General features: G+C 39.3%; 6 protein-coding genes and 1 long non-coding RNA gene across 8 annotated transcripts; 1 reads left to right on the forward strand and 6 right to left on the reverse strand.

The window, feature by feature from the left end:
* Positions 1–15,816: 15,816 nt before the first annotated feature.
* On the reverse strand, positions 15,817–17,963 carry LOC309387963. Its single transcript, XR_014174699.1, has 3 exons — positions 17,844–17,963; positions 17,366–17,537; positions 15,817–16,643 (listed from the first exon to the last, which is right to left on the reverse strand). It is a non-coding gene; the product is annotated as an uncharacterized lncRNA (long non-coding RNA).
* A 22,332-nt stretch (positions 17,964–40,295) lies between these two features.
* On the forward strand, positions 40,296–67,661 carry WDR41 (WD repeat domain 41). Of its 2 annotated transcripts, none has more exons than XM_081945167.1 (13): positions 40,296–40,476; positions 42,808–42,920; positions 44,698–44,746; positions 46,901–47,032; positions 47,891–47,953; positions 49,783–49,894; positions 52,213–52,275; positions 54,796–54,903; positions 55,705–55,886; positions 57,079–57,200; positions 57,783–57,871; positions 62,431–62,564; positions 64,537–67,661. In XM_081945167.1, exons 1-13 carry the CDS (start codon positions 40,426–40,428, stop codon positions 64,696–64,698), a joined length of 1,380 nt encoding a protein of 459 aa, XP_081801293.1. In that variant the 5' UTR covers positions 40,296–40,425; the 3' UTR covers positions 64,699–67,661. The 2 variants fall into 2 exon arrangements, with proteins under 2 accessions (XP_081801293.1, XP_081801292.1); XM_081945166.1 differs by lacking the exon at positions 40,296–40,476 and adding an exon at positions 40,522–40,865.
* A 115-nt stretch (positions 67,662–67,776) lies between these two features.
* Positions 67,777–130,960, reverse strand: PDE8B (phosphodiesterase 8B). Its single transcript, XM_081945165.1, has 22 exons — positions 130,386–130,960; positions 101,674–101,733; positions 100,354–100,544; positions 97,942–98,001; positions 95,927–95,984; positions 90,163–90,251; positions 88,585–88,663; positions 88,115–88,255; positions 86,960–87,048; positions 85,625–85,685; positions 84,941–84,992; positions 83,692–83,769; positions 82,898–82,974; positions 82,339–82,503; positions 81,030–81,075; positions 80,374–80,500; positions 77,905–78,103; positions 76,908–77,125; positions 75,076–75,211; positions 72,595–72,762; positions 71,232–71,361; positions 67,777–70,283 (listed from the first exon to the last, which is right to left on the reverse strand). The coding sequence occupies exons 1-22, from the start codon at positions 130,680–130,682 to the stop codon at positions 70,162–70,164; spliced, it is 2,643 nt and encodes an 880-aa protein (XP_081801291.1). The 5' UTR covers positions 130,683–130,960; the 3' UTR covers positions 67,777–70,161.
* A 20,432-nt stretch (positions 130,961–151,392) lies between these two features.
* On the reverse strand, positions 151,393–174,186 carry AGGF1 (angiogenic factor with G-patch and FHA domains 1). Its single transcript, XM_081943022.1, is given in 15 exon segments — positions 151,393–152,436; positions 152,438–152,590; positions 154,686–154,785; positions 155,568–155,695; positions 157,218–157,300; positions 159,348–159,513; positions 159,741–159,842; positions 159,968–160,019; positions 161,270–161,381; positions 163,760–164,093; positions 165,895–166,083; positions 168,208–168,354; positions 170,016–170,203; positions 171,664–171,763; positions 173,781–174,186. Coding segments are annotated over 15 exon segments (2,064 nt in total). The 5' UTR covers positions 173,934–174,186; the 3' UTR covers positions 151,393–152,379.
* A 30,953-nt stretch (positions 174,187–205,139) lies between these two features.
* CRHBP (corticotropin releasing hormone binding protein) lies at positions 205,140–219,601 on the reverse strand. Its single transcript, XM_081940048.1, has 7 exons — positions 219,484–219,601; positions 219,131–219,227; positions 214,016–214,173; positions 211,309–211,519; positions 209,419–209,567; positions 207,761–207,878; positions 205,140–205,871 (listed from the first exon to the last, which is right to left on the reverse strand). Exons 1-7 carry the CDS (start codon positions 219,559–219,561, stop codon positions 205,723–205,725), a joined length of 960 nt encoding a protein of 319 aa, XP_081796174.1. The 5' UTR covers positions 219,562–219,601; the 3' UTR covers positions 205,140–205,722.
* Positions 219,602–239,276: 19,675 nt separating this feature from the next.
* S100Z (S100 calcium binding protein Z) lies at positions 239,277–250,938 on the reverse strand. The gene is made up of 4 exons (XM_081940138.1): positions 250,836–250,938; positions 250,168–250,309; positions 244,558–244,721; positions 239,277–239,410 (listed from the first exon to the last, which is right to left on the reverse strand). Exons 2-3 carry the CDS (start codon positions 250,306–250,308, stop codon positions 244,563–244,565), a joined length of 300 nt encoding a protein of 99 aa, XP_081796264.1. The 5' UTR covers position 250,309; positions 250,836–250,938; the 3' UTR covers positions 239,277–239,410; positions 244,558–244,562.
* Positions 250,939–265,168: 14,230 nt separating this feature from the next.
* On the reverse strand, positions 265,169–272,386 carry F2RL1 (F2R like trypsin receptor 1). The gene is made up of 2 exons (XM_081940135.1): positions 271,183–272,386; positions 265,169–266,885 (listed from the first exon to the last, which is right to left on the reverse strand). Exons 1-2 carry the CDS (start codon positions 271,253–271,255, stop codon positions 265,789–265,791), a joined length of 1,170 nt encoding a protein of 389 aa, XP_081796261.1. The 5' UTR covers positions 271,256–272,386; the 3' UTR covers positions 265,169–265,788.
* Positions 272,387–288,358: the final 15,972 nt, after the last annotated feature.

Below are 288,358 nucleotides of genomic sequence, written 5' to 3' on the forward strand. Positions count from 1 at the left end.
GTAGTGCACAAGATCATCTGCCATAACATCCTACCTGTTAATGACTACTTTTACTTCAATCGTAATAACACAATGGCTATCAATAGATACAAACTAAATATAATCCGTTCTAATCTTGATTGCAGGAAAAACGATTATAGAGTAGTAAACATGGGGAACACTCTACCTGAGCCTGTTGTTAGTTCCTCTAACCCCCATACCTTTTACCTTAAACTGTCTAACATGGACTTTACGCATTTCTTAAGAGGTCCCTAAGGGGGTGTGCATAAGCGCACCAGAGTGCCTACTGTCCCTGTCCTACTGTCTCCATTTATTCTTCTGCAGCAGATTAAGATATATTCAGGGAGGAGATGAATTTGTTCCCACCGACCAGGGGTGGGTTCCTGCCAGTTCTAACCTCGTCTGTAGAAGAGGTTCCACAAATCTACTGGGCCGTTTAGAACCGGTTCCAGCGCCCTTCCCCCTCCCGTCCACACCACACTTTCCCCGCCTGCCGCTCACTGATTGGCTGTCTCATCAATCGCTCTGCCTGCCTCTAAACCTTAAAGTCTTAAAGCTGTCAAGTTTGAACATCCCTGGGTTTTTTTTTCTAAAGGGTTAGGGGTGCAAAGGTCTTGTAACTTGACAGCTTTAAGACTTGCGTGCTTCAATGCCAGAGTTCCTGAGCCAACATGACTGGAGGAGGAATTCTGGGAGTTGAAGTCCACAAGTCTTAAAGCTGTCAAGTTTGAACACCCCTGGGTTTTTTTTCTAAAGGATTAGGGGTGCAAGGGTCTTGTAACTTGACAGTTTTAAGACTTGCACACTTCAATGCCAGAGTTTCTGAGCCAACATTTTGGTTGCTAAGCAAAAGCGTTGTTAAGTGAGTTTCACCACATTTTACAAGTTGGCCACGTCCACCCAGTCACATGGCTTGCAAGCCACCCCCACCCGGTCACATGGCTTGCAAGCCACCCCCACCCGGTCACATGGCCGGCAAGCCACTCCCACAAAACAGGCCACATCTACAGAAGACGTTCTAAAAAAAATTGAAACCCACCACTGCCACCAACAGACAAAGTTGGATACAACCCTTCATGCTAATCATAGGCAAACTATTTTTAAAGCCATACAGTGATCAATTTTGAGATTTAGGTCAAAATCATTTCACCCAAGAAGCTTAAAGGTGAATATTGCTTAAGGCATGTTTGTAATTTGAATGTCAGAACCTGTTCTTGGCCTGAATATTCATTCACATTACAGAAATCACACTTCTAACCTTTACAGTCAAATACTCATAAAACAGCATAAGATAGGATTAAGAACAATCTAGCTTCACATATAATGAACCCAATCTAAACTAAAAATATACCAATTTTTTAAATTCATTGATGGAAAGTTCTTACAACATGTTGTGCAAACACAGGCTCATTACATTTGACTATGAGTCCTAGATAGCTTTGGCAAATTAATGTCCCCATGCACTCCTATTAAAACATTGTATAAGATATTGTAGAAACTGGGTGCTATACAGAACTGTGAATAAGGCTAGGCATATTTGGAAAATGATTGGGATGCATTGCAGGTAGCACCTTTCTTCAGATTTATATGGAAGTTGTAAAAAGGGGCTACTTCAACTGATAATAGAGAGAAGTGCTGCTTTTGCCCAAGGTCTGGAGCACTTCTTCCAAATTATTTTCCTAGCATGCATAACATGCAGAACCAATTGGTTGTCCTGCACCCAAGTATACAGTATTGAACATCTATTCTTAAAATTACCTAGCAGATTCTAATGGGACCAGCATGAATGGAAACAGCTTGAGAAAAGGAGAAGTCAAAGTAACAGCTGATTTGTCATCCAAGCTAATAGAGTTCATCCAGATCTCCCACACAGAGATCTTGGTAGATGAGAAATGATGGAAAGGGAGGACCAAATGACAGCTTGTTCCATCTCCCCCTCCTCTTTTCTCTCCAAAGTAAATATTGCAGCATTCTGATATTCTGGTGATATATAGTGAACAGTTTCCAACTAAATGATGTTCTGTGAAACTTCATTTGTAATTCAGGAAATCATCTTAAATGAACTAAATCAAAATTTTTGTCTAGATGCCACTTGGAAAAGTGTTTGGGGAAGCCTCAACTCATTTTTTTTAAGTTGAGGATTTAATTGTCTCCTCCCTTCCTTCCTCCCTCCCTCCCTCCCTCCCTCCCTCCCTCCCTCTCTTTCTTTCTTTCTTTCTTTCTTTCTTTCTTCTTCCTTCCTTTCTTTCTCCCGACTAATAATGCAACTTTTCTATAAGGAATCAAACATAAGAAGCTTAGAATGGTTAAGTGGAAATTGCACACCATTAATTTATATTTCAATTAGAAAAGGCAAAATGATACGTGATGAGATATTGGCAAGAATGGTACAGAGTGTTGTGCTTTAAGATTAACTGTGGATCTATGGTAGTGCCTATGTGAATGAGCATAATTAGCACCTATATTTTCAGTCATATCAGACTAAAGGTAATGGGGTGTAAGAAATGGTTCATTAGGCTTTCTGAAGTACTTTTACTTTGTCCATTCTATTTATATCAGCAAGAATGGAAAATCAGTGTTTTTAAATATCTCATCAAAGTGTTTGCCTTTAGCTTTTTTTCAGTTCAGGGCCTGAATAAAATTTTCTTAACATTAAATGAGAGAACCTGCATATTGTTAAAAGCGTAAGGCTTTCTTATTAGTAACTACTACACATCGTTTGATGTGTAGCAAATATTCATGGATACAAAATGCTTCTTCCTTCCCGATATTTCAGGGGTCACCAACCTTTCGGACTTTAGGGACCCCAAATTCGTAATTTTAAAGCGGACCGCTAACATGATCTGCCTAATGATCTGCTGGTTGAGCGTGGCTAGGTGATCATGTGACTGGGTGGGCGTGGCCAACTTGATGTCACTCACATTGAGGGACACCTCGCTGGCCTCTACTCGCCACTCCCCTCCCAGCTACTCCTCGCCTCCCTGCCTGGGCTCCTTAGGGCTTCAATAGAAAGCAGTGGTTGGAGCTAAGCAGCCACCATGAGAAAGAGTTGGCAAAACAGCTCAGTTCAAATTGGATCTGACTGAGAAGGAAGCTCAGCAGAAGCACCTCACTGAAGACTATGAGCATAAGCTTTCCAAGCAGAGGGAAGACCTGCGGGAGTGCAAGGCCAGGTACCAGGGCCTGGGGGCTCAGTGGGCTGAGATGGTCAACCAGTTCCAGGCCATGATGCAGTCCCACTGGAAAAAGATCCTCCTGCACTACCAGTGGCACTTCCCTCCATCCTTCACCCAAAGCCCCGCACTAGGAGGCTGAAGCAGACCCCCAGTCAGAATTTCTGCCCCCCTCCAACCTGCACAAAAAGACCCCAAAGGGGGAGACTCTCTGCAGCAACACAAATGTTCATTGCATGTATCTGGCCCAGGGGGCATAGTTTGAGGGTCCCTGATTTAGGGCAATATAAAAAATGCAAATAATTTTTCTGCAGACCACCAGCATTTTCTCATGGACCACCAGTTCTGACCACTGCTATATTTGACATGCAGAGTTAAACTACTGTAGTGCATGTTGTAATAAAATATTAGAGAGATGTACTTCTATTATAGTTATTTTTAAGAAACAGTATTTTCTCCCTATTTGATTGGTATTGGAAATAGCAGATGAGGGAGATAAACAACATGCATATTTGGGAGTAACCTCTACTGAACACAATGGAGGTTATATCCATGATGAAAAGCATCAAATTCTGCTTTAAATAAAAATACACAAAGCTTGATAAAGGAATTATTGGTTCTCCGGTGGAAAAAAAATGAAGACATATATTTCATTGGCTTCAGTAGATCTTATTTCTATACAAAGATAACTCTATCTATAGATTAAATACATTTAAAGATGTTCAAGTGTCACCAATTCATTGTTATTTTTATGCACAGAATATTTAATATTTCCATTAATGTAGCTTGTTGTTTTTCCACCTAGAGTAATTTTTGCTGGCTTCATAGATATAGCTATAGAGATTTCCTATTCCCAAATTGCACTGCATGAAATACAGACGACCGTCTGCTAGTTTCTCACATTTTGGTGCATAGGCGTCCCCAAGGGTGGGGCAAAAAAGGCAGCCACTATATGAGAAATCAAATGTGCAAAGGGGATAAAAGTGAAGGAAATGAATGACTGTTTGGCCAAAATGTTTGGATTTAAGGAAAATTATACAGATATTATTTAAGTCAAGTGGGGCTGTTGCTTTATTTCTGAAAATAATATTCAGATAGATATCTGCTATGTTTCCATGCAGTTTTGATATTTTTTTTTTAAAAAAGGGCTTAGGGTCACAGTCTATAGTAAGATAGTAAGTTGCAGAGAATACTCAGAGCTTGGTTGTGGATCAGAGAATGCCTGGGGGAAATGGTCTAAGTACAAATAATGGCATAAAATGAAGAAAAAGAAATTTTAACTTAAACATCACAAACTGTTTCCTCGCAATTGAATCTCTATTGCTATGGAGCTAGCCCTTAAAGGAAGGGGTGAAGGAAATCTAAACGAGAATGGACATACCACTTGAAAAAAAGAAGAATATTCAGAAGAGTGAGGAGAAAAGAATCAATGGCTTTTTGTTACTGTATATCTATACCATATTTTTTGCATTATAGGACACTCCGGACCATAAGATGCACCTAGCTTTTGGGGAGAAAAACAAGAAAAAAAATCTGCCTCTGTCTCCCAGCAATTTGCCTCCTTGCAGCAAACAGCAAACAGCCTGGTCAGCTTCAATACAGCCTAATTTAGCATGAGCAGCTGATTAGCAGTTGGATCTGCCTCCCTGAATACTGCCGATCAGCTGTTCCAGGCTGGGGGCATTGCCGCCAGCCATTGCCGCCATCGTTGCCCATTGCTGCCACCACCTATCACCACCTCCACGTGCCCCATTTTTGTCCTCCACATGTCCCATTTATGGTGTCTGCATGCCCCATTTTCAACATCCACGGGTCCCATTTTTAGCCCATTCCAGGTGGCAGTGATCACCACTGCTGCTGTTTATCACCACCTGGAATGGGCCAAAAATGGGACACGTGGAGGCCAAAAATGTGGCACGCAGAGCCTGTTTTCAGTGGCAGAGCGCTCGGGTCACCACAGGTGCCCTCAACAGGAGCGATGTTGAACTGGCCACACCCACCCAAGGTCAAACACAACCCTGATGTGGATTTCAATGAAATCGAGTTTGACACCCCTGTCCTACATTAATAGAACAAATTACCATTCAGGGGACTTGACCATGGTTAGATTATGGACTCATGATTGGGAAGCTATACCTCTCTAATCTCCTGCAGGATGATCTATAGTCCACGCATGAAGAACTAGCATGCACATTCATTGCTTAACCATTTTATGATTACGTGAATATTTAAATGCATTTTAATGCATGCACTTAGAGAGCATATTTTTTCTTACTGATGAGCATTTATATTTAGCCAACAAGTAATTACAGTATTACTCATTATACTCAAAATATTCTGTATTTCAGCAGCATAATTTAGAACTGAAGTTCAGTAACTACTGCTATCACTAAGAAGTTGAAAGTCAGAGATCATCAGCTGGAAAGATTGTCTTTACTCTCCTTAAAAAATAGTTGTGAGGAAACAGACATGGTGGCCAATATGCGGTTCTGAAATCTTTATAAAAATTACTTATTTACTTGCCTTCATTTGCAAGTATTTATTTAAACTATTATTATACATGGTCTTCTCTTGGGACATATTCTATATGGCTGCAATCCATGATAGCTTGTAGCTACTGTCCACATGAGTTGATGAGTTCTGGAAATTGTAGTTGTATCATATCTAATGGCCACCAAGTCAGAGGAGGAGGACTTATGCCATAATGAATATTAATCATCAAGTTCCTTGAAGCCTCAAAGCTTTATGATGTTTCTAAGTATGTAGTGGTTTTTCATCACACCGTTTATAATATAGGATGGTTAATTTAACAGTGACAGCAATGGGCACTCTTTGAGATGTATTCCTGTAAAGCAGTCACTTCAAGTTTATCCAATAATGCTGTAGGCAAGACATCTCCAGAAATAGAGAGATGCTTGAATCATTCCAACCCTACATAGCTTTGATCAGCCTTGTGAATTTTAAGAAAAGAAAGCAAAGTGAAGCAAAACACAAAGAAAATGTTCTCTGCCCCTTCTTTATCATATTCTAGCTGATAGCCCAGCATTGCCCGGGTATTTATTTATCTTAATCCTGTATTAGACAGGAAAAGCCCTGATTTTGGCGACAATTACATTAGTTACAAATGTTTTCCCTGTGCCCCCCAAAAGCTTCAAGGAAAGTGATATCACCTTGTTGTTTTGCTAGCTGATCCATGATCATTTGGTATGCTTTTTTCTGTTCTTGATTTAGAAGTGGGTTTTTTGTCTGCGATATTTGCAGTAAGCTGTTCGACGTTGTAGTTCTTTTCTTGTATGTAATCTGCGTGAAGTATGTAGTGTCGGTCTCGTAGTGGTGTAGGCGGGCCAAGTTGCAGTAATGTTTTATTGATCATGCACTTACATTTGTCCTCAAAATAATCAAAGCCTTGTTGAAAATGTCCAGACCAAACATAATTTCTAATGTTGGATTTTTCCCTCTTCCAAGAGGGAGCCCCCTTGTGGAGTACTGTGAAGTTGTTACCATGGTAGCTCCACTGTGCTGTACAGTAGAAGCCATTTTATGCAGTGGTGAAATTCAAAAAAAATTACTACCAGTTCTGTGGCCGTGGCTTGGTGGGTCTGGCAGGAGAAGGATACTTCAAAATCTCCATTCCCACTCCATTCCAGGGGAAGGATACTGCAAAATCTCCATTCCCACCCCACTCTGGGACCAGCCAGAGGTGGTATTTGCCTGTTCTCCAAACTACTCAAAATTTCTGCTACCAGTTCTCCAGAACCTGTCAGAACCTGCTGAATTTCACCCCTGATTTTACGGCAGTATGGTAGAAGCTATTTAAAGGCACAACAGGCTGTATCTTAACAGAACACACACTCCGACTTGTGTTAGGGGTTAGGTTGTCTTACCCCCACAGTATTTATTTCCAGAGAGTAAGTCATCTGTGTACCAAGTTTGGTTGAAATTGCTTGAGGTGTTCCAGAGTTATGCTGGAACACACACACACACACACACACACACACACACCACACACGGAGCCATATATATATATGTGTGTGTGTGTGTGTATGTATGTATGTATGTATGTATGTATGTATGTATGTATGTACGTACGTACCGTGTTTCCCCAAAAATGTATTATTCTACAGTTAAAGTAGTTTTCAGCTATCCCAAAGGTGCTTTTTCAAGAGGCAACTAGACTTGCTGATTTTTCGTTGAAGACGTTTCGCTTCTCATCCAAGAAACGTCTTCAGCTCTGAGGACAACCATGACCTGGGTGACTGAGAATCTCCATAGACATTTAGTTTTCAGCGACTTTGGGGAAAAGAAGTCAGGATTTTAAGGAAAACGCATGGGTCCTTATGAACACCCCCTGACTCACAAGTTCTCCCTAATTCATGCAATGCAAAGTGGCAGAGCCAGTCCAGTTTGTATGAACACATTGTTTGCTTGTGCTTGTTTGTTCTGAGGAAGGAGACACTTAGAAAGGCAAAGGGGCAATGGCACAGCCCCACTGCAGGCTCCTGTGGGCTGCCCCAGAACTGCCAGGACTAAGGAGGGTGTTCTATCCTCGACATACGACCTGACAGCCAGCAACAGCCAAGACACGCCTGATTGGCTAAGACGCGGCTTGGCTGAGCGCGGGCTGTTCAGGCCGCTCCTATTGGCTGCCCTGCTTGACAGCTATTTATACGGAGCTGTCAAGCAGGGAAAGGTGCTGAACTCTGTCTGTACATAGTTTTGACTGCTTGCTTTTGAATAAATCTGTTGAGTTGCGTCAGAACGAGTCCTGCCTCATCCTTCGGCCACTCTTTAATAGAGGGTGCTGCCCTCAACTGTCCAAAGAGTCAAATGGGAGCAGGAGAAGAAGCTCCTCCACTGAATGAAGCCATACGCAAATACATTGGTTCCTTTCGTCTTGCCCTCATTGTTCAGCTTGCCATACTCGTGACTTGCTTAGTCATTACCTAATTTAGTTATATTCTTGCCCATCATTACCCTCTTCATTTGGAGAATTTCCCGCAGTGCCACATGGGCCCTGGGACATTTTTAGAAATTAAAACGATGGTTGTATGCAAGCCAGAAGACGGTTAGACATGCCAGCAGTTCAGGAAGAAAAAGACATAAATAACTTAGGTTGGTAAAGAACATCTCAGCATGTGTGATAGATTGGGGGAGAAGGGAAGAAGGAAACAGATGTCAAGGATCAGCCCCACTATTTTTATAACTGGTTTATTATATTTACTTTGTCTAATTTACAGAATCACCCATCTCACAACAGTGGCTCTGCTCATGGCTTCCATTATTTGAAAGAGAAGACTGTTCTTATGGTGGCCATTTTGTGAGCATGCCCACAACATGCTCTTAAACTTCCAGATGAACATTTTGTCCATCAGCCAAACTCCTGCCCTAATTTTATCTGAATTAAGTCTTTTGGCTTGCTTTCCCCCCATGTGCAGCCAACATTAGAGTGTAGTAGATTTTTTCTGTTATAAACCCCCTGATCACTTTGGCAAAGATTCCTGTGAATAAAAATCATACTTATGAACTATTTCACATATTTTCTTAGCTGCAGTCTCCTCTCCTTTCCACCTGAAAATTCAGGGGAATTCCAACACATTTTGCAATTAGTTAAGGATTATATTTCCTTATTTTTTATTAATTTTATGTAAAGTGGGATTTATCAGTGGAGCATTCATTGACACTGACTTCAATTTATTCTGATGAAACTGACTGACATCTGTGTGTGCTGTTCATCAGTCATAATTTAAACCATTCTTAATTGCATTAAATGTAAATTAAGACATTCAATTTCAGCCATTATTTTTCATAAAACACTGTGAACTGAATTTTAGTGGGTCATGAGATATTACGTTCAAGATAAATAGGGTAAATTCAAAACTTACCATTGATGTTCATATTTCACCCTTTGTCGACTGTATTTCTTTCATAGCTTACTAGATTGGAACAATTAATTTTAGCTGTGATAGGTGCATTATTGGATAAGAATAATGTGGCTAAATTTTCTCCCCCAAATAAATGACTTTCTTAGCCTTAGTGCTATCACTGAAGAGCATTGCACAGTTTGAGTCAATTAAATTGCATTTTAGTTTAGAAGAAAAACTAAATTAAGCAGAAAAGATTAATATTCAGGAATCTAGCTTGAATTGTCTTAAACATAAGCTTCTTAGGATAAAAATCTGGCTCGGCTGGGACATTTTAACCATGCAAGTTATTTCATCAAGTGTGTGGACAACATTTTACTTTTTAGCCCTCTATTTTAAATACATTAATTTTCTTCTTGGAGGAAAGCAGAGTGAAGAGCAGTGTTGTAGGGAGAACATCAGTGGGACAAGTGCTTCTTCTTCTTCTTTTAGCTACCTCTAAAGAGGTTCTCCTCTCCCTCGCTTTTTACATGGGAGTAAACTAAATGGCAAGTTACACTATGGCTGACTTAAGCAGGAAGCACAAGGTATTGTCAACCTCCTGCAAAGACCAGGGATACTTGGGTGCATAGAAGTATGAAAATACAATTTTCAAAGACTGTATAATATTGTTCACTGAAACAGAGACTACTGGACATCAATGAAGAGTACTAGTTCAGCAAGATATTTACCCAGGCAATCGGCCAAATATTCAAATACATTACCAGGACTTTAATGTCAGCCCTGGAAGCCATCTTTTTCATTGGAGCTTCAGGGCTGCCACATTTAGTGCTTGGGAAAATGGAAGGGGGGATTGCAAGGAGTGGTGAAGGATTAGCCATAACAACATTCCTTTCTATGGGAGTCGAGGGCATTCGGCCTGCACCTGCATGGGAGTGACTGGGGGTTGTCCCCAGTTGGGAGGATGAATTGATTGGACCATGTGATAGATTTGTGGATGCAGGGAATGGATCTTTGACTTTCTTTTGGGTGGGAAAAACCTGGAAACTTTCAGATTCGGGTTTTCCCAGATGTGCCAATATGACATCTCTAATAAAATGGAACTTCGAGAAACTTCAAGCCTTGGAGTCTTCTTTCATTGGGGGTGTTACTTGGAACCCTGATGTATAATTTAACCTGATACCAGTTGAGTACTACCATACTAACTGGAATTTTAGTGAATACTGGATGTTCCTATGCATGTTAAACATGGGCCACTTTTTGTAAAATAATTGTAACTGAGCCTTTTTTTTTTTTAATGATGGAAATTAACACAGAACAAAATAAGAAAATTATTCAGGCATAATAATTAGGCATACTCCCGAACAAGAGGGTTCAAATGGAACACAAAGAAGTATTTCATACTAATTGATGATAAAATTGTCAGTTGTAAACTCTTATGATATAGCATGATAAGAGCATTTGAGGGCCCTTACAAACCTATACAATCAAATCCACCTTTTGTTTTAATTTGAACCATAGAGCTGTCCAAGGTCCAGTTCCCTAGCAGTTCTGTCTCAATTTCACTACTGCCTTTCTTTTATCCAGCCATGCAGCCAGTGACGCCCACCCATTCACCCACCCATTATCTGTCATTCAGAATGATAAAACATTTTTCAAACTTCTCAGAATCTAAGTCTGCTAAGAGTCAGAGGTCCAACACATTCTTGACCTCTCTTGTTGACAATTTCATTCGTCAGAAGTGGAAGAAAGGACGCCAGGGTCTCTTATCTTGGACCTAATCTTTACCAAGATTGAAAAACTGAAAGTGACTGGCAGCTTGGTGGAAACTGACCATGTTAGCATTGAATTGGTGATATGAAAGGAGGAAGAACTAAGAGTCCACCATGCAGCTTCAGAAGCTCAGGTTTTGATGAACTCTGGTGACATTAAGGTAACATCCAATGATTGAAATCCTAAAGGAGAAGAATGTCCAGTCAGGTTGGGAAATTCTATGAAATGAGATACTGAAGATATAACTGCAAACAATTCTCATAAGGTGGACAAATGGAAGAAATGTAGAATACATGATGCGGGGCTCTAAAATGTTTCAGAGTAAAGCTGGACATACATATGGGAAATGGAAAGGAGACTTACCAAAGAAAAATACAAAATAGCTTCCATAAATTGTAGTAACTATGTCAGAAAGAATAAGTTCAGAATGAGTTGAGGCTGATGAGAGATACCGAAAAGACCAAACTAGCCAAATACCAAAGTTGGGTATATCAAAAAAGACAAAAAGAAAGAGAATTTAGGCCATTCCCAAAGTGGAGATTGGAGATTGGAATATATTAGGACTAGTAACTTGCATGGTTCCTACTTTTCTGATGTTTTGGGAGGCATTTAGATTCATTCTTTTTCAATGGCCCCTTGCTCCAAGAGGAAGATTCTGAGTACAGTGTTTCCACTCTTTGGAATTTGCATTCATTTTTGTGCATTGCATTTATCCAGTCTCCCATATAGTGTACCTATCCAGTCTCCCATATAGTGTGTCTATGCATTTATCCAGTCTCCCATATAGTGCATCTATCCAGTCTCCCATATAGTGTGTCTATGCATTTATCCAGTCTCCCATATAGTGTATCTATCCAGTCTCCCATATAGTGTATCTATGCATTTATCCAGTCTCCCATATAGTGTATCTATGCATTTATCCAGTCTCCCACATAGTGTATCTATCAAGCTGTCTCCATCTGAAGTTCAAGGCTAAATCCAGATTGTAAAGGATTGAAATAATTTTTTTAATTCCATAAATTTTGCTTCTACAACAACTGCCGTGTCCATCATGTATCATGTTGCAGGATACATAAGGCTTTAACCCATGCACTTTTGATGGGAGTGGTTTCTATTGAATGTTGCATGATTCTGGTGAATCCTTTCTAAGGCTTAATTTCTTGCTGTAATTCATTTATATTTTCACAGTAAAAAATAAGGCAGTCTTCTAAATGTATTGAAAACAATTGCTACTTGGGCACACATTCTCCTATCTCATATTTACCGCCCCAACTCTATTCTAGAAGAGAGAGGCAGCATGCAAAGCTATGACTATTTACTCAGAAGTGAGGCCCATGAAACTCTTGTTTTCTTGTAAGCAATTATGTATAGGATCACACGATACCTAGCACTTTACATAATGCAAAATTCTTGTGCATAAAGCACGTTGACATTAAAAAAAATATCCTGAAAAAGCTATATGCTCAGGGGTGAAATGCTACTAGTTTGGACTGGTTTGCCTGAACCAGTAGTAAAAAATGCTACTGGTTGGGGTGAACCGGTAGTTCCGACGATCAGCTGTGCGACAATAAGATGTGCCGTGAGATTTATATTCGTTAGAAAGCTGGAAATCCTGCTTTTTAGGGAATCTAAATCGCACGGCACAGCTGTTACCCCCCCTTGCTGTTCTACTTACCTTTCTAGACTCAAAAAAGGCTTCTTAATCTTCCTTTTTCAGTGCTGCGTTGTATTGCTTGTGGTATGCGTTTGGGGTGCATGTGTGCAAAGCCCGCATGTGAGCGCGAAGCGAACTGGTAGCAGACTTCAGAGCATTTCACCCCTGCATACGCTATATCTTTACGTACAATGAACAATTCTATGCAATGGTATCACACTATCCCATCTTTATACATCATGATCAAATCCTACATTAGTTTGGCCATTAGTTCTATGTTTATGCCACATACTAAATGGCAACACTGCAATTCATACATGTGTTGAGGATCTGCAGTCAGACAGGCACACAGAAATAAAACCCATGCCCACCAACTACAACGTCATGCCAGGGATTCTATGCAAAACTCTTTTCAAGAAAGCATTTCGAAAGTGCTTCTCTCCTTGGAGAATATACAACGCGGGGAGGAATCCTTTTTGCCGAGAAAAAGTTGGATCTCAAAGGGATAACTGCCTGCAAGCTGAGCTTTTCGTAGTAAAATTTTAACGGACTACTATATACGACATTTACACTGCCATGTCAGTTGAGCTGATGGAGAATGAAGTGTTGCAATAAGTCTGGGAGATGGGCAGTGATGCAATCACCCTCTCAGTTTCTTGCTATTAATATATGTCTCTTACTCATTTTTAAAGATAGCCCAAATGAGAGTACTGAATATAAATGGCTTTTGTAAGTCATTCAGGTCAGTGAAGCATGTCATTGTTTGCATCTCGTGTTCCACAAAACCCTCGGTTGGATGACAGCTTCACTATATATTTTTCTCATAGATTAAAAAAAAATCATAAACAATATTCAGTATTTTTAATTAAAATGAAAAGAGAATTTCGTCTACAGTGAATTTCCAGAGGCATAAATGGTTGCCAGTGTTTTCTAACAGTATGACCTTACCCGCTCATCTTTTGAGGAGGACGTGATGCCTATATGCCAGTAGCATATAAATTATTTCCCTGCCTATGCATTAGCAAATGTTTGATTATGATTTATTTTGGGGTTCCCTGAAAGATGAAGGGAGTTCTTTCTAATATTAGCATTACTAATGATTTTAATGAGGCATTAAAATGTTGCAAGATTCTGGGAACATTTTTCTTTTTAAATATAATTTCATTAATAGTTTACATGAACATTCTTGCAGAATTAAGAAACCCACAAGCTGTCAGTGCCCTTCATAGACTACCAGATGGGATTTCCCAAGTTATCCGAAAACACTAGAAAAACACTCTCAGTTAGGACAGAGAGTTTGGAGAACGCCCATCTTGGGTAAAAGGAACTAATCCAGTCTACATCAGAACAGAGTTATTCTGGAGACTTCCTGCTTCTCTGGATTTTGCAAATGGACCAGAACTTGGTGAAAGTTGTAATGGTTCTCTGAATTCTGTGCAACAAAGCACAGATCAACGAAATATCAGAAACAATTTACCACCCCGAGATGCTATTTTTGCAAATATGCATTTTGTACGAAAACATATTTAAAAATTCTGACTTAAATACATAATTACACTTTTTTTCTTCAAAGAAAAACCACAAGTTAATGCAGATGTATGTAAGAATGGATTTTTGAACAGATATAATTAGAAAACAGAATTTGCTAAAACATCAGTCCTTAAATTTTCATGCTTCCTAAATTATTCACTGATGTTTAATCCCAAGAACAGGCTACAGAGATACAGAATCTAGGCTGAAGAAGGTTTACTCTGCAAAAAGGCCGCTGAATAATTCAGTATGATTTAAATAAAGCAGTCTGTGCAGAGGGGTGTGTGAGTCAAAGCAGGTGAGGTCACTATTGTGTCATTGTCCTCAAAGCTTCACCCCTTTATATGTGCATGCAACATACAAAGAACCTGGGCTTAGATCACAATGCCTTGACCATTAGCTTGCCTGTTTGGACATTGCCAAGGCCTAATTGCAGGATGGGGGGCGATAAGTTGAATTGCAAAGTTGTCTCTAGGTTACAGATCATAATATAGCTTTCATAGTATAATATGTTTGTGGTGCAAGTTTGTGGTGAATCTGAGCACTGGTTGTGTTGTGGCACATTGGCCAAAATGTATCAGAAGGTGATTGGATTTGTCTTCATTGTTAGCAGGAAATATTGTAGGTGGGATGGGTATCACCAGTGACGTGCGGTGAGGGTTATGGCTGGGGAGGCTGGTGATGTCATCAGGAAGGCGGGGAATGGGACCACGTGTGCAGGAGGCTGAGGCAGCCTCAGCCTCCAGCACACGTGGTCCCATTCTCCGCCTTCCTGAGTGAACATTAAGGGGACTGCGGAGAGCACTGATCCGTGTAGCATTGCTTCCTCCACCGGCGCCAGTCCCTTCCCCCCCACTCCTTCAAGGTCTCCCACCAACCCAAAGCCCGATCCCCAGCTCCCTCGGGCAAGGTTGAGCGGGGTGAATGGGAAAGCAACGAAAGGGGCTGCGCTTTCACCCCGCTCAAGCCTTGCCGCCTGCAGCCACCGCCCGCCCTCGCTGCCCCTTTTGTTGCTTTCCCGCCCGCCCTCGCTGCCCCTTTCGTTGCTTTCCCATTCAGGCGGCTGCGCTTTCGTGCCTTTGTCCTCCGGCAGTGCCGACATTTCTGCCTCCGCCCTCTGCAGCTCCCGGGCGCGCCCGGACGGAGGTAGCCAGAATGGCGCCGAGGCAGTCCGGCGGGTGAGCGACCGAGGATCAGGCTGCCTCGCTCACTCTTTCGTCCGCCCGGACCGCCTCGGCGTCGCTGTGGCTACATCCGGCCGGCCAGACTCACAAAAGAGTGAGCGAGGCAGCCTGATCCTCGGTTGTTCGCCCGCCGGACTGCCTCGGCGCCATTCTGGCTACCTCCATTTGGGCGCGCCCGGGAGCTGCAGAGGCAGAAATGTTGTCGGCGCTCCCGATGATGAAGGCACGAAAGCGACTGGAACCCAGTCGCTTTCATGCCTTCGTCATCCGGAAGCGCCGACAACATTTCTGCCTCTGCAGCTCCCGGTGCGCCCGGACGGATGTATATAATATTATAATATTATATATATATATATATATAGTATATAATATTATATACTATTATTTCATGAAGACAGGTGAGGCCCTGCCTCCCCTTCCTCCCCTGACCGCACGTCCCTGGGTATCACTAAGGTTGATGTTCTGATTTATTCCTTCTCTAACTTATAAAAAAAATATGTAAAAGCCTCAGTTTTGACCAAAGTTATCATGGTAGAGTGAGATTGTATAGGAAATCACCATTTGAAATGTGAATAGAATAAATTATAAACATGAGAGTTAATTTTTTCTTTTTTCTTTTTCATGCATTTATTTTTTTTGTTTCCTACTTCTTATTTCTTTATTTCTTCTTATTGCTTTGCATAATGTTATTTACCTTGAAATGAATAACATATGCATGCATGTATATCCAGTCAGAGGAAACCTCTAAGGAACGTGCATAGGATCTGTCTACTTGAGGTCTAAAAAGTTAGCTTTGAGGAGCTAAAGATTTATGTCCCAAAGAATTTAGTTCACAATTAACCTGTTACCTTTACAATACAAACAGAAACCATTAGCTCCATAGCTAAAAATAGAGCAAATATCAGTATTAACTTATAGTGTTTCTAAGGGCAAAAACAAAACAGTGCATTATTTCTGTTAAATTTAATACTTTCTCCAAACTTATTCCCTCAGATGGGTTGAATTGGCTCAGTGGCAATTTTAAGGGAATTGTCTGCACAAATTGAGGCAAAGAACCTATCACTTTTTGCTGCTATCTGTGACAAATCTGCATTCATACTAAATAACCCATTTGTTGAGTTAATACAGTAGAATGGAGCCATGAACTAATCAAACAGAGCCACCTGCTAAGTCACAAAAAGCGCATGCAAAATGCATAGAACCAAGCTCAGTTTATGCTTCCATTTTCTCTGCTTGAGCTATACCTACTTCACTGGGTCCATCGTATTCTGTATCCATGGTCAAAGAACAGTGCAGTCAATATATGATGGTGTTGACTTGCATTAGGGAGATGAAATTTGAGTTTCAAATAGACCATGGAAATCACTAGTTGTTGGAAGGAAAAGCATGGTCTCTCAGCCCAACTTATCACATATGATTGTTGTGAGGAAAAATTACAGAAGACCTCATCTTCAGCCATATAGGTTGCCTTGAATGCAAAAGAAAGGCAGGATATAAATGTAATGTACATACATGATTCACATATACATTCTATATATAAAAGATGTCCAGGCAGGTCATTCAATCTTACCTAAATACATGGTGTTGATGATTGGGCAGCTTCCTTCATCTCATCTGGGAAATAGGGCAGCCTAGTTTAGGAAATTTCTATTTATCTTCCAACATTTACCAGAATTTATCTTTTTCTGCTTAATGGTAATGTTAATCTTTTAATATAGGCTGTTCAACAATTCCAAACTGAACAACAGCCAAAACTGATGTCTGTGTTCTTGAAATTACAGAGTTGAAAGACATTTACAGCCAAAGAAGCAAGCATCAGATTAAAGTACTACTGCTAAATTTGGAACAAGGATCCATTATCTTCTGACAGCATCTGTAAGGTACTACTTATAGTTCTTTAGTAGGACTTCTTGTTTGGATATATTTTAATTTGAGTAAGGAGAAGACAAATGCATGGGTGGTTTCACTTTGGATAAAGGAACATCATCAATAACAAAAAACATACTGGAATCTGACAAATCAATAAAATCATGTTTATTGCTACCATGATGGGATTGTTCATTGTTCCTTTTCCAGAGAGATTAATTGACTCATGATAAATACTGACTAGGGGGACATTTTCAAGTTGGAATCTCTCCCAATATATCATTTTGCAAGAAGTTTGAAACATTTCTTCATTAAACCACCTACCTGTTGCATTTCTGTGTGTAGAATTCTAGAAGAAACAGAAGGAAGTTTGCAGGACTTGGAAACATCTGGAAGAGTCCTATGATATATAGGCAGAAGCTGCTAAACATTTTAAAAGATATTACATCCGACTCGGCCATTTTTTGGTGGCTGGATCTGCCCATCATATAGGGTCCTGAAAACCATGGTGGGTCAGAGTAAATCCTAGTTAGCTTTTAGATGAGATACATACATACATACAAACAGGAAATCCCATAGCTGTATGTTAGACTGAAAAATATTCTGGAAAATGGCCACATCTCTTCCTTACTCAAGAAAACAGCAAGGATGAGTTCATGAAGTCATCGGGAGACTTAATACTGACTTAATAACAACAGCACTTAGGCTTATATACCACTTCATAGTGCTTTTACAGCCCTCTCTAAGTGGTTTACAGAATCAGCATATTGCCCCCAACAATCTGGGTCTTTACTTTACCCACCTTGGAAGGATGAAAGGCTGAGTCAACCTTGAGCCTGGTGAGATTCGATCTGCCAAATTGCAGTCAGCTGGCAGTCAGCAGAAGTAGCCTGCATTAATGCACTCTAACCGCTGCACCACCTTGGGTTTAAGGGAAACTTTATTATTTGCCCATACTCCAGTCTTACAACTAGAAAAGAATAGATTTGAAAGGCACTACACAGGTGATGATTGAGTGAATGGATATTATGTGCCTTTCCTATTTCAAGAGAAAGTAGGCATCCCATTGCAAATTTTAAAGACTAGCCTCCTTGGCTTGAAGCAAGCCTCCAAAGAGGCTTTGCTTCTTAATTTGGAACAGTGTGAGCGTTCTGTGTGGAAAAAGTGCAGGATTGTCAGAATTGAAGAGCCCAATTAGCTGTTACACTATTACCTGTTATGGTAATAGTTATGTGTTGCTTTTTTTGTTTTCTCTTTTTCCAGGAACAACCACAGTGGCCTGATATGGCCTATATAACTAAAATGCTTTGAGAGGAAATGGACAGGTTTTTTACCTGACATCTTCTAGCAGTAGCTACTTATAGTAACACCTGCTTCAGTGGCAAGATAGATACAGCAGCTGTGTAGGAAAATGGCTAATTCTCATGCTATCAACTTGATCTAGACCTGACCAGATATGGTTCAAATCCATCCACCTCATCCCAGGAAATTTTTTTTTTAAAAATCACGTCCAGCAACATTATCCAAATATCATCTGCCTCCCATTGATTAAAGAGACTTGACATTTTGGCATTTAGCAGAAAATAAAGTATTAGCACCAGTTTGTTGATGGTGGAATTTCTTGCTTCACCCTACACTAAAAAAATCAACCCCACAGCACATCATCTGCTAATTCTGGAGCCAAGATCAGAGCAAACTTTTCTGAGCTCAAGGCTAAGGGTTTGAAATAGACTTCTGTCTTAGTTGATCTCTCAAAAGCCTGTTTAGTTCTCTGTAGAGTTCAACTTAGGAAAAATATGATTCATGCCTTTCAAATTATCATTAAGGCCTACTTAATAATTTTCTTCCCAGCCGGCATCAATCATTTGAATTGCATTCTAAAATACACATAGATCATGTTCAGATATTTGAAATGATACTGACGATTTGCTTAAACAAATCGTATCTTTAAAAAAAACAATTTTGCCGTTGTTTGTGTGTATTATTGTCACTGTCTCCATTTATATACTATATTTACTTCAAAGATATCTCCAACTAGCTATTACGGCAATTTAATCCTATTAAATATCAGAGAGTTGGCTGCATTTTATATAGAAATGTCACAACGAAAGTAGGATAATAAATATATTAGCCTTCCTAATTTTGGCTTGGGGCAGTATGAAAAATAATTTGACGATTTCTTACCAAGCAAAATTTCTGGTTCGATTCCTCCTCCTCTCTTTGCCCCCCCCCCCCAATGTATCATTACGGAATAAAATTTATTAGCAACTTTAGATGCATGGCTGGACACATAAGCACAAAACCTATCCCTTTGAGATTCCCTTCACTTGAATGGGGTTTAATATGGCATCTTGAATGCACAACTGTTATCCCCCTCCTATTAAATGAAGATATATTATCCGTATTTGTCTTAAGCATTCTGTTTTAACACTCTGCATATATATTCATTAGCACCTGGAATAAGAGTAGGTTTGCACTTTTACAATTGCTGCTTTTCCTTATTTCCCAGGGCTGGCCTAGATACTGGAGCTCCATGTTTCCTTCTCCTTTGCAATTTCAGTGTCTGTCATTCACATGTAGAAAACTCAGCTCTCTATTTAACACATTGCTGGTGTGAGATAGACATTTACAGGGGCCCTCTGCCCTTGAGCTGTTCCATTAGTGCATGGAAAGCACCTTGCAGTCTGTGACAAGCGCAGCAGATCGGCACTAAATCAAAAATCAGTGCCAGCCAGGGATCTAAGCCACCATGAAGGTCACAGACATCAGCCGCATGCCATCTCAATCCAAACAAAACACACTGGATACAGAGGGATTTTCGCAACTCACAATAGGAGGCAAACATGTCATGTTAGAATAATCCCCGCTAGTAGCGAAAAGGGTAAACTGACCTTTTTTATATAAGCACTTTGGCATCTTTAATCAAACTTTGAAAGAGAAGGGTAGTAATTTGGGGGTAATTTTTTTTTTAATGCTGCAATTGAACTTCTGGCTACTGAGCTGACTTTAGGATGAAGAAGTTATCTTTTTTATAAAATGGGGGATCTAATATTATTATTTAATCTTTAAAAAGAAAAAAGGCCCAATATAAAAAGTGGTACTCATAGGGGATGCTCATTGACTAACGTTGCTAATCATCCTGTCAGTTTACAACATTTAATTGCTAATGTTTTGGGCGGTTATAGAAAACGATAATGGTGATGTGTGAGAGAGGTAAGCTAATGCATAGGCCGCTCAAGAAATGTGGATGAAAATTATCCTGTCTCTGGGCCCATAAAGAAGGGAAGAAGGTGTGCATTTTGTCAGCTCAGGATGTTTTGCTGGAATGCAGGAGACTGAACAGCAGGACTTCCTGGTTTTCTTACCTTTGCATGATTCCATGCACGCACCTTGCCAAAACCTACAGAGCCCATAGGAATGTCTTCTTTGCGGGCTCTTTTGAAAAGGTATGTGCTTCTTTCTTTCGCAATGAATCCAACAGCAGAAGCTCCTTCCATGTAACAGAGGGAAGCAATCAGCTTCAGAGAGCCGAGGGTGTATGGGGCAGAATCGGGGAACCTGTTTGCTTAGTGCACTAAGGGCTATTTTTAATTTTGAACTGTTAGCTCCGGAGATGGAAGCATTAATCTGGTCTTCATACCAGAAGCAAAAGAATAAAGGCTAGCAGAGAGTTGCAAGATTGCAGACAATGCAGAGATAGAAAATTGCTCTTCTCATTGAGTAGATTATAAACAGGTAACCAAATAAACTTCTCCCGCCTATAAGCTGCATTTTACCTCTGCTCAGAAATGTTTCTAGAGCAAAAAAGCAGCTTAATATACTTGCTTTTTCTTTGGATTGCTCTTGGGGAGGTGAGCATTTCTCCTGGGAATATATCCACCTCTTGCAGAGACTTCTAGGATCCTCCGCTTCTTTTGAAATTGCATGCTGTTTTTAACAGCCAGTTTATTATTGGACAAGGGATCTGTTTCGAAATTGTGCCTAGAATTCAAAGCAGCCTCCCTAAACATGACTCTCCTCTGATGAGCTGCTACTGAAACAGAATTCCAAGCCACCATGACACAGGCAGGGCCAGGGGTGGGCTTCAAAAATTTCAGCAATGGGTTCTCTACCCAGTTGTTGGGTGGGCGTGGCCATGGTGGGTGCGGTCTAGTGAGCCTCCTGCTCAGGGCCGGATTTAGATGAAAAGAGGCCCTAGGCTATTCCACTTATGGGGCCCTTTCACCTCCCATTTTTAAGTTTGTAAATTACATGAGAGATAATAAAATACATCATTACTGCGATATATATCAATATATTAAATGAAACATGTTGTAATTGGTACTAACCTTTATAAAAAATGTGGCACGGATAATAAATAAAAATAAAAGGCCCCTCTTGATCTTGAGGCCCTAGGCCAGGGGTGTCCAAACTTGGCAACTTTAAGACTTGTGGACTTCAACTCCCAGAATTCCCCAGCCAGCAGAGCTGGCTGGGGAATTCTGGGAGTTGAAGTCCACAAGTCTTAAAGTTGCCAAGTTTGGACACCCCTGCCCTAGGCTGAAGCCTAGTTAGCCTATAGGAAAATCCGGCCCTGCTCCTGCTCCATGGCGGGGGGACAATGACATTTTCACCTTCCCCGGACTTTGGCTTTCCTCGAGCCTCTGGGAGGGCAAAAACTGCTTCCCCGTAGCTCTGGAGGCCCACTAGAGGCTGAAAACAGGCTTGTTTTCAGCCTTCTGGAAGGCCCATCTCTCGCCCTCCTCGAGCCCTACACTTACCTCGCATCCAAAATGGACCACGTGGAGACTCCTGGGAGGGGCGGGGTGGGTGGAGCAAGAGAGGGGTGGGATTTGGAGGTTCCCTGAACTGGCCATAACGTTAGCTATGGGTTCTCCCGAACCCAGGCAAACCTGTGGCAGCCCATCCCTGACGCAGGCTCAACATAGAATTTGTCTTTTGGTGGTTCTGACTATTGCTTTTACATTTGGATTGGGCCACGCCCTGGAAGGAGTGGAACCAGAATAAATAGCATAAAGCAGCGGTTTCCCAACCTATTTGGACAAGGAATAGGTTTCATTGGAGATTAATTTTCCCATGAACCAGGGAGGCGGGGAGAGGGGATTGGTTTTATTTTTCCTCACTCACCTGCTCATCTCCAGCTGTGCGGCCTAGTTCCTAATTGGTTCCTGGTTCCAGAGATTGGGGACCCCTGGTATAAAAGCATGATAAGTGTCTTCTTTCTTTTTTATTTACAATACAATAGCAGAGTTGGAAGGGACCTTGGAGGTCTTCTAGTCCAACCCCCTGCCTAGGCAGGAAACCCTATACCATTTCAGACAAACGGCTATCCAACGTCTTCTTAAAGACTTCCAGTGTTGGGACATTCACAACTTCTGGAGGCAACTTGTTCCACTAATTGTTCTAACTGTCAGGAAGTTTCTCCTCAGTTCTAAGTTGCTTCTCTCCTTGATTAGTTTCCACCCATTGCTTCTTGTTCTACCCTCAGGTGCCTTGGAGAATAGTTTGACTCCCTCTTCTTTGTGGCAACCCCTGAGATATCAGAACACTGCTATCATGTCTCCCCTAGTCCTTCTTTTCATTAAACTAGACATACCCAGTTCCTGCAACTGTTCTTCATATGTTTTAGCCTCCAGTCCCCTAATCATCTTTGTTGCTCTTCTCTGCACTCTTTCAAGAGTCTCCACATCTTTTCTACACCGTGGCGACCAGTTTGGCGACCGAAACTGAATGCAGTATCTTCATAATGCTCATAAATAAAGAAGAGGCTTTCAATTATGTGATTGCAGATCCCACCTTGATTGTTCTGATGCTTTCCTCATGCTGATGCTCCACAGCTCAGAATCCTACATCATTCATAACTTTCATAGCAAAGCATTGAATTGGATAGATTCACTTGCATAGTGAAGGAAGCTGGAATATTTCATCCTCTGTGAATTTCATTGCATGTTTGAGCTATGTAGGTAATCCTTGTTAAGCAACTGCCTCATTTAGCAATTGTTTGCAGTTACAGTGAAGGTGAAAAAGTAACTTTGTGACATCTCCTCGCATTTGTGACCTTTGCAGGTCTGTAAAACAAAGAAAAATTGAGGTTATAGGCAGGGTTGCAGTTTCATTTTGCAATTGCTTCACCTAACGACCAATGTTGGTCATTAAATGAGGACAATGCTCTGCATGCTCTGGTCATATATATAGATTAAACAAGACTGTATAGTACTTAGTGGATTTTGCACGTCTGTAAATTTTGCATTGCAGTTTTCAACTCTAAAACATGTATTAAAAAGCATTTAAAATCTAACTTTTAGGGAAAAATATAAAGCAAAATCTGTATTTTAATGGAACAGCTAGAGGGAGGGGGGTGTCCATTATTCCTGATTGTCCATTAAATCGGAAAGTATGTCATCAACAGCAATGTTATTATGCAAATTATATTTGTGTCATTTCATGTCAATTGCATAATGACACAAATTGATGCAAATGATGTAATTATGCAAATGACCTAAATGATGTAAATACCACAAGAATTCATCTGTTGCATCCAAAATTCATTGCCTTAAGATCTGCTAAATTGAGATTTCACTGCATTGGAATAAAATACGTTCAGTCATGTATTGTAAGAAAATACGTACTTATATGTGTACGTATTTATTTATAGAGGTTACAATCTTCACATGCCTGTGAACAATCCATTGTTTTGTAAAACATTCCAAGGAGCAAAGCAGAATAAGCAGGATATCACATGAAAAGAAGAAAAATCCTGTATGCCAGTACTTTGTCTTTCAGAAACATCAAGAGAATTAAAGCAATTTTCCACAATTTAATGCTATGAGGAATGTAGTCAAAGAAGCAAGAAGACATTGGAGCTGCCTTAAAAACCAAAAGTGACCCAGCTTAAATTGTTCAGCACCCAGTAATTCTGATTTAGACTGTGTTGACTTTAAAGGAGAATATTTGTAGCTCAGGGTTAAAATGAGGGGCCCTTGGTGCTCTCTGAGCTTACTTGTTTTCTTGCAGATGTTTCATTACCCTAACTAGGAAACATTATTTTATTTATTTATTTATTTATTTATTCAATTTATAGGCCGCTCCCTCTCCACAAAGGGACTCGGGGCGGCGTACAATCAAATATACAAACAAATAACAAGGAGGGTTATATACACAAACATTTTACAATACGTAAATAAATAATCATAAGTTAAAACAACACAGTAAGATTAAAACAATTAAAATACCCAAAAAATCAGAATTAATTTAAAATTGTCCAGGGGGATTGGAGAATGTAGTTATAATTCAAGCCAGGCCGGCTAGTTGGAACAGGTGGGTCTTGAGTTTCTTGCGGAAGGAGCGGAGGTCGGTAGTTGTCCTAATGTCGGGGGGGGAGGTCATTCCAGAGGGCTGGGCCCATCACAGAGAAGGCCCTACCCCTCGGCGCCACCCTCTGGCATAGCTTAGTGGACGGCACCTGGAGGAGTCCCTCTCTGTGAGAGCGAACTGGTCGTAGGGATGTATGGGGCAGGATGCGATCCCGCAAATAACTGGGTCCTGTGCCATGGAGCGCTTTGAAGATGGTGATCAACACCTTGAAACGCACCTGGAAGACTACAGGGAGCCAGTGCAGCTCGCGCAGGAGAGGTGTTACATGGGAGTACCTCGTACTCCCCATAACTGGCCGCACGGCCGCGTTCTGGACCAACTGCAGTCTCCGGGTGCATCTCAAGGGGAGCCCCATGTAGAGAGCATTACAGTAGTCCAGACGGGACGTCACCAGTGCATGAGTGACTGTGCGAAGGGCACAACACATAATCAGTGTTGACTTTGTAGTGCAGCTCAAAAATAAGGGAATAACACTTTTAAGCCACCATGCCATTGGACTGATGACAGCCAGCTCTTAGTGGCTAAATTTAAGCTGATTAAGTTTAGTCCAAATGAAGAAATAGTCATTCTAAAGGCAAACTCATAGCAACTGGCATATTGCCCCCTAAGTATTTATTGGGACTGAGAGCTTCATTCTTCCCAATGACTCCATGAGTTTACATCCATTCACATATTATATGGGACAAAACATTTGCTAGACCAATTCTTGAATACAGCTCATCTGTCTGGAACCCGCACTGCATATCGGACATTAATACAATTGAGAGAGTCCAGAGATATTTCACGAGAAGAGTCCTCCACTCCTCTGCTCACAACAGAATACCTTATACAACCAGGCTTGAAATTTTGGGCTTAGACAACTTAGAACTATGCTGCCTTCGGTCGAAGCGTAGTACATAAAAGTATCTGCTACAATGTCCTACTTGCCAATGACTACTTCAGCTTCAACCACAACAATACACAAGCACACTATAGATACAAACCTAAGGTAAACTGCTCCAAACTCGATTGCAGAAAATATGACTTCAGCAACAGAGTGGTCAATGCCTGGAATGCACTACCTGATTTTGTGGTTTCTTCCCCAAACCCCCACAATTTTAACCTTTGATGCCTACTGTCAACCTCACCCCATTCCTAAGAGGTCTGTAATGAGCATGCATAAGTGCTCCAACGTGCCTACCATTCCTGTCCTAATGTTCCCTTTGATTTGTATCCATTTCATGTATTCAAAATCATGTTTATACTTATATATGTTATCTAGTACATGCTTGATTAAATGAATGAATGAATGAATGAATGAATAAAACAAAATGAAAAATGGAGCTGCTCACTCGAGAATGGAATGAGCTTCCTGTTCAGCTCCCACTCCTTCCACTTCGGGAAGATTAGTCGAAACTTTCTTTCTTTCTTTTCAGTTTGATCTTGTAAATATGCTTGTAAGACGTTAAGTATCTGTCTTTTACTTTCTGTGGTTAGAGGCCTCAAGTGTCCTCTAGGCAGAAAGGCAAGATATATACAATGAAAATATACAGTGAAATAGGAATAATTGAGGTTAACTGCCTTTCTGTCAATTCTGAAGAGCCCACATATATGTCAGGATGTCATAAGAACGCCAACTGCAATGCATTATAATGTGTTCTGCAAACACTCCCTTTATCTAATTTCCTTAAAAGATTAAATGTAATTGACTATGTTTTGTAGTTTTTATTTTATTTTATTATTTAATTTCTTGGCTCAGTTTTGCCTCTTATTTTCCTACACATTATAATCTTAGATGCTCATATTATAAGGGGCAAAACCTTGTCTTGTAACATTGAACTACAGGTTTTAAGAAGAAATACCTATCAGTGTGCATCTCAAGAGGATTCAGCTCTGAGGTCTAATTGCTGATATGCATCAGGCATCCTTCTACTGAATTTAAAATATGGTATAGTCCTTCTCCTTGACTGGCCAAGCAGGTTGTAGAACCCGTGTAGAGGATCTTAATGGCAACTCCCTTGGAGGATGCAGAGCTGAAATGGGCACATTTGTCCAACCACTCAAGCTGAATACATATGCCATAAATACATGTGTGTATTTACATAATCACATTCAGCAGCTCCATTATGATGAAAGGAGACATGCAAATAGGTGTGGATGCCACTTACTTGGATTTACAATTACAGTTACAGCATGTTGTATGAATGTACCCAAAGGCGTGAAGAAAAAAATATATAACATACTGGGCTACTCTGTAAACTGGCATGTTTGGTTTACCAACAGTGTATCTGTTATCTAAAAAGTTCAGAATCTGAGCTTTAACACAAGAAAATAAGACATTTTTCAACAATCTAGTTTTTAGATATGTTGTTAATTCCTTGGAAGAAAAATCACGGAAAGCAGTAATCACTGCAATTTGTAGACATTTCTTATAGTTATAGATCAGGGGTGTCCAAACTTGGGAACTTTAAGACTTGTGGACTTCAACTCCCAGAATTCCCCAGCCAGTGCTGGCTGGGGAATTCTGGGAGTTGAAGTCCACAAGTCTTAAAGTTCCCAAGTTTGGACACCCCTGTTATAGATAGTCTAGAAATGTTTTATGTCTGTGGTAAAAAGCAAAGGCAATATAGCTTAAGAGACAACAGCTATGTTGGCCTATCCTTGTTTACTTCATTAACTCAATGTTCTGGGTTTATACGAGTAAATTTTGTTACCACAGCAAAAATAATTATATAAGAGAATGCTTATAGAATTATTTTTGCTGTAGTAACAAAATTTAGTGATAAATAAATTAATAAATAGTTTATTTATTAAATAAACTATTAAATAGCAAATACAGTATCGCTATTTACAATATGCCACTCTAGGTCACCTAATTTGTCTTTCAGTTTGTTGTGCAAAACAGCAATGGAAAAATCTGTTTTGTGGGGGGCGTTGAAGGAAGGCCTCAAATCTTGGGGTTTACATTGCTCTGTGAGTGCAGCTCACATTTTTATTTCCCCTCCTGAAGTAAATAATTGGGCTACCTTCATGGTCTCAGATAAAAATCCTAATTAAGGGGAGAGATTAAGCTCCCCTTATATAATATAAGCAACTCATGTCAAAGTTCAGACATGTTACTTTAATTTTTTAACTGAAAATACTGCTGATTGATATGGTATCCAATAAATAGAAAAGACTGTATACGATCAGGATATACATTACAGCACCTAGTATAAATGTTTGCTTAAAATGCCACTACCTATGCCTACAATATTTCTGTGCTTTGATTCTCTGATGTACTTATGACCATTCATTCCACATTGTCACAGTTCAAATGGTAGGCCATTTTCTTTCAGAGAGCAGACCAGCTCTGTCTGAGAAAAATAGAGGGTGGGGGATTGGTTCTCTCATTCCATAGCATGTTTATTGAATAAATTTATATGGCTGCCCATCTTTGGGTAGCTAAAAGGTAAAGGTTCCCCTCGCACATACGTGCTAGTCGTTCCTGACTCTAGGGGGTGGTACTCATCTCAGTTTCAAAGCTAAAGAGCCAGTGCTGTCTGAAGACATCTCCATGGTCATGTGGCCGGCATGACTAAATGCCGAGGGCGCATAGAACACTGTGATCTTTCCCCCAAAGTGGTCCCTATTTTTATCCTTGCATTTTTTATGTGCTTTCGAACTGCTAAGTTGGCAGAAGCTGTAACAAGTAATGGGAGCTCACTCAGTTAGGCTGCACTAAGGATTCGAACCACTGAACTGCTGACCTTTCTGATCAATAAGCTCAGCATCTTAGCCACTGAGCCACCGCGTCCCTAATCATAAATTAAAACAACAAAAGTTAGCTTTCGTTTCCCAATCTCTCACTTCTAATACTGACAAACAGCAAATATTCATTGTCCTATGAACCTGATGTGGAGAAATTTAAAAAAAACACCTCACTTCAGACAAAAGTGGAATAAAATAAACTGCCTGTATATCCTTATTTCTATCCTTTAGTTGGTGTACATTTGCTTAACTACGTGCCAAAAGGATTCATCAAATTCCTCCACCTTTCTCCTTGAAAGGTCTACTTGGTTGCTGCTGAAACTTAGTAGCCAGGGGTCAGATTGCATATGGATGGGTATGCAAACATTTATACTAATAGGGAAATGTACCTCACCTGATTGGGGGAACGTAGTGGCTCAGTGGCTAAGATGCTGAGCTTGTTGATCAGAAAGGTTGGCAGTTCAGCGGTTCAAATCCCTAGCACCGTGTAATGGAGTGAGCTCCCATTACTTGTCCCAGCTTATGCGAACCTAGCAGTTTTAAAACACGTAAACATGCAAGTAGAAAATAGGAACCACATTTGGTGGGAAGGTAACAGTGTTCTGTGCGCCTTTGGCATTGCCACATAACCACAGAGACATCTTTTGACAGCGTTGGCTCTTTGGCTTTGAAATGGAGATGAGCACTGCCCCCTAGAGTTGTGAACAACTAGCACATATGTTCGAGGGGAACCTTTATTTTTACCTCATCTGAGTCCAACAGAGCTCCAGCTTTTTTGTGCTACTTCTTTTTCAAACTTACCACACCTAAGTTAGAAACAGTTCCCAAACATAGCAGTGTGAAATCCAGAGCTACTTTCAAATTGGTGCAGGATTATCATGTGCCCTGACTCAGTTTTCAATAGACCAAGTGAGAACTTAGTCTTCAATGGGGCTAAAAGATCTAAGGGTATATTTTACTGAAAGAAGGCAAGGTGCATTATGGAGCAAGCAGAATGGCAACTTCTGGAGAGCTTAGCAACTATTTTAACCTTCACCAGAGAGGATGGCCTCTCAGTGAAGCTGGTCCCAAGTTGTTTACAGATTTGCAACGAATCCTGCTTGATATTTCCTTGACATCCTACAGCAGTAGAAGATGGAAAGGATTCCTAATTAAAAACTGTCTTCCAATTGCACCAGTCAATGCTTTTTCTCCTCCTAAATTGCGTTGGGAGGGGGGGGAGAAAGCTTGGAGAAAACCAGAGTGGAATTTTCTGTGGAAAATTTTATGAGCTTGATTCTTGTTCTAGTAACAAACTCCTAAGGGAACAGATGCTCACAAGCAGTTGGGACTGTGTTCACACAACGTATTCAGCCAAAAGATTCCAATAACCTCCAGTATCCACAGTCTTATTTCAAACTTCACCCAAAGGCAGTCACCATCTTAGATTTATCAATCTGATTTCCAGGAATTCAAAACGCAGATGTTTCTGGGCTCAGACAACACAGTCAGTTTACGATTTTGGATAAAGAAGTGTATATTGATGGAGTAAGATGTGCATTTATTAGCACATTTCTATTAGTTTCAGCATGCTGTATAAATCTAGACTTTATGCAGATCTTTTGCACCTCAGGATTATCATTGAAAAATAAATATGTAGCAGGAAGAAATGTGCTCATGCATATTTGGAACATCAGTTCATGGTACTTTGTTCAACTGTTATAGTAATCCCAAATGATATCACATAGATAACGTTTTGGGAAGGTTTTTTATCTAGATTTCTATGGATTTGAGACAAAAGGAGAAAGAGAAGAGAATCAAGTAGCTTGTAACACACTGCCATCTAGTGGCGAATCTCCATACAGGAGAAAATTTACAGAAAAAAAACAAATAAACTGTAGACCAGAAAGTTTGTCAGACTTTTTTCTTCTATTCTCGCCCGCCCCCCTCTCTTCCATTTTCCTGATTCTTCTACTACGTTCTGCTTCTGCTCTCAGAGTTTTATCACTTATCCATACTACAGCTTTTATTAAAGTACAACACACCTCTGAGTTACATTATTCATTTAAAATTAACTGTATTACCAGCTTCACCGAACCATTAGCGGTGAAAGCTTTTGCAAAAGAAAGGCGCGCGCCCGATGCCTCTCCCTGCCTCCCCCCGTCAATTAACAAACTTTTTCTGTTCATCACTCATCAATCGTCAGCCAGCGAGTCTGTTCTATTTAAATACGCAGGCTTTTTTTCCCTTCTTCACTTAATGCATCCCATCTGTTTCTGAAATAAATTGCAATAATCCGTGTTTAATGTTAATCAATGTATTACTAAATATGCAAATTATATTAGAAGACGTGGTTTGAAAAAGCTTTCATTTGTAAATATGGGAGCTCAAAAGAAGAAGCATATCTAAAAGGCATTTAGCTACAGTAGCCTAACTCTAACACTGGCAGATTTATAAAGCGGTTTTCGAGTTGATCTTTTCCCCACAAGGGGATATGTAAAACTATTGCATATCAGATGTTGTTAACATCTTATGGGCTAACAGAGTAGGAGCATGGTTTTGGAGGCATCTCTTTTTGTATTTGAATTAATCCTAGCCCATCTTTTAAATTTTATTTATTGTGGAAGTTTATCTCAACATCAGGATGTACTTCAAGAGTTGATGAACCAGAGTGAAAGTTGCAATCTGAGGCAAAAGAATATAAGGTGCTCAAGGGCTGGATCGAGGCAGTGGCACCATAGATATAAGAATAGACAGTGGTGGGATTCAATTTTTTTTACTACCGGTTCTGTGGGTGTGGCTTTGTGGGTGTGGTGTGGCTTCGTGGGCGTGGCTTTGTGACGGAAGGATATTACAAAATCTCCATTCCCTCCCCACTCCTGGGGGAAGATTATTGCAAAATCCCCATTCCCTCCCAACCCCACTAACCTGCTTTCCAGCTCCGTCTGTTCAGGGCAACAAAAGAAGATCAGCTGGGAGGCTGCAGGGGCGGGGCCAGCCTATTTGCGGTTCTCCAAACTACTCAAAATTTCCGCTACCGGTTCTCCAGAATCTGTAGGCTCCACTCCACAGAATAAGCAGGATGGGACTGAAACAAGATAACTGGGTTTTCCCCCCACAGGGGAATTGAATTGCTATCCACCAATCCTTGAATCAGCAGAAACAATACTGGTATAAAGTTTCTGTCCCCATTGCTGATCCCATTCCTCTCTTGGTTTCCAGACACTGCTGGAAACGGTTTCTCTTGAGGAGATTCCCTAGTAGATTTGGCACATCTTGAAACTATAGCCCTTGTGTGATGTTGGAATTAGAGGGAAAGCATTACTTTAAGACTGGTATAGGTAAGGCCAACTGTCCCAAAGGTGCTTTTTCAAGAGGCAATTGGATTTCCTAGTTTTTCTTTGAAGACATTTCGCTTCTCATCCAAGAAGCTTTTTCAGAGCTGAAGAAGCTTCTTGGATGAGAAGCCAAATGTCATTAAAGAAAAAACAGAAAGTCCAGTTGCCTCTTGAAAAAGCATCTTTGGGACAACCATGGTCTGGATGACTGAGAATCTCCACAGACACTAAGGACAGCTGAAATTCAAGATTAAAGCAAAGTGATGGGGATGTGGCAAACAGAATATTGCCAATGTTTATGCAAGGCCCTTAGTAAAGTAATGTAGACACATAGAGATAAACCATGTTTATGCACAATTCAAAAGAGACTATAAAGGCCTAAGAAGGAAACAAAAAGACTATCACATCTCCTCCAACAGCCCCCATTCAAATAAGCAGGGATCAGCACCAGATAAACAAGTAGAAAACAATGCAGTAATCAAGAAACTACCAAGGAGAAAACCATATCCCCATCAACACTGGCAAGGTAACCAACTGTAAACCATCAGGCAACAAACCCCATATTGATTTCTACTGATGATGTTACCTAGTCAGGTAATGAAATGTTAACAACCATGCTCAGATAGCACACCAAAGATTCCACAGTTCTAACTGGGTCTGCAGATATTTTCTACTGGAAGTAATGTAATTTGCTATCCCCCCAAGAAGAAACACTAAGAATGCTTCTCTGTTGTCAAGTTAATGCGCTATCCACCTCTCCTTGTAACAGCAGAAAACTATACTAACATAAAACATATTGTCCTCACTACTGATTGCTATCCTACTACAGGTTAAGTGCTACTTTAGTTACAATGTACAGAGCATATTAAGGACAGAGATTTGTGGAGTCTCCTGAGTTTTCTTTTGTCCAGCTTACCAAAGATCACCAGCTGGCAGGAAAACATCCATTAACGAAACTACTATATGTACCTCCAACTGTTGCCTTGTGTTATGTGGAGGGAGGGAGTGGCTTATTTTAATGTGTACCAAGTTCCCAAACTGATCCACCCATTCATCTGCATGACCAATTCTTGAGTCTGTGGGCAAGTTTATCAGGAGAACAAAATAGAGATAGCTGTTAACTGGGTGGGTGGGGGGAGGATTTGAGCGGACCTTTCTATACATATTTCTTAAACACTGCCTACTATTACATTGTTTTGGTTAAATGATAAATTAAATCTGACTTTTAACAGATAGGGAATATATTTTCAATAACAATTTGAATATTTTTCCTGATTTTATTCATCACATTTATCTTCCTCGTTCACATTTCAAATGTCTAAGATAGACAACCTAGAGTTTTCCAAAACAAAATACTACAATTCACTTATTCTCATCTTTTTCCTTAGAAATAATCACTCTATTTCTCCAAAGACATAATTTTTTCTCACTCTCCCACCAGAACAAGAACCATGTAATCCTATAAGATTTAGTTAATTGACTCTGCACAATATAACACACAAATTCAAGGAATATATTTTGATTTTCAGTCTTCAGTAGATATTCATGGGAGAACCCCAGAATGAAAGGAACCACTTATTTTTAAGCATATAGAAGATATATTTATTGTTACCTAGCAACTACCCTCTTTGTTTGTTTTGTTTTCTCTAATTACAGTGAATTTATTTGGTGTGATACTTTGATAATTAATCTTGCCATTATCCATCTTTCACATGGATACCTTTACCTGGTATCTGTTTTCCTAATAGAACTATGTGAGACAAATAGGGAAACCTCTGCCTATATAAGAAAAATGATAAAAATGAAATACATTTTATAGCATGACTTTCTGATGCTGTTGAAGCATGTCTAGGAAAGTAGATCATCTCATACGGTATAAACAAAATTAAACATTTTTCTTTAAAAAAAGGAAAAGAAAAAAATTGCAAAGCTTTAAGGGTTGGGAAAGATAAAAATAGAAAGGTGTGAACAACATAGGCAGATGGAAAATGCAAAAACTATAAACTCTGAACAGAACATAAGTTTATATTAGTCGGTAACTTAAGATAACCTGAATAGAGAAAATGCACATTGGGGATCATAAAGCTTATATACCCGGTGGGATATTGACCTGATATATAGAATTAATTCAGCATATGCTACTTTAGTTACAATGTACAGAGCTTTTTTTAAAAAAAGGAAAAGAAAAAAATTGCAAAGCTTTAAGGGTTGGGAAAGATAAAAATAGAAAGGTGTGAACAACATAGGCAGATGGAAAATGCAAAAACTATAAACTCTGAACAGAACATAAGTTTATATTAGTCGGTAACTTAAGATAACCTGAATAGAGAAAATGCACATTGGGGATCATAAAGCTTATATACCCGGTGGGATATTGACCTGATATATAGAATTAATTCAGCATATGCTAGAACACACAATGTTCCAAGGGAAGTTCATGTTAAATTTTTTAGAAAGACTACAAGAGATGAGAGTCTAAGGGTTCAAAGGGGGGAATCTTTAAGATATAAGGATAAAGAAATAACCATTTTAAAACAGATACCAAAGAAAGTAAGAGATAAGAGGAAGAAATTTTCCTCTTTAGCTAAAAAAGTGTATGAAAAAAATATCTGGTTTAGATGGCTAATACCAGAAGGGTTGTTGATTTTCTGGGAGGGTGCTAGAGTGAGAATTAATACAGTGGTGGAGGCAGAGGCCTTCATGGAAAAACACAAGACTCTCCTAGACTGAACAAGAGACAATACACAATATATGGAAGGGGGAGGGGTCATGGCTCTGCCAGCAGACAGGGGAGAGGAGGCAGCAATAAGGCTCAGGTCACAGAATTGAATTAAAATTACATTGCAATTGTTGATACAATGAAATGGTTAGAAGTGATATAAAGTAAATGATTGAAGATGTTAAAGAATTTGAGGTAAACTTTAACTGCTAATATGTATGTAATAATGATATTTTGATATATACAAAAATAAGAGAGAGATGTAAGATCCCGAGGGAGCACCACCTTCCGTATGATGTAGCTGTCAAAATTTTTCTCCATATTTATGTACCCTTTTCCCCAAAATATTTGTAAAAACCAATAAAAACTTTTTTCAAAAAAATTTATAAAGCTTATATACCCATTCCCAAAATAAAAATAACATTAAGCCATGTTTCTAGTTCAAAATTATTATCTATTTCTTAGAGACAAACAGATCATTGTAAAAAAATATCCTGATTACTTTCCTGGATCTTTCCAGGGTCTAACAGCCTTTAATTAGAGGCTCCAGAGCAACATAGCTTAACTTCATTCTCTTGCTTTCCTCTTGGATTGTTTTATATGACAAAAACTCCTTATCTGCTAAATAAGAAAGATTGGGAAAATGTACTTTTACAGGTAATTCTCTTTTAGCAACTGCCTTGTATAGCAACTTTTCAAAGTTGTGATAGTGATGATAAAAATTACGGGAACTGTAGTTCTATGCTGTTATGTTTTGGCAGTGAATTCTCTAATGAAGAAATTAGGTTTTTTTTTCTCAGCCATTCTGTAACTCTAACTCTTTTCCTTGAAGGACCATATATGCACAATAGTTCTCTAACATGACTGACTAGATTGACTTGGTCTAACTTTATATTCTTTCCTTTTACTTCTTGATTTTTAATCCTCCTCAAATAATGTCCTAGAATTTGATTTCTTTTCAGTTTATCGCAAATTTTTTTAAAGCTTTAACAACTCTCTTTTTATAAATCCAACATAGGAAAATTATCCAGATCACTTTCGCGGTTTGTTATTTGCTTATCCCTTTTAATTATTAAGGTATTAGTTGGAATCTTTTATATGTCCAGTATAACATCTTTCTCCATGTCATTCTTATAGCCTGTCATTTTTGAATCCACTTTTAAATCTGTTTCAATCTTATCAGAAAGAAATTGTTCCATAGCATCTTTTTAAAAAGAGTCTATCTATAGAGGCAGACATTGTTAAAATTAATTTCAGGGGCTTTTGTTCAAAAATATCCTTCAATATGCCTTAAAATCTTATTTTATTTTTTAAGAATTCAAACCGGAATCATTTTCTTCTGGGAAGGATTCTTTATAGTTAATTCCAAAATATTTCAAATTTATCTAGATCTTTAGTATGTTTAAACTTTCTAAAATTGAAGTTTTAATCATTATTAAAAGACATATTTAAAGTCCTTAAACTTCTTATTAAAGCTTCTATCACTAAAGATTGAAGGAAACTCACCTCGTGCTATAAAATTCGTTGATCCAAAAATTCCAAATAGCTGACCAGCAGTTTCCAAACGTGATTGAAAAGAACATATGCAAATCTAGTATCCTTTTAAAGGCACCAACTTGTATTTTGAGGAAGATGACTATTTCCTCATTTCCCAGAACTCTAAATCCTTCACAGACCATTATCTTGTGGTCTTTTTGCAAGGACCAACTGCCTGGAGCAGTTCTAGACAATCTCAAATTATCTCCTTGTCCAGAAAGGAGTTATCAAAATGTGGTCAATTCACCAGCACCTCATTCCGCTGCCGTCACTGACTCTGTTTTCTATTGAGTACCTTCTTCCCCATAAGTCCCCCAGCAGCATTAGGTTTCTATTTGGTATAGAGGTTTCCCTAATACATTTTAGCAAAAATCCTTTTCTTTGACTTACATGAAAATGAGTGACCCTCCCATCAGCCTGAATGAAGTTAATAGAGGGTAATGAAAAAAAAACACCAGTTTTCCCTTCAAAAGAACCAACATTTTCTATGACAATAGGAATTGCCATAAAAAAACTGCTATTTAAATGATGGCTTCAACAATATGACAATCATCTTATCCAGCACCACTTTAATATCTGTGTGCAATAAAACTTAGTGAAGTCACATGTTTCTCATAAAGCTATTAAAATGTAAATAATCTGTCCATAGCTATAATCTTTAAAATCTGAGTGGAGCTTTTTACTGAAGAGTGGTTGCAAGATCTCATTATGCTGTAAGCATTAATTTGTTGCACGAATTAAGAGTATGATTTCTGCTGCCGTAGATGCATCCTTGAATACCTGGAATCTTTAAAAGTAAACAGAAGAAAGTAAGACTTTATTTCTTTTGATCAAATCTATCATGAGGAATTGGAAAAGAAAAGAAAATGCCTAAATCACAGTAAAAAGTCCTTCATAACAAAAACAAAAACATAATAAACCAAGGCTATCATGCCATCTGGGGGTTCACAGTAATATTGCAGCAGCTTTCTTTTGGCATGTGACACATGAGGTCCTGATCCAACAGCAGCCCTGACAACTGAAGTGATCTGCTGTGAACTCCATTTATCAAACGGTGTATGAATATGCAAACAGTCTCCTATTATTAATCATTGTTTTACAAGGAGCATTGATGAGAAAATAAATGCCATGTTTATACAGGATAGATGGCAATCTGTTTACTTTCTCATGGCTGACGATGTGCAGTTACACCAATAAACCATGTACTAAAAAGCCTGCTTTGGAATGAGGCACTGTGGATAATAGGCAAAATATTTGTGTCATCACCAAAATACTCATTAGAAATTCTGTAGCAACAAATGAAAAGCTGCAGCATGTCTCTTGGTTCCCATTAAGCAATCTACAACTGCTCCTTAGAATATAAACATGGTGACAAAAAAGAGAAAGGATCAATGAACTCACAAAGACTTGTACTAGTAAAAGCTCCTTGTAGCTAATTTGCATTAAGAACTCTTCTAGCAGTAGTAATTTTCTTTAAACACAGGGGATGTTTTAGTTCCTTCTGTTGCTTTGCACAATGATTGTACTTGATTGTGCCTTAGCCAATTGACGCCTTGCTAAGGGATGTCTATTACAGATATCACTATTAAAAATGTAAAAGATCACAACATTGTACCTCTGATCATATAGCAACTTCCAAAATAAATCTCCAATGGAGTGTGTGGCCAAGTGCAGCATGACTTCAGAACGCACGTAGAGAAATCTAGCAGATCATTACAAAGTGTCAACTGCACACTACCAATTTCACCCTCTAGCCCAGATAATAAACTCTTGCTAAATTTGTTCTGAAGATAACAAAGCAGATGTGGGATATGAATAAATTCTGTAAGTTTTTTTTTTCCTAAAAGCAAATCATCAACTTGACTAGCATCTGAGCCTTCCTTCCAAAATTAATGCCATTGTAGAATATATTCATAGAACTTGGAGAAGGGGAAAAGCACTGGATTGGGCAAAATTGCTATGTAAATGCACTCCAGGTAAATCCAAACCGCAAACCTAAGTAGGAACATTATTCTTTCTGGCCTTTTGATGCTGGAGAATTCTGGGAGTTGAAGTCCACAAGTCTTAAAGTGGCCACGTTTGGTGACCCGTGGATTAAAACAATAATTGTGGGTGTGGCCTGCTTTGTGGGAGTGGCTTGCTGGTCATGTGACCGGGTAGGAGTGGCTTGCCAGCCATGTGACTGGGCGGGAGTGGCTTGGCAGTCATGTGACTGGGTGGGAGTGGCCAAGACGATGTCACTGAATTCTTTGTCCCAATGGATGAACTACAATAAGATTAAAATAAATACAAAAATAAATAATACTAACTGCAAAAGAAATAAAACAATATTGGACTCAATTGTGGGGGTAAGCTGAGGACTACAGGCCTTTCCTACCGAAAGCTGTGAAAGCTAACCTGCTGCCGCCGCCACCCACCCGCTTTTGGCCGTGTGGCATACACCAGGTCACAGCTTTCGCGTGGGAAGCCTAGCGAAAGCCGCAAAAGCTAGCCTGCCGCCACCCACCTGCTTTCGGCTGCGTGGCGTACACCAGCTCACAGCTTTAGCGAAGCAAGGCCTGAAGGCCTTCCCTCGCAAAAGCTAGCCTGCTGCTGGTGCCACCCACCCGCTTTTGGCCAGGTGTGAAAGCCATCGCCGACCAGCGCCTTTTGGCCACGCGGCATACGCCAGCTCGCGGCTTTCGCGTGGAAAGGCCTGAAGGCCTTTCCTCACGAAAACTAGCCTGCCGCCACCCCCGCCGCCGCCCACCTGCTTTCAGCCAAGCGGCGTACGCTAGCTCGTTGTTTTTGTGAGGCAAGGCCTGGAGGTCCTACCCTCGCAAAAGCCGCGAGCTGGCGTAAGCTAGCCTCCCGCTGCCGCCCCTCACGCTTAGTTGCTTACCTGAGGGAAGCAGCAAGCTTCTGGAAGGCGAATCGAAGCAAAGGGAGGACCGATCAGCAAGCGCAATGCGACAGCTGCTTGGGAACAAGATAGACTCTGGCGCTACGCTTTTAAACGGGTCGACTCTAGACAATCAGTGAGCAACGGGCTGGGCTAGTTTAGTGCAGACGGGCGGGGGAGCGAGCGAGCTGCGACAGGATGGCCAGGGCGAGCAACAGGGCTGGGGCAGGCGCTCTGGAAGTTACTTCCGGGTCCACCAGTCAAACCTCCTCTCACCGGATTGGTAAATTTCACCAACCGGTTCTCCCGAGCTGGTGCGAACCGGCAGAAACCCACCACTGGTTATATCCCAACCTTTATTTTTACAACTTGAGGCAGCAGCATACACAATGGTCACTCCTATTTTCCCCACAACAATAATCTAGTGAGTGATTTGACCTAAGAAAGAATGACTGCCTCAAAATCATATAGCTGGCTTTCAGAATTCCAGAATTCATGGTCTTCCAGTTTTTAGTTCATAATCTGAGCCACTACATGAAAGGAGCTCTCAGTTGTTTGGATATCTTAATAAATGTTTAATAAATACATAAAGATGTTTTATTTGGAATACTTACTTATTCCTACAAAACAGTGAGCAAGAGTTAAAATAATACTTATGGAATTCTCTTGTATCAATAACATGGACAGAATCATTATCCTGTAGGCTTTCTGCTGGGTAGGCCTTCTATAGCCCTTGGTGCAATACCACAAACTTTTCCTGGTTTAGATCTGAAAACTGTTAAGTAGCACTAAATAATTTAATACTGGTCAATAAACCTCACAAGGTTTATTTGTTACGCAAGTAACATAAAATGTTTAGTGAAATGTCAGAGAGGAAATTATGTTTCAATAGTCATTGCAGGGTGATCTTTCTCCATGATAATTACCTAAGATAATTAGGTATTTAACTGTCTATGATAGAGAGCCAGAACAGTTTCCATAGATTTATTAATTTCTTTACTTACTGTATTTGCTAACTGCTCAATCTTATACTCTGTACAATATACAATTATAAAAACAGTTTTAAAACCGTTGTAAAAACAGAATATTAACATATTTAATCAATTAAAGATTAAACAAAAATATACATGCTTGATGGAAGCCTCGTTGACTAATTATCTGGAGCAGAAAGTTAATTGTAAAACAACGATTTTCACAACCTGCTTAAATGCAAGAAGGAAACTTCTGACACTTTCTGATATTTGAACTGTGCCTGGAAATAATTAGTTATTAGTGCATCAATGTATTAGCCATGCAAAACAGAACCCTTCAAAGAACCACACTCCACCCAATGAATCAGGTTACCCTATCTAAGGGCAACCCTAAAGTATTGGGGTTTTAATGATTAATGGCACAGGGTGAGGATATATTAATACTTAAACTGGACCCATGATTTTACCAGACTTTTCAGAATAATCTAATAGGAACTAGTTTAGGAACCAGTCGGATCTAGTTTAACATCTAGTTGGATCTAGTTTAGCGGAATCTAGTTTAGCATCTAGTCGGATCTAGTTTAGCATCCAGCAAACCTGCAGGAGTTTAGGTTTCTATCTCATTGACCGATTAGCCGCGGAGGCATCTCTGAATTTCCTCCCGCAACCAAGAGCCTCATTCTAGTACCGGCCTCTCCGTCGCCGACTCCCCCCTCCCACCTCGCAAGTACGGCGAGAGGCGAGGGACAAGCCTTCCGCGTTTTGCCCAGGGACGCCAGCTGCGCCTGACAACTACCGGCATTTCAACCGGAGACGCGAAGGCCGTCATTCCAGGCGGGCGGACTCCGCCTCTCGCAATGCTGCGGTGGCTGATAGGAGGGGGCCGCGAGCCGCAAGGGTTGGCCGAGGTAAAAGCTCGCCATGGGCCGCGAGGGGCGTTGATCAATAGAGGTTCGGCGCGGCAGCGGACTCCTTCGTTTTCCTGTCATGGCAAAGGGAGGCGGCGCATTTTGTTTATTTCATTTTATGTCTGGCGCTGAATCTGCCTTGAGGAAGTCAGAGCAGAGTCGAGGGCTTTTTCCCTTATGCGTAGGCCAGTTGCACAGCCTGGAGCCTTGGCGGGTGGTAGTTTTCTCCAAGCCCCCCGAAGAGGTGGCCCTTTCCAATCCCCAGAGTTCCCACATTGCTGGGAATTGGGGAAGGTGGTGGTTGTTTTTAAGAGACCTCCATGTTGCGAAAGACCGACCCCCTTGGTAACTACAGAAGAGCCATTGTCCCTGCAGCTGCTTTGCTCAAAGTAGGAGAATCGGCTCTTTTCATTTTTCAGACCGAGTTCCTGCCCCCTTGTGTGTGTTTGCCTTAGTGAATATGAAACTGAACTGCGCAGCTATTCTTTCTTCCTCTTTTAAGAGAAAGGAATAAATAAAGGAAACTGAGGCGAACGACTGAGGAAACATGGAGAGAAATGGTCGAAAGTGAAGGAGAATTGAGAGAAAAAACATGGTTTTAAAATGGGAAATGGATGATATTCAGCTTCATAGAAGAAATGCACTTCTTTTTCAGTGGAAACGATATGAGTTTTAACAGCCACCTAGAAAACTTCAGGACTTGGTTTACTAGTTTTCCTGTCACTTAGATTACAATAGAGGAAGAAATTGTCAAATGTTTTCTCAATTTCACCCTGGCTCCCAAATTATTTCGTATCTAAACCAGGGGCGTCCAAACTTGGAAACTTTAAGACTTTTGGAGTTCAAGTCTTAAAGTTCCCAAGTTTGGACACCCCTGATCTAAACAATATAGTGCTGCCAGGGCTTGGCTACAGTCTGCAGGATCTGGAAATACATAAAATGGCCTTAGAAAATTTGGAATGGTATTTCCTCCCTTTCACTCAAGACGGAGAGTCATGCAAAACCCACTGTTGACAGAAATAGCAGAAATCTTTAAATAATTCATTTAAGAATGAACCAGCAATCTCTCTCCCCCAGGTTAAATGTAATCCCTCCTTTTGTTACAGACAGCAATGTATGTAGGCTGTCAAACAGATGAGTAGATAGAGGGCAAGTGAGGAAGAAATGAGTGAGAAATCATATACAGTCTTCCTACTTCATTATGTCTACTTCCCTTGCCAACTGACCATTAGCTGTGCTATTTTTGGACATACAAGGTAGTCCTTGACATACGACTGGTTGTTTAAAATTACCATTCAAAATTACAATGGGCTCAGAAAGGGTGCTTTCTAGTCTATTCATCATTTTCAGCTACTTTCACAATTCAAACACCAAGTTATAACTTAAAGGAAAATTGGTCGAAAATATATTTATTTAAATTTATTAGATGCCTACCTCCAGTTGACTCTAGGTGTCATACAAAGCTAGCAAAAAAGAAAGAAAAACCAAAACCATAAAAACATAGAGACAGCCCAGACTGAAATAATCTAATAAACAAATTAAGACGAGCAGTGTCTCAGATATGAGTCCCTATGCCCTAGATCAGGGGTGTCCAAACTTGAGAACTTTAAGACTTGTGGACTTCAACTCCCAGAATTCCCCAGCCAGCATGGCTGGCTGGGGAATTCTGGGAGTTGAAGTCCACAAGTCTTAAAAGTTCTCAAGTTTGGACACCCCTGTCCTAGATTGTTTTATGTTGCATAGATGGTATACAACTCCCAACAATAATAACTGAAACAAATCAGACTGCAATAAATGTTGGAAATGTCAGGAAACGGAAGGTACATTTTACTATGTGGTGACATGTAAAAGAACTCAAAAGTACTGGAACGACGTACATAGTATAATGCAGAAAGTTGTGATTTGAAATGAAATCACAATTTTTCTTAGTAATAGATCTCAAAAAAAATATTCAAGAAAGATAATTTAAAGAGATATGATTAGAGCAGCAAAAATAAACTAGACTCAATATTTGAAGGAAAAATGCAATTCCAACAATATCTGACTGAGAACAAACTTGGAAAATATGCAGCTATGCTTAAACTAATAGAATACTTATGCAACAGAATTTTAACTAAAATTTAAGAAGAATCGTTCCCATATATACAATATATTACTCAGCATGGTAAATATATCTGCTTATAGTCTAGCTTTTAAGTGGGGCTGAATATACAAATATTGTATATTAAATCAGTAGTTAGGATGGGAACAAGAGGAGTAGAAAATGCGTATAATCTATTGATTAAAAAATATTAAGCGTATAAATTGTGTGATGCTGTTTTATTTTTCTAGAAATCTATACAGACTATTGGTGAAGAACAAGCTCAGAATCCATATACTGAGCTTCTTGTGCTGAAAGGTCACCATGATATAGTGCGTTTTCTAGTGGCAATTGATGACTACAGGTGAGACATTGCTCTATATTCCTCATTTGCACTGTAAAGATGACTTCAATTATTGTTTTTAAATGAATCTTAAAGTTTTGCTTTTCCAAATTGCAAATTATATGATGGACAGCTTCGTTCTTATAGATAAATTGATACAAGAAATCCTTATAAGCCTTTAGCTAAACCCAATTAAAAAACATATGTAAAAGATTTTGACAGAACAAGTTGTGTGATTTTAATTGCTATTAGCTTTCCCCACTTCACTGGAAACAGATGTCTCAGAAAGCGTTAATTCACAACAACTACATTGTATAAGTTGTTTTCTTATCAGCAAACTTTGAAAATAAAGCATTTTACACAAAACAAAAGATACCTTCTATGATTTTGGTGAATCACAGAACAGATAGAATAAACTGTACAAATTATCTACATGTTATCAATTATATCTCTCAGACATGACACTTTATTCCATATTTTTGAAGAGCAGGTGCTGTTAATTTATACGAATGTTATATTCAAATTTCATTAGTTTAATAGTTAAGTTTACACAGTGAAATGTAGTACAGAGTTTTAAAGCAAAATTGACATGTTAAACTAAAATAACTTTTTGGATAATATTTATTTAAAGAAGAATAATTTATACATGAATATTACGTTTTCCTTTAATTATAATATAATTTTATTTTCATTGTTCCTTATTCAGTCATTAGAGGATTTTTAACTAAAATATGATTATCTTATTTGATTCCTTCCAACAACATTAGCATTGTTACTTGGTTTCTGAAATAATTTCATTTAGTTTTCTTGGTTCTTTGACTGCATTTTTGTCAACTGTTGTAAGCCAGGTTTCATGCTTCAGCTCTCTAGATAATTTCATCTTATTGAGAATTTTGCAGAGGGATTTTCCTGTTTTCTCTGTGGCTCAGCTAAAACCAGGGAGTGGAAAATTTTCTCAGATTGGTTTTTGAAGATACTAAATAAATCCTGTATCAACCTAACAGGCAGCTGCTTTTCACTTCTTTTCTTTTATGTTTTTGAACATGAAGAGAAGGTCATATTGATTGCAAGATCACTAAAGAAGGCTAAGCCTTAGCAAGCATCTTTCAAAAAATGGAATGAAATAAAATTGCAAGTAATACTCTAGCATTTGACACATTAAACTGGACTGAATTCGTAACACACTTTAAAAATTGCTTGTTTGACCATTTGGTGCTCCTCCAGGAAATAGACAAGATTATAGAGGATGGTGATCATGACTGGAAAAGAATCAGATGACCCATGAAACACCAACTTGGTGAAAAGAAATCCATTTGCAATATGAGATTGATCTGGCAGGAAAATGTCACATGAAAGCCTGAGTTTCATAGTTTAATTTTAAAAAAAATCTAAAGCATTGTTCTTATTGAGACATTAATTCTTTCTAGAAGATTTTAAAATGTATATCTATGCTACATAATGTGATAGTAGTAATTCAGTATATAATTTCAGAATTAAATTTAGCTTGTAGAGGACTAGTATTTCTTATCTGGATTCATCCATTACTTTTTAAAATAACAAATATCAAAAGTGTTTTAGGTGATTATTTTGACTTTGTTATAACAAATGAATGCAGAGGTGCTAGAAATGGAAGCCAGATCATATAAAAATATACTACACATTTTATTTATTCAATAATAAAACATGATCTCATTTTGAAGATTTAAGTATGCTTTCTAAGGTTAATAAAAAAAGCATTTATTGCTTTTTTGTAATGTAATTATAGATGTCTTCAATATCTTTTTTTTTTCATTACTAGGTTTGCATCTGCTGGTGATGATGGAATTGTATGTCTCTGGAATGTCCAGGTTTGTTTAGGAAATTAAAACATTGTTTATAAAAAAATATCCATAGATGTAAATTGGGTTATGTTTAAATTCATGACTTGCTGGAACATAAAATCAGCTATTATTCATATTCTAAAGATTTATAACAAGCATTATTGCAGAAGTAGAAATATAAATTTAAAAATGCATTCTGTAGGTCATAATAAAGAACCATGGGTTTGTGACAGTAATTTACAATTGAAAAGGTGAAGATGAAACAGGCATTTAGATTATCAATATATTTGCATATCTGCAATATTAGAATATATGAGCAGAAATGGTTTAATTACATGTTTTGTAATACTGTCAACAATTGATGGACTATTTTTTAAATTTTATATGACCAAGAACTACCTGCAATATAGGTAGTCCTTGAATTATGACAACAATAGGGACTAGGGTTGAATTAGCTCAACTATGCAATCCTAAAATGACATCATGTGATTGCATTTCTTAGCAATGACAATCCATGCAGTTCCATTTGTTATTGTAACCCCAAGATCCTTGGTTGTTTATCAGGAACCAGGGCAAGTCCCAGGTACAGACTGCTGGGGTACTGTGTGTGTGTGTGTGGGGGGGGAGGCTACTAGAGGAGATTGGGGGAGGTCCTGAAAGGCCTGACACAGATGCATACAGGAGCTCACTAATTGCTCAACACAGACAACAACTGTGTTTATTACTTTGCTTCAGCTTTCCTTTTTCTCCCATTCTCTCATTTTGAATGTTCATCCAGGTGCTAGGATAATTAGCAAGAAGGGAATTACTGTTTGTATTTACATTCATTAGAGAGGAAGGTATTGCAAGAGAGTAAGTAGGTACACAATAGAAAATACACATAAAAAGAAATGTGCTAGCTGTTTGTCTAGCTTGTATGTGACTCCCTGCTCTGAATGCATCAGGCAAACAGCTGCTGCTAGCAGATGCATGTTCCTCATTGTATGCCTGCTTATTCTTTGTCATTTCTTCCTCTCCCATCTCTGATCTGCGACAAAGTTGGGATAAAAACAGTCACAGCAGAAATTGACTAAAAATTTTGCTTAAGCCATCTCTCCACTCTGCAAGAGGGGAAAAAAAACCTCACCAAGCACAAGACAGTGCATACTAACTTGTGGCTGAGAGAGACATATGTACAAAGGTCCTAATGGGTCACAATCTTACATTTAAAGCACCATCATATTATTCAGCGCCTTGGAAGGGTTGCTGTATCAAATCTACTGTATTTGTAGATGGCAGAGTTGGTTGAAGCAGATCCTTCAGCTGTTCCTTGTGCGGCTGATGTCAGTTTTTACCTTCTTCTTTTTAAAAAGCATTTAAAGTCTAAAGTAATAAAAACAAACGTATTCTGTTCAAAGTGCCAACTAAATGTAAGAAGTCAGAGTAAAAATGTTAGTTGGCTTTGGTATTCTGCATATCTTTTCCTTATTTTCCATACCTAGCGTTAATACAATAAAACATTTTAGTTAATATAAACACAAATCAAATACAATAATCTTTTTTAAAAAAAACTTACCTATATTATATTACTAACAGAATTCCACTTTCTAGTATAAGAATTCTGGTACATTTTTAGAAAAGGCTCTAAAATTGTATTTTAGAAAAAGCAAAAGGCACTTCATACTGGGAATTGAAACATGCATGGTGAAATATACAAATATTGTTCAGATTTTGCTGTAAGAATAGTTACAAAGGAATTGAAAGTCATCATTCTGGGGTAGATTTTCATTCATTCACTCACTCACTTAGTATAGCCACTCATCTCACATTTATGGCACCATAGGGTATCTATAGTATTGCTGGAAAAGATCCTGCCTGGAATTTTGAGAGCTTCTACCACACAATGCTGACTAACCTTCCTCAGTCTACCATTATCCAGATGTGTTTTCTGTCACTTAATGTAATTGTTAGCACAGTGAACAGATTTATAGGAATTGGCTGGGTTTTCTGGCAAATAACAGCAGCAGGTGAGGGAAGCTTAAGCTAGATGGATCAGATATTTGCATTGTATAATATCAGTTCTCATTTTTAAATAAATAATATTTTGAGGATTCTGATTACTTGTATTGTTTTTTCATAACACATGTTTCTGTATTAATTTAGCACTGTTGTTATGATACCAAGTTTGTTTTTGTTTTTCAGACTGGAGAAAAGTTATTTGAGCTACATGCACATACACAAAAAATCACAGCTCTTGCAGCTTTTCCTTTGTCAGATACCTGTGAAGAAAAATGCCATATGATTTTGACAGCAAGTGCTGACAGAACTGTAGTTGTATCCTTTACTTTTTGACTAGAGAAATGCAGAATTGGTTTGTGTTGCATAATAAATAGTGCATATGGCTCATAGTGTTATCGCATCAAAGTTTAGGGTTTTAATGAGCAAACCGCTATAAAAGCAATACACTTTCATCGTTTCCATGACATTGATGTGTGGCTGAAGAGGACAGTGATAAGATGCAGTTGTGAAACTGCACAATTCTTCATTGCATGGACAAAAAAGGTGGTGATAATAATCTTCAGGTTGATCAATAAACTCTCAGGAAAAGACTTTACTGTCACTGCGTAAATTGTTTGCTAGCCGTGCTGAAGATGTATTGCGCAGGTCATAGGCCTTATCAGCAAGTGATTTACTGCGCATGCTTCTTAACACTTTTCTTAATGCATCACACATTCCAGAGACTTTTTTTTGATCTTCTGTTCGTCTGCCAAGAAGGTGGGCGACAATTTCTCTTGCCAAAATGTAACAATTAGATAGATTTGTTTTATTTTTATTTTCATATTAAAGTTTGTTTTAATTAGAACATGTTATCGGTTTTTATTTCTTATCTGAGATATGCTTCAAGGAGGGCTGGCGATCCGCACCTCGATCGAGGGGGAAGGGAAACTTTCCATTCCTTCTCATTTACATATTTGCACACCTGGTGCTTTTTTTTCTCTTACAGTAAGGAAATAAGTTCTATAAATGTCTTCTTCTATCATTTGTGTGGCAGTAAGAGGCTCAAAGAAACACTTTTGCATAAGAAATAACTCTGGGAAATAGATTCGTATCTAATGGATGCCTCCATTTTTTAAATTATAGTCATATAAGATAATTCAGCTGCTATTCTTAGTCCTTAATGATTGAAACCAGGTTTGGGATTGTGATAATGGCAGGCAAATTCACAGAGTATCCTGTTTTCATTCCACCGTAAAGGTAAGTAAAACTGGATGTGATTTTGTCTATTTCATTTATTTAGATTTTAATCCTACGCTGTCAGTCTTAAGGATGCAGTTCTGTCAACTGCATATTTGTTACACACTGTAGAACCCAATTGCAACTAACAAATTTGCAGGTTTAGTGTTTGCCTGTGTCTAATCTTAGATACTTTGGGTTCCTTTTTTGATGCCTTGAGAGTTCAGTGAACCATATATTTTCAATCTTCTTAGTTAGAGCACATTACAATAGGATGGATTCAATCACTATTTGCAAGAATATTAATCATTACTATAAATAGCTTTGTATAATCTTGGAAGCCTATGGAGCTCAACCAATGTATTCTTGATTACTTCTTAAATTACATCTTTGAGATTATGGTGGGAAATTCCTTTAAATGCAAAAATACATGTTTCTATCATTTATTAGACAATTGCACAAAATTCCCATTTAACCACCACACTAGAAACCGGAATCTTGATTGCTGAATGAAGCAATCATTAAACAAGATGCTCGCATGATTGCTTTGCTCAACAACTACAGTCCCAGCACTACTAGTTGCAGTCGTTAAGTGATCTCCTAGGTCTTTTGGATGGATCAAAAAAGCTCCCTGTCTTTCATTCTTAAGGTTTCCTTTATCCACCAAAGGATTTCAGCTCCCCTTTTTCTCCTTTGCTTGCAACCTTCCTTCTGTCTTCTCTATTGACTTTCTGGGAAAGCTGACAGAGAAGATAGGAAATGACAACCACATGATCGTCAGGCACTTGGCAATCAACTGATGTGAGTCAGTTTCCCAATGCCTGAAATGTGGTCATGTGACCAAGGGTGTGCAATGTTTTATGATAGCCAGAAATGCTTTACAGGCCACAAAGCAGTCTTTACAAGTTGACGTATCTTTGGTCGTTAAACAACTGGTCATAAGTCAAGACTGTCTGTAGTTCTAAGTTTCTATCTGACATACAATGTGGAAAGCAAGGTCAGTATTGGTCTTTAATATTGATACTTTTCAGGTGGCAGTACTGAGCTACTATATGGTAACTTCTCTGTAATGTAAAATCTAAATTTCAGTTTTGTATATTTAATGTTGACGTATTTGAAAAACCTGGAACATCTCAAGGACTAATAATTTTTGTGCTATTTAAAGTCTCATTTTGAGTTGCTTCCTTTTAAACAAAATTAGATGTAGGATGTGAAAATATTCTTAATGTGATATTGTCTTGACAAAAAACTATTATTTCAAAGATTTGAAAAATATAGATTGCAATCCTACTTAATTTGAAAATAAGTGTTATTCAATATAGGGGGCACAATGGCTCAGAGGGTAAAGATGCTGAGCTTGTCAACTGGAAAGCCTGAGATCAAGTCCGGAGTCCTGTGTGATGTATCAGTTTGAAAGCATGCAAATGCAAGTAGATAAAAAGGTATCACTTTGATGGGAAGAAAATGGCATTCTGTGTGCCTTGGCATATAGTCATGCTATGGCCACATAACCATGGATATTTCCTTGGACAATGCTGGCTTCTTCAGCTAAGAAATGGACATGAGCATCGCCCCCTAGAGTCAGGAATATCCAGATGGGAAACCTTTACCTTTTTGCCTTTGAGAATACACATATTCAACTGCATTTATAATTCAACATGATCTTGAAATATTAGAGTTTCCTTTTTTCCTTTTTTCCTTTCTGCTTCATAAACTGCATAAAGCTCTATAAATGATTATAAATGTTACTGGGAGGAAATTAAATGTTTTAGTATCTAAAACTGATAATTTTATTTGAAAGCATACTTCAAAAATGTTACACATTATATATCTGATTTTGTAATTTGTAGTGTTTGACTGTTCTTCAAAGAATGGATGTATGGCTTTCTGGAGGAAGTGATTTGTGTGTTTGGAACCGAAAATTAGATCTCTTATGTAAGACAAGTCATCTAACTGATGCAGGTAAACAAATTTAAATAACTTATTAAGCAGTAGAATGAATCTATAAAATGTTATAGCATTAATTTGGCAAAGTCTTTTTGATTCTAAAGATAACCTATATTAAAGCTTAATAAAAGTTAAAATGGTTACTATTAACATTTCATACAGGACATTACATGTTGATATGTAATATTTTATATAAATTACATTAAGTATACAACTATAAAAACTGCATTTTAGAAGAAAAACTAATATTAAATAATACACTATGCTATACAAAAATCCTACATATTACTAAAATAAATGCTAAATTTTAATATTTTATTTAAAATAAGATTAATAAAGGAAGGAAAGAAATGAAAAACACTGAATAAAAATATAAGTACAAAACTGAACAACCAAGCAAAGGAAATTTATATTGAATACATATTGAATACAACAGAGAGACAGGAAAAAGGGGAAAAAATAATTACAATTTTAGGTTATTCAAGTTTTGAAGCTTATAGTTTGAATTTATTTTAAAAGAATGAATTAAACATGGATGATATGTGTCTTGCCACTCCTTCAGTATAAGTTAATTTGAAAAGGGGAATTGACAAATTATATATCCAAAGTTTTGCATAAATAAAGAAATTTATGTTTGTTTATATTTCTTGTTTCGAGAATTCCCATCCTCTCAAATTTCACAAATGGGAGATATAATTTAACAAGTAATTTGACATATTTTATCCCTACGTTTTGACAAGCATTTGGTTTACTAGTGTATATTGAAATAGAAATAAACATACCCATATCAAATTTATTGATTTCAAATATATTAATTTCTTTTTCTAAAATATGAGTAAAAAAGGAATACCCGTTAGAATTTATTTACTTATTGGACAAATATAGGGCTTTCAAATATAACAGCAACAAAATCTTACTTGCATTTTCCATCATTTTTGTTGTTTCTTTTCATAAGCCAATATATTTTGCTTATCATCCTTGATTGAGACATTCCTTTCATCTTTGATTATTCTTTGAATGGCTTATTGTTTGTTTCTTTATTCTTGTTTATCTGACATTGGTTCCAACTTATCTGGTTGTTTATTAGATCTGTGATGGGATCTGATGTATCAGATAGAGCTGTTGGCCTCTTTCCTTGACTTTCCTTGAATTATCTCAATTCATCTGTTAATGACTGACTTGTTCGTGTGCCAAGTCTCTAGGAATTATTTTTCATTCTTGGATGTGGCTCGGTCTAAAATTGCTACTATGTAAAAGAAACAAGTAGTAGATTGGCTGAACGTATCTATAAATGTGAATTGACAGAGGACATGTTGAAAACTCCTTTTAATTTCACAATATATTGAAACTTCAAACACAGTTTGATTTGAAAACTGGACATTTTGACCATGGGCAGATAGAAAAATGCAAAAGTTTCCTAGAGAAGCCTGACATATATGTCTGGATTGAAACATGTATGTTTTGGCCTCGACATGAATACAAATGTTCCAAGAATAAGTGTTTTTATATGGCAGAAGAAGAAAAATCCAAGATCATTGATAGTATGCAGTAGCAAAGGTGAAGCAGGAAAAATAAAATGCTGGGAATATTGGGAGATGGATAGACCCAATGGGATATCCAACAGCTTGACTTCCAAGTCCAGAAATGTCCATTTCCACAGTTTTCCAAGAGCTTGCCTTTCCTTACCTCCCTTTATTATGGTGTCCTTGGTTTCAAGTGCAACATAAGAAAAGATAGAGAATGAAAGGCACTTGGCTAATTAGTAGATGGGCCAGTCCACAGAGTTTCTATCTTTCAGGGAAAGATAAGAAGAAATGGAAAAAACACACCAGTCTTGCCCTACTATGCTTGTGTGATTACCCTGGATTTTCATTCAACTGAAGTCCAAACCCACCGGTTTTGAGGGGAGGAGGGTTTGGTTTTTGCTGAACCACACTACATCCAGCACAATTTGGCAGAACTGCAGAACATAATATTTGTTTCAGATTTGAATGCATTTTCTGCTTCATGCACACCTTTAGCTATATCCAGTAAGCCCTCCCAACACTAGCCATTATCTCAAAATCTGTTGATAGAGAAATTGGAACATCTTTCATGGGGTGTCTTTGTGTTTAATTCCTACATAGGTAAAAAATGTTTTGTATAACTTTTTTTTTCATGGCTTTCATGGGATGTGTTCCTAAGAAGAGCAAAACACCTGGAAATCATATATCAGCTGATTTAAGTAGTTCTCTGAAAGTAGTCAGAGAGTAGCACATATATTTTTTTTGGAATAACATATAAGCTAGATATTAATTTCCTATTTGTTCAACTTTCCCTTTTTCTTAATAAAGATATCAGTGCTATGATTGAATTGCCGAAAAATTGTGTGGCAGCAGCTGTTGGCAAAGAATTGAGTAAGTATCACTATAAATTGCAGAAAGAGAGCACCACATCTGATCTTTGAATAGCTAGAGCTGGAATCCACATTCCATGTTTCAAACAATTGATGGAGCCAGGATAAGAAATGGAGTTTAACTTGTATATAATATAATTAATTAAAATGTAGCTTAATTAAACATAGTTAAATATAGGTAAATTGATAGTTCACTGTGAATGGAATATTTTTTCTCTTCTGTCATTCAGATTTACACGTAGTTGTACACGCCTGCTATAAATAGTTATAGAGAGAAAGGAAGATGACCTTGATGGAGATAGGCAAACTCCAGCAAGCCGTAAAACATTGTGTATGTCCAGAGCAGAGGTGGGTTGCTCCTGATTTGGCCCAGATTGGCTGAGCCGGTAGTAGCAGCGGCAGGAGGCTCTGCCCACCTGCCCGGACGCTTCTGCACATGGGCAGAAGTGTTGCACACGTGAGCGCGCGCACAAGCAAACGGGTAGCCTTAGGATTTGAAACCCACCTCTAGTCCAGAGTGTCCAGATAACATTCAGAAGTAGCTTGAGTAGACTCCTCCTTATAAGAGGAATAGAAAGTACAATATATTCAGACTTGAAGATTTTGCTACTATAGCCAGTCTTAATAAAAGTAATTTTAGTCATCCTGTGGAATTGATTTCTTGGCCTGATCTAACTAATGGGACTGACTTTAGTCTTGAAAGCCACTCGCAAACATCTTTATGTTCTCGACAGTGTTTAGATTGTCCATTAGCTTATATAGCTCCATGAAGTTATCTTCTTTCATCTCTACAGTAGCGAAATACAGTAGGGAAATTCAGCTTTTTATGTTAAAATGTGTTTATCAATATTAGAATGATGATAATCTTCTCTTCTACATATAATCCTTGAATTACAACAGTTCATTTAGTGATGTTTGAAGTTACAGTGGCACTGAAAAAAGTGACTTATGATCGTTTTTCACATTTATGATTGTTGCAGCATTCCCATGGTCACATAATCAAAATTCTTCACAATTGGTTTATATTTATGACGGTTGCAGTGTCTCATGTGATCACCCTTGGCAACCTTCTGATAAGCAAAGTCAATGGGGAAGCCTGATTCACTTAACAAACATGTTGCTAACTTAACAACTACAGTGATTCACTTAACAAGTGTGGCAAGAAAGGTTAGAAAATGGAGCAAAACTCATTTAACAAATGTCTCATCTCAACAGAAATGTCATTAATTAAATTGTCTAAATTGTCATAAATTGAGGACTACTATAGTTATGAATCATAACTTGATTTCAGTGAAAGAATTAGGTAATATAATTCATATTGCCTAATTCTTTCACTGAAATCAAGGAAATCAAGCATAGATGATTTTTGGTTTTTTAATAAATAGTGAGTGCTATTCTGCACAAGAAGTATGGCACGTTAGGGTAATTATAAAGATAAATATTGTTATTGCAAAGCTATTGAATTGGAAGTTTTAATGTTGTTTGTTGTTTTAATGGTTTTTACTGTTTTTAAATATTTTTAAGATTTTATTTGTAATAATGTGTTTTTGAATTGTGAGTTTCCCAGAGTTGTTTGCTGAGATGGGTGGCTACAGTAATAAACCTAAGTATAAGTATAATCTTTATTGTCATTGTACTTAAATACAACGAAATTGGTTTTAACCTCACTGGTGCAAAATTATAGCAGAAACGAAAAAAGGAAGAAAAAAACAACTAGCATGTGCATGGAGTGATTGTGGTTGTATTTAAAAGTCTGACAGCCCAAGGATAGAAATTATATTTAAACCTATTTGTTCGGCTGGCTATACTTTGATGTCTTCTGCCCAATGATAGAAGTGCAAAGAGATACTGACCAGGTGACATCATCTCTGAGTATCTTCCTTACTCTACTAAAGCAGTGAGATCTGGCGATGTCATCCAGTGGTGTCAGAGGGCAACCAATGGTTTCTTATTCCGAATTGATCACTCTCTGTAGTGCCTTCCTGTCCGCAGCTGTTAAATCAGCATACCATACTGTAATGCAATATGTGAGGACACTTTCTATGGTGGACCGATAGAAAGAGGTCATCAGCCATTGTTCCACCTGATTTTTTCGCAGAACTCTAACGAAATGAAGTCTCTGTTGGGCCTTTCCAATCACCAGAGACTTTTATTTAAATGAATAAATAAATCTGTATTTTTATTATTCCCAAACACCTTTGAATCAGATCTGCAGCATGGTGTACTGATCGATAATTTTCTAGCATCTCTATCATAAATAACAGAAAACATTGTAATTCCAAATGTTAAAAGGGATTTTTCACCCCTTTCATCTTCCCCAAATACTTCCTAACAATCATCTTGAGTAAATACAGAAAAGAAGGCATGGTAATGGAATGGTATATCCTGGAAAAAAGCATTATAGGTGAAAACTACTACAAACATGTTGCTGATAGGAAGTAAAGAACAATATTTCAAATAATACAGTTTCCTATACCCATACTTTATTAAAGTTTTTTAAACATGAATCTTGTCTTCCAAGTAATTCTAAAATTGAAAGCTTCCAGAGATGGAACCGAATGGGATGTGTCTGAAATAAAACGACTTATTGATCACCAGGATAACATTGTATCATTAATCAGTGTCAGTGGTAAGCCTGTTTCAGTTTTATTATTTGTAATTATTGGTACAACGCTCATTACACATTACATATTTTCATAACTATCTTCTACCTTTGCCAACTAGAGTCTATGAACTTTTATTTAATGAAGTTAGAAGTTTTTGTTTTTAAATATTCCAATTGTCTATACTAGAAATATGGGGAGAGGGCTGGGAGGAATAAAGATGGCACATTCTTGTAGGCTGCCTTGGTAAAGATACAGAATCTTTATATCTTATAAAGATGAATCTTTTAGTCTATAGTAGAAAGTTATGGTTTCTATTTTAGAGAGCTCAGACTAAGGTAACAGCAAAGTAAAATTAAGTTTCTGGGAAATTTTTTAATGGTTGGTTTCAGCAAACTATGGTTAGTTTCAGTTGCCAGTCAGTAGCCTGCAGTAATGTTCTCTATGTTTTACTAAATCCTCTTGTTTGAAAAGGATTATACCAGTGGTTGCCAACGTGGGGCATAAGCCCCCAAAGGGAGGCAATTTCATTTTTAATGAACCTTGTTTAAACCAAGTTAAGGGCCTTTTAGGCTTCCTCCACGTGAGTAGAATACACTTTTTGAGTAAAGAAGAATTATATGTCTCGGGTGTGTGTGTGTGTCAGGATTTTAGAGATGCTTAGGTGGAGCATAGTCAAAAAAAGGTTGGGAAACCTTTGGATTATACCCTTTACAAACATTTCTCTTTATAAAACATAATATATTGTCCATTTTTAAAATCCAAACATTTGAATAAAGAAGAGATTGCTATTTATCAATATCAGTATTTACTATTTTGATATCTAGATTTGATTTTTGCGACTGGCTCCCATGCTGGTGAAATGATTGTGTGGAATTCATTGGACTGGACAATGCGAGGGTATGAATGCAATTGGGATGCATCTCTTCATGTGAACCCCCAACAAGAAATAAAATTATCACAAAGTCAAAATGAAATGTCAATTCAGGGTTTAACTTCTGATGATGAGGTAAAAATAATAGTATAAAAAATATGTAAATTACTTGTTTCATTGTTACTAAATGATACCTTATTACCTTATTATAATTGGATTATTTTTCAGTTGTATGTTACGTTCAACCCAACTAGAAATACTGTTAATCAGTCCTAAGCAAAACGTCTATGGATAGTCTTAGGTTTGAAAATTGCCTTTAGCATTGTAGATGAAAATCATTCATATATAAGACCATTAAATGCAAATGGATGACTTCATTTCAAAACTGAAGTAGAATATACTTTAATGTACTCGGTACAATATTAGTAGTAATGAGTTACATGTGAATATGGAAAATATAATTTGTGAATGAAATCCTCATTATTGAAATGAATTCTCATTCAGAAAAAAATAAATTCTGTATTATTCCTCTTGTTTTCCTATTTTCCTTATATTTAATAGTAATCTTAACATTTTGGTTTACTTTATTGACTAACCATAATTTACTGAGAGTATTTGGCAGAATGTGTACGTCAAGTTGATCTTGCTATATGAGTCAGGATATGTGATGCAGCTGGGAATACTATGCTTGTTGTTTTAAATTCCACGAAGGAAGGGAAAATGTACATGTACCGTGTTTGCCCGAAAATAAGACAGGTCTTATTTTCTTTTCACCCACAAAATATGGCTTGGGCCTTATTATCAGGGGAGGGCTTATTATTTTGGGGTTGCCGGGCGGCTGCTCCCTTGTGAGCGGGCTCCCGAAGAGCCGGGCACAGCCACAGGGGTGAAGTAGCCATGAGGTGACCACGCTCATGAGCAGCCACCTGGCAAACCCCCTCTCCAGCCGGGCAGAGCGCCATTCACTGACGTAGGGGGTATTCCTAAGGTGCCAAGCCACGTGGTGCTTTGCCCGCCCCCCCCTAGCTCCCGCGGCTTGGCACATTCGGGATACTCCTGAATAAATTTTGACACCAGTAGTGATAACAATAATAACAATACCTGAAAAAAAGTGTTTTTATGTTTCATATTAGATGTAATTAATAGTTGGATTATACTATTAATACAAACTAAAGTCCAATATATGTTAATAAATATAGTAGTCATAAATCAGGATGTGCATAGCTCTTTCCTTCTTACATATTTGACTTAATTAGAAATAATTGGAAACCCCTTACATAAAATATGTATCTTTTGTTAAGATGTTTTATTGACTTATTTTTTCCAGTTTGTTTTTGCTGCTGTTGGCAAAGGCATCTATGTATATAACCTTCAGATGAAGCGTGTGATTGCCTTCCAGAAGACTGCTCATGATTCCAATATCCTGCATATTACCAATGTTCCCAACAGGTGCAATTTATATTGCATATTTCATACATTCTTTACTTTCAGAAAGATGATCAGGGACATGCTTAATATTTATGCATTTTCTCTCTTAAACTTTATTTACATTAAATCCTATCATAGTCTGTGTGCAGGCAACCTAATCTTTAGCCCAAACAACCTCTTTTTAAATGTAAGATAATTTTTTTTAAAAAAAAAGTATTAACAAAGAAACAAAAATATCGGATCTGTTAGAATCCCTATATTTTATCCTTTGAGATAGCATAGCTCCACAGTATAGCTCCACAGAGGACAAGCAAAACCTATCACAGAATCTTCCACAGACATGTTTTTCCCTCCTCTATTCTGGTTTAAATTGGATGGTCACATTTGTGATGAAACCACTTGTTTTAGCCTTAATTGTATGTGTTTTTTCTAAACTTGATTGGCTGTAAGCTGCCCATACTTGTTGATAAAACAGAAAATGGTGTAGGTAAATTGATAAAAGCAATTATAGAGATAAATGCTATTTTTAAAAAATTAGTGTCAACTGATTTTGTAGAGTTGTGCAAATACTCTTCTTCACAACTATTTGATTTATTCTTATAGAAAATTAATATCTTGTTCAGAAGATGGTAGTGTTCGTATGTGGGAATTACATGAAAAGCAACATCTTACAGCTGAACCTGTTCCATCAGGTCTGTATACAAAAAAAATAAGATTAATTGCATAAAAATGAGTGTGATCAGCCATAGCTTATCTACTTCAGAGTCCCATTTATAATAGTAAAGATGTACTTCTGTCCTTTTATTATTAGTAGTATTTGTGAAAATTTTGAAAGCAAAGCAGATCCTTTTTAATTGGAATCTAGCCAATATTTTTTTTCCATTTTAGGAAAAAAGTAAAATGTATATATTGCCTTTAGTAGAAAAGTACACATGTTCTCTAAATGGAACAATGTTTCTCAACTTAAGAATTGCATTTAATTCTAGAGCCATTTATGGGTAAAGTAGAATTATTCCTTCTGAATAAGAAACTTTGCCATATTATAGCCTTGAATAAAAATAGGTTACAGTAGGATGTGATGGTGCAGCTTTTATAATACAATAATAATAATACAATAATAATAATACAATAGTAGAGTTGGAAGGGACCTTGGAGGTCTTCTAGTCCAATCCCCTGCCTAGGCAGGAAACCCTATACCATTTCAGACAGATGGCTATCCAACATCCTCTTAAAGACTTCCAGTGTTGGGGCATTTACAACTTCTGGAGGCAAGCTGTTCCACTGATTAATTGTTCTCACTGTCAGGAAATTTCTCCTCAGTTCTAAGTTGCTTCTCTCCTTGGTTAGTTTCCACCCATTGCTTCTTGTTCTACCCTCAGGTGCTTTGGAGAATAGTTTGACTCCCTCTTCTTTGTGGCAACCTCTGAGATATTGGAACAATGCTATCATGTCTCCCCTAGTCCTTCTTTCTCTTAAGCTAAACATACCCAGTTCCTGCAACCGTTCTTCATATGTTTTAGTCTCCAGTCCCCTAATCATCTTTGTTGCTCTTCTCTGCACTCTTTCTAGAGTCTCCACATCTTTTCTCATAGATTGTCTCGGAATGGAAAGAATACGTTTTATCCCATTAAATTTAATGAATAGCTAAATGGATTAGAGATATGGTTGTTTCAGCCAAAAAGACATATACCAATTTTGAAGAAAAGGTACGTTTGTGTATTGGTATATGGAGAATAAGTGGTCCTGTTTATAATCATCATAGCACTGTTCCAATATCTAAGGGGCTGGCGCAAAGAAGAGGGGGGCCAACCTATCCTAAAGCGCCTGAAGGTAGGACAAGAATAAATGGATGGAAACTAATCAAGGAGAGAACTAACCTAGAACCAAATAGACAATTAGAACAATTAATCAGTGGAATGACTTGCCTCCAGAAGTTGTAAATGCTCCAACACTGGAAGTTTTTAAAAAAGAGATTGGACAACCATTTGTATGAAATGGTATAGGATCTTCTAATTGTGCTAGATTTGGACAAGAAGACCTCCAAGGTCCTTTACAATTCTGTTTTTTCTATTTTTCTGTTAAAAGTAGTCAAAATCAATCTATTTAAAAGTGCCAATGCAAGTTGTTACTGGAACTTTGAAGCAAGTTCTTTAGTTTCAAAAATGTCCCACATTAGTGAGGCACTGGTATCCAGATATACCATAAATCTGCCTAACTTTCAGCTACACATTTAACTATGCCTTTCAGATAGCTCCTTATTTAGAAATAATCATCATATTAGCAAATATCAGGTTGTTTTAACAAGCTAGGTTAAATGCTTTTTCCTCACTGGCTGAAACATGGATTTGAGTGGAATACCATTTGCAAGAAGACTTTGCCATTGCAACAGCAAAGTGGTGAAGTTAGTGAAAATTAATCTGGCCTTTACAAAAAAACCAAGTCAAGGTTTATGTAGTAAGTAAAGGTTTATATAAAAACTAAGGTTGATATAACTATAATTATATAGGTACAATTATATAGGCTGGGGTAACTATAATTACCTCAGGCTCTTGCCCTGAAGTTATGACATGACTCTTCAGAAGGCTCTGCCTATTGAACTAAGGCAGTGCTTCTCAATTATTTTCTGTCATGCCCCCCCCTAGGAAGAAGAAAACATTTCGCGCCCCCCGCGTGACTGTAAATAGTATCATTTGTCTATAAAATTGTTATAAGTACACCTCTGCATAACACTGTATCCTTATTAACGTATAAGAGAATAAAAAAAGAAAAATGTGGATCAATTTACAACAAAGAATAGCTTTATTAACTGTAGCAGAAAAGATTTAAAGGAGCACAGCTAGAACATATATATACATATATTTATATATAGAGTATACTTAAATATTTACAAAATGTTAAGGGGTGTACTCACTTCTGTGATAACACTGAATAAATGACACTTGTATGTGCATGTATACATGTTACGGTGAAAGTCCGAAATCTGGTGAATGTCGACATTCACCCGGTGAATGTCGACATTCACCAATCTCGCTTGGTGAATGTCCGAAATATTTGCTAAATGCCCTTATTTCTGACTTACACCGGTGAATGTCGACATTCACCAAGTACGTTTTCCCCTCTCTTTGGGGAGGAGGAGAGCCAGAGGATCGCCTCTCTTTGGGGAGGAGGAGAGCCAGAGGATCGCCTCTCTTTGGGGAGGAAAGTACGTTTCCCCCCCTCTTTGGGGAGGAGGAGAGCCAGAGGATCGCCTCTCTTTGGGGAGGAAAGTACGTTTCCCCCTCTCTTTGGGGAGGAGGAGAGCCAGAGGATCGCCTCTCTTTGGGGAGGAAAGTACGTTTCCCCCTCTCTTTGGGGAGGAGGAGAGCCAGAGGATCGCCTCTCTTTGGGGAGGAGGAGAGCCAGAGGATCGCCTCTCTTTGGGGAGGAAAGTACGTTTTGCCTCTCTTTGGGGCATCCTTTGAGGCGATCCTCTGGCTCTCCTCCTCCCCAAAGAGAGGGGGAAACGTACTTTCCTCCCCAAAGAGAGGCGATCCTCTGGCTCTCCTCCTCCCCAAAGAGAGGGGGAAACGTACTTTCCTCCCCAAAGAGAGGCGATCCTCTGGCTCTCCTCCTCCCCAAAGAGAGGCGATCCTCTGGCTTTCCTCCTCCCCAAAGAGAGGGGGAAACGTACTTTCCTCCCCAAAGAGAGGCGACCCTCTGGCTCTCCTCCTCCCCAAAGAGAGGGGGAAACGTACTTGGTGAATGTCGACATTCACCGGTGTAACTCAGAAATAAGGGCATTTAGCAAATATTTCGGACATTCACCAAGCGAGATTGGTGAATGTCGACATTCACCAATTTCGGTCTTTCACCGTAACATACACACACAAACACACATATATTTCCTGCATGCAGTGATTTCTAGAAACAACACCTGCTCGTCTCAATGGGAAAGACCCATGCATCCCAGATGCGAAGACAGTCCAAGTGGTCTCTCCCTCTGTCTCTCTATCTCCCTCGTCTCTCTCCCTCTCTCTCTCTCTCTGCCTTTCTCTTTCTGTCTCTCCTTCTATTTCTGTCTGTCTTTCTGTCTCCCTCTCTCTTTCTCTCTCTCTGTCTTTCTCTGTCTCTCTCTCACTCTCTCTGTCTCTTTCTGTCTCTCTCTCTTTGTCTCCTCTCTCTCTGTCTCTTTCTGTCTCTCTGTGTCTCACTCTCTCTTTCTGTCTCTCTCGTCTCTCTGTCTTTCTCTGTCTCTCTCTGTCTTTCTCGGTCTCTCTCTCCTCTCTCTCTCTTTCTGTCCCTCTTTCTCCTTCTGTCTCTCTCTGTCTCTCTCTGTGTGTGTGTCTCTCTCTCTGTCTATCTCTTTCTGTCTCACTTCTCCCTCCCTCCCTCTCACTAGCTCTCTCTTTCTCTATCATCTTCTGAAGGTGGGGGGGGTTGAAAAGGGGCCCATTTTTTGTGCCTCCTGGGGCATCTGTGCACCCATTTTTCACTTCCCCCACCCCCAGAAGCATTCTACTGGCAACAAATGGGCAAAAATGGCCCGTTTTTTTGGCCAAAACCTTCCCCTCACGGCCAGTTGCAGGGCGTGGATCCCGCTTGGAGAAGGCGGAGCGGCAGCTCCTCCCTCAGCCAGGAGCCAGCGGGGGCTGGTCGGACAGGCAACCTTGGCGGGAAACTCCAGTCCGCTGCCGCCGCTGCGCTGTTGCCACCGCCGTTGCACCCAGATGGAAAGGAAGCCTTCGCGGCCCCCTTTACGGAGCCTCGCGCCCCCCCTGGGGGGCGCGCCCCACTATTTGAGAACCACTGAACTAAGGACACAGATAGTAAATTAAAGTACAATGGCTGGATTATCTTAACTACATTTTTATCCCTTTGTTGTGGCTGCATATTTAATGGCTCAAAAATGTATATTGTTTAATATAAATAGTTGGTATTATATATAACTGATTTCATTCAACATTGGGTCTATTGTTCACAATAAATGTTAGCATTTAATTATTCAGCTTATTCTAAACTATGTGATCTGAATTAGACATTTTTGTTCTTACATATAACATGATTATGATTACATAATATTTTGAAGTGAAATGTAGTCTTCAGTGACTGACAACTCACTCTATACATAGCCAATAGCAAGAATGGATGCAAATAAAAGAAGTAATGCAACAAAGTTTATAATTATCAGATTTTGAGTGTGAACAGAACAGAACAATGTTTGGTGGCTAGACAAACAACTCATTTTTTAAAAAACCTTTTCTTTATATTCCAGGTTTTTTCAATATCTGGGGATTTGGCAGGACAAGCAAACAAGCAAATCACACAGCTAAAAAGGCACCAGAGTGTGCTACTATTTTTTCCCTTGACCTTACTGGGGATCTGATTGGACACTCGGCAGCTGTACAGGTTTGTTGGATCTAGAACAGCAGATAACAGAAGTTGCTTTTGTATGGTGGCTACTTTTTAAGATAACTGTTACCTTGGTTTTGGTTGTCTCATACTTGGGGATTTTTTGGGGTCCTAAGAACATTTTATCTTATACCTGCATTGGTGTAGGGAAAATGTTTGATAGCTATGTATGAAATTACACGATCATGTTTAAAATGCAGTATTGCAGGCCAACTCAGCCACAGCCTGGAGTCCAATCCTGACTCAGGTTGACTCAGCCTTCCATCTTTCCATGGTCAGTAAAATGAGGAGCCAGATTGTAAACATTGTAAACTGCTTAGAGAGGGCTGTAAAGCACTATGAAGCGGCATATAAGTCTAAGTGCTACGGCTTTGCTATCATGGCAAAACGAACATGTTTAAAAGGTTCTCCTAAAACTCTGATGGCGAAATATGCAATATACTTGCACAGTCATTTCTGTCGAAAGAGTCTATGAAGTGAACCTTTAAAAATGGTTTCTCAAGAATTTCTTTTATTTAGTGGGAATACAGGTAGTCCTCAAATTATGACCACAATTGAGTCATTTCTCTTCTTACGTGAGACATTTGTTAATTGAGTTTTGCCCCATTTTACGACCTTTCTTGCCACAGTTGTTAAGTGAATCACTACAGTTGATAAGTTAGTAACCCTGTTGTTAAGTGACTCCGGCTTCCCCTTTGACTTTGCTTGTCAGAAGGTCGTAAAAAGTGATCACATGATCCCAGGACACTGCAAGGGCCTTAAATATGAACCAGTTGCAGAGTTGGTATTCAGCATGTTCTGATCAGTTCTGGAGAACTGGTAGCAGAAAGTTTGAGTAATTCGGAGAACCGGTAAATACCATCTCTGACTGGCCCTGCCCCTATCTATTCTTTGCCTCCAGAGTCCCAGCTGATCAGGAGGAAATGGAGTGGGGCGGGGATGGAGATTTTACAGTAGCCTTCCCTTGCCACACCCAGCAAGCCACACCACACCCACCAAGCCACGCCCACAGAACCGATAGTAAAATTTTTGGAATCCCATTACTGACCAGTTGTCAAGTTTCTGAATTTTGATCACATGATCATGGAATGCTGCAAAGGTCATAACTGTAACAAAATGGACATAAATCATTTCAGTGCTATTGTAACTTTGAATGGTCATTAAATGAGGAGTACCTGTATATTATTTTAACAAAACTCACCTATTTATACCCACAGTGTCACTTTGTGGATTGATATCAAGCTATTTGTCTATATTTAGAGTTACACTGAAATTTGCTATATGTTTATTTATTTGATATTCTGCTTGCCCAGAATTCTCAAGATATTAAATTATTACCATTCTTTGCACTTTATTGTTAAATGATATTTTATCATGCAGATTTACTATATTTGAACTAAAAATTACATATAGCTTTAATCAAAATAGATGCAATAATTTCACACAATGCTATTTACATAACATTCATATACCAAATATAGAATGAATATATACCATTGTCTTTTTCACATAAAGACGTGGGCATACTGTTGTAATTTGATTGCGTTTAGGTAATTTGGCAGCTACTTCATATGACATTTTGGATTTATTTCTTAAAAAATGGGAAGGCCTATTGTGATAGGAGAATGTTTGTACAATATCTTGTACAATGAGGCTAAAAACCTCATGCAGTGTAATCAAGCCTTTTAATATATCTCAAATCACTTTTTAGACCTCGACCTTTATGTTCACTTTTTGAATTATCATTTTATGATTTATAGATTTATAATTCTTTTTTTTTACCATTGTTAGTTTGCTTGGATGTTCTGAAGATAAATTTTGAACATGTTCATTACTATTCATTACTTTACTACTATTATAAAGAACACGTACAATTTTGTAAAAATACTTCTTTGACTAGTTTTATTTAATAGGAATGTTTCTGACATCTGATAGTTGACTACATTATTTTGATGATTTTTAATTGCAGATGTTCCTTTATTTTGGTGAGCATGGCCTAGCAACATGCTCCGCTGATCACCTTATTATTCTATGGAAAGATGGAGAACAAGAGTCAAGACTGCGCAGCTTAATATTATTTCATAAGTTGGAACAAATGGAAGATTTGCACTTAAGGTCTGAGATGAAATAATGTATAAAGTACAAATAGGCTGTTAATATTTAAATACAAATATTTAAAATAAATGGGTATAATTTTATGTTTGTTTTAAAAAATATATTTAAGGGGTGTTTTTTTTTACTGAATTTGCCATAAATTTAGATAATTGGGCGTTGGTGCTTACCTAACACGTCCTTTCTCAGGACGGTGGAGACAGCAGACACACATGGGTTAACTCCGTCAGTATCCAGTAGGACTGAGTCTACAAAATGTGACATCATAGCTCCCGAGGTAGCTCCTCCTGCTTTTGACGAAGTTGAGTAATAGACTGCTGTGCTGTATGTGATCTAGATAGAGTGTCCTCTCTCCTATTGACTACACATTGAGGCTAGGTCCGCACGAAGCATCATGGTGGGGATGGCTGCTGTCTCCACCGTCCTGAGAAAGGGCGTATCAGGTAAGTACCAACGCCCATTCTCCAAAGTTGATGGAGACAGCAGCCATGCATGGGACATACCAAGGCTTGGCTTGTCCACGGGTGGGATCGTGCGTGGACCCAGGAGTCTTGTGTGGGAAGAACTTGTTGTAGGACCTGTCTTCCAAAGGCTGCATCCGTGGATGCGTACTTGTCTAGCTTATAGTGGCGGATGAATGGAGATTGTGTAGTCCATGTAGCTGCCCTGCAGATTTCCTCTACCGAGGCCTGCGTTGCCCAAGCTGCTAAGGTTGCCGCACTGCATGTTGAATAAGCTGTGATGTTTGATAGTGGAGCCAAGTGATGAGCTCGGTATGCCTTGGCGATGGAGGATCTGATCCACCAGCCTATGATGGAGGCTGAGGCCTTCAGTCCTTTCTTGCTTGTGTGAAAGGAAACAAAAAGGACCTCTGGTCGTCTGAATTCAGGGGTCCTCTTGATATAAACCCTAAATGCACGCTGCACATCAAGGGTATGCCGCTTGTCTATGAGTTGGATTGGGACAAAAATTTAGTAAAATCAATTCTTGTGATCTATGAAAGGCCGAGTTTACCTTTGGGATGAATGTGAGGTCCAGCTGGAGAACGAACATATCTGATTGAAACACACAGATTGTCTCTTGATAGAAAGGGCTGCCAATTCCGAGATTTGCCTCGCTAAGGTGACCGTGACTAGAAAGGTCACCTTCAGCGGGAGATGTAGTGAAATTTACCTCAAAGGTTTGAATGGAGGTTTGGTGAGAAAGTTGAGGACCCTAGCAAAATCCCACGTAGGGAATCTATGGGTAACAGGAAGGCTGAGGTTGGTCGCGCCCTTAAGAAAGCGGCGTACGTGTGGGTGCAAGGATAGCGGTTAGGAAGGACGGAGGGTGAGGACTGAAGAGAGGCCGCTACATGGCGTCTGAGCGTGTTTGGTGAAAGTCCCTTATCTACTCCAAATTATAGAATTTGAGGATGTTGGCGATGGAAGCCCTGAGAGGAACAATGTCCCTTTGATTGCACCAGGTGTTAAAGGTCAACCAAGTGGCGTCGTAAATCCTATTAGTGGAGGGGCATCGAGATGCCTGGATTGTCCGAATAACCTTATCAGATAGGCTTGCAGCTGTTAAGGCCACCTGCTCAATCTCCAGGCGGTTAACCGCAACCATTGAAGGTCGGGATGGTGGATTGACCCGATGGAGAAATTATTTCGACAATGGGAGTCGCCATGATGGGCCCACTGATAAGTTCACCAAGTCCACGAACCAAGTCCGGCGCGGCCAATGGAGGGTAAGGAGTAGAAGTTCTGCCTCCTCCCCTAGCATCTTGCATATGACCCTCTGGATCAGTGTGAAGGGAGGGAAGCCAGTCCAAGATTGACTGAGTCTCAAAAGCGGGAGGAGCTACCTCAGGAGCTATGATGTCACATTTTGTAGACTCAGTCCTATTGGATACTGATGGAGTTAACCCATGCATGGCTGCTGTCTCCACCAACTTTGGAGATGAGGACCCAGCATTGTTAGTTTCTACACAGAAACTGAATTCTGGTACACAGACCATTCTGTTTAGCCATGACTTAATCAGGGACATTGCCAAATTTTGGATTTTTCACTCAATAAATGCACCAAGGTTCTTATGGTGCCTCCAAACAGTTCCTCATATTTCCGTAAGGGCAGGTGAAACAAACACGAATCTATAGCCCTTTGCCAGATCATAGGAAAAGCGAAATTTCATTTAAGGAACAACAGGCAGCTGGTGTATGAGTATCCTACATATCCCAAAGCACCCTTTTGACTGAATCCAGATTGCTGTACATCCCTATTAAATATTAGATATTAGAATGGCATGTTTTCTTGCCAAGAAATAGCATTTGATGATAGATAATAGAAGCAATCAATTAGTATTTCATTTTGAAGATCTTGCTTTGCTCCAATTTAACATACAACCTAATGAATATACTTACTATGATTTTATGCCAAATGTTGAGATTTCTGTGATAACATATTTATGAGTTTGAAGAATCCTCTCTGTCAGGAAGTAACAGTTTAGAATCTATGGATTGTCAAGCTCTTCTTTCCCCATATACTATCAGGGGTTAAACTGAATGTTGAGGCAGATTTCTAAAGAGAATTGAGCTTTAGAAATAAGTTGCCGATTTGTACAAAATAAATCTTTTAGGCAAAGAATTTCACTGAATGATTTGCCAGCTCAAATATTTTGACAAAACAATGTAATCTATATCTGTTCCTCAAAATGTACATTATATAGGGCAGTTTGTGAACAAAAAAGTTATTGTGCAAATCAGTAGAAGTCTGCTGAAACATACAGGTTCAAAGCCAATTCTAATGAGGAATTCTGCACGTCAAAATTCTTTGCTAACAAACACCTGCAAGTAAACACAGAAGTGGAGGATTTTGGAAAGTCGAGGCTTTTGTTATATGAGGCATATTTTACAGTATTGTTGTCTTCATTGCTTATTATGTTGTGATTGATAAACTGAATAGTGTACATGAAGAAGAATAAAATTTGGGAATGTATATAAAGACTTGAATTCAATTTTTTATTTCACAAGCAAGAGCAGCTCTTGAGCAGGGTTAATACAGAACACTCCCAGTGAAAGCAAAATGTGATCTTCTATTTTCTCTCCTCCCCCCCCACCTTAGAGAAAAAGGGCCTTTATTACTTCCAACATATTTCACTGTTTTGCACAATATCCTCTACCCATTTTTTTCTGAAGCAATTGGAAAAGGGAATGTTCTCCTCTTGGATCAAATCCACTCCAAATAAAAATGGCAACTAAGGCAATATGAATAAAATTTAATTAAAATTTAGTTATATATAGGCTTCGATAGAAATAAATAGCAATGATGAATTAAACAGGAAATACAAAGTTTTTAAACACAATATAGCATTTTAATACATAGCAACCAGAGTTAGATCCTATTACATTTTTAACAAAAATATAGCTTTTCTTCATTTCTCAGCATGGGAATTATGAGAGTATAATACAATTTTACATAACTTGATACAAAACATTGAAAAATGTTGGCACATTCTTTAAGCTACAATCATTGTCATTTTTCAGTTCACCTGTTTTATTTTCTCTGACTATACAGAAGAGAATCAGATTTCTTTTTGATGGGCAGTATACTACTCTACATTAAATGTCAATTTTCCACAGCTTCTTATAAAGCACAATATAAATAATTAGTTAAGTAGAATATTTGAGTAATGGCCTAGTAAGTGAAGATTGTCTAAGCTCATGAGCTTATTTAAATAATGCTTCCATTTAAATGAAAACTAGAAGTCAGGGTAATTTTAAAACACTCAATTTGTTAGGAATAACTCCTGTGTGATCTCAATTTAAATCAATGGCAGTTGTGTAAAAGCACAGGTTTCATTCATTGTCCAGTGCAAGCCCCATCACACTTTTCCACTATGTTTAAAGTAAATGTAAAAAATATTTGTGCTTTGGCATCTAATGTAAAAACTTCATACTTGAATGAGAAAGTTACATTCAGTGCATGAACCACATCATTAGGGTTATATTATTTTAGTTTTTTAAGTACAGGGTTTTAATATTAGGGGTTTCAGCATTCAGCATATAAGTGGCTTATGTTCTTAACACTAAGGTCTTTAGAGTAATTGCTATGGCTGCAATCCAGGACATCAAGGCACTGGGGTTTCCTATCCCTCATAGAGGGATGAGCATCCATTTCCCTTCTCTAAGAAAGAGGATTGGAGGCCTTTGTATAGGTGTCAATTCTGGAGATTTTCTATTAAGAAGGCTCATATATTACATAATATATAAGCAGGATTTGTTTTATTTACGGCTCATGTATATAAAGCACCTGTCACTTTCTGCTCATAGGATCTGTACCAGCAATTCCTCTTCTAAGCATGTAGATGAAATCTGGAACTGTACAACATCATAGAGCATGACATATTGTGGCAGATGCAAAGAAATGTTTTAAGATGGAGTGCTAGTTGTTCATTTCACTACTTGTCTAGACTTTCATATATGGCTGATGTTACCTATTAAAAGGCAGAGAAAACTATGGGTTTGTTTAATTTGTGAATTTATATCAACTACAATTTTCTAAAAGATTAGTTAACAAGCAAAACACATACAAGGATTTCTTGTTGTAAAAATCACAGTGTGCAGCAAGTCCCCACTGTAACGAAGGGCCAGTGAGGGAGCTATCTCTGTGCATACAAACTTGCCCCTGATAATGAAACCTGCTGGGAAGCCTGCATAGGGAGGAGGGCTCCACGCACTGACAGGCTTGAATCACAGTAATCATAAATGTATAAATGAGAACGAAGTCTGACAGATCAGCAATTACATTAAGAAATGATTTCTCATTCAGTGGGGTCAACACATATGCTTTTTTGCTCTACTAATTGGAAGAAAGCAAGCAAATGGGTCCTTATAAGACTGACTAGCTATCTGAAGGTAGAGCTCTGGCTCCCATGGCTGTGGCAGGAGGAAACCCAGAGATCTGCAGTAGATCCTGGAAGTCGATAGAATGGGAAATGCGATACCGCCATGTTTGAAACATTAGGGTCTCTATGGATGAATTGTTTTCAGTGTCAAAAACCTGACAAGTGTATAATTAATCCATACTTGCTATGAACAAGGCTTTTGTAAAATAAACTTTAAATTAAATACTGTTCATAAATTTTTCAAAGAAGCTATTTTTCTTGCTTTACGTTTTATGTATATAATTGATTTTGGCTAATATCATTTGACAAATTACAACCATTTTATAAAACTACCCTTAAAAGGATCTATTCCACAAAAAAAAAAAAAAACAGGATAGCATTTATAAACCCTTTCTTGTCTCTAAATTATGTCCTTTATTTTTTAAAAAAGCCCACAGTGTTATAGAATTTTGAACTATTTAAAATTGAGAAACAATATTTTTCTCCACATTTCCCAGTTGGTTACTTCATTGTGAAGGAAATTCAACCCTTCTTGGGTCCATACCAGTATATGGTTCACAGTGTATGTGGTAGGCTATGATCTTTCTTTTGTCCTCTTCAGCTTCCAAGGTTATTCTCTGAAGGGAGACGAAGGCTCCTACACTTTGATTCATCTAATGTTTTCCAGTGTTTGTAGTTATTTGCTAGGTGTTGCATCAGACCAGGCAGATATGCAAATGCTGAGAGAGACAGAGGGGTGGGTTGGGGAAAGCAATGCCATACTTGTTTTAAAAGCATGAACAATTTTTGCATTCTTTCAGCCTTTGTATATTTAGGATCAATTGTTAGTATCAATTGTTAATATGCAAACAAATCATTTTATATGCCTAGTAGCACAACCAGGTAACTTAGCCCTTCGAAGTTTTTCCTCCCTCAAGCACTTTACAACAGAATGTGGGATATCATTTCCAGTTTAGAACTTAATAACTTTTTTGTGCATGTTCATTAACAAATCTATTCTATCAAAACATCTGACTTAAATTTATTTTTAAAAGTACATGAACATTTATATTTAAACAATTGTGAAATTTTGAGAATTCTGAATCATGTATTCCAATTAATTTATTGGAGATGCAAATCCACCGAGTTAATTTACCGAGTTAATTTCAGACACCTCCATCAATGAACTCTTGCTGTAAATCACAGCTTTTGATTTTGTCCTTGCCAATTATCAGCGTTCTGTGGCCACAGAGCATGACCAATCCTCAATGAACTGGTTTTCATCTCGCACCTATATTATTTGGGAAGCCATGCAATTTTTCCTACTGATACTTTATAGTTTCATTTTCCCTTTACAATAACTCAGTGCTTCTGCCAGATTTAAAAACAAACAGCTGTAGATATGTAGAATTGTTAAATCCTATACAGCTGTCACGTAAATATAATCTTTCTCCAGGCAGGCCTTTTAAAAATAGTGTTAAAATAACTTTAACCAGCATGAAACTTTATCAATGGGAAGAGCCCCCCCCCCCCCTTCTCTTGCTAGAACAACTGTGTCTGGATAGGAAACAACCTTCAGGCTCTAAATAACAGAAAGGACAAGGCTATCCTTTAACACATAAAACCCGTTGGCAAAACAATAAAAAATGCATTGCTTCAAACGGAAGAGGAAAAATGAAAATTCTTACCATCCCAAGCATCAAACATGTCCATTATAAAGTAATCAATGAAGGATATCTGAGACTTGGGGATGCTGCAGGTATTTCGATCAAATACAGGCATCACAACTGGTAGGCCCTGCTTCTTTTCTTCATCAGTCTGTGGGGGGAATTTTTCAACTTTACAACCAGGATGAAAATTACAAAAGCAGACCAATGGTCTACTTTATAATTAATTATTGAGATTAAATTTATCTAGCAAAGAAAACTTTTATAACGCAATGAACAAAACTGAATTTGTTGGCAACTGAAAACGTAATCCTAAATGAACCAAATCTACAGTCTATTTTTTATAAGGGGAAGTGTTAAATCATTGTCTCTTTTTACCAAACTGTACCCTAAAATACCTTTTTAACTTTTGTTAAAAAGGTATTGTCCAGGGGAAGGATACTGCAAAATCCCCATTCCCTCCAGATCAGCTGGGGCTTGGGAGGCAGAAAATAGATGGGGGCGGGGCCAGTCAGAGGTGGTAATTACTGGTCTCCGAACTACTCAAAATTTCCTCTACCAGTTCTCCAAAACTTGTCAGAACCTGTTGACTTTTTAACTTTTCGCCCTGAGTCCTTTGGGAGAAGGGCGGCATATAAATCCAATAAAAACAAAACAAACAAAACAAAATAAACAAGACATATAACAGATCATGTGCATGAAAAGTAGCATTTCACTTCTTATTTAGAATTATTTTACTGTTGCTTTTCTCATACAATTCATATCTCAAGATCAGAATTTGTTTTGTCAGCATTTAACATGGTAGGAGCTGATGGTATTGCTCTGGCACAGTGGTGGGATTCAATTTTTTTTACTACCGTTTCTGTGGGTATGGCTTGGTGGGCTTGGCTTGGTAGGTGTGTGGCTTGGCTTGGTGGGCGTGGCAGGAAAAGGATACTGTAAAATCTCCATTCCCATTCCACTCCAGGGGAAGGATACTGCAAAATCCCCATTCCCTCCAGATCAGCTGGGGCTCGGGAGGCAGAGAATAGATGGGGGCAAGGCCAGTCAGAGGTGGTAATTACTGGTCTCCGAACTACTCAAAATTTCCTCTACCGGTTCTCCAGAACTGGTCAGAACCTGTTGAATACCACCTCTGCTCTGGCATTAGAGTCTCTCTCTTACAATACAATTGAGAAATAGATTGTCCAATTTAACATGATGTTAATCACCCAAAGTCAAATATGTAAGCAGAGCACCATACAAATGGAATTAAATTAAAAACTTAGGGAATGGGAGATAGTTGTTCAGTAAAGAGAATAAAATTATTGCATTAAGATTTTCATACACAAGCATTAGATTTTAGAAGGACTAAAACATTTCTTTGATTTTCGTAAATTCATACCTGGGCAAAATATTCTTCAGAAATTCTCCCAGCCCATTCAATACACAATTCTAGAGGACGACATGGGTTTGCAACATCTGCACATTTTATCATCATGCGCTTGATCAGTGTTTGGTTATCTGGAAAGTTCTTGAGACTGTTTGGGTATTCACAATCACCACTATCATTCTGGAAAATGGTTATTCATAATGTCAGTTAGCATTACCACTCATAGTCACTATATAATGTTATAATACTCTATGCACTATAAGGAAAACTACATAGTCACTTGGTTTTGGCTGGAATTCAAGAGATTTGAGCAAGGTGAAGAAGTTGCTTTCTTACTTAGACTTATCAGAAAGTACAATAATTTGTTAACTGAAATATTTTTCATTGCTTTTTGGGGCAGGGTGGTGGGTTGTATGTTATTGTACAATCCTCAGAAAACTGATTATTTGGTAGTCTGAGAATTCAGTCAAGGTTGTTAGAGAAATATTGTAAGCCTCAATTTATAGTAATATGATGACAACGAATCAACCAAAATAGAGATAAGGGATTCCTGTTTAGGTGTGTCTGTCTTTGGCCACTGATTTATTCTATATCTTTATCTCACTATACAATAAACACATTTGTGTCAAGTGTCACAACATCTTGAAGCATTTTTAATAATAGAATGTTAGCTGCCTATACTACACTTATTTCATTGAACCAATTTATTTTTATATATACATTGGCTCATAGCTGTTAGCTATAGAAAAATAAAAAATCCTATTTGAAATTATGCTGTGTAAAACTCCACAATATAACACAATTTGATTTGGTGATCCCTGAGCACAGCATCCCTTAAGAGCTTCATTTTGAGACAAATTTGTCTCCATACTAGCAATTGTGAAGTGAAGAATGCAAGTTCCTTCTCTTCACCCTACTTAACTAGTTCCTATGTGCCAACCACCCCACCCCCTGCAAAGGAAAACCAGTGTTGGATCTGGTGATCAAAACTTCAATTATACAAAATGCAAAGTATTATAAAAACAATGTAATAATATATTTTATAATATAATCAAAACAAAAGTATAAGCCATAGATTTTCATTATACTGTATAGCAATAGCATTTAGACTTGCATACTGCCCCAGAGCGCTGTAAAGCACTCTCTGGACACTTTACAATGTAAGCATTATTTGTATGTAGCCCCCAACAATCTGGGTCCTCATTTTACTGACCTCGGAAGGATGGAAAGTTGAGTCATCCTTGAGCCCCATCAGGATCAAACTCCAGGCTGTGGGCAGAATTTGCCTGCAATACTGCACCTTAATCACCGGCTCACCAGGGCTCTTGTATTTAGCACCTAATGCATAAGAACTAAGTATGCTGGCTTGGGAATTCTGGACTTGAAGTCCACAGATCTTAAAATTGCCAAGGTTGAGCATTACTGGTGTAGATATAGGTGACTCCAATATAAAAAATATTGTAAAAAATATTTATTGCTAATTTTTTTCTAGCCCTTTGTATATTTTTAGAAATCTTTCCACATGTATATTTTTATTAATACAGTTATGAAAGTAGCTTTCCCAAAACCATAGGAATATAAAATTATCATTTTGCCTGTAAATCTGAAGTCTTTATGCCTTCTTTACTACATGTGAACAGGTACATATTTTAAAAAATGTAGTGTTGGAGTTACTCTAAATAAAATCTTAGATCTGTACACATTGCTAAATTCCCACAAATACCAATGTTCAATTAGGGGTGCTTATATTTACATATTCAGTGATGGCACCATTCATAGAACAGGAAGGATTAGCAGAATCAGAGAAACACTATGACTTACAAAAGAACGAAACAAAACGTTAGGCTGAGCATTTTCAGCATTCAATGAATGCTACCTGGCTGCAGAGAACTTTCAAAACCAAAGGCTCCGGTTTGGCTTTGAATTTTCAATGAGGATTGGCAGGGATGGAATGGGGTAAAGTAGCTGTAGACCAACTTCAAATCATTGCACAATGCAACATTTTATTGCGTCAGCTTATTTCCTGGACCAAAATGTAAACGCCTTATGTAGCAACACCTCACTGAAAGCTCTTTTAAGAACCACAGCCAGCCAGAGAGAGATGAAAAACTGCTTGCGGGAACCAATCTTCCAATTTACCCTGAGTTAAACTGATTACGGCTATTTTGTAGGATCTCGTGTATTGTTCACAAAGCCTTAAACCATGATTATTAATAATTTCCATATTACTCATAGTCTTTCCATTTTAATGAAACCCTCAAATTGTGAAGAAGCATGCATTACATTAATAATTCAAAATACAAACATTAAAATAACATAAAAAGAAAGAAGAATATACTCAGGCAAAATTATGGGCACTTATGGTTGAAAATGAAATGCAAATCACCCTTGTTCCCATTAGAATACCGCTGCCATATGGATGAAAGATGACCAAAGTTGAAAAAAGACATCTGACTGAAATGCTTTGGTTTATTCGAAAGGTCTGCTGCTTACGTTGGCGTTGCTTTCATCTGAGGGCATGGGCTTGATGATGCTGTTCACAAACTTATTCACATGCTCAAAGTGCTTTGTCATTTCTGTTGCCAAGACCATGTCAATAATTGCTTGACGAAGGGTTCGATAATGATTTCTGAAAAGAGAAAGAGCAATCTGAATTCGGTATTGGTAGAACTGATTCCTGATTTCCCACGTAGCAGGATAACATCGGCGAATCCATTTTTGACTGTACAGGTATCTCCTTGCAGTGTAACAGTTATGTGTTACTAAAACACGCAATTCGACTGCACTACAAGTGAGCTTTAGCTTTTGAGGCCCGTGAAAGTAGGTATGGCCAAAGCCAGTAGGTCACAAATTCAACAGTAGGCTTCCTACTGGGGTAGGGCAGGGGTCAGCAACCTTAAGCACTCAAAGAGCCATTTGGACCCATTTCCCGCAGAAAAGAAAACACCGGAAGCCACAAAATCTGGGTGGGTGTGGCCAACTTGACATCACTCACTCCCACCCAGTCACATTCTTGTGACATTTCACAAGAAGAGTCATAAAACGGGTCAAAACTCATTTAACAAATTTCTCACTTGGCAACATAAATTCTGGGATCAATTGTGATAATAAGTCGGGGACTACCTGTATACAGATAGTTCTTAATTTACAGCCATTCGTTTAAAGATAGTTTAAAGTTACAACAGCCTTGGAAAAAGTGATTTATGACCTATCCTTCAAGTTATGATTATCATACCACTCCTGCACAATTTGGGCAATCAGCTCACACTTATGAGATTAAATTGCATCCTACAGTCATCCTGTGGATCATCATTTGTGATCTTCTCTGCCAGTTTCCACTGAGCAACGTCACTTAAAGATCAGGTGATTCACTTAATCAGAGTGATTTTCTTAATGACCGTGGTAAAATGATAGCAAAATCAGGTCCAGTCATGTAATGACTTGCCTAATGACGACACTGCTTGGTGACCAAAATCCCAATTCCAATCGTGATTGTAAATTGAGAACTAGTACCTTTCCATAGTTGTTAGGAATATATTTTCATATTAACACATTACATTGCAAGGTATTTAATACATACTTTATGCAAACATACAGTAAATCTCCACAACGAAAAGAGTTCTGAGAGAGATATAAATGTGAATTTCATTTGGAATCACATTTTTCAGATTTGGGATATTCTGGTGAACTGATATTCATGAATCAGTTTGCTATATTACATATACTGACTAATGAAGAAGACTAAATTTACACACTACACCAGTGGTAGTCAACCTGGTCCCTACCGCCCACTAGTGGGCGTTCCAGCTTTCATAGTGGGTGGGGGGGGGGTTTGCTGTAACTCTGCTTTATAAATTTTATAAAGTAAAGTTACTTCCCTACTTTATAAATCGCCATTACTTTGGAACCGGTGGGCGGTTAGAAAATTTTACTACTAAGAGAGATATAAAAGTGGGTGGTAGGCAGGGACGTGGAGGCAGGGGAGGCAGAGCCTCACCGCTCTCATCATGAAAATAAAAAAAGGGGAGCGCGAGCCACGGTCCCCTTCATGTTGACTCAGGAGTCAGGAAAGAGGGGAATGGGACCACGTGTGCAGGAGGCTGAGGCAGCTTCAGCCTCCTGCACACGTGGTCCCATTCCCTGCCTTCCTGAGTCAACATGAAGGGGACCGCGGCTCGTGCTGATGACGTCACCAGCCTCACCAGCCATAAACCTCACCGCACATCACTGGTGGTAGGTATGAAAAGGCTGACTACCCCTGCACTATACAGAGATCCAAACTCTATTCCCAGGCTCAAATCCAAGAAGATTTCGAAGAACCTAACCTGCTGAGATTTTTAAAAATGTTGCACTTGTTGTCTTTTGTTGTCAGCTGGAAGGCCAGAGCTGTGTGATGGCTTTCTAAGACAGCAGTGTCATTGTAGAGAACAGCCAGTTCACTGCCTGCATTGCACAGAAAAGAGTTGGTCCGTCCTGGGTGATCCACATCATGAATGGTTGCCGCTATTAATGCAGCCACTTGGTCTAAATGATCAAGGCTTCCCTAGAAGGAAACATCAAGTTTTTATCAGTTAAAATGTGTCAATCAATAATACATTTGCATTCATATATGCATTCACGTAGGCAATATACATGGTTTTTCAGTAACATTTCCCTGCGATTCTTCATTGGTTTATCTATTCTTATAAATGCAATGATTAGGAAAATGCAGACTCAATTATGTGAAATGCAGAGTCACGTTCCAGAAATATCGGGGGGTGGTGGAGGGGTGGCTCCCAAAAAATCAAGATGGCAGACATAAAGCTACAGATGAAGCTCCATCTCTTTTCTACGCGCATCACAGACCCCTCTGGCTACGCAGCTGCCTTACAGCAGATGGAAACACCAAGTTAATCCTACTGTGTTAAAAAAAATTAAGCAGGATTGGATTTCTTGGTATGCTGTTTTATAGTGATTTTTTTTCTTATTCAGTGAAAGAATCTGGATTTATAATTTGAGAAAGGCTTCCAGTTAGGGTGCTTACAGGCAAGCCTTTTTTGTGTTGTTGCCCAATCCAATTCTCAAAACAGTTTGATCATGGTAGGGAGAAATCCATTATTTTTGTCCGTTTGTAACTTCCTCTTATTCTTCTCTAACTTTCATCTTTTATTTTACCAAAGACAATCAGTTAGGAAAGGAAAGATGGATGCCTTTTCCTCAGCATTTAAACGTACCTTTCCGTGATTTTCAAACCACTGCTTCTTGACTAATCTTTCTTTCTTATAAAATGAACTTGTTAATAATACTTGACCAGGAACAGACAACCATCAGCACAAGCTGTACCTTAACTCTTTCTTTCCCCAGAAAAAATGCTGTAGCATGGAGAACATCTGCTGCGTGAGTAGAGTTATGGTAAGAATTGGAGGAGTGGTAGTTTGCTTCAATCACTTGGAACCATGCGCGCAGTGTGGTTTCTGAACAGTTTAAGAATTCACAGATGCCAAAACGGGAAAAAGTTTTCAAACCCAGGTAAACTAATGGCCTGGAACATAACAAGAGAAGAATGAAGAAACAAGGTCACTCATCATTGAACTTCTTATGTTTATAGACTTTGGTTACTAATAGTTTAATTTTATTAGATAAACTACAGGTAGGACTCAACTTACAACAGTTTGCTTAGTGTCCGTTTGAAGTTATAATGGCATTGAAAAAAGTGACTTATGACTGCTTTTCACAGTTAGACCGTTGCGCCATTTCCATGGTCACATGCTCACAATTTGGATATTTTGGCAATTGACTCACATTTATGATGGTTGCAGTGTCCCGGGGTCATGTGATCACCTTTTGTGATTTTCTGACATGCAAAGTCAATGGGGAAGCCTGATTCATTTAACAACTAACTGTTACTAACTTAACAACTGAAGTGATTCACTTAACAACTGTGGCAAGAAAGATGATAAAAGGGGCCAAATCTCACTTAACAACTGTCTCACTTAGCAAAATAAATTTTGGGCTCAATTGTGGTTGTAAGTTGTGGTTGTAACCTGTATACCACCACTCTTGCTTCATTATAAATAGAGGCACAGGGTCCTATTTCCCCAAAGATAACCAACTAAATGACAGCTGAAAGAAATTCAGGAGGGAGACTAAAGTAAAGTAAAATAAAGGCCCAAATTGCAAAACAGTCTGTAATAGGTGACTGTCATGGCTCTGTCAGTTCCCATTTTGGAGGAGGAAGAGGAGTTGGAGCTGGGACATCTCCTCTGGAACATCCAGCTCTTCCAGGCTCCTTTGGCATTGGAGGAAGTGGTCAACTGGATGGGGAGCTGCCTGCTTTCACAAATGTAGGGGAGGATCGGCTCCAGACGATCAGTGGTGATGAGGGACAACAGGTCCTTACTGACAAGGAAAAGCTGCCTCCCCACCAGATTCACGGTCATGGAGAGTGAAGTGGAGAGAAGCTCAGAGAAGGTATGCTCAGCTGCTCGTGAGGAGGCTGCCTTGCCCCCCCTCACAAGGAACACCTGGCACAAGGTGATTAACCAGAGGTCAGGGGAGGGAGTATTCGCTGGGAACAATCATTTGTCTCAGCATGCATTCCCATGACTTTTGGAAACCTCTACTCATAGACTTTGACTCGTGTTTCAACCTTAGGATTTACATACCTTGCTTTGCGGACATTGACTGGATTGTGGTTTAAGGACCTTGTTTTGCAAACTGTGCACCTGGTTTGTGGACCTTCAACTATCTTCCTGTTTGGGGGGGCTTGGTTCTGATGACTAGTGGACCCAGCTGGTGGAACTGGGTTACATTGGTTGTTTTGTGGGGGAAAGTGGAGTAGAGTTTTACCAACATCCCTGCAGGGCCTTCTGTAGGGGTGGGATTCAAAAATTTTATCAACCAATTCTCTGCCCAGTTGCTGGGTGGGCGTGGCCATGGTGGCCATGGTCTACCCAGCCTCCTGCACCACAGGGGGGGTGTTTTTGCCCTCCCCAAGCTCTCTTTCTCGAACCTCCAGGAAGGCGAAAATGGCCTCTCCCAGGCTCCGGAGGCCCTCCAGAGGCTGGAAACGGACCCATTTCTGGACTTTCGGAACCTCCAGGAGGCCTGTTTTTCACCCTCTCAGAGCCTCCACGTGGGCCCTGCACTTACCTGGCATCCAAAATGGGCCACATGGAGACTCCTGGGAGGAGTGGGATGGGGTGGGGTGGGCAGGGCCAGCCGGTCCTTGCAACTACTGGTTTGGCTAACCAAATGTAAAATTAGCATCTGGTTTGCCCAACAGGTCCAAACTGGCTGAATCCCATCCCTGGCCTTCTGTCATGGTTTATGTTAGATCGGCGAGAAACAGCAGGCGAGTGGCGCGAGTGAGTTTCAGCACTTTTTATTGCAAGTTTAAGTGACTGTGCTCTGCCGGCTGGACTGCTGGAGCTCGCCTTTTAAGGAGCTCCGGCAGACCAGGCGGCCAATGACAATAGTTTAAACTTTCCGGAGTTTGGGCAACCAATCCCCAGTGAGCATGTAAAATCATGTAAATTAAGGAGCTCTGGCAGCCCAGCCGGCCAATGACAGTTGCTTAAACTTCCCGGAGTTTGGGCAACCAATCCCCGGTGAGCATGTGAAAACATCTGTCCGGCCGTAACAGTTTAGTAGTGCAATAAAAGACTGCATTGATGCATTTGCCTATGCGAAGTGGGTCAGCACAGTGACACAGCCAAAACAATTATAAATAATCCCCACCGATTTCATTTATGACAAACTGCCTGCAACTTCTATTTTTATTCATCTAATGAGCATAGATACAAAGCTTGCCTTTTATTTGTAACAGCTTCCAGTTCAAAAATGTTAAAGTCCCAGCTCTCTTCATTATCCAATAAGTGTGCAATGCAGGGCGGAGCATCACTGATGGTGACTGGCACTGTTTGGCTCTGGTTCATATCTGTACAAATGGGGAACAGGCAGGTTATGAATCTGTAAGCAGGCGCCCAATTGAAAAACCCTTAATAAAAAGAAAGTCTCAAGGCTAAGCTGGAGATATTAGCAAGCCTAAACAGGGTGAAACCCCATGCCTGTGGAAAGACATGGAAAACATATATTGTTATATTCAACGTTGTATCTTAGCCAGGGGTATCCTACTCCTTGAGCAGGGTTTTGGACTAGAAAACCTCCTAAGTCCCTTCCAACTCTGTTATTCTGTTATTTCTTGTATTACAGCAAAACAAACTTAATGAATATTTTCTGTCTGCACTACAAGTAGTCTGAAGTGATAAAAAGGGATAAACTGATCTTTCCAAATGTTGTGTTAAAACCTATTACATCTAAACTCTTTATGCACCAAATTCAATATATAATTAATGAAATAAATTAAGATAGAGTTTTGTATTCCTGATTTTTTCAGCAAAAGCATTTTTCCCCGCAATATTAACATAAATAAACAAATAAAAAGAGAGTTTAACATAGAAACTTACTTTTAGAAAAGACATACTCATTTCCTGACAGTTTTTTCAAGCCATCCTGAAATAATGAAAAGAAGAAAAGCATTCTATATACTAAGAGAAAAAAAGATGCAATTACATTTCAATAAATGTAATTTATTATAAATATTAAACAGCAAGCTAGTGACATTCCTGATAGATGCTACATGCATATAAATGTTAAAAATAATCATAAAAATGTCTAGTCTATATAAATGTTCTACATAATCTGCAAAAAAATAACTGAAAATGCAATGCAACCTGATTCCTATCCATTATCTAATAAGTACTGTTTTATTTGTTCAAGGTCTACTAAAGGAGGTAGGGAGTTTTCAATTAAAAATGAGAAGATAACAACCAATCTCTTCTACTACACTTTCCAGCATTCATAAAAGTAAGATGTGGGTTTACAGAATTTTCATCATAAATCTCAGCTTATGGGTTTCATGAAAGGCTGTTCTTATGATTAGTCTAGAAGAGGTCTTTCATAACATTCTATTCTCCTAATGGCCAAGAATCTAGAACTGTTTCCCTTGCCATGACTAAACTGCTTGTTTTTATACATTTCTTTTTAGTATCTTTTTAATGGTTAAGAAGTACACAGGGGTGGGTTCCTGCTAGTTCTAACCTCTTCTATAGAAGAGGTTCCACAAATCTACCGTGCCATTTAGAACTGGTTCCAGCTCCCTCCCCCCCCGCCCGTCCGCACCACAATTGCCCCGCCCACCACTCACTGATTGGCTGGCTCACCAATCGCCCCGCCTGCCTCTAAGAGTCCTGTCTAAACCTTAAAGTCTTAAAGCTGTCAAGTTTGAACACCCCTGGGGTTTTTTTTCTACATGGTTAGGGGTGCAAGGGTCTTGTAACTTGACAGCTTTAAGACTTGCGTGCTTCAAATGCCAGAGTTTCTGAGCCAACAGCAAGAGCGTTGTTAAGTGAGTTTCACCACATTTTACAAGTTGGCCATGCCCACTCGGTCACATGACTGCCAAACCACTCCCACCCGCTCACATGGCTGGCAAGCCACTCCCACAAAGCAGGCCACACCTACAGAAGAGTTTCTAAAAAAATTTGAAACCCACCACTGGAAGTACAGCAAAAGGACTCCTGATGACGATAACCTGTTTATGTGAGCCTGGATTCCAGCCAGGGTTGGGTTCCAGCAGTCACTAGTGCCGGTTCACTTGTGGCTGTTGCGCGCCCGCACGCTTGATAAAAATTGTTCTGCCCATGTGCAGAAGCAAAAAACAAGCCACCAATTTTATAGTGAAACTGATGATGTGATTTATGTCTCTTTACTCACAGTCATCAGTCCTCCGACAAGATCACTAGTATGAGGGTCATCATCTTTGGTTCCTAACTGTGGAGAGTAAAGTTCTGTTGTTTGTAAGATTTCCAACACTCTATCCAAGGCTTCTGCTACAGTCACAGGACTATTCTCTTGAGCTGAATTGATTATATTAATAACCTGTAGGATTACAAATGGAAAAGAAATAGCAATGCCATTGTTGATTTCAATCCACTGTATTTATAAAATCTGCAGGCAATATTGAGTTACCAATAGAAAAGAACTATGAACTGAATAAATGAGTTGGCTTTTAAAATGATTAACTAATTCTTCAATCAATTATTTTTTTTTTTAAAAAATGCATATTTTAAAAATTCACTATACTGACTTTGTGCAAAACAGCCGACAATTCATACATAGAAACACTTATTTATAGTAAATCCCAACATCTCTGGCTGACATGAATTGGTATTTCAATAAGTGTAATAAAAATGGACGTGCTCAATTTTTATTTTTTATTTTGCAAAAGGATTGTTGATGCATAAAATGATATTGGAAAATCTTTGCCTCATACCTTTGTAATTGGAGCTTCTATTGTCATGGAGTGGATTCTTGCTATAGATGAATATCGATGATTCTGTAAGCTTGTTGCTGCATTAAACGGAAAGAATTGGGCTTTAGAAAAGGCTACTTGAAAAATTTAAAAATGCTACTCCCTTATACATCGTATTATTTTAAATTAGATTGTCCCAAATAATATATTCTTATGTTGCATATATGGATAGTCCTCACCTACTGACTGCTGGTTCAGTCACTGTTCAAAGTCATGATAGTGTTGAAAAAAGAGATTTATGAGCACTCCTTGAAGATGTGGCCTTTGCAGCATCCCTTTGGACATTTGATTGCAATTTGGCAACCAAAACCTATTTATGTCGGTTACAGCATCCTATGGTCATGTGATCATCATTTGCAGCCTTCACTGCCAGAAGCAAAGTCAGTGGAGAAGTCAGCAAGAATTCGCAAGTCATGTGATGACTTGCTCAATGACCATGGGTGATCCATTTAAGGACCACATTTGAATGTCATAGATGAGGCGTAGCAACATGACATTTCACTTTGCATCTGTGTTACTGAGTAACAGAATTGCTAGTCCTAATTATGGTCGGTACAAGAGGACTGCCTGTATGATTAAAAAGTAAGAAATTGCCTATTTTTCCCGTTGTTTAAACTTATCCTGCCTCTTCCTGCTATTCAATAGCCAAGATAGTTGGAAAAAGATTACAATAAAATATTAAATCAAATGACAATCACTTAAATCATCAATTGTAGTTCCATTTAATATTATCTCTCACATATTTCATTTCTTACCATCACTGCTTTGAGAAGTGATTGATTTAGCATCAATGGATTCTTTCCTTCTGTTCTTGCATCTGAAGGAGTGAGAGTCTATAAATGTTAAAGGAAGGGATTTTAAAAGCTGTAGGATTTATTTTCATAGCCACATTTTTGTCTCCATATTAAAAGACTGATTTTTAAATTGCCTCCCAGCTACAGATCAGAAAGTTAAAAATGAACCCTTCCCTAAATTAAATAGGAAAGGATAACAGAAAACAAAGAAACCAACTTCTTTAATTTCCTAATTTTACTACTGCCTTATTATACGGTAAACTTGATTTGATTTAAAGATAAAGTTTTGGAGATGGGAGAGTTCCACAGAGCAGATACAGGCAGTGAGAAGGTATGATTCCAGAGTCCAATGAGATGGCATACAAGAGACCCAGCACATGCCCTCTGTACTAGATCTGGTAAGGTTGGCAGAAACATTAGAAGTAAGTAAGTACTCTGGCCCTATGTCACATAAGCATAATCTATACCGGGGGTGTCAAACTCAATTTCATTGAGGGCCGCATCAAGACTGTGGTTGACCTTGGGGGGGCCGGGCAGGCATGGCTGACTGGGTGGGCGTGGCTGACTGGGTGGGTGTGGCCAGCTTGACACCACTCTCCAAATTGCTGGCATGTTTCCTCTCTGCATTGGGTAGACTGGGCAGAAGCAACACCGGCCATCTTCACACTGGGTAGACCAGGTCAAAGCCATGCTGGTCTGATATTTCCTCTTTGCATTGGGTAGACCGGGCCAAAGTGATGCGGGCCGGCTCCTTACATTTTCCAGGACGGCCCCGCGGGTCAGATCCAACCAAATCGCAAATCGGATTTGGCCCCGCTTGCCTTGTGTTTCACACCCCTGATCTGTACCCTTTAATCAAGGTCAATCTCTTAATTCTATATTCTTCTATTTTCTTGCAATATTACATCCCAAATTATTTTAATGACACATTCTTCCATTTTATTGTATATATTGAAATTTATATTTTTCAATCGAATGAAACATAGGTGGACTGAAAAGACTGATTAGCTTAAGGTTCTGTTCATATATAATAGAAGCAGTCTACTAACGAGTAATAATTTTAGAGTTTAAACTACTTCCAGATTTCAGACAGAACTTCAACTCCAGAAGCAACTACCTCCGCATAAGTGCCATAATATATAAAGCATCCTTCAGCCTAATAGTAAGACTGGTTTTGATTCTTCAAATAATAGAAATACTATTTTCTAACCTGATTGAAACTGATCTCCTGTGCACTTTTCATCATGATGTATCCTGTAAGTCTTGTGTTATATGAAAAAGGAAAGACAAAAGAGACATATAAGTTCCCATCCTAATAGCTAGATAAAGACCTGCCACAAAGCATATTTAGCAGTGACTAGCCCTTAACTTTCTTAATCAAAAACTGTTGAAGGCCACCAAAAACCATTTTTTCAGACAGCTGCAACTTGGAGGTGTTCAGGGAATTGACTTTGTCTTCTATCAGCTTTCTTGGTGGGATGAAAGTTAAGTTATTGTTGGAGGCCAAGAGATTCCCATCTCTACTATATAGTTTGCTTGTGCTTATATCATAAATCATCTGTTAAAAAGTTGAACCAGCTGTTATCTCTGTATAGCTACCTCCTCATTACATTGGATCTGAATGGCGATAACAGTATAATTTGAAATATCATAACTTTCCATGACAAAACAGAGAAATTTGTATCTCATTAGTGGTATATGATAAAACATAGGAGAGGCCGCTAAAATAAATGCAAATCATCTTGCCAAACAGCAAAAGTTCATTGTCCCAAGATCCATTTTATGATAATGTGATTTGACATTTATATTTTAAATAATACATAATTAAAGACTTTGGGAACATCTGGTTGTTAATAAGAATGCAACACAGAATTGTACAATGGGAAAATCATACCTGTTTGTTTCTATCATTGCTGCAACACAGTTTTTTGATAGATACAAAATGTCGAATTTTTCTATGAATATAAAAAGAATCCACTGTTATCAAATGCAGTATAAAAAAATCTAGATCCAATTAGTTTATTTCAATGCTGTATTTATTATTTATGGCAGTTATTGAGGTCATTCTATAAAACACCAACAACTTATAATTGGCGCACGCTAATACTGGTGTGAGGAAAAAAGGGATCAAGAACACAAGATGATCTTCCAGCAGAATCCTGTACATGTAGAGCAGGGGTCTCAAAGTCGTGACGTCACGTTGTCATCTCATGATGTATCACAACTTTTCCCCCCTTCGCTAAAATGGGGGTGGGAGTGGCCAGCATGTGACGCATTCGGCCCGCGGGCTGCAAGTTTGTTACCCCTGATGCAGAGCAACTGATGTAACAAAACTCCGTCTAAGCCTTCAACAGAAACTTCCGCCATCTCACTGAATGAGATAAATGGTATTTAAATTGTATAAAGTTTGTAATATGCCTGAGATAATCAAATTCTTAACTTCTAACCATCATTTTAATTTATCAAAAGGCATTGGACATTCGAATGGTGGAATTCCTTTACATCGTCAACTTTAATCTTTTGTAAATTCACAGAAGAACAGGGACTAGAGTTATCATATACAGTTATCATACTTCACCAAAGTACATCCTTAGTAAAGTGAGTTAAGTATTAAGCATTTACTTATTTAAGTATTAAGTATTCTTGTCATTCTTTCTGATTTTTTTTCTGTTTTCCCTTTTATATTCTAAATACATCCCATATTTTCAATTTAGTTTACAAGCTTGAGGATTAATTATGCAATTAATGAATTCTGAGATAATGAAAGAGCAATATTTAATTTTTTTTTCTACAGAAAATAGAAGAAAAAAACTAACAAGCTACATCATGGATGGCAACATTTGTCATCTGAGTTCTGCTACGTAGCCTCTAAGTCTTTCCAAGTGCCAAAGACCACCTAGCAAGATGTGAAGCAGAAGAACAGAGTTAAATTATTTCAACCCCTTTGGTGTAGAGTTTAAGGGTAGATAAAGTGATAGGAACCCCCTATATCTACTCTGATTTCCACTTTAAATGAGTGTGTGTCTGTGTGTGTGTGTGAGTGTGTGTGTGTGACTGAGTGAGTGAGTGAGTGAATGAAAATCCAAAGATAATATTACTCAGATTTAGTTATGCAAACCATGTCAACAGAACCTGATTCGAAAAGCAATCTTATCACCTACAAATATAATAAATAAACTTGATACACATCACATACGGTCAATGCATTTTTTCATTTTTCATCACTTACCCTCCTTGACCTGTCACAGGTGTTATCTTAACATGCTGTTGGATATTATCGCCTGATTTTCTTCGCGCGTAATAAACTCCTTGCCATTCCTAAACAAGTCAAGTGAAGCTATAGTCAAAAAAGTAGTCAATCTGCCTTACTAAAAATAAGAAAGTATGTTGCAGTCCTTCTCAATATGTGATCTAGTCCTGTGATGGCGAACCTATGGCACGTGTGACCCAGATGAACCATTTGTCAGGGCATGTGAGGCATTGCCCTGTTAGCTGGCCAGCACTGGCCAGTTGACTTCAGCCTTCTTTTGAGGCCATTTTTCACCCTCTGGAGGCTTCCCTGAAGCCTCCAAAGCACAAAAAACCGGCCCTACGGGCAAACCAAAAATTCAGGAATGGACCTCCGGTTTGCTTGTAGGACCGATTTTTGCCCTCGGGAGCCTTCAGGGAAGCTTCCTGAAGGCTCTGGAGGTCGAAAATCTGCCCTAAGGACAAACTGGAAGTCACCATTCCTGAACTTCCGGGTTCCCCGTAGGTCGATTTTTGGTCCTCTGGAGGGCGTCCAGGGGGGAAGGGTGTTTTTGCCCTCCCCAGGCTCCTAGAAAGCCTCTGGAGCCTGGGGAAGGCGAAAAAACCATGACAAAAGTGTGGGGTTTTTTTCACTGATCGTGCACATCTGCGTGCCCTGGGGGGGGTTTAGCATTATGGGTGTGGCATACCAGTGCTCGCCCCTGTGCCCCCCCGCTTTTGGCACAGTAGCAAAAAAGGTTTGCCATCACTGATCTAGTCTTTCCCAGTCAGGTGGCCTTCTGACGCTTTCATGCAGCATGTCATATTCATATGTAGCACACATTCAGAGAATCACAGATTTTCTTATTTAAAAAAGCACCCACAAAAAAGTCCAGTTGCCTCCTGAAATGCACCTTTGGACGACCAGGACTTGGGTCATTGAGGTCCATAGACTTATAGACATAAAAGGGGTCATGGACAGCACTGAGCCTAACCTTCTGCTCCAAGTTAAAAATCCATGGCAAATAACTTCCCTGTCTGTGCCTAATCCTCTCCAGTAAATGAGAATACACATCACAGTGATTTCATTCATATTCAGATTGTACTAAATAAATTACATTAAAGAATGCTAAAGCATTGGGTAATTATCACCCACTTTTCCTCTTTTGATGCATGTGTTGATTGTATCCAACAAATCTGCATGGTTTCTGTCACTTTTTGGAAGCTCTGTAAGTTCTTTCCCTATTAATTCTCCCTTTTGATAGCCCATCATCTGTTCAAAGGCTGGGTTAACATACTGTAAGAAAAATGAAATGAAGGTTATAAGAAAATTTAAAATCCATTTTTGAAAAAAAATCATATTCTGTTTGCACAATCCCAGTGTGGGAAACCTCCAATGCAAATACCTAAATAGAAAGGCCTTGCTTTGTATTCCCCCAGTGCAAATGCAACAATAGAAAAGAATTCCAAAATAAAACACAGAAAACTTTGCATGGTACTTCCCTAGACAAACAATATCTAAACAGAATTTATACCCACGTGCAAAAGTGGGGATTCTTTCCTTTATTGGTTTAAAGTGACATTGATAAACACATTTCCTAAGGAGAGTTGTCCTTTTTTCCATACCTGAATAATATGATCTTCACTAGTTATTTCTATTGCTTCATGACAGTGCTCTAGTGCAGTGAATACCGAATTACAAGCCCTGTAATTAATCAATAAATAGTAACTATTAGAATCTATGATGGAACAATTCAAGATACTATAACTGACTAATTCCTATGCAAATTCATGGAAATACATATCACCTTCCTGTAAAAATATACTTTTTAGAAAGTATTATTTACTATTAAACTATGCAAAATTAATGTCATTAATATATGAATGATGTACTATTACTATTGCAGTAATATAAATAGAACCCACTTCTCAATTAAAATTATAACTTTTATTTGGCAGGAGGAAAGAAATCAGAGAGGCATGGACTCAACACAAATTTTCCCAGATGTTTCCTCAGACGTAGTAAAAATGCATGTTTTTATTTATGTCAAAATTTGCATCTTGCATGAGTGGGGAGATCCAGTGATAAGTCTACCTTTGCAACCTAAGCACAAAGTGGCACTTTGTGAGGAAAATGTTTCTGATTAGGGAAGTTTAGAGTTCTACATAGTAAAGCAGGAGGTGGCAACCTACAACATACAAGTTGCAGGTAGTCGAAATATATTTATGTGTCTTCCTGAGATTGTACCAACTGACATTTGGTGCTGCTCACGGAGGTAAGTATTTCTATTTATTCTTCAAATAAAAATACATTTACAAAAATAGACAAATCTCTGGATGGATAGATGGATGGATGGATGGATAAATTAATAAATGAAGATAGATAGATGATAGATAGATGATAGATAGATAGATAGATAGATAGATAGATAGATAGATAGATAGATGATAGATAGATAGATGATAGATAGATAGATAGATAGATAGATAGATAGATAGATAGATGATAGATAAGCTAAAACCATAAATTGAATGCAATCCATGAAACAGCATTAAAAATATCAGTCCCAGACATTCTCTGCAACATTGATCTTGTGTCTACTGAGTTGTTGGTTATATTTAAAGGATAGTTCTAGCCATTAACAAATTGTCTGATCTGGAGATACAAAGGTATGGAAGTACCATAGTAGAGATGAGCCCTGAAAGACTCTTGGATGAAGAAAAAAATTGTCATGCAAAACCTATCTGGCAATTATTTCTGAAATATAGGCAATTAGATTTTTGAGCTAAATTTTTTAAACTTATGTTTCTTTTAACAATGACAAACCTACAATTCAAAAGTCAGAAAAGCTATTCTTAATACATAAATACCCAGCATCGGTGATACAGAATAACAAGAGTTGTAAGGGACTTTGGAAGTCTTCTAGTCCAACTCCCTGCTCTGGCAGGAAACCTATACCATTTCAGACAAATAATTTTCCAGTATCTTTTTAAAACCCTCCACTGTTGGAGTATCCACAACTTCTGGGGGCAAGTCATTCCACTGATCACTTGTTCTAACTTAGTTCTAGGTTTGTTCTCTCGATTAATTTCCATTCTTCGAATTCTGCCAAACATCTGGACAGAGTTATTTCGATGTAATACAACGACTCTGCTTTTTCTACTAACCCAGGGGATAATTGGTAACAAAAAATGCTTACATACCGTAATTTGAACTGTGATCGCACCTCACCATGTTCTATTTGAATCAGTTCATTGTAACAAGCAATGATGCTGTTATTCTCCAAAAATCTCTGGGAAATACGAAAACAAAAAGTAGATGTCACTGATCATAATAATCTACTTCTACAATAATCTTTCTACTGATGAGTTAACCAACAAATACTTTTAGCTTGCAAAACACCAGAACTCAAGAGAATGCCATTCTAAAAGGCAAACAATATAGGGGAAGCATGTAGATATTGGCTTCTGATTTCCTCCAATCCTTAATAAATAGCAATGCTTTGACCCAGATGAACCAGAACAATATTTGGAGATGTGACCCAAAAGCATCTGGGGATTCTTTTTTCTCTACAGTTGCCAGCCAATCCTGTAGGTATAATGGCAGGCATAATTAATCACTGAAGCACCAATTTAAGGAAATAGGAATGAGTCTCCTGGGTGTTTTCTATTGTTCCAGAGGGATTTTTGTGGAGATAATATCATTTCTGCACTAGAAGCTGGTGCCTGAATTTATAACATGCCAGCTCCATTTATAATTTTTTAAAAGAAATTAAATGATTTAAAAAATATTTGGGCATGAAGTGTGGGAGATCACATTAGTGCCCATTCACATCATGTTGCCAACTTTGTGTTTGAATAAGAGAGGCCAGGATCCTTCCTGTTACTATCTACATATATTGATTTTACAACTCTTAGAATTACAACCACTGACACTGGCTTGCAGTTCTAGAAGTAATATTTCCATTTGGGTGAGATAGATTGGGAAAGCTATACTAGGGTAAAACATCTCTCAATAAAAATATGAATAAAGATTTTCACAAAAATAATAATTGCCAAGGAAAAACAAGTGCTATGTATGTATGTATGTATGTATGTATGTATGTATGTATGTATGTGTGTTACAACCCTTGGTATGCCTAAATATGGGAGGAAGGTCACTACTCCCTCTTTCTGTCCTTCGGCTCCCTCTTTCTGTCCTTCGGCTAAAGTCTCCCTTTATTTATTTATTTATCAGTACAAATACAACATATATATATATATATACAATATATATATATGTTGTATTTGTTGTATCTGCCTGCATGGTCTTCTGTGATGAGCCGAAGGACAGAAAGAGGGAGTAGTGACCTTCCTCCCATATTTAGGCATACCAGGGGTTGTAACACAGACACGTATGTATGTATGTATGTATGTATGTATGTATGTATGTATGTATGTATGGTTCAAATCCCAGTAAGGGTATGGCTAGCTGATGAGAGCTAAATAGCTTAAAATAGATCTATAGACTAGTCTCTATATACTAGTCTATACACACACACACACAGACACATCTTCTTTGCTTACAAAATAATAAGCTGCCAGTGTCAGGTGAATGTATGCCTGTGTGCCTCCAAGTTAGTGTTCTCTTCTGGCAACTGGACAACTCACTGCAGTTTTCTTGGCATGATCTTGGAAGTGGTTTTCCATTGCTCCCTTCCTAGTGCTGAGAAAGAGGGACTGGTCCAAAGTCACCCAGTTGGCTTCATGCTTAAAATGGGACTAGAACTCATGATTTCCCACTTTCTCGCCTGCCACAGCTGCACCTTAGGAACAGTATTGTGGAAAAGTAAACAATGTCACCATTAATAGAAATAATTTCTATATAAATAGTATTTGAACCTGTTGGATTTGCAACAATTATTCATGCCTTTGTGACACCACAACTGGAATATTGTAATTTGCTCTTGATAAAGATACTCTTGAAATATGTCTGGAAAATGGCTGCTGAAAATTATGGTAGTTAGGCTACTAACACTGACTGTAAGTTATTTTCCAGGTATAATTTCAGGATTTGTGTTAACGTTGAATGCCCAGTACATCTTGCAATGTGTGATTAACTGAAAGACTGTATCTCTTAGCACAGATGCTAAAATCTTCAGGAGACGCATTTTAACACCCAAAAGGACAAACTAATGGGAATGGGCAAGGTTTCATTAGTTCAAAGAAAAGAGACATTGCAACAAAAGACAGAGGAGAATGCTCTCTAACTATATATAGTATCACCATTTATCAAGTCCACCAGCAATTTCCCTTCCTAAAATATTAAGTGGATAAATGATACATGAAAAGAATCTCAAGATCCCTCAGGTCAGTTGAAATTCTCATCCATCCTTCCACTCTATGAAAGAGGAGAGGAAATAGAAATGAGAATGCTGCAATTGAAAGATTAGCTCTGCAAATGGTATCAATGGAAGATATTTTCTTTCTGGGATATGACGTGAGCTATCCAGGTGATGTGTTGCTGGCACCTAATGGGTTGTATTTTGTAAGGACAAATAAATATGTCTTTACCAGAACAATCTCTAAGCTTGATCAGGGTTGAAACAAAGCCCTGAAATAAGGACTTTGGATGAATATTTGTATATTGTAGAATGTGGGAGTGTTTGTGAAACTGAGCTTTTAAAACCGTTTTGTGGAAGAAGCCAAAAAGAACATTGACCTATAAAGTTCATTGGCCCGTGCAGTGAATAATCTTTATGAGTTTGAGCTCATTTTGTTTATTTCCCATACTCTGAACTAAAATTCAGAGTATGGGAATTAAACAAGATGAGCTTGAGTTCTCCATACAGAAATGCACGTGCAATTTATTAGATGTAACAGAAATCTAGTGACGTGATTTCCATTGTTAGAATATAGCAGTGATGACAAACCTTTTTTGGCACCAAGTGCCCAAATTGTAAGGGGTGTGTGCATGTGTGAGCTGGCCAGCTGGTCTTTTGGTCATTTTCTGACCATTTCTTGGGCCATTTTGGGGATGTTTTTCAGGATGTTTCTGCCCAGAAAACAGCCCGGAAAATGGCCTGTTTTTTGGGCGTTTTGGGGGGTGTTTTTTGGCTGTTTTCCGGTGCTCCAGCTCCCAGGAAGACCAACCAAGCAACTAGAAGAGCAACTGGTGACGGCGTGCATACCCACAGAGCGGGCTCTGCATGCCACCTCTACCACATGTGCCATAAGTTCACCTTCACGGGACTATAGAAACCAAAGGATGCAATATTGTATATTGAAAAGAAAATTAGAAAACATTAAGCTGTATGTTAAACAGCATCTATTTCTGCTTAGAAATCCAAATGAATGAACTTAGTAACATTGTAGAGATCAGATGGGTAAATGTAAGTGGAGGAACAAATAAAAGCACTGTCTTTGGTATCTACTATAATCAACATACTCAAGAAAAAGATGAAAATGTATTAATTTATTGACCACATGCAAAAAAAGGTAAAGTATGCATATTGATACACATTGCAGGATTATATAACAAAAATACTATTTTGAAAGGATAATTCTAATATTTAAATATGTTTTATTAACTAGTAAGTATGATATTTTTAATTTACTTTTTATTATATAGTTATGAACATTACTTATAAAGAATTATGTTTAGAACGAAAGAAGGATATTTATCAGATAAGGAAGAAGGGAGTCTCAGCTTTTTCCTCCTTGAACAAACAACAGTTCAGTTTAATCACTGAGGCATAGGAAGTGCCTCTGTTACCTATTCAATAATTATGTTAATGTCCATTCTTTGCTTTGCTTATCTCTCCCCTCCCCCCACACACAGAGTTTATGAAATATACTGCACAGGTTAATGATGGCAGGGGACTTTGTCTGAACAAGTTGGTTATCATTATTGCTGCTCTGATGACAAGTGCACAAATATGCGAGAAAGATAAGAAAGAAGTCTCAGTAGGGACAGGTGATATGATTCATGCCAGTGGAGGATAAAAATGTAAGAGATAGTTATCAGCAGAGGTAAGCAATCTTATCAGCAGAGGTAAGCAATCTTTTGGGTTCAGTGGACACACGTGGAATGTTAGAGCCTTTACACATTTCCACCAAATGTTTAGGTGGGATGGCCAGCCACAAAATATCAACTTGCTACATGCAATTATTTCTTTATACTATATCTTAGTTATCTAAATATATTTCCTATGAGATCCAAAAGCATTGGATGCTAGAGATTGGGGGCTTTCCTTTTACATCAGGCAGCTTCCCTTTTTGAGGAAAATAAAAGTCATTCAGGATTCCAGTAGGTAAGGTGTTGTCTAGCCCTAATTTCATGTGAGCTTAGATCTAGTGGTTACAGAGTTTTAGTATTTATAATGCTCCCATTCAGAGTAAAAGCCCTTCAACATATATACTCCCATCACAATTCTTTTTCTTCTCTCTCTCCCTTAGGCCTTCATAACACCCCCTGATCCTCTCTTCAGTTATCTTCCTTCCAGCTGCAGTTTCCTCACATCTTCTTATCCTACTGGCAAATTGCCTAAGTCTTAGTCTCTTTTCTGTTTCCCTTCTATCTCAGCTTTTTTCCGGATAGTTCATGGATGTATTGATGAATAAAGATGGCTAGAGAGAATGCTTCCTGCTGAAGCATTCTCAGAAAAAAGAACAATAGTGGTGTATGTAATAAGACATGAGCCTCATAGTTTGTATACTTATGTGAGGGGAGAGGTCAACAAATATATCAGTAACAATAGTTTTAGATTACATCATAAGGAGACAATAAATCCAAAGTTTTTGCAGGACGATATGGTATATTATGAAAACAGAAAGATACATATAGCAAGGAGGCCTGCTAAAAAGATGGAACTAAAAGTTAGAAGGGAGACTGATTTTTAAAAAGTAACTTCAGTTAAGTAAAGGCTAACTAAAGCTTTGTTCTTTCAGAAAAACAACAACCATAGAATGAAGGCTTAATGGAACAAACCTCACCCATCAAGATATTCCAAAAACATAGAGCCAAGTAAAAGAGTACATCTTCAAGAATGAAATCTGGCAAGAAATCTGAGGTTTAAATAATTTAGAGGTAGCTCTCAATTTACAACCATTTCTTTATCTACTATTCCTAGTTACAACACAGATGAAAAAAGTGATTTATGATTGGCCCTCCCAAATTTATAACCATTGCGGCATCCCCAAAGTCACATGATCAAAATTCGGATGCTTGGCAACTGGCGTTTATTTATGACGGTGGCAGCATTCTAGGAACACGTCATTATCATTTGTGACCCTCCCTGCAATATTCTAACACAATATTCTAAGCCAGATTTGCTTAGTGACCATGTGATTCACTTAACAACAGCAGTGATTCGTTTAATAACCATGGCAAAAGGTAATAAAATTGGGCACAAGTCACTTAATAACTGCATTGTTTAGTAACAGAAGCTATGATCCTAAATCAATATTTTTCTTCTTAATTTCTGAAATCTGCTTCTTTTACACAGTCCAACTTGCTGCTGGGAAAGGTATGATCCTCCTTCCTAACTCCACCACCCAGGCCTGTTTTCTTCATAGTGATTGTGAAGGCAAAATGCCAACCAATTCCTTGGATTCTTTTCCAATCAGCATTGTCTACGTTGCACCAGCAAATACAGAGCTTGAGGCAGTTATACATGATTTATATGATCCCATTAGACAACCTTATTTTCAAACTGAACACACTTTTCTTGGTCTCTGTTACAGGAAATCATGTCCGGGCTTGTAGAAATGTATTTGTCAGTATCTTTTCACCTCCTTAGATCTAGCCAGCAATAATACATCTATAACTTAGTGTTTATTTACGAACTAAAATGTGGAGGAGCTGAAGGGGCCGTAGTTGTCACATGCAACAAATGCTTGCATGACAACAACATGAATGTCATGTTGACATGAAGGTTGAGAAATCAATTGTTTATGGTCTAGGCAATCTACAATAACTTTAACATACCCTATTAAATCCCGCATGGAGAAGTGGGAGAACAGAAGCTTCTTCCTGACCAGCAGATCTACAGAAATACAAAATATATTATTGGTCAATAGAGTCATTGTATGCGGTTGCTAAGAGATGACACCAATTCGATGGCACTGAATCAATCAATGATTCAAGAGAGTGAAAAATCCTCATTTTTGTAGAGTTCTATCAGTGACGTCAGGCTCTCCCTGCCTGACTGCCAGCAACAGCCAAGCCGCGTCTGATTGGATAAGACGCGGCTTGGCTAAACGCGGGCAATTCCTTTCCCTTGATTGGCTGCCCTGCTTGACAGCTCCGTATAAATAGCTGTCAAGCAGGGACAGCTCTGATTCTCTCCTGTATTGTTTGTTGAACACCTGTTGACATTAAAGTCTGTTAAATTACCTCAGTGGTGTCAGCATCTTGTTTGCTCGCCTATTTAATACTGGCGACGAGGATGGGATACAGCGGCCGCTGACCCACCGAGCTGACCATCTCGACAGGCGAGCAAACAAGCCGCTGACACCACTGAGGTAATTTAACAGACTTTAATGTCAACAGGTGTTCAACAAACAATACAGGAGAGAATCAGAGCTGTCCCTGCTTGACAGCTATTTATACGGAGCTGTCAAGCAGGGCAGCCAATCAGGGGAAAGGAATTGCCCGCGTTTAGCCAAGCCGCGTCTTATCCAATCAGGCGCGGCTTGGCTGTTGCTGGCAGTCAGTTAGGGAGAGCCTGACGTCACTGATAGAACTCTACAATTTTGTGGTTGTATTTTGTTTTTTGGGGGGTGGGGAGGTTAAGATCTCTATGGACTACAGAAGGAATGGCAGAACTGTAGTAACTTCATCAGAGAGAGCAAGACTAAAAGGCTTAGGTTTTCTTTTCTTGATTGTTTTAAAAATCAAAATAGTTGTGTCAGGCTTTGGGTTTTTTTTAAAAAAATAAAAGTCACATGAAAAACCATACATTTGCTGTCAAATTTTGCAAAGATCATTCTGAAAAGCTCTGGAGGCCACAGGAAAAAAAAAACGGAGAGGCACCCTCCCATACTGCCAAAGAAATATTCAAGTTGCATTTACAAATGACAACACGTGATGGAGATGTTTATTGTTGTTCTTTCAGCTTCCCAACTATTATGAATTTTCTAGAATTTGGTCTTTTGTATGTGTTGCTGAGATGGGCACAGAAAAGTCCAACAAAGCTGTAGTTTGTATGGTGTTTGATGGTAAAAGGTTTGAACTCGTCTCTTGGAACCACTGTCAGAAACTTTGCTGCAGAGAGGGCTTGAGCGTTGTTTGCTTTGATCTCAAGTCACCTTCCAGGAGCAATCATACCACGTCCTAATAGTTTACATAGATATAGAATAACAGAATTGGAAGGGACCTTGAAGGTCTTCTAGTCCAACCCCCTGCTTAGGCAGAAAACTCTACACCACTTCAGAGAAATGGATATCCAACATCTTCTTAAAAACCTCCAGTGTTGGAGCATTCACAACTTCTGGAGGCAAGTTGTTCCATTGATTAATTGTTCTAACTGTCAGGAAATTTCTCCTCAGTTCTAAGTTAACTCTCTCCTTGATTAGTTTCCACCCATTGCTTCTTGTCCTGCCCTCAGGTGCTTTGGAAAATAGTTTCTGAATGAGATTTCAACCATGCAATGATTTATGTGTCAAAAGAATCTTCTGATGGTGCTGATCATTTTCTAGGCCGAGAAAAAATTGAATTTCAGCAACATGTTGAGAATGGCTAGTTTTTATTACATTTAAATTTAATTAAAATAAAATGTAATTATATTTGAGAGCTGCATAGTTTTCCTTCTGTCTCAATAATAATAATTGGTGGTCTTCAGCGGATACCACAGGCTTTAAAGAGTTGTACGCAGCTATGGGGCCTCAGCTTTTCCTCTGACATAAACTAAGATATTCATGAGAAACTTCTGCTTATTCACTGAATAACCATACCCATTAATATATATATATATAATAAGCATGAGTCCCTGAAATACTTACATTTGTAAGGTAACAGCTATTATCACAGTATGTTCAGCAGGTTTTGTAGCACGAATTGACCTGGAATGAAGAAAGTTCAGGCCATATTTGATTAAACAATTTTATTAACAAAAATTTACCAATCACATATTAAGATGGCTTGCATCTGTGTGTGTGTGTGTGTGTGTCTTTACACAGTGTAAAGAGAGCAAATCAGATGTTATTTTACCTGTCTCATTGTTCTATTTTATGAAAGGGCAAAGCTAGGTTGCTAAAAAAAAAAACCAAGATGAAACAATAAATTTTCTGTAAATTGAAACAAATTCTTGGGAAGCAAGATTGGATCACATAGAACCAATATACTGAAAGCATGTCTGCAGTTATGAAGCTGGTAAGAAGAGGGTCCTTATCAAACTTAGGTTTTGAATTCTAAATAAATGATATTGGCTAAAACTCTTCCTTTAGAAGGATATTGTCTCAGAAGTAATTCAACTGAAACATTATTTGGACCATATGCATGGTGGTCAGCAGTCAGAGAAGGTATATGGGTTGTTCAAAGCCTAACATAGCAGCTTTGGCTTCTACAAAGCTGGCAAGAATAAGGTTCTATCACAGCCCATACTGACTGATTATTCATTTATCCCGCTGAGCTTATAATAACAAAACATTAACTTTTTTGTCACAAGATCCTGAATATGGATCCTTTCCCAAGAAAAGCAATATCAGCCTCATTTTCATCATTCTACTGCTGTACCCTGATTTTTTACACATGTACTTAATGCAGGGGTGTCCAAACTTGAGAACTTTAAGACTTGTGGATTTCAATTCCCAGAATTCCCCAGCCAGCATGGCTGGCTGGGGAATTCTGGGAGTTGAAGTCCACAAGTCTTAAAGTTCTCAAGTTTGGACACCCCTGATTTAATGCCAAAGATACAAGTTTTAGGCACACAGTGTTAGAACAAAACATCTATGGTCTCTTTTGCAGTATATGAAGTGGAACAACAAATTACATGTTTGTGTATACTTCAGGACCTAGCCTATACATTAGAATCTGGAAAAGTCTTCATTTATGTTTCTGTATGCCAGTCCAGCTAACTGTTGCCATTTTTTCCACCAAAAATCAGACTCCAAGAGCATTATTCCTAGCCAGATTTGACATATTACCATCAGCTGTTAGACATGGCAAGATCCACTGTTTTGAATTTTTTTGCTGCTATGGTTTCTCATGCAACAGGCCCTGTCTTATTATTTTGCAGTTTTTACAGAGATTTATGAGCCATATTAAACATGCCCCTTCTAAAAGACTTTTCTGGCATAGATGATGAAATATAGATCTCATTCCTCCTATCCCACTGTCAGATCAATATTATATATTTCACAGACAAATTTTGTTTAGCAGTCATGAAAATACACTCTTGGATTTGCCATAGCATAGTAGAATAACTACGAATTTTTTGAAACTAGTCAGATTACTAATGATGCCACTACATAACACCTCTGGCGGTCCAGGGTCCAGATATAAAAACTTGCACAGATCAAATGAATCCCTTTATCTTTTATCAACAGGTTAGTGCAATTTTTCCCTCTCCATAAGTGAATTATTTCTGGTTTTGATTTTACTTTAAATGAATTATTTTTACTTTAAGAGAATTATTTTTGGTTTTGATTTTACTTTTGAGTTTAATTTTCTGTTACTTTTGTTTTATTTCCATATGCTTCAACCAACCAGGCAGCGATCATCAATAGAATGTACTTCTACTGTTTATACAGGAATTGTATTTCATAAATGCCTTAATGGATGGACTTTGGAGGATCTGATCATTGACTGCATTGCTATGTAAGTAACTATCTGCAATACAGATGCATCTGACCCAACCACCATCACTTAAAATGGCCAGAGCAACTCAGTTTAGTCATCATGACCTTTACTTTCTCAACAAGGGTCCTGATCTTATTTTTGTTTTATGGAGAGCCATCTCCCAGGCATGTCTTTTATTCGACTTTATGCCTGTCATTGGAAGACAGAACAAGGAAGAAATACCATGGTTCCACAGGATTCTGACATATGAAACATCTTCCTGGGGCCTCCATAGACAGGGAAGTTGCCATGACTCCATGATCAAAGCCCTGCTGCTTTTTCATATATGTTGCACATGTGACACATGTAAAAAGGGCATAGCTATCACCTTGATTTTTTTAAACCTCTTTCTCATAAATGCCCCATGGATAAATCCTTCTCCTTAAAATCTAACGTTTTTATATTCAGAGATTTCACACACTGATTTCATATAGAAGAACATCTCTTCGTATGACAGCCGACTCAATTGTCCAGAAACATCTTCGCCACTGAAGTTAGGAAGTGAATATGGAAATTGCATAATAGTATTTTCTTATACTGCCAGGGTCATATGAAATGCAAGAACAAGTAATTACCTACAGATGGCTTCTGCATCAAAGTGTCTGGAGTTTCGATAATCTATAACAATTATTTCATGATATTTATCAAGAAAGCATTCAAGTGCTGATTCTGGTGTCCGAGCAATGTTACACCTATACCCAGCTTTATTACAAGCCCACCAGAATCCATCACTCTGTTTGTCTTCTTTGGCAAAGATTAACAATACCTATAAAATACAGAAGATAGTTTAAAATTACTATGCATTTAAAACAATAATTTTGGTCTATGACAATAAAATAAAATAACAATTAAACTAACTTCGTTCACAGTATAATTGACTCAGTAATGTTTAGTATTTTTTTAAAAGTATCCTCAGAGCCCACCATGGATGAATTCACTTTTCAAAAGCAAGAAGTAAACAACAATGTTTTAAATGTGTGTACATATTTGAATGTTATTTTTACTTTTAAAGACAAGCTTTATATTGTTAAAGGGATATGCATGGGCTTGTGAATGTGTATATAAAGTTTCTATTTTCAACTATGTCTCTTTCACTTCTAATGATGTCATCATTAGTCCAGAAGATAATGATGCCACTACCTCCACTTTTCAGTTCAGTGAATAAAATACACCTTGTCTGTCAGTCAGTCTGTCCGTCCGTCCATCTGTCCGTCCGTCCGTCCATCCATCCATCCGTCTATCCAATTATCTAATAACCCAAACTGTTGGGGGCAATATGCTGACTTAAATCTTAAAGAGGGCTGTAAAGCACTGTAAAGCAGCATATAAGTCTAAGTGCTATTATTATTGCTGTCTCCATCTCCACTCTATCTATCTATCTATCTATCTATCTATCTATCTATCTATCTATCTATCTATCATCTATCTATCTATCTATCTATCTATCTATCTATCATCTACCTACCTACCTACCTACCTACCTACCTACCTACCTACCTACCTACCTATCTATCTATCATCTATCTATCATCTATCTATCTATCTATCATCTATCTATCTATCTATCTATCTATCTATCTATCATCTATCTATCTATCTATCTATCGATCTATCATCTATCTATCTATCATCTATCTATCTATCTATCTATCTATCTATCTATCTATCTATCTATCTATCTATCTATCTATCTATCTATCTATCTATCTATCTATCTATCTATCTATCTGACTTTCTTCAACTTCCAGGAGATACTCCCCAAGTATCTTTAAAGGATTTTATTTGATTCAAAGAAGAGCTTCTTCTTTTTTTGGAGGGGGGAGGCTGTAGCACTTAATGTTTATTGGTAAAGTAAGAGAGACAGGTTTTTTATTGCCAAGTAAGAGAAGTCCTACCTGAATAGGATCTTGTGTCAGTGTCATAGGTCCAATTTTTGTCTCAGTAGTTGAAGCCTGCTAAAAAAGAAAAAGCAGCATGTAAGTCTTTGTTTTGTCCCATTGTGAGCTGATATTAATGGCATTTCATTCCAATGAGTAAACTAATGCATAAAAATAATTTATTGTATGATAATTTTCTCTACAGTCCAAACAAACAAAGCACAATCATATACATGTTTGTGTTTTAAGCCAGAAGAATGGTCCTTATGTCTGTACTGAATTATTCTTTCCTATTTGTGCAGACTTCAGAATTCTGGACTTTCCTGCTAGGGAGCATAGCTATCAGTCTAGAGAAATTTATCAACGGCTTATTTATTTAGAGTTCTGAACCAGGAATTCTTCCTGTTATTCTTAGGACAACTCAGTCAAAATCACATTTTGCTCTTGAAACAAATCAAATTAACTATTCTTCTGGCAGGAAAAGATTATGGAAATGATTGGGGCTTGTGATTTCATAATCATATTCTGTCAGAACACTCTTGCTTATTGTTCTATTCACACAATTTAAACGTCCGGTACAACACCTGAAATGTAGCCTAACAGGCCCTTTCTCTAGATAGAAAACTAGGTTTCAGTGTTCAAAGTTCCTGTAAGACATGAAGCATTTTTTGACTCTAAATGCTCCTTGAAGCAAATCACTGTTTAAAGTCAGGTTCCATAACCATAGACTAAAATCATACTTGGAATAAATACAACTGAATTGAGTGGAACTTATTCAAGAAAGAATGTGTGTGTCAGACATCAACTGCCGACCATCACAAGTGGCTCTTTGGGCTTCTGAAGTTTCACTCAATTTTATAAACTTCCTGTGGACTAACCTTGTCTTTATATTTATCATTTTACTTAGGATTGTGCAAAGAGTTCAAATTAGGTACTTTGGTGCAAACAATGCACTTCTCTTAAATGATTAAAGGAGTTACATCCTTTGGGAACTTCATACAGTTGCTTCCAAAGCTTCTTCCAATTATTTGCACATGTGTGTATTTAGACAGACAATGAAGTGAGATTACTAGGCATGGACATGCTTGCATTCAGGAACAGTTATATGAGCTTTAGATGAGCTTGCCCTCCCACAGACATCATACCTGATAAATTCTTTATTGCCAAGTCATGAAGAAGTGCCTGAAAAAGACTGTTGCTAAACTATCCAGGAGTCGAATCATATTTAATTATTAGAAGAGAGGTTTTTATTTGCTCTCACAGGTTTTGTAAAGCATCTTTCACAGCTCTAATTTTAGTTAGCTTACTTGTTTATTTTAGAAATTTCTATTCCATTGTTAGATTCTGTATAGTTCTCAAAAATGACCAACTGAATAACTGCCATCAATAAAAGCCATGGTAAATTTAAACATTATAAAATCTCTACAAACAATGCAACTAATCTGCAGCCCAAATCTGATGATCCCATTACTTGACAAATACTTGACAGAACATAATTGTTTTTCTATCCTCTTAAAATAGTGTCTACCCTTTGAGGCAGGGGGACCCCTTCACTGTAGAGATAGAGGTCATATAAAGGTTACGAAGAGGCCGTGTGCAGCACACTGCTGCGCCTCAGTAACTGTTTACCTCAAAAGTCTATGAGCTCACCTAATTAGCAGCACCAGGCAGTACCAGGAACCATCAAGATATGTGAGACTCTACCCTGGCTGGGATGTTCTTAGAGATTGACAAGGAGAATACGCCAATAACGATGCTGTTGCCATATACTCTTTGCTGCTTGTGAAAAACTGTATAAAAAGCAATAAACTCTGTGAAGGCAGACAGATATTTTGGATACTCTGCTATGGCTGGTTTCTGAATCCATCACTTCACAGCTAAAGGAGAAACAATTGAGAGGATTTATCATTAGCACTACCCCTCTTAGGCAAGGAGCCCCAAGCTTGCCCTCTATTGACATCATACCAGATAGATTATTTATTGCCAGGTAATGAAGAACTGTCTGAAAAAGACAGTTACATAGGTATCCAGGAATCAAACCATACAGAACTTCACAGGTTAACCAGAACTTTGAATTGCAAACAGAAACTTCAATGAAATCTTTTAATGAAAAGAAGGACTAGGAGTGACATGATAGCCTGCCACAAAGAAAAGGGGGGGGGGGGCAACCTATTCTTCATAGCACCTGAAGGCAGGACTAGATGAAATGGATGGAAACTAATCAAGGATAGAATCAACCTAGAACTAAGGAAAAAAATTCTTGACAATTAGAATAATTCATCAGTGGAATAACTTGCCTCCAGAAGCTGTGGGTGCTCCAACCCTGGAGGTTTTTAAGGAAAGACTGAACAACCATTTGTCTGAAATGGTAGGGTTTCTTGCTTGAGCAGGAACTGGAAAACCTCCAAGGTCCTTTCCAACTCTGTTATTCTGTTAAACCTATTAGAAACTGGTGCAACATCTACAAAAGCATTGTAATGTTTCTGTAGCAGTGTCACTGGCTGAGTGGATCCAATACTGGACCAACTTTCGTTTCCAAGTGGTCTTCATGTAAAGACCACACCGCAATAGGCAATGCCCTATAATAAGGGCAGGAGTCATGGTTGCAAGGACCGGGATTCAAATGATCCACTCCTTCAGCAGGAATCTAGTTCGCCCAAACTATTTTGGTTGCCAAAAAAAAAAATGAAATGAAATGAAATTTTAGTGAAGAGAATTTGAAGAATGCTTTTGAGAATTATAACTGGCTTTATATGGTGATACAATTCCACTTTTATTGGAATAAATATTCCGTTGTTTGGAACACTTCCAAAAACAGTTTCCCAGAAAAACACACCAAGAAATAACGCTCAACATGAATCCTATGTTTTCCTATATCTATAATCTGCCTCATTGATGCTTCTTTAGTGGTATCCAACATAAACTAAATTGTTTATTCTAACATTAACAGGCTGTTCAATTAGCCCAACTCAAACTCTCTTACTGAGTTCCACCATAAACACAATGCAGAATATTCGTACATTTCATTAACACTGTCAGTAATATGTACACTAGCTAAGCATTTACATTAACTGCAGCTCACGAAAACTGTGGCTACACTGCACAAGAGAGTGCTACGAAGCTGTCACCATGCCAGTTTTTGCGCAAGTTAAATTAGTATTATTGTAAGATTCCTGTGCCAGTTTTTCCTTTAAAGACAGACTTGTTTGAGATTCATAACAAGTACTCCAAATGGCTATTCTCAACATGGTACATGCCTTTAAAGATAGGCATTTTAAATGCAACCATATAATTTTTATTATTGCAGAATGGAATGTGATGATGGGAATAGATCCAAGCATATCAACATGGAAAAGGCTATAGTTCAGCGATGGCGAACCTTTTTTGGCGCGCGTGCCATAAGCGGGGGGAGCGCAGCGGGGTCGTGTGCAGGCGTGCCATACCCATAATGCAATGCGCGACCCCCACAGTGCGCATGCATGCACTACAGGCGCAAACCCCCCCATTTTTGCATGCTTTTTTCACCCTCCCCAGGCTCCAGAGGCTTTATTAGGAGCATGGGGAGGGCGAAAACAGCCTCCCCCCCTGGAAACCCTCTGGAGGCTTCAGGGACCTTCAGGAGGCTTCCCTAAAGCCTCCGAAGCAGTCAAAACAACGCTCCGAGCAAACTGGATGTCACTTCCGGTTTGCTTGGAGGGTCATTCAGAAGGCTTCCCTGAAGCCTCCGGAGCAGTCAAAACGACTCTTCGAGCAAACAGGAAGTCCATTTCCGAACTTCTGGTTTGCCCATAGGGTTGGTTTTTTGCGCTCCGGAGGCTTCAGGAAAGCTCATGAAGCCTCCGGAGGGCATTGGGGCTCTTTTCGCCCTCCCCAGGCTCTTATAAAGCCTCTGGAGCCTGGGGAGGGCGAAAAATGGCTTTAACAAAGGGTGAAGTCAGCTGGCCAGCGCGCACATGCACGCTGGCCAGCTGACAGGGCAGCGCCTTGCGTGCCCTGACAAATGGCTCCGGGTGCCACCTGTGGCACGCGTGCCATAGGTTCGACATCACTGCTATAGTTAAACAGACTTTCTGCCCCATAATAATGTGTGCTGTATAAAGTATCTCAGAAATTCTCCTTCTTGAGAGACTGTCATCTCTCTATAATAGAATATGATTCCTATAAACAAGAAATAAAATTTGGACACATAAGCATGCCAATTACGTACTCTGTCTTTTTTTTTTTTAAGCGCACATTTTAACATCTAGCTCCAACTACTATCTCAGGGTGGGGGTTCTTTTATGCCTTTGAGTCAGTGTTGACATCTGGTGACTGCAGTTTTCTTGGCAAAGTTTTTTTTAATGTGTTTGCTGTTGTCTCATTCCTAGGAGTGAGTGAAAGTGTCTGGTCCAAGGTTATCCAATTGGCTTTGTGCCTAAGAAAGGACTAGAACTCCATGTCACCAGGTTTCTGGCTTAATGCCTTAATCACTACACCAATCTGGTTCTCTATTATTTCATGTAGAACTACCAGTTCTGGGGAGGTAAAAATCTGGATGGCAAAAAAGAAAAAGAAAAAAGAAGAAGCTCCTAATTCTTTCATGGCAGTTAGGTTTTCTTTGATTTCCTCCACCCAAATCTGGTAACCCCAATTGAGTTAAACTGTAAAGAAGCATTGATTTGTTTCTTAGATTTGTACTCTGATCTCTTTTTTTTCCACATACCTCAGAATAACAAAACAAGCATCAATGTGTTGTGATGAAAGCATCATCCCATGCACATGTTTCTACAATGCCACCACACCTATATAAGTATATAACTTGTATTGTAAGGCCATGATAGTTGATTTGTCATCTACCTCATCCTGCCCACCCCTGCAAACAACCATGGCAGGCTACATGTTACATGAGCACAAAGTCCCACATGGCAAATCCACTCCTCCCTGGCATCCTAGAAAGATTCTGCCCATCACCTCGTATTGATGGAATAGAAATCTAACCTCAGAATAAGGCATTTCTGAATTTTTAATTTAGGTATCCAACGATCTGTTCCTAAGATATACAGTAGCTCAACAGTATCATGACGTCCCTTATTCTCCGAGCGTATGCATCAATCCATGCTACTGATTCATCCATTCCTGCTAAAGAATTTAGAACAAAGAAATGTGAACGCACTTAAAAGCTAATGACACATGGTGAATAACAAGCTTTTTTTTTTCATTTTTCATAACTGATTAAGAGTTTTGATGTCTTTTCTGTGCAGAGACTTCAAAATATCACACAAATAGCTTCTTATGACTGGCAGAATCATTTCCAATAGTTCTTACTGATTTGTTGGAAGCTCTATGTATTTTTCTTCAAGACTACAATTTTCTGGACATTAGAACTACTCCACTTTTGTACAGTACCAGGGAAACTAGACATCGTGCTCAAATGTAATTGCGGTGTTGAATAGTGCTGCATGACTTGTCAGGAGTACATAGCCTATATTATTCGTGACAGAACTAGTAATGAGATTCACCAATATTTCTCCTTCATTGCCATGCCATTGTGCAAACTTCTAAGAGCCATACTAGATGTGACAGTGGGTGCTGTATAATGCACAGATGACATACCAGTTTTAATAATCAAAGGGGTATGTGGGTAAAGAGCAGCTTTACTTCATCACTGACAACCGCAAGGCCATTCTCCAAAGTTGAGGGCAATGGTGGCGTTAAAGACATTTCTATATTTGCTGCCTGAAGAAGCTCTTTTTATTCTGCCTAATGGCTTTCAGGGCTACCCTGATAGGAACAAAAAGATTTTGAATGACGTCAACAAGAGTTAAACGCTCAGTTAACCTCTGGGGTACTGAGGTATTATTTCAGCTGACGGATTCTGGGACCACGTACTGCATGACTGCAGAATATTTATCCTTGAGCTCTGTATTCTATTTTTGGTGCTAACATCATGCTCTCCTGGGGGATTTCTCTGATGAGAGAGAAGAAAAGCAGAGAATTCAGCCCAACATACATCTGCAGACCTACAACTTCCATGAAATAAGTGCTTGAATTATTCAAAAAGAACTGCTTCATACCCATTCCTGCACATTGAATTCATGGTTTTTCCAAGGCTCTGAATGGCTTTAGTATGTGCTATTGATCTAGACTGGCAATTAGACTGAATTAGCATAAGATAACTTCCAGTGATCCTAGCCACACATTGTAATCTTCACATTACTAAAATGAAACCAGTCCACAGAATAGTTTCACTACAATGTGTTTTTATATGAGAGCTTTTGGCAGATTGCTTGATTATTAAAACAGCCTAGGGTTTTTTGGGTGGGTGGGTGGGTGGGGAGGGAGGGAGGAGAATATAGCTGAGAAGGAGCAACACATATGCCCCAGCATTTAATGAACATTTCATTTTATTTTTCTTGCTATTATTTAAAAAACACAATATGTTACCCATTTCTTTATGCTGAAGCCTCTGTCCACATTTTCAAAGCATCCTTAGAAACAGAATACTGGCAAAATATCATCAGCAATTTAAACCAAAACCAGAGGTCTTTCTGTAACACAGTTTTAATGGAACTAATGTGCTTTTTTTATATACGGGGAATGAAATGACAAAAAAATAACATGATAGGACTGCAGTATTCAACTAAAACAAGATCTATAAGATACTAGAAATGCATTATTATAGTAATTATGGACTTAGGGAGAAATATGTTACTAATGTGATTGAATTTGTAATTTTTACCATAGCAATAACACTTAGACTTATTACATACCACTTCACAGGGCTTTACAGCCCTCTCTAAGTGGTTTACAGAGTCAGCATATTGCCCTCAACAATTCAGGTCCTCATTTTACCGACCTCTGAAGGATGGAAGGCTGAGTAAACCTTGAACAGCTCAGAATCGAATTCCTGGGGTGAGCAGTGAATTAGCCTGCAGTACTGCATTTTAACCACTTCACCACCATGGCTCTGTCTATTCCATAAGGCAGTGGTAGCCAACCTGGTCCCTGCCGCCCACTAGTGGGCGTTCCAGCTTTCATAGTGGGCGGTAGGGGTTTGCTGTAACTCTGCTTATAAATTTTATAAAGTAAAGTTACTTCCCTACTTTATAAATTGCCATTACTGAGGAACCGGTGGGCGGTTAGAAAATTTTACTACTAACAGAGATACAAAAGTGGGCAGTAGGTATAAAAAGGTTGACTATCCCTGCCATAAGGACTAAAAAAACATATTTTGAACACAATTTCTATATTTCCTTGGGTAAAACACTAGGCCATTGGGAACAAATGCTATCATCTCCTACTAAAGAAAAAAATCATCATTACTGATTTATATATTACATACTTTATAATATAAATGCATGCAAATCCAAAGTTGGAAACATTAAACTTACTGTTGAACTCACTGATTATTTCAACTGACCTTGCTGATTTGATCCTTTTAATTTTATTGCCTAAACCTGATTATCTTACTAAAGATAAACACAACTGTATCCTTGAGTAGAGTTCAGCTCCTGGTGAGCATAGGGGGACAACTGGGTGGTTTTCCTGGCAATTTGTCAGGCTTGGAAGCCATCTTTTGCATTGAGCCTTCCAGCCTGCCACATTCATTGCTGTGGGAAAAAGGGGAGGGGGAATATATGGAGTATGGGAGATATATAGTCAAAATAATATTCCTTTTGCAGAGAGTCAAGGACATCTTGCCCTGTACCTGGAGGGGGAAGACTGGGAGGCATCTCCAATGAGGACAGTGCCTGATTGGGCCATGTAATGGACACATGGGTGCTAGGCAGGGACTTGTATTTCTCTTGGGTGGGGAAAACATGGAAGCTTTGGGTTTTACCAGATGTGCCAATATAACATCTCTAATAAAATGGAACTTTGAGGGAATTGAGGCTTCGGAGTTTTCTTTGATTGGGGGTATTACTTAGAACCCTGACATTATAGCAGTGATGTGCGGTGAGGTTTATGGCTGGTGAGGCTGGTGACGTCATCAGCGCGAGCCGCGGTCCCCTTCATGTTGACTCAGGAAGGCGGGGAATGGGACATGTACAGGAGGCTGAAGCTGCCTCAGCCTCCTGCACACGTGGTCCCATTCCCCTCCTTCCTGACGCCTGAGTCAACATGAAGGGGACCACAGAGCACGCTCCCCGGGACCACGGAGCACACTCCCCGGGACCGCGACTCACACTCTGCGGTCCCCTTCATGTTGACTCAGGAAGGTGGGGAATGGGAGGCTGAGGCTAGAGGAGCCTCCTGCACACGTGGTCCCATTCCCGGACAAGTTTGCAGAAGGCTCCTCAGCGCCTTTTCCCTTCCCCCCCTTTTTTTTATTTTCATGACGAGAGCGGTGAGGCTCTGCCTCCCCTGCCTCCCCTGACCGCACATCCCTGCATTATGGAAGCACTTTGCCTTTCCTTTTGGGGATGGCAGATTTTTATAAATTATTTCCCAAACCTAAGAAATTCCCTGATGGTCTCCTACTCACGTACTGTACTAAATCTATCCAACATTTCTTATCTTTTGTAATAAATAGGCAGGAAAGGATCAAGAAAACCACAGTGGGGATAGGGGGTAAGAAAGAGATATTCTATGCCAACTAGTCTGTTCTAGAAAGAAAAATAATGTTGACTGAACAATACGTTATTGATCTTTTACCTATTTGAGTTGCTCTTTAAGCTTTATTGTCTCTGGGATTTGTTTTATGTCCCTTCTCAGTTTTTTATATACCTTCTTTGGATCATCTTACAGCAGAGATCCTCTAATGTAGGGACAGATCAACTCCCCTTATGTCTGCCCAGAGTCTGCCTTTTAAAGTTTTCTATCGGAGATTTTTTTTAAGCTGCTGAGCTCAGCCCTAATTGCTGTATTTTCCAGATTCAGATATGGTGGGATAGCTGCTGAGACAGTTATTTTACTGCTCTAGCAAAATATCCATCCCATCTGGGAATTTGAGAGAATACAAGTCCAATTTTTTTTCTCTGGTGATTATTTCTACAGAAAGCAAATTTCCCTTTATTTTCAATCAGAAACTGCAGCTATGTGCTAATGAAATAAAGAAGTCTCTATGGAATTCTACTTGACTAGTCATCACTGACTTTAGAGGGCAGTCCTAATCTCCATTTCAAGGCCATTCAGCCAGTGTCAGGAGAGCTTTCCATGGTCATGTGACCAGCATGACATCACAGAGTCCTGTTACCTTCCCACCAAGGTGGTTCCTATTTATCTACTCACATTTGCATGCTTTCTAACTGCTAGGTTGGCAGGAGTTGCGGCGAGGATAGGAGCTCTGTTGTGTGACACAAGCTGGCAATCTCAAACCTGGACTGCTGGCTTTCCATATGACAAGCCCAGTGTCTTAATCGCTGAGAAAAGCGCCACCTATTAGTGAAATAAGAGAGAGTTTTAAAATGCTTTTTTTTTTCTTCCATTCAGTTGTGTCTGATTCTTGGACACTACCTGGATGAGTCCCTGAAGTTTTCTTGTCAAGGTTCGTCAGAAGTGATTTGCCATTGCCTGCTTTCTAGGACTGAGAAAAAGTGACTGGCAGAAAATTATCTACTGGTTTTAAGCCCAAGAAGAAAAAACTAGAACTCATGGTCTTCCCGTTTTCAGCATGATGCCTTCACTACTACATCAAACTGGCTCTCTTAAAGTGCTTTACTTTGCTTAATTTATAGTCTATTGATATTTATTTATTTATTCTATTTCTAGTGTTACGTCCTTACGTGTCCCGCCCTCGCCTGTCAATCAGGCAGGGTGTTAGTTGATTGGTTCTTTTACAATTGTGTTCAGGGGGGAGAATTAGAGTGTTCCCATTGGTTAACGTGCTGACAGCTGCTAGTATAAAAGAGCTGTCAGAGCGCAAGTTTTTGTCTTGTTCTGGTTGCTGTTGAAAATAAACCTGTTGCTTTAAACACGGAGCTGCTTCATTACCTCAGACGCTAAGTATATTAAACCTATAGCCATAGAACTCAACCAGATGACTAAAATTATAAAACAATTACAGTTAAGAACATTAATACAGTAACAACATCTACAAAATAAATAAATACAAACAGCAGCTATGATGATTAATCAACTAATAGTAAAGTCAGATAATAGGCCCCTTAACACATTTTGAGCCCTAGGACTGGGTAAGTAGCCAGGTTTTTAAAGCCTTATGAAATATAATAAACAGATATAATCTGTATTTCACTCAAAGACCTCGAATAATTATCAGTTTGTTACTATTACTTGTTTCAGTAGTGCATTTTCCATTAATTTGTATTAATATCAGGATTTTATTCCTACAACTCTAATATTCATATTTTAGACATGATATCAGAATATGATAAAAGGAGCAGTTTACATGATAGCACATGCATTAAGAAAGAAATATGGAGACTAATTTTTTCTGTAGTACAAGTATAATCATTAGCTGAGTATTATGAGGAACAAATTTAAATATGTGTAGTAGAATGTGTTAGCAATGTAACCTTTCAGCTATTTTTTTCATTATTGCATTATAATTCTGTGCAATAATTGTAATCTTTTGTTAGAGCAAAGGCGTCTGAAATCATTTAGTAAAATTATAGTTTTAAAGGGTTTAGAAATCTATATCTGTGATTTTCCCATATGATAAAGGAGCAAAGAATCTTTCTTGGCTATAGTGAAAAATGGATTTCACTCAGGGGTGGACTGCTACAGGTTCGCCTGGGTTCAGAAGAACCTGTAGCTAACATTATGGCCCATTCGGAGAACCTCCAAATCCCACCCCTGGCTGGCCCCACCCACCATGCCCCTCCCCTCCCAGGAATCTCCACGTGGCCCTTTTTGGATGCAAGGTAAGTGCAGGATCCACGCGGGGGCTCAGGGAGGGGAAATATGGGCCTCCCAGAAGTTCCAGAAGGCTGGAGGGCCTTTGGAGCCCAGGGGAGGCAGTTTTCACACACCCCGAGGCTCGAGGAAAACTTCCAGAGTCTGGGGAAGGTGAAACACCCCCCCAATGGTGCAGTAGGCCACTAGGCCACACCTACCATGGCCACACCCACCCAGCAACTGGAAAGATAACTCATTGCTGAAATTTTTGAAGCCCACTCCTGATTTTACTATGCCATGTTAGAAATGATTCAGAGGAAGGAAACGAAGCTGATAGAGACTTGACATCCCTTGTGAACACAGACTTGGGATATTTGGTTTGGAGAAAAGAAGATTAGGAGGAGACATGAAAGCTGTATCCAGATATATAAATGGAATCTCCATGGAAGATGGGCATGAACTATGTTCCAGGCCAGAGAAACTAAAACTAGAAGTAAAAGTATGAGCTGCAGGTATCTAAATTCCAGTAAAATGTAAGGAAAAACCTAATGATAAGATCTGTACAGCAGTGGGACAGTCTGCTTCAAAATATTGTGGGTTTTTCATTTATATAGGTTTTTAGGACAACCTAAGGTAGCCATATATTGTGAATAGCTTAATTGTTGGGGGAGGGTGTTGCACATTGATTTGATGACCCTTGTGATCCCTCCATTCTCCACTTCTTTCATTTTATAATTTGGAAAGAAGAGAGAGAATAATCATCAGTCCTTATGTTAGTCTGAATATATACAGAGAATATAGAACAAGAGTTGGAAGGGACCTTGGAGGAGGGGCCAACGTCGCGACGATACGGATGTGTGGTCTCGATGCTCCGAGACCGCTGCCGATACTTTTGTGGCTGGGTAGTCCAATCGGACCTAAACCGTCCCATAGAGACGATGAACAGAAAGAATACGTCTTGCTGATCTCAGGGACACCGCAAAGTCCCTGATCGATCCAAGATAAGTTCTTCAAGCCAGCGACAAAATGTCCAGCCACTAGGCTGATGAAGTCAGGGCTGCTCCGAAATGGAAGGATACGGAAAGAGAAAGTGTTTTCAGCTGGTGAGGAATTTTTACCGTTTTAAAAGAGACTGCCTATAAAAAACTTAAAATTAATTTAAATTTGAGAACAGAAGAAATAAGCAGTGGAATGAAGCTTTGAATGGTTTTGGACCAGCCTACTTAACTGGGTTATCTTACTTTTTAAATGTTATTTTTATGGATGGAATTTATGCAAGTCTTTTAAAACGAATGGATTAAGTTTTCTTCTTTTTTCATTATTATTTTTTGCAACCTATGGACTAAAATTCTCCTTCTTCATTACTGCGTGTATTTTTCCCTTTTTCTTCTCTATTTCATTCAAGAATTTGACTTTTTTTAAACTTGAAATAAAAAAGATATAAAAAGCAACAGAGAAAATTGTAAAACAAAGGGAAAGATGACACTGCTACTCGGAGGCTGGAGATTAGTGTATTGGAAACAAAACACTTTAACTTTCCTCACTGATTATTCTGGCTTGGCACTTCAAGGTCTCACTGTTTTGTCTATAGAGAGTGATAAGACGAAAAGCATACAGATGTTCCTTTGAAGTATATCTTTAACCAGAGAAAAGTGAAAATAAGACCTTATTGTGAATTTATGTTTAATCTTGTAAAAACCTTCCATGCCAGAGCAGCAGTGTTTGTCAGCTGGAGATAATGGTACAATCTCAACAGCAGAAAGAAACTTTAAGTTTGCAAAATATTATTGTTAGAAATTCAGAAATTATCAAACACATTTGAGAGGACAGAGAAGTTGAAAATCTAGAGCATCTAACAGTAAAATATGATGAAGAAGTTGGAGATGTTTATCAAGTGGAAAAAGTGGAAGTTAGAGTCCTAAAAACCAAAGAGAAAAGTGACCACAAAGAAATTAAATCCGCTGATATCTATGGTGATTGGTTTGTGTCTGGAAATGGAAAGAGTGGAATATGGAAAGAGGAATTAAATGGAGGGGAACTCTACCCCAGATGGCAAGATACAGAAGAAGAAAAAATAAAAGAATTTATGGATTTAAAGAGAGAAATTTTGTTAGCAACATTATTGAAAACACCACTGACAATTAAAGATAAGCTGATTAAGGAAACAGAAGAAGGGCATCGAAATTACATGAGAAACTTAATAAGCAATGAGTTGCAAAGAGGAGTCCATACAAATTTGATTAAGGAGATGATTAGATGACTGATACCATAAATGGCAGAAGACATGAGATTGTTGTGCTACTGGAAAGATACAGGTTGATAGATGAAAGGGTATAATCTAAAATTAGTTTAACTTAGTGAAATTTAGTGACAATAGATATAGTTAAATAAATAATTGATAATGATAATAATGTATACACATCTATTGATATGATAAGTAATAATTGGATATGAATATTAAATGGTACCTATGAAAGGAAGATTACATTTTTGGGGGTTTTATATATAAAGGTTAATAAAAAAGAACTAAGTTAAATTTAATGACGTTTTGATTATTGTTTGTTTGTTTTATTTGATTTATAGGCCGCCCTTCTCCCAAAGGACTCAGGGCGGCGTACAGCATTAAAAAACACATATTACAAAACTTAAAAGAAAATTAGAAACAATCCAAGAAACAAACCAAATTAATATAACACTAACATTTTAAAAATTAGATAAAATTAATAGGCCAGGCCGGCTTGCTGGAAAAGCCAACTTTTTAGGGTGCGTCGGAAGGACTGGAGGTCAGGGATTATGCGAAGCTCCGGGGGCAGCTCATTCCAGAGGGAAGGCACTCCCACAGAGAAGGCTCTCCCACTGGGGGTTGCTAGCCGACACTGTCTGGCCGACGGCACCCTGAAGAGGCCAACTCTGTTGGATCGCACTGGACAGTGGGAGGCTACTGGTGGCAGTAGGTGTTCTCGCAGGTACCCTGGGCCTAAGCCATGGAGCGCTTTAAAGGTCATAATTAGTACCTTGAATCGCACCCGGAAAACAACCGGCAACCAGTGCAGGCCGCCTAAAAGGGGTGTAACATGGGAACATCTAGGTACCCCCATGATAACGCACGCAGCCGCATTCTGGACCAGCTGAAGCCTGCAGTAGTCCAGGCAAGAAAGGACGAGGGCATGAGTGACTGTGCATAGAGCATCCTGATCCAGAAAGGGGCGCAACTGACATACCAGGCGAACTTGGTAAAAGCCCCCCCTGGTCACGGCCGTCAGGTGTTCTTCTAAACTAAGCCATGTGTCCAGGAGGACTCCCAGATTGCGGGCCCTCTCTGAGGGGGCTAAAAGTTCTCCCCCTATCATCAAAGATGGAACAAGATGCACAAATCGGGATGACGGGAACCACAGCCACTCAGTCTTGGAGGGATTGAGCTTGAGCCTGTTCCTCCCCATCCAGATCCTCACAGCCTCCAGGCATCGGGATATCATGTCGAGGGCATCGTTTGGGTGGTTTGGGGTAGAGATGAAAAGTTGGATATCATCAGCATATTGATGATACCGTACCCCAAAACCACGGATGATATCGCCCAGCAGTTTCATATATATGTTGAACAGGAGGGGTGAGAGAACCGACCCCTGGGGCACCCCACAAGTGACGCGCCTCGGGGTCGATCCCTGCCCTCCAGTCAACACGAACTACAACCGATCCGACAGGTAGGAGGAGAACTACCGTAAAACGGCGCCCCCCACTCCCAACCCCCTGAGTCGTCACAGTAGGATACCATGGTCGATGGTATCGAAAGCCGCCGAGAGGTCTAATAGGACCAGGACAGAGGAGCAGCCCCTGTCCAAGGCCCGCCAGAGATCATCGACCAATGCGACCAATGCCGTCTCCATGCTGTACCCAGACCTGAAACCTGACTGAAATGGATCCAGGTAGACAGCTTCATCCAGGTACTGGGGAAGCTGACGTGCTACCACACTCTCGACAACCTTTGCTACAAAGCGAAGATTGGAGACCGGAGAATAGTTGGCTAAAGAAGCTGGGTCCAGGGAAGGCTTCTTAAGGAGGGGCCTCACCCCACCTCCTTCAAGGCAGTGGGAAAGAACCCCTCTCTCAATGAAGCATTGGTAATCGCCTGGAGTCAGCCTCGTGTCACCTCCCGGGAAGCCGAAACTAACCAAGAGGGACATGGGTCCAGCACACAAGTGGCAGCACTGAGTCTCCCTGTCCATGCTCTCGGGGGTCACAGGGTCAAACTCATCCCAGATTGTCTCCACAAGATTCATCCCCGTCGACTCGCCCGAATCTACCCAGTCAGAGTCCAAACCTGTCCGGATCTGAGCGATTTTATCCTGCAGATACTGAACTAATTCTTCAGCCCTACCCTGCAAGGGGTCTTTCCCAGTTCCTTGGTTAAGTAAGGAACGAGTCACCCTAAACAGGGGGGCTGGGCAGTTATCTGCAGACGCGAAGATGTTGCCGCTTTGCCGCTTTTATCGCCACTAAGTAGAATTTAATATGAATTCTTACTAGTGTTCGATCAGATTCGGACCTGCTGGTCCTCCAATCACTCTCTAGGCTTCTTTTCCAGCGTTTCATCTCCCGGAGCTCCTCGGTAAACCAGGGAGCCACCCGGGATCGACACCAGGTCAGAGGCCGCAAAGGCACAACGTGATCCAAGGCCCCAGTGGCCACCCTATCCCAGGCTTCCACTAGGGCTTCGGTCGAGTTGTGAGCAAGGGATTCAGGAAAAGTCCAAGTTCCATCAGGAACCTTTCAGGCTCCATCAGGCGCCTGAGGCGGAACCATCTAGTTAGTTCCGCCTCCCTGCGGCAAGGGGTAGCAGTATGGAAGTAAAGCCTGATGAGGAAATGATCAGACCATGACAAGGGTTGAATAGCAATATCCCCTAAATCTAGATCATTCCTCCACTGCCCAGAGACAAAAATCAGGTCAAGCATGTGTCCCCTATTATGGGTGGGGTCTTGAATTAAATGAGTTAGGTCCATAGCCGTCATGGAAGCCATGAACTCCCGAGCTGACTCAGATGTCTCTCCAATGGAAGGCAGATTGAAATCCCCCAGGATCATAAACCTGGGGATTATTAGGGGGGGAAATGTTATGATAAAGGACACAGTCAAATAAAGGAGGGATAATGATAACAATGTGTGTGTGTGTGTATATATATATGTTGTATTTGTGCTGATAAAATAAAGGGAGACTAGTATAGATCCATTTCGAGCTATTTAGCTCTCATCAGCTAGCCATACCCTTACTGGGATTCGAACCTGGGCTGTATTACACTCTAGGCAAGAGTCTTAGCCACTATATATATATATATATATGCATGGGTACAACATAAGGAAGGTTGATGTAAATTGTAAACAGTGATTTGGAAAGGAGGGTTAGAAATTTTTGTTACTAAATATTATGGATGTTTAGCCAGAATAGCCATAAGGATTCAGTGTTATTGATGGATATTAGAAATAGCAAATGAAATGCCAGTATGTGGTTATGTTTTAAATCTTGGTATATTTTATGATAAATGACGTTTAAACAATTATAGTCAAATGAAAATGGAGGTATGATGATGGTAACATGTATAAATATATCTGAGTTAAAATACTTGAGTTAATATGAATTATGGTTGATGACTGTGGAAGAAATGCACAAAAGTCTTTTGTAACCAACTGATACACTTTCTACAGTATGTAAAGAAGGAAGATTCTTTGTGTTGTGTCTGTTTTGAAAATTATACACACACACACACACACACACACACACAAATTGGAAGGGACCTTGGAGGTCTTCTAGTCCATCCCCTTGCTCAAGTAGGAGACCCTATTCCATTCCAGACAAATGGATGCCCAATCTCTTTTTGAAAACCTCCATAATGGAGTACCCACAACCGCTGGAGGCAAACCACTCCACTGATTAATTGTTCTCTCTCAGAAAATTTCTCCTCAGTTCTAAATTGGATCTCTCCTTGATAATCTGGATTCCTAAATGAATAATCAAATAATTTATCTTGAACTACATGCAACATTACTTGATTCCACAACCACACATTTTTCCTGTATATTCCTTACATCTCTCTCTCATTAATAGCTAAAATGTATATTTTGTTCTCATTAGAAATGGAACTATTCTGCTCTTCATACTTTCTAAACCAAACTCTATAGCTATTTTGGAGCCATAACCAAGGACATAATTGTCCTTGTCATAGAGCAGTGGTTCTCAACCTTCCCAATGTTGCGACCCTTTAATACAGTTCCTCATGTTGTGGTGACCCCCAACCATAAAATTGGTGTCTCAGTTCCTAAGACCATTGAAAATATGTGTTTTCCGATGGTCTTAGGCGACCCCTGTGAAAGGGTCATTTGACCCCCAAAGGGGTCCCAACCCACAGGTTGAGAACCACTGTCATAGAGTGTTTCTTTAAAATACTTCTAGAATTTAGATTTGTGAGTGCTTTAAACCTGTTAGAGTCAGCTGAAGACCCACCTCTTTCAATTATCTGGCCTGGCTCAACCGTAAATTTTTTCTTATTCCTCCTGACAGTCCATTCAAATTTTTTTAAATTTTTAAATTGTGTTATTACTAATGGGGTATTTTAATGGTGATTTTTAACTGTCTAAATGTGATGTAATTTGTTACCTCCTCCGTGCATGTATGTCTTTGTATATGTGTATGTTTATGTGTTTGTACATATGTTTTATGTTTTATATGTTTTATTGTACGCAGCCCCGAGTCCTGTCTGGAAAGGGAGCGGCTAATAAATTCAAATTTATTATTATTAATTTATTAAAAGAAGCAAAAGTTGTATTCTAGAGAATACAGAGAAGCAAAAGTTGTATTCTAGGGAATACAGAGAAGCAAAAGTTGTATTCTAGTATAGCAGCAGGGAAACAGAGTACAGTAAGTACAGTGGTCCAAATTATTATCATTGCATTGGACATTTTCCAAGGAGATTTAGAACTCCTTTAGTATAAAACTACTAATTATAGAAATTGAACAAATAAATACATAAATAAATATGAACCAAGAGTTGTTCTTGCATTCTGGCTTCTTGTGACCTGTTTTACTGATGTAAGGTAATAGGTGATTCTTAAAATCTCTTTTCCAGAGTTTCCCATTTCCCTAGATGCATCCCATTTTCACATTATTCATGATACAACTATCACACCAAAGAGAAGAAGCTGGGACTGTAACCCCCTTTGGTCATGCTGTAAGAAAAAAAAAGGAGAATAAAGTACAAACACACACACAAGCACGCCCATATACCTGCCTGTAGCAAACTTGAAGTCTGATTTAAGGAAACATTTTCTCCTCCTATCTCTTTGGGATGGGCATTTAAATGTATATCATCTATATGTTTATTTCCAAAGGTAAAGCAGTAATTATGTGTTTGTCTCATTGTTTGACCAGGTGGCCAAATAATAATTCCAGAGAAAGGTAACCTAGAAACTTTCTCCGTTACAGCCTTTCCACCCCAAGTTGGTATTTTTGAGATCTACTGAATTACTATGCCCATTTTCCCAAGTTAGCAACACTAATGGAACAGTAGTCCAACCCATGGAAAAGGCAACAATTTATGGATGGATTTGTATCCCACCTTTATTAGTTTTACAAGTAACTCAAGGTGACATATAGATCCAACACATCTTCCTCCTCCTATTTTCCCCACAAGAACGCTGTGAGCTGAGTTGGGCTAAAAAGAAGTGACTGGGCCAAGGTCACCCAGTTGACTTTCATGATTAACTGGGAACTAGCTAAAATATTTGTATAAAATAAAATAAAATAATTCAATAGATCATGAGAAACCTAAACACAGGAAACCACAAAGCATACTCCAGGCAGCAAAGGAGAAACACAAAGCTGTAAACTGTACTCTCTCTTTATTTATTCAAACTATATGCTGGATGGGAAAATGATGAGTGAAATTTAAAATTGTGGAATGAAATATCAATAACTTCCATAACATCTACATTATACTGACAAGGGCTGTTTTTATAGATGAAAATTCAAATGATCTGCGAATTCTACTAATGAAAATCAAGGGGCACAGGGAAAAAAATGGGATTAAAATTAAACATAAAGAAAACAAAATTAATGGCAATTAGCATAGCAACCAGCCTTAGAAGTGACAATGAAGACATTGAAGTAGTAGATAGCGTTTGCTTTTTACGGTTGGCTATCAATAATAAAGGATCCAGTAGAAATAGGCCACAGAGTCGCACTCCGTAGAGCAGGGGTGTCCAAACTTGGGAACTTTAAGACTTGTGGACTTCAACTCCCAGAATTCCCCAGCCAGCATGGCTGGCTGGGGAATTCTGGGAGTTGAAGTCCACAAGTCTTAAAGTTCCCAAGTTTGGACACCCCTGCCGTAGAGCCTTAATGAAAGCTGTGGGAAAGGTGTTTAGAGAACATGATGTGCCTATGCCTGCAAAGAGCAAAATTGTGCAGGCAATGCAGGTAATCCTTGGAAATCCTTGATTTATCACCATTTGGTTAATGATCACTCCAAGTTACAGCAGCACTGAAAAAGGTGACTTCTGACCAATTTTCATACTTATGACTGTTGTTGCATCCCCATGGTCACGTGATCAAAATTTGGGCTCTCGGCAACTGACACATATTTAAGCTGGTTACATTGTCCCAGGGTTATGTGATCACCATTTGTAACCTTCCCCGTTGGTGAAAACAACAGGGTAAGCAGAATTTGCTTAATGACCACACAACTTACTTAACTCACTTAACAACTGCAGTGATTCACTGTGGCAAGAAAGATCATAAAATAGGAGGCAACTCATTTAACAACTGTCTTGTTAGCAATGGAAATTTTGGGCTCAATTCTGGTCATAGGTTGAGGCTATAGTTTCCCGGTGGATTCTGGAGACTCACAATAGAAAAAGTATTGACCCTTTTGTGAATGGCACAGTGAAATAAACACTATAAAAAGAAAGCTAAAGTCACAATACATTATTGCTTACAATTGGCTCACTACAGTAGCAACAGCGAAACTACTATCCAAGGACAAACAGGCGAATTTCCATTTGTCAGTGAAACTGTTGAATAGTTCAAGGCTACAGAATCTCAATAATTCCTTTCCTCTTTTGGAGAGCAATGTAGTGACACTGTCCAATGTAGGATAACTTTGTCCTGAGAAACTTGCCTTTAGTGAAAGGACAGTGCACACCAAGCACATTATTATTGCACACACACAAAAATTAGCTCTTCCAAAAATCTCTTTAATAAAGTTATGGAGACAAAGTTCCTGGTACCCAGTATTAAGTAATCCAGCCTAAATTTGCAAGGAAGATGACCTATTTGCTTGCTCTTCTGAAGTGGTTTCAAAAAATGGTCACATGGTTCTAATGAACATGAGTGCAATGTGTAATTTTAATTTTATAACAAATCTCGGACCTGAATTTCAAATACTCCATGTGCTCATTTTGGATTGTTATAATGCACTGAGCCAGCATATTCAGACTGCTGAATGTTTAATGTACTTTTTCTTCTCCTTTCAGCTGTCATTTGCAAAGAATCATTTTGAGCTCTCTTCAATATTAAAAAGAAAAAAAATAACCTTTATTCTGCAGAGTAAGTATTAACCAAACTTAGAAATCCTTTAAGAAATTTCTTTTGCTATATCAAATTATCTCATTTTAGTTGTGATGTTATTATAGAAGAGGGTACATTAGCATAAAATGGCATGTTCTTCTTAGCTCATCTTAGATTATAATAAAACAGGGCCAATTTTCAGACTGCTCTTTGCCCAACTTTATTGTTATATAAATAACTTTAATATAAGAACAGAAGAGGGGAAATTGTATCCTTTTCTCCTCAAGAAAAGTACATTCCTAATTTAAGTTATATAACTAATGGCTGAATATATTCATAATGAAAATAACTGACAGCTCTGAAATTCTACTAGAAGCCTTATTTATGGAAATTTCACAGAAAGTCTTCTGCATTATCTTGAAAGCAAAATGGGCTGTGCAAAGCTGTGATTGGTATTCTCCAGTATCCCAAATCTCCTCTTTTTTGAGGATTCCAGAGTTCTGTCTGAAACTATTGCTTGAAATCAGCGATATGACCTCCCCACAGGTGATTCTCCAAAATTTGAGGAAGGGAACACAATAAAGACACCTAAAACACAGTACATTTGGCTTCATTGCCTCATCTACTGCTGCCCTCTTATTCTTTCTTTTTAAGTTTTTTATTTTTTATTCTCTTACATACAATTATAGGTATACATTCTTATATATTCTTCTTTACATCTGTCATTCTTATACATTTATTATTCCATTTAAAAGATTATAATATATAGTTTGGGTTGCTTTATTTACCATCCCATCGGCCTGTTTTAGCACCACCTTATTTTCCCTTTCTTTTTTCCCTCCCTCCCTTCTCTACTTTCTTCTGTCCTCCTCTCCTTCCACTTCTTCTTCCCTTACCTCTTCCCTACTCCTACTCTTCCCCTTCCCCTTCCTACCCTCTCTCCTTCTCTTTCTCTCCCTTCCACCCTCCTCTCCTCACATCTTTCTTTCTTCCCTTTTCCTCTCATCCTCTCGTCCTCTCTCCCTTTCTTTTGTTGTTATAGGTGTCTCTTTCAAATCTCAATTTATGTTTTCTTGGGATGGTATTTCCACAACCCCAAATATAGTTTAATATCATTTCTTATTCCCTTCCCTTCGCTAATCTAACTATGATTTTTTCTCTTTATATCTCACTCTTGAATATATACTTGTATATTTAGTATTTTCTTTTCTGTTTTCCCCCTCTTCCCCTGCTTTCCCATTTAATAGTGTATCTTCCCCTTACTTCCTTTTCTAGATTCCTTTCTCTAGCCAGTCATAAAATCTTCCCCATGTCTTGAAGTACACCAGTTCCTCTTTATCCTTTATTTTAAAAGTCAACCTGTTCATCACTGCACAGTCTAATATTTTTTTTATTATCTCTTCATCTGTTGGTAACTTATTTGATTTTCAACTTTGGGCAAATACAATTCTCTCTGCTATAGTTACATGTATAATCAAATAAGTATCTTCTCTCTTGTGTTTCTCTGGGAGAATACCCAATAAAAATGTCTCTGGTCTGTTGCCCTCTTATTCTGTGGTACTCTTAACCATAAAAAGTTTATCCAGTAACCCAGTGAAACTGGCTAGTAGAATCCCATCAATTTTTGAGGGTTATGCACCTATTTAGCCTAACACAAATGTGTCCTGTCTATAAAAGATGGATTTATATTAAACTATAGTTAAACGGTAATAATAAATCACTACCAGTGGAACAGCTTGCCTCCAGAAGTTGTGAATGCCCCAACACTGGTAGTCTTTAAGAAGATGTTGGATAGCCATCTGTCTGAAACGGTATAGGGTTTCCTGCCTAGGCAGGGGGTTGGACTAGAAGACCTCCAAGGTCCCTTCCAACTCTACTATTGTATTGTATTGTATACCACATACCTGTGTTAGCTAAAGCTGCTGGCATAACTCTACGATTGATAGGTCTGTATCCAGATAGTACCATATTTCAATATAACTGTGCAATTGACTTGAAGGAACCTCACAGAAGACAGATGGCATTTTACTTGCAAATGTAAACCAGGAGATTACTGGTTCTTTACAAAGTGACCCATCTTTAAATATAGAGAAAGGTGAGAAAAATATAAAATACGAAGGGGAGGTGTTTGCATTGTTGTTACTCTTTTAAAAGAGCTGTAATACTCTCTTTAAACTTTTGCAGAATGTAGTAGTTGAAGAAAAAAACTTAATAAATTATGTCAAAAAATATAGCAAGTTGCAACTTGACATTTTTATTTCGCAAAGCATTTAAATTTGCATCCATCTAATCAATGGTTTTATGCTTAGTTGAACTATAATGGAATATATATGTGCTCATATTTATAGTAGAATACAGGACGTTCTTCCAATGATGGGTCATATGCTTTTGTCTGCTTACTTGTACAGTGGGAAAATAAGCAAATAATTTTGTGCATCAGGTTGCAACATTTTAAACTAGATTTAGGTGGTTTCCAGTTATCATTTATATAGTGAGTATATTTACCATTTATATAGCAAGTATATTTATTAGCCATATATTAAAACTTCATCCTTGCCAAATATTTATTCATCTGTACATATAATGGATCATTCTTTCTTCTGAAAGAATAGATGTTATTTACCATACAAAAAGAAAAGAGATTATGTAAACAAATAAATCATACAAATCAACAACATATTCATAAAAACACAAATCAACGTTTAAGCAAACCTAAGAGTAAATTAATTGAAATAAGACAAATCCAGAGCATAAATAAAACTTGTCTATTATTACATTGCATCTATATTAATAATAAGAGCTGCGAGCTAAAAGCTAAAATAATATATATGGTGTATGTACTATATCTATCTATCTTGTAAAAAATAAATGGATGCGACCAACCTTCTCTTGCCAGGGAGATAATTCTATAGGGCATCAGTACAAAGAAATTACAAACAGGCAACTTTTTAATATCTGAGAATTAAAACCTATGACAGGGGTGTCCAAACTTGGGAACTTTAAGACTTGTGGACTTCAACTCCCAGAATTCCCCAGCCAGCTGGCTGGGGAATTCTGGGAATTGAAGTCCACAAGTCTTAAAGTTCTCAAGTTTGGACACCCCTGACCTATGAGCTCACCAGTAGCTCTCCCAATCAGGATCTGATCTTAGCCTGAGCCTTAATCCTTCTTAGCTTGCTTTTACTAAGCAGTCTTGGGCTGACCTCATAGAATTTATATTTGATGCTTATAATCTCGATTCTCGCACCTTGGGATTAATGTTTATAAGAATAAACATTATAGTAAGTGTTCAGAAAAGGTACCAAAATACTGAAGAACAGGCGTTCTGAGCAGCTCCAAATGTTCATCCCTATATTCATTTTTTTTTATTTGCTCCATATGTACGTCCATGGATCAGGTACAGATGATCCTTAATTTACAACCATTTGTTAAGTGACTGTTTGACGTTACGACGGCACTGAAAAAAAGTGACTTATAAGTGATCCTTGCACTTACAACTGTTGCAGCATCCCTATGGTCACTTATTCAAAATTCAGATGTTTGGCAACCGGCATGTATTCATGACAATTGCAGTGCCCCATTCATGAGATCACCATTCCCAAACACCATGTACAATACAATAAAATAGTAGAGTTGGAAGGGACCTTGGAGGTCTTCTAGTCCAACCTCCTGCCTAGGCAGGAAACCCTATACCGTTTCAGACAAATAGTTATCCAACATCTTCTTAAAGACTTCCAGTGTTGGGGCATTCACAACTTCTGGAGGCAAGCTGTTTCACTGATTAACCATTCTAACTGTCAGGAAGTTTCTCCTCAGTTCTAAGTTGCTTCTCTCCTTGATTAGTTTCCACCCATTGCTTCTTGTTCTACCCTCAGATGCCTTGGAGAATAGTTTGACTCCCTCTTCTTTGGTTCGTTCGTTGTGAACGAACGTCATTCCGATCAGCGTCTGACAAGCAAAATCATTGGGAGAAGCTGGATTTGCTTAATGACTGCACGATTCACTTAACAACTGCATGATTTGCTTAACAATCATGGCAAAATAAAGGCAGAATAGGATGCAACTCACACAACAGCCACCTTACTTAGGAACAGAAACTCTGGCCCTAACTGTGGTTGTAAGGCAAAGACTACCTGTAATTGATTTCAGTCCTCCACATATCTTTCAAGAACCATCTATTGAATGCTAATCCATCATGCTCAGGGTTGTGTTCCGGCCGTCACTACTGCCAGTTCGCTTGTGGGCATGCCGCGCACATGCTCGATACGTGCGGACCTGCAGTGCGATAAAAAAATTCCTCTGCGCATGCGCAGAAGCAAAAAACAAGATGGTGGCGCCTATGGCACCTCCTGGAGAACTGGTTCGGGGGCGTGGCAAGCCTGGGTCGCTGCCAGTTCCAGCAACCCAGGATGCCAAGCCACTACCGGTTTGGCTGAACCGGTCCGAACCGGTAGGAACCCATCACTGATCATGCTGGCTTTCTAAGACCCATGGTGCTGCAGTAGTTAGAATGCAGTATTGCAGGATAATTCTGCTGACTGCCAGCAGTTCAATTCTCACCAGCACCCAGATTGTTGGGGGCATAATGCTGACTCTGTAAATAACTTAGAGGACTCTAAAGCACTATGAAGCACTATATGTCTAAGTTCTATTGCTATTGCTATTTTGTTAGCCTCTTCTCTCCTTTCTTTCAGTTCCACTCCAAAATGTATTTCAAAATGTCCAATATATATTCTAATTTTTTTAATGAAAATGCAATGGTTAGAAATTTCAAAGAAGCATATAAATGACTCCTGCCCTTATTTCTTAAAATTCCACCAGAGCGTTCCAAGAAATGAACAAGTTATTCCCGTGTAAACATCAGAATAGAAGAAAGATACGCTTAGAGTCAATAACTATTTCAGGTAAATTACATGAGGAAGCAGGGGCCTTAGGTCAAGTTCTATATTCTAACCAAGAAAAAAGCAAACAAGTCCAGATATTTTGAACTTGACTCCAGTTGGTGACAGCGAATAAGGCTAAGAGCACAAGATTCCCAAACTCTTGGACTTCCGGTTCCGGCTGCGGTACGCGACGGGCAAGCTTTGCTCGCCCCGCGCACTCCTGGTGGGCACCCCTTTGATTGGGGGGGGGCCACAGGACGCCCTGGAGGGACTCCTGCCGAGGGGGCGGCATAGCGGGGGACCCCCTGTGTTGGCGGTGGTCGGGGGGGCTCCCCGCATCGCCCTAGGCATCGGGAGGCAAGAGGGAAGGCGCCGCAGCGTCTTCGCGTTGAGGCAGCTGGAAGAAAACTCAAGATTTGAAGGATGCAGTTGCAATGCGGTGAGATGGAGATTTCCCCCTGTTCCCTTTTATGAGCGAAGGAAAACAAAAAGACTGTCAGCCTTTTAGAAAAACTTTCAACCTGTTCCTGGGAAGTGTGATTGGAGGGAGGGGGATTTCCCCCCCCCTTGGACAAGCGGCTTTAAACTGTTTTGCTCTCTGCCCCCAGAGGAGGAGGGGGGAGCCTTGGAATGGAATCACCCTCATAGCAAACAGCAGATTTCCTCTACTGCAATTGTGAAAATGAGGTGATGATCTGTTTCCTTTGAACTTTGAAAACTTTTGGCTTCTTGTCTCCTGATCCCGGAGCTGGCAGGGCAAGATGGCACACTTCCGCCATCTTCATGTGCTTGAAATTTGACTCCATCCACAGAAATTGCTGGCATCTTGTCTGTCTCCGTGACACTCAGAGAAATCTCGTGTTACATTTTACCCTGGACTTGGAACAAAGGATTTTATTGCTTTATTGCCCGGATCTAGAATTGAGAAAAGGTCCTTATATGCCTGGACTCCCTGCCTCGCGATCTCTCTCGGCTATCCACCTTCCCAGTTGTTTCCCCTCTGTACTGACATTCTCATCTCTGACCTTTGCTTACTACAATGCCACCTAAAAGACCACCACCGGGGAAACCGGGTTTTGCTGGCTCCGCCCTGACATCTTCGACGTCCAGCCCCAGCGGACAACAGACACTAACTTCTCTGTTCCAGCCTAAGCCCCCTGAGGTGGACTTTCAACAGATGTTTCAACAACACTTAAAGGGGCAGGAGGACTTAAAAAATCAATTGAAAGAAATGAACGAGCAGCTCAGAGAGAACCAAGATCGAGCGATCCAAAACTCACAGAGACTGGAACTTTTGGAGGAGGGGACGGCTGAGATGAGAAAAGAGGTGAAGGGGGTGCAGAAAGGAAATCAAGAACTTGAGAACCACCAGATAAAAATGGAATTTGAACGGATGTCTTTTTTCCTTAGATTTCAAAATGTAATTGAGGCTGACGATGAAGATCTGAGGGATATTATGTCAAATTTATTGGCTGAATATATTAAAAAAGACAGACAACAGATGGCGTGGGATATGGACGTGGTCTATAGAGTAAACTCAGCATACGCCAGAACACACAACGTTCCAAGGGAGGTACACATTAAATTTCTCAGAAAGACCACAAGAGACGAGATTCTGAGTGCACAAAGGGGGCAAGCTTTAAAATACAAGGATAGAGAAATAGCCATTCTGAAACAGATCCCAAAGAAAGTTAGAGATAAAAGAAAAAGGTATTCACTTTTAGCGAATAAATTATACCAGAAAGGGGTGTGGTTTAGATGGCTTTTCCCAGAAGGTATCCTAATATTCTGGGAGGACACGAGAGTTAGAATCAATACAACTATGGAGGCTGAGGCCTTCATGGAAAAAAATAAAGTCCTCCTAGATAAACCTGATGACACTACACCGGACATACAGGACACGGGAGGTGCCGGAGCTCTGCTGGAGGGGGGAGAAGAGGCAACATTTAGAAAACTCAGATCACAAAAATGAACTAGAAAATCTGTTTGATATAAAATGATTGAAATTATTTGAAGATAAAAGTTTATATGCTGACAAAATACTATTAAGTAGCAACAATCTAATGTATTGATAAATGAAAGTTACTACTAACATCTGACAGTTTTCCAAGAATACTGAAAGTGCTTCCTGGAGGAATTATACAAATATTATCCTTCATCCCTGCACCAATTTAAATGAATTTATGTATTCTCTATTGTTGTTAAGAAAATAAATGGACATGTCGACATAGTCACCAAGAATTGACCTCCCTCTCTCAAGGGAGATTTTACTTACTTCGTGCTTTCATAAGGTGGCTCTGTTTTAACTCATATTCCACCATAGCATATGTATATTTAGATAAAGGTGCATTTGAGATGCATTCTGGTAGATAAAGTACATGGATTGATAAAGGTAAACGCAATAAAGTTCCCAAAATATACAAAAACTTAACCCTGAATTTCAACATGATTCCCACCACCCAATGGATAGGAGAGGACGTTGGCCAATGTGCTTGTACCTGACCAGACAGAAAAACCTGGAGAAGAAGTAAGTCCTTGGATGCCATGGCAACCACTGCATCCTATGTGCATTTGCTGCAGCCTTTCTGATCATGCTTTTTCCCTTATCACCTTCTGTAGAGCATGGGAGCATTTGGCTGCCCCAACAGCCAAAGCAATATCATGTAGGAGACTAAACACACTGCTTTTCTCTAGTCCCCTCGTCTCATTGTGGCTTTTATTGCTCGTCTCCTAGGAAACAGATAAAAAAAACTTGACTGAACAGCCCAAAGACATTTTTAAGTTAGGTGGCTCAAGGCGCTTCATCTGTTCCTTTTTAGGATCTGAGCAGCTTTTAAATCAGCCTTTCCTCGGCTGAAGCCAGATGTGTTGGAATTCGAGACTATGTTGAAAACAAAAGCTGCAGCTGCTGAACCCAATAAGAGAATCTGGACTAAATTATGAAAGGGAGTGTGAGATAAACTTGGCAAAAGTACTCAGGAGTGAGCTTCTGGCTTGGCTGGTTATTTCAAACGAGTGACTCCTAACTGGAAGTTAAGGAATACTGGAGAGAAAATGTGAGGGGAAAAATTGCCCAAGTAAAGTTCTTCTTCTGGGAAATGTTGAGAGTCCCACTGAGATAATTACTATTTTGACCATAGGGTCAGTTGTTAGTTAGAAATCTCTGTTACCGTGACTTCCTCAAAATGTCTCTGCTACCTGAAAGGATGACCTCTGGTGAGGGAAGGACAGAAAAGCTCAAAGCTCGTCCTTTTCTTCATCATGAGGCTCTTCCTCTTCAGCCCAATCTCATGACCTTCTGACCTTCCCCCCCTACCCTCCTAATGTGTTGGACTACAGCTTCCATTATCCCCATGTCAGTCCCAGACCTACACACCTGCACATCAAAGAAGGATAATGACAACCCTAGGGAGTCTGTTTCAACACATCTGGAGGGAAGCCGGTGGAAGGAAGGCTGCTCCGTCTTCCAGCTAGCTGCAACAGATCTGGATCGCGCGCAGCAGGCGCAGCCCTTACCTTGACGCTACTCTGGCTGGTCTGGGTCTCCGCCTCGACGACGCCACAGCAGTGGCGACCCCCGCTCCTGCCCATCTCCCTGCGCGGGTAGGCCGGGCAGTTCGGCGGCTGGCGACTCTGGTAGGCGAGCACCGAAGGGATGGAGTCGGCCGCGTCTGTCTTGATGAAGAGCCCGTGCAAGGTGGCGGCCGTTCCCTGCGAGACGGCGGTGGTCTGACGCGGCGAATTGGACTCGTTCGAGTCACGGCAGTAGATCACGCCGCTCTGCGAGACGTGGATGCTGGGGGCGCAGCCCATCCCTCCGCCGCGCCGCCCTCGCACCGACCGAACAAGACGGCGGGGGCCACACCAAGACGCCCTCGCAGCTCTGCGGAACGCCGAGCGGAGCGGGCAGCTCAGCCTAGAGCGGGGACCTCGGCCGTCGGCCTTGGGCGGCGGCGGCGGCGGCGACGGCGATTGCGACTCGCCATCTCCTTCTCTCCCGTCGGCGGAGGCTACGCGCTGCCCGACTCGGGGCGCAGGCAGCAGCCCCCCGGAGAGCCCCGCCGGTCCCTGCAGTGCTGTTCCCCTGCGGCGAAGGCGCCCTGTCCTTCCCCGCCGCCAGGCAGAGACGGGAGTGCGAGTCCGCCGCGCTCCATCATGAGGGCATCCCTCACCGCCCGCGTCAGGGAGGAGGCGGAGGCTGCCCGCCTGACGGAAACTTGGAGCAGGGTGGCCAGGCGGCCGGCGCTGCGCAGCCCAACCCAGCCGGCAGCCGCCGCTCCCCGCTCCCTCAACTCGCCTTCCGGAACCGCTCAGCGTCCCCTTAGAACTGCGCTTCGGCTTCCTCGTCTCTACCTCGGCGGTCCCTTTATCCTCTATCCCGGGCGCCCGGGCGCCGTTCCTCTTGTATCTTCTGCAGGCAGCCTCTGCTTCCAGCGCCCTGGGGCAGCTGCCACCCGTTTCGCCTGAGAATAAGGGCGGACGAGCTGAATATTTGTGAAAGGAGAACGAGCAGTGGTGTATTAACCATTAACCATTAAGCAGACTAAGCACGTGCTCAGGGCACCAGGCCCAAAGGGGGCACCACGAAGTTGAGAAAGAAAGCGAAAAAAAACCAGTGAAGATTTGTACAGTAGGTACAAAGGAGGGGCACCAAGATTTGTCAGTGCTTGGGGTACCAGTGAGCCTTAATCCACCATTGCCCACCCCTTCAGTACAGACAGAGGCCGATCAGCTGGGCTGCATTTATCTATCTTAGCCTCCCTTCCTAGAAGAGAAAGAATCCCCCCCCCAACTTTTGGTAGGAGGCCAAAAATATTGGACTGGAACAGCAGCTGGTAGCCCAGTCAACTACTTCATCCCACTGGGGAAAACACAGAGTACAATACTGTGTGAAGTGACAAAGAGCCTTCTCATTCTCCTTGAACGAAACTTTACCCCCTTTCTCCCTGGCAAATCCAGAGTTTTCTTTGAATGCTCTTCCAAATTTGCCATTAGTTTGTTTTCTCCAGATTGCCTTAATGAGAATCTGTGGGCACTGAGTGGGTTTCAGCAGGGGCTCCTTTTCTTCAAACATACCAGCCATCCTATAGTTTCTGGATTATGAACTCAAGGAATGTCTTTGGATTACAAAAAAACTGGCTTCAAAAATAAAATACAGTACATTTGTTAGATTCGGGCAACGAGAGAACAGACTTCAGACGGTAGTGACATGCAGCTCTTTATTAGTTAGGTTATAGTGATCCAGCTTGCTATGGGGTCGGGCAGCTCCCCTTTTATAGGGAGCTGGCAGACCTCCCGTCCAATCAGAACAACCCCTTGTTCCCGCCCTAGTGGCGGACCTGAGTGGAGACTACAACGGTTTATGTAAATATCTAACACCCCTCCCCTCTTAGATGGAGTGTTCCGGTTAGTGACAAAGTCCTGTAAGTATGCTGGTTTCTGCCTTGCACGGGTGGACCTGCGTAGTTCTGGTTGCGCCGGAGCGGGCGCAGGATCGGAGTGTTCTTTTTGTTCCACTGTTCCGGCTGGGGATTGTAGATTCCCTTCGCTAGGAGGCTGCTCCATTCTTTCGTCGGTCTCAGGTCCCACCCCTGGCTCCGCTGTGTTGTAGTCGTCTGCGATGGGCGAGTCGGGTTGTTGTATCGGCAATCTTTCCGATGGTATGAGTTCTTCGTTCGATGATCGTAGGTTGGAGTGTGTCAGGCGACCTCGGAGTTGGTCGATGTGTCTTTTCCAGTTCCTACCGTCTTCCAATTCTAACAAGTAGGAGCGAGGGCCGGTGATGCCTATTACCTTTGCCGGAATCCACAGTGTCCCCCCTGCATAGTTGTGGGCGTATACTGAATCCCCTATGCTAAAATTCTGAATTTTGCTTGTGGAGTCTGGGGGCGATGTGGCAGAGTAATTTGGGTGTAGTCGGTCTAGGTGAGACCTTCACCGACGACCCATGAGGAGTTCAGCGGGACTCCTTCCCGTCGTGGCGCTAGGGGTAATGTGTTGGATTAAAAGATAGTGATTGATTCGTGTTTGCCAATCACCCAGGCCCATCCTAGCGGCCTCTTTTGCAGCGCGCACCATTCTTTCCGCCTGTCCATTCGATGCCGGATGGAATGGCGCGACAAGGGCATGCCGAATTCCCTGACTAGATAAGTATGCTTCGAATTGCATGGCCGTGAACTGGGGCCCGTTGTCGGAGACCAGGAGGTCGGGCAGGCCGTGCGTGGCGAAAAGTCGCCGTAGTACCTTGATGACTGCCTCTGCCGTGATCGAAGTCATCAGGACTACTTCTAACCACTTGGAGTATGCGTCCACAACTATTAGGAACGTTTGTCCTTGAACTGGCCCTGCGAAATCTATGTGTATTCGCGACCAGGGTGTTTGCTGTTTGTCCCACTCCGTAGCGGGCGCTTCAGGGGGGGCTGGCGTGGACTCCTGGCATGGATTGCAAGTGGCCACCGATTCCTCTATCTCCTTGTCCATGTTAGGCCACCACACGTAACTCCTAGCCAATGCTTTCATCCGTACGATCCCTGGATGCCCTACATGCAAAGCTTCCAATACATTTCTCCGCAGTTTGTGCAGTACAACAACTCGATCCCCCCACAGTAAACAACCTTTCAAAACCGACAGTTCATCACGCTTAGACCAAAACAGTTTGAATTCGGGTCCCACAATCCCTTTGGGCCACCCCCTCCATACCCAAGTTTGTACTTGTCTGATTACGTTGTCCTTAGCAGAAAACCTAGCAACGTCCACAGAAGATATTGGCCCTGTGTCCAAACAGTCAATTAAAAGGACTGGTATTTCTGGAGTGGGGTCGGCCAACAATTCTGGTAACGGGCAGCGGCTGAGCGCGTCTGCGTGCCCTAATGTAGAACCCGGTCGGTGTACCAGTTTGTAGGAATACGCAGCCAGGAAAACAGTCCACCTGGTCATGTGCGGGGAGAGGGAGACCGGTGTGGGGCGGTTTCCCGCCAGTAGACCCAGCAATGGTTTGTGGTCCATTATAAGTTCGAAATCGCAGCCGTAGAGATACTCGTGAAACCGCTTGACTCCAGCCACAGCGGCTAACGCTTCCCTGTCCAGTTGGCTGTAGTTGCGTTCCGCCAAAGACAATGTTCTTGAGTAGAAAGCGATGGGCGCTTCGTTCCCGTTTGGCATCCTGTGGCTGAGTACTGCGCCCACGCCGAAAGGTGAGGCATCGCAGGTCAACACCAGTGGTAGGGTTTGGCTGTACTGGATAAGCAGAGAGTTGGCTGTTAGCAGGTGCTTGACTGCAGCGAATGCGGCTGCCTCGGAACGTCCCCAGGTCCATTTTGCGTTCTTTGCTAGAAGTCGGTGCAATGGCTCAGCGACGGTAGCTTTCTGTCTGAGAAAGACGCTGTAGAAGTTAAGAAGTCCGAGGAAGGCCTGCAACTCGGTCTGATTTCGTGGTGCGGGGGCGTCCTGGATCACCTTAATTTTTTTTGATGTCGGGTGTATCCCCAGTCCATCGATCCTATAACCCAGGAATTCTACGCTGGGCACGTTAATTTGGCATTTTTCCTTTTTTAGGCGGAGACCCTTTTCTCGAATTCTGGCCAAAACAGTCCTTACACGCTTTAATAATTGCTCCTCGTTTGTGGCCGATACCAAGATGTCGTCGAAGTAAGGGACGACTCCTGGTATGCCCTGCAAAAGCCGTTCCATGATGCTTTGGAACAATCCCGGAGCGATGCTTACACCGAATTGTAACCGGTTGCATTTAAAAGCACCCCTGTGCGTCACTATAGTTTCGGCCTCCGCCATGGCGCTATCCACTGGCAGCTGCTGATACGCTTGTGCCATGTCTAGTTTTGCAAAAAAAATTCCTGGCCCCAACGAGTGCAATAGGTGCTGTACTACGGGCACAGGATATGTGCTTTGTTGTAGGGCGACATTGATTGTGCATTTATAGTCCGCGCAGATGCGGACTGATCCATCTGGCTTAACGGGGGTCACGATTGGGGTTTCCCAGCGAGCGTGATCTACTGGTTCAAGGATTCCTTGCTCTACCAGCTTATCAATTTCCTTATCGATTTTGGGACGGAGCGCAAAAGGCACTCTCCTAGATTTTAGCCTGATAGGCGCCACATTTGGATCCAAATTAAATGAGATTGGTTTTCCCACATACTTACCAAGACCGGGGCTGAACACATCCTCGAACTCCTTAAAAATTCCTTCAGCGCTGCTGTTTCCCACGGCGTTGATTCCGGTAACTTCTAGCCCCAAGGCTTCGAACCAATCCAGTCCCAGGAGGCTTTGTAATGGCACGCTGGCAACGGTCACGGGCAGCTGGGCTGTGATGTTTTTGAACTGCACTCGGAACATGCCTTGACCCACGATGGGGACCCTGTTCCCCTGGTAGTCTCGAAGCAGGATGTCTGGTGTTCGCAGTTGGCGCTTCTTTAGGCTCGGAATCGCCTTTTTCATCGCTGACCACGAGATGATCGTCAATGATGATCCCGTGTCGACTTCAAGCTCGCAAGGGGAGTCCTCCAGGAGGACAGTGAGTTTCAGCTTTTTAGGTCGCTTTGTGCGGACCTGTCCTATCGTGGTGAGATAGGTTCTTAGTGGTTCTCTCTGGGAATACTCTCTCTCGGCTCCCTGGGAATACTCTCTCTCGGTTCTCTGGAAATACTCTCTCTCGGCTGACTCCCTTGATTCTCTCTCTGGGCGCCCTTTGTTTTTTCGCCAAGCCCGTGGGATGGGCTTCTGTCGGCGATTCGATGGCGGTTGCCATGTTGTAGCAGGGACTTCGCTCCGGCACACCTTTGCAATGTGTCCGATTTTGTCGCAACGTGAGCAAACAACGTCTCTAAATCGGCAGGTAGACCGGGGATGATTCCCTCCGCAGCTTGCGCAGGGCGGCAAACGGGATTCGAATTTTCATGCCGGTTTTGTGTGGCTGTTGCGCATGTGATGGCTGTCTTCGCACTCGCTGTCCTCGGTTTCTTGATCGGTGGCCTCGTGATGCACCCGGGTTTGTCTGGTTCTGGATTGGGGTGCGCTGTACCCGCATTGTAGCGTTTCCGTAGATCTGTCCGCTGATTCCGAAGCTCTTGCCTCATCTAGCGCAATCTGCAGGTTTAAATTGGATTTGGCCAACAAGCGTTTTTGTAACGAAATGTCCCTTAACCCGCATATGAGGCGTGCTAGGATATGCTCGTCCAGGTCCCTGAACTCGCAATGCGTTGCTGCTTTTCGGAGCGCTGCAACATACTGGTTGATGGATTCGTCCGCCTTCTGGTTCCGCATGTTGAATTCGTGGTGGCGAATGTGGCAGGAAGGTTTTGGCGCGAAATGCGTCTGCAGCGTCTGTTGTAGCGCTGTCCATGTTACCGCCTGGATGGGGGTTGGCTCCGAAAGATCCCTGGCCGTCTCGAAGACCTCTCGACCGCAGTAGCTCAGGAACATATTCTTTTTCCGGGAGTACGGTACTCCCATGAGATCGTTTGCCTTGAGGAAGCATTCGAATCTCAGCATGTAGGATTCCCAATGCTCGGTTATTGGGTTGTATGGAGTTGGTGGAGCGTGCATCGCCATCTTGTCCTGCGTTCGAATTTGCCGCGCTGAGATGGCTGCCGGAATTTCCGCCGAATTCTGGGCTGGATCAAATCCGTAGATTCTGGTGGTAGATCTTCGTCCTATCTGCCTCTCGATCCCACCTTCATCGCCAGTGTTAGATTGGGGCAACGAGAGAACAGACTTCAGACGGTAGTGACTTGCAGTTCTTTATTAGTTAGGTTATAGTGATCCAGCTTGCTATGGGGTCGGGCAGCTCCCCTTTTATAGGGAGCTGGCAGACCTCCCGTCCAATCAGAACAACCCCTTGTTCCCGCCCTAGTGGCGGACCTGAGTGGAGACTACAACGGTTTATGTAAATATCTAACAACATTGAACCAGGTGTCATTTGGGGGGGGGGAAGCTATTGAGCACAAGGATAGCATTTCTTTACAAGATCTTTTTGAATCTTGGGTGGATTATAACCCAGGGTTTTTAACTTCAGCAACTTTTAAGATGTGTGAACTTCAATTCCCAAAATTCCCCAGGTAGTATACTGACTAGGGAATTCTGGGAGCTGAAAACCATATAGGCAGTCCTCGACTTACAACCACAAATGAGCCCAACGTTTTTGATGCTAAGTGAAACATTTATGTGAATTTTGCCCCTTTTTGTGATCTTTCTTGACACATTTGTTAAGTGAATTACTGCAGTTGTTGAGTTAGTAGCATGGTTGTAAAAATGAATCTGGTTTCCCCATTGACTTTGCTTGTCAGAAAGTTGCAAAAGGTGATCACATGATCTTGGGACACTGCAGTCGTCATAAATATGAGTCAGTTGCCAAGCGTTTGAATTTTGATCACTTGTCCATGGAGATGCAGTAAACAGTTGTAAGCGTGGGAAATGATCATAAGTCACTTTTTAAATTGTCGTTGTAACTTTGAACAGCCACTAAACGAACTGCTGTAAGTCGAGGACTACCTGTACATCTTAAAGTTGCTGAGTTTGAGAAACTGAAATAATTGACCCTCTGCAATCTCAAAAGGCAAAGAAATACAAAAATGTGTTAATGAAATAAAACTCCTGGGCGGAGTCATAGAGGAAGGCAGAAGAGAGGTAAAATAAGTAAGATATGATTCCATATTTTTAAGGCTTTAAAATTTAAAGCCAGCACTGAGTTCAAAAATAGACTGGTAGCTAGTGAGTACAGAGAGAACTGATCTTACATGATCTGAACAGATAGATCCCATTAGAACCTTTATAGTCATAGATGAAGCTGATGAACTATCTTCAAGATCAGGACTGTATGAAGAAATTGTGTTAAGCCTCATTACCACGGAAAGAGAGGCAATTTGCTCCAATAGCATTGGACTCCCTACCACTGCTATAAACCAAGGGGATACAACTATAACTTCAAAGTCCTATGGTTTTCTGTGGGGAAAAAAAGAAGAGATCCAGAGCCTCTCTAAAAGTTGCTATTCAATTGTAATTATAAAAAATGAAAGGAGAAAGAAATCATTACCGGTACATATAGATATTCCATACATATATGGAATAATATTTGAGGTTTTTTATCAATTTAATTTAGGCCTATTTGGCAACATAATTTACAAGTATGTTCTTTAATTATTTATTAGTCTTAGGTATTTACACAAGTTTAAGGACACTTAGATATAGGTGCCTTGTAAGCACTATGTATTCCTAATGTATGAATGCAGCTAATTCTGACATTCACAGGATTAATACAGATGTTTTCCATACTTTAGAACAGTGTTTCTCAAACTTGGCGACTTTAAGTCCTGTGGACTTCAACTCCCAGAATTCCCCAGCCAGCTATGCTGGCTGGGGGATTCTGGGAGTTGAAGTCCACAGGACTTAAAGTCGCCAAGTTTGAGAAACACTGCTTTAGAAGATAATAATTCAGAGAAGGAAAATTGGAGTACTGTCCTCCGTTTAACTGTTATCAGCCTTGAATTCTGTATTTTCATTTTGAATTTTGATACAATGACAATAGTTCAAATAGAAGCTTTAAGAATAATAACGCATATCAATCCTAAGAACAACTACTAAGATAACTGACCGATTTTCAGATCAAGAAAAGAAATGAGTCCTTGACAGACACGGGGTGAGAAAAGTCAACAGTAATGGCCTACTGCTTCTGAGTAAGTGTTTCGAGCACAACCTGTGCATCACTAACACAATGTTCAGACTTGCAACAACCTGCATGCATCCGAGGTCCAAACACTGGTATGTACTTAACTATTGTATGTCAGCACGACCTTAAAGATGTCACTATTACCAGGATTGTGTGAGGTGCTGAAAACTGGACAGATCATAGGCTGCTCTGGTCAATTCTCAACCTGCACATAATCTCTTTAATATTGTAAGCTACCAAGGACTATCGGAGCATCATTCATATTTAGCAGACTGCAAGATGCAGTCCAAATCCAATGTTTACAAGGTGACTTCATTTACTGCTTGTAGGAGCCTATTCTGAAAAGTGAACACAGTTTGAAGATGTCATCATGTACACTACAATAGCTGTACTCTTACTAAAAAAAAACTGGTCATATCCTGGTTTGATGAAACTCACAAAACAATTTCAACAGCCCTCTAGGCCAAGAACAAGGCCAATGCAGACCGACAGAATGATATATCATCTGTCTCCAAGAAAGACACGTTTAAACACCTACTGTCCAAAGTACACGTAGAACCTCAAGTAATGCAGAACAAGTTGTGGCAGAGGAAGGCTGAGCTGGTGGAGTTATGCAGACATGCGTGCCACCAGAGGGTTTATTCAGTGCCATAAAGCACTTTATGGTCCTTCTAAATCAGGAAGTTCCCTCTTGCTGTCATGTGATGGGCCAAGCCTGATAAAAGATCAGAGAGGACTGAAAAAATGGCTGGGTTGAACACTTTTCTAACCTACTCAGTAGACCAGGGGTCTCCAAAGCTGGTTGGGGAATTCTGGGAGTTGAAGTCCACCAAGGCTTAAAGTTGCCAAAGTTGGAGACCCCTGCAGTAGACTATCCACAGCAGATTCCTAAGCAGCCAGCCTTGGTTGCCCTAGACCAGACTCCCTCTACTTATGAGATCAAGAAAGCAATCTCACAAGATCCTTCTCACAGAAGGATCTTGACAAACTTGAACATTGGGCACTATCTAATAAAATGAAATTCAATGGTGAAAAGAGTAAGGCTCTACATTTAGGCAAGAAAAACAAAATGCACAGGTACAGTATAGGTCAGGGGTGTCCAAACTTGGGAACTTTAAGACTTGTGGACTTCAACTCCCAGAATTCCACAGCCAGCCATGCTGGCTGGGGAATTCTGGGAGTTGAAGTCCACAAGTCTTAAAGTTCCCAAGTTTGGACACCCCTGGTATAGGTGGTACATTGCTCAACAGTAGTAACTGTGAGAGGGATCTTGGAGTCCTAGTGGACAACCATTTAAATATGAGCCAGCAGTGTGCAGCAGCTGCCAAAAAAGCCAACACAGTTCTAGGCTGCATCAACAGAGGGAGAGAATCAAGATCACGTGAAGTGTTAATACCACTTTATAATGCCTTGGTAAGGCCACATTTGGAATACTGCATTCAGTTTTGGTCACCACGATGTAGAAAAGATGTGGAGACTCTAGAAAGAGTTCAGAGAAGAGCAACAAAGATGATTAGGGGACTGGAGACTAAAACATATGAAGAACGGTTGCAGGAACTGGGTATGTCTAATGAAAAGAAGGACTAGGGGAGACATGATAGCAGTGTTCCAATATCTCAGGGGTTGCCACAAAGAAGAGGGAGTCAAACTATTCGTACTGCAGGTCCGCACGTATCGAGCATGTGCGCGGCATGCCCACAAGCGAACTGGCAGTAGTGACGGCCAGAACACAACCCCGAGCATGACGGATTAGCATTCAATAGATGGTTCTTGAAAGATATATGGAGGACTGAAATCAGTTACAGGTAGTTTTTGCCTTACAACCACAGTTAGGGCCAGAGTTTCTGTTCCTAAGTAAGGTGGCAGCTATGTGAGTTGTATCCTATTCCGCCTTTGTTTTGCCATGATTGTTAAGCAAATCATGCAGTTGTTAAGTGAATCGTGCTGTCATTAAGCAAATCCAGCTTCTCCCAATGATTTTGCTTGTCAGACACTGATCGGAATGACGTTCGTTCACAACGAACGAACCAAAGAAGAGGGAGTCAAACTATTCTCCAAGGCATCTGAGGGCAGAATAAGAAGCAATGGGTGGAAACTAATCAAGGAGAGAAGCAACTTAGAACTGAGGAGAAACTTCCTGACAGTTAGAACAATTAATCAGTGGAATGGCTTGCCTCTGGAAGTTGTGAATGCCCCAACACTGGAAGTCTTTAAGAAGATGTTGGATAGCTATTTGTCTGAAACGGTATAGGGTTTCCTGCCTAGGCAGGGGGTTGGACTAGAAGGCCTCCAAGGTCCCTTCCAACTCTGCTATTGCATTGTAAATGAACTCAAATAAAACCACAGGGCAGGATGGCATTCCTGCTGAGTCCTTCAAAGCACTAAAGCTAAACACATTGTAGGAGTTTCAAGATATCATGGAAGATATTTGCTCCACAGAGGGGATGCCTGTCAACTTCCCCAATGCGGTCATTGCGGTCTATAAAAATAAGGGAAGCAAATGAGATTGTGGAAACTACAGAGGTCTCTCACTGTTGTACCCTATGATAAAATCACTGCTGACAGTACCCAGCAAAGGGCAAAGAGAACTGTCAGCGGTAAAGCAAAACACTTAGAAAATAACATTTCTATTTGTCTAGCTTGTTTTCTCTAGGTCTATTGTAGGGAAGTCACTCCTACCTTAGTACATGTTCTCATATTTCCAAATTAAGCAATAAATTTAAAAGATATTTAAAGTGTCCTTTTCTATTTTATTATAAGGAAGCACAGCTTCTTAGCAATGTTCATGGAACTTTCCACCACTAGGAAAAATGTGTAAAAACATACAACAATGGATTATTGGAAGATTTCCTGTATAAAGTTTAAAAATGGGCATAAGCTGAGGCAGTAAATTAAGAGATCATGGACTATAGCCATGTGGGCGAACCTGTGGCATACAGAGCCCTTTCTACAGGCACATGAGCCATGTGACTGGGTGGGCGTGGCCAATTTGTAAAATGTGGTGAAACTCACTTAACAACACTCTTGTTGGCTCAGGAACTCTGGCATTTGAAGCACGCAAGTCTTAAAGCTGTCAAGTTACAAGACCCTTGCACCCCTAACCCTTTAGGGAAAAAAACCCAGGGGTGTTCAAACTTGACAGTTTTAAGACTTGTGGACTTCAACTCCCAGAATTCCTCCTCTCACTCTTCATCTTGATGATGTGCGGATGGGCGGGGGGAGGGAGCTGGAACCAGTTCTAAACGGCACTGTAGATTTGTGGAACCTCTTCTATAGAAGAGCTTAGAACTGGCAGGAACCCACCCCTGGTGTATGTGCACACTTTTGGCACGTGGCAACAAAAAGGTTAGCGATCACTGGACTATAGCCTGAGATTGCACAAAAACAAAGCACATTGCTACATAAGCATTAAGCAGCTTATCTGTTGTTTTCAAACACTTCTATGAATGGTTGGTTTTACAGCCAGAATCTGCAAGTAACATAGAAAATACATCATTGAAACAGAAACAAATTATTCTTTGTTTATCTTATATCCTTACAAGGGACTCTCTGCCTCCATGAATTCAAGGGCATATAGAAGAGTAACAGGTCAGACATTGGTTAAATATAATGATATATTTGTTGGAATTAGCAACAGCAACCATAATTTCCTGACAGATGACAATGACAGTTTGGTCATTTCCAGGATATAAAACATAAAATCAATCCTGATTCCAGCACTTAGGACACATTGATTCCATTCATTATCTAATCCTCCCATTGTATTATTTAGCAAAATTTAAAGCATCCAATTGTATTTGATACTAATGGACCACTAGTGGAACGGAAGTAGGGAGAAACTGTGTAACCGACTGGGTACCATTCAGAGAGAGGAGATAAAGGGGGAAACTAATTATGTAAACATTGACCACCGCACAACATAATTAAAATACATTTACCGTGAGAAAAAAATCAAGTACTAACCCTGTTCTTCAGTTTTCCTTTCTGTTTAATGTATCTCTAACATTGTCATTCATGCTTTACCTTTCCATGTGGTACATTCAAACTCTGATGGCTACTTCCATTCACTTTTAAAGCAGTCATTCTTAGGCTGGAAATAGTGCTGTTCAAGCCAAAATGGCTTTAGATTTTCTTTCAGTGTCCATTTATTTTCAGGTTGGCCTCAGCAAGCCAGATACATTTCACTGGGCTGTTTGCTTCAAAGCTTAGATGTTGCAACAGAAATGTTGGATATATATACTTCCAGCTAAGATCAGTTATGGCTACAGTTCCTCTTATCAGTTTTCATATCTCTCTCATCTCACTTTCTTTGCATTTCTGATTCTTAAAAGACTCCGGCTTCTGCTGACATTGTTGTAAGAAGAGCCGGTGCCTTTTCTGTAATTGCAGCTTCCTTAAGTTCCAGCAGCACCCAGCAATCTCCTGTCACAAAATAGTATAGGGGCAGTTCCAGATTGTTATCTGCCTCAGAAGGCTAGAGCAGAAAAAACAATCCATCTTGACTCTCAAGTCAGTTTCCCCAAATAAGAATCTTAGAAGAGCATGCATTATAGCTGAAGCAGTTTCAGTCAAGGCATGGTTGCTGTATTTGGGGTGAGTACGTTCCAGGTTTTTGTACCAATGTGGGGTACTTTTAGGTGGAGAACACCCTACTTAGAACCACGAAAAGGCATGGTACTCTGGGTGTTTCAAAAAGAAGCCAGGATCTTAAATGAATGAATGAGACTGCACATCCTGCTAAAAAAAAAACCTTTTGCAAAGCAACCATGAGATAGCCGATGAAAAGTAGATACTGCAAAATAATCAAAGGTAAAAGTAAAGGTTCCCCTCTCACATATGTACTAGTCGTTCCTGACTCTACGGGGCAGTGCTCATCTCTGTTTCAATGCTAAGGAGCCAGTGCTGTCCGAAGACATCTCCGGGGTCATGTGGCTGGAATGACTAAACGCCGAAGGCACAGGGAATGCTGTTACCTTCCCACCAAAGGTGGTTTCTATTTTTCTACTTGCATTTTTATATGCTTTCGAACTGCTAGGTTGGCAGAAGGTGGGACAAGTAACGGGAGCTCACTCTGTTACGCGGCGCTAGGGATTCGAACCGCTGAACTGCCAACCTTTTCTGATAGACAAACTCAGCGTCTTACCCACTGAGCCACCGAGTCTGTTTGCTTTGTAATTTGACCTATCCAATAGTCACCAACTGGATCATTATTCTTAGAACTAAAGATCCTTGAAAAAAAAGTACCTGATTCAATTCCAAAGATCTAATAAAAAGAAAATACATTGCCAGCTGCCAATATTCTGAGGTTGGTTTTTTGGGGGGTCAAATCTCCTTTGGGCATTTATTTCACATCTGAAATCAATTGTATTCTGCAAAGATTCTTGCATTAATTTAAGAGCCACAGTGAAAGTATGATTTGTTCTTCTAAGCCAGAATTGGTGATTCAAATGTTACGAAGGAAGTTGTTTACTCCCAGGAAATAACAAATCATACTATAGATTTGATTTAATGTGACAGCTAATTGTAATTGATCTATCTATCACATTGTGTATGTGTGTGTGGTGCAGATTAATATCTACTGAGCACACAGTGAAATAAAATGCACATTTCACTTTTATTCTGAAAGTCCTCCGCAATTACAATTTGATACTTGTACATACGGAGAAACCCTTCTTCTGATTCATGCCCCCATGGGATCTTTCTTTTAGGTGTCCTCAGCTAAGAAATGGCTGGTCAGTACAGTGAAGTACTGGTGTTTATTCAATATTCTTAGCAAAATTGACTCTTCTGTGACCTGCTTCTACATTTTTTCGGTAGCAAAGACTTTTTCACTCTCCAAAGCCTTTCATACAACATTGTAGTTTTTAACATGCTTGTTGATCTTTTTTTCCTTTGCTTCAACATTTCTGCTATATTAACAAGGGTGTCAAACTGGCGGCCCGTAAGCCAGATGCGCCATGCACAGGCCACACCCACCCCAGCTCTGCGAAGGGGGAAAATGTCGCAAAATCTCTCGTGATGGCAACATGACGCCTCAAATTTGACACCTTTGTGCTATAACAACTGAATCCAGAATAAAACCTAGGGACCCGAAGGAGGGAAAACCCAGCAACTGCAAGGGATTCTTGTCAACCAAGTCAGTGACTGAAATACTATAAGTTGGTATTAAAGGTCAGTACAGGTAGTCCTCGATTTATGACCATAATTGAGCCCAACTTTTCCGTGGCTAAGCAAGACATTTTAAAGTACTTGTTCCTTTTAAAAGGAAAATTGTGCAGGCAAATTCTGATGGTTTGCTGCCAAATTTCAGCTGAGGAAATTAAATCTCCAAGGTGACCTACAGATCTATGACAATTGTAGCAGCTAAGCTATGTAACAGGGCTTTGAAATGGTTGTCAAGGATAGTTATTCCATATTATAAATCCCAAATACATCTTCAACTTGGAGGTTAGTACAGTACAGCATGAATTCCTGTAACCTAATTACCTTTATCCAGCCATTAAAATTTAAAAGTAATAGCAAACTCAATCCCCTCTCCATTTTAATATTCTTGATCCATCAGCACCTGAACATAACTATGCGCAAGGCATTCTCAAAATAAAGTTTATTGGGAAACTTTGTCATATGTTCTTTAATGCTGTCGGGATTATCCCCATGAACACAAAGCCAAACAAGAATGAATGGCCAGAAAATAAAACAAAGGAAGCTCATGAAGAACAATACTTGGCCCCTAAAGCGATACAGGTGCTCAGCAAGTTAAGATGAGATCATTTGAGAAGTGCCAGCTGGTGATGGGCTAACACGACAATTGATGTAAACATCAATGAACAACAATCAAGACCAAAAGCAGAAGCCAAGGTCCAAGCACCACCCTGTGGCTTCCAGATGTTCAAAGGACAGGAGCTAAGGATTTTGCAAATAACAAACCCTATAATCAGAAAGTGCAGAACATTGCAAAATCTATTTCTTCCAGTATATTATAACAATAAAAGAGTGTTGCCTGATGGAATGGGGGGGAGGATCACAATAGTATAATCCAACTGTTAACAAGTCCCAGTCCAAATATTGCAGGATAAAGTTGGAGTCAACTCAACTTGACTGCTCAGCATACGGCTTCCTTAATACCTACAGAAAAAAGCTTGTCAATCAGAAAGGTTGGCAGTTCGGTAGTTTGAATCCCTAGTGCCGCGTAACGGAGTGAGCTCCCATTACTTGTCCCAGCTACTGCCAACTTAGCAGTTTGAAAACATGTAAAAATGCAAGTAGAAAAATAGGGACCACCTTGGTGGGAAGGTAACAGTGTTCCATGCGCCTTCGGCATTTAGTCATGCCGGCCACATGACCACAGAGACGTCTTCGGACAACGCTGGCTCTTCGGCTTTGAAATGGAGACGAGAACCGCCCCCTAGTGTCGGGAACGACTAGCACATATGTGCGAGGGGAACCTTTACCTTTACCTATAAATAGTCAGTCTTACCAGTTTTCGTACAAAGAATGGAAGAAAAACAGATAGTTTGATAGCACCATTACAGCTGCTCTCTTGACTGGTTTTTTAAAAATCTCATCCTTTGGACGCTCCTGGACAACAAATTATGGTCAGCCAAATCTACTTAGTTTTGGGTCACACTTTTTTGAGTGCTTTCAAAAACTCTGAAATTAAGGAATCTGTATTTTATGAAGACTTGTTTTTTCACTGCTGTTCTTATTCCTGTTCTTTATTTCACTGGTAGGGAATGACAGGTGAACCATAGTGCAAAATGCAAGAAGGCCCAGTGCCTCCTGAATCTGTGGCAATCATTATTTATGCAGGGAGTGTAAGGCTTCTTTGTGCATAAATATGCATAGTTTGAGCAGTCCTTTGAAAGTGAAAAGATACAGAATGAGAATGTGAAGACCCAAGAAAACAACTTAAGGCAAGTTTACTAATATTGCTGCATAGACTTCCTCTTGTGGCGATGACGTATCTATAAAACTCTCTTCAATACCGTATTAATTAAAATCAAGACCTGTTCATGTTAATTCATTTCAATAATATTTGCCAGGTATAGGACATCTCAGTTACTGTATACTGAATAATTTCCTAGGTTTCACAATGTGAATTTGGATCCCAAAAACATATTAATAATTTTTGGAAAGATCTGATTAAGTATAATTCCTTGGCATGTCAACTCTTCATTTAGAGCAGGGATGTCGGACTCACGTTGTCACGGCGGCATCATGTGATGTATCATGACTCCCCCCCTTTGCTAAACCAGGCATGGGCGTGGCCAGCACGTGATGCATTTGGCCCACGGGCCACATGTTTGATAACCCTGATTTAGAGACTTTATCTGAGATATCAGTGTGCCGTTTTTATATTAAAACAGCAAAATTCAAAGCTTGAGATACACTAAAAGATGAATATGTTCATAAAATATAATGAAATTATAGCAAAGTAATTAAAAATTCAGGAAACCATGACAAAAATGAAAGAGGGATCAGCAGAAAAATCTGCTGATGTATATGTTTATGTGTGAGGGGTGGGTTCTTGCCAGTTCTAACCTCTTCTATAAAAGAGGTTCCACAAATCTACCATGCCGTTTAGAACTGGTTCCTGCTCCTTCCCTCCGTCCATCCGCACCACGCTTGCCCCGCCCACCGCCCACTGATTGGCTGGCTCACCTTGACCTATGGGAACAGGATATTGAGTGGGGCAAATTTTCACCTACAAGCTCTGCAAATTTCATGTAAACAAATCAGTAAATTACTTTTGTTACAATTTTGGATGTACCAGATAAGAACCTTTTAAAAAAAAATTAGTCATAAATTGGTTCAGATCTCGGACGTGACCAATACTATAATATTGACCAAGTCTAGAAATGATGCAAAGATCTCTTATGGAAATGTTCTAAAGGCAATCATGAAAAAAATTCACGTGGTCTTCATTTAATGATGGTAATTGCACCAGAATTTCCTTTGCTAAGAAATAGTTACCAGGATTTTTAATTACTGTTATCCTTTCACACTTATTCTTTACAGCTCACCCAAGATTGCTGATTGACTCTTGTATAGCTATGGAGGCCTCTAGTGGCCGAAAGGAGCAATTGGAACAAAAATCTACAAATCCTGGAAGTTTAACACTACAGGTAGTCCTCCGTTAATGATGGTAATCGGAACTGGAATTTTCATGGCTAAGCAACACAGTCATAAAGCATGATGTCTGTAAGCCACCTGGAGTTGCCATGGGCAAATAGGCAGCAATATACATTTAATAAAAATATATTTTTTTAAATGACCACAGCACATAGTGTCAGCAGTTCCAGCACTTCTGGCTGCTGTCATTAAGGGAATCCTCACTGTTGTTAAATGCAATAACATCACGTGGGTAATTCTGAGATGTCGCTGAGCACCTGGATCGTGAAAATGGGACAAGGGAAACACTGCAAAGGGCGGGTTATAATTTCTACTTGTTCAGCACAATTATAAGTTCTAACAGTCACTGAAGGAATAGCTATTGAGCAAGAATTATTTGTACTTATCCCAGAAAAGATTGCAAATGCAGTACACAATTTGGTGTGCTTAGTTAATCTGTATCTCTTTAAAAATGAAACTCAGGCGAAACTCAGATCATATTCTGGGTCACCAAACTACAGGCTAGGCCAGGGGTGTCCAAACTTGGGAACTTTAAGACTTGTGGACTTCAACTCCCAGAATTCCCCAGCCAGCCATGGCTGGCTGGGGAATTCTAGGAGTTGAAGTCCACAAGTCTTAAAGTTCCCAAGTTTGGACACCCCTGGCCTAGGGAATAGTCTTCTCCCCCTTAATATCCAATCTAGCTGGCCAAACATCAATCCACTGCTAAGGCTTTTCTAAAGGTTCATCTTCATCTTGAGGGAATCTAAAGAGTAAATGGAATTTTCTGGCAGAGAAATGCAAACAGCATTTGGGCTTTGGCTGTTCAACACTACAGATCAGAGGTTGTGGAGTCAGTGTACATATCTTTACATTACATATATTTAATGCTGGGAGTTACAAGATATAAAATATGAGCTATATAGAGCAGGGGTATCCAAACTTGGGAACTTTAAGACTTGTGGACTTCAACTCCCAGAATTCCCCAGCCAGCAGAGCTATGGAGAGATATGGTGGCACCTTTATATGATTAAGTTTTCTATAAATATAAAATAGGAGAGTCAGCTTGGTGTAACAGTTAAGGCACCAGAAACCAAGAGACTCTGTGCGGTGTTTCTCAAACCTGGCAACATTAAGACGTGTGGACTTCAACTCCCAGAATCCTTCAGCCAGTTAAAGGAATTGTCAGTTGAAATGCAGAAAACAGCAGGGATAAAATTGCGCGCGGGTTCTTTAAGGCAAACCACGTGACGGCCCGTGCCTCAAAAGCGGAAGACGATGGGGAAAATCGGGGAATGGGTGAGGATACTTTCTCTCTTGTGTTTTTAAAAGGACAGCGCGATTGCTTTTCCTAACGCTATTGTTGTTGTCGGGAGCATTTTATAAACGTCAGGACTTACTGAAAATAAGTTGGGTAGATTAAAACTGCTTACAAATTTGGAAGATCTTGCCGGGAAAGGTAAGTAGTTGGAAAAACAATCCAAATTAAATCCAAACAAAATGGGCGGGAATAGAAACGTTAGATTCCAAAACCTTTTCTTTGCATGGATGTATAGCTTGTCCTTAAAAGTAAAAATCTAAAAGTAGACAAAAGGCAGCATGGCGTAGCTTGCTACCGATTTTTTTTTGTAACTTAGTTTAACGATGCTTGATGTTAAAAAAAAAGTTGAGAATGATTTTTACTCCCACCTTTTAGGCAGAAAAAGAGAAAGCTTCTTATAAACATAAAGTGTAATTCCTAGTGTAATTAAAGCTAAAGATCTTAGGAAATGTGCACATACCTTTAGGATAAACTAGATTTTACATTCTTTTCAAAGTTAAACTGTACTACTGGTGCACGTGGAGCAACCCCCCCTCCCCAATTGCGCCTTAGCCTTTCAAGCTCGCACGTTGCCAGCAGCAAGAGGGGCCCTTATTTAGTGGATTATTACACCAGTGATGCTTACACGTGTATGTTGGGACAATAAGACAAACTAAATACACTGAGGTTTATTTGCCTGCACTCTAAATGTGAAAAATCACAAAATTTATATTCCTAAACTACGTGCATTTTCAGTTCCTGTATTTGTTCAGTATATCTCCGGAACTGTTCTTTGTATTTGGGGGTGAGTGAAAAAGAATTGGCAGATACTTTTATTGTATCACAATGAAAATAATAATTTTAATAAAACGACTTTCACTGTTGGGCCAAAGCAAATTCTTGATTGTTGTGTAAGTTCTCTGCCTGTGGCCACTTTTCCAGATACAGTATTACATACTGTCTATGAAATCTCTAGGGCTAAATAATGTTACTGCCTCTTGTGCAATTAATAAGTGGCCCACGAAGGAGGTCTGAGAAAATAAGGCAGTTCCAAGTACTGCATTTATTGGTTACAACCTCCAAAATCAAATTGTGCAAAAGCAAATCACATTCCTTTAACTTACTAGATATAGGAATATCGTTGCTACTTGCACATATTTTTCTCAAACGTCATGACAGCTTAAAGTAGCTTTCCTAGTATTAATAGCATTTTGTAAATCATGTTTGATCTTGAAACAATATAAAATTGTGGATGATTTGTAACTCTATAGCACGATAGGTTGCATACCTGAATTTAGATGTAAATGAATTATATGGTAAATATTAATTCAAACTTGTTTTCCTTCCAATAGGTTGATAAAAAAAACATAGATATTGCTACAGTAGGATATAAACATCAAACAAGATACCGTACTTAAGATTTCCTTTCAACATGCCCTTTATAGAGCAGTTTTAAATACGTATCTAAGTCTACCGTAGAATCACCTATATTGTTACATTTGTTATATAACTTTTTCATATTGTAGTTGATGAACTTCTCTCTATATATATTTAACATTTTCACTTGTTATTGCATTGAAAAATGTAGTGTTGGGGCTATACATTCAAAGAATTTAGGGCCTCTGTTATGTACTTCTAAACCAAAATCAAACAAATGCCTTTGTAATTTGGTTTGATATTCAAACTCAGCATATTCGAGTATTTTTCCACTTTCCACACTTATGTAAACCTATTTAAACATTCTTCAATAAAAATATATTATCAAATATATGCTGCCTTGGTCCTAATTCCATTAATACGTTAATGCACGCTGCCTTGCATTGAGAATTGTCTTGTTTTTGTATGAAAGAGTTCAGTTTCATTTCTAAATTATAATTTAAACTATCACGACTATCATTTTGTTCTTAGGCAGAACAAAGCAATTGAATTTTTTTTGCATAAAACATGTCTGTTCCTGAAACATTACTGTTTGAGGATGACAGAACTATGTGGATGCTTGATATTAGCATTATGTTACAATTATTTCAATACAATTTTTATTATTAGCTGTCTGAGCTAAGGAAGTAGACATGATTGAGCTGTAATAGGTGCCATTTAAAGAACTGAAGGCATTTTTGATTACTTAAGAATGAACATGCCACCTCAAACCCAGCAATTTAATCTGAAAGATTAAATAGTTTTAAAATTAAATCAGTTTCATCCCTAGAAATTGAAATAGTGATATTTAGATGAAATGTGGGCTGAATGATCTTTGATATAAGAATTCAAACATCTTAAAAGAACCAAAAATAAAACCAAGTATTGGTCTATTAGCCATTGTTCAGATCAATTACCCACAATGCAATTATTCTATATAATTACAAAACTCAAATACAAATGTCGTGTCATGACCTGGATGTCTGAGAATCTCCATAGACACAAATTCACAGCGCATCTTTTGAAAGCACGTTTATTAACATTTCAATAAATAAATGTTCAGTCTCTACCTTGAAGAAAAATGGAAGGAAAAATAGAATCCAGCCTAAATTCCATTGCCAGCAACGGACAAAGGTTAATAAATAGTGCTTGTCAATTACAAATCTTAAGGTGTATGGCAATACAGACTGAAGATAAGAAGGCTAATAGGGCTAAAACTTCAAGACTAGTTTATGGTACCAAAGTCCTAGACTGCCACTTCCAAATCTATGATTGCTTTTCCTACCTCAGAATTCCCTGCATATTGAAAAGGCTAAACGAGTAGAAACAGCCTTCCCTGTCATTAAAAAAAAAATCACTGATTCCAGGAAGATTCTGAATTTTATAATAGTTGAGCCCCTGAACTGTGTAATTCTGAATGCTAAAAAGTACAGAAGATCAGACTATAGTATAACTTTCTAAACATGCTACCTGAATAGAATATTAGAAGCTTAATGTACAACCCTTAGAATTCTTCACAGAAGAAAATAAAGCCTTCTATATGGCATTATGTATATTATTTTCTCACCAAAAATAGTGATATTGCATTTAGAATATAATTGTTGTCTAATTTTAGAAAATCTATTGATTTCATTTTATGAAAGTGAGATGTATCAGTATTGCTTTTCTTTTGGCTCTTGTTTCTTACTTTCTGTTGCATCAGGCCACAGACTCCTTTGAGATCCATGAGGAATCAAAAAAGTGACAGAAATTAATTATTTCAACAAAGTGGTAGAATTAAAAAAAATCCTGAATTACCCTCATACTTGCTTCCAAAACTCTTCAAAAAGATCTGGGCCATTTCAGGCAATGCACATCTTATGATTAAAATTGGTGTTAGAGAAACAAATCAACATGTACAATGACAGTGCTTTACCATTAAGTGAGTGCATATGGCAGTTAATATACAACAAAAACATTTCCACCTTTAAAGGAAAAAACCGTAATTACATAAAGAAGCTAACAAATTATGAATTTAATTCTGCTGCTCTTCTAATTTGAGTTAGATTCTTCGGTGCATTTTTGCAGAGTTTTAGAATCCGGAAACGTTTCTGCAAATCTTTCTCTTGCTTTTTCCCAGTTCCTTTTGTTTTTGGTACTGATGATCTCAATCTCTTCAGCAGAAATAGGCATACTTGCACCTAAGCCTGCATGCTTTCTGTGTAACTGAAGTTTGATCTGTTAAACATTGAATTTTTATAAATTAAATTCAATAAATATGCATTCCATAATTATAATTAATTTTTTAGACATAGAAAAACACTGTTGTGTGCAGAACCTGGAAATAATGTTCTTATTACTTTGCTAAAATATTAAGGTACTGCTGGTGTGCATTCATGCTTTGCATATACAAGACCATCTGTCTTGAGGCACCAAGACACCCAAAATGGCCAATGGGAAAATATAATAACATAGAAATATATGGCCTGATATACTTTGTTGTTCCGGCCACATTCTGAAAATATATTCAGGCTACAGAGAGAGGGTGGAAGATGGGGAAATCACACTGCATAGTAGATTTTATCAAGTATATTACAAGATCAGATATTAATTGAAAAATTTCCAGTATATTCAAATGTTTTAAAGACTAATTTGTTTTAACAAAACAAGTAAATATGCCATGTCAAATTTCAATGTATGTTTCAATCAAGTGGACTACTAGTTCACCATTTAATCTTATCATACATGGAAAACTTCAATTTTCTTAGACAATTTAATTAAGCCTAATGTGAGTTTAGCATCCAGCATTCAGACGCAGGTTTAATTCCCAGCTTCCCTAATAAATGATCAGATCTGAAAAACTGAACTTATCACCTCTGTCAAAAGCTTTTACAGTTTGAAAGACTTTTTTCCAAATTTAATCATCCTTGTGTCTTACTGCTGTTTCAGACCAGATTTCTTAATTTCTTAACCCTGTTGCATATCATGTAAGCAAGACAGCCATGCGTATTATGCATGCATATCATGTTTCTTAGGCTTGTTAGTAAGCAGTAAAAATGAAAAGGTCACTGAGAAATTTGAATTTGTTTGCTTTATCAGTTCCAGTAAATGTATTACAGTGCAGAAACTATATCCTTGCAAATACAATTTCATGTGACATTTGTGTCTAGAATCCTTTGCTTTTAAAGCAAAACTTTGCATTTGGTCAAAAATGGCAATTATTTGCAACTCCATATGCCTGTTGTGAAAGAGGTATTTTGCAAAGCAAACAATCGTGTATAACGTCAACGTTTCAATGATTGAAACACTATATATTTTAAAAGGTTCACGCAGATATCTCTGCATGTAAACAAATGCACAGCTACTTTACTATATAGCTGTCCCCAGGCTGTTGGGAGATAGCTGCACCAACCTTACAAAAAATGCAGCTTTTGTTTTAATGATTGAAGATATGCTCTGCTATTGTTCCTGCACAATGTAAAAGCATCTCATTGGAATGGTTTGCTCGTATATACTACATTGTCAGGATGGTCAGTTCCCAAGCACAGATATTTTAATACCGAGTAATAGTAGGGATTGTGAAATGTTGCATGCATGGAACAAGCAATAGTTGTCCAAAGCACATGTGTTATGTTCAGGCAGAGGCTAGAATACGCATTCTGAGTCTGTGCCTGACATAACACATAACATTCTGAGCAGAGCTGTTCTGACATGGGGAACAGAGGAGAAAATGCAAAACCATCAATATTTGCACAGAGCAGCAATAAAGTGCATGTGATGGAGAATAAAGCAATGAAAAGATTGGATGGAGAGCAAGCGGACAAGGTTAGGTATGCTATACACAGCAGCAGTGGGAGGGAAATAAGGGAACAAAAGAAACTGGGCAAGTGAGGAGAGGCAGATGGGCTCTGGTAGGAGACGGGTAGCCACAGGTGAAGGAGGGTGCTGGGAGATCATGAAGGGGTGGTGGTGGTGGAGGGAAGCCAGGTATCTTGCACTTGAATTTACATGTGGCAGCAGAAAGGAGATAAGCATGGATTAGGGTTATGGGCACAGGGAAAGGACGGGCAAGACATCATCGTCTACGTGCTCGTAAAACCTTTGAAGATTTTTCTCAGATGAAACCAGAAGCAATTAAAATCTTTATTAGAGTTTCAGCCAGTCAGATAAATAATGACCTGCTCAGAATTGGCCATTCCTGTGCATTCTACAGCACAAGTATACTTCAAAATAAATTCTACTGATTTTAACAGGGTTCTTTTTTAATAAATAAAAGAGAATTAAGAAGATATTATTTATATGGGATTCCTTGCTGGAAAAAAAAAACACCTACCGGATCTTTTATTCCACCACCACTTTTTCCAAGTCCTTCTCCTTTCTTCCATCCCATCTTCTCCAATAGTTTGTGTCCTTTGTTATTCTCACTAATTTCCCTTCAAAAGTAAAACAGCAAATATGGAAAAGAGGAGTTGGAATAATAATTGTTTAAATTTTTATAATTGTTTAAATTTTTCAATAATGGAGGATACCGGGTTATATTTTAATACTTATTTTGAAAATATATATATATAAAATATGCCTTCTTATGCAAGGGAATATCTCAAGAGTACCAGTGCTAACATACAGTTATGACCAAAACACCCCACCAGCAATCTACATCCAGATGAGCAGAGATTAACACCAAGATTAACATTAATCAAGAAGCAATACTCCAGTCAAGGAACTGCTAAACAAGTTAACAGTAAATAGCCCAAAGAAATAATCACCAAGACCACTCCCACCAAGACTGACAGGGCAAGGCACTGGAATATACAATGAGAGCAAATCCCATTCCTTACAGCATTGATGATGTTACCTAGCTTGGGTAATAAAAGCAAGGAAACAACTAAGCTCAGGGAGCACCAAGAACGCTTCATGCAACTATAATATTTTACAGTGCCTATTATTCTCATCATATTATACCAATCCTGACTTCCAATTAATGCAGATGTCAAATCCTAATCAGACACAATTTAAAGTGCTTGTCTCTACCATACTTTTAATGTATTTTAATCTTCGCTGTGACTACAACATTGGTTGCTTTGACTTATTGTAATTCAATATTTGTAATGTGTGAAATTATTTTAGATTTTTTAAAGAAAATTGAATCTTGCAATATTGTATATTATTGCAACACCTTCTAATTACGTAAAATAAAAGAAACCAACCAACTTACACATGTATAGAGGCTGGAGCATCATTTCTATAAAAGTTCCCTTCACTTCCAACTGTTTCACGGCGCTTTCCTGCTCTGTCTTTGTAATTCGGATTTTTTACAACTTTATCAACTTCATATTCTGTATTCTTTTAAAAACAAAAACAAATCTCATAAATTAAGTTTACTTTTAAAATCTTAGTTACATATGTTGTGACAGGAAAGTGTGGTAAAAATAATGGGGCATGAAAGATCTTAAAAAACAGACTGAATTATTTATATTCTTTTAATTTAGAAAGAAATGACTAGGCTCATAAAGCAGGGGTGTCCAAACTTGAGAACTTTAAGACTTGTGGACTTCAATTCCCAGTATTCTGGGAGTTGAAGTCCACAAGTCTTAAAGTTCTCAAGTTTGGACACCCCTGTCATAAAGTATGCATAATGAAGAGGAAACAGAAACATGTTTTTCTTATTTGAGATTCAAATTGGAGTACAGGTAGTCCTTGACTTACAATCACAATAGAGCCCAATTTTTTTTGTTGCTAAAAAAGACAGTTAAGTGAGTTGTGCCCCATTTTACAATCTTTTTTTTGCCCCAGTTCTTAAACAAATCACTGCAGCTGTTTAATAGAACCATGTGGTCATTAAGTAGATCTGGATTCCCCCATTGACTTTGCTTGTCAGAAGCCAGCTGGGAAGGTTAGAAATGGTGATCACATGACCCTGGAACCAGTGATGGGTTTCCAATTTTTTTTTACTACTGGTTTTCTCGTGCACACTCACGCACAATGCTTTTGCGCATGTGCAGAAGCGTCCGGGCGGGTGGGCGGAGCCTCCAGCTGCCGCCACTACCGGTTTGGCCGATCCAGGCCGAACCAGAAGAAACTCACCTCTGCCTGGAACAGTGCAACAGTCATAAATACATACCAATTGACAAGCACCCAAATTCTGATCATGTGGCTATGCTGTTATAGTCATGGGTGAAAACCAGCCATGTCACTTTTTTTTAGTGCTGTTTTCTACTTCCATCACTAAATACATTGTTATTAAATCAAGAACGACCTGAACATCCAAATAGTTTTTTAAAAACCCGCTTATTTGTGAGTTTTTGAGGAGAAGCTAATTACCTACAATAGGAAGCTAGTTGTTGGATTAGAAGGGTCTTTTGATTTTATCCAGTAACTCTGCTTTAACATTCTTAAGTTACTATAAAAATGAACTCCTTTAAAAGGCAATATTATGTTTACGATGGTGATGTGGACACTGTCAGAGCCTTTGCCTGTGGTCTAACCAGGCAAAAAAACACATATAAATTAGTTTAAATGCTCACATAATTTATAAATGGGGTATAATTCATGTATTTATACCCTGCATTTTCTTTGGAAATGCAGGGCAGTACATCCCCATGACACATAAAATAGCTTGGGTGAGAGAGAATTACTAATTTAAAATTACTAAATGAGTTTCATGATTGAATAAGGGCTTGAGCTGATGTCTCCAGTTTCAATCCAATATGGTATTCTGATTCTTATTAGTAGTACATCTCATTCTGTATTACAGACCTTGATAACTATCATAATTGAGGCATATCGGAATAGACTAGAGTCCAAATGTTTAAAATAAGTTCCAAAATGCATTATCAATTAAGAATACATTTAAAAATAAACCTACCTGTAAGCCATATTTTACACGTATTTGTTTTAATTCTTTTCTTCTAACTAATTCCTTTTCCTCTTTTGTCAATGAAGGTACAACTGAAATACAAAGAATTTCATCAAATAACAAAACCAGTAACTTACTGCATGTAGACAGGAATCAAATTAGCCATGTTAGACTTACACCTATACCAATGTATTGATCTACCTCATAGTATCTTCAAGACTAACTAATATTAGTGCATCATCATTGTCAAACAGGAGCTCACTTCCTCAGATGTTTAGAATGGGCACGATTTTAATTGTTAAGAGGAAGAGGTTGAGTACCTTATCAATTAGCAAATGGAAATGGATAAGAACATTTGTTATTTGCTAAACACACTCAATGCATTTAAAGTCCTATAAGAACAAACTATTCTATGCATCCAGTGAACTACTGCTCACTAATGAAATTAGCTAGCTTTAAAAACCCTTCCAAATTCAACTATCTTCCCCTTCCATTATAAAACCTGTGAAGGAGCTTAAGTTATTTATTATTTCTGAGTTAATTTATTTCTGTCGATGAAAGACTAAGCTTTATGTTCAATTGCTTTGAGACGAGCAGGATACAAGTGTATATTATATTAATAGTGAGGTGGCTAGCTACACATTAGGACAACATGTGTCTATCTACCACTATACTTTTAACTTCTAACACTTGATACTTTTTAGCTTCACTTATAACTGAAGATAGTAAGAAAGGAGTAATAAGCTCACTTTAGAGAATATTGATTATCTAAATTCAGCTTCTTGTCCTTATACTACTGTGTAGTAACTACTTTCTTGGGTAGACAGGTAGATGAATTCCTATACACTTTTTTGCAGTTCCCCAGAACAGAAATCATGGTATCAAAATTCAGCAGCAAACTGATAGAAAAACTGAAACATTATTCCTAGCCAATTTTCATTTTCAAACAAAATATAAAATATGTCTGAGAATAGGACTGATATTAAGAAACCACCTCTCACTTGGAAAAAAACAAATGTAAAATTCCAAAATCCAACCCATGCACAAATGTAGCCATTCGCACCCCAATGTAGAAATAAATATTGTCTTGAGCTATCTGTAAAGTTTATCTTGGTGCATCTTATGCTAAACTGAGCAGTGAGAATGGTGACCCCAACTAGAAAGAGGCAAAGAACTGTATTTTCCTCTAATATATCTAGGATGAGATCAGATATAGCGTAAGAGCTGTCAATTGACTAAAAAAATGTAAATATATGCCTATATATTCAGCATCCTGAATTGAGAGACAATTTGAGACTGTCACTTAAAACAAAGATGAAGAAAGTTAAGCTTGAAAACGTTTTCATTCTTGAATTCAGGTTGCTTAATATGGCTAAGAGCCCAAACCAGAACACAAGTGCATGTGTGCATGCCGGAGTGCCAGAAACCTGAAGACCAGCTGGCCAGTGCACGCATGCTTGTTTTTTGGCTGTTTTTCGCGCTGTTTTCAGGCCATTTTCAGGCTGTTTTTCAGTCATTTTTCAGGCCCCAAAACAGCCTGGAAAATGGCCGTTTTGGGGGGCATTTTCAGACCATGAAGACCAGCTGGTTGGTGCACATGAAGAGCAGTTGGCGACGGTGCACATGCCCACAGAGAGGGCTCTGCGTGCCACCTCTGGCACATGTGCCATAGGTTCGCCATCATGGGCTTACACCATTAGACTAACACCATTAGGTTGAATATTTTGTGCATTAAAAACATAAAAAGTTTCAGTACTAAAAATATTAATTTTTAACATATCAAGGCAATTTTCAGCAAATCTCAGTAATTGCTAAAATCAGCATTTTCAGTAGTCTAAAAAGTACTGGTATATGACATCTTATAAATCTAATTTATTAAATAAACTCATTTTCTTCTTTATCTTAAGACTCTAACCATGCAAGTTTCATGACTTCAACTTTCCATTATTCTCTCGTCTTATCTGAATTTTATAATATATTGCCTCATAAAAAGCTCTTGAATGTTTCTTATCTTTGGATGATCCACATATCTATGTCTAAGAGGTTTTCAGGTTGACTTACTTAACTATACAATATTATTTTCAATATAATGTTTTGTTTTAACTTTTCCTTAGAAGTTAACCATATTTCATTACTTACTAGAAGATTCATTTTTCTTATCAAGGCGAAGATGGGCTCTGACTTGCCCTGGTTCACATCCATCGCAGGTTTCACTACCAGGGTGTATATGAAAAGATAGTACAGTTTCTCCAATCTTCACTTCATCACCGTGTTCCAGAACATGGGGCTCACTTTTTGTTTTAGGCTGTAAATAAATGAACACGAGATCTGGGAAGCAGAAAATTAACAAAAGAACCTGGGACCATTACTTCAGAGGGAAAGGTACAGGGAGGATCATATGTGACACAGCAAAACATGCATTTAGCAGCGTCACAGCTGAGCAGAAAGGATAGAGAAGTGGCTATTTGAAGTGCTGGGCAAAGGCAGGGGTCAACAAAATCAGCCAGGAGAATGTCTCATTGTTATACTCACCTGAAGAATTTGGTTTCCATTCACCACAGTGCCATTCTGACTGCCTTGATCCACAAGAACATAACTTTGCAATTCATGATCAAAGTAGACCTCCACGTGGAACTAACAGAAAAATATTTTGATAGCAAGTACATAAATATTGTAAAACATTTAAAATGTAATAAATCCATTTTTTTCTGCTGTAATCATCTTTCCAATTACATAAAAATGCTTAAAGAATTAATTACCTTGCTGACAGAGGCCTCTGGAATCTGCAGGGTATGTTCCATCCCTTTCTCTCTGTTAAAAAGAAGTAATTGTTAAAGTCTGGGGATACATGGCACATACATAGCACATATATTCACTCAGAAGCAAGACTAGCCTCAGCAGTCCATGGCAGACTCGAGTTCATTGGCAGAATCGCTCGTTAGTGATTATGTCAGCATTTGTTTAATTGCCTGCTGGAAGCCTTTGGGTTACCAGAGGTACACTTTAAAAAAATAACTTTTGAGAGCTGTAAGTACACTAGACATATAACCCTTTGAATTTTGAGGCTAAAATTATTTTTTAATAAAATAACACCTTTCATATTAGAAAAGTTGAATGATCTTTTACTGTTTGTTTATTTGGTTAAATAATGAAGGGTATACCCTAGTTCTATCAAAATGGACTTAGAGAAGGTCCTCTAAAGTTTGCCCATGTCCAGGTAAAAATTGATTCTTTTTCTTCTTCACTTCACTGTGGAGCATTTGAATCTAGTTATTTTCATAAATTTCTACAAAACCCTACTGTAAATCTGAATTAAACAGTAATTTCATCCAGCACTGTTAGAAATGCCCATCAGGACACATTATTGCCAATATTGTCCAGAGACATCAGTTAAGTCCATCAGTGGACTTAGAAGGGATTATTATTAGAAAGGAGCAGGGTTCAGATAGTTACCTACTTGTGCACACACACACACACATACACAAAATGCTGATTTTCTCAAAATCCAGCAGACCAGATTCAAGAGCCCACCAAAATGCCTTATAATGAGATGATAAACTCAGAGAAAAAGTGGAATTTACAAACAAGAAAAAAAAACCCCAACCCAATTGTTTTTTGTTGGAAACGGGCCTGTTTTTTGTCAAAAACTCTAGAGAGATACCTTTTAGTATTGCTTTTTGCATAGCTTTATGGAGGCTTATAGAGTGCTGTTGGGGGCTGGGCAAAATATGGCCTGTTTTTTGCTCATTTCTGCCCTCCCTAGCCCCCAGGAGCTCTCTAAAAGCCTCCATAAGGGTATGCACGGCTATTGTGGTGAAGGGGTGGGGCTTCAGGAGGCAAAAAATGCTGTATTAGGTGTATAAGACGCACCCAGGTTTTCACCCTCTTTTTTGAGGAAAAAAGGTGCGTCTTATACTCCGAAAAATATGGTATATAAGAAACTAGATTCATTCAAAATGAAGTCTTAATTACGAAGATGATCATTAAAATATTACATATATGAATAAACAGGATGGAATTAAGAAAGAAATCTATACATCTCATTAACAATTGTGTGGTACCTTCCAATTGTGGCAGGTTTCACAGCTGTGATGATATACAGAGACCCCATCTGCAGTACTGGTGACCTAATTACGATCACTCTGATACAAGGTGGCCAGATCTTGTCTTCATCTAAATAAATAAATCAGTATCAGGCTAAGAAGAGAAACTTTCCTGCATTATGCAATCTGCACCCCCGAAAGAGAATTAGAAAGCACATTTGATTTTCAGCCAATGTATAGATATATATCTGGAAGCAATATATAAAATTCACAAAAAACTATGTAAAACCTAAAATATGAATAATGCAGCCATATCTACAAGAGAAAAATTGGCAAACATGTTTTCCCAAGGTGTAGCCATTAAATACCAATGCTAATCATTGTAACTCTAGAGAGATACCTTTTAGTATTGCTTATATAGGAAAAGAATATAGCATTAGTAGAGTTAAAATAATATTAGAGTAACCAAATCAACAGAGAGAACATGTCCCCACTTCAATGTGCTAATCTTAAACTGATGCAGTAATAACTTTGTTAGATTAAGTGAAAGCAACAATGAAGAGAGCTGCTGTATTCTGTTATTCTGTTATTTGAGAGGAAAAATCTCTTATGGGGAAATGCATTTGTAGGTATTACATCTCTTGTTAATTTGAAGAGAGGTGGGAGGAGAAGAGAATGAAATAATACCATTACATTCATGTGGATTTCTCTTAAGCATCTTTCACTAGCCACTGAATGAATAGAATAGAATTCCTAATTACGTAGACATTTGCTTCTTATTTAGTTTGTTTGTTTGTTTGTTTTATTGGATTTATATGCCGCCCTTCTCCCAAAGGACTCAGGGCGGCATACAACATTAAAAAACACATATCCCTAAAGTTAAAAAGAAATTAAAAACACATCCAAAAAAAGAAACCCAATTTATAGGACAATACATTTAAAAAATGAGTTAAAATTAACAGGCCAGGCCGGCTTGCTCGAAAAGCCAACTTTTTAGGGCGCGTCGGAAGGACCGGAGGTCAGGGATTATGCGAAGCTCCGGGGGCAGCTCATTCCAGAGGGAAGGCGTTCCCACAGAGAAGGCTCTCCCCTTGGGGGTCACCAGCCGAAACTGTCTGGCCGATGGCACCCTGAGGAGGCCAACTCTGTGGGATCGTACTGGATGGTGGGAGGCTACTGGTGGCAGTAGGTGGTCTTGCAGGTACCCTGGGCCTAAGCCATGGAGCTCTTTAAAGGTCATAATTAATACCTTGAATCGCACCCGGAAAACAACCGGCAACCAGTGCAGGCCGCCTAAAAGGGGTGTAACATGGGAGCACCTAGGTACCCCCATGACAACCCGCGCGGCCGCATTCTGGACCAGCTGAAGCCTTCGGGTGCTCTTCAAGGGCAGCCCCATGTAGAGAGTGTTGCAGTAGTCCAGGCGAGAAAGGACGAGGGCATGAGTGACTGTGCACAGAGCATCTCGATCCAGGAAGGGGCGCAACTGACGTACCAGGCGAACCTGGTAAAAGGCCCCCCTGGTCACGGCCATCAGGTGTTCTTCTAAACTAAGCCGCGTATCCAGGAGTTGACATTTAATGGCAGTAATTGAAAGATGGATGATCCCTAAAAGTTCTATATTTTAGAAATCAACAAACTAAGAAAAGCTGATTAGGTAATCTTCACCTTACAACAATTTGTTTAGTGACCGTTCAGTTACCACGGCACTGAAAAAAGTGACTAATGACTGTTTTTCACACTTACAACCATTACATCATTTTTATGGTCATTTGATCAAAATTCAGACGCTTGGCAACTGACTCATATTTATGACAGTTGCAGTGTCCTGGGATCATATGATCACCTTTTGTGACATTCTGACAAGCAAAATCAATGGGGAAGCCAAATTCATTTAACAACCATGTTACTAACTTAACAATTACAGCGATACATTAAACAACTGTGGCAATAAAGGTCCAAAATTCACACGTGTCTCGCAACAGAAATTTTGGGCTCAATTGTGATCGTAAATCGAGGACTACATCGATTGTCTATTTTTCTGGAACAGTCTGGAACAAAACAGAAGTGATACTTACTTTTTCTCAGCAGCAGACTAAATGTTATTGAACTTTCTGTGAACTTTAAGTACTTTTTAAAGAGTATTACCATCTTATTAGCTAATTTATATCAACAAGCATCTTATGCCCACTTGTAAAAATAGTTTTTCTGAACATGTGTTTTCAAGTCCATGTTTACTTTTTTCTATCAATATCCATATAAAGAACAACGTGCACAGTAAGTTTTTACTTATATTTTTCTAATTATGGATCATACTTAACTGCAGTATTTATAAGCAGGACATTGGGTTATTTTATGTACTTCACTGAAGAACCTGATTTTGACAGTTTTGCATTCAAATGTGTATAATTCCATTTTCTGACAATTATTTTTTATCGTTCCCAATCTGCAAACATTATTCCTAAATATCCTTCATAAAAGGATCTTTCATAAAAACCTTTCATTCACCTTCACTGTCCACATCTTCTGAATTGACAGTTTCTTCACTTGTCGCTTCATTTTCACTGCTATATTCCTCCTGTTCAGTGTCTGTGATTTCACCTTCTTCGGGCTCGCTTTCTGTATCTGTTCTACTGTCTTCTATACTAGCAGTAAACTCTGTGTTTATACTGCTTCCGTTGGCAGTACCCGATTCCTTAGTCTTTTGAGTGTTTCTTATATCAATATCCACTTTAGCCTTTTTCACATCTGGGAATTCTTCCTCTCCTGGAGAACTTGGTTCATTAGGGGCAAAAAGGCAATTCAGACTGCTAGTTGACTTTTGTTCTTCTGTGTTCAGATTCTGAAGATTTATAGAAAAAGGAATGTAGTTAAGTTTTAAAATCTGTGTGTGTGTACACATACACACAGAGTATATAGCAGGATAAGGAGAATTCACTCTGATCACTTTAATTATGGCAAAATATAATGGTTGCATTCCCTTACTACTCTCAATACTTTTTTAAAAAAACAAATTGTTCCTTGCACTTGGGGATGTCACTTTCCTACTAGCCTTTTGCCCTCAAAGCATTTCCTATATTTTCATTTAGTTCAGTAGTTTGTTAGAATAGTAGTCTATTAGAATAAACAGCTGGCCAACTAAGCATCATTTCCAAATTCTGTCAGTAAACCCAGGAAAAAACAATTATAGTTTGTCTTCATCTCAACAATAACTTTTAATTTCTCTTCTTGGGAATAAACATATAGCTCCAACTGAATTACTTGACAAAAGAGAAGGACAAGACCAGTTGTTTCTTTTACAGAAGTGAGTCTATTATATTCTGGATAGAATTGTCAGGATAGTTGTTTTTTTTAATGGGAGAAAGACTGTCAACCATTGTTTGGTTAATTCATTGTTACTTTTCTGGTTATCTACCCATATACTACTAAATCTCCTATTCCCATAATCTTTAACTGGATAACATGTTGTATTTTGTCAATAGTTTTCAACCAAGATGGGCTATCTTATAAAATGCATCCAAAAGCCAGAACCTTTAATTCCCAAACGAAATAAATTGTGCCTGTTTCAGTGCTGCTGGGCTGCTGCTAATTTATTTTATATTCACTTTTAAGGATACAAATTATTCAATGAGGCCATAAGCAATTTAAGTTCCTTGTTTTATCTACCACTCATTTTACTTATTGTTAAGGCCAAAAAATTACTTACCCCAAAGCAGGAGAAGCAACTTCATGCATAACTTAGGACAAAGTGTAACATATATAGAGCCCATAAGTGTATTTTTTAAATTATCTGTAGGAACAGATAATTTCTGATGACTTACACCTTAAATGACCTGCTTTAATCTATCTAAAGGCAAAAAAGCAAATAAGTCAAATTTCCTCCCAATAATCAGTATAAAATTTAAAAAATCATCAAAATAATTTTATTGGGAAGTACGGCTTATTGGGGGTTATAGTCCAACTCGGTATTCCAAAAGGAAACATCTTTGTCCGTTCCAAATGGACTTGAGATAATCAGGAAAAAAGCTACAAATTACACTTCACTGAATTATTGTGACATCAAATATACAATAACTGTTGCCATAATTGATCTGCACTTCAAATTATAATCACCATGTTTTCCTGAAGGGAAGACTCCCCCCTCCCAAAATTATTATCTGTGGGAGGGCAAACACAATTGAGTACGTAGTATCACAGCTTGGAGTAAAAGCCACTGATTCAATGGATCTTATTATATAGTAAGCATAGGATTTGTTATGCTTTCAGTTCACAATGAAGCTCTACTGATCCATTTCAATAAAGAAGGATCCAATTTTCACCCCCAAATAAATGGGTATAACCGTCCAGTCTGAACATAACAGCAATTTACACGTACTCACTTAACAAACAATCATAGAATTCAATAGGACTTACTAAACATGCAGATTTATGCCTGCTGAGCACAAGTGTTTGTAATTTCTGTCAGAGCATGCATGCCTGTGTGAGTGATCAACACAATTGCTTTGATATAAATATGTACATAGGAGGTCAATAAACGCTACCAACAGGGAATACTATTTTACTGCATTTATCATTTGATTATTATTACTAATGCACCACAAGCTGCCTTTTTACGCACTAAAAATCATTTGCTAAGTAAATACCTTGTGCTCATTTGTCCTAGAACATTCTGCATCTTTTCGTTTCTTTTTGCTTTTTCTGTCTCTGCTGCTCTGAAGAGTTTCAGTTCCATAAGACTGTAGATCCACTCGAGAGTGGAACTGGTATCGGCCACTTTCAACATCACAGTAGTAATAAATTCCAGTGGTTGGATCATAATACAGCTGATTTTCCTTTAATAAAGTTAAATATGCACCATACCTTTACATCTGGTATTTTATACATATTACTATGTAGTTTGACAGATAAATACTATAACACTTGACAATACATTTCATAAAAACACTTTGCAAGAGATATAATCCATAAAAGCATTTGATTTTAAAAATGATGTCATTTGATTCAAACAATTGTTCTGCTTTCCCTCACTATATATCATCCCAACTCTTTCTGGACAATTGTGGACACTCTGGAAAAAATTCTGCAATAATGTATACAATGTGTGTGGTGGAGAGGGAGGCATAAAATAAGTCTTGGTATATCTGCAAAAACCCATCTATGTAATGTTGAATGTAGTCCTTGCCTAAACTTTTAATTCCAGCAGTACAAATAAAGTAATGGCAATATTTCTACTTTTGTTTGTAACAGATATCACTCATGTCTTTTTGTCTTCTACTGTATGAATTACTGTAATTCATCTTACATAAGACTGTTATTTAATGTAAACAATTACTGTACATCATATAGTAATTTCACTATCTATAGCTAAAGATTTCCCACAACAGAATTCAAAGTACTAGTTTTCATAAATAAAGCCTTTTGTAGCTCAAATATCTACAAAGCCATTTATCTCAGACAGATTCTGTCTGCCCAATGCAAGAGAATACCTGGATTGCCCCCTAAGGCAGTGATGGCAAACCTATGGCACGTGTGCCACAGGTGGCATGCGGAGCCATTTGTCAGGGAATGCGAGGTGCTGCCCTGTCAGCTGAGTTCACCCTTTCAAAAAGCCATTTTTCGCCCTCCCCAGGCTCCAGAGTTTTTATAGGAGCCGGGGGGGGGGGGCTAAAAGAGCCTCCCCCGCCCCCATGGAGGCCTTCCGGAGGCTTCATGAGCTTCCCTGAAGCCTCTGGAGCGCAAAAAACCGGACTTACGGGCAAACTGGAAGTTCGGGAATGGACTTCCTGTTTGCTTGGAGAGTCATTTTGACTGTTCCCGAGGCTTCAGGGAAGCCTCCTGAAGGTCCCTGAAGCCTTCGGAGCGCTTAAAACGACCCTCCAAGCAAACCGGAAGTGACTTCCGGTTTGCTCGGAGGGTTGTTTTGACTGCTTCAGAGGCTTTAGGGAAGCCTCCTGAAGGTCCCTGAAGCCTCCGGAGGGCTTCTGGGGGGGGGGGGGGGGGAGGGAGGCAGTTTTCGCCCTCCCCATGCTCCTATAAAGCCTCTGGAGCCTGGGGAGGGCGAAAAAAGCATGCACAAATGGGGGGGGTCGTGCCTGTAGTGCGCGCGTGCACAATGGGGGGTCGCGCATTGCATTATGGGTGTGGCACGCCTGCAAATGACCCCCCTGCGCTCCCCCCACTTATGGCACGCGAGCCAAAAAAGGTTCGCCATCGCTGCCCTAGGGCAAGGATAGTTTCTACTATCATCGACTTTTGGAAGCTTGTAAAAACTAGGGAAATTTTAGAAGGTCTGAGACCTAATTGGTATGGAATTGCTGGCACCAAATGTGTAACTGTTAAGTATAATACCATCCTTCTTGCAGTTGTTTGTACTTTTGTTTCCTTTGACTGTGTCATTCAAAGAAAAACATGTGAAGAGGTAAGGAAGAGACAAAGAAAAAGTAGATAGAAAAATAATCTTTTTCTGATGCCTTTTTTCTTCATCCCTATTTTCTCTCCCCTTCTCCCCAACTACATATATTTTTTCTTTGAATGCATTTCTTATTATATACATTGGCTGTGTCAATATATAATGTGCATATCTTTCTACACTTCTTAGAATCCTTCAAGTTAAAAGTGCCTAAGTAATCTTTATAAATAAAGCTTTACTATTAAAAGAAGTCTGTCTGTTATTGCCCTCTGTTCAAAATTTTTGGATGAATTAATTTTTCAGTTAAATACATGTAGCACAATTCTGGATGCTCTATTTTAATTTCTGTATTTCCAGATTTTTGGTATAATAAGTCTTAAAATATATGTTTAAGAATGTTAAATTGATACTGTTACATTAAACTACTTTTCTGATTGCATCACTGATCTCAGAATATGAATATTAAATGGGATCACCCTACTTTAATTCAATGCCCCTCTGCACTCTGCAATTCAACAATGAAAAATTCAATGAAAAAAAACTTTACCGAATTATAATAGAATCCAGTGCTATGGTCATAATATAATCCAGTATTTTCATCATATGTAAATCCTGTTTGTGTTACAGCAGCTTCTGCAGCAGCTCTCAGACTTTCTGCTAATGTGCCTTCTGTTAATGAAACATCTTTTGATTTCTAGGATTAAGAAATACAATATACCATGATAAATTATGTTATGTAGGAATTTTGCAATGTTTATTTTGCAAACATTATTTTATAGTAACTTTACGAAGGATTCACCAAATCCCAAACTAAGTTTAGATTTCATTCTATTTGATAGATTTCATTCCAAAATATTATCTGCTAAATATATTAGCTTATAAGGGCAACCAATCCCACTTTTTATTATAAATTATTTGTGTGTGAATCTCTAACATAATACAGCAATGTTTAAATTGCATCTTATCTTTTTAAAAAGATAAATGTTCCATGTAAAATATTTAAAAAATCATGCTAACAAAAGAATTGTACAAATTTGTAGAAATAAGTACACTGTAAAAAAAGAAGATATGTTTATTATACAGAATAAAGTATTTTTAAATTACTCCAAACTTTTCTTTTTGTAATTCTTAGAAGACTCCAGAATCATGCAAATAAAATTCAGTGGCAGATTTGTTTTCTGCTAATTTCCAAAAGAAAAGAAAATAGTGACTGTTGCTAAAATTAACTCCATTCATTACTGAAATGCACTGATGTTATTGCTGTAGCTACTAAAATAGAATTTTAAAAAATATTATTTCATCTCTTTACTACAAAGCATTGTCCACGCAGACACAACCCTTCCACAATTAAAATAGACTACAAGGCTATTTTAAGATTATAGCAATGATCAATATGGAGGGAAGCTGCTAAAACGTAAAGAAGCACTTAGTGGCATGTATTTCATCAATAATAATAATAATAATAATAATAATAATAATAATAATAATAATAATAATAATAATAATAATATTAATAATAATAATAATACTTAGCCGCACCCTCTCCCGCAGGACTCGGGGCGGCGTACAATGAAACATATGAAATAAATATGTGGACAAAACAAACATATGACAGAGACATGTACCGAGACACACACACAAGGAGGAGGTCGGCTGATAAATAAAAACAATTAAAATACAGTATTTAAAAACCCCTAGATAATTAAATATAATTAAAATACCCAGTTAAAAACCCGTCAGGAGCGATATGGTTAGATCAAAGTTCAAAGTTGAGCCAGGCCAGCTGCTTGGAATAGGTGGGTCTTAAGCTTAATATGAAAGGACACAGTTACTATATGATAATACCAGGTGGTATTCAGACGGTTCTTTCTGGTTGGGGCGAACTGGTAGCGGCGGCTGCGGAGGCTCTGCCCACCTGCCCTGACATAATGTGCAACCTTCTGCGCATGTGCAGAAGGTGGCACATGCGAGAAAAGTGAGCATGCATGCGTGCTCACATTTGCAAACCGGTAGGGAAGATAAGTGAATCCCACTGCTGGATAATACACAGCTACAATTAAAAGAGTTTTAAGTTTATTTAGAGAAACATGTTTCTTTTTTCATGCATCATTCTATATAGATAATTCAAAATAATGCTTCAAGCATCAATAGCCAGTATGGTGACATATATAATTAATTTTTGGCCTGGTAGATTAATCTTAGTATCCATTTAATACATTGTTGTTTATTAGTGAACTTCCAGCATCTCTAAACATACATTAATTTAAAAGAAGTTAGAAAAATGAAATGAACAATGAAATATGCCACAATTAATTTTTGGATGAAAATATAAATTTGACAAATAAGCAAGCTTACCTGCACATTATTTATTATGTTGCCCTGTTCCTCAAGCTCATCTTGCTGTCTGTCTTTAACATCTAAATGGTTGTCTAATTGTGAATGATCTGTACAATTTGAGTTCAATATTTCATTATTGTTGTTTGGCTGCACTGGTGCAATGGATACTTCAGAACAGTTGTAATAATCATGAGGATAGTAATAATCTGTTAAAAATTAGAGTGAAGAATTAGACATCTGAAAGAATTTTACATCTGAGACCATATTCACACACACACACATATACACATATATACATACACACACACACACACACACACATATCCCATTTCCTAGTGTTCATGCATTAAAGTCCACCACAATTTAAATACCAAAGTAAGATTCTAAGAAGGGTAGCTTTTAGTTCTCAATTTAATTTCGGCAGCATTATTTATCAGAAAATAATAGCATACAGTAATTTGGTATTTGTAAACCTGCTTGGAACCTTTTTTAGTTTCATTAAGATTAGATAGATAGATAGATAGATAGATAGATAGATAGATAGATAGATAGATAGATAGGTAGATAGATAGATAGATGATAGATAGATAGAGGCAGGCAGGCAGACAAGCAGGTAGGTAGATATAGATACACACACACAAACACACATACAAACACATCGTATAAATAGCATCAAAGCATGCAAAAAAGACGAAGACTGTTGTTAATCCGGCTATGCTTGGACTCTGTATAATATTGAGACTATTGGCCCTTCTAGAGTAGTTCAAAGATACATAAGAAAACTATACAAACATCCCAATCATTATGAACACCTAAAAGCATATTTTCCTCAGTGGATTTGCCTTGGGAAATAGCCTTAACCAAAACATCAATTTTGATAGTAACTGATTTGATAGCTTCTCTTGGTAGATAGAAGCTAGGGATAAGCAAATAGGAATGTTAGATTTGTTACATTTTTTTAGTTTTAAAAATATATTATCATAATGAATCTTTACTGTACTGTTGGACAAAATATTAAACCTAAAAATAAAACAGGGATTAATAATAAATTTATATAAGCAAATAAATACTTGAAAAAAAGCAGGGTTGATTTTGATTGGCTCAAATTGTATCATATCTAGTTACTTGATTGAACTTTTGTCATTATAGCTCGTCATGATATGAACTGTAATTTTAAACACTGCTACATTAAACTTGCTTCTCCCTTCTCTTCCCTTCCCCGCCATCCTTTTTTCCTTTTCAAATAATGTATTTCAGTCTATATGGGAATTATTTAAATATTACTATTTTTAAGTTGCACTCGAAGCTATTGTCTAAATAATTTCGTAACAAGGTTTTAATAATAAAGGTAGACTTATAATGCAATTTCAAGCATTTTGTATTGGTTAGGACAAAGTCCTTTATCAGCAAGACAAACACAGCAGGCATGTATCAAATAGCCACAAGATTATTTTGAATCTAATAAAGGAGAACATTTGTAGTTCAGGATCGAAATAAGAGGTCTTTGCTGCTCTCTGAGCTTGGATGTTTTTTTGCAGACGTTTCATTACCCAAACTAGGTAATATCATCAGTGCTGGCAAACAATGTTAGAAAACAACCAAGTTCAGAGAGCAACAAGGATCCCTTATTTTGAATCTTCATAGGATTTCCATTATTTCCTATTACCTGCATATAACCATGCAGCAGAGTCTTCAGTTTGCACTTCTACAGAAGATGTTATCTTCTCATTTCTTTCACCATTGCTGACTTTACCAAGTTTTTCAACCTACAAGATAAAACAAGCAGTTAAAAATTAAACCCACAACATAGATTAGTATGACTTATTCAACCCAAAAACATTATTTCAAATTGATCAGATCCTCTTTTGTATAGAAAGGAAAAAAAAGTGTTGGTGGACATGCATGTTAATTTGACTGTCAGACAAAATTTAATGCTTTCAGATAACTACATTCTTTTGAATTACTAGCACTTAGAAATTGACCACTGAACAACCGAAATGGATTTTCCATGCTCTGCTTAATAGTAACAGGGTTGTCCTTCATCGCTGGAAAAGTACATTTATGGTGCATAGTTCTAATGTTATTTGCAATATATGAAAGAGTTACTTACATAGGTGGATTATGTATTGGAAATTATAGTCAAACTTCATTGAAACTTTGTGTGTATATATAAGTTGTAGTATATATAATATTTTTATTGTTGGTTACTTCTTTTTTGCTTTTGCTTTTTGTGTCTATTCCCTTAGTTAAAGGGAGGGGGAAATTTAAAAAAAAACTGAGCCCAAAACAAAATCTTATGAGATATGATCATGCCGGCCAGCCAAATCATCTTCTAGCATGCCATTAGCTGTACAGCTACTCTTCAACTTATAACTACAACTGGGACTGAAATGTGCATTGTTAAGTAATGTGATAGTTACGTGAATTATGCCTGAATTTATGGACATTTTTGCCGCAGTCATTAAGTGATTCACTGCAGTCATTAAGCAAATTCAGCTTCCCCCTATTGAATTTGCTTATCAAAAGTCCCCGGGAGGTCAATAAAGGTGATCACATGACCTAGGACACCACAACTTTTGTAAATATAAAAGTGGACTGCCACATGCCTGACTTTTGATCACATGACAGGGATGCTGCAATAGTCATAAGTGCAAGGACCGGTTGTAAGTCAATTTTTTTACAGCAGCATCGTAATGTCAAATGGTCATTGAACAAGTCAAATGCTACCTGTAAATGGATCATGCAGCCTAACTGATCTTTTATCCACTTGCTTTTTTCTCTTTTTAACAGATTCTTATTATTCCATGGCTCTGAAAGACTACTGAGCGTCCTTAACCATCTTCTGAATCATTTGAGAGAACTTATGTCTAAGCCTAACGAGAAGGAAGGACTCACTGGAGAAGAGCCTAATGCTGGGAAAGACTGAAGGCAAAAAGAAGGGGACGGCAGAGAATGAAGTGGCTGGATGGAGTCACTGAAGCAGTAGGCGTGTGCTTAAATCAGGGGTGTCCAAACTTGGGAACTTTAAGACTTGTGGACTTCAACTCCCAGAATTCCCCAGCCAGCTGGGGAGTTCAATTCTGGGAGTTGAAGTCCACAAGTCTTATTCTGGGAGTTGAAGTCCACAAGTCTTAAAGTTCCCAAGTTTGGACACCCCTGGCTTAAATGGACTCCAAAGGATGGTAGAGGACAGGAAGGCCTAGAGGAACGTTGTCCATGGAGTCGCGATGGGTCAAATACGACTTTGCAACTAACAAATGTCTAAGCCTACTTTCCTCTGGAATTCAAGTATTAGGAATAGATCATAATGGGAGAGGTGGGGGAATGTATGTTGTCACTAAGAGTCAAAACTGATGTGATGGCATTTTATCAGTTCAACAGGACAACTACAAGCCAGAAATAAATATTGGGTGGCTGCCATGTTGAGAGAAGAAGGGCAGATGCTAAACCAAGATCGAAGGAGGGAAATCTTAGGGAAAAGTGGACCAGGACGGTTCAAGTCAAGCCCAACATCTTTCCCAGACTCTACTCCCTGTCAGGGAAACTTAAGTGGAGGTAGCTGAGGCTCAGGGTTGCCTCCTGCCTCTATCCAAGGCCCGGTAGTGAATCAAAAGAGAGTCCAGCGGACCTCCTCCCTTCAACAGAGGCGACAAGCAACCGACTCTGCGGGTTCCCGGCTGTGCAGCCCCAGCAGAGCGGCCGCCTGTCCCCGAGAAGCCGGCCGGAGTGGAGAGGCGCAAGAATCGCGGGGCGTCCCCGAGAGCTCCCGCCAGAGCGCCTTACCTGCCTCCGTAACTTGGCCGCGCAGGCCTGGGCTTGGAGGCGCCGCTTCTTTTCCCGCTCCAGTCGGCCCCGGTAGGCGCTCAACTCCACTTCCAGCGCAGCCACTTTCTCCCGCAAGGCAGCCGCCGGAGACTCGCCGGCCGCCTCGGCCATCCCGCTTCTCCCTGCCAGGAGGTGCGGCGGCTGTTCAGCGATCAGCCGGGCAGGCTGAGGAGCAGCGACCTCGGCGCCTGTTCAGCAGCGCCGCCGCCGGTGCCTCCGCAACGTCCCTCGCGGCCATCGCAGCCGCGGAAGCCTCCGCCCCCACTTCCAACGCCACAGCAGAGTCGGCCGCTTCCCCCTTTTTTTCTCCCCCTGCCCCTCAGCTCCTCGTGGGTCTTCTTCCTCCCTCAAGAAAACATAACAAAGTTAGCCGGGGATTATGGGCGGCCTCGTCGCTCTTCCTCTGAGAAGGGAGGAAGTGACGCCTTCCTGCGCCAAACGGGGATCGAACAGCTGGGTCCTCCTCTCCCGGCCTGCATTTTGGTGGCCTGGGAAGGCGCGGGAGGTCTTTGTCTGTCCCTCACCTGGGTTTTTTTTTTTTTTTTTGCATGCTGCCTTTGGCCTGGAATCCCAAAGTTGCTTCCCCCCCCCCCCAAAAAAAAAGCAACTGGACTTTCTGGATTTTTTTCTTTAAAGACTTTCGCTTCTCATCCAAGAAGCTTCTTTGTATTTGCATCTTTTATATTTGCGACTAACTCAAATATTTTAGAATTCATATTTGCACTGGCAAGTGTTTGTCTTCAGTAACCTATTATTGATTATTTAACATTTATTTAGGGACGAGGTGGCTCAGTAGCTAAGACGCTGAGCTGCCGTCTCAGCTTCTGCCAACCTATCAGTTCGAAAGCATGTAAAAAATGGAAGTAGAAAAAATAGGAACCACCTTTGGCGGGAAGGTAACAGGGTTCCATGCTCCTTCGGCATTTAGTCATGCCAGCCACATGACCACGGAGACATCTTCAGACAGCCCTGGCTCTTTGGATTTGAAACGGAGATGAGCACCGCCCCCTAGAGTCAGGAACAACTAGCACATATGTGCGAGGGGAACCTTCACCTTTAATATTTGTTTGTAAGGTCTACCATGAAAGGTAATACAGGTAGTTCTCTATTTACCACCATAATTGAGCCCTAAATTTACATTGCTAAACAAGCCAATGAGCTTAATGACACTCTAAAAGAATTCAAATGACTAGCTGTCTGCAAGGAATATAAATCCTTCCATTCCCCACCACCTACTCAGAGCTGAAGAAGCTTCTTGGATGAGAAGTGAAATGTCTTCAAAGAAAAACCAGAAAGTCCAGTTGCGTCTTGGAAGGGGAAAAAGCACCTTTGGGACAAACATATCCTGGATGACTGAGAATCTCCCTAGACACTTGGGGCTGGAGGTTCAGATGCTCAGAATGCCTTTATCAGCAGGACCGAGTGGAAACACGGCACCCACGTCCATAAATACAGAGTAACAGAAAGTAGTTTTTTTCACTTATTTCCTTTTGTATTTACACTTACTGTTGATTCCGAAGTCCGTTGGTGATTTTTCCAACCCATTCGATATGTTTGGAAGCTATTTTTTTCTCATATTTTGATTTGTTGGAAGCTAAGCCTGGAAGTTTAACAATGATGTTGAGCTACACTGTTAAAGAATAATGTGATTTTCATCATGTGAATGAATACAATTACGGATACATTGAACTATCTATACATTGCCAGTGAGTCATTATTAGATGCTTCCCTCCCCCAACAAATAACCTTCCCCCTTTAAGGACAAGAATAATATTTTCTTTTCATATCAAAATATCAGTTGAAATATTGGATATCTTCTGAAAAAGCAGTGCTTCAGTGTACCTTGTGTTTTATCAAATACCCAAGATGAATGGAGCAAAGCAGTTTTCCCTCAGTAGCAATGAAGGACTTAACCTGGATGATAATTCCGAATGAATTTTGGAATAATGCACAAAGCAATCAGCAGGTTTACAGAATAGGCTATTTTGGTTTTATTCTTCTATGAAAGGCCAAGATTAGGAGAAGCAAAAGCAAATAATTGAGTTACTGAAATATTTATGTTGGTGTTTTTTTCTAATTTTTTCCAATTATTTTTTTAAATTCACAATCCTCAAAGATGCTTTCTCTAGAACAGCAATTCCCAAAGTTTCCAGATTCTTGAAAGTTGATCTACAAAGTTAAATCAATATTTTAATATTTCTCAGTTTCAAGTTATAATGCAGTACACATTGATAAATATAACCCCCATAAAATAAAGCTCTTGGATTTCTTAATCTCATCTTTAATTTACACCGTGTTTAAATAGGTAGCTTTTGACTTAGAGACTTCTCTGGTTCGGAGATTATCTGAATTACCAGTATTTTCAGAACTGGAATTTGAACCAAATCGTTTGGTTATTGCATAATCTCACATAATCTCACATAGGTTTTTTTGTTCTTGCGGTTTGTGGTGCTGAAATTTACTTTCAATCTTTAGTTGTCTAGATACTTTCATTAGAATCCAGTAGATGGTGTTGGTGTACTGTTAACTACAATAGTATATTTTGCCACATGTTGGCAAAACAGTTCTGTTCCTATTTACTACTACTTTTTATGAGGGATTGGTATCAAACTGGCAAACCATATTTTGTTTAGTAAATGAGAAAGAAATGGATTCTACATGTTTCTAATCCTTTTGTCACTTACAATTGCATATAGAAGCTTCTGTTTAATGAGAATATATTAGACAAATGTCCAACTCAACTTCTAAAAAGATGCATACAACTTGTGAAAATACTGGTGAGCAATCCTTCTTTAATATAAAGTCACTTTTGTGCTGTTCAGGTGCAAGGTGATTGTCTTCTTAAATGGAAAGCCTTTGAATGTATAGGATTTAGGGCACATAAAAATCTTCCCATGAACAGTTCTATATCCAGAGTTCCTTCATTTCTGTAAAGAGCACAGCCTTAATGGAGAGAAGGAAGATATCTTACCAAAGCAACAAAGAGGGAAACATAGCTGGAGTCCAGACAATGAAAGTGAGTTACAAAAATCTGTTAGTGTGGTCTACCTTGTAGGGCTGACAACTGAAGACCTTACACTGCTGTTCTGGAGAGCAGTTTGACTGATAACACCGTACAGAAGAGAATTATGGTACGCCAGGGTTATCAGAACCAGAAGAAGGTTAAGTAACACTCAAGTTTCCTTGATTTGATTAATAAACTTCATGCCCATTTTGGGCTTTTTGAAGAGATTCCGCATCACACATTTATTCAGATATTTATATATTTGAACTTAAATGCATTATATTTGAAAAAAATTATGAAGTAATGCATTTGCTATCTTGTTTCCTATTGCATATATGGCGCATACAAAGGAGTATTTCCTGGAATGACAATCTGACCTTCATCCACCTGTATCATGCCTTCTTCTAAACGTTTCAGATAATTTTTCAATGGTTGTTTAAATTAAAAGACCAATATGAAAAAATAAATCAGAAACCTGCCCTCCAAAGAATAGACAGAAAATAAAATAAACTTTATCCAGTTCAGCTTATTTTTACTTATGATTGGGGTTTACCGGGAAATTTTAACTACAGAATATTTTTTTAAATGGGATTTGTTTTACCAATGGTTATATACGGTAATAGACATAGAAATTAGAAGTTGGAAAAATACCACTATGTAGAATAAATTAATGTTATTGTTGTTGTTGTTGTTAATAATAATAATAATAATAATAATAACAACAACAACAACAACAACAACAACTAAATTGACTCAGGCAGTATACTGTTTACTAAGCACTTATGTATGTTAAAGAAAAATGTACAAATGAAATATTTTTTTAAAAATCATAACTGTTCTAAAATATTAAATGATAGACCAATTTAGCCAGTTTACTGGATAAGATACTTGAATTAATGCTTTAGACCTAGTTTTGTAGCACAACCGGTCTTAGTCATTTTGCAACATGAGTTATGCTAAGAAAGGAATGGGAAGAATGTAGCCATCTTGGCTGTCACAGCAGCTTTCAATATATACATACCGAAGTCTATACAGTATTAGTATCCTATGTATACTAATAGTATACTATTAGTATATTAATTAGTATATAGTTAATTAGTTTCAGTTTCTGAGAGAGAGAGAAAGAGAGGGAGGGAGGGAGGGAGGGAGGGAGGGAGGGAGAGAGAGAGAGAGAGAGAGAGAGAGAGAGAGAGAGAGAGAGAGAGAGAGAGAGAGAGAGAGAGATGTATTTCCTTGTTATTAGTCAGTAATAAATATTTCAAGTACCATCACCCATCCCAAATCAGAACACCAAATGCAAACTGGGCAGGCACGACCTCGTGGATGACCCTCACTCTGTCAAGGAACCGGAGTACTCATTTCTAATGATCTAGGTGTAACAGCCCACTGTAACAGCATTGCCAAAAAGGCATTAAGAGTTGTTAACCTAATCTTGTGAAGCTTCTTCTCCAGTAATATTGAATTGCAAACTAGGGCATATAAAATCTTTGCTAGACCTATTCTAGAATACAGCTCATCTGTCTGGAACCCGCACTACATATCAACATTAATACAATCGAATCCAGAGATACTGTATTTCACAAGAAGAGTCCTCCACTCCTTTGCTCACAACAGAATATCTTATGCTACCAGACTTGAAATTTTGGGCTTAGACAATTTAGAACTACGCCGCCTTCTGACCTGAGCATAGTACACAAAATTATTTCCTACAATTTCCTACCTGTCAATGACTACTTCAGCTTCAACGGCAACAATAGATACAAACTTAAGGTAAACCGCTCCAAACTCGAATGTAGAAAATACGACTGACCAGAGTGGTCAATGCCTGGAATGCACTACCTGACTCTGTGGTTTCATCCCCAAGCCCCCATAGCTTTAACCTTAGACTGCCTACTCTCGACCTCACCCCATTCCTAAGAGGTCTCTAAAGGGGTGTGCATAAGTGCACCAATGTGCCTACCATCCCTGTCCTACTGTCCCCACTTATTCGTATCCATTTCCTGTATTCATAATCATGTTTATACTTATATCTGTTGTCTTATACATGCTTGAAAAAATAAATAAAACAAAATAAAATAAATAAATACATCTGACAAAGGTACTATTTTCCTTTGAAAAGCAGACTTTTGATGGTAAGTATTGTTAGCTGCTCTTGGGCCAAATATGTGCATTTCTCAGTTCTCAAGCTACATTATCTATGATTTGCATTCTGTCAAAGTGAAGCTTTTACAAAGTTATCTTTTTGCTTTTTTGCTTAGTAGTTCTGAATCCCTTCTTAGTTTGTGGAAGCAATCAATCACCAAGTCACTGTGCTAATTTATCTTTTGATATACAGTATCTGGTAATAACAGAAAAAAGGAACACAACTATAAATACTTTTATCATCAATTACAGGTTAAACCCATTTCTGTGAAAGGGCTAATTTACCAGGAGATATAAGATTTGTTTTACTTTTAGTTTTGTCATAAGACAAAAAAAGGTCATAAGACATTTGTATCTTGAAGATATAACTGCCCTAAAATGGAACAATTATTAATAGTAAACTATTATTTATATTATGTTATTAATAATGTAGGCTTTAATACAATAATATAATAATACAATAGTAGAGTTGGAAGGGACCTTGGAGGTCTTCTAGTCCAACCCCCTGCCTAGGCAGGAAACCCTATACCGTTCCAGACAAATGGCTATCCAACATCTTCTTAAAGACTTCCAGTGTTGGGGCATTCACAACTTCTGGAGGCAAGCTGTTCCACTGATTAATTGTTCTAACTGTCAGGAAGTTTCTCTTCAGTTCTAAGTTGCTTCTCTCCTTGATTAGTTTCCACCCATTGCTTCTTGTTCTGTCCTCAGGTGCCTTGGAGAATAGCTTGACTCCCTCTTCTTTGTGGCAACCCCTGAGATATTGGAACACTGCTATCATGTCTCCCCTAGTCCTTCTTTCTCTTAAGCTAAACATACCTAGTTCCTGCAACCGTTCTTCATATGTTTTAGTCTCCAGTCCCCTAATCATCTTTGTTGCTCTTCTCTGCACTCTTTCTAGAGTCTCCACATCTTTTTTACATCGTGGCGACCAGAACTGAATGCAGTATTCCAAGTGTGGCCTTACCAAGGCATTATAAAGTGGTATTAACACTTCACGTGATCTTGATTCTATCCCTCTGTTGATGCAGCCTAGAACTGTGTTGGCTTTTTTGGCAGCTGCTGCACACTGCTGGCTCTTATTTAAATGGTTGTCCACTAGAACTCCAAGATCCCTTTCACAGTTACTACTGTTGAGCAATAATAATACTAATATTTATACTAATAATACTAATATTTAATAATAATACTAATATTTACAAATATTATTATCCCAAAAGTTAGCAAAATTTGAAACTTAACTCATTCTTTGCTAACTAATGCATAGGTTTAGAAAAGTAATATCATATCAATATAAATATATGAACAGGGACATAAAGTAATTACAAGTCTACATGAAAATCCATATCTAGACACATGGAGTCTATCTCCCCATACTCATACCGCATTTGAATAGAGCAGTGGCACTAGTATTGTGGAAGTGATATTCATGTACAGGTAGCTCTTGACTTCTAAACATTTGTTTAGTGACTATTCGAAGTTATAATGCCACTGAAAAATGTGAGTTATGACCATTTTTCACGCTTAATGACCTTTGAGCATCCCTATGGACATGATGAAAATTCAGATGCTTGTCAACTGGTTCATATTTAGATGGTTACAGTGTCCTGGGTTCATGTAATCACCTTTTGCAACCATCTGACGAACAAAGTCAGAGGGGAAGCCAGGTTTACTTAACAACCATGTTACTAATTTAACAACTGCAATGACTCACATATCTACTGTGGCAAGAACAGTCGTAAAATGGGCAAAACTCACTTAAGAAATGTCTTAGCAGCATAATTTTTGGGCTTAATTGTGATCGTAACTCAAGGACTACCTGTACTGCATGTCTTCTTACCCTAATCTAGGAGAGCTACCAAATGAGTGTCTCTCATGTTTTCCAAAGTTGTCAAACCATGAACCATTAAAGCACTTGCAGATAACAACAGAATCCCCAAATATGGAACTTTATCATTTCTGTTTTCTCTGGGTTAAGGAAATCTCATTCATAGAAAATCTCAGAGACATAAAATGATATCTAAAACAAGTGCATTAAATTGAAAACTCTGTTGAGCTGCTTAGTGGGCAGCTCTGAAAGGTGCTTGCTTCATTTTTGGAACACACAGATAGGGCTTTCTTGATAGGGTTGCTCCAGGACAGCCTCCCCTTGGAAAATCAAGAAATTTCAGAAGATGAAGTACCAAAGTAAATGCCTAGAATGACACGGCAAAAGACAAGGAGTGAAGATGACCAGATCATACATGTTCAGGCTTAACTTCATGGAGTGAAACAGTCTGAGACCGAAACATAACAAGATAGATTTATTATGACTGGGAACTCTGTGGTTCTATTATTTTAAATGAGGCTGTGCTTCATCTGAAGGAACTGGAATGCAATTTCTGGGTTTTCCTGGAGTCACAACTCTTGCTAGAACAGCAGGTGGCCAGTTTTGGTAGTCAAACTAGGAGGTGCTGAAAACAATGGCTCATTAGTTAGATTTGCTTTAAGTAGGATTGCCCTTGAAGACAAGCTGGAAGTGGCAGCTGGCACAGAATACAGGTTCTTGTTTGCTATCAAACAGCAGCCAGTTCTGCAGAATAACACATTTATGTGTAGGTGTATTTCTGGACATCATGCAAGGTGTTGGAGTGTACTTACAAAGACCTATATGCCTTCAACCCTTGCTACATTCAGGACCATTATCTCAAAGTAGAATTCACCTCACCCTTACTTCATCTAAAAAAAATATTAAGAAAGAGTGCTCACTTTGATTAAAACCATCACTTTGAGAATGTATATCAAAACTGGAATTTTGAAATACTATCGTATTTTGGAAATTTTGTCCCTTGCACCTGGAATGTCCTATCTAGGCATATATGGCAGGAGGGGAAAAAATCTTGGATGCAGAAATAGTTAAGCTCCATTCTTTCGTCTTCCTCTGGCTCATTCAACATAGAACAGAGTATTCTGCAATGTTATTTAAAGCATGATCTAGACTTCTGTGTCACTGTACATCAGAGAACATATATGTCTGTCATTTGGAGATGATTTCATAGTTGTTGCATTTATACTTCTGCAAATGTTAACATTGTTTGAATGTGCCTTGTCTTCTGCCTGTCTCCCAACAGGAAATTGGATCAACCAATCAGCATGCAGGATGTACATCTCCACACAACGTGTGGTTGAGATTTGGGAAGTGTGTACATTGGCCTGTCTACAATTATCTATAACCTATACGTACCCACCAATCCTTTTGCAGTGTAGGTATGCATCAACACCTACCACAGTTGTGGCCAAGTCTAACTCAAGCCTCACACAGCTCTTCTCCTGGCCATGTGCTAAACATATTACCCCAATATAAGGATAGCCTGTCAAGAGAAATTTTCTGGCAAAACTGAGGTAGGCAAATCTATAATATATGATAAGGGTACTTCAGAAAGTTTATTTTTGAAAAAAGTAAAATGGTATTTCCAGTACTAAAGTGTTCTTTCAATTGTTAGTGGAAATAACTGGAAAAATATTTTTAACAGTGTTTATTAATGGAAATGACAGGGCACAGAGACAATTAGATTAACTGCATAAAAGTCATTTTATGTTATGAAAAGGATTAATTATGCCTTTGTAGTTGTGTATACAGTTTACTTTTAGCATGTGACAATTGCAAATGCGCAACATTTGTTTAAGATATGCAGAAACAATTTGCATATGAGGGGGCAGTTTGGGGTGCGTCATACAAATTTGGTGAGAGCGAAACAGTGTCATTACTGGGAAATGTCAGGTATTTAAGTCAAATGGAATTTGGATTATTACAAAAAGGCAACCTTTCCTTTTCACTCATCTAGTTTATGGCAAGATGAGAGGCACTCTTTTCAGTTTGGTGAGCCATGTTGGACTCTACCGAAATTATTTCGGCTGGCGAAGTCAAATCGTGCATGTTTATATGTACCACACATGCAGATAACCCTCAACTTAATGACCACAACTGAGCTCAAAATTGCTGTTGCTAACTGAGACAGTTGTTATGTGAGTTTTTGCCCCATTTTATGACCTTTCTTGCCACAGCTGTTAAGAGAATTACTGCAATTGTTAAATTAGTAACATGGTTGTTAAGTGAATCTTGATTCCCCATTGACTCTGCTTGTCAGAAGGTTGCAAAAGATGACCACGTTATCCTGAGAAGCTGCTCTTCCAGTTTCTAGTGCTCCCGGGCACAAGACCAGCTGGCTGGCATGCATGTGTGTACTGGAACCTGGAAGAGCAATGAGCGATGGCTGGCATGCCTGGAGAGATGGCTCTGTGTGCCACTTCCGACACGTGTGCCATAGGTTCACCATCATAATTCTATAGTCATGTTCATCCAGATAATGTTGATACCAGTGGTGGGTTTCAATTTTTTTTAGAACTTCTGTAGGTATGGCCTGCTTTGTGGGTGTGGCTTGCCAGCCATGTGACCGGGTGGGAGTGGCTTGCCAGTCATGTGACCGAGTGGGCATGGCCAACTTGTAAAATGTGGTGAAACTCACTTAACAACGCTCTTGCTTAGCAACCAAAATGTTGGCTCAGAAACTCTGGCATTTGAAGCACGCAAGTCTTAAAGCTGTCAAGTTACAAGACCCTTGCAACCCTAACCCTTTAGAAAAAAAAACCCAGGGGTGTTCAAACTTGACAGCTTTAAGACGTTATGGTTTGATGAGCCAGCCAATCAGTGAGCGGCGGGCAGGGCAAGCGTGGTGTGGATAGGCGGGGCGAGGGAGCTGGAACCGGTTCTAAATGACACGGTATATTTGTGGAACCTCTTCTATAGAAGAGGTTAGAACTGGCAGGAACCCACTCCTGGTTGATACCCAAAATAATGAGTTCAACATATATTTAATATTTCATTTGGACTTTTGTTATGATGTTCCACTTTGGACTAAGATCCTTTTGTTGATCATTTCTCCATCTTGTAGGAGGTCATTCAAGAGGGCATGCATAATTGATAGTGACTGAGGCTGGGATTTTCTGTGGATTCTTAGTATTTGATAGAAGCTCAGTGCAGCACACCAACATTATTCATATGGGCCAACGAAAAGCAAGCCTTTGTTCAGCATTTAGGTTCAATTTCCCAATCCTTAGAAAGTTGTTTACAACTGCAGCTACAAATCCCTTCCATTTTCTTACTGTTTTGAGAGAAGGCACAGCCAGTTGGGATCCTAACATGAAGAATGATTGAACTTTTTCCCCTGTACTTCTATGTATTAAATCCTTTAGGTGTTTCCTATGTTGATGTATAGTTGGTTTCGTGTACATGCACCACTACTGCATATTTCTATACGGAGGTTTTCTCTCTCACACTATGTCAGCACTCTAGAAATACAAAGGGAAAAGGTTAGTTCTAATAGGGTATTGATACTTTCTTCAGTCCTTTCCATATATGAGAACTGTGCTTAAAAGGGAAATCTTAACAAGTTGGAGCATTGGGTAAAATATAAATCTCAAGAACAAATCCAAAGTCCTAGGTCTGAGAGGAAAAATCAAAGGCATAATGGAGATTACAAAGTAGGCACCAATATGCATGAAGATGTTATAGATATCTTGGTAAAACACAATCTGAATAGTACGATAATACAGTTTCAGAAAAGGTAAATACAATCCTAGGCCATGTCAATAGAAGTATAGTGACAAAATCAAGAGGCGTTATTGATCCCAGTTCTGCAGATGCATCAAATATTGTGTCCAGCTGTGTCTTTCTACATTTTAGGAAGGATGTTGACAAATTGCTGATCATCCAGAGGAGATTAATCAAGGTAATAAGAGCACTAGCAGGAAAACATACAAAGATCAGTATTTTTTTTTATTTAGATGTTTTTAACATCTATTATTTAACATTTATTATTTTTATAAATAACTCAAGCTGGCAAACATATCTAATCCTTCCTTCCTTCTTGCTTCTCCTATTTTTCCCTTGGCAACAACCTAGTGAGGTGAGGTGAGTTGGGTTGGAGGGAGAGAGAGAGAGTGACAGGCCCAAAGTCACCTATCTGGCTTTCATGTCTAAGGTGGGACAGAATTCACAGTCTTCCGGATTCTAGCCTGGTGCCTTAACCACTGGACCAAATTGGCTCTCGTATGTTTTGCATGGACAAGAGAAGATTCCAAAAAGGCAAAATAACTAACTTAAAATGTTTTAAGAGCTATCTTTTAGAAGACAGGATAGACCCCCCCCCCCGAATTGTTCCAGAAGACAGAATAAAGTAAAATGAATTTAAATTACAAGGAACTGGGAAATAGGAAAAAAAATAATGGTAACAGTTGTTCACCAGTGGAACAGACAATCCTGGGAGATGGAGGTGTTTGTCAGGAATGTTTAAATAGAGACTTGATGGCTATGTATAAAAGGTGCTGTAGTAGTGGACACCTGCAATGTGTAGGGAATTGAATTAATGATCTCCAAGGTCCCTTCCATCCTTTACATTCTGTGATTCAGCCACAGTTAAGTCACTAATAAAGAGTGTCAAAGCATATTGTACTTAGTCAAATGGTTTACCGAGATAAAGATTGCTTGTTCTTGATAATCAGTGCTTTTTGATGATCAAGTTGTTTTTAAGGTGCTTAAAGGTTGATCTTTTAGTGTTCTATTATAGAATCTTCTTAGATATTAATATTTAGTTCTGGTTCTGAAGATTAAAATTAAAACAGCATGTTTACTGAACCACATTTTACCAATCTCTTTTAAAATTATTTTATAATATAAAATGCAAAAATGCAAAAGAAAATAGCAGGAAAGGTTGGGGGGAGGAAAAGGAAAGGGAAAAGTGTAGGAAAAAGGGAAAAAAGAAAGAAAAGGGGTTGACTTCCAACTCCTTTGGTGCAACAGAATAATACAGTGTAATAACATTAAACCACAACTTTTTACTTTTATATAATTATATAAACTAGCAATTTCTATAACAATAAACCTATAAAATAGGTAAACCCCAAAATCAAGGTTTCATTTTTTCTACCTTGAGCCCGAAGTCCAGAAGTGATTTCCAAGTTGAAACCAAAGTAATTGTGTTTGTTTCCCTAATCGAAGCAGTCAATTTAGCCATTTCTGTTAATTCCATCAACTTTAACAGCCGATCTCAAGCTTCATTCTGCTTTTAAATTTCTGAATATAACTCATACTTTCGTATTGGAAAAGATTGAATCAAAACAGTGATCAAGTTGCTCAGCCTTTTTTGGTTGCTGTTGTTGACTGTAAGCATTTTGCATTTTGAGCAGCTGGTATACTGATTCTTTTCTCTTTGTTTTGCATATGTACATTTTCTTAGAATCTTTCATCATTTCATCTCATTTCTAAGTATTAGCTTTTCTGGCAGTGCTTTTCTATTTGGGGCTTCAGTTTGTGCATATTCACAGAAAACTGAACATGTCAGCGATTGGAGCCTAGTTATCCAAATTATATGATCCCCTTATTTTGTCATATTAGGTATGATATTCTTGTTCACATTTTAACCTATTGCTGTTTGTCCTATACTTAACTTAGTTATGTTTTGTGTCAGGAGGTAGAACTATCTAGTTGACCCTGCATGTTAAGAAGGGTCAGTCTGGTCAGTCATTGGTTGGAAGACAAGTTAGGAATTCTAGAGCTGTTGGAAGGAGTCGGAAATTGAATAAATATTGTGAAAGAAAAGCAATAGCTCTCCACTTTATACTAACAAAGCTGCATGAATGCAGTCATGAGGAACTGCGGGAGTGGAATGGAAGAGCTTCAATGTAAAAAATGTTTCTCATAGGATCAGGTCATAAGAAAGCTTCTTCTAAACTATTGGCTAATGAGATGCTAATGTATTTAAAACTTTTATCTATTTTCCTAATGACTGACATTGGCGTTATTCCCCACAGAAAAATAAGCATTGCAGCAGAAGTAAAATTGATTGCTGATACTGTGATAAGCTATAATGGTGCTACAGAAAGATGGATGAAAGTGGCTTCATCTAAAATGTGGATATAAAAGTGACAGCTGTGTGCCGTAAAATACGGTGAATTGTATTTGTTTTGTTTCTCAAATCCTTTTCATATGGAAATAGAAATATAATCATGCTTTGATTATATTTGAAATTAATATAAAAGTGCTTAGGAAAAGAAAAAGAAAGGCTTCAAAAGTATTCAAAAAAATACTTCAGGGAAAATTCTTTGTCAAAGAATTGTAATAATTATAAAACCATTTTTAAATGCATCATTTTAATCTGAAATTACTCATAGCTGTTTTCCATAGAACAACCTTTGTCAACATGACACACTTCAGATACACTGTGACTAAAATCTGAAATTATAGTCCTAAAATATGGCTCATGTCCCATTGTCTGGTCCATTTTATAAAGAAGCATGACTTAAATTTTATAACTCCCCTGTAAATTTTCGGCGTTGTGATCTACTCTATGTACATCTGCTGTTAGCTGGCCAGTATAACTCAATTACTTTCAACATGCTTATTTTATTTTACTGTTTCAAAAATTCACCAGGACCCAACCATATCAACCATATTGCTATTTCTGTTTCATGTGTTCATTTTATTTTATACTTTTTAAATACTTATTTTGTTTTTCGTGTGACCTTGGTCAATGTCTTCAACATATTCTGTCTAGAACATATGCTATCATGTTTCTAGAATCCAGTATCTACCATTCATCTCTTGTTTTAAAAATCAGCAAGATAGTGCATGTAGACTTCAGGATTTCTGCCAAACCATCATTTTGTTTTGTTTTTTTAATCACTGAAAACTTGGAAGATCTTAATAAATAATATTCAAAGCTTTCAACATCTCAATGAAAACTTAGAAAATGTTGGTAGTTATTTCTGAAATCGCTTGGGGTTTTGGCAATCTCAGATCTTGTGCAGTTTAGCTTTTGAGAAGAGCATATTAGTTATTGTGCAATATTTGTAGGACTGGGCATGAAAGCATTTCAACAACAAAGTGTCTGTATCTCCCCAAATCTTCAGTGATTGGCTATAAAAATCTGGACATGCACTAAATAACAACTAATTGTATTCTAATCTAATGGTCCTCTAGATTTTTGCAGCTCAAATTTGGTAGCTCTAGCCTGACCATGCTCACCGAGCAGTGGTGGGTTGCAGGCGGTACACCCTAGTACGGGCATACCAGAGCCTGCCCGGAGCACCGGATACTGTTCCAGTACTGTGCTCTGGAGGGCCCACCCACCCACCCGAGCTCCTTACCTATCTTTTAAGGCTTCCACGCTTCTGCGCACGTGCATGACACGTACAGCGCTTGCGCAACACTCTGCGGAGCAGCTGGAGCATTGCAGAGGCTCGCGGAGGTGCTAAGATGCATGCGCATGCTGCATGTATTCATGTGGATGTCACCAGGCCCGTTCCAACCATACTGGTTGGAACAGGATCCAGAACCCACCACTGTCACCGAGGTTGATGGAAGTTGGAAAGTGCTAGACTGTCTATTCTAGCATAGGCATTGGCTTCTTTGCACACCATGTTTAATTGGCTTTTGAATCAACCAAACAAATTAATCCAAACACTTAGCCTCAGAAAGTATCTTGCTTTGGTGTAAAGAGACCCCTCCCCAGCCCAGTGTCATGCTAATTATTTAAGAGAGCATTATGCATTTTTTCTATCCATAATTGAGAAAAAGCTGTGGAGAAGCCGCTTGAAAATGCAATATATCCAGTTCTGTAATTTTGATCCTCTACAGCAGTGGTTCCCAACCTTTTTTTGGCCATGCCCCACCTAAGCATCTCTAAAATCCTGATGCCCCCCCCACCCCCTGTGACATACAATTCTTCCTTTACTGAAAAAGTGAACTCTACTCACGCGGAGGAAGCCTAAAAGGCCATTAACTTGGTTTCAACAAGGTTCAAATTGCTCCCATTATAAATCAAATTACCCCCCTGTGGGGCCTGGGCCCCACGTTGGGAACCACTGCTCTACAGCAATGAGATAGATGGAAATAAAATAGAAGGACTTTGTGGGGACGGAGTTAAGTATTTTCAAACCTGTTCATAATTGTATAATAATCATACAGGTATTCTCATGACAGAAAATAATAAAAATGTCAGGAATGGGATAGGAGAGAAATTGTAGCTTCTTTTTTAGGAACCAAGCAAGAAAGTGGTTGGTTTCTTGGTATCTTGGAAATGGGACAAGTTTTGTCCTGGCTTCTCCTACTCAAAGGTTTCACAGCCAGGCAGGATAGCTTCTTTAGAAAAAATGACTAACATAAAAACATTATCTGGATTTACACAACACTCTAGTTTGTGTATTATGCAAACTCAGGTACTATGGTTAGCCTATGGTTCAGTATCCTACATCAACACAGACAACTGCATTCATTAATTCAGGGACGTGCGGTCAGGGAAGGCAGGGGAGGCAGAGCCTCACCGCTCTCATCATGAAAAGAAAAAAAAAAGGGAAAAGGGAAAAGGCACACGTGGTCCCATTCCCCGCCTTCCTGAGTCAACATGAAGGGGACCGCAGCTCGCACTCCGCGATCCCACAGCTTGCGCTCCGCAGTCCCCTTCATGTTGACTCAGGAAGGTGGGGAGTGAGACCACGTGTGCAGGAGGCTGAGGTTGCCTCAGCCTCCTGCACACGTCCCATTCCCCGCCTTCCTGATGATGTCACCAGCCTCACCAGCCATAAACCTCACCGCACGTCACTGCATTAATTAAGCTATTATTTAGTTAGTCGTGGTTAGAGTGCTGTGCCACATACACAGCCTTGGGGGGCCTGTGTGCAGCTTATACTGCTCAGAACCTTATGGAGCATGAAATTGCTTAGATCCAGTCAACAATCAGAAAACAAAACCTTGTGTGAGCAAAAATAAGATAAGCTTAATATAGTCCATAGAAAAATGGGTTGTTGAAAACACAGAAAATAGCATGTATAACACAGAATATCCAGTCTAGGAGCAAAAGTGTTTGAGCTTTTCCAGCAAACTGGGACTCAGTAAATCTCAGAGCACAAAGAAGCTTACTTTATTTGAACTACTTTAAAACAAAAACAAAATATCAGTATCAAATATCAGCATGAGATATTCCGTATACTATCCCAGATTCTCAGAGAAACTAAGATAGCCTTTCTTTTAGCAAAGACATCTAAAAAGGAGAGTTCAAGATGGTAGCCATGGCAGCATAATCAAAGCTTTGCTCCAGTTTATGTTTATAATGTGGGGTTGTGATCATGGGGTTGTGGACCCCATTTTTTTACCCCTCCCATTGACACTGTCTGTCACTATTTATAAATTGACGCTGTCACTATTTATTCATTTCTTTCTCGGTTCCTATGTGAGAGTAGTGATGCGGAGATTGAGAGTTTTCCTAAACAACAGTTTTCCACTTGCTGTCATGGTCACCTAACCATGCAATAAACAAGGTTGAAAACATGTTATTTATAGATATTAAAAAATAGACATGAAACCGTTCCATTAAATTATTATGGTCTTTCAGTAGTAGGAAGTCTCTTGGAGATAGCATGGAGAAAAGAGCAATTCCTAATGGAGCTTAAAGTGATCCCAGATGATCCTTGCAGAAGTCTCTCCATATCTTTGAACACAGATATTCTCAGTCATGTAACATTGCTCAGTTTTACAGACTTTTGCCCTTGAAATTATCTTCTTGTTGACGTTTTTGCATATTAAAATTGGAAATGCAACCCAAGTAACTCCAGGCCATGCTGAAGTAGAATTTAATAGACGTCATCTATTTTACTTTCATACAAACCATGCAGAGGACTGTAGTAGGATTAATTGAAATTCTTACGTAGTTTGTATGTGGTATACGAATTACCAAGAGGTTCAACTAACTAACGTGAGATGACAGAGAAAGATTGAGACTGATACAAACAGTCCTACATTGCTAAAACGAATATTGCACATGATATTTGCCTGAAAATAAGTATATACAAGGCATTCCAAAGCCCCAATTAAGACTCTGCCAGTTATGGCCTGATGCAGTGTCATGGCAATAAGCTTTAAAAAGACATTCCCAAGGGAGGCATCTCTCACTATAATATCTCTGATCCACAGGTTGCAACTTGTTGAGTTGTTGGATTGATTCAGTATTAGAAAAATGAGTTTGTATTTTTATTTTTCATGCTTTGGAAAACAGATGCATAATAATGTAACTCCATGTGAGGCTATTGCCTACAATCATAATAGTAACTGGGTGGGTGGATGGAGGGGTGGATATGGCAATAGAAGGAAAAATGAACTGTTTCTGGTCTAAATATTAGTAGTTATTGAAAAAAAAATCTACCTAATATATCTTTGATTTAAACAATATTTTGCTATCAGTATAAATATTCCAAGATGGATAAATCGCACATTTCCAAAAACTGTTTGCTAACATCTGGAAAATGGTATTTCACTGTTATCTTTTATTTCAAAATACAAGAAGTAATGCAACAGCTAAAATACAATTATACAGAACAATCCTTTTAAAAATAATGGAAATCAAAGAAGAAAAGGATAAAAGCTCCAAACAAAGAAGAAAGGAAAAAACCCTAAATTATTTATGAAATTTATTAATAGTCCCTGATTTACTAATACTATATAGTACTATGATATTAGTATTATTGTGTTATTGTAAAATATCCAAAAGCTCTGCAAAGTAGTACATTGTTTGCTTCATTCTTAAATTAATAGAAAATATTCCAAGATGGATAAATCACACAATTCCAAAAACCATTTGTTAACATCTGGAAAAATGTCAAGTTTCTCAATGTAATTAATTTAACCATTCTCCATGCTTGATAGAAATTCTTGATAAACAAAGCCAGATTTCAAAACTTTGGTGCATAATTCAATGTCACATTAACATCTTTAACATTTAAAGATTTCCCCATAAATCTACTTATATGCAAGTAGTCCTTACTAACTGCCTTTTTGACTGTTGGAAGTTCAGATGGTACTGAAAAAGTAGGCTTATGGCCAAGTCCTTGAACTTGCAGCTGTCTCAGGACATTCTTGCAATCACATGATTTTGATTGAACACTTCGCAGTTGCTGCAATGGCCATAGCATTTTGTAGTCATATGATTGTCATTTGTGACTTTCACAGCTGGATTTCAACAAGCAAAATCAATGAGAAGTTGTCAGGAAGTTGCAAATCGTTGCAAATTTTATCATTCTAGCCTCAACTTGCAAATAATAAATTTATTTATTTACTTACTTGTATTTATATTTCATATTCCTAACCTAGGAGGACCTTTGCTCTGCTTTGCATTGTGCACCAGTGATGCCTTGGGGGGGGGGGGAATCTCCACTCAGTCTCTCATGCCCTGATCATCTCTGTTGAACTATTGCAGCACTTTCTATATGGGGCTACCATTAGAAAGTATCTGGAAGCTTTAGCTGGTACAAAGTCCAGCTATGCAAGCAATTTTAGACCCCCTAAAATTTAGACCCCTAGGGTGTATGTAACACCTCTGCTGCGTAAATTGCCAGTTTGCTTCCAGATCCAATTCAAGATGTTGGATGTGTCTTATAAAGCTCTATATGGATGGGGCCAGGCTACCTATAGAACCATCTTTGTCCCATTATATCAGCCCATCCCACTCGTTCAAGCAGGGAAAGTACTGTATGTTGCAGATGCGATTAGTAAAAGAATTCTGATTGGTGGGATCTAGGAAGAAAGCTTTCTTTGCTGTTGTTCCCATCGTATGGAATATTCTTCCCCTAGAGGTGAGCCAAGCCCCCATTCTCCTAGTTTGAAAAGGAGTTAAGTCATGACTCTATGGCTTTGCATGGGGAACCCAGGGGAGCACACAGCCATGGGGTTGGTTAGTCCCCTGAAAGTCTATCCTTTGTTTTTTTAACTAACTTTAATCTCTTGCCTCCTCTTAAATTTTTAAAAAACTTTTATACATACTGTTTAATGTTGCAACATTTTATGGTACACCTCCTAGAGTCCCATTTTGAGGGAGATGGCAGAAGTATGAAAAATAATAAATATAAATATAAAGACCATCAGTGCCCATGGCACAGCAGTCAATTGAAATGGATAATCCTTGACTTAAAATCACAATTGGGAACAGAATTTCCAATGCTAAGCAATGTGGTCATTAAACAAAGCATCACATGACTACACTGGTAGCATTGTTATAGTAGTCCTAGTTGAGAACATTAAGCAAGGAGAGTAACATGAGTAAATAAGAATCTCATGCTTCTCCTGCTTTGCTGCGCTTGCCTTTGCTTCAACTTCCCCAAGCATCAGGCAAATGGCAGGGGATATTAGAGGTCTGTGGCAGAATGCAGGGCACCCAACATGGCAAGATGCAGAAGATAGATGGGTAGGGGCAATTGAAGTACCCTTGCAGTTGTAAGCGAGGGTAGGCTACAGGGGTGGGTTCCAAAGTTAAACTGGTTGCATTGTCTTGGGGTCACTGTGGGCAGGGTAATCAAAATTATTGGTAGCCTACCAGTGGTGGGTTTCAAATTTTTTTAGAACAGCTTCTGTAGGTGTGGCCTGCTTTGTGGGAGTGGCTTGCCAGTTCTAACCTCTTCTATAGAAGAGGTTCCACAAATCTACAGTGCCGTTTAGAACCGGTTCCAGCTCCCTTCCCCCGTCCATCCGCATATCATCAAGATGAAGAGCGAGGGGAGGAATTCTGGGAGATGAAGTCCACAAGTCTTAAAGCTGTCAAGTTTGAACACCCCTGGGGTTTTTTTCTAAAGGGTTAGGGGTGCAAGGGTCTTGTAACTTGACAGCTTTAAGACTTGTGTGCTTCAAATGCCAGAGTTTCTGAGCCAACATTTTGGATGCTAAGCAAGAGCGTTGTTAAGTGAGTTTTACCACATTTTACAAGTTGGCCATGCCCACCCAGTCACATGGCTGGCAAGCCACTCCCACAAAGCAGGCCACACCTACAGAAGATGTTTTTAAAAAATTTGAAACCCACCACTGGTAGGCTACCAATAATTTTGATTACCCTGCCCACAGTGACCCCAAGACAATGCAACAGGTTTAACTTTGGAGACCAGGTGTAAGCCCATTTTTTTTAGCATCGTTATAACTTCAAACACTTGCTGAACTGGTAGGGATGGCAGGCTGACCCAGTCCCTAAACCAGTTCCCCGGTTGCCCATGCCTTTGGCGGAATATTTTTTAATCATTTCTTTTAATGGGCTGCGCATGTGCAGAACAGTTTATAGGCAACTACGCATGTGCAAGCAACGTGTGCTGGGCGCACGAGCGAAGCGAACTGGCAGTAACGCCGCCAGCAACCCACCCCTGCGATGTATATATCCTTTAAATCTAATTTTGATTCAGCAGGCATTATATTTCTAGCCTGTGTCACCTTGGCTTGTTGCTGCGAAAAGTAATTTAATCACTTTTTAGAGAATAAAGCTTCTTTCAAATAAAGGCTTGACAATAACACTTTTATCAGCTTCAGGAGAAACTATAGGCATCAGCATTCACAGGAAGAGCCATTGTCACTTGGGTATTACAGAAGGCTTTTCAATTAAAAAAGCAAACCTCATAAAAGGACTTAGAAATGGGCTTCATTGAAAGAAAACCGAAGGAAGTTGCTTGATATTTGACAACAATAGCTACAGTGATTTGTAATCATGAAGGGCAGAAGATAACATATAATTTGTATTGGTAAAAATAGAGGGATGAGTGGAATGTGTGCAGTCATTCTCCTATCTGTGCAACATCATTTCTCAAAAGCGTCCTCACTTTAACAATTACAGCCATCTCCAATCTTATAAGGTCTTTTTTTATTTGCTTCTTTATTTGCTTCTTTCCTGCTGTTTCCTCAGTGGAGAACAAACATTTTTATTTTTATTTTTCACCAAGAGAGCAAACTACATTTCCGCTTGATTGTTAGTGATGTAGGATTTTAGATTTATTAATAATTACATATGTGCTTAATAATATATTGTTGTGCATTGTTTTGCTGCTACAGCTTACAACAAAATTGATTTGTTGCATAACGTATTCATTCTTTGAAAAGCATTTTATTCTGGAAAATGTATTTTAAATGGCTTAATAAATAAATGGCATGCTTATTACATACTTTGTATCAGAGTTCTTCTTTTTTTCTGAAATAAATGCACTGCTAGCCAAAGATGATGCATATACAGCTACCGAATTACCATTAAAACAAAAGTATATATTATTCTGCATTGTTAAAATAGGAGAGGGGGGAGAGTGAATTTTGTAGAAGATTAAAATCAGTACCATGCCCTTTGTCACATTGTAAATATCAATTTAATTTAAAATAGCAGCAGGTGCTGTTCATTTTGTAGTGACTCACGTGTAAATATTGCATCTGCCTTTATAGGAAATGATGTGCGAACAAAATCTGTAGCTGCTATGATTAGTAGTTGCTGATCTTTAAAGATAAGTAGAGAAGACTAAAAGGGGGAAAGGGGGAAAATGCGTCACTTTCTGAACAAGAAACTTTCTCCAGATACCAGAAGTAACTGAGGCTGTAAATAAAAATGATTTTAATGAATCATTTCTCTGAAGTACAGCAACTTATAAGAAAAAAATATGAAGGACATTAAAGATTGTGGTTGAGGTTATCAGGAGATACCAAACACAGTAAGGAAAGCACATAGAAAATAAATAAGTTTGTCTTGGCTTGTTTAGATGAACTAACAATTGAACCGTATGTAATTTCTATCAACCCATTCCACGGAATTGTTGGTTATTGTTTTAGACTATTTGTTTAGCATTCCCCTTGTTTGTTGTTTCTGAGGTACAAGTCCTACTTTCAATAAATGTCTGAGCCCTGAGGTGATTGTCAGGCACTCAGCCTTGGATATCTCCATACCACCTGAGGGCAGACAAGAAGCAAATGGGTGGCAGTTTGCCAGAGGAAGATTCAACTTGGAAGTAAGAAGGAATTTCCTAAGTAAGAATGATTAATGTATGGAACAGCTCGCCTCCTGGGGTTGTGGGTACTCCATTGCTGGAGTTTTTCAAGAAAAGATTGGATAAGCAATTGTCCAGACTGGTATAAGGAGTCCTGCCTTGGGAAAAAACAAGACCTCCATGATCCCTTCTAGCCCTGTGATTCTATAGTTCTAGCACGTTGTGTGAAGTTTTCATTCCCCAAATCTGACTGCCCATCTTTCCAATTATTTCCTGCCATGCAGGGCTCAAAATTGGAGGTCACTAGACAGGGGCTCAGAACATTTCCTCACAGTTTTAAAGTCTTGCACAAGAATAGTTTCATGGGCTTCTCCATCAGCGTCACCAATTAACCATTAGTACTTGAGGAGGGGAATACTAGCTTTGCTGAGTAGATCCTCACAGGGTTTTCAGAAGTATATTTTAAATATCTTAAAATGTGATGAAAGGGGCTTTATATCAGGAACTGAAAAGGCATATTAAGCCAACTGGGACACTGTAAACTACATGGTACCTGAATTTCATATGTGGCTAATTCTGAGGATTAATACAACCAGTTAATTTGAATGAGATTTATGATTGGAAGGGGTGATCATGAGCTTACAGTCAACACACACTTCTTACAGAGTACCGTTGGAAGGGACGTTGGAGTTCTTCTAGTCCAACCCTTGCTCAAGAGAAAACCCTATACCATTTCAGACAAATGACTATCCAATCTCTTCTTAAAAACTTCCAACGATGAAGCACCCATAACGTCTGGAGGCAAGCCAATTCCCTGATCAATTGCTCTCTCTGTTAGGAAGTTTCTCCTTAATTCTAGGTTGCCTCTCTTCTTGATTAGTTTCCATCCATTGCTTCTTCTTCTGCCCTCAGATGCTTGAAGAATAGATTGACTCCCCCCCTTCTTTGTGGCAGCCCCTCAAATATTGGAACACTGCTATCATGTCACCCCTAGCCTTTCTTTTCTCTAAACTAGCCATATCCAATTCCTGCAACTGTTCTTCATATGTTTTAATCTCCAGGGCCCTTAAGCTTCAATTGTTCTTCTCTGCCCTTTTTCCAAAATCTCATTATAAGGGATTATAAAGTGTGGAGCAAGATATTGAAAAGAATTTACTTTTCATAGCACAGTTCTAGAGTGTTATACTATTTTAGAATCACAGAGTTATTTAGTTCAAGTCTCTGCTCAGTTCAGGATTCGGTAGAATTATTGCAGATATTACTCTGCTTACAAATTTCCAAGGTACAAACTTCATTGATATGAACAAACCTGTCCGGAACTTCAGCCTAGGCCCTAGAAGATCCCAAAAGTCAGGAGAATGTTAGCTTACAGTGCACCACATGCATACTCTTGGTTGGACCTGTGAACAAAATTGATCGATGAACAGATCTCAGAACATAATCTGTACAGAACTATCTGTATTTGAAAACCTTTAGTGAAGGTGCCAATGTTCCACTGGGTAACAGCTTGTTCTGTCAGAAAGTTCCTCCTCAATTTCCTTACTTCCTTGTAGTCTTAATCAATTGGTTGTGATCTTGCTTTCTGGGGTAATAGACAATCAATCTGCCATTTTTGTGTGGCAACCGTACTGATATTTGATGTTGACCCTCTGTCATCTTTTCTATAGGCCAACACATCCAGATCCTTTGGAGTGGAGTGGTGGCCTAGAGGTGGAGCTCTTGCCTCACAATCTGGAGGTTGTAAGTTCAATCCTAGGTAGAGGCAGATATTTCTCTCTCTGGGCACACTGAGAATATATCCGCTGAACAAAATTCCATAGTGGCAACAAGAAGGGCATCCAGCCATTAAAACATTCTGTTAGCTCCATTCAGTTGCCCAGACTCCACCCCGCAAGGGATTATGGGGTTGTTAAATGAAGAAGAAGATGATGATGAAAACACCCAGATCCTTTAGCCATTCGTCACAGAATTTGGCTTCCAGAGTCCTCACCATTTTGGTAGACCTTTACTCCAATTTTTCAGTGTCCATTTTGAACAGTGGTACCCAGAACAAGAAACACTTTCCAAAAAGGTCTGACCGAAAAGAGTACCATGAAGCGATTGCTTCTTGCCACCTTCTCTTTGAAAATCAATTCTTCTGAAATTTAGTATGCATGTGACATCTCAGTCCTCTGGATATTATAAATTCAAGGAGAGCATGATCATTTCCCCCCAAGGTGCTGGTCAACTTCACTCCTTCAATCAGTTCCTCCCTCTTAGTTAAGATAAATCCCAAGATAACAGACACCCTTGTTCTCTCCTATTTTCTGAGAAATTAAATTGTCACCAAGAGAAAAAAAAGGAATGTGTTGGACCTCTTGACAGAATTAGAAATCCAGGTAATGTTAGGATAATTGACATCCCGCATTATCACTCTTGCATGTCTTTTTGAAAAATTGGCCATTTGTTTCTTCTGCGTGCCAATTACATGTCATAAACCTCCACAATCATAATGCTTTTGTTTCTCCCTGCTGTTAGGCTTACCCAAAGACTTACAACAAGGTTTCTATGCTTCTCCCTAAATATGTTTGAATATATATTTTTTCTCAATATAGCTTGAGTTCTCTACCCTTTCTCTTGGGTCTCCCTTTTGAATAAACGGTAGCCTTTGAGTGCTATGTGCCAATCCTGACCCTCATCCCAGCCAGTGATGCCTCATCCCTCATCCCAGCCAGTGATGCTCGTTATATATGAAGAATGGTTGCAGGAACTGGGTATGTTTAGCTTAAGAGAAAGAAGGACTAGGGGAGACATGATAGCATTGTTCCAATATCTCAGGGGTTGCCACAAAGAAGAGGGAGTCAAACTATTCTCCAAGGCACCTGAGGGTAGAACAAGAAGCAATGGGTGGAAACTAATCAAGGAGAGAAGCAACTTAGAACTGAGGAGAAATTTCCTGACAGTGAGAACAATTAATCAGTGGAACAGCTTGCCTCCAGAAGTTGTGAATGCCCCAACACTGGAAGTCTTTAAGAAGATGTTGGATAGCCATTTGTCTGAAATGATATAGGGTTTCCTGCCTAAGCAGGGGGTAGGACTAGAAGACCTCCAAGGTCCCTTCCAACTCTACTATTGTATTATTGTATTGTATTGTATATCATATTCATATTCCCGAGTTACCATCCTTAGTTCTCTCTGTTTATTCCACATATTCTTTAGTGTAAAGGTATCTGAAATTTTGAGTACTGCTTACTAATGTCTCTGTGACAATGTCCTGTGAAAACCAGAGTCTCCATCCTTGCCTCTTGCTTCTCCAGTTGTGTCCTGTCTTCCTGGCCTTGGATCTTCACTTTTGCTTTTGCCATCCTTCTGTTTTAGTCTTACATGCCAAACACTTCCTTCCAGCTTTTGTAACATGTTTCTTCTCAGTCTCCCTATTTTTACTACTACTACTAATACAGTACAACTACTACTTCTACAACTATTCTTCCACTAAACGTTTTCCAGGATGCAATGAAATAAGTAAGGACAGATCTAGTTAGGTCTGAACAGATTGGTTCATAAGAAGCTGTTATTAGTATAGATACACTTGCTAGTCTGTGACCATCATGAAAACTGATTGTCATATTGTATAGATACACTATATTGGCAAAAGTATTCGCTCACCCATCCACATAATCAGAATCAGTTGTGAGCGAATACTTTTGGCAATATAGTGTATATTCCTGTGGTTCAGGATGCACCCACATACAGTATTTTTTCATTTAGGAGATTTAGGAGTTTGGGATGAATGCAGCTAATTATTCTGTCAGCACAACATGAAAAACCATGTTATTTGTTTGGTTATAATAAGTTATAATAATAAGTTTGAATTTATTAGCCGCTCCCTTTCCAAGTAGGACTCGGGGCGGCGTACAATGGGGCATATAAAACACAGAAAATATATAAAACACATAGGCGTACATACAGAACATACATACAGATACACAAACACGGACTCGGAGGAGGTAAACAATTTACATCATATAGACAGTTAAAAGACCCGCATTAAAATACCCCAATTGTAAAAACCCGATATAAAATTAAGATTTAACGTTTAAAATACAATTTAAAAACAGTTAGGAGGAATAAGAATAATTACGATTGAGCCAGGCCAGATAATTGAAAGAGGTGGGTCTTCAGCTGTACACGGAAGGAGCGGAGATCGGAAGTAATCCTGATGTCACGGGGGAGGTCATTCCACAGGGCTGGGCCCACCACAGAGAAGGCTCTGCTCCTGGGTGTCGCCCCCCGGCACTGTTTGGCGGACGGCACCCGGAGAAGTCCCTCTCTGTGTGAGCGAATTGGTCGTAGGGATGTGTGGGGCAGGATGCGATCCTGCATATAACTAGGCCCTGTGCCATGAAGCGCTTTAAAGATCATAATCAAAACCTTGAAACGCACTCGGTAGACCACAGGAAGCCAGTGCAGCTCGCGCAGGAGAGGTGTTACAGGGGAGTACCTAGTCCTCCCCATAATCACCCGCGCGGCCGCGTTCTGGACCAACTGTAGTCTCCGAGTGCATCTCAAGGGAAGCCCCATGTAGAGAGCATTGCAGTAATCCAGGCGAGACGTCACTAGCGCATGGGTGACTGTGCGTAGGGCATCCCGGTCCAATAAGGGGCGCAATTGGCGCATCAGGCGGACCTGATGGAACGCCCCCCTTGCCACGGCTGTTACATGGTTATCCATGGACAGCCGGGCATCCAGGAGGACGCCCAAATTGCGCACCTGTTCCATGGGGGCTAGTTGGACGCCCCCGATGGCCAGAGATGGAAACACCTGGTTGAACCGGGAGGCCGGAAGCCACAGCCACTCCGTCTTGGAAGGGTTGAGTTTTAGTCGGTTGCCATCCATCCAGACCCGTACGGCCTCCAGACACCGGGACATCATTTCGACGGCCTCATTGGGGTGGTTCGGGGTGGAAATGTATAGCTGAGTATCATCAGCATACAGATGATATCCCACCCCAAAACCACGGATGATCTCGCCCAGCGGTTTCATATATGTGTTGAACAGGAGAGGCGAGAGTACCGATCCCTGTGGCACTCCACATGTGAGTGGCCTCCGGGTCGAACTCTGCTCCCCTGTCAACACACGTTGCGTCCGATCAGAGAGGTAGGAGCCAAACCACCGTAAGACGGTGCCCCTGACTCCCAGCCCCTCTAGCCGGTGCAACAGGATACCATGGTCGATGGTATCGAACGCCGCCGAGAGATCTAATAGGACCAGGATAGAGGAACAACCCCTATCTCTGGCCCTCCAGAGATCATCAACCAATGCGACCAAGGCCGTCTCTGTGCTGTGCCCGGGTCGGAAGCCGGACTGGCGCGGGTCTAGATAATCATTTTCCTCCAGGTGACGTGGGAACTGCTGTGCTACCACACTCTCTACAACCTTCGCTAAAAAAGGAAGGTTGGAGACTGGACGATAATTGACTAGGTCCGTTGGGTCCAGGGAAGGCTTCTTGAGCAGGGGCCTCACCACCGCCTCTTTCAAGGCGGCCGGTAGAGAACCCTCACCCAGCGAGGCGTTCACCAGGCCCAGGAGCCAGTCGCGCGTAACCTCCCAGGATGCCAGTACAAGCCAGGAGGGACACGGGTCCAATAAACATGTGGTAGGTCGCAGACGTCCACGCAACCTGTCCAAATCCTCGATGGTAACCGAGTCGAACTCCTCCCAAAGCGGTCCCTCAAGACTCGCAACGGGCGTCTCTACTGAATCACTGAAAGGGGTCCATCCCATCCGGATTTGAGCGACTTTATCCTGTAGATAATTCCCAAACTCCTCTGCTCTGCCCTGTAATGGGGCTTCCCGTGGTCTCTCAAACAAGAGGGAACGGGTCACCCGAAACAGGGCAGCAGGGCGGTTATCTGCAGACGCAATAAGAGCGGCACAATGTTGACGTTTGGCCGCTCTTAATGCCACAAGGTACGTCTTCAAATATGCTCGTACCTGTGCTCGGTCAAATTCGGAACGGGAGGATCTCCAACGACTCTCTAGGCGTCTCTTGTGGCGTTTCATCACCCTTAGCTCCTCGGTAAACCAAGGTGCCAGGGTGGTTCGTCGCCGCAAGAGAGGCCGCAAAGGCGCCACCCGGTCTAGGGCCCCGGTAGTCGCACTATTCCATGCGTCTACCAGGTCCTCCACTCGGGGGCGGGTCAGGTCCACAGTAGGTGGCCCAAGTTCCGTCTGGAACCTATCCGGTTCCATCAGGCGCTTGGGGCGGAACCATCTAATACCTTCCAGTTCCGCCTCCTCGCGGCGGGGGGTGGCACCAGGGAAGTCCAGCCGGAGAAGTGAGTGATCCGACCATGACAGGGGAATAGTGTCTAGATCCCCTATTCCCAGATCACTCGTCCACTGGCCAGAGACAAAAACAAGGTCCAGGGTGTGGCCTCCCTCGTGAGTAGGGCCCTGAATTAACTGGGTCAGGTCCATGGCTGTCATGGAAGCCATGAACTCCCGAACCCCCTCAGACGCTTCTCCCATCGACGGCAGATTAAAATCCCCCATCACTAAAAGTTTGGGGGTCTCAACCGCCACCGATGAGATCAGCTCAAGGAGTTCGGGCAGGGCCGCTGAAGTATAGCGAGGAGCCAGGTATACTATCAGCAGGCCCAACTGCCTCCCTGGGCCCCATCTCACGACGAGGGACTCACACCCGGATGTCTGCGGCACAGTGAACTCTCTCGGCTCTAAGTCTTCCCGGATAATCACTGCTACCCCACCGCCCCTTCCCTGGGCCCGAGGCTGGTGAAATGCTCGATAACCTGGAGGGCACATTTCCACAAGGGGTAGACCTCCCTCGTGGCCCAACCAGGTCTCGGTTATTCCGGCGAGGTCCGGGTCCCCCTCCAAAATTAGATCGTGGATGAGGGGGGCCTTATTGACAACGGACCTCGCATTGCATAACAGCAGTCTCAGGCCTTGGGTCTGTAGATCCTGACCACCTAGTATGCAGGGGTTGGTACAAACGACCGGGAATGACCAAAAACCCCGGTCTCCCAACCGACTACGTGCTCTTAAACTGTCCTCGCACCTGCCCCTCCCTACGACCGTTGGTATTAAAGTGCCCTGCACAGGAATGCTATCTTCCTTCTCCTCCCCCACTCCGCTCCCTCCTCCTTCGACCACACCTAGATGCCTGGCTCTACCATCCCTCCTGACCTGTTCCCCCCCCTCCTCCCACCCCCCAACCCCAGGATCCCTACAAATTCTTAAAAAATATTTTACTAAAAAACCCCTTAATTTGCGCTTCCTCCACCTCTCAGGGTTAATAAACCCATCCTCAAGGTGGGCCCTCGAAAGGGCTGAAGGCCAGACCTGCGAGAAAGGGGATTCCCGCAGCCGCAGTAATTCCGGCTTCGTGTACATAGAAATGGAATCATGGGGTACAGTTAGTTGGTAACTGGTGCTGAAGAAATAGATGTAAAATCATTTGTTTGTCGAGAAGGTTTTCCTGACCCAAGATGAAAAGGGTGAGTTGATGGGCTAGTCGCCTCCCCGGGTTTCATTCAGGAGAGTTTCAAGATGGTGTAGGAACCGGCAAAGCAGATGTTAAAACGATGTTAAAAAGCAGATATTTAAAAGATGTTTAAAAAGATGTTAAAAGCAAACGCCAAGGTCACAATCAGAATAGTATCAAGGATTCAAACCTAGGTTCTAGGTTTGCCATTTAATTGTGTCTGCTCTGCTCTGAGAGACTTTAACCGGCTCACCCCTCCTATAGCTGCTTCGTTCAGATCTTCCTCCGTCTCCCTTCTCGCCTCTCACACAACGAGGCAGTCCTCCAGGTTTCTGGCCAACGCCCCGGCTAGCACGCCCACACGCCAACACGCCAGCACACCAACAGACCGACATACTTGCAATCTTTCTCATCATCTTCCTGTCTCTCCAGCCTCTCCGCGCTTCTCCCTCACGCCTCCCACACTCCGTTCTCTGTTTGGTGCCAGATGATCCGTTCCATGCTCCACGTCTGGCGCTCTCACCAGCTAGACGGGCAACCACAGCCAAACGAGACCCACTTCGTATCTCCGTTCTTCTCCGTTCCTCCGTTCCTCTCTAGCCGCCTGACACTCAGCTCAGCTCCACACTCCACACTCCACACTCAGCTCCGCGCTCCACGCTCCACGCTCAGCTCCGCGCTCCACGCTCCCCATCTGGTGCTCTCACTAGCCAGATGGGAAGCCACAGCCACAGCCAGCAAACCATTCCATAACTCCTTCTCCACTCCATTCCGTTCTCCTTCTCCACTCCATTCCATTCTCCATTCCATTCTCCGCCTAAGCGCTGGCGCGTTCGGCGTCCTCGGCGTCCTTCGGTGTTTCAGCTTCTCGCTAGCCAGCTGACCGCCCCAAACGCCCTGCCCGGCCCCTCCTGGCCAGGGCAGAATCGGGGGGTGGTCGTCGACAAAGCACGACCCTCAGAGTAGCATTAGGGGTCGGCAGCACCTCTCCCAGATGGAAAACCCCTCCGCAATTTTGCGGAGCTCACACGGCAGCCGCCATCTGCCTCGGAAGCTCCTCCTCCTTATCATGTAACATGTAACATGTGAAGCTGCAATTAAGCAAAATTGGACTGTGGGAGAATTCAGCCAATTCATTATGAATAGTAGCAGTAGGAATGTTCAATTGGGAAGCATCTCAGATTTCATGATCTATTTCTTGTTAAAGCACCTGAGATAATCACACTGAGAGGCAAGGGTGGAATTCTAAAAGGTCTTCTCCACAGATAGTACCATTCCCCCCCCCCCCCAATAAATGTGGGGAGAGCTCGTAGGGCAACTAGACACCATCAATCTTATAATAAGAACACATTTGCATGTCTCATTCCCCAAATAAGAATGTAGTCATGTTTTGAATATTTGCCACATTCTTCTATTTAGCCCCACTGTTTTCCATTGGATTCAATACATTTTTTTAAAATTATTGGAAAACTTTGCATTTATATTCCAATGTTTCACTCAACTATCAGAAGTAAAACTTCAACATGGATTTCTGGATGCTTGAATCAAAAATAGACAAGCTTTAGATTTAGGGAAGCTCACATTTTATAAAAGTTTCATAGTCTTGTTATATTAGGTAAGTATATTATTAGGAATCAAATTGTGGAGAATATTAATAATTAAGTCCAATTCTGAAAAGTTTTCTTAGTGAATGAATGCAAAGGAAATGTATTCCAGTCCCTATTCATGGATGTTAGTCCACCAATCTAATTCTACAGTTAACAATTGAGATAAAAGTTTATCGTATATACATTTACTTAACATTCTCATTAACTTGTTAGTTAAATGTATAATTGTTTCTGGTACAATGAAAAACAGTCCAACTAAATTTTGTCAATACTATGAATGTATTTATTATGTTTAAACCGATAAAAGCAAAATCTCTTTTCATGCTATAAATTTTTATTAAAAACTGAATATACATTTATTTGTGTAAATAAATTAACTGGCAATTAAATTTATGCACTGTAATATTCTCTTAGAAAATTGAAATGTCATTTCTCTCTACGTTAGCCTTTCTACATTTGACACCTAAAGAGGATAAACTGCAAATTGAATTTAACAATGCTCCAAAATAAGTATGTGCACAATAAATAATTTCAAAAAATTGTGCATGTATTTGAACACGCATGGCCCCTCAAAACAGGCACCCTGATGCAGCCACAACATACCACGTTTGGATTCAATGAATGCAAGTATGCCTAAAGACAGCTTTTGGAATCTGTACAGATTTGCGTGTCTCGGATATATTCAATATTCCTAAAGACAGGAAAAAGACAATGTATTGCAAATGCTATGAGTAATACTGTTCTAATCATGTTCATGGAAATAATGATTTCATATGAAAAGATAAGTGCTCAGACAGAAGAAGTGTTTCATCAATTTAGCTGCTCAGAATTAATTCCACAAAGAGAGACTTGTCCAATATTTCAAACGCTTGAAAGACAAAATTCGTTGAGGCTGTTGTTTTCCTGTTCATATTGATCCAACTGGTAATATTCAAAGGTTACTTGATTGATATGCTTTCCACTTGAGACTAACCGCAATATGGTGTTGTCACAGCCAATCTTCATTTGAGCTAGTCAAAGGGAAATAATTTAGATTTTATTTTAATTGCTTTAAAAAAATCTGTAGTTATTAAACAACTTTAATGGATTGCACTTATATGCAGGATTCATCTAAAAATTTTCAAAAGGTATGCCTACATCATTTCTTTATACCCTACTGCCTCTATACAGAAAAAAATTGATCTGTGTGTATAGATAAAAGCAACTTCCATCTTCATGCACTATTGTGCATGAAGATTATATGTCTGTATGCTGCAGCAAATATATGGACATATGATTCCTAATGAGGCATCTTCTTTCCACATTGAAATGTACATTACTGCAAAGAGGATAGGAAAAACCTTATTAATACACTAAATCACTATCAAAGAATGTCTTCACACTGATTTCATTGATGGCTTCAAAATAAGGTTGAATATTTTTCCTATTCTGGATTCATTGCCTTTATTCTGAAATGGTCTAATCTGATCTCAGTAAGATCAGTGTACGATTAATTTAATTAATATAATATGACAGCAATGTACTGTTCTTTATAGGATCTATGATTGAAAAGAATAATTCTTGCGGCACTAATTCTAGAGGCATTTTCCTTACATTAAGTATGTTTAATTTGTCTTTATTAACACCCATTAAACCAAATGCATACAATAATATTTAATATTTAAATGCACACAATAATATTTCAGCATGTGAACAAAATTCACTGTAACTACAAAAATTGCAGAAGAAAGCAGAAACAACTGGCGGTGAATGGTACTGAAAAGATTGTGAAGATTTTTGTTTGTTTGAAGCAAAATAGTTTACACTCCGCATCATTTACAACTGTCAGATAGAAAAGATTAAGCCTCTCTAAATTGCACAAAAGGGGGAAACACCTTACTGTATGGGTATTTAGCTGAGCTAGGTCTTTCTGTGTCTTCATGCTGCATACATTATAATGTGCAATTGGATCTACATTGAGAAGGAAGACTTTCAGGGCCAAGAGGCCCTAAATGCCATGATGGGTGGGAGCAATAATAAAAGGAGAATAAGGCTATACAATTTACTTGGGTATGGACATGGGTTTTTGTTTTTTCTAGACAGTGGATAGAGTTTTCAGAAGATGGCATGTCTGTGGGTCTTACTTTCTAATAAGCTACAACCTTTTTGTGTTTTCTGACTCAAAAAGGAACCAAATAATATTTGGCAATTGTGATTAGGCAAGGTTAGGCATGGAATAGCAAAAGGGATGTTGGGGACTGCATAAAGTCTGTGTACCTTCAAGTTTCCCACTTTGCTCTATGGTATTTATGAGACCATCTTAACATAGCAATGATGACATTGACTGATTGATACCCACCCAGGGCTTGAGACAGCAGCTAAGCAAAACTCTTTCCACAAGATAAGACCTTATTTTTTCAACACCCATTGTTATTCTTTTGTATTAATCCCAGTCATGAGAAGTAAATGTCCAAAAAAGTATTAATATGATGTCATTCCTTAATACAAAAAATGCATGCCATCTAGACACTGTTGTCTAGATTTGTTGGAAAAAGTTTTTTGGGAGTTGTATTTGCAGTGCATCTGAAGCCATGAGATTGTTTAAGCAAACCACAATGGCATAAATTAGGATGCAGATAAATGTCAGAAAAGCTGTTTCTCTCTAATAGACTTTGCCATGCTTTTTTTTTTTACCGGAAAAGTGAAAAATCCTAAGCAATCAGTCCATATAATTATTTTTTTTATATCTACAGTGTCTATTCTTGGACTGTCAAAATCTAGATGTCTGTTAAAAGAAATCAAAGTATAGCCTTCCTCTTTGCTGCCCTCTAAAGGTTATCTGGTATTTTGCAGATAGGGCAGCCCTATTATATCACTTTGAGAAAATATTTGAACAAGAAGCATTAGCAGAAGAGATTACCAGGGCCACTGAAAGAATGGCAGAGATCAGCCAATGGAAGCATCTTAGAAGGGTCTAACCCATTTCCTCCCAGCAACTCCATAAAGTCTCCAGTGCTCCTGCAACCTGCAGTTGGTTTCTGTGCACAAGGAAAAGCAGAAGGATAGGAAACCATGTTAAATGGGTAATTTAAAACACAGGTTTGTTTTAGCAAATGAGATTTATAAGCCATGCAAAATAATCAAGTGGGTTTTAATTTTGATTGGTGAAGTTCTCTTTCAATCCTTCTGTAGTAGTTCAAAAGTAGAGTTGTAATCATATCTTCACAGCCTCAAAATACTGAGAACTCACAAAGATTGCTATAAGCCAGTGATAGCACATCTATGGCATGCATGCCATGTGCAAGTGATATGCCATGACATTTTTGGTGGCAAACCTAGAGGCACATGAGAATGCACCCTCTGAACCGTCTGGAAGTTATGTGAGAGGGCCTTGCTCTTGAGGGGCTTCTGGACCCTTCAAGAATCGTACAAGAACATTCTCACACAATTTTGGGAGCCTCTCCAACTTCCAGAGGGTCTGGAGGCCGTGGGAGAGCAGATTACATTTCTCATGAGGCCTCCTCAACTCCCCCAAAATGCAGGAAGTTCTCATATAATTTTCAGAGCCTTCAGAAGCCGCACAAGAACGTGGTGTGCTGTCACCTGGACTTTGGACCCTCTGGAAGTCACACAAAAGGGCTCCGCTCTGGAGCCTCCCAAAAATAAGCGACAACAGGGTGTGTTTTTCCACCCTTCTGAGATGCTGCAAAGACATGCAAGAGCATTCTCCTTACTTTCCAGACTTTGTGTGACCTTGAGCTGCTTCAGATTGCCATTTTTTTCTGAGAGTCAAAAATTTTTATAGGTATATAGGCATTTACACTATAGGTGTCTTAAATGGATATGCCGCCCATTTCACTATCCAAAGCAACTCCTTGTTATGAATTGTTTCTCTTTTGTCTGGGATGGGGGTGTCAGGCTAGCAGAGTCAAGTTAAGCATTTTCTAAATTTTTTACACACCGAGCTCAAAACGTTTCCCATCACTGTTACGAGCAAGGGGAAAGTGCAAAGATTCTCATTCGGATTCCCTTCATTCCCAGAGATTCTAAAACAAATCAACTCACTCTTACACATAAAAGGGAATGAAAGAAACTGCTAGTTTCTATAAAAATCAGGCAAATGAGTGTTAAATGAAATATCACATAAGGGCATAAAAATTCAAGGAGCTCTTTAATATTTCCAAATGCAGAATTCACGAATATAAGAAGCTTTTGGAGCAAGAATGTAGTAAATGATGATTGTCCTTGTCCCATTGGCAGATAGACATGGGTTTTTTAACCTAGCTTGAATAAGTGATGATTATTTAAACATCGCGCTAAGCCAAAAACAAATAATCACTTTATGAGTTTGTGCTATACAATAGCTAATAACTCTGCTATTTACGTCACACTAGGAGATCTCCCCATATGCAATAATATAGTTCAGAAAACGTTTTGTCCTTTTTTATGACCTGTGCTGAACAGGAGGATGGGATTTTCAAAATCCACAGATGTGGCCATAAGGACTAGCAACAAATTTGCTGAATTGTGTAACCCTGCAGTGTAGCAGATGTATAAGGAAAAAAACTGACAACTCACCTTCAAGTGAAAGTCCTTCAGATGCCCCAGGCTAAGATCAGATATTTTTATCAATGTTGGGTAGATAATGGAAAAACTGCAATTCCGATGCTGATGAGGAACAATCATCGTAAACCTTCCACTCGGAGTCTGGGAGATGATATTGCAAGCTTTAGTACAGGGGGAAGATACAGAATTACTGAGTCACAATTTGTTCACTTAAACGGAATGCAGACAGTTTAATCTGAGGCCTTGGCATTGACACAGATAAGATGCTAATCAGCTGTACTGAGCTCTTCCAACAGTTTCTCCATTCAAAAATCAGGCATGAGTTTTTCAATTTAAGGTCGCAAATATCATACTGGCAGCGACAGAAAATAACCATTGCTTATTGGCCTATTTTACTGAAGTAATACTGAAGATGCTATGTAATGTAGCAGGGGAAAAAATCCATACGGGCTTCCAGTGTGCATACTTAAAAGTTCTCAGCACCAAAGCATCTAACCTCAATTGTTCCTACATTGGCAGGATAGGAAAAAGGATGTTTTTTAAAAAGTGAATTTGCCTACACCTTTTTGTCATGTAAGTTCATCTTATAAAGGCACACTCAACCCCACAAGAAAGAACAGACCCAAAAATCCACTCTAAGTAAAGGCTAAAGCTACTTTTATTGAAAGTGGCTCTAGTAACAGAATCTGGCAAGTGTTCTTACTTTAAGCTTTCCTCATTTTAGCAGTCTAATTTTAGGAAAGACAGAGAGTAATCATTTTGTTGCTAGTTTTGTTAAAACATTTGTGGGCATAATGTTTATTTATTTATTCGATTTCTATAGCTGCCCAACTCAACCAAATTCTCTTTGGTTTCTCTTTGCAAGCTCTTATTTTACCTTCAGGGAAGAGTTCTATGTTTTAATGACTTTAACGATTTCTAAATGCCTGTGCCAAATCATGCCTAAAGAGCCAGAGTAAAGACCCTCCATTGTCTTTGATCATGGCCCAGTTAAGTTGCAGCACCTAGCCCAGTGGTTCTCTTTTGTTCACCACGGACCTCCTTTAAATAGCCTTTGTATCCATGGACACAAGACTTAACTCAATATTTGAATCATAACATTTCTTCAAATCTTCGTAGACCCTTTATGATGACATCACAGTCGTTCTCCCCCCTCCCCCAGACCACAGGTCGAGAATCACTGACTTAGGCCAATCATGGTTGTTCTTAAAAATGAGAACAAAAAAATCAGAGGGGTGAACTTGGATAGAGTTTGAATGGAAGGCTGCCAGTCTAGAGTAGACTGGGAAGTCAGAAAAATTCTAGAGAAGAAGGCAACAGCCTGCCTCCATTGTGAATAAGAAAACATAGTCAAGCTGATTGAGCTGTCAGGGTTCCAAATAGCATCCAAAATTAAATCAGAGTCCATGGCAAAGTTTTGCTCAAAGTTCCAATTTATTAAGAGAGCCATGTTTGCACATCTGGGAAAACCCAAATCTGAAAGCTTCCTGGTTTTCCGCACCCAGTTGAAAGTTCAAGATCTTGCCCCCACACCCACAAGTCCATCACATGGTCCAATCTTCCACTGCCATGCTGGCAGTTCCACCCATCCAGTTCCCATCAGGTGCAGAGGTGTAGAAACAAAGGATGACCTTGGATTCTTTTATTTTGGCTACATAGTATTTAACTCCGTACCATTCCCCCTCCCAATTTCCCACAATAGAAACGGCATAGCAGAATAATAGAAAGTGTGGCAGGCCAAAGATCCCAAAGAGAATATGGCTGCAGGCCTGATATGAGCCTTTGCTCAATATCAGTATCAGTACCTGTACTATTCCTATTTATTTGATCACAACTTGACTAAATTGTTCCTCTTCTCAGAAACCACAGCCATTTCAGAAGATAAAATGAAAACAAGCTTACGGAAAAGATTAGGCTGCTTCTTTATTGTTAAGGTGAATCCATTCCCTACATCCTGAATCCTGAAGAAGATCATGGCAACATTCTGAGATGACCTGATGGTGGTCAGGCTAGCTCCAGCTTCACAGAAATCTCTATACCTTTCAGAAGTGGGGAGAGGGTGATCCGAAGAGCTAGGAAACTTCTCACCCTTCAGTATCCAGCCATCAAAAACCTAGAGGGATGCAGGAGTATAGAAGAGAATTCAGATTTATATCAGATGTTCTCATCTTGATGGCTTCCATATTTACTGAGACTGCAATTCCCAAAAGGAGACAAATCACAATTTATCCATTAAAAGTAAATTCTTTGTTCTTTATGTTTCATATTAAATTTTTAAATCCAAACACATTGTTCATGATTTGACTGATTGTTATTGTTCACACTGGTATTATTGGCAGCACATCATTGGCATAAATATGGATAAGAACATGCATGTTCTCGTTTTCAGATTATTCCTTTCAGTGACTATAATACTAGTTAATGAAGTAAAAAAGAGGCCGACTCTTTTCATTATAGAAAGAATGTCTTGTAGGCTTTGGACCTCTCATATCTCATGCCAATCCAGGAATCTGCTGCGCACATGACTTGGCATTAACATCTATTATAAGTCATCACTTCATACACCAATAATAAGTACTTTGACATTCTCTGTAGTTTCTACTTCAAATGTTTTAATAATTGGGCTTAATTATGAAAGATGTGTTTCTAAATATGACATTTAAACTTGAAGCAGAGTCATCAATACTCAGTGTCACACAGATTCTGGTTCCTTTCACTCCAGCTCTAGAGACCATGCATTCTCCTCAGGGAGAATCCAAGCATTATTGAGCTGAGCAGCCAACTATGCATATACTCCAATAGAGGTGCCTAAACCTTGGGAGCTAGAATATACTTTTGGAAGGTTGAAACCATGTTTTAAGAACACTCACAAAATGACCACCAACAAGGAATGTGGTGATAATGCCTCCTATAACCCTTACTATCTTCCAGAAAAAAATTCACTAACAAATTTAATTTTGATTTCTGGCACCCAGGCAGAGAAGTAAAACTTTGGGCTATGGCCCATCTTTCATGTATTCTTTGGATTCTCCCAGGACCCATATGAAATCTAGGGTTATTCTTTGAGATAAAAATGGTGCAACTGCCACTCGGCTTTGTAGAATGGCAATTTTACACTTAAATGTTTCTAAAAGTGAATAAAAGTGACTGCTTTTTGTTCTTTTTGATCATCCCTTTGTTCTTCAAACAAATGTGTGAGACAGAGGTGGGTTGCCAATTTCTTTACTACTGCTTTGGGTGCGTTCCCGCGCGTGCTTGTGCAATGCTTCCGCGCATGCGCAGAAGCGGCCGGGCAGGTGGGCAGAGCCTCCTGCCGCCTCTACTACTGGTTTGGCCGATCTGGGCCGATCTGGGCCAAACTGGCAACAATTGGAACATGAAGGTGTGTAAGATCCTTCATGTTCCAGAGCCAAGGAAATTAAAATGTTCATATTACATGAAATTAAAGAAACAAATGTTTTGCCTTGACTGTTAATTATATTCTTTTAGGAATTAGTAATAAATTTCATTTAAAGATAAGGCAGACGATTGATTTTCAAGCAACAAATGCATGGTGTATAGTGGTTATCTGTGATGGAAGTAGTAGAATGGATTCCCAGGAGGGAGGGGATGCATTACAAAAGAAAAAGAGACAACCCAATGCAGATATTTTGTCTGAAAGAAAGAGGGTAAAGTATTTGGTAAATGCAGATAGCAGAACGCTTCAGTTTGGCAAGAGTCTGTCTATACATGTGGAAACAATAAAGAACTCAGCTTCAAAGACTCAGGTATCATTCTTGGGTTTGGGGCCTGTAGATATGATCTACAGATTGGACCTCACTTCAGAGTTATGTTTTGGGCAAAGTGGCAATGTGCTGCAGTTTATCCTAGAAAATGCAATTATTTCTCCAGATAATATGTTAATGTAACAACAGCCAAAAGACAGCAAGTTCTTTCCACCTATTGTATCAACAGAACAAAGTTTCTTGCAATATTTTAAACTCTGGCAAATGTATAAAGTATTATGATAAATTTATGGTATCTTTCCCATAACCATATCTTCTGTAGGCTTTCAGCTCCCTTCTTTACTTCTACGTTTATTGCCTGCAGAAGTTCTAACAATGTTTTGATTCTACCTACTTAAATACTTAATTTCATTATTGACATAATATATTCCCCACTGAATCTCAAACTCATGAAAGGCATTGTGGTACAATGGTTGAAGGTTGGGCTACAGTTGATGAGTTTACATTTCTACCCAGCCACAACTGCTAGTCCACCCAACAGGCTTGCTACTAAAAGAGAATGAAAAAAGGGAAAACTGTGGGTAGCCTTGAAAACAAGATATAAGTGGAATGAATAAACAAAAATAAAATTCATGGTACTAAGTAGCAAGGTTATTCGAAGCAGACTGAGGGATTTTGGATCCAAAGCCAACCTCATTCTACTACTCACCACGTTTGGAAACCTCCAAAACGACATATGAATTGTTACCTTCTATTTTGATTTTGTGACTTTACCAGTGCCAAATATATCCTGTTTTTTTTAATTAAAAAAAGTTAATTTATAGGTGTGCATTCCCTCACCCCTGCGTGATATAGAAACTTTCAGTCTGCGGACAACCTTATACCTTCAAGAAATCTCCAGCTTGACAGTCAATGTTGACAAAGTCAAAATCTATACTGATGAACTCCTCTGGTTTTCCTATGAAGAATGTTGCACAATGCATCTTGGGTTGGTCTGCAGTGAAGGTGAACTGGCCTTCTATACTTAGCATGTCAAGACATCCTGCAGACGAGAATAGAAGCAAATCAATTCCTTTTTCTTAGGGGAGGAATCTCTTTTCACATGTCAGATTCAAGGGCAGGAAATATTGAAGAGAGAAGCTATGTGCGTGCAAAATGAAAGACAATTATCTGTTTGACATTATTGAAAGACTCCCAGCTTTTAATAAACCTTAAAAACAATACATCTTCCAAAATCACACCATATAAAAATGAATAACACAATCATTTTAGGCTCATATTATAAAGGAGAAGCCAGCAGTTAAATAATTCCTAGGTCAAGGCACTTTTACATGTTTTTACTAAAAACAAGATAAATGTAACTCACAAATGTGCTGATTAGATGCGAATGTCCCTTTTTGATAAAGGCCATCATTCTCAGTATGCTGTTTAATTTTTAAAGAAGATTCTACATTCAATCCCTGGCAGATAGAGCTATAGAAGACTCTAGAAAGAAATCTTGGAAAGTTACATCCAGACTCTCTAGTCAGTTTAGGTAGCTCCCAGACTGCTTAATTATGTTCCCAAATTTGTGTGACAAATTTCTGCCATTTGGACACAATAAACATACAAAACTGTATTGTAAGCCTTAAAAGAAGCAATCCTTTAATCTAGAATCAAATGGAAAACATGTGCAGGACAATATTATTCTCCCAATCACCACCTTTGCAAATTTCAACCCCCTACCTTCACCTCAGTCATTAGGACTCCAGACTCAAACATTTTCTTTTCCCAAGCCACCTTCTTAGTTTTAACTGCCATTTTTCAATTTCATCAGACAAAACCCTTCCCTTTCCTCCTGCTCCATATGGGTTTGAAAGTTTGGAAGAGAGTCAGGCGGGGGCACATTAATCTGTATTTTGTGCCCATTATCAGGAAACAACAGTCTAAGCTCCTATTATGCCTTTATTACGATTAATTAAAATGACATAAAAGAATGTGCAAAAGCTTTTGGGTTTTTCTTACATTGAGCCTGATGCTTCCAAAAAGCAGGAAAGAAAAGCAAGAAAATCCAAATTCTACAGCTCTGAGCTCAAATACTCAGACTCTTAAAATGGCAATTGGGGGCTAAAGGCGGTTATTACCAAAAGGTGCAACTAATGTCAGCTTTTGATTATCATTCAAGAACAAAGTGATTTTCCCCAATTCTGGAAACACAAATCCCCAAGCTCACAGGCTTATTATGTCTCAGAAGAGAACGGGGGTATTCTGACCTAGGCTTCCCAAGAGCATGAAGCAAACATCCCAACAAAAATGCCTTTTATTAATTTACTGTGAATTCTTCTTATTCACATTCAGCAAAGTCTTTCAATGGAGGATTTACAGTCACAGACCTTATCTGGCTTGGAGAGCTGACAGGCCGATATCTGCAAAACTTGGCAAGGAGCCTCAGAGATTACGAACCAATTAAGAGAACTAATTGTCTCCTGCAAACTCCACTCCGCTTTTGCTCCTCTTTTATTTCCTCTGGGAGGGCCATTCATCATCCACCTGTGGCCTTACTCCCAAGTCAACCCCTGTTCTCTAGCTGTTCCCTTCATCTGGCAACTCTGTGCATGCGCACACTGAGAACAGGCTGCAGCTGTTCATCTGCCTCACTGATGTCTGACTCTGAAGGCAGCTGATAACTGGCATATGGCTCTGGCTCCCTCTCTGCCTCTGACACAGAGCCCTCATCAGAGCCTTCCCCAGACTCCAGGACTGGTCTATGTTCTTCCCCAACCTCCTTACTGTCCGAATCTGCTGCCAGCTCCGCTGGCTGCTGGCAGGTCACAACAGGGGGAGGAAAAATCTTGAATTTACATCTTGGAAATGACTGACTGGTTGAATGATTACATGCCATCAAGTCTGGATCTTCCAACTTCCTTGCATGTGATTTCTTCTCAAAAGGACATACAGTTATAAATGTATCTGCACAATGTGCGAATTGGCATAGCATTTATATATCATTTTTGAGAGTGCTTTGTTGGCTATTCTGGATAGGTTTTCCAAAAACAATTCTACAAATGTATAAATGGAGAAGGCCAGCAAGAAAATCATAGCTTAGAGCCACATGAGGTTTGAACTGTGGCTGTCTTGTTCTTCATGAAAGAAACAAGAGTAAGTTTCTTTTCCTTGCATTCTCATTCTGCTTTTATTACAATAAAAAATAATATGGAAAGTAGAAGTCATAAACCCACTTCTGAGCTGAACTTCTTCCCATCCATCCTTGTAGCATCCAAGTGAGGAGGAGGAGGATGAAAACAGACTTGCACTGCAACGTCCATCCCTTTTTGTACGTGCATTATTATATCACATTCACATACTAATGGGATGGAGCTTGCAAGACTGCTGATATCAGAAAAGTGTAAGAAAAGCTCTTGCCAATAATGCTGCCTATGCTATCTCAACTGTGCTGATTCATTTCCTTTTTCCTTTACCTTTATTTCAAATCACTGCAAGTACCTGACATCCAGCCGGAACAATTGGATTTTCCAACCCAAGACAGGATGGCAAAAGGGGGGGGGGGGAAAGCATTACTTTGACATAAAGTAGAGAAGATGATTTAAGCTTATCTCACTTGTGGGCTGGGAATGGGATGAAGGCGACACGGTGGAAACACATCAGAGTACAGAAATTGCGCAGGCGTTTTTTGTGCATGGAAGGTGACAGAAGATAAAGTTCCGAAGTAGGTAATATTACAGTCATACAACAGCAAGCAAGCTGTATACTTTCTTTCTTTCTTTCCCTTTTCCAGAAGATTTTAAAGTCTGCACTCATGATAAACAGACATGGGGAAAGTACCATGTCTCAGCGATAGAGTGGATTCATTCATTATGGTAAGTCATGGTTTGTTTATTCATAACTGCTACACTCCACAATTAGCTGGGTTTAGGCAATGTGCTGAGCCATAAAATGTGATACACAAACCACAATGGCATATTCATGTCATACACCAAGCCAAAACCACACAAATTACATTGTGATTTAGTACTATGTGTAAATGTTGAATATATTAGTGTCTCTGTTTAATTCTTGAGATGCTAGTTAAAAGGATGAAATAGAGGTAAAGAAATAGAGGGAATGTCAACAGAGATGAGCCTTTGGAGAACTAACTTACATACCCATGAGAGTGAACTATATTTGGCTACATGGCATAATAGCAATAGCACTTAGACTTATATACTGCTTCACAGTGTTTTACATCCCTCTCTAAGCAGTTTACAGAGTCAGCCTATTGCCCCCAACAACCTGAGTCCTCCTTTTACCGACCTTGGAAGGATGGAAGGCTGAGTCAACCTTGAGCTGGTCAGAATCGAACTGCCACAACCGGCAGTCAGCAGAAGTAGCCTGCAGTACTGCATTCTAACCCCTTTGCCACCACAGCTCTTGGAATTAATTTTGATAGCTGTTGAAGCTTTTAACTGCATTTCTGCAATCTTTTTCTCTTGCAACTCATCTTATACTGAATCCCGTGTTTTCTATATTTTTCCCCTTATGCCAACAGCTTGCCTTGTTGTTGCACTGCTAAACAAAGATATTGGGCTAGGAATGGAAACAGCCTTCATGCTTCATTGCCATTTCGTACTTAGCATAGGACACGGAGACCCTCTCAGGTCCTCACCACAATCCTCCCTGAAAAGCATGGCTTCTGGCATCCTTCCCCATCTTAGAGCCTTGCAGTTGAGTGGTGCAGACATTTGGGTGCGACTGAAATCCCACACCTGGGGAAAGGTGGCTTGGAATTTTGCTCCCAGGAAGGAACCTCTCATTCTTAATTTGAACACAGAGTCAGGAGCAACCTTTGGAATCTGTCCCAGTGCACAGGTTCAGTATTGGCAGGTGTTTAGTCACGAGGAAGGAGACCACGCATAAAAACATGTGTAAAGGTATCTCCTCTCAACTCCAAAGTACAAACTGATTTCTCCTAGGAAGCTGGAACCATTCCCAGCCCACGAGTGAGACACCCTAAAGTTATGTGGAGCCATTCTTTCCCTTCCCTCGGGCACTCAGTACAGCATTGCTACCACTATCCATATCCCACCCACAACTTTTTTTCCCTATTGTATCTCTTCTTCTACTGCACCTTCCTCCACTGGTGGAAACCCCATTGAAAAGAAAACGTCATGATCTCATTTTCTGTTGCCTAGTTTCAGATCTTATCAATGTTCTCCAGGTGCAACCGGTGGCCCCAGATTGTCCAAAAGACAACCAGATTGGAGAAGGCTGGACTATTCCCTGGGTCACAAGCAGCTTCACCTTCAGCTCATCCAAGAAGCTGAAGAAGCTTCTTGGATGAGAAGGAAACGTCTTCAAAGAAAAACCAGAAAGTCCAGTTGCCTCTTGAAAAAACAACTTTGGGACATTGTTTTAAGCAATATTCAAGATACCCCACAGAAAAGGAAGTTCTGATCCCCCTTTTTAAGGCGACCTTTGCAACAGTAACACAGTACTGGGGGTGGAATGCCACAGAAGGCAAAGCATTGGTTGCTCTCAGCAAGTTTTCCGCTCCAGCCGTTCACTCTGGAAAACCACTCTTACCAAAAACTGGCTTTTTAGAAAGGGCGCCGGGACGATGTCTCCACGTTTCTCACTTGCGAGAAGCCGTCCCAGACTAAGTTTCACCGCACCCAGTAACCTCTGAGGCAACACACCGGCTCCCGTATTCATTCTAGGGCTGGGATGGAGGTGACTTGGATTCACGTCTAACCTTTTAAAGTCGCGGCGTATAGAGATCGGTAGCAGCAGCGCCTCCTGAACCCACAGCTTCCCCGGCAGCGAGAGAATTGCAGTTCCCATCACCACCCCTGGAACATCTGCCGGGGTCGCCATCCCGACCGGCTTCTTCCCTTCCACCTCTACTACGCGAACCCCTCTCCTCCCTTCCCGCAGCTCCGGCTGGCTACTAAACGCAACTCTTCCCCCGCTCCCTTCCCGTCCGCCCGAGCTGGCCCGCAACTTCGCCTCCGGAAGAAACTCACGCAGCTCCCGACGGTAGATCTGCTCGCCGGAGAGTTGCCTTTTCAGCGCCTGGTTGAACAGCAGGACCGGCCCGTCCGCGAAGGCTTCCTGCCGCCCCTGGAGACACAAAAAGACAGAAGAGCTGCGAAGGGGCCGCAGAAGGGGCCGCACAAGGCTGTTGGCGTAACGGGGAGGGTATAGAGGCTCTGCTGCTCGAGCAGGGGGTTGGACTAGAAGACCTCCAAGGTCCCTTCCAGCTCTATTCTGATTCAAAGATGGACAAAGGGGAGCGCGCGAGTACAGGGGCCACCTCGGCGTGGAAGGGGTCCAGGCGGAGAACGGGACGTGGGGAGAGGGGCAGCTTTTCGCTCACCTCCAAGAACCTGCTCTCCCCTCCGAGGGCGGCCCAGAAGATCAGGGCGAGCTGGCAGCGCCGGAATCCGACAGCCATGTCCCACAACCTTTGCGCCGCGGTGTGCGGTGACGGGTAGCTCTTCTCTGGGGCTGCCTCCTCGCCGACTTTCCCGGACGGCTGCCTTTTATAGAGCTTTGGCAGAGGGGAGGCAGCGGGTCCCCTGACTGATAGGGTAACCCATGGTTACTGGATCTCTGCCAGGGGAGGAGAGGAGTGCGCAGTGATGACGGGGGCCCCCAAATCCGCAGCTGCGCTCGTGCCCCGCTCTTCGCGCGGTCCGCTCAAGGCTCAAATCCCCCCCCCCGCCACCGCCGCCCACCCCCTCGAAAGCTAAGTCCCCTTGCGACTCGCCCGCTTGGAAGAGAGAGACCCCCCCTCCCGGCAACCGAGGACTAATTGTAACGTCGTGCCTTTCTTTTTCGGGGGTAGAGGGAGAAAGGAAGGCACACTTCAGTGTTCAAAAGTGTCCTTCGCTTCTGCTCCAAGCGAACTTTAGCACGTTTTGAGCCAGGCAGGCAAAGAAGCAGAAATCAGATCTGAGGGAGATTAAATCCTTCTTTTCCTAAAGTAAATTGTCAGAGGTGTAGATTTTAGGATGAGAAGGGACATTTACTCACTCACTCATTCACACACACACACTCTCTCTCACTATATATTGTTTTATATAGTTTATATAAAATGTATTGTTTTATATTGTTTTATTTGCTTACTAGTACGATTTGATAGCTTATTAGTAACCTTGACTATCAATAAGTATTGTATCTTATGGTTTTTGATTAATGTATTCCATTTTATTTTTCTTTATGTACACTGAGAGCATATGCACCAAAGACAAATTCCTTGTGTGTCCAATCACACTTGGTCAATAAAAATTGAATTCTATTCTACTCTACTCCACTGCACTCCACTGCACTCCACTCCACTCCACTCCACTCCACTCCACTCCACTCCACTCTCATTCATTCATTCATTCATTCATATGGCTCAGTGGGCTGAAAGTGTTTGGATGGGGTAGAAAGACTTTGGCTCAACCCTGACAAGACTGAGTGGCTGTGGCTGCCTTCCCCCCCTCCCCCGCCAAGCTGTCCCCATTCCAGGGAGAGGGATATATTTTTATTATTGGGCTTTTTAAAAAGTGGACTGACTGGTCTATGAGAAAGAGAAGACATTAAGTCAGGGGTCTCCAAACTCTACTTTAACTCGGTCACTTTAAGACTTGTGGACTTCAGCTCCCAGAATTCCCCAGCCAGCTGGCTGAATTCCACAAGTCTTAAAGTGAGTTTGGAGACCCTTGCTTTAAGTCTTCACAGTCTCTGTTTTTTTAAGTTATTTTTATTAGAAAGGCTATAGTAACAGAATCTTGCCAGTCTGGCTGTGTTTCCCTTTCTCCCTCCTATTATGAGAAATTGGGGTGGGTGGGGGTGGGTGTCTGTCTGAAGTGTTTTTATAAATCACTTTACCGACCTGGGCTCAAGTTTTATTTCTCAATCGCAGATCTTCCCTCTGTCCTTTAAGGCCATCCTGTTTACTCAATGTGGATTAGAAGTAGGCTCACTCACTTCTTTCGATAGAAATGCTCTTCTGATTTACAAGCAGTTCCTGACAACTGACTTAATCTACTGAAAATCTTCCCCATCAGAACTGAACAATGTCAACAAAAGAGCCAGAAAGTGGTGGTCAAGGGGAAAGATATGCTACTTTAAGAGAAGGTCATCCTTGTTAGATCAGAGCCAAACCTCAGCCAGCTTAGAGCTTCTTGGCTGAAGATGATCCTAAATCCTTTCCATAAATTCAAGCAATGTCCTGAAAATGTTGCCCTCTTGCACATGAACTTGGCCAGGGGATGCTTGAATTCAACACAGTCTCATGCCAATTCATAGGGTGTTATTTGTAGTTACTTGAGATGCAATTCTGTGGCTTAATGTATACCACAACCTCTTGCCCTCTCTCTAAACATTTAAGTCTATTTTGCTAAATAACTGAATATTTCTTGGCAAGCTGATACCTAAGTAAAATATTTAAGCCAAAACACTATTTAATAAATTATTTTTCTTTTTTATGCAGCTTACAGAATTAAATGGTGTTGTTGCATAAGTATTTTAAGCATAGGATTCTACATAAAGTTAAAAGCAATTTAATCTTAAGGGAATAAGTCCAAATGTCAGGTAGAAGTAGCTTTTTGTCATTTTGTCACTGCAACAGCATTTTCTTTATTACTAACAACCTATTAAATACATACATACACATATACACACCCACACCCACACACCAGTGGTGGGTTTCAAATTTTTTTAGAACCTCCTCTGTAGTTGTGGCCTGCTTTGTGGGAGTGGCTTGCTGGCCATGTGACCGGGTGGGAGTGACTTGCCAGCCATGTGACCGGGTGGGAGTGGCCAACTTGTAAAATGTGAAACTCACTTAACAAGGCTCTTGCTTAGCAACCAAAATGTTGGCTCAGAAACTGGCATTTGAAGCACGCAAGTCTTAAAGCTGTCAAGTTACAAGACCCTTGCACCCCTAACCCTTTAGAAAAAAAAAACCAGGGATGTTCAAACTTGATAGCTTTAAGACTTTAAGGTTTAGCTAGGACTCTTAGAGGTGGGCAAGGCGATTGGTGAGCCAGCCAATCAGTGAGTGGCGGGCGGGGCAAGTGTGGTGCAGACAGGCAGGGGTGTGTGTGTGCTGGAACCGGTTTTAAATGGCACGGTAGATTTGTGGAACCTCTTCTATAGAAGAGGTTAGAACTGGCAGGAACCCACCCCTGACACACACATACATACACACACATGCATACACATAAAAACAACACACACACAGCCTTTGATTGGAACTTATTCTTAGAGGTGCACATTCAGCAGCAGAGTTACAGCTGAATCTAAAATTGCTAAAATGGTTAAGCCACCATCTGGGCTTCTATCGCTGCAAGCAAAATTGCAACTTGTAAGAAGAATATACTTTCTATACATTGCTTTATTATTATAGTGCCACTCTAATCATAAATGGTGGGGTGTCCTGAATGGAGTCAGCCAGCAGTGGACTAGACATGGCAATACTTGCATTCTGTTGAATAATCATTTCAATCTTACTGCTATTCTAAAATAACTTGATTAATTCTAACAGGATCGTCATTTTGATTTTGGCTCAAGGAAGACTTGGTTTAAGGATTTCCATTTGTATCTTTTCAAAAATGCCATCCAGACAAATCTTGAAACATATATGCACAGTCCTGGCCATGGTCTGTGCTGAAGACTCAGATGCAAGTCCACCCTCAGCCATAGAAGTTCATTGGGAGCTTAGACATTTGCTCTCTCTTGATTCCACTCTACTCACAGGATTGTTATTCTGATGGAATATGAAGAAAAGTTTGGATGGCTATAACCCACTGATCCAACCAAGTAGAATGCATGCACTGGAATTACTTCCAGGTCTCCAGAGGGGCCCTTGCAGGAGTCCGTAGGTACCACAAGCTAAATAGAAAAAACTGAAATGGAATGTAAGATGTTCCATAAATTGCCAATGACCAACTATCTTTACTTATAAGGTCCTTTATGAGCTACAAGTTACATTTATTTTGTAGAATACAAATAAAGGCTTTGAAGTAGAATACTATCAATGGAATACATCAAACTGGAAAAACCATTGAAATTAGAGCAAATGATCAATGGATTAGCTGAATGGAAGAGAGATAAAAATCATGCCCAAATTTATGTTAAGAAATAAAACTTTGAGGCACATAGGCATTAGCTCACAGATGGTAACATTTATAGGACAAAATGAGTTCAGTTCAAGGTGTACTTTCACTGTATTGGCTATATTTCATCATTGTGTCTAGAAGAAAGATCGATATTTTGCAGCAACAGTTAGTGGTTGTGGGTATTTTTTTCTTATTTCTTCATTATGGATTAACTCTTCATTAGTGATTTACTTGTAAGTGATTTATTTTCTCATGAGCCATCACCAAAATCAATGAACTAAACCAATTTTAATTTTACTCACTGATCTCTATGGGATTTATTTCTTAGAAAGCAGAGCTGTATTTGATTTTTATGGTCCTACTGCAACCACTTTTGCAATTTACAACAATTATCAATATAAATCTACAACATTTGAATAAAAAAACACATCGTTAATAATTCTTGAAAAAGAAACCACAGAATTATGCAAAAAAGAGCTGCTTCGACCACAGGCAGCATATAAAATTCAATTAAGAAAAAGAAAACAGCAAACACAAAATAACAATATTGTGTTGCTTTAGCCAATTTAATGCTTTAGAAATATAGCAACAACACAAATTACATTCCTTTTTTCATGACACTGTGGTATATGGAGACTTCAAGTCTCCGCTGGAAATAATGCAGCAACAGTTGCGATGATTAAATATATTCTCTGCATCACAAAACATAAAAAATTATAAAGCTGAGAAATATACTTAGGGTCACTCAGAGCTGCATTCATGATTTTTTAAAAATGGAAAACATAGAGTGACAATGCTAGATATTGGATGCTTTTAATGTCTGATTTTTTATTGAACAGTCACATAATTTCACTGGGGTTATTGCTAAAGCCCAAACAGTAACATATCAGAAAAAATAAAGTAAAAAATAAGTTGACAGTGCTTTTTGAGCAGTATACAGTAATCAAGAGTCTCTTCTGGAGATACTTCAGGAATCCATCTATCTAAACACAATTCAATACTCTTTGACGAGCTTTGTGGTGTGATGATCACTAAAAGCCAATTTGAATGTATGCAAATCTAATCTGATTAGCAAGCACTTTCAATTTCACACTCCTACTGTTTTCTATTCTACTTGGGTTTCTTTGCATCCAGCTAAAAAGTTGTCTAGTTATTGCTTACGAGTGATAAAAACAATAATAAGAGGAATGTATGGTGACAGGGGTAGGCAGCTGAGAGTTTGCAGGGGTTCAGGAGAACCTCTAGCTAAGATTCTGTGCAGTTTGGAGAACCCTCAAATCCCATTCCTGGCTGACCACACCCACCCCTCCCAGGTGTCCCCACGCGGCCCATTTTGGATGCAGGTAAGTGCAGGGAGCACGCGGAGGCTCGGGTAGGACAAAAAATGAGCCTAACGGGAATTCAGGAAGGCCAGAGACAGGGGCTTCAGGGGGCCTCTGGATTTTGGGGAAGCTGTTTTTACTCTCCTGGAGGCTTGAGGAAATCCTCCGAAGCCCAGGGAGAGCAACCCCCCCCCCCGTGATGCAGGAGGCTGACTAGGCCACACCCACCATGGCCACGCTCACCCAGCAACCAAGCAGAGAACCCTTTGCTAAAATTTTTGAAGCCCACCCCTGTATGGTGAGGAAGGGCCCTCAAGTTTCACTCTGCTGTGTTTGTCATCACTTGTTTGTATAGAACATAACAATTCAGCAGTTTTACTTTCTGTGATAAAATACCAGAAAAATAAGTGCTGTTGTGTCAGACACCACAGTTATGATATACTTTGCCCTTGTTTTCAGCACTACTAAACAAAATCTATTACCATTTCTTTCTCTTTGCTCTATAAATCGTTGAAGTTTTAATGAACCAATTGAGTGATTTCTGACCTGACAAGTACTTTTGTATGGGACCTGATGTTTTTTCCTAGATCATTGCTGCACTCAAAAATCCTACAGCTAAATTCAGCTGATTTACTTTTGTCTGAGCAGAAGCACAGCTCAAATAGCAAGACCTCATTTTTGTGGTTGGTGACACTAGAATTCCGCTGTTTAAGCTTCAAGAGGGCCAGTTTACCATTGGCAAAAGGTCCTTCGAATTCCCACCTCTCAATTCCTTGTCTCTAACCTGGTCTTCCACTAGACTTTAGGCAGTTCTTACAGGCTGTTACAGTATTACACACACACACACACACACACACACACACAATTGTGGAAGGTAAATTCAGGTACTGGAGCTTGGAGCCAGCTGGAAACCAATTCTGTCATTCTTTTATTGGCCATTCTTTTATTGGCCTGCACCAAGACTTCAACCAGCCTTTTGTGTGGGTGGGTGGGGAGCATCTAAGAGGTGATTTCCTCTCTCCTTCCTGGATCATCCAATAAAAAAAGTAAGTATCTCTAGTTATGGTGGGACAAAAGCAACTTCACTATTTTAATGAGCAAAATAATAACCATATAGATATATAGACAGTATTAGGCAGGCTCAAGAATAATTTTCAGTCAGTAAACCATTGAAATCAATGGGATGGAGGCTTGCTCAGAATGCTCTCCTTAAATTTACAGTACATTTCAAGAGAACAGTACATACTTAAACCCATTTTCTCCATTTCTTGCAAACAATGCCTACAGCAAAAATGTCTTTGTAAAATCTCATATACAATCCTAGTTCTCTTCACTAGTTTCTTCATGGTACTTAATCCTCCTCCTCAGCCTGGATATCCTCCTTCTGAATTCAATCTGTTTCTTCTCAGTTCTCTAAACCTTCCTCTACTGATCCACAGGATGACTCCCTCTCTGATGAAACTGGCAGCCAATCTTCTAGATCTAAACAAATTGCCCCTCTCTCCCCCTTCATTTGTGCTTTTCCCCTTTTATCTCTGACTGACTCACAAATTGTCTTTACTTTACTGTCTCTTTTGAATGGTGTGTAAATGTGGTTTATCTCTAAGTATCTATTGATGGCTGATTTGTCTGAATGCCAAGCTTTTATATCAGTCTTTTATACCTTATATATAAAAGAGTCTTTTATATGTCCCTTAGTTTCATTTCCTGTAGGTGTCTAATTCTGACTTCTTTATTGACTCCACTCTCTCTACTCCACAAGTAGATGCCACTCTTTTCCACTATGTGCCTTAACATCCCCAAAGACCCTATTTTTTTTCTTTATGATTCCTTCCACTTACAGGCTGTGCAACCAGATCCCTAACCCTCATGTTAACTTCCTTACTTCTCCTGGCAATATTCGGCCACTTTGCACCATAACTTGCCTTCTTTATTTATTTTTCTACTTGGCTGCAACCAGCTGGATTATATTGGCATTAAAACAGCTTTTAAAATTAAGCTGAGAGCCTTATAAAGAAAATTGGGGGATTTTGCTAAACTAGGACACTATCCTTTCAATACCAACATTACACTACCCTGTATTTTCCCTTCTTATTGCGATACGAAGTAAGATTTTTTAAATATACGAATTAAAAATTATATTCCCCTGAAATTAGAGTATTTAAGAAACTGACTAATTTGTTTTAATTTATTAAATATTGTTTTCCTCTTCTGGGGTGAGTTTAGACCATTAATATTCAATGATAGGATCTTGATTTCTCCCGACATATTTCTATGTGTATTTGGGTCGTGTGCTTCTTGTTGCCCTTATTTCTCTCACTTCCTTTGGTTCTTCCCCTTTTTCGTCTAGAACGGCTTCTTTTTCCTTTTGTATCTCCACTGGTTCCTTCTCTCTTCTTATCTGTACCCTGGATCCTTGCCTCCTTGCTCCCGCCTGTTCTCCTTCGTTTTTCTCCTCCTCCTGTCCAACTAGGGTGTTGTAAAAGTCTTCCGCTTGTTCTATTGTGTCTATTCTAAATCTTCTATCTCTCCAGGTTACCAGTACGCCCTCCGGCATCAGCCATCTAAAGTTAATTTCATATTTGTTCAGGACAGATGTTAAAAATTGGTAGGGCCTTCTTAATTCTCTGATTCTCCTTGGTACCTGTTTTAGAACTATTAATTGTCGTTGGTTGTAAATTATCGGGTCGTCTCTAGTTCTATTCAGCACCTCGTCACGTATTGATTTTTTAACAAACTTTACATGGACTTCTCTTGGGAGATTATTCTTTTTTGCGTAGTTTGTCTGTATTCTATACGTCTCGTCGATCTCACTTGCCATCTCGTCCTTTTCTATTCCCAAAGCCTTTGCCATTAGGTCTGCCATCATGTCTGGTAGATCCTCGCCTTTTTCTTCCTTTACGTTCTGGAACCGTAGGAATTGGGCTGCTTTCTCTGATTCTAACGTGAGGACCGTTAACTCAAGTTCCTTGTTTGCCTGGATCAGCCTAGCGCTCAGCTGCTCCATTTTTTCAACCTCCTTTTCCAACCTTCCTTCTATTACATTTATTCTTTGTTCGTGTTTATTGATCTGTTCCTGGAACTTCTCAAATTTATCGTCCATCTTCTGCATTCTCTCCTTTAATTCTACTGTCTCACTCCTTATTTCTTTAATGTCCTTTTTAAGTTCTTCGTGATTTTTAGCCATTGCCTCATGCATTGACTGTAGCATCATCTGCAATTCCTTAGTTGAATTGGATCTTTCTCTCTGAGGCATATCCTCCGAAGATCTTTGGTTCGAGGGACTGGCAGCCGCTAGGGATGGCTGGGATACTGGCTTTCTCCCCGTGCCAATTTTATTAAAATTTGTACTACTTGTCATTTTTTGGAGGAGTTGGATCCCTACTTTAATTTTCCCCCAGAACTCCCACTTACTTCTCTCCCTCGTAACTTTCTCCAGTCCCCCTTCTTTCTTTCTTTCTTTCTTTCTTTCTTTCTTTCTTTCTTTCTTTCCTTCCTTCCTTCTTTCTTTCTTTCTTTCCCTCTCTTCTTCCTTCCTTCCTCCCTTCCTTCCTCCCTCCCTCCTTCCTCCCTCCCTTCCTTCTTCCTTCCTTCCTTCCTTCCTTCCTGCCTACCTACCTTCCTTCTTCTCCCTCTCCTCTTCCCTCTACCTCTACTCAAATTTCAATTTTAAATAGTGATAGGGGGTAGTAAACTCTATATATCGATTAGTTCGTGTGTTATATAGGAACAGCTGTCATAGGATAGTAGGATAGTGTGGGAGACTTATCGGTTTATCACTGTATATATATGTGTGTGTGTATGTCACATTTATAATACTCCTAACTTTCTATTAATCTATTAATCTATTTTGATTACTTAATAAAATCTAAGGATAGAATGTTTATAGTTATTGCTTATATTATCCTAGATTAATCAGTACTAGTGCCACTAATATTGAAAGAAGTTAGGGTTAGTAATCTTACAACAATAACAATAGCAAAAACAATATATTCCTTTGATGGTAATATTATCACATTAATTCCTAGGTTTTAAGTTCAACCTTAGGTGCGTCCCTCCTGTATTGAATAATTATATGAAAATGTTCTGGGTTCCCCTGCTCCAATAGATCTTCTTTCTCTCTCTCCAGATAGTAGAATCCAAAGGCTGTCCAGAGAATATAGTCAGCAAAGAAAAATTTGAACTACGATATAATTGCAATGCAAGAGGTCCATATGACTAAAAGACAGATCCAGATATTAGAATGTCCTAGATTGGGCAAAATCTACGCAGCACTGGCTGACCAAAAGAAAAGAGGAATAGCACTATATGTCAAAGATACAATTCAGACTAAACTAATTTACCATGATGAGGAAGGGAGGATACTAATCGTGGAAATAATGTTAAATCAAAAACTGGTCGTAATATATGTCCAGTTGTCACTGGTTGTAATATATGCACCCAATGAAGGCCAGGAAAATTTCTATCACAAACTACATGGCATTATTCGAGAGATGGGAACTGAAAATGTCTGTTTACTGGGCGACTTCAATGCTATAGTTGACCCGAAACGGGACTATAAAAGTGGAAAGAAGAGAAAAGGAGCTAGGAGAACTTTGCCAAGGTCATTCTTCCAAATGGCTGAAGAATTAAATTTGTTTGATGTATGGAGAGAAAGATATCCAGAGGCTAAGCAATATAGCTTCTACTCGAACCGACATGAATCCTGGTCAAGGATAGATATGGTCTGGCTGCCGATAGAGTTAATCTCAGAAGTGAAGGAGATAGATATAGAACCCAATCTATGGGCTGACCACAATCCCATGAAGATTATTTGGAAGAAACAAAAGGGCAGTTACCGTTGGTCACTCAATAGGTCAATTCTAAAAGACCAGGAATATATTAATAGAGTCAACCAAGAATTAAGATTCTTCTTTAAAGAAAATGGACCAGGAGACACATCCATACAAAACCTATGGGATACGACTAAGGCATTTATAAGAGGGGTCACAATATCAGCTACAGCCAGGAAGAAAAAAACTGAGAATCTAAAAATAAGAGAGCTGAAAGAAAGGTATAGAAATTTAGAGAGTGAATTACAAAAGAAACCGCAGAACGGCAGTATAAAAGGAAATATGGAACTGATTAAACATGAATTGACTATATTTGAAAAAGCAAAATTGGCACAATCTATAAAAAAAGCAAAACAAAACTTCTTTGAGAATGCAAATAAACCGGGGCGATGGCTATCCTATAGGCTGAGGAAGCAAAAACAAGAGAACTGGATCAATAAACTACAAGATGAAAAAGGTGAGATCTGCTACCAGAGGAAAAGAAAAAGATTATCCAAGAGTTTTATGATCAATTATACAAAGAAAACCGAGACTATACAAAGGAAGGAATATTACAGTATTTGGAAAAGTCAGATCTGCCAAAGGTACCAGAGGAGATTAAGGACATGTTCAATGAAGACATTAAAACATCAGAGATAACCGAGGCCATACAAAGACAAAAGAATAATAAAGCTGCAGGGCCGGATGGGTTGCCAGCGGAAATTTATAAAGAATTCCAAGATATACTTGTCCCAACGTTGTTAGAAGTCTACAACGCTGTGTTGAAAGAGGCGAAGACACCGTTGTCATGGACGGAGGCTAACATTGTACTATTACCTAAGGCGGATACAGACCAGGTGCTTATACAAAACTACAGACCAATATCACTGCTAAATGCCGATTATAAAATCTTTGCCTCAATAATAGCAGAAAGGCTGAAAAAATTTCTTACATCGTTCATCCATACAGACCAAAACGGATTCCTCCCCAGAAGACAAATTAAAAACAATATGAGAATTATGTTGGACATTCTTGAATATTATGAAGTGCACAATGATAAACAGGTTGCACTAATATTTCTCGATGCCCAAAAGGCATTTGATAATGTCAACTGGGAATTTTTGCACCAACAATTAGATTATATGGATTGTGGGGACAAATTTATAAACACGATCAGAGCAATTTATACAAACCAAAAAGCCAAAATAATAATCAATGGTGAACTAACACAAAGTATTGTAATCCAGAAGGGTACAAGACAAGGTTGCCCCCTATCCCCCCTGTTGTTTATACTAACCCTAGAAGTACTAGCCAGGAATATACGTAAAGCGGTACAGATAAAGGGACTAGAAATTTAAAAGGAGCAATTTAAATTACAGGCCTTCGCGGACGATTTAGTGTTTGTGCTAGAAGATGCTATGGAATCTGGTACAAAACTCATTGAGAAACTGACAGAGTATGGGAAAATAGCGGGTCTGAAGATAAATATGACAAAGACCAAAATGCTGACTAAAAATATGAAATCAAAAGCAAAAGAGGAGTTAACGAAGAAATTGGGTATCCAAATTGTCAAAAAAGTCAAATATCTTGGTATACATTTATCTGCGAGGTGTGTGACCATCAAAGAAGACAACTATACCAATTTGATTAATAAAACTAAGAAGGACCTAGAAAGATGGAAAAACCTACAACTGTCCCTGATGGGCAGGATTGCAGTTATAAAAATGAATATACTACCCAAATTTCTTTTCCTATTTCAGAACATACCCATTAAATTAGAAAAAGGTGTCTTTAAAGATCGGAATCAATTGGTTTCGAAATTTATCTGGCAGGGAAGAAAACCAAGAATAAAACTTAAGGCTATGCAAGACACTAAGGAAAAGGGAGGATTTGGTGTACCAGATTGGGAACTCTATTATACTGCGGCTATATTAACATGGCTAAGGGAATGGATAATGCTGAGAAATAAAAGATTACTCAAATTGGAAGGTCATGACCTCCAAGCAGGCTGGCATGCCTTCCTCTGGTATGAAAAAGGATCTGCACACAAATATTTTAGTAGACATTACATTAGACAATCTCTGTTAATCATATGGAATAAAATTAAACATGACCACTATACTAAAATACCTATTTGGCTATCTACGATGGAAGCATACATACACCCAAATTTAATTAACATGGAAACTATAGTCACATATAAAGAGCTATTGAACAGGCAGGGGGAGATCAAAACTAGAGCAGAATTGACATCACAAGGAATACAAGTAGAATGGTGGTCTTATTTACAGATACAATCAAGGTATGCACAGGATAGGAAGAACGAAGGTATTGCCAAAGACTACACAATATTAGATAAACTGTTGATACAGACAGAAAACAGACTGATCAAAGTGCTGTATAGATTTTTGTTGGAATATAAACTAGAGGAAGAACATGTCAAAGAAAACATGGTCGCCTGGGCGAAAAATTTCGGTTACAATGTGGAATTGGCTAAGTGGGAAAAACTTTGGATACTTAATCAGAAATTAACATTGGCTACGGCGTATAAAGAAAATCTTTACAAGATGTTCTACAGATGGCATCTCCCGCCAGCACGGCTATCTAAAATGTTCAAAAATTTGGCCCCAAATTGCTGGAACACCAGGCACCTTCTACCATATGTGGTGGACGTGCAATGAGGCAAAAAAATATTGGAAAATGATCCAATCATGGTTAGAACAAATGGTGGGAGAACAAATTATGTTTAAACCAGAAACTTTTCTCCTAGGCATAATACCGGAGGGGTTTAAGAAAGATACACTCTATCTAATTATACATATACTGACGGCAGCGCGCATAACCTATGCACAGCATTGGAAAAAAGAAAATACACCATCAGAGCTAGATATAATCAGAAAAGTGTTGGCCTGTGCAGAAGCAGATAGGCTCACTTTGGAACTTAAAAATAAAGGGGAATCAGAATATTTTGAGGTATGGAATAGATTTTATGACTGGTATAAGTTAAGATGACAAGACTGGAACAAATGTATATATGGTGATCGAACAGAAGGACAGACAATGTATTAAGTAGAATAATTGTTAATGGTTGAAACCAGCTGTACATAATGTGAATATATGATCACCCCGACTCTGCGGCATTGCATTGTTTTAAATGTAAAAACAATAAAAATATATTGCAAAAAAAAAAAAAAAAAGAAACTGACTAATTTGACATGCAAAGAGACTCTAAAGATGTACCAGTATTGGTGAGAGCTGGTTTTTATAAGAGGAAAGTCAATTTTTGAATTTCCTTCAGCATCAATAACAGTCCAAACTCTTTGTGATTTTGGTCTTGATTTCTCCCAACCACCTTGTCTTTTATAGGCTTGTGAATAATATAGTGAAAACCAGACATTATTCATAAAGAATCTAAATCGTGAAATGTGTTTGAACCACATTCAACTTGCAAGTCTTATGGAATAACCTGTGCGCCTCCATCTGCCCAAGGTACAACTTGTCATTCATTGGTCTTCATCGGGCCAATTACTTTTTAATATAAGGGAAGGTGAAAAATCATCTGAGACTGATGTTAAATTTTATTCCAGACTGTTAACATCAGAAAGACTAATTTATTCTCAAATGAAGTCAGTTATAGCCATAAAAATATAAATGTAATTAAATGCTAAATATGCTACAATACTCAATGTTTTGGGTGGAGAGGTTCTGTCAACAGACAGATAAAAGTAACTCTATCCTTTGTTTAACTCAGCTTGGTAAATAAATGTCCATGTGATTTACATGGCAATAAGGCAGAGAAGATTTATTCTGGGATTCTTTTCTTTCTTTGTTTTACTTCCCAGTTTACTATACAGGCTGGGATTTCTGAATGGTGTCTCCCCACCCCCAATTATTAACCAGCGCAAACCCAGTTCTTATTTGATTACCCTGTGGCTTACAACCCACCTTCCTGAAATGTTATTCAATGAAAACTACTATAGAAAATTACGTATATCATTTACTTCTACTTTTGTTTTGCTGTCTGCAAATGGGCTATCTTCATTTACTGAAGACACTCTGGTTTGCAGACTAAGACACACAATTAAAAATAAGTACACCATATACGGTATAAATTTGATAATGAAGAGTAGAGAGTGTCAGATTTCAGAGTGACTCAATCTAGTACCATTTTGTCATGATTTTGATTTTATAAGAGAATGTTGTATTTCGCACTCTGCTAGAGCCACAGTATGCTTTCTAACAGATGTGTTACAGTTCTGTCTTGCCAGCACTATTTGAGTTGACATGAAACATTGTCCTAAGATTTTAAATTGATTTTTCCTCAACCAGAAACCTTCTAGATATGTTGGAATGATAACTTCCAGCTATCTTGTTGGGAATTATGGGGATTCCAATCCAGTGGTGGGATTCAAGATTTTTTACTACTGGTTCTGTGGTGCATGGCTTGGTGGGCATGGCGTGGTTTGGTGGGCATGGCGTGGTTTGGTGGGCATGGCAGCAGAAGGATACTGCAAAATCCGCATTCCCTCCCCACTCCTGTGGGGAGGATACTGTAAAATCTCCATTTCCATCCCACTCCAGGGCGAGGATACTGTAAAATCTCCATTCTACCCCACCCCACCCCAATAACCTGCTTTCCAGTTCCGTTCTCCTGTGCAAGGCAACAGGAAAAGACCCAGCCAATCAGCTGGGACTATGATCAGCTGGGACTTGGGAGGCAGTAGTTCTCTGAACTACTCAAAATTTCCATTACTGGTCCACCAGAACCAGTCAGAACTGGCTGAATACCACCTCTGTCCCAGTCCCAAGATACATAGAATAGTCTAAGAACAGTTGCAATAAAAGAAGTTTATCCCACTGAACTCAATGGGATATACTCATATACTTAACAAACAGCAAATAAAAATAAGCATAATCACCATGGAGCAGAGCCTGAGCTTGCTTTTTATAATTCAAAATATAATAGAATTAAGTAAAGAAGAATATTTTAAATTTTCCTTCAAAAGTGAACATATTTAGTTTTTCTAAATCTTGCAAAGTAGTTTAATAATTTAGAAATAATGTCTATTATGGGGAAATCTGCATATCTATATGAAAAAATATGGAGATGTTAGGAATGTGCAAACATCTGTAGAACTGCAAATTGAACTTAAGAAATACATTGGCATAGAAATAGGACCATAAAAAGTCCCCCCCCCCCATTGAAACTGATTTCTGCAAGAATGACAAATTAAGATAAACAAATCTGATACATTGCTACATTCCTAAATGAGACTGATCACTAAAAAAAATGTGATCTTAAAAAATGTGACCATAAAAAAAGTGTTTTATGGACATTGTTCATCTTATCATAATCTTCCCCTTATATGGTTCAAGTGGGAATGTGCAATTATTTCCTTATAGTGAAAATATGTTTCCTTATGTGTTCACTCACTCAAGTTTCAAATGAGAAAGTTAAACGCTAGCACTGACAGTGTTACCTAGTTTGGTAGTAAAACATCTGCAAGAAAACAACCAATCTCGGAGAGCACCAAGGACCCCACAGTTGAGCCTGAGGTAAAATATTCTCTTCTGTGGGAAAGAACAGCCCAAGTTATCCTTCCCTTAAAGCAGGGGTGTCCAAACTTGGCAACTTTAAGACTTGTGGACTTCAACTCCCAGAATTCCCCAGCCAGCTTGGACACCCCTGCCTTAACAGAAACTCCAGTCTCTAAATGGAGTTGGGAAACAAACTCTGTCATATCATGAAAAATAGATTTTTAAAGGATAACATTTGTATAGTAATACCCAGCAGAGAACATTAACAGACTTGCTTGTTTTCTTGAAAACAAGCCATTGCACATCAATGCATTTTTTACATCATTTGTCAGGATGTAAATCAACTAAATTGATTCCGAAAAATAAACGAATCATTAGTAATAAAGGTAAAGGTTCCCTTCACACATATGTGCTAGTCGTTCCCGACTCTAGGGTGGGGTGCTCATTTCCATTTCAAAGCCGAAGAGCCAGTGCTGTCTGAAGACGTCTCCATGGTCATGTGGCCGGCATGACTAAACGCCAAAGGAGCATGGAACACTGTTACCTTTCCACCCAAGTGAACCCTATTTTTCTACTTGCATTTTTATATGCTTTCGAACTGCTAGGTTGGCAGAAGCTGGGACAAGTAACGGGAGCTCACTCCGTTACGCAGCGCTAGGGATTCAAACTGCTGAACTGCTGACCTTCTGATCGACAAGCTCAGCATCTTAGCCACTGAACCATCGTATCATTTGTAGACTGAGAATCAAAAATCCTCCAGAGACATGGTATTCAAAAGCATCATCAATAGCTCAAATTTCTTCGAGAGATTTTTGCTACTCTAAGATACAATATAGTAAGTAATGTGATATGCAGTTTGTCTTGACTGATTCTTTCTTACCATTCCATTTGTCTCCCCAAAACAGGTGAATTGGACTTTGTTTTTGTCATAGTGGTTGAATTCAAATGTTCTTCTGGACTGGTTTTGGTTAGAGATGATGTGTGCAGAAATGAATAGCAGAATACAAACAGATGCGTCTCTCCATGGGATGGTCTCTAATTGCTTCCACAACTACGAATCTGAAGTTGGCATTTACAGCAAATATTCACCTACATCTTTACACCTGGCACTAGCTGAAGATTGATGTCGATAAAGCTGTTACTTTTATTTTCCATCCATTTTCCTAGTTTTAAGTTCATTTCATCTTTTTTTCATTTAAGTCTGAGAGTTGTTTTTCTTTTTCTTTTAGTTCACAGCTTGAGCATATTTTTGCTTGCAAATTTTTATTTTTTTCCCTTACCATATTTTTATGCTATTTTATATCTTTTGAACCCAGTTATGTGCTCATAATGCTGCTAATGCCAAAGGATGAAAAGATGCTATGACTTGGAGAGACGATAAATTTAGATGTTAACCATTGGCGTATAATGTTAACAAAACCTTATTCTAATCCTTGGCTACAACAATGATTGCAAAGGCCTATTAATAGTGACTTACTACAATGCTGTTAAATGAGTAATTTTCTCCAAGTGCTTCTTAAAGTCTATTTAAACAGACACAAAAGGTGATTATTTTCTGCTTTGGGTTTTATTTTTAATGATGTATAAATATATACATGTCATTAAATGTGGATTCTATACAAGCTTCTTTTTTTTCTCCCCGCTCAGTTATCGGCATTTAATACAATCTAAATTCTATAAGAACTTGAGGGACACTTGTTTGACATTGCTGTATCTTTTACTGGTCTCGAATGTAAAAGAAAGGATATTAGACCATAAATAGCTTTTGCTCTTCTATTGATTTTTTTTTAGCAGGTTCTCTGCTATAAACAACTTTCTTAATGTAAGTGTTTAATGGCAGAGCTGAAATGTCTGGCTAGGCCCACATATGAAGGCCTGACTTCATTGTTCAAAGTCAAAGACTAGACTAACTTCATGACTATAGAGGGGTTTAATTAAAGAAGCAAATAAATCTTCAGCCTTTCTCTGACATTACCTACCTTGCTCTGTCTCTTCAACTGATCTAATAGAAAAGTGGCATTAAAATGTCTAGAGCAAAGAGTAATGGATTGCACCTTTCCTTTTGAAGAGAGTATGTACAAACATTCGCTCCAAGCATTAAATTGATCCTCAGAATACACTCGTTCTACTACCATTTATTGGGGCTACATGTATTTACAGCATTGGATGGATCTCTTCCAAGTTTCACGTGTGTTCTACATTATTATATGTACAATTTTAACAAAGGAGTTGGGATTGAAATGTGGAACTAGAAATGCCTGTGTTTCCACTTAATGAACATGTTTATCAGAACGTATATTTAAAAATGCCCATACCAAAATTTGCCTAGTACTTTATTGCACATTTTAAAAACATGACCAAAAAGGATAAATTAAAAATAAAGTTTCACCAGGAAAAGAAATAAGGCCATTTTTACAATAATAGTATTCTAAAGCCAAAACGTCTAAAATTAAACAACAAATAGTCCGAGGGCACCTTTTGGATGAATTAATCAAGAAATGCAGTTCAGGGTTGGTGGGAAGAAAGATGAGAGAGAAAGACTATTTCTGGATCCTGTAAATAGAGTGACAGACTTGCCTTCACGTGCAAAGGGATTACCGTATTGAAGTTTCCTCAAGAAAAGAAATTAAGATTTCAGCCAGAGGTCACTGGGAAGGTATTATGAATGCTAGTCCACAGGTGTATATAAGAAGCCAGAGTGGGATAATAAAACACATAAACCTATTCCCCTTTCACTCTCCATAACCCATTCAAATCAAGCCTATTAGGGGATTCAATCTGAGTCAGATGAAGTAAGGGATGCATTCAGTGGTGGGATTCAAATAATTGAACAACCGGTTCTCTGCCCTAAGGACCAGGGTAGGTGTGGCTCGGTGGTCATGTGACCATGTGGGCATGGCGAACTCAACATCACTCACGGTGATGAGCCTTAGCTGTTACAATGTAATAAGGGTTAACCAGAGAGGAAGTTTCTGTAAACAGACCAATAAAGATGAGGCTAGAAACAACACCAGAATGTTTTCTTCCTGCTTCCCTTACAGGATTATCCCTGTAAAGGAAAAAAACAAAACAAAATTTCGTTCAACAACCGGTTCTCTGAACTGCTTAGAAAGTAACAATTGGTTCTCCTGAATAGGTGCAAACTGGCTGAATCCCACCACTGGATGCATTTGTTGTCATTGGATTAAATCACAGGTAATTTATCTGATGCTGAAGGGCATCAATGTGTCCCAAGAGCAAGCTCTGGTTGGTGTCCACCATTATTCCTGTCAGCCATGACTTTTACTATTTTAAAGATACCCTTAATTCAAAATAAACACATGGGAAATAAGTTACAGAGTAAGTGCCAGCATCATCTTTATTCTCAACAAAATCTGTAGTCATGTATGGGATTCTTTAAGCATAATACCAGTGGAATATAATAAATAAAACAAAAACAAATTTCCAGAATGTACGAAGATTGGGTGGCTGCATCCCAGTGTTTGGCTTAGAAGGATGTGCTCTTGCCAAACAAACAGGCAAGCAACAGCAAGAGGAGAGCTGCCAGGGAGGTCCTTGGGAGTTAGAATGATGAGGGAACTTTCTCCCAAAGTTCCTTCCAATGGATTGATATTTTGGGGCTGATTATACCTGCTACGGCTGCCATTTAGCAAGAGTGCCACCAGCTAAAAAAAGATTTCAGTAGACAATATTTATGCTATAAATTTTCAGCAGAGAGAAGAGCTGACCAGATGCTGAATTCTCCTTAAATCTTTAAAGGCTGCTGGCACTATCTGGGGAAATGTTATTTGGTTGCTCTTTGCTGATTCTATACTTGAGCTATGATGTATTAACAAACAGCAAATGTTCTGGTTTAGCCATCTTAGAACACTGCTGCGCAATGCCTCACTGTGGAAAGGCTATGTAATCCCATTCTAGATGGGCTGTCAAACTCAAGGTCTGTGGGCTGGATGCATCAGGCTCTGGCCACGGCCAGTTTAGCGAAGGAGGAAAAAGTTGCAATACATCATGTGACGCTACTGTGATGACACAAGTTTGACCCCCCCCCTGCACTATAGCCATCTCCACAAATTAAGCACAAAATGGTGTGCCTAAATGTAAGAAACCAGTATCAGCCCTCCCACCCCTCAGAAAAGCCTTTTAGAGAGTTATTTGGGATTCTGAGCTTCTATTTCATCTTTCTCTAGGATCCAGTCAAGGTGGCAAGGCAGCATGCAACAATATCAAATATAATATGGAAATAAATCCAATACATATAATAAATGTATTTACATCCTCATTTGTGTTCACAAATACTAAATTGACAGACTTACCAAATGCACTTCACTTATGAATAAGCTGTTTACATGCACTGATATAAAAGAAAAAAATAACAATATTACGGTATTGGGAAAACATATACTATTAGAAGAGAAGGGAATGCCAAACATCAGTACCAAGGGAAATGGGGGAACAGAAGAGATGAAATCTACTTCAGCTGAAGTTATTCTCTCCCATCACGTCCAAAAGGTAGTTTTGGCCTGCAGTGCAGAGAAAGAAATATGACGCAATCAACGTTAGGAGATGAAAGTTGTTCATTTTAAAATTACTGTATGCTTAAAAGTAGGAGTAAAAAAAATGATCACATTGAAAAATAGGTTAGGTTATAGATACAAATACAGGTATCATTAAGAGAATTTTAAAAGTCTTTAAACGGAAGACGAGAATCAGTTGGGTGTAGTGATTTATGCCAGGGGTCCCCAACCCCTGGTCTGCAGTCTGGTGCCAGGCCATGGCCCCTTGGGAACCAGGCCACGCAAGAGTTGGGCAAGTGTGTGAACACGGGAAGCTACATTTGTGCAAGCAGCATGCACAAAATCATCCCCTCTCCACCTCTGCCTTTGCGGTTGTTGCGAATCCACTGAGTTCGAAGGATTGGGGACTGCTCATTTAAGATGTCTTGTTACGCACCAGAAAACCATGAGTTCTAGCTGGGTGACTTTGGGCCAGTCACTTTCTCTCAGTCACAGGAAGTAGGCAATAGGAAACCACTTCTGAAAATCTTAAGAAACTACACAGACTTGTCCAAGTAGTTACCAGGAGTCAAGAATGACTCAAAAGTACCAAGACAAAAATAAAACCCTAAAATTGCTTTTGTGCTATAACCTTACATTCTATCTTTATGAAGATGATCGTATTATGATTATGAACAAATATATGGGAAGTGGTGATTTAATGAGATGGCAGCATTGTTAATAACAATAACAATAATAACATTATTATTATTATTATACTTTATTTATTAAACATGAAACTCAGTCAACTGAATATTCAAAAATGCATCACAAATACCATTGACTGTTGGTAACGGTTGATATGGGTTGCTGCCAGTGTCCTAGGTATCAACCAAGTACCTTCTTAAAATATACAATGTTCCAAGTAGCGCAGTTTGTTGCAGTTCCACTGATGCTATTGCACGAAGCTGCAATTTGTTGATGTATCTTATAAAATTCTTGGACATGGTTCCAAGTGCTCTGATGACAATGGGTACACTGTTACATGTTTCATCCATAATTGGGTAGTTTCGATGGCCTGGTCACGGTATTTCGTGATTTTTTCCAGTTCTTTTTCTTCAACTATGGAATCTCCTGGTACCACAATGTCAATAAATTGTACATATCGGCCCTCTACAACTGTTGTTGTTGTTGTTGTTGTTGTTGTTGTTGTTATACGATTGTATCACAGCGGCCAGTTGTTTCGCCGAATTTGGCATTGATTACTAGTCGGGCCCCACCCAGGGGCCTAGGACGTTGTAACGTATTATTATTATTATTATTATTATTATTATTATTATTATTATTATTATTATTATTATCATTATTATCATTATTATCATTATTATCATTATTATCATCATTATCATCATCATTATTATTATTATTATTATTATTATTATTATTATTATTATTATTATTATTATTATTATTATTATTATTATTATTATTATTATTATTATTATTATTATTATTATACAATTGTATCATAGCGGCCAGTTGTTTCGCCGGAGTTGGCATTGATTACTAGTTGGGCCCCACCTAGGGGCCTAGGACGTCGTAACGTATTATTATTATTATTATTATTATTATTATTATTATTATTATTATTATTATTATTATTATTATTATTATTATTATTATTATTATCTTTGTTACTAAAAAACCCAACTGATTTTCGCTTTTTTTTTTTTTGTTCTAGGCCACTCAGTCATGTTCTGTGACATGGGCAGCTATTTGCTTTGTTGAGTGCTATAAGGCGCAGTGCTTTCTCCACTATTTTTAAACATCTAAGTGAAATCACTGCATGAGATAATCTATTACCAAGGTATGAGGTATCTCCAGTATATTGATACACAAGTATATATATCTCCATTATAGGTGAAGACACATTCTTTTGCAGTGTCTGGAGACTGTGGGCTCCTGGATGGGAAACAATCAAACAACTTCAGCTGAACCTGGTAAGATAGGGTGGCTTTGAGTGTGTTCCTCAATTTGATATTGGATGGGTTGCACTACTAAGACAAACCCGGTGTGTAATCTGGGATTCCTTTTGGATTCATGTGCCTGCTGGAAGACCAGAGAGCAGCTGTAGCTAGGAGGCCTTTGCTCATCTTCATACTGTGCACCAGTTATGCCTTTTCCTGGACAGGGAGGTTCAGTCACTCAGGCATGGTCAACTCCCATTTTGACATTAAGATGTAGTCCACATGGGGCCACCCTTTAAAAGTACCCAGAAGCTTCAGCTGGTACAGAATGCAGTCACGTGGGCAGTTATATGCACTCCAAGAATAATACATGTGACACCTCTGCCACAGGAGCTGCATTGGATGCCAGTCTGCTTCGGAGTCCAATTCAAGATGTTGGTGATGACCTTTAAAGCCCTATATGGCATGGGGCCAGGTTTCCTATGGAATTGTTTTCATCCCATTATATCAAGGTTGTAATTGCCCAAACTGGAAAGTGTGTGTGTATGTGGAGTGGGGGGGGGGGGGAGAACAAACGAACAAACAGACACTCTTAAGTTCTAGAAAAATTTTAAACCTGAAGGGCAAATTATATAATACAGAGTAGCTATTCTTCCCATCCAAAGTTTTCTCTCCCAATTTGTTTTCTCTACCTTGGAAGACAAGAATAGCTGTCATTTTGCTATTTCGAAAATAAAAATGTCCAGCTGGCAGATTCATGAATCTCTCTCCTTTTCCCATAACTTCTCTGTTCAACTACCCACCATTAGGCAGCCTGAAACAGCTGCCTCTGGGAGCAGACTTTAAATATTATCAAAGGTCAAGGTTGCTAGTACCTGGATTTAATTTTTTCATGGTGAACATTCTGCTTTAGGGGTCAAAATGGCTTGTTTTGAGTTGAAAAGTCTGCTCTGGTGGCCAATTAGTTATCAAGTTAAGTCATTTATGTCCATTTATGTCATTCTTAGTAGCTCAAAAGAAACATATCTGATAATTATTTGCTTCTCTGTAGGTCTACTCAACAATTAAATTCTTTCCTGCCTACCATAATTCAGATTAATATTTGAATAAACATTGGCAGTTTTTTGATTTTACATTAGATCATCAGTATATTCAATCATTTTTGTATCACTTCCAAAAATTACATTATAACAACAATTGCAATAATGTTTAAATTCATTTTTGTGACCTGAGTCTTCTCAGTGTTGGATCCTCCCCCCGTCTTCTGGCAGAGACTCGGCCCCTCCCTCCTTCATATCTTGTGTGCTGTCCCCTGTTTCATCTAGGACAATCTAATGTAAAATCAAAAACTGCCAATGTTTATTCAAATGTTGATGTTTTTCTATTTCTCTTTGTAAAAGTTGCGAGATTTGGGGGGATTACCTTCCCCTGCATGATGTAGCGGTCAAAATTTTCTATACCTTTTTTTTTTACCCTTTTTCCTTTAAAAAAATTATGAAAACCAATAAATTTTTTTCAAAAAAAAATTTCAGATTAATGACACACATTTAATTTTTTCTCTACTATACCATCCATGATGTGAAAGATGGCCCCGAGCTCCTACCATCCACACACCCATACCCCTCCAAATGTTCCCTGCAATAAATGAAAGCCAACCTGCTGGGCCAACAATTTAGTAGTATAATCTATTCCTAGATTCTTTGCCTACTTTTTCACATATTTTTCAAATAGCTTTTTATATATTAATTATTGGTGTTACTGTTTTATGGTACTTTGTTATTAAGCAATGAGAATATTTTTAACTTAAACAGGGTTGGTATTTCCTTGACTGTCTGAAAACATCCTCTGTTTGGATGGATCTTCTGTCAACTGGGTAAAAGTTGGCACAGTGCCATCAGACTGTCCTGACTATGCCCATCAATCAGGGGTGGGATCCTACTGGTTTAAACTGTGCACCCTTCAGGCGCTTGCACAGTTTAGTGAACCCTTACCTTCTGGATTGCTGCTTGGGAAGAAAAACAGCTGAGGCATGGCAATCCACTCTGCCGTACGACTCAGCTGAGAAGATAACGGTAGGTAAAGCGCAGGGGCAGGCGGGTGGGCCCACTTGCTCATGAGGGCAAACTGGTTCGCTCCCAGATGATCTTTGGCGCTACAGGTTCATCCAAACCAGTAGAATCCCACCACTGCATCAAGCCCTGACTCTTCTGGCCAGAGAAGGAATGAAGGCCTCCCAATCTCATCCAGTTGCTCACTCCCAAAACCATCTACTGGGGTTGATGGTATATATTTCAATTTAAAATTAATCCCTTTAGTCAATCCCTTTTTGGGAGAGAGGGTTTTTCCAGGATAGATTCTTCCCAATGACAATCAATACTTTCCCCCACCAAGCAAGGGCTTAAGGACTCCACAGGGGAAACAACGGGCTTGAAGAAGATGTATATTAAAAGACTACCTATCTCTGTTGCCCTGCACATCTAAAAAGCTGTGGCAAGGAACATGTACAGAATACATAAGTATAACTTCCCAATTAGGGCAGGGCAGGAAAGGCTACTCCTAGAGCCTCTTTAATGCTCACTTGAGGATTGTAAGCGTCTGTGATTTTTCTTGTGCTGTTCTTGTATGAGCTGAATGCTCACCTTCTGGCAGGTTAGAAGCCTACAGAGATGTTTTTCTGTTATAACCCTGAATTTTGATGGTGTTTTTCCCGCAAATTCTGGAGACACAACAAGCAAAGATTTTAAATAGTGGTCACTTAAACTATGGCAAAGAAGAAAGGGGAACAAGAAGACACACCCATGGATCTTTATTTAAATTAGAGTCTAGTTTGTTGGTTTGTCACAATTCTCTGCACTAGTTTACATAATTTCTGACCTCTGAAGAACAGAACACAAGTTCCTATTCTAGATGTTTCCATTACCAGGTGTGGAGTGAAACTTCAAGTGTTGTCATTTTATGTATGGTAAAAGTCTGGTTATAAAGTAAGATTTTTTTTATCTCAATGCAATGCCTTTAACAACATTTTCTTGTTAAACTTTTCTAACTTTGGGATGTCTGGTTTGAATGGATATTCAATTGAGAGGGTGTTTGATATTCCTAAATAATGCCATAATATCCATAATATCCCAGACACATCAGACTATTCAGGCTAATTATTAATCAAAAGAAAAACTACACAGGATAGTTATTAAACTTTGTGTTACTTACCATTCCTATTCTCCTTTTTTCCTCATTTGCTCCTCAAAGAAATCATTGCACGCAACAGTCAAAGCAGCAACCAAAACCACAAATTCATTAAAATCCACTTCATTATCTCTGTTAATATCAAGATCATGCATGATCTTATCAACCAGCTGGGGATCCTTTTGACACTATAAAAGCAAAAAAAAAAAAAAAAAGAATAGCATACAAAATTGTTTGAGGCATGGGAGTTGCATTAGAGATTTCTTTTTGGTTCCTTGAGGCTATGTATATGCTTTCTCTGTAAACCTTAGGGAATTTTTATATGAACAGTGACATTTACCATTGTCACAACAGCGTCTGTAGCCTGTGTTTGTCTCAGTAGCTGTCCCTAGTTTTAATATGCATAGATTTCATTTTTAATCTTTCCAACAATTTATTATCAAGAGGTAAGGAAAGCCCCAATCTTTTGGCCTTCCGCAAAGGGGTCAAAACCTGGCTGTGTAGCCTTGTGTATGGGACACACGGATCCCACAATCTTGGGTTGGGCTGGTTGGCCCCATAAGACACCCCACTCCCCACTACTAACCTAATCCATCATTTTGGAATTCTTCATTTTTTGAAATTTTTACAATGTTGTATATTTTTAAAAAAAATAATCCTAAATTATTCTGATTTTAATGTTTAATTTTACTGATTATATTTGTACACTGCCCAGAGCCTCTCTCTATTAAGGAATATGAAAAATAAATAAATAGATAAATGCCAAACAAACAAATAAATAATAAAATGTTTCTCCTACTTCTACCCTTCAGTTAAATGAATCAAATCCTGACCTCCCCTATAAGATGATGCAGCCATTTTGTGCCATCAACCTTCTCACTGCAGTCTCTCTTTCTTCTCTAAAACTTTTAACTGTGGTTCTGGTGTCTAAAACATTGACCAGCCTGTGTTAAAGTCATCACATGCAGGATTGTGATTTTGTTTTTAGTGCATAATGTAAAGGGGGCAATCTTGATCAATGCCACTGAGCACAGGTAGTAAGGTTTAAATCCCCACCATACCTCACCACTTGATCATGAAATCTCCATAGGCACACACATAGGATCCAGGTTTAAAAACAAATGTAATTAAAATAAACAATTTTGTTGGACCCCCCCCCCCTTTCTGGGAGAAGAGTTTGCAAGAAAATGTCTAGAGAAGAAGGTTGATTTTCCCAAACTGATCATATGATCACATTGGTCATAATTGGACTTTGTATATTTAAACTCTTAAAAAGCTATCAAGGGGCAGTTGCTCACTAGGGTATGACTTAACTTTATAATCTAGTTAAGATCAAAGAAAGGAGAATTGAAGCTCACAGTTCAGGTGGACTTGTCCTGAACCTAAATATAGTACACAGTTTGTTACTTTTACCTCACCTACAAAATTGTGCAGCCAACTTAAAGTCTGAGAAATCACACACTCAGGAGATATCTCAGTAAGTTGCTGCACAGGATAAAAAGAATCCAATCCAAGAAAAGTGATGATTGATTTCTTTTAAAATCTCCTTTCTGCTTTTACCGGGCTGCACATTTTTAAGATGACACTTTTCTTAGAATAAATAGGCTACAGATGCTTAGATCATATTTCTCTCCTTCCCCATCTCTGTAGAACAATGTTAGTAAAATACTGCATAGGAACAAATAGTGCAGCAAAAACCACATTCTCCCCAGAAATATACTGCAGGGATGTCAAACTCGATTTCATTGAGGGCCACATCAGGGTTGTGTTTCACCTTGGGGGGCCAGGGTGGGCATGGCCAGCTCGACATCACTCGTGTCAGGGGCGCCTGTGGTGGCCTGAGTACTCTGCCAGTAAAAACGGGCTCCTGAGCTTTGTTTTCAGCTGTGACCACCTCCTACAACCCTCTGCCCATTGAAAACAGAGCTCTGAAGCCCATTTTTGCTGGCAGAGGCATCGTGGGCCAGTCCTTCGCTATTTCCAGGGTGGCCCTGTGGGCCAGATCTAAGCACCCTGCAGGCCAAATCTGGCCCCTGGGCCTTGAGTTTGACATCCCTGCTGTAATGCAACAATCTCCAACCTTTCCAGCTCAGTAGACTGGTGGTGATGGGGGGGGGGGCTGTGGAGGTGGTGGCAGTGGGGAAAGAGGATGGTTTCACATGCACATGGGTGCCACTTCACAAATGCAGCTTCATGCATGCACACATTCACCCACCACGTCCATGTCAACCAACTGGGCCAGGACTGGGAATTGGGGAACCCCCTCTTATGGTGGCAGCTTTACTTGGCAGTCACTTTGTTTAGCACAGATAGGAAATTATATTTAGAGCCTATACAGTTTCTGATCAATTTGTGAATCATGGATTACCCAAGTTGTGTTTTGAAGAGCCATTTTCCTTGTGCTTGGGCTGCCCAACTTTCAAATGTCATCTCACAATATGGATTCTTCATTCAATTCCCAGACCAAGGAAGCTTTCAGACGAAGAGTCATTGATGCCCACGATGCTACTGCAGCATTTAAATAGGTTCAATGGCTCAGCATAAATTAATCTCCCCATTAGAAAAATATTTAACAATTTATACGCCTCAACATCTCAGAAGAGCTTTTTTGGGGGAGCTCATTTTGAGGAACTAGACTCCATGGTAAAGACATGGGAGGTTTCATGGAGCTTCATTTGAAGAAAGATGGTATTTATGAAGCACCAGCCACTGAAGACATTATGACATATTCTTTTTGACTGCAAACAGTATTTGGCGGAAAAGGCTGCTTATTTAGTTTTTTATTTAAAAACTAAAAAGTATTGGGGCACCCTGGGGAACTGTCTTGCTTTTTGCAAGGAATGAGTAAAACCACAGTTTTTATATCAAGGCCATTTCGAAGAGGACGGAATATTTACCTCAGATGGGTTAACTGCAAGGGGGAGGACTTACTATGAACATATCCTATTGTTTTCTTTGTATATATTTGTATATTTCTATTAATTATATACTTTTAATATGGTCAAATGACTAAATCAATAACGTTTCTAGTGTATTCTGTGAATGAAATGCCTTATTGATTTTAAATGTTCATTAGCATATTCTTGGGCCATCTTTGATAATACCCTACGTTTATGTCTTTTGAAATTCAGATGCAATTTTTTAAATGTATGGAACATTTCTGGGCCTTTTTTTGGATGTATGGAACAAGCAGTGTGGATATAAGGAGTAGAAAAGGAGGACAATTAGGTAAAGTATAGCTGAGGAAATATATTTTTGAAAATTGTATTTCCTTTCCAGGCATGTCAGGCTAATTATATTTTCATCTTTAAAAAGAGAAAGAGGGATGCTGGAGAGATAAAATGCACATCAATAGCTAAGGTATGACATCATGTGGAGACACCATAACAAAGTGTTGCTAGTTTACCTTAGAAAGAAGCTTTGGAAAGATGTTAGGTCCTCTGAGATCTGAATGTCATTATTACGCCAAATACCTCTTTCATTTGACATATGTTTGCATGCCTAGCAACCAATAAGGTAAGGAACTGAGAAATAATACAATATTTAAGACTTTTCACAATTGAATTTAGATTTGGAAGAAAAGGGGGAATGATGAAAGGAAACTGCAAAAATTGCCTTCTGGTCAGCAAGATAAGCTATTGGGAGGATATGTGGCAATTGAAAATACATTGGAAAACAACGGTGCCTATATAACATGATGGGGAATAAAAGGAATTTAAAATGGAGAAAAGTTAAATAGGAAGAAAAGTACAGCTAATAATCACCTGCCACTTTTGCTACAGCTCATTTCATAAAATATTCTCTCCCTCCCTCCCTCCCTCCTTCTCTCTCTCTCTCTCTCTCTCTCTCTCTCTCTCCCTCCCTCCCTCATTCCCCACACTCATACACACACACAAATACAGATATCTAACTGTCATTTTGAATTATTCAGGTTGCAGAAATACATTTGGCATTGGTATACAAGCCATTATCAGTTTATCACTATCAAGGTATGGAAAAAAAATGCAGCTTGTGTTCATTTCTGTTTGGAATGGTTTATCTGCAAACAATTCAGGAAAACAGATGGTTTTCATTTAAATAAATATTTATTAAACTAATGGTCTTCAGACTAAACAACAAACTCCTTAAATCTCCTGATGTGGGATAGGTCTATATGAGCTGTACTTTCCCACATTGATCTTGAATCACCTGAAAATTGTATCTTGTGACTAATTTACAAAATCAACCTACTTGTCTTCAAGCCCATCTCTAGCAACAGTGAGGATACAGCGACCTGCTTTGTTCCTCCTGAGCGTTCACCAAATATAATTGGTGACAATAACTAAATAATATTACGCTTTTTGGTAATGTCAGTTACAGAATTGGTGCCACCACATTCTTTTACATGATTGCTTAGACATCTCCAAATTAACAAAAATCGCATTAGAGTCCACTGTAAGGTGTTACTGAGCTCTCATAATTTTTCTGACTTCTCAATTGAGTTCTTGCAAAATTTTGACGTCCTTGCAAAAGACCATTAATATTTCATGAAATTTCAAGAGTTTTATGAATACTGTTATATTTTTCAAGGACTGAAATGCTTCTAGGATGCTATGCAGGTAACTGTATTGCTGATTTTAAAAAAATTGTAGCAGTTCTTTTCAGCACATGACATAAAAGACATCAACTTTTTATGTCATCAGCACAGCAGAGATATTTCATCAACTCCACTGAGAAACCAACTGGCTTTAATAGTGCTTATTTCAACAAGATTCCTGGACTATTTGCCCCAGAATAAGAAGTTTATGAGTAGGCTCTGGAGTTTGCTTTTTGCCTTTTTTGAGATCTTAGAATGGCCAGCATATGAATTCACAAAGGTATTTGTCCAGTATTCCTGGAAATAAAAAGGCTGGACTATTGTAGATGATCTTGATAAAATCCAATTTATTTCTATCTGAGTTTTAGAAGTATGTTCACAGATCTTACTCTGAACAGCTTTGTACAGTGAAAGATTGCTGGCTATTTGGGATTGGATTTTTTGCATTATACATCTCCAAGTTTGGAGTATGCATTTAAGACAATATTGCTCCTAGAATCTAGTGCATTGGCCATTTAGTTCTAGCAAATACTTTATTTTTTCAGTCCTCTTAATGGTACTCATATCTGTTCTGAAATTATGTATTTTAATTCTTTTTTTAAAAAAAATTAAAAACTTTATTTTTGTCTATATTTTTATCTAATTAATAATGTATTAAGCATCAGCTCCTTCTGTAATACTTCTAATACAGGGTAAGGTCTACTATTAGGCTTAATTAACACCATTTTGTTACTGAGCTTCATTTGGATAAATAACATACTTCACAAGCAGGATCTCAATTTATGATTTTCCCATTCCCGCATAAAAAATATGATAATTGTGCTTTCCATAATAATGAAACCAATATGCCAGGCTACCTAGTTCTAAGAACTCATTCTCTTGGAAGTGACATAATATTGCATATCTATAATGTATCAGCTATTGCAGAAAACATCCAATTGCTTATCTGGAAGTCAAATGTTTTTCAAGCATCAACCAATAGCTATTTCTCCTCCTCAATTTTTATTTCTAATACTGTAAATAAACAGCAGAATATAAGTAAGAAGAATTGTTCTTACCGCAAGGAAATCAGTAAGTTCACTGGTGAGAAGTTGCTTGAGTTCTCCTTTATTGAGTTTGTATTTATCCCCTTCTTTGGCAGAGTAATGATGAAAGACTCTGATTAAGGTATCCATCGCACCCTCCAGTTGTGATGGCATACTGCAAAAGAATCAGAAGCTAATGGCCGGCTTTCACAAATGTTCCAAAAAGGCAATTACTCCCTTTTGTGCAAACAAATAAACACACCACTTATCAGAAATTCATTAGCATAGCATCCAACCTCTCTGCTGCTTTGGTCAAGAGCACACAGTTGTTGTTTACCATGCTAAGTGAGGAGAACAGTTTCTAGAGACGAATCCTGAAAGACAAGCATTCAAGCATTGGGTTCTCAAAGACAGCAAAGCAGACTACACAACCAGAAGTCCCTAAAACAAGTGGGATGCTCATCTCCTCTCAACATTGCAGGCAAATGGTCATTTTCAGTGGAAGAAAAGAGGGAGAGAGATGTGTAGATGTTGTCAAATGACCAGATGACCAATTCAATGCAATTCACTTGTTTTTTGCTCTAATTTAACCATTTTTGGGGCCTCGGCCCCAAAAATGCAACCCCAGGGATAAAGAAACAAAACATTTATAATACCGGTAGGAGTATTTAAATACAACATTCAGGAGTTTTCGCTCCTACCTGTTTCAGATAAAGCAGTTCCAAACAAGTACTGTCTCCAGCAGGTACTGTATAGATTCTCTTTGGCTTTATCCTGAAAGTCCCACCCAATCTCTTCTAATTCCCCAGAGCTTCTAGAAGGAAATCACCAATGACAAAAAGCCCCAACTCTCAACTTTCGCTTTATTTGTGACAGCCTGTTAACTGTCAACAGGTGTTGGTGTCTTTCCCCGGAGTCCTTCCGTAGGCTGGTTGGCTTCCCTGAGCAACTATGTTAGGAGCTGAGAGCAGAAAGGCTACCAGTTAATTAAGCTATAGAGGTCGGAAATCCAATTAAGTTGCTAGGGAGCCAGTCCCCTGGGAAAACACAGGAACTGCAATACTGAACGAGAGGATACAATGAATTCTCTTATTATTTATGGAATTTATTTCCCATCCTTTCCCTAAGAGGCTGAGGCAGCATGCGTAATCAATCCCTGTTAATTTCTTTCCACACAGGTACATTCTACTTTGGGGCAATAATGATTCCATATGGGTTTTTCGAAGTGTGTTAGGAGAGTTGAGAGACAGGGCAAGAGGAAAAATGAGCATAAGCACTAAGTTAACTAAAACATACTCTTCCATCTCTTCTATTAAGTATGTTTCATTTAATGCAAAGAAAATTTATATCTCGGATGATATATTTGGTTTATAAGAGCCCTGCAGTATACATAAAGGCAAACAATTGTGGAAGGCCCAGGGGTATCCACCTAACGATCAGTTTGAGTTTAGATATTCTTTCCTTGTTCAAATCAAATGGGCTAAAACACCATGTCTTTTCTTTTACAAAATAGAATATTGCCATGGGTTTAACTAGCTAGAAAGATGGTGTCACTCTTTAACAATTTTTTAAAAAGAAATATTTCAGTATATTGTTTCGAGATTTAAAATTTACGGTAAATAAGCAAATGCTTAACTGATTAATTAAATTAGTTAAAATACTTCATACTTTACAAGACTAAGTGGGCAGCCTATAGGTCCCTAAATACTATTGGAAATATGTGTTTAAACCCTTACCTGGCTAAATGCATTGAGTAGAAAAGGAAAGCATTTCCTGCTGCATTTCACATAACAAAATCTCTGACGGGGCCTGAGCACAACCAGTTCTATTTGTACTTTCCACATTGTAAAAAATGACAACAGTTCACCTTCCTTTGATCCAACACAGTACATTTCTAGTGAATATTATCTGGAAAAGACAGAACTATGGTTGAGGAATGGAACTCTGATCATATGTGCATTTTTAAAGGATTATTTTACATGTATTTTTTATTATTAAGCACAGTGTTATCCCACCACTTTCAAAAAGACTCTCAAGGACTTACATAGAATAAAAAAGATTTTAAAATACTGCACCCATGATGAATCTAAACTAGTTGGCTAGGGAAATCTGGGAGTCCACACATCTTAAAATTATCAAGTCTGAAAAATGCTAAATATTACCCTCAAACATCATAAATGTTAACGATAAAACAACTTTGAGCAAAGAGCAACAATTTTAATTTTAATCCAGAACCCTATTATGCATTACAACTAGATATTTTCTTTGGAGTGTGTCTCCCCCTTGTGTTTTAATACGGGGCAATTTCATCTCTAACTCATGCTGGCTGAGGAATCCTGGGAGTTGAAGTCCACAAGTCTTAAAGTTACCAAGATTGGACACTCCTGCTTTAGAAGAAGTTTGTTGTTTCTTACATGCGGCCAGCAGAGAACTGATTTATATCCACATACTCTCCACAAGCCACAAGCCAAAATAATAAGAAACTACTAATTTAAATTCATCCCCTCATGACTCTATTTTAAGTATTGCCATAATCAAGTGGAATAAAACAAAATACCATTTGTTTAAACTTTAAACAAAGAACATGTTTGATACAGGAGCATTCTGGGAGAATTGAAGATGGCAGCTACAACTGCATGACCATAACACTACCTCCCTCTTAAGTGTGCTGTGTGTGCAACACTGGTAAAAAGGAATGGTTTTTGGTTGCTGACCACACCCATTGTTTTGACTTATCTTTTTTTACTCCCCTTGTGAATGTCTGAGGCATCTCCAAGAACATATGGCAGGACTTCATTTCTCTGAAATGTAATATTCTTAAATTTATCAACCTGGTCTTTTTGAACTAAGTCCATGGAGAAAACAACCCATCTAGGATGGAGTATCCATCAATTGAAATATGGTTGGTTTGAAGACTTGTCAATGTTTATAATTTTGATTGTGTGGTTTTTGAAGGGTATTTTACTGGTGATCATTTTTATTGCTAATAGTAATGTATAGATAGGTTGGACACATTGTCAATTGTTTTTAATAGTTCCTTATTTTAGGGTGGGAGTAAACAGGAGGTTGAATAATAGGATAAAGAAATAATTAGTAAAAAGGAACAAAACAATTCAAGTGGTTTTGTAAATGCTACATAATAAAAACAGAAAACTAAGCCAATGAAGTTATTACTTTATTTTTATTTTTTTATTTATTTTCAGGATTTATAGACCGCCCCCTCTCCCCGAAGGGACTCGGGGCGGTGTACAGGTGTCTCATTAAAACAAATACAAAAGATAAATATCCTATACCCTTAAAAATGAATTAAACCTAATATAGCTGTACAGAAAAGTAAAAATTAAAAGCAACTAAAAGCATACCCCTAAAAAACTTAAAAATGCAGGCTTGAGGGACTAAAATTGGGAATTAGGCCAGGCCGGCTAAATTGAACAGGTGGGTTTTTAGCTTCTTACGGAAGGAGCAGAGGTCGGTGGTAGTCCTGATATCTGGGGGGAGGTCATTCCAGAGGGTCGGGCCCATCACAGAGAAGGCCCTACTCCTGGGCGTCGCCCGCTGGCATTGCCTAGTGGACGGCACCCGGAGGAGTCCCTCTCTGTGAGAGCGAATCGGCCGAAGGGATGTATGGGGCAGGATACGATCCCGCAGATAACTAGGTCCTGTGCCATGGAGCGCTTTAAAGATGATAACCAACACCTTGAAACGCACCCGGAAAGCCACAGGTAGCCAGTGCAGCCCGCGCAGCAAAGGTGTTACGTGGGAGTATCTAGTAGCTCCCACAATTGTCCGCGCGGCCGCATTCTGAACCAGCTGCAGCCTTCGGGTGCATCTCAAGGGGAGCCCCATGTAGAGAGCATTACAGTAGTCCAGTCGAGACGTCACAAGCGCATGAGTGACTGTGCAGAGGGCGTTCCGGTCCAATATTACTGGCATTGTAATAAGGTAGTGTTGTGGAATTCCATAGTTGTGGCAACATATAAATTGATTAAATGAATGAATGTGGGTATGGAATGTTTTTAAAAGACCTGATGTTCAAAACATAATCAGAAGAGGGAGCCCATGACATATTATAAATAAATTGTAGTGTTATGAAGAGATGGGCAAAATCAGACTTGTCAGACTTTGACCATGTTGAATGATTTCTTTTCTTTTCTTTTCTTTTTTAAAGCCATGAGCCACCTTTGGAAAAATCATGTTATTGATGCAATTAGTAAATCATTTGTGAATCAGTAATCTGCCAAGTATGAAAGTGTAACAAAATCCACTTTAACTTTTTCCCACCTTTGTAATAATAGGCACTAGGTTAAGTTAATATTTGCTTTCTTACTTCTTTCATATTTAGCTAAACGTTCCTGCCATCATCAGGAAAATCTCTGGATAATTTTGTAATCTACCATAAACCTGATTCCAGCATATTAAAAGAACAATAAAGAGTTTATAAATTAAGAGCAGTTATGTTAAGGACATAAAGACCTAGTATTAAGAAACCATAAGAGTCTTGCTCTTCAACATTCTTGTCTCTCAGTTAGGTAAGAATATAGCACCTTCCTTGTTTATTTATCCCTCTTCTTTTCTTCCTCTAAGTAGGTATAACATTGCAGTTGGATATTAATGTTACATAAGATTTATAGGGCACAAAGGAGAATTAGCTTGGCTTAGAAGCATGAAATTATACACTTGGGATGATTTAACATATACTAAAATATAAGGTGACCAACTGTCCTCCTTTAGGGAGGACAGTCCTTCTTTTGTAAGTTCTGTCCTCCCTTGAAAAGTGTCCTCCTACATGTCCTTCTTTTTGATATTTGAAGGCTAATCTGTTGCGCGTTATGTGACGTATTTTATTAAACAGTTTTTAATGGTGTTTTTTTTTACTTCATCGCAAGTATATTGAACAGATATTGAATCTTGTGTTGAATTTTTATCTAAAGAAATGCTAGACATTAAAATAGATGGCAATAGTGTCTTTGAAGAAATTAGAAGACTGAATGTATATTTAAATTCTGAAAAATTAATACAATGGGAAAATCAACATGTTGAAATTGATAAAAGATGGGTGGATATTTTCAGCCATTTCAAAAATGAACATATTCCATGTGAACATTTATTTATGCTTGTTCAATTTACGTTGTGCTGCCCTGGAACTAATGCAGCAGTTGAAAGAGTTTTTTTTCAATTGCCAATGATTTTTCGACAAGTGAGAAATCGAGATTGAATGTTGATACTCTAGCTGCAGCACTTGCTGTAAAATTCAATATGAAGGATATTTCTTGTTCAGATATTTCCAATATATTGTTAGAAGATGATACATTGACAAAAAATATTAATTCAATGGAAAAGTACTCATTTAAATAATAATTAACAGGCATGTAAGCATAATTACAATATAAAATGTTGCAAATGTTTTTATTATGTATATATCATATTTTAGTGTATTATTGTTGCAATGAATAAAATATTTCTTTTCTTTGCGATATATTTTTTCCAATTTATTTGTCCTCCTTTTCATTGTAAGAAAGTTGGTCACCTTAGCATTTTGGACAATAGAACGTGTTTTGTCCTCCTTTTCATTGTAAAAAAGTTGGTCACCTTATAAAATAGTCATCACAGAAAGTTTTTTTTTAAGTTTGGTTGATTTAAAGTGTGTGTGTGTGGGGGGGAATCAAATACGTTTAGTACTTAAAGAGAAAAAAATTCAGAAATTCCCAGGGCTGTAGGCTGGCTTGCAAAGTCAACAGTAAACCACTTTTGCAGCTTGCCAAATAAACTACAGGGACATATCCATATAGTTAATATTAGTCACGCTCAACTTAGCAAAGTCCTTACTTTAAAGCTCAGTGTTTTTTTTTTTAATAATCCACTGCACATGCCAGGTTATTTGCATATATATTATACCACATCATATATTCAGGCTCGCAAAGTATGCTAATATAAACATAATATCAAAATAGCTATAATTAATCCTGCATCTAGTGGGCTACCTATGCAGAGCTTTGGGAAAAAAGTAAATACTCAGCTCTACTTGCATTTCTTGTTGCTAGTAATTATATTTAAGTAGTAATCATAACTACTTATGGTTAATTTTACAGTAATTAATATTTAACTAAGAAAACTCTAATTCAATAATTTGGAATGTAAGCAGCCACCTACTCTTATGGGTGTTTTTCAGAACATCGGTCTGGATCCAGAGAGTAGTGAAAACAGATTTGTCAAAGTTACTACACCAAAGGCCCACCATCCCTACAATTTTACCAATTCTCATTTTTTAATTTCACCCCTCCTTATTTTTTATGAATAATTCAAGGTGACAAACATACTTAAGACTTTTTTTCTTGCCCTATTTTCCCCATAATAACTCTATGAAGTGAGTTGGGATGAGATTGAGTGACTGGCCCAAAGTCACCCAACCAGCTTTGTGCAAAGTTTCCAAGGAAACCACAAACGTCTCTGGTGAAATATCTTAGATGTTTGAAGGTAGCATTATTATGCCCTGTTTGATGGTCCTGAAAATCCAGTTCAGCAATAGGTCCCATTGATTTCAATAAGCTTAACTTTCCCATAAGGATACATAGCACTTCAAATTTAAGCTAGAAACCTATGTTAAAGTTTAACACCAACTATGAACTCCCTCATTATAAACTACTCATTTCCTTAAATAAAATGTATCCGTTCTAAATGTATTTAACAAAAGTAATATGAGGGAATGGGATTCAGTATTATCCATTTTGTGTGAGACCATAATTTTAAAAATGTTTCCTATAGTTCTTAGAACTATATGGAATTCTGTGTCCAATTGTAACAAAAAAATAAAGTTACAAGTAACTGCTTGCTTCTTCTGTTATGATAGAACCATGTTGGCGAACCTGTGACATGCGGAGCTATATTTGCCGGCACAGCACTCCACAACTCCAGCATACATGCGCCAGTGACGTGCAGTCAGGTGAGGCAAGTGAGGCACAGCCTCACCACTCTCATGAAAAAAAAAGTAAAAGGAAAAAGCTGAGCTAGTTGCTGCCTCACCGTGGATGACTCTGCTTAACCTCACTGGTGCTCTCCCTCCCCAAGTGTAGTGACTTCCTCCCCAGGCCCCCATTCATTTCTCTCTCTCACACACACAGCTGGATAAAACTATATAAAAATCTAGCCCAGCTTCACTGATTACAAGTTTGAAAAGGCAACGTGGCTCCACCTGCAATCAAACTACACTTGGGGAGGGAGAACACAAGTGAGCACTGAGGAGACCACAGGAGGAGGCAGGAAGCCAGGCAAAGAGCCATGCTGTAGTACACACACTTCCCCCCAGCCTCTTTCTTTTGGAAGGCTCGGCTCCCCTCCGGCTTCTCTGCCTCTCCTCTCACCCCAGCCTGCCAGCAGGAGGTGAGTGGGTGGGCTTTATTGTGTTCCAGGCATTTCCCACCCAGACAGCAGGCTGCATTTGCAATGGTGGAGGTGTTTGGGAAAGGCAGCAGGGGAATGGGGGTGGGGGATGGCAGAGGAGCTGCTTTCAAGCCACTGGAAAAGATATCCAATCCAACTTTTGTGTGTGGGAGGGTTTGTTTGAGAGTGAGTGAGAGAGGGAAGGGGTAGGAGAGATAGTCCAATCCAACTTGTGTGTGTGTGTGTGTGTGTGTGTTTGTGTTTGAGAGAGGGGGAGGAAGGGAGAGAGGGAGGAAGGAGGGGAAGGAGAAGAAAAAGAAAAAGAAAGAAGGAGCAAAGGAGAAAAACAAATGCTGTCGCTTTAAATTGGAACTGAGCATGCCTGGCTGTGGAATTCTGGGAGTTGAAGTCCACAAGTCTAAAAATATTTGAAACCCAGCACTGTGTCAGTGCCTCACCAGTCATAAACCTCACCGCACGTCACTGACATGCGCACACGGGGCAGCTGATTTTCAGCCTTCCGGAGGGTGGGAGAAGACCACTTTTGCCCTCCCCAGGCTTCAGGAAAGTCTCCAGAGTCTGGGGAGGGCAAAAACTTCCCCCTGCATGGGGGGTACATGCGCATGCATGGGGGGGTCTCACACGCATGCACTGGTGGGGGGTCTCACGCACATGCACAGGTGGGTGGGCACGCAGGCGCATGCAATAGCATGTACACACACAATTTTGGCACACCTTTAGAAAATGGTTAGGTTCTATCACTGTGATAGAAGCTTCAGTCATCTACCTTTTCATCATTGACTGGCGGAGATTAAATACTGCTCAATGGAAAAAATATGCTTTGTACCTGCAAATTTAACGTCACAGTTTAGAGTATAAACTGCTTGAGATCCTAGAAAAGGGCAGCAAGTGAGAGTATACAAGTTGAAGCTAGTATTTTGATCCAATAGAATGGAATTCATCATCTCAGATTGTCTCTCTAGGATGAGAGATGGACTGTGTGCCAGATAGCAATAGTTATCATTTAGGTTTGTTCATATTTATGTATTATATACAAAAGCAAACTCTAATGTTGCTAATCAGACACAGTTCACAGCCAGAATACAGACGCAATTTCATGCATAATCTATTCTATAAAGATTAGATAAACTGGCTTATCAACGGCATATGTCTGCCAAACATCATGGGTGGTAATATGATGTTGCAGTAGAGTTAAGTACAAAAAAGGCTAATTTTTGTAGCTGTGGCAAGAGGCCAGAAACATTATTACTGCCAACAGTTTTTCAGAAAGCTACAGAAGAATTCGATTCCAGTTAGCATCAGCTTTGGCCTCCAAAATCCTACTTCCATTTCCAAAATCAAAAACAAATGTAGGGATGCATTTGAAAGAGAAGGAATTTACACCAGACAAGTCCCATAGAAGTTTGCAGAATGCAGTAAATAATCAGAGAAAGAAACTACTTTTATGTTATTTGAAGCTTGGAACATTATGACTTTAATCTAAGATGATGACAATCTGTATTATGGAAAAATGGAAAAGTCATGGATTTAAAAGTGTATGCAAGTCGTTCAGATATACCATATTTTTTGGAGTATAAGATGTACTTCCCCCCTTTAAAAAGTGGGTAGAAAGGTCTGTGTATCTTCTACAGTGAATGTTGCCAAAGCCCCACCCACCCACTGGCCCCCACCCTTCGGCCTCTGCCTCCCAGCAATTTCCCTCCTTGCAGCAAACAGCATGGTCAGCTTCAGCACAGCCTGATTTAGCATGAGCAGCTGATTGGTGGTTGTATCTGCCTCCCGGAATCCCTCCTATCAGCTGTTCCAGGCTGTGAGGATCACTGCTGCTACTTATCACCACCTCCGCATGCCCCATTTTCAGCCTCCGCGCATCCCGTTTTGGCCTCTGCACGCCCAATTTTTGGCCTCCATATGTCTCATTTTCAGCCTGTACCAGGCGGCGGGGATAAACAGAGGCGATGGGCCTAGAACAGCCAATAGGAGGTATTCTGGGAGGCAGATCCAACCGCTAATCAGCTGCTCGTGCTAAATCAGGCTATACTGAAGCTGACCACACTGTTTGCTATTTGCTGTAACTACGGACCAACTGTAAAAAATAAAATTATCGAATTACCTCCCTTTCTTTATCAAAAGTTTAGTTAGCTCTTTTCTTATCACACCTACTTCTTTGATCTTTTTTTTTTCTTAATGGGAAGATACAGTATTAGACAAGAAGATATAGCAGAGCAAAAAGGAGCCAGAAGGATCTGCAGTCAACAAAAATATGCATGAAACAGGGAGAAATATGTACAGCTAGTCTTGATCAGTTTTCATAACTTGTTAGAGAGTTGTAGTAGTGTAATATATCTTAGAATTCCAAGATACGAAGGCCATGTCACCATCTAAAATTAATCACCATGCTTGTTAATATAAAGGATTACTTTGTTTTGCATGCATCTGCTCTCTGCATTTTGAGTGACCTATTTGTTCTGATTAGCGCTAGAAATCAAATTGGACAATTGTGTTATTCTTTTTCTGATTGCCCTTTTTGCAGAATGTGATGGAAACACAGCCTAAAAGCCTAATTAAGTTTGCACACCAAATCATCCATTCCGTTTTAAGATGCTACTGAACAGCAAACTATGTCATAATTCCTAGCAATATTCATTTATTACATCTACTTTATTATGCAATATGTATCTCTTTGATTATATGAGTGCACTCAACTACATTCCCTTTTACTCTTAAAAGCATTTTTAATCACTATGTTTCCAGCCTGACAAAAAATTCTAATGAACTTGATTACTGTGCTAAGATCTTTGTTATTACTTCTCAAAGAATATGTGCTTACTGTGAGTTTTGGTTCATCCCGCTGTTAGCTTTCCTTACCTAATGTCTATGACAGCACTTTGAGGAGTGAGAAGGGATTACAATACACAACAGCCTTCTTGTAGGTGTCATTAGTCCAAACACTGAAAGTTGGTGCATAAAACAAACAGCCAAAACCTGACTCAGTGCCAAAGAGGTGAGTTGCTTTTAACAGAAACTCGTTTAAAACATAGCAACACACTGGTGTCAGATACTTGAACCTCTTATTGTTGCCACAAACATAGGCTTAAGAACGTATCTGGTGAGATTATCTTGTTCCATTTCAGCAATTTTGCTTTGTTTCTGGATATCCTTGGAGGAAATCCAGCCTTTCTTCTCAGCTTGCAGAGCAGTAGGTAGCCTTTAGTGAATATCTGCTTTATAGTATTGACTTTTATCCAGCTTAAGTAAAGAATTGTTTTTTCAGGTTTTGGTTCCTGAAAAGGCTGCACAAGGGCTCAGTGATTAAAGATGCTGAACTTATCAGCTGGAAAGCTGCCAGCCCGGGTTTGAGACTTGAGCATTGCATAATGGGGTGAACTCTCATTACTTGCCCCAGATCTTGCTCACCTAGCAGTTCAATAGCAAGTGAATGCAAGTAGAACAGGGGTGGGTTCTGGCAGTCACTACTGCTGGTTTACTCATGGGCACACCAGGCACGCGCATGTGCAGTACAATAAAAATTGTTCTGCTCATGCGCAGGAGCAAAAAACAAGATGGCGGCACCATAGGAGAACCAGTTCGGGGGCGTGGCAGGCCTGGGTCACTGCCAGTTCCAGTGACCCAGGATGCCAAACCACTACCGGTTCAACCGAACCGGTAGGAATTCACCACTGGAGTAGATACTGTAAATAGACATCACTTTGGTGGGAACGTAACAGCGTTCCGTGTGCTATAGTTATGTCTAGTCATGTTGGCTACATGATCTTTGAAATGTTTTTCGACAATGTTGGCTTCCTCAGCTAAGAAATAGAGATGAGCATGCCCCCTAGACTCAGACATACTTGGAATGGGGAAATGTTTACCTTTACCTTTGTAGTTATTGTTTAGAACATCTCAGAATTGGACTTCCCAGGTGAAAATCCAGTGGATCTAACCTGGAGATGGCTCCTCGCAAGCTCCATGGCACATAGATCTTTTTTTTTTAATCAATAGAGATCAAAGTTTTATGAAATGATTTCTCTGCAATTACTAAGGGAATGTCCCCATCAATAGGAAAGTGCAAGCTGCAAAACAATGGTAGCATACTGCAAACAATTAAAAAGAAACTCCAGTTGTTCTGCATTAAGTTCCCTCCCTCTCCCAGCTTTCTGTACCTCTGCAGTGAAGATAACAAATATACTGGCACATTTCTTCTGGTCTTTTTTTTTTAAATGAAGAGACTACCATGCTCTTTGCTTCATGATTGAGTCACTCCATATTGGGACTTGCAATGGTGTGAACAAAGCATAGGAAAACAAGGGCAGTTTCCAGTGAGTTGGGAACAGCTTTCCTTCCTACGTGTTCCTTGTGTCTCCTGGCAAAATGCAGTTGTTGGGATGACTTCACTTTGTAGCATACCTGTAGCATTTCAATGTTATCAGAAGATGAGAAAGCAAAGGTGAGAACAAAGGAAAGGAAGAAGGGATTTGAGACTGTGGGAGGACAGGGGACTAAGTATCCAGGAATGAGTATGCATAGATATGCATGGGGATATTATCAGTGGGAATTTTGACCAGGGTTCTTTACGAAATACTAGATAAATTGCTCAGTCACTCAAATTAAAATATCTTTTGCAATGATTTTGATTTTAAAATAAAACACCTGAACTCATACAATCTGCAGGAGCTCAGATCTTTTAAAACTTTGTTGAGTTGTGAAATCTGGGCCATTTTAATTATATTTTAAGGACTGGCAGGCTCTGTCTAATAGTATTAATACAGGAGCTCTTTATAAACCACGATTTCTGGTTTAGTATACTTCAAACCCAGCAAATGGTAGCTTATTTAGTAAATCATGTTTTAGTATGATGACTGAACCATGTCACCAAATCTTTTTTTGTCCTCATATTCTTAATATGTTCAAGCCTGAGTTTTCAAGCTAATCTTATCCATCTCTCTTTGGACTTTAAAATTCATAATTTCCCAAATTTCCTGACCTTTGGGAAGTTAATGGCAGCTGGAATTAAGCCATCTGGTGAATACCAACAATAGCAGTTGTTTTGCACACATTTCTATACGTAAAATGTTTCTACGTTCCTAAAACAGATTATATCCAGGAATTAAAGTGGGAGGGACTTCCCCCCCTGACAATTTAGGTGCTTGGCTTTTAGAATGTAAAAAAAATGGGGGGGAGAGGGATAATTCACAAAGCCCACTCCTTCCTGCATTTCTGAACATGACTCATATTTCTGAGGATGAGTCATTTGAAAGGCAGTTTCCTGGAGTAGTGAATCACAGAAAAATGCAGCCAACAGGCTCCTGTAACATGGTCTGGCAGTATCCTGACAAAGTACAGGAGGCCCTGTCATATAAAAGTTAACTCAGCAGATGCTTAAAAAGAAAAAAGCCACAGCCAACAAAGCAGAAAATGGTTACTTTCAGAAAGGAAGTTGTTTAGTTATTGAAAACATTAAGTTTTAAGGCACACTGTTTGGAAATTACATTTTAAGAAGTTTTCTGAGAGAAAATGTAGGGATTGTAGTGATCATAGCAGCATAGCTACACTGAATGCATAACTTCCAAGATTTTTGCTTTGCAAGTAGGAAGAGAAATATCTGAAGACCAAAAAATAGCTCATTTTTAAACATGAGATACTTTGTGCTAGTCCATCAAAGGTAGGATAAACCAGCGATGGTGAACCTTTAGACACCAAATGCCCAAACTGCACATGTGCGCATGTCCAAACTGAACAGTGTGCACATGCATGAAGGTGTGCATGCGCAACAGAGACCCAAAGACCATCGGGCAGGTGGGAGGCAGGGCATCCCAACACTGGCAGCATGGCAAGCGGTAAGATCTTTTTCTTTCGTGACAGAAGTTTCATCACTTGCAGGGAAATAGAAGCTCATAAAAGAAACACCACGGAGAACTGACCTGGGGCAATGGTGCGCGTGCCAGCAGAGAGGGCTCTGTATGCCACCTCTGGCACATGTACCATAGGTTCGCCATCATGGGGAGAAACATTCCCAAGGTCCTGTGACCTCTCATTGCTTATGTGATGTTGCCTTTGAATGTGAGTTAATATAGTTAAGAATTTGTAGTTTTATTATCTTTGGTATTGTTTTAACTACTAAGAGCCAGTTTTGTTTAATGGTTAAGGCACTAGGCTAGAAACCAGGAGACTGGGAGTTCTAGTGCTGCTGGTGGGTGATTTTGGATTACTCATTTTCTCAGTCCATGACATTAGGCTCAATTCCTGATTCATTGAATCAACAATTGGTTGATTACTTTAAAAAAAAGTAAACCTTGCTGGGGAAAACACTATGAAGGAAATGTTCTAACTACTGACTCTTCCATAGGGTGTGTATGAAACGACAAATTTGAAATCCCTAAGACGTTTTGTTTTGAGCTCAGAACAGTTGAAACACTCAAAATGTTTTGCATTTTTATAACCATTAGCTTCATTTTTTAAAAAAAACAAACTTAGAATTCTTAATTATGTTCTACTTTGGTTTGCTGGAAGTTCTCTTCTTTAGAGGAAAAATTTAGTAAAAGCAAAGTAAGTTCTTAAGTACTAATATCAGTCAGCTTAAAAAGGGGGGCTTTCTTGAGTCATGAGTTCAAGCTGGTGCTTCTACTAAGATTTTTTTCAAGTTTTACAAACATTGACTTGCCTACTGTACATTAGTTTACTAATGCTATTTTCAAACATATTTGTAAGACCAGATAAAATAGAGACATGGATTTGACCTCTAAAATATCTCAACGCAGAACAGAATTACTGAGAAAAATCATTTATCACTGTTTTGATACCTGCATCCTGCCATGCCCAATTCAGGAGCAGTCTACATTGCTAGAGATGAAAAAAAAAAGTGCTTAGTTTTGGATTAGCAACAGATTGCAATCCAAGCTAAAATACTGGTATGAGCATCTAAAATAAATGGCAGATCACTTTTAGTACAAAAGGTGTTATAAAACAGACAAGTGGAGGCGAGGGGCAGAGAATAGACAAGCATTGAGGTATTGATGAAAACGTTTAAAATGTTGCGTATGTTAGTGATGCTTCTACAAAATATCTCCTCTAGGAGGACATGACTATTCACAAAACACTTAAGTTCATGGAAATTGATTTTGGGAAGGTGTTTCTCAGTCCCAGCCAGTGCTTTTTCTTACTGGTTTCCGTGTGTGTGTGTGTGTGTGTGTGTGTGTGTGTGTGTGTGTTTGGACAGGTAACTACATTTCAAAAAAAGCAGTAGGCTAAAGCCACTCGACCACAGTTTCCTCAGAAAGCCAATGGGACTATTATAAAAAACAGATAAGATGGTGCTAAAACGCTGTTGCTTTGGAGTGGGCCATTTTGTCTCTGTTGTCCCCCAACAGGAATTAAATTTAATAAAGTATAATTAGGTGGGCAGGAAGCCTGCCTGGACACACTAGTGGCCCTGGTGGGGATCTTACAGCAGAGAAAATGAAATCAACCAGTTCTTCTATTGATCCATTCACTGCTTTGGAGATGTGGTTCTTAAATCTTTATTTCATTTGGAGTCAGCGAGAAGAAAATGGAACTTTCACACGAAGAAAGAAGTTTGGTAAAGTGAAAGCAAATTTCACACATTTCTTATCAATCCAAACAAATCCAAACAAGTATATAAAAGTGTTCCTTTATTTAATTAAAAACATTTAAAATATTGCAATAAACCTACAATTTACATGCTACATTACTGGAAACATTGCATATTCACAGCATAGTTAAAATAAAAGTATTAAGTATATTAGTGCAAAAAACAGTCACTGGGATATTAATAATACAGTATTCCAGGACTTTCATAGATCCTGGATTAGGAAGACAGGTTTGGCAAGCACATACAATTACTCATGTATGTTCTTCTACAGTTCCCCGTTTTTATAAAACAGAAGTTGTCTAAAATCTCAAACTAGTTAATAGTAGTTAGGACCATTACTTGCATCCTGGATGCAAGATGCTTGTTTGATTAACACCAATAAGGAAAAACTTATTTGCACACCTGGTAATCACTTGTAAAAATAATCCTGTCTTGTATTGGTCTGAACCCAAACTCAAATATATTATATTGTCCGTATCAGGGGTGCCACTTTGATTTTTCCCTTCGTAAAGACCATGCTTGTTCGTATACTTTTGTATGGAAATAAGTTCTGTCAGCCGTAAATACTTGTTTACTAAAGGTTACTGGAGTTCAGTTTCATGTTCTGTCCATGGAAATCCAGATACTCCTGCGTCATATGCACAAATTTAATAAGTTGACTTAGTTGTGTTTGAACTAGAGGAATAAGAGGGGGATTTTCTTGGGTATCTGTTTGAAGAGAGGGAAACTTGCATCCTCTTGGTGGTGCGCACACTTCGACAGAGGAGGGCATTTTTTAGATTATCCCTAAAGTCTTTTGAAATGAAGTAATAGATAAACGGATCAATGCAGCTGTTTAGAGTAGAAAGGCAAAGGGCTACAATATATGATGCATATATGTTACTGAAGCCACTGCTTTTGATTTGGGCATAATGGACCACCAGCAGAATATTGCTAGGCAAGAAACAGATCAAGTACATAGAAAGTACGGTAATGATGAGCTTGATGGCTCTTCTCCTTTTCTTCCCAATCGTTACATCTGTTATGGAAGCATTAAGAGTTTTTATCATGAGAATGTAAGCCACAGTTGTGAGAATGGCTGGGAATAAGAAGACCCCAATAGCCAGGGAAAGGAAGTAGTTGAACATGTCGTTGGCCAACACAGACTGCGGTAAGACATCATGACACGTAGTGATGTTAAGGTTAGAAACATGAACGGTTTGCTTAATAAGATATAGCGGCACTGTGCCAAGCAGCACCACGATCCACACTGCAGCTGAAACTTTCATAGCAACTTCTGACTTCTTTCTTGAGTGCAGTATGGGGTTTGCAATTACCCAATACCTTTGCACGCTGAGGCATGTCATAAAAAGAATAGAGCAGTACATGTTTCCATAAAAGAATCCAACAAGTATTTTGCACAGGGCTTCCCCATAGATCCAGTTGTTGCCATTAATATGGTAAGCAATTTTCAGAGGGAACCAGATTACGAAAAGGAGATCTGCCAGAGCCAAATTAGCCATATAGATCACCGCAGGATGCGTCTTCTTTGTTCTGAAGAAGAAAACCCACAGAGCCAAAGCATTGCTTGGCAAGCCAATGATGAAGACTATAATGTAGATCATAGGGAGGAAAATTGTAGTCAGTTTTCCTGTAAGGATTTTGGTTGCAAACTCATCTATGTTGTACACGTCTTCATTTGTTGAATTGGTTTTATGACCAATAAAACTTCTTCCTCCTTTTGAAATTACAGTTTGGTTGCTCACTAAAAATAAGAAACAAAGCAAACATGTTAAGCTACTTGGCCATTAATAATCTCCCACACAGCCTATATAATGAAGTAACAAGTTATTAATACTTAATTGGTATTATAATTCATTTGCTTTGAATAAAAATACTGGTGAATTGAAGAGACTACACAGGCTAACTTAATTTCAATAGGAAGACTAATAAGAAACACTTTTCAGGTAGTCCTCAATTTATGACTGTTTAACAACAGTCTGGAATTATGAAAGCATCGGAAACATCAGACTTATGATTGGCTACCAAGCACCGTACAGTCATGGAACTGCCATTTGGAATCTTTTCTGCCAGTTTCCCCATGAAGTCAATGGGAAAGACCGCAGGGAAGGTTGTACGCTGCTGCCAGCTATTTAAAAGATTCCCTTTCATCTTTATGGACTGGCTGAAAGAATTATCCACTCAGGGGAGCTGAACTTCTTCCAAGGGGTGTAAAATGGAGCTGAACTCCTGAAGCTCTGTTCCTGCACCCCATCAAAGGAGTTTTCTTCCATGCACAAAGGAGACTTTAGCAGGTCCTTTAGCAGGGTACAGAATGGGAGCTGATGAAGATTTCAGCTTCATCAGGTCAGTTCCCTTTCATGCACAGAAGTCAACTGAAAGCCTTCAGCAGACAGCTTTTTCAGCCAGTACCCACTGATGAGAGGGATCCAAAATCCAAGCAGAGAGGTGAGGTAAGTTCTGACACAGGCTGTGGGTGGGTGTCTCTTCCCTCTGAAAATCCTGCTGGGATTTCAGAAAGAAGGATTTTCAATTCCTGAGTGGAGCCTCCCAGTTCTTACCCACCTTGAGACCTCATGGTCCTTACCTGGGATTCTATCTGTTTAATGACCCCATGAGATTGCTTAACAATTACAACCCTGAATGCCAGGATTATAGTCACTGAGTGAAGCAGTCATGCATTTAACAAGCACTTGCTCAGCAACCAATATTCTAGTTCCAGTTGTGATTGTATGTTGAGTTATTGGTATAGCAAAATGTTCTTGTTGTGTTTTAAAGTGATTTTCTTAAAGCTGAAAGAAGGGAGACACAGTCCTCTTCGGGTGCAGGGGTGTAGCTAATCAATGTCATAAAAGTCACAACTTTGGACAGATTTTGACGGGCAAAATAGGTGTTGCAAAACTCTAAAAAAGGAAAAAGATCAGCCCAGAATAGGAAGGATTAGGAAGTTTAAGGAATGGAATAAATGCCTTAAATGTATACTGTAACATGCCTATTTTTCTCTTTACACCAGAAAGACTTCAGCATTCTGGATGGAGCCAAAAAAGGAGGGACAAAAAGGAATGATCAGCTCTGCAACTTTTCTCGCTTTTTAATGTTAATGTCTAATTCCAATTTTATAGATAAATCTTATCTAGTCTGGCCCAAATAGCAAATTTGGAAAGGCAATTTCCTTTTTTAAGAAATACAATTTGTTTGCCATTGTAGAGGATTTAATGCAAGCAAGGGAGTTTTCAATTGACTTTAATCAAAACATCTGGGGGACAACAAGATATATCAATGAGAAAAATTATTGTCTAGGATCGTCCTCAACATCCTTGCTTTCTATAAAAGGAAATTCCTGCAGTCTAAATTGCAGAGTCTCAGATGGACCACAGTTTGAATTTATAGGCTATTATGAACAGACCAACACATTATTAGAACAAATGCATACACCAAATTCCCACTTTGCCCTGCTAGTGTGAGCTGGCCAAATAGCCAAAATATATACAGCCCTCTCCATCTTTTTAAAATATATGCAGTCCTCAAGGAACTCACATGGATATATGTATATATAACTCATCCTCTAAACATTCATTTTTGCTCAATAAATATCATATGCATATATAATAATTTACAACTGGTTTTACTTCCAACCCTATTAGGTTTATTTTTATCTTAAGGGTCTAGAAAGTAAATAAAGGGAAATAATATATTTCTTTTCTTAGAAATGCCCCATCCCACTATTCTGTCAATTGGTTTATTTACTTAATGTATGGCATATCATACATAGACTACCAGTATATATTAGCATTTCACTTAGATTAATAAAACACAATAAATCTGTCAAATGGTATTTTAGCATCAACATGGCACTGAGAATCGTGTATAGATTCACAACGTGTAATGTGTGCAAGACAGTGAGAAACAGGCACAATATTTTGTCTGCCAGTTCCCAAGCACTCAATATCACCAGCTCATTTTACTCTAGCTTACTTGAGACTAAAGTATTTGACTGTGCATTTTATATTATATTTATGCTGTTGTGAGGAAGGCCATTAACTGGATTAGAAATTCACCCATTAATTTATGCAAACTCAGTTCAGCGCTCACTGGAAAAGGTCATGCTTTTGTACAGTACCCCCTTGAAAGTATCTTGGGTGGAAAAACAGGAAGTGTTTCCCTTATGTAGAAAGTATGTGCTTTGTCTAAGCAGAGAGGGAATCCTTATTAGGCAAAGACGCCTCTTCTTCATCTAAGTAAAAGGCATTTTAGGTTCTTCTCATGTTGAGCAATTTAAGGTTACCACATGCATTCCATGTTATTTGGCTCTGTATAATAATACCTCAATATCCCAAGCTCTTCATCTTGCATATTAATGCAGGTTAATGAAGGTAATACTAAGTATTAAACTGTAAACACTGCATTCATTATTATTACATATGAATTTGCTCTGATCCTCTAGCACAGTGCTTCTCAACCTGTGGGTCGGGACGCCTTTGGGGGTTGAACGACCCTTTCATAGGGGTCGCCTAAGACCATCGGAAAACACATATTTTCGATGGTCTTAGGAACTGAGACACCAATTTTATGGTTGGGGGTCACCACAACATGAGGAACTGTATTAAAGGGTCGCGGCATTGGGAAGGTTGAGAACCACTGCTCTAGCAACTCCCCCAAATCATGGAGGTCATTTTAACCATAGATACTTTTCCTTCCACCTCCAATAGAATGCACCACTGCCCATGCCCAACTCATCAAACTGCAAAATTATATCATAAGCCAAGATAGGAAGGACTTCTTGTTTTAGGATCATATACCATTTGTTCATGTTGATACAGTCATCCATGTTATTGGATTGTACATACAGTAAATCCATCTATCACTTTTCTTAGAATCTAACACCCTGTTTATAATCCAGATTAAAATTTCTAAGCAATTAAAATGAAGGTAAAGTGAACAGAGTACTTATAGTTGCTTAAGCAGTTAAATACACACACACACACACATATATATCCATATCAACCAATTACTGGAAAACAGGTACTTCCGCCCTTAGCTAGCTAGGTATATATGCACCAAGAAAACAACAAAGTTCAACCTTAGCTTGTAAGGAAAAAGATAGTGGGTTTTTAAAATAAACGCTTTAGATTTTTTCACTAACGATCAAAGTACAAAAGGTATTAATTAGTTTGCTACAAGTCAGCTTTTCAAACGCTGAGCTGAGACTTCTCACGCAGTCAAGGCAGAAAAAGCTTCCTGAACTTCTGGACTTCGTCTTTGTAACTAAAGATCTTAGCTTCAAAGAAGTTAAAAAAACAAACTTTTGATTCTCCTCTAAAGAACCTGTTTCTGTTAGGAACTAGGCTGTGTCATCAGGTTAAGTTTCAATTCATCAAACAAAAACAAAAAAAGCTTCGGTGAATAGATAACATCACTACAGCAACTCAACGCTCACATTCACTGGGGAGTCAAGTCCCCATGAAGTTACTCCTGCTTTGATGACACCAGAACCTTTTCTGTCGCCTAGGCTAGACTGTCAAGCTAAATCCCCAGTGTGGTGCCCAGAGGACAGCCGCACACCTAAAGAAACTCCCGCTGCGCCTCTCCTGTCCTACCTGGCACTTTCCTTTTTGAAAAAAGGGAAACGGGGGGGGGAGCGGGGGGGGGAAGTTGCGGACCACCACCAGATCCAGCCTTATTTTCCCCAAGAAAGGCCCCTAAACCTTTCTCACAAAAGAAGAACAACAGGTGATCTTCGCTAAAATAGGAAGAAAGTGGGTTGCGGATGGGGAGCAGGGGCAAAAGGGGCAAAGCAGGTAGCCATCCTGATAAAACAGGTTTTTGTCCTTGGTCCTATCCCCACGGCAGCCATTTTGGTGAGAGGACAAGCCCCCCCCTTTCTCGGTCCAGTAGCCCCTTGGAGGGGGGGAACCCACGCACAGCATGTCCCCCAGAACAGCCCGTGTCCCCACCGGTCCCGAATGGCGGGAACCCCGACTCCGATGGAAAAGACGACGGGAGAGGGCGAAAACTTCCCGAGCGCCCCTCTCGCTTCTCACCTGTAGCAGAGGCGACGGCCAGAGCTCCTCCCAAGACCAGCAGACCCAGCCAAGGCTGGCAGAGGCGCCCCATATCCGCGGCAAAGGCTCCCACTGGATGGCGGCGGCGGCAGCAACGACACAGGAGAACTTCCACCTCCTCCCTTCTCAGCGCCCGGGAGTTTCACCGGAGTTTCACCGCAGCCTGGAAAAGAAAAGGAGAGGGCGGCGGAGGCGGAGCCTCGCCCCCTTCGCGCCGGCCAGGTGCCCTTTGAGCCTGCAAGAGGCGGGGAAGGCAGGAGTTTCGCCCGGCGGCGGGCTTGGCGATCCTCTCCTCCGCCGGCAGCGCCGAGATTGCCGCGCAGGAGAGCCCGAGGAGGGGGGGGGGGGTTGGAAGAGCCGGGAACACCGAGAGTGGCGGCCGCCAGTTGGCAGGGTAAGACCTGTGCCTCTAACCCGCCTGTGACCTCTTCCCTTTCACTAGGGGGACTCGCCCTGAATTTCAAAAGGAAAAGCTGAAGCTCTGTGCGGGTTTTTTCTTTCTTTCTTTCTTTCTTCATTGGAATGCTTTTATTAAGACTACACACCCAAACGACCCGAGACCACAATGAGGCGAATGCGTGCTTATCATCACGGAGCCCGCCGGTCTGATCAAGGCTAAAACAGGGCCACGCCGCTTTCCTTCGCTGGAGATTTCGCAGAAAGGGAGGAGCCGCCCTGGCGCCCAAAGAGAAGGCTTGACCCGGAATGGTGTCTACTACAAACTATAAGACACTTTCTTTTTTTCCTGTCGGCTGTCTTCAAATGTATTTCAGCCTCCTGCGCAATTTTTGACCCCTGATAACATTTACAGTACGATTGGTCTTGTTTGTCAATCTCCACAGCTTTAAGATGTGTCGATCTTAGTCCCAGAGTTTCCCAGCCAATATGTCGACTGGGATATTCTGGGAATTATAGTCTGTATAGTAAATTGCCAAATTAAAACAAGGGAGGGGGGGTTGTATATACATTTTTATTGTCCCGTACTGAACCTCGTTGTCTTCCTTCTGCCTCTATAATTTTTCTCTTTAATATTAAAAAGCCCTCAAGAGCAAAATGAAGTAAGAACATTGTCATTTGCATAGAAGAAAACCCATCAATTTTAAACACAAAGTAATGATAGTCTGTCCATTACATTGACAAAAACCAAGTTCATGAACAGAAAGCATTTATCTCAGGGGTGTCTAACTCTGGTCATTTTAAGACCTGTGGACTTCAAATCTCAGATTTCTCCAACCAGCTGGCTGAGAATTCTGGGAGTTTTCACAGGTGTTAAAATTGCCAAGTTTGGTCAACACTGATTTACCTATAATCAAACACTGAGGATAATCTGAAGAAGGTCTGTCTGCAACATTGAAAAGCGATATTTATTTATTCATTTTTTTGGCTGTCCTCCATGCTAGATAAATCTATAACTTCATAAAGTGATAAATTGTAAGTTTGGGGATGTATAAAATCTACAAATACATTTGCATTTTTAAACTGTACTTATCTTTATAGCGCCATATGAACATTCCAACCAAAATGGGACAATCAAACCAAAATGGGGCAATCAAAGACAAGACCACAGAATAGGAATAAATATCCCCTCCCCAGTTTTACAATACCAGCATTTCTAGACTTCTTTTTATTAATTAACAATATTGATATCTATGTTGTTTTATTGTTGATTGTTGGTATCTCTTCTTAATCATGGTGACATCAACATGACAAAATATCATCATAAGAACACAGATTTCAGCCCTTTATTCTCTTGCAGCTCATTACATGCAATTAAATAAGCTCAGAATTTGCATCTCAGTCCTGAAGACACATTTTTGTTGTGCTTTTTATTGTAAATATTGTAAATGTAATGACATAGGTATCTTTCTAAGCTGACCTACTTTTTCCCATTATCTACGCTTATCTGTTCACTTCCTGTGTTAAACAAAGGTGTTGGGAGAAAGAACCTAGTTACTTTAACCAAAGGCTTCCCTTTCTCTTTGGTAAAGTTTCTGAATGCACCAAACTGATGCACCTTTGACAGAAATCAACAGCAGTAGAGTGGCACTTAAGTATGTTGGAAGGTAAAGCGATACCCAGAAACACAAGTAAGCAGACACACAAGCAAGTGGATTCCTTTGGAGGGAACAGGTAATAGTCACTTTACAATAGCGAAGATTGCTGCTGATCAAATTTGGAAGTTCTCCGAACTGGCCATAACATTAGCTACGGGTTCTCCCGAACCCAGGCAAACCTGTAGCAGCCCACCCCTGAGTTAAACAAGTTTATGCTGAACACAACTCTAAAACTCTACCTTGCCTTGCTCACTAGTTTCATGGAGACATTTTTTATGGGGAAAACACTTGAGAATGATACAACATCCAGAAGAATATTGCCAGCAACATTGGGCACTGGAAGTGCCCATGAAATTACCTGGGCCATATCCTGACATGTCACTAGAATGTAGGGAAAAGTAGCAGTATAAAGCTTTATTTGTAAAATATTTCCCTTCTTTCCCCTTCATTTTGGAAAAAAGTTAGAATGGTTAGGACAACTATTCTCAAGTGCATATAATTTTTCAGAAGATGGTGGAACAAACAACTGAAGAAATATAAATTGTTAACATTTAAAATGAACTCATTTCATAGTGACTTTATTTCACTTGACATTATTGTTTTACTGATTGTCTGGTTTATTACTTGTTTCTTTTCGGGTTAACTGTAATGGATTTTTAAAAATGTATCTGCTCTCAGATCTGTTTTGGATAAAAGCTAACAAGTTTGAAAATTGCTATTTTGACCCCAAACCATCTTTTCCGTTTCTTCCATCAAATGTAGATTACTGTTTCTAATTGCTGATTCATTTAGTATGAAGAAAAAGTCCAAAAATAAGACAGTTGATGCATATCTTAAAAGTTAGCATGTGGCAAAGATCCAGAGCAAACAATGCAAATAAAAGTTATTAATAATATTTAAATGGTGAAGAAAATGGAATTTAAGAACCTGCCCTTTCATTTTTGGATCCGGTTGATCTAATCCATGTAGGAAACAAGATTACATCAATTATGTCATCAGACTTGGGAAGGAACAATAATTACTTTATCCTTGAATGATTGGCGTAATCTTATTTTTACAGTATCATGAATCACTAATGTATTCAGTCTGTGGCTCTATCCTGAGACAGATTTTAAAGGTAGAACTCATGACTACACGCTCTGTCCTAATTTATATATCCTACTGCAAGATATCAAAATCGAGAAAATATTCTTCTGTTCTTTCTAATCACCCCAATGCTCTTTCCAAATGTTCAAGTAGATATACATCCTTCAAATAAGCAAAACCTATATCCATGGATTTACCAAAGGGAGAAACAAACTTATCATTCATTTGTTTATTGGTTGGATAATAGTCTACTCTTTCATCATACAAGAAGCATTTTTGTTAAGGAATGTTACAGAATAGAAACACACTGGCACTTAATTTTCTGTTATATTTTTTAAAAAATACAGATGCTTGTTATTTTTTCCTGATTTATTAAGTTATTAAATAAGAAAACTTGTTTTAGTTTTTAAATACTCCAAAAATGGAAGTATTATAGGTCTGAAAAAAAATCTGTTTTCTTAAAAGAATATTTATTAGAGTATTTTAAGCTTTTTTTAAATCTGTTGTCAGATTATGCTTTTTAAAAAAAATAGCAAGACAAGCTATCTTGAAGTCCAGATCTGAACTGTTCCTTCCATGTAGAACAAGAACAAAGGAATATTTTCTATGTGATGTATGATTTACAATCATTCGTTTATCTTCTAACAATTTCAACAGATCACCATCTTCAAAGCAAGTCTGGGGAAGTTTGCTGCCTATATTAAGACAAACTATGTATTTGCCTACAGAAGTGTTTTAAGTTCTGACTTTATTCCTCTTTTCTTGGTTAGTTGAAAAATGGAAACAGTTCTTGCCATGATAAAAATGTAAATTTCATAGAAGATGTGGCATCTGTATCGGTGAAATTTTTCATACTGAGAAACGGTATATATATGGGGATCCAACTTTGACAACTTTAAGATTTGGGGACTTAAACTCCCAGAATTCCCTAGTTAGGGAATAACTAATATACTAGTTATTTTCTGATTTTCAAAACTGCCATGTTGAGTGTTGGATTCATAAAACAAACAGCAACCTTGGATATTCTAGTATGAGTTTGACTCCACCAATGAACACATGTGCAACTGAGATAGAGAGTTCATTGCTACCATCACCATCCCCTTCTTCAATTCACTACCCAGAGTAAACACTTAATTGGGTCTATGGAACGGGCCTCCTCTGACTTTCTTATCCCCTGGATTGCTTTCTTAGGACTTTCTCTTCCCTCAGACCTTGCAAGGGAAGCTGATCTTGAGAGTAGATGATGTGGCTGCTGAGAAAGGGGCAGAGGGGGTGGGGAGAGGTGGGGACAGCAGTTGTATGAGTAGCAGAAACTCCTCCTGCTTTAATTTGTGAATCTTCCCCTTTCTGGGGAAGCAATTCTTTCTGCTCCTGGTATATCAAAATAGATGACCATTTACCACAGAGGTGGGGAACTATGGCCCTTTTATGACTTGTGGACTTCAACTCCCAGAATTCCTGAGGCAGCATGGCCCTAACAGAAATACCCTAACAAAAATAGGAAATGAGCATTCAGCTCACAGTGGCTTTCTAGATCAGGGCCACCAATGATTTGTAAGACTCCTTTGTGCAAAAAAGGCACTTTTATGGTGCCCCGGGTAAAAAAAAAAGATTCAGCGCAGCTCATAGTTGTTAGGCTGAGCTTCCTAAAACCGCCACAATATATGCACCAGAAGATGTTGATAATATCACACTGTGCAATATGTATGAATTTTCTGAATTGATATACTCCTTTTGGAAGGAGGAAATCTGATGTAAGTAAGCAGATACAGGTGGGTTTGGAATGAAAAAATAATTTTTTAAATTTAATCTGTTGCCCCCCTCCCATCATGCACAACTCGGACACCTGCTTGTGGTGGCTCTGATCTAGAGATTCTGAAGAAAAGGAGATTATAAATTTGGCTTTAAAATTCTAGGAGGTTCACAGGATTGTTTAGTTAGAGTTTAGCTAATTATTCCCTCTTCAGCATGACTAATTCTGCTGTCGTTCTGTTTAAATGTTTCAACTATGAGTAGACAACAAAGCTGCTTGATTTCTCTGGTCAGTTTAGAATTACGCAATTTTCCTTGCTCACTAAAAGAAACAGCTGCTATAATACAGAAATTACTTTGTGTTTTTTTTAATGTGTTATTTATTTTGTCCATCCAAACATTACAAAGCCAGTAAGCATTATGACAAAGACAGAAACACCCTAACACATCACTGAATTATACAGGTTATATTAGGTTATTTTATTCCTTACTCCCAATCCTCTTGGACTATAATTGAGCTGAAGGAGTTACCACTGCAATTAATTTTTATAGTAATTTTATTAAACATTGCAATTTATGAAAAACTAATGCAAACTACAAAAAAGAAAAAATAGAAAGTTCAGAACAGAAGAAAAAACAAGAAAAGAATATAGAAAAGAAAAAAGAAAAGAAATACATATAAAAAATACTTCCTCCCTCATCATAAGTATAAACAGTTTTAGTAACTTGTTCAACTTCTTTTAAAATACAACAAATTATATCTTGTTTCCATATCTCATTTCTTATCTATAAACACATTTTTAAAACTTCATCATTTCGTCCTGATTAGCAAAAACCCATTGCGGATTATTAGAGATCGCAATATATCATTTTAATCTTGATCAACAAAATAAACTTTATATTGCTTCCTTTTACTTTTCATAATCTTTAAATCCTTTAAATAATGTTGTAGAACTTGTTTTCTTTTCATTTTTTTCTTTGCCCTTTCTTACAAAATTATTTAGCAAGTCGCTTTTGTAAATCCAGTATAGGAAAGTTATCCAGATCACCCTTTTGGTTTGTTACTTGTTATTTGTGTTTACCTTTTAATTACTAAGACGTCATTTTGAATGTAGCATCATTTTCCATATTATTCTTGTAGCCTGTCATTTTAAAATCTACTTTCAGATCAGTCTCAGTCTATGTCTGGCAAAAGTGATTCCTCTCTCATTACATCTTTTAAACACAACCTATGCTTAATGGTAGCCACTCTTAAAATTAACTTGTAAGTCTATTGTTCACAAATATCCTTTAATAAGTCTAATGTTAAAGTAGCTTGCTCCTTTAAAAGTATTCTGTGTTCTGTAACCGCTCCAGAGAGTTAATGTCATTGGTTGCCTTCTCCCCTCTTTGGAAGAACTTTATAGTTCCTGCTGCCTTAAGAAAGTTCCGCTCATTCTTAAAGATCCATCTCATCCTGGGCAACCTTTTTTTGAACTATTACCATTTGGCATACAGTACAGGATAATAAAAACAAGGAACACATACATTTGTTTACATTAAAACAGTGATTCCCAAACATCATCAACATCTTCATCATTAAAACATTTTAAGAACCATCATATAATTCTAGGACTCTGAAATTAAGTAAGAAAAATAATGGATTTTGTAGAAATAAAATGGCTAAAATTCTATCCATTTCATTGAAATTATGTCCATAAGTCACAAACTCTGTGTGTTTCCAAGATTACAAGCATTTAAAACAAAACAAAAACATACCCATCTTTGGAACCACCTACTGCTTACTTACAAACCACTTACTGTTTACATCTTCCAACAGACCTGGGAGGACTGCATGAAAGAATAACTGGAAGTGACCATTCCAAACTAATTCCTTTGTTGTTTAATAAAGTATTTTCAGTAAATTATACTATCCAAGGAGTGAATTACTGCTTTAGGATTATATAAAAAAGAACAAAAGTTTCCTTTTAATTTGCAAATTGTCCTCAAAAGAAATCACTGTAAAGGAGATTGAATTGATGAGAGTATCTTAGTTGGGACTACTTCCCTAGAGATCTCTGTTACTGTAGTTGCAAATTTGCAATCTGTATTAGCAGAAGGCTTTCCAGATATTTAGAGCAAAGGGCTTTATGATTACTATCTGTATTATTGGTAAAAATCAGGGTTCCATTAATTATTTTATAGGCATAATCAATAACTATTTTTATTTGTTTTCTCCACAACATGAAAGTTTCAAATAATTCTTAGATATTTCATCATCTTTGTTTGGTCTCTACAAGTGCCACTTATTCTCCAGCAGGACTGTAACTTTCAAGCCTTTTATCTAATTAGTCTTTTGGCCTTCTATAGATTCTTAGTCTTTTCTTTTCACAATATAACATAAGCTCGGAAGTCCGATCTTAAACTAATTTGCATGTAAAATAAGGTCTATGCAACATCCAAGTAGAAGTGACACAGATTTCTTTGCCAATTTAGGTGATGGATCAAGGTTGATCCATCACTGCGCCACTGAGGCCCTAACAACTGTGTCACTATGCTCAATAGATTGCCGGCCTTAGTCAGAGTTTGTATTTATCAAAATTAAAAGGATAGAAATGTGACCCAGCAAATTCTTATTTAATTTGGTTTATAAGCAAAATCGGTAGAGTCTGTTGCAAGCATCTTTACTAGAAATTAGACTGGCTTATCAAGGATAGAGTACATGCAGAGGAGAAAGATGGGTTTAAGCCAAGAAAGTTGTGCTGCCTCATCTAACAGAAATGCATTCTAATCAATTATGAGAATCTCTTTATATGATCACAACAGTTTGTTTATTTCTAGGGTGATGACCTGGCTGAATGCAACAGCTATTAAATGTTAATAGGAACCAGACCTACATTAATGATGTCACATTGATAAGATGCCATTCAGAAACGCATTCGGGAAATTCCCTTTCTGATAAATTTAAATTCATTTGCTGCGGAGTACCTGACAGGAAATGTGAAGGAGATTGATGTTATCCAAAATGCAGAGATTGGATGTATTTATTTTCTGTGCAATGGGAAATACGGAAGTGTCTATTTTATTATAATTCTATGATTGTTGAGCTTATGGATAAAGCTACTGTACAAATTGCCACCTTCTTGTGTATTAAACTTTAAATAACTCAGGACCAGATGACTTTAAGGAATTATTTCTTTGTGACCATCCTTTCCTATTGTCTTCTAGAACTTTTTACAGGATAATTAAACATGCATTTATTTAAATACTGCCTTTCCCTACCCACTAAGTCCTCTAAATATAAAAATATACAATATTACACACACACACACACACACACACACACACACACATATATTTAGGATTGCCATTAATTATAAATGGTTTGTCCACATTTTTGGATGGATGGATGGATGGAGGGAGGGAGGGAGGGAGGGAGGGAGGGAGGGAGGAAGGAAGGAAGGAAGGAAGGAAGGAAGGAAGGAAGGAAGGAAGGAATAGCAATAGCACTTAGACTTATATACTGCTTCACAGTGCTTTACAGCCCTCTCTAAGCAGGCAGGCAGGCAGGCAGGCAGGCAGGCAGGCAGGCAGGCAGGCAGGCAGGAAGGAAGGAAGGAAGGAAGGAATGTTTGTTCTATATTATTTTTAATTTTATCTTTCTTTGGAAGCCACTCAGAGCCAGACATGATTAGAACAGCAATCAGTAAATACTTAAGTGACCTTGAAGGGTTTGAACTTGCAACCTTCCTTCTTTGCTAAGTGATGAAAAGCAGACCACTGCTCAGAATGCTTCTAGCCTCACATTGAGTCTGAAATTCATCATTTATAGTGCTGAAGTCTTGCCTCCTATAAAGCAATCTATGTATATCTTACGTAGGCATGGATTACAACTATCACCATTCTCTGTAAACTTGTATCTGGTGTTGGAAGTGTAGTTCAAAGCATTTGAAAGACACCAAACTGGGGAAGGATGAAACAATGCTTCATTTGCTGTCTCTGCAAGAGTCAGATTTACATTGGCTTTGAAAGCAGAGCATCTTAAGAAATAGATCAAAATTAGATTTAAAATAAAACCCCAAGCATGCTGAACAGATGCTTTATAGCAAACGATTAGCAAACAGACAAATATTCAACAATGGCAAGTATGTGGGAAATTTACTTACGAATCTTACGGACAGATAAGGAGTGCATTTTTTAAAATGATTTAAGGAATTATTGCATTGCAGCTTAGTTTTAAGCATGTTTGTTTAAAAGTAAATGTATTTAGGACTGCTGTCTTGGAAGAAAAAAGCTAGGTCACGGGTGTCAAACTCGCGATGTCACATTGTCAACATTTTTCCCCTTTGTGGAGCTGAGGTGGTATGGCCTGCGAGTGATTTATCAGGCCCAAGGGCTGCCAGTTTGATACCCCTAAGATAGGTGGTTTCATCCCACTCTTTCTTCCCAGAACAAATTAAGTTCTGGCAAGAGAATCTGGGACAATCACTTCCAGATGTTCTTGGCTTTCTGACTTTCATCACTTCTAGCCAGCTTTGCCAATAATCTAGAATGATGGAGTCTGAGTCTCTCAGTATCAGGAGACCTTTATAGGCAGGGTTATGTTTGATCAGGGAGAAACACCAGAAAATAAAGACCTTCCTTCATAAATAAGAGGTGTGTATAAATATCCAGCTTACAAAAATAAAAGAAATATCAGAGATGCCCTACACAGAAAAGAACATTTAGTTGTTTCTGCCTCCCTCATCGTACACATGGATGGACTTATCTAGTTCAGTATCTGCTCCTTTTTCTGAAGCATGTTTTTACTACACTAATATAACTTGGTTCTAGCATTTCCCATACTAGGTGACCAGATAGGTAGAACAGTGGTGGGATTCAATTTTTTTTACTACCGGTTCTGTGGGTGTGGCTTGGTGGGTGTGGAATGGCTTGGTGGGCGTGGCTTGGTGGGCGTGACAGGGAAAGGATACTGTAAAATCTCCACTCCCCCCCCCACTCCAGGGGAAGGTTACTGCAAAATCCCCATTTCCTCCCGATCAGCTGGGGCTCGGGAGGCAGAGAATAGATGGGGGCGGAGCCAGTCAGAGGTGTTATTTACCGGTTCTCCAAACTACTCAAAATTTCTGCTACCGGTTCTCCAGAACCGGTCACAACCTGCTGAAACTACCTCTGAGGTAGAACCTCCATATGTAGAAACATTTTAAATGAGAATTGACTTTCTGCTATGTCGTCTTCCCAGTCACCAAATCTAGAAAAAATACATGCATTTTAAAATTTCTCCTCCTCTGCCTTGAAAAGAAATCCCAATGTAAATTAGAGAACTGACATCATCTAACTGTGCATGTTGTTTGAAACTTTGCATTCAGTTGCTATCTACCAGTGATGGGTTTCAATTTTTTTTAGAACCTCTTCTGTAGGTGTGGCCTGCTTTGTGGGAGTGGCTTGCTGGCCATGTGACCGGGTGGGAGTGGCCAACTTGTAAAATGTGGTGAAACTCACTTAACAACGCTCTTGCTTAGCAACCAAAATGTTGACTCAGAAACTCTGGCATTTGAAGCACGCAAGTCTTAAAGCTGTCAAGTTACAAGACCCTTGCACCCCTAACCCTTTAGAAAAAAAACACCCAGGGGTGTTCAAACTTGGCAGCTTTAAGATTTGTGGACTTCAACTCCCAGAATTCCTCCTCCAGTCATGTTGGCTCAGGAACTCTGGCATTGAAGTGTGCAAGTCTTAAAGCTGTCAAGTTACCAGACCCTTGCACCCCTAACCCTTAGAAAAAAACCCCACAGGTGTTCAAACTTGACAGCTTTAAGACTTTTGGACTTCAACTCCCAGAATTCCTCCTCTCGCTCTTCATCTTGATTATGTGCGGACGGGAGGGAGGGAGGGAGCTGGAACCGGTTCTAAACGGCACTCTAGATTTGTGGAACCTCTTTTATAGCAGAGGTTAGAATTGGCAGGAACCCACCCCTGCTATCTAGTATTGTAGAATTACACTATTAAGTCTTTCTGTAATATGCATCTGTGCTACTGCCATCTAGTGGTAAACAGGCAAACCAGCATCATCTCGCCCTGTTCTGGTTTGCCTTGTATCAGAAAAGTTTGCAGCGAGTCTGAACACGCTGTCTCAGTGGTTTGGCCAGACTGGAGGTCTTTTTCACAGAGTGACTTATTATGTTGGGATGTGTGGAAAGTTATCACCCAGCCCTCTCCCAGAAAAATGAAATATCATAGGGAATATTGAAAAGGCAGAATATTATATTTCCCTGGATGTGAAAAGGAAGAATTGAGAATAGATCCCTGAAGCTTCCTGCCTCCACCCACTTTGTCAATGGGCCATTAAGAAGGCCAAGCCAGTCCCTTTACATAATAAAGAGTTCTCCCCTTCAGCTCCAAGGTGATGGGATTAAGGCATGATCAGCCTTTACTCACTCCCCACATGGCATCTGAGAACTCAACCAAACCTGGATTCAAAACACAGCCTACAGAGTTGCCCCTGCATGGCTCCATGGGAGTCTGACAACCAATCAGAATACAAGATCAAGATCAAAGGCCAGAGAGGGCATAAAACCAGGGACTCAGCATCTCAGCCCTTCCTTCTCTTTTTCTCCACCAACATTGAAGCATGTGATCACCTTTTCTGTTCAGGACTCAAGCCATGCAGTCCTGTCCACCATTAAAACCATCTTTCCAAGCAGCCTCCATGTCTCCAGTGTCTTTTTCCCCACTTGGAGCCGAACCCAGAAGGACATTTCTTCCAACAGCTGCTTTCCCATTTCCCTTTCTGAGAGAGGGAGACCTTTCCCTCTGACCAGGGCTCAGTAATGTCCGGGCTGCCAAGAGAAGATTTATTAAAGGCAGGTCTGAAACTCAGCAACAGCAGCTGGAAGCCAGATGATCCAGCAATGTGCTTTGCTGATTGATGGGCTGAGATCCAAGGGCCAGAAGGGGAGATTGGAAGCAACACAGGGATTCTCACCCTCCCAAAACCCTTCCAGATCCTGCCCAGGACACTGGCTTGTTTACACTGGGTTCCTGTACCTAGCCAACCTTCTGGCCTGACTTTGCCAAAACTAGCTGCCATATTCTTTCTGCCCAGAAGTAGCTTAATTTCTTGTAAGTGTAATTTAGGAATAAATATTCATAGTTCATACTTTAAAAGAAATTTAATAATGCAGTTTGATGACATACAGCAGTGATGGCTAAACTTCTCCAGATTGAGTGCCCAAAGCGTGCCCCTGAGCCCCCAAAATGCAATGTGTGCTTGCCCCTGTGCATGCGCCCCACTCTTGCGCACACATGCGCCCCCTGCATGCCTCTGCCTCCTGCACATGTGTGCGCGCCAGTGGTGGGTTCCGAATCCTGTCGTAACTGATACGCTGTGACGGGGCTGGGCATCCACCACATGCACGCACACTGTGCATGCATGCACACCCACTGCCCATGGCGCTCCAGCTGCTTGGCGGAGTGTCGCACAAGCACCGTATGCTGCGTGCCCATGCGCAAATGGCCTGGTTGGGTCAAATTTGCAGATGACACCAAGCTAGCAGGAATAGCCAACACTCCAGAAGATAGGCTTAAGATACAGAAGGATCTTGACAAACTTGAACATTGGGCACTATCTAATAAAATGAAATTCAATGGTGAAAAGAGTAGGGTTCTACATTTAGGCAACAAAAACGGAATGCACAGGTACAGTATAGGTGGTACTGTGCTCAATAGTAGTAACTGTGAGAGGGACCTTGGAGTTCTAGTGGACAACCATTTAAATATGAGCCAGCAGTGTGCAGCAGCTGCCAAAAAAGCCAACACAGTTCTAGGCTGCATCAACAGAGGGATAGAATCAAGATCACGTGAAGTGCTAATACCACTTTATAATGCCTTGGTAAGGCCACACTTGGAATACTGCATTCAGTTCTGGTCGCCACAATGTAAAAAAGATGTGGAGACTCTAGAAAGAGTGCAGAGAAGAGCAACAAAGATGATTAGGGAACTGGAGACTAAAACATATGAAGAACGGTTGCAGGAACTGGGTATGTCTAGCTTAAGAGAAAGAAGGACTAGGGGAGACATGATAGCAGTGTTCCAATATCTCAGGGGTTGCCACAAAGAAGAGGGAGTCAAACTATTCTCCAAGGCACCTGAGGGTAGAACAAGAAGCAATGGGTGGAAACTAATCAAGGAGAGAAGCAACTTAGAACTGAGGAGAAATTTCCTGACAGTTAGAACAATTAATCAGTGGAACAGCTTGCCTCCAGAAGTTGTGAATGCCCCAACACAGGAAGTCTTTAAGAAGATGTTGGATAGTCATCTGTCTGAAACGGTATAGGGTTTCCTGCCTAGGCAGGGGGTTGGACTAGAAGGCCTCCAAGGTCCCTTCCAACTCTACTATTGTATTATTGTATTATTGTATTAAATACAGGTCAGGAATGCAGGTGGGCAGGTGGGCCCTCTGAAGCACCGTACCGGAACCGTGCCTGCTGCTCCCAGCAGGCACCGATACACCTGTACCAGGGCGTACCGTCTGCAACCCACCACTGGTGTACACCCGCCCCGCATGCATCCCGCCTCGACGTATACACACATAGCTCCCCAAATGTGTCCTACCCCCTGCACATGCACACATGGGCCCTGCCCCACATGTGCCCTGCCCCCATGGGCAGAGACGCGAAGACCAGCTGGCCGGTAGGCACGCGTATATGCGTGGCAGAGCTGAACTAAGGCTATGGCTCATCAGAGAGGGCACTGCATGCCATCACGGAGATAGACAATAGGTCGCCCTCAACTTACAACCACAATTACGCCCAAAATTTCTGTTGCTAGGTAGTTTTTAAGTGAGGTTTGTCCCATTTTATGACTTTTTTTGCTATAGTTGTTCAGTGAATCACTGCAATTGTTAAGTGAATCATTGTTAAACACATCTGGCTTCCCCCGTTGACTTTGCTTGTTGGAAGCTGGCTGAGAAAGTTACAAATGGTATTTACAAGATCCTGGGATAGAGCAAGTGTCATAAATACATGCCAATGGCAAGCACCCAAATTTTGATCAGGTGACCATGAGAATACTGCAATGGTCGTAAGTATGAACAACGGTAATAAATCACTTTTTTCAATGCCATTGTAATGTCAAATGTTCACTAAACAACTGGTTGTAAGTTGAAAACTACCTGTAAAAAGTCAAGGATAAAGACCGCATAAACGTTGAACTGATATGTACTCTAGATCTACAAGTTCAAGAGAGTCTGCTCTGTTATCATTTTAATAAAATATTATAAGGAGACAAAAAATCTTGCACTGCTTTCAATATTATAACATTTATTATTACAGAAGCATTTGTAAATGCAGACCTTAAATCGGATATTTGAAATGACATGATGCGTTACATTCACATGCTGACTGTTAACACAAACATCCTTGCATTGGTGAGCTGATTAATGTGAATAAAAGCTGTTGGTCAGAGCAAGGGAGATGAGTTGGAACTTTCCAATAAATTATAGGTTTCTTGAAATGCAAAACCTAGCCATTATCATACCCAAGTTCTCTTCCACTGATTTAAAATCTAAGAAAGTAGTTGTGATATCATTCTGATAGAAGAGTTTCCAGCAGGATGTCTGTTCACTCATGATGTCTGTCCACTCATCAATGTCCTCAAAATATCCCCTTTAATGCACCACCACTATGGAATTTTGGGTAAATAAGCTCTGTCTTCTAAGCATCACTCATCCTTGTTCTTTTTTCACAGACCTCTGGGTCTACTTGAATCGCAGGGACTTTTTAAGCCTGGAGAATTAAGATTAGTTTTTGATTTCTTAGAATTTCCAAAGCCTTTACAACATACACACCAAAGGGAAAGGACAATGAGTTATGTTACTAAGTACAGGTAGTCCTTGACTTACGGCCACAATTGAGCCCAACATTTCTATTGTTAAGTGAGACATTTGTTTAGAGAATTTTGCCTGATTTTAAGAACTGTTCTTCCCATAGTTGTTAAGTCAATGAATCTGGTTTTCCCCTCTGTTGTAAATTGACAACTATCTGTAGTTCAGGGATGATGGTGGGATGAAACTAAGACTTTTCAATTATAATATTAATCAAAGCAGTGGAGGGAGGGTGTTGTGTGAGTCTCCTATGTGAGGAAAGGAGTCTGGATATGTTTCTGTAAGATATTGGTGAAAATGCAAGCTGCTTGATATTTGGAGGTCAGATTATTTGGGGTTTGGTTTGGAAAAGCAACTTCTCTACTATACTCATTTTTTTTTTGCACAAATTGTCTTTTATAAATAGATTCTCAAATTTTGAAACATGCACAATTGGGCTAGGGAGAATGCATTAAAAAGATAACTGCCCTACAGCACAGTATATTCTTAATTTTTAAAAAATATATATTTCAGTCAGATTGGCATATAAAATAGCAGGCCAAGTAGCACATTGCCTTTGTATTTACATATAAATATTTAAACAGATATCACGGAGGAAATCTATGTGGTTACTAAGAGTCAACACTGACTTGATGGCACATAATCAACTGTCTCAGAGACGAAGGGTCAACACTGAACCTCAGCAGCTTCAGTTTTAGATTTCAGAACTTCACACTAACTAATTCAATTTGAATAAAAAAATGAGTTTCTGCTACAAAAGTAGGTAGAGGTTGCTTGGTCACATAATTGGAATAACAGGAGCAAATCACCAAGCAGATATGTGAATGAATATATTGAGAGGAAGGGGAAATCTGAGAAAGCTCTGGTGGGATGGAATTGATGAGAACATATTGATGAGATATATTTGATGAACATATCAATTATATGAGATATAATTGATGAAACATATCTCATCAATTTCATCATATGAAGAATGGTTACAGGCAATGGGTATGGCTAATCTAGAGAAAAGGAGGACTAGGGGGTGACATGATTGCAGTGTTCCAGTATTTGAGGGGCTGCCACAAAAAAGAGGGGATCAACTTATTTTCCAAAGTAGCAGAAGGGAAGACCAGAAACAATGGATGGAAACTAATCAAGGAGAGAAGCAACCTGGGATTAAGGAAAACTTCCTAACAGTGAGAATAATTAACCAATCGAACCACTTGCCTTCAGAAGTTGTGGGTGCTACATCATTGGAGGTTCTTAAGAAGAGACTGGAGAGCCACTTGTCTGAAATAGTAGAGGGTCTTCTGTTTGAGCAGGGGGTTGGACTAGAAGACCTCGAAGGTCTCATCCAGCTCTATTCTGATTAAAGATGCTCAAAGAGACAGAGGCAAAAGCATCAGAAGGTATTGAATGAAGCTGTGTATGGATGTGATGCAAGCAAAAATAGTTTGCACGGCACATTTGAGTTAGTGGTATTGCATTAAACTATAAATAAATATATTTATTTCCATTTCTCTTATTTTCTTCCTTTACAGTATTTTTTTTCTTACAATGTCTTACTCATTTTCTGTGCTCTGTATATTGTTATTTACCCTGAAAAAGTCTAATGTGTTTTTATGAAGATGTGTATTGACGCCTTGGGCCAGGTACGCTAATTTTGCTGTTAAGTTGGATGGGTATTCGAAATAACTGAACTCCTGTTCACAATTGCACAAACAACAATATAAAAAAAGAGGCAGAGCTTCAGTTATGCAGTCACAGTCCCCATCTTGACTTTTTTTGATCATGTTGAGGATATCCCTGTTGTACAGATAGTCCTCAACTTACAACCATTCATTTGGTGACTTTTCGAAGCCACAACAGCACTGAAAGTGTGACAAGATCATTTTTCACACTTTTCAACCATTGCAGTATCCCGGTAGTCACATGTCAAAATTTGGACACTTGGCAACTGGCATGTATTTATGACAGTTGCATTGTCTCAGGGAAATGTGATCATCTTTTGTGACCTTCTGACAAGCAAAGTCAAGGGGGAAGCCAGATTTACTTAATAATCATGGTACTAAGTGTTAAGTACTGAAGTTCCCATGCCATTGACTTGCATTACTTGTTCCTGATTGGCTAAGACGCGAGCAGCCAGCTGGCGGGAGAATTCCGCTATCCTATTGGTTAAGCGTCTGACAACTCTAGTATAAAAGAGCTGTCAGCTGTCATTGCTTCGCTGTTTGCTGGTTCGAGGTTTGCCTTACACTGAGCTGTTTGTTACTGTGAATAAAAGTTGTGTTAGCTTCAACCTGCCTTGCCTCTGCCTCGTTCTCCCTACAGAACACTAAGTTAACAACTGCAGTGATTCACTTAGTAACTGTGACCAGAAAGGTCGTAAATATGGGACAAAACCACCTTAACAACTGTCTGG

The sequence above is a fragment of the Natrix helvetica genome (assembly GCF_964273705.1).
Source record: "Natrix helvetica genome assembly, chromosome: 2".
Taxonomy (NCBI): Eukaryota; Metazoa; Chordata; class Lepidosauria; order Squamata; family Natricidae; genus Natrix; species Natrix helvetica.

Coding starts and splice junctions, on each gene's coding strand:
- WDR41 (XM_081945166.1), top strand. CDS start 40,797: ATGTTGCGAAAGACCGACCCCCTTGGTAACTACAGAAGAGCCATTGTC. Junction 47,033..47,890: donor GTGCTGACAGAACTGTAGTT/GTATCCTTTACT, acceptor GATTGAAACCAG/GTTTGGGATTGTGATAATGG. Junction 57,201..57,782: donor ATTACCAATGTTCCCAACAG/GTGCAATTTATA, acceptor TTATTCTTATAG/AAAATTAATATCTTGTTCAG.
- PDE8B (XM_081945165.1), bottom strand. CDS start 130,682: ATGGGCTGCGCCCCCAGCATCCACGTCTCGCAGAGCGGCGTGATCTAC. Junction 83,770..84,940: donor AGGAGATCAGTTTCAATCAG/GTTAGAAAATAG, acceptor TAACATTTATAG/ACTCTCACTCCTTCAGATGC. Junction 71,362..72,594: donor CTGAAGAATATTTTGCCCAG/GTATGAATTTAC, acceptor TTCCCCCCACAG/ACTGATGAAGAAAAGAAGCA.
- CRHBP (XM_081940048.1), bottom strand. CDS start 219,561: ATGGCTGTCGGATTCCGGCGCTGCCAGCTCGCCCTGATCTTCTGGGCC. Junction 211,520..214,015: donor AAGCTGGAGATTTCTTGAAG/GTATAAGGTTGT, acceptor GCATCCCTCTAG/GTTTTTGATGGCTGGATACT. Junction 207,879..209,418: donor TGAAGGACTTTCACTTGAAG/GTGAGTTGTCAG, acceptor CCTTGTGCACAG/AAACCAACTGCAGGTTGCAG.
- S100Z (XM_081940138.1), bottom strand. CDS start 250,308: ATGCCATCACAACTGGAGGGTGCGATGGATACCTTAATCAGAGTCTTT. Junction 244,722..250,167: donor AACTTACTGATTTCCTTGCG/GTAAGAACAATT, acceptor TTGCTTTTATAG/TGTCAAAAGGATCCCCAGCT.
- F2RL1 (XM_081940135.1), bottom strand. CDS start 271,255: ATGGGGCGCCTCTGCCAGCCTTGGCTGGGTCTGCTGGTCTTGGGAGGA. Junction 266,886..271,182: donor GGCCGTCGCCTCTGCTACAG/GTGAGAAGCGAG, acceptor TCTTATTTTTAG/TGAGCAACCAAACTGTAATT.